Source organism: Polypterus senegalus, chromosome 3 (genome assembly GCF_016835505.1).
Source record: "Polypterus senegalus isolate Bchr_013 chromosome 3, ASM1683550v1, whole genome shotgun sequence".
Classification (NCBI taxonomy): Eukaryota; Metazoa; Chordata; class Cladistia; order Polypteriformes; family Polypteridae; genus Polypterus; species Polypterus senegalus.
In genome coordinates, this window is record NC_053156.1 from 24,604,681 (window position 1) to 24,848,473 (window position 243,793).

General features: G+C 38.4%; 1 protein-coding gene across 2 annotated transcripts; it reads left to right on the forward strand.

Moving 5' to 3' along the window:
- Nucleotides 1–140,814: 140,814 nt before the first annotated feature.
- LOC120524931 (collagen alpha-1(II) chain) lies at nt 140,815–242,583 on the forward strand. 2 transcript variants are annotated; one of them, XM_039746804.1, is made up of 54 exons: nt 141,021–141,114; nt 146,892–147,098; nt 148,167–148,183; nt 149,920–149,952; nt 150,345–150,377; nt 150,478–150,531; nt 156,599–156,700; nt 168,374–168,451; nt 171,845–171,889; nt 172,267–172,320; nt 173,956–174,009; nt 177,143–177,196; nt 177,780–177,833; nt 180,369–180,422; nt 180,526–180,570; nt 181,362–181,415; nt 182,778–182,822; nt 190,440–190,493; nt 194,939–195,037; nt 195,258–195,302; nt 197,772–197,870; nt 198,586–198,639; nt 199,577–199,684; nt 200,203–200,256; nt 203,793–203,891; nt 204,038–204,091; nt 204,320–204,418; nt 204,556–204,609; nt 206,331–206,384; nt 207,766–207,819; nt 213,025–213,078; nt 213,489–213,533; nt 213,855–213,953; nt 216,382–216,489; nt 217,798–217,851; nt 217,947–218,000; nt 221,001–221,054; nt 222,162–222,215; nt 222,367–222,474; nt 223,122–223,175; nt 228,356–228,409; nt 230,336–230,497; nt 231,012–231,119; nt 232,882–232,989; nt 236,061–236,114; nt 236,667–236,774; nt 237,023–237,076; nt 237,161–237,268; nt 237,358–237,411; nt 237,894–238,001; nt 238,154–238,442; nt 238,567–238,754; nt 239,533–239,775; nt 241,860–242,583. In XM_039746804.1, the coding sequence occupies exons 1-54, from the start codon at nt 141,021–141,023 to the stop codon at nt 242,004–242,006; spliced, it is 4,473 nt and encodes a 1,490-aa protein (XP_039602738.1). In that variant the 3' UTR covers nt 242,007–242,583. The 2 variants fall into 2 exon arrangements, with proteins under 2 accessions (XP_039602739.1, XP_039602738.1); XM_039746805.1 differs by lacking the exon at nt 146,892–147,098 and having other exon boundaries at nt 140,815–141,114; nt 241,860–242,006.
- The last annotated feature ends 1,210 nt before the right edge of the window (nt 242,584–243,793 follow it).

The following is a 243,793-nucleotide window of genomic DNA, read 5'->3' on the forward strand; positions in this document are numbered from 1 at the left end:
AACAATATAATGATGCATGGAATAACTAAAATATTCCATCTACCATGGCTGCTTTAGCATTGTTGGAATACATCACAAACAGAAGTATTAGAAGAGAGCGCATACTTACAGATCTTACTGATTTCTTGTCCCAGGATGATGACTGCCTTCTAAATCGATTTAGATTTCCAAGAGCTATCTTCTTGGAGCTGTGTGCTGTTATTTTAGGTTGTATACCTTTTTATGGTGAACTGCATTAAAGTACGTATATTACATTTCACAGGTAAATTGCTAAAGTCTTTTAAATAATGTACACTGTTAATAATTAAACATGTGGGGGCACAGTGGTGCAGCAGAAGCATTTCTGCTTCACAGCAAGGGGGTCACATCCTGGGTGTCCCCTGTCTGAAGTTTGTATATTTTCCTGGTGGGTTTCCTCTGCTTGCTTCAGTTTCCATCCAAAGCATTGCAGGTTAGGGGATCTGGTGATTTTTAAATGGACACTACTAGTGTATGTGTGTGCTTGTATACACCCTGAGATGAGCTGCCATCCTGTCCAGGGATTGTTCCTGCCTTACACTCGATGCTTGCTGGGACTGGCGCGACCTTGGATGGATGGATTAATTAGACATGTATAACGAACATTTTTCAATCTTCCTTAAAAGTTTTGAAGAATTAGTGTTCTATGCTTATAGCTGGTTTTACATTTATTACAGACATTATTCTGTGGCGACTGGTTATGCGTAGAAACAAAATGGAATGACAGGAATTGGTGGTTGGTACGTTTGACGGAAACAGTACTGCTGCAATAAATTATTCTATCCAGGGTCACGGCCATGAGGCAGGAACAATCCCTGGACGGGGTGCCAGTTCATCGCTGTCGCTGTGCCACCATGCCTCCACATGTGTAATACATGCTTTAATGAATTTCATCTTGAAAATTATATCAAGTATACATCTTAGTATTCTAAAATGTAAAAAGAGCTGCACATCTTAGTTATACTTTAATGACAAAATAAACTAAGAGATTAAAGTGGAAATTCAATAATAAGTAGCATGCATGTGCTTTAAAATTCACATTGATTGGTATTTATGAAGGGGGAAGTGCATTGAACTTTACTTACGTACTGTTTTATGCATCTGAATTTTTTGTGCATATGTACATTGCCAGTTTTGTCCGAACTCCATGTTTTAGTGTGATTTCTACACACGGTGTTATACATGACGCTCCTGGTGTTGTGATTGACAGTCTATGTTAATTTTGGATTCATTTTCTGTGTCTATTTTGGGTTAATGTTTATGCTCATTCAGGGATTCTCCCCCTCAGAGAATTAATTTTTAACATTCTTTTTTTTTTATCTTACTCCATTTTTGTTTTTCCATTTTTATCATGGGCGCTGTCATGCTCAAACAACTACAATTTAATTGCCATTATGTTGTTTTTCACAAGCCACAGGGGCTGCTTGATGTGTGATGATAACTATGTGACTCAATAATCCTCAGCACAAGCACTTTCATTCTTTTCAATATAAGACATAAAACCTACAAATTATTGACAAACTTTTCTTTAGTGCGTTTCTAGTCTTTCTGATTTTTGATTTGTCCCTTTGCTAAATAAAGAATAGGCTTGATTTCCCATTAACAATGTTGGCACGACTTTTGTTTAAAAATAGCCTTCTGTCTTTTTGAGATCAGCAGAGAAACAAATGATTATGTGAGAAAACCCTAACACTTAACCAATAAACAAAGCATTAAAAAAACTAGCCAGAAAATTCATACACCCAGCACTATTTAGAAAAGCCCTCGTGAAAGGTTGGTAACCCACACATTTGGGTGATGATAAACACACAAGGCTGACTTAAATACTGACATTTTGTGCTGCAATTTCAGGGAAACATGACTCTAGGATTAGATGAGCAATCTTAGCCACTAAATACCAAAATGGCAGAGCCCAAGAATAAACAAGATGGCGACATGATAGAACAAAAATATTACAATAAAATAAAACAACAAGCGTCAAAGTAAAACAAGGCAACAAAATAAAAGTGAAGCTTAGAAGAAAAATTCAAAGTCTCATAAAAAAGTTTAGTAAACCAGAAAAAAAAGTTGCTGAGAATCAATACAAGTGTGAAAATGGATTGCAGTGAACTAGTTCTGCCTCAGTCCCAACTTGATAGGTGCAAGGCTATATAAGAATAGCTATTATTATTCTTTCAAACCCATTGTTCCTCATTTGCTCAACTATAGGGTGGTCCAGATCTAATTATGCAACTCTTAATGCAATGCAGGAAAACAATACAATTTCGGGTGATTGGCGCTACCAGTCCAGTCAAACAATTCATTGATTCGGGAGATCTTGTTCCTATGTACTGCAGGCGGTCCAAATTCCTCCAACATCCTGCATTGCACATTGTTAAAGTGTAATGAAAATTGCATAATTAGATCAGGACCACCCTATACAAGTTATATCCTTCAGCCTCATCTTTTGTTTTTCTGTTGCACAAACATTTGTTTTATTTTTCCTTCCATTTGAGTCCATTAGGGACTTGTGCTTTTAGTCATTTGCCGACAGTTCTGACCCTTCTATTTAACTTTCCACAAGTCTCCATCATTCTGTCTGAGACTCTACAGCTCTGAAGCCTTCTAATACTTCTGTCTAAACGCCACAGGTCTTCAGACAGACTTCTTACTTGCAGATCCACAATGTCTACCGAGTGTAACATTGCTAGTGTGTTGATACTGTTCTGTTCTAGACATTGATTGACTAAGTGGTTGGATTTCTGAGAAAATAACATCTTTACTAAATGTCTCCTTTTTAGCTATTCAGTTGATGTTACTATTATGGTGCACTTTAACAAGCCCCAGCTTTCATTACTAATACATTTACATGTATTTATCTCACGCCTGGACAAACTTGTTAAGAAGGCAGGCTGTATTGTAGGAGTAAAGTTGGACAGTTTAACATCTGTGGCAGAGCGACGGGCATTAAGCAAACTCCTGTCAATCATGAAGAATCCACTGCATCGACTGAACAGGGTCATCTCCAGATAGAGGAGTAGCTTCAGTGACAGACTTTTGTCACCGTCCTGCTCCACTGACAGACTGAGGAGACCCCACACTATGCGACTCTTCAATTCCACCCGGGGGAGTAAATGCTAACATTAATTTTATTTTTATTTTTTTCATTTTTTCATTTTCATTTTTATTACTATTTAATTTAATATTGTTTCTTTGTATCAGTATACTGCTGCTGGATTATGTGAATTTCCCCTTGGGATTAATAAAGTATCTATCTATCTATCTATCTATCTATCTATCTATCTATCTATCTATCTATCTATCTATCTATCTATCTATCTATCTATCTATTATTATTAGCAGACACTTTTATCCAAAGAGACTAACAAAAAAGAGGTCAATATGATCAAGTCTATGGGACTGTTTAGGAACAAATGTTATCTATTTTCTAGATTTTTCTGATTTTCTATATAAAGTTTGGAAAATAAATGAACGAATGAATGCTCTTTATGTGTGAATTCTGTGTGGCTAGGGTGCTAGATTTTAATTAGAACATTAGAACAGAATAGATGAGCACAGACCATTCAGCCAAACAATAATCCCATCCACTTAGTTCTTCTAAAATAACATCGCCTAGTAAATATGTTAAAACTTATTTATGTCACTGCACCTCGCATTACCACCTGTTAAGACTCCTTTATACTAATATTTATTTTACAAATGTGCATACAAAACCTTCAAGATGTGCACAATATACTAAAAAGTGTATATCATTCAAACATAATTAAATAATTTAAACATATTGTGTGGCTTGTCATTGAACAGTAGAACAATCTACCAGTGCATCCGGAAAGTATTCACAGCGCATCACTTTTTCCACATTTTGTTATGTTACAGCCTAATTCCAAAATGGATTAAATTCATTTTTTTCCTCAGAATTCTACACACAACACCCCATAATGACAACGTGAAAAAAGTTTACTTGAGGTTTTTGCAAATTTATTAAAAATCAAAATACTGAGAAATCGCATGTACATAAGTATTCACAGCCTTTGCTCAATACTTTGTCGATGCACCTTTGGCAGCAATTCCAGCCTCAAGTCTTTTTGAATATGATGCCACAAGCTTGGCACACCTATCCTTGGCCAGTTTCGCCCATTCCTCTTTGCAGCACCTCTCAAGCTCCATCAGGTTGGATGGGAAGCGTCGGTGCACAGCCATTTTAAGATCTCTCCAGAGATGTTCAATCGGATTCAAGTCTGGGCTCTGGCTGGGCCACTCAAGGACATTCACAGAGTTGTCCTGAAGCCACTCCTTTGATATCTTGGCTGTGTGCTTAGGGTTGTTGTCCTGCTGAAAGATGAACCGTCGCCCCAGTCTGAGGTCAAGAGCGCACTGGAGCAGGTTTTCATCCAGAATGTCTCTGTACAATGCTGCAGTCATCTTTCTCTTTATCCTGACTAGTCTCCTAGTTCCATCCCCACAGCATGATGCTGCCACCAGCATGCTTCACTGTAGGGATGGTATTGGCCTGGTGATGAGTGGTGCCTGGTTTCCTCCAAACGTGATGCCTGGCATTCACACCAAAGAGTTCAATCTTTGTCTCATCAGACCAGAGAATTTTGTTTCTCATGGTCTGAGAGTCCTTCAGGTGCCTTTTGGCAAACTCCAGGCAGGTTGCCATGTGCCTTTTACTAAGGAGTGGCTTCCATCTGGCCACCCTACCATACAGGCCTGATTGATGGATTGCTGCAGAGATGGTTGTCCTTCTGGAAGGACCTCTGGATCTCTGACAAAGTGACCATCTTGTTCTTGGTCACCTCCCTGACTAAGGCCCTTCTTCCCCGATCGCTCAGTTTAGATGGCAGGCCAGCTCTAGGAAGAGTCCTGCTGGTTTTGAACTTCTTCCACTTACAGATGATGAAAGCTGAATTTGAGTGAACAAAATTCAAAGCTGCGTGCAAAAAATGTATTTCAGTGTTTGCGCTTATCCATATACACACACACAATAACACCTCCTCTCGCTCAGTTTTTCATTTGCGCTTGCTACTTGAATGTGTTGCTAGCGCTCACAACATTCTCTGCTGCGGCTCAACTCTCTGTACACCGTTATAAGTGTGCCACAAAACCAACCAATCACAGACTTGGTTTCAAAAATTCTGATTGGCTCTTACGGTTTTCAATCAGCTGCTGTTCAGTATTCGGCGACATAAAAGAGAGCTACTCAAATATAATTTGGAGAGTCAGTTGGCATGGTTGTATAATGCAACTACATTATACTACACCAACGATAGTCTTAACAAATAATATATTTTAAAATAAAATAATTAAAGATATTATCCAAATTGGGGTTTAATTGAGTTTAGTTGGATTTAGCTACATTTAGGACTGTTTCGAATGCAGCAGCTAGCGAGCTGATTGGAGACCGTAAGAGCCCTGAAATAACGCCATAGAGGCCACTGTGCTCATTGGGACCTTCAAAGCAGCCATGAACTGTCAACTGTTGGACCTTCTATAGACAGGTGTGTGACTTTCCAAATCATGTCCAATCAACTGAATTTACCACAGGTGGACTCCAATTAAGCTGCAGAAACATCTCAAGGATGATCAGGGGAAACAGGATGCACCTGAGCTCAATTTTGAGCTTCATGGCAAAGGCTGTGAATACTTATGTACATGTGCTTTCTCAGTTTTTTGATTTTTAATAAATTTGCAAAAACCTCAAGTAAACTTTTTTCACGTTGTCATTATGGGGTGTTGTGTGTAGAATTCTGAGGAAAAAAATGAATTTAATCAGTTTTGAAATAAGACTGTAACATAACAAAATGTGGAAAAAGTGATGCGCTGTGAATACTTTCTGGATGCACTGTAAACGAGAACCGGCCATTCAGCTAAGCAAAACTTGGGTCAGTCCTGTCTATTTAATTCTTCCAAAACTAACATCAAGTCGTAGTTGTAAAGGTCCCTAAAATCTAAAGTCTACCACACTATTTGGTTGCTTATTCCATGTGGATCTCTGCATAAAGAAACACTTCCTAATATATGTGCAAAATTTACCCTTAACATGTTTCCAATTGTGTCCCCATGTTCTTGACCAACTCATTTTAAAGTCACCATCTCAATCCACTGGAATAATTCTCTTCATAATTTTAAACACTTCACTCATGTCTCCTCTTACTCTTTTTTTGCTTAAAATAAAAAGGCTTAGCTCTTTTAATCTTAATCTTTTTCTAGGGCTGCTATGTCCTTTTTGTGTACTGGAGACCAAAACAGCAAACAGTACTCCAGATGAGGTCTAATCAGTGCATTATAAAGCTTCAGCATAACCTCCTTGGACATCGCACTTCAAGGCGCTATATAACCAAACATTCTGTTAGGCTTCTTATTGGCTTCTGAACACTGCCTGGCAGTTGATAGTGTCGAGTCCACTATGACTCCTAAATCCTTCACATAAGGTGAACTTTAGTTTTCAAACCTCCCATTGTGTATTCAAACCTCACATTTTACTTCCTATGTGTGATACTTTACATTGACTGACATTAAATGTCATCTGTCACAATTCTGCCCAAGTTCTGCATACAATTTCTCCGAGTTCCTCTGTGATGATTCAACAGATTCAAAATTGTCTGACAATCCACCTATCTTGGTATCATCTGCAAACTTAACCAGCTTGTTATTTATTATTCCTATCCAAATCATTAATATATATTAAAAATAGCAGCTGCCCCATTCTAAACATCATCAATTCGGTTTCTCATGCCATCACCCTTTGCTTCCTGTATCTGAGTCTATTCTTTACCTATCCATACACCACATCCAAAACACCCACTTCTTTTAATTTGATGCCCAACCTCTCATGTGGCACCTTATCAAATGCTTTCTTAGAGTCAAGATAAATAATATCATATGCTTCACTTTGATCATATCCTTTTGTTGAATTCCAGCATGTTAGTCAAACAAGACCTCCCTCTTCTGAATCTATGCCGACTGTTCAGTAAAACTCCTGTTCTTGTCATGTGTTACTTAACCTTACCCTTAATAATTCCTTCCATTAATTTTCCTGAGATGCACGTTAAGCTTACTGGCCTAGAATTGCTTGGATCTGCCCTGTCACCCTTTTTATATAACTGGATAATATTTGCTATTGTTGAGTCTTCTGGATTTTCTCCAGTGTGCAGTGATTTTCTAATAATATGCATCAAGGGTTTATATATGGACTCACTAACCTTCTGAAGATTGTGGGTTCACTTCCCGGTTCCTCCCTGTGTGGATAGCACTTTGAGTACTGAGAAAAGCACTATATAAATGTAATGAATTATTATTATTAAGAATTCGAAGCAAAATATTATCTGGTCTTGGTGAATTTGATATTTTTGCCTATTTATTCTGAGCAGCTCTTCTCCCTCTACAGCTTCCAAATCACTCAGTGCCTCCTTAGTAGTCCATTTTACCACTGAGAAGTCATCTACTTCCTCACATGCAAATAACTCGGAAAAATGCAAGTTCAGAGCATCTGCCTTTTCACTGTCTGTATTTTTAATTTCTTTTTACTATTCCTGATGCACTTCACCTTCTCCTTGACAGTTCTTTTACTGCTAAAATACTGAAGGAGACCCTACATCTCAAATCTAAAGGTTGTACGTTCAATGCCTATCTCACTTTCCATAAGCAGCTCTAAACAGGTCACTTGAAGATTACAGCCATTGTGATATTCAGTATATTCCACCTTGGATAAAGGTGTCTGCCTTTTTCTACAAGTACTGAGTATCCGCATCAATGAGAGCATTTTATGACTTTATAATTTCACACTCTCCTCTGTCAGTTTAAGAGTATAAAACTAAATGCTTGATTTTATGATCAGTGACTTAGGGCAGAAGTACTTAGAAGAGTCCAAATTGTGGAGACATTTCAAGTACAGCTTTGATTGTTGTGAACTCTCTGATATGCTGCCATCCCCCAGCCCTGCCTGATCGCTCCATTCTTGATTGATGGCTACACAGAAGGTTTTATCTGTCTCTGAACAGATGTATTGTTCTTAGACTCTCAGGTTACCCCATTTAATAAGCCCTCTGCCCACCCCAGTCTGTGAAGACGTGGCATTCCAGTAATGGATGGCTTTTAATAATCAGAATTTAGCACAGGAAAAAAAAAATAAAAACATGCATTGAAAGCCTTCTTTTGTGAATTGGGTGGGCTGATATTTGAGGCTTCTGCTTTTAAGCAAAATACACATTTATATAGAAGAAATGCTGTTCAAATTAAGATGTATTTAATAAATTAAAAATGCTACAATGTAATTAATAATGGACACATGTACTTCTGTCTGTACATTCACTTTCTAAACCTGTTTTTTTCCATTTTAAAGCCTTAGGAACCTATATTGTATCTCAACCACACTAGGCACTGGACATAAACTAACTCAGGATATGACTGCTGTCCATTACCAACCATACATTCTAATGCTAGGTTGATACAAAGTAACCCATTATTCTTAGAACATTGTTTTGTCGTATGTAAGATTACATTTTGTATATCGGAAAAAAATTGCTCTCTCAAAAGAAGTCAGTCTTGGAGCCTGGATGGAAGCACAGAAATATGTTTATTACATATTTAGTCGAATTTAACAAAGAGATTCGACTATGGTGTACGTGCCTGAACCCAGAAATGCATATTACATCTCTTATCATCTATCCAAAACACTCTTCTTCTACCAGTTCTTTTCACCATTACTTAATGTCCACCACTTGATCGTAACTGGCCATGATTCTTTCATAGCCTCTGTTTTTTTTACAAAAACTTATTTGTTGATCAATTACATAATTTATGTCAGGAAGACCAATATATGGAATACTGGGACACTCAGAATGTCTCAAGGTTCAAATCTTAAGTAACGGCATTTCTAAAACAATTGCCTACTTGGTTTTGTCACAGTACACATTATCCTGACTTTCATGACATCATATTGTTGATTGAGCAAGCAAATGAAAAAGCAGGGCCAGGCCAATACATGCAAAAGCATGTTTAGCTTTAAAGACATCGGTCCATTGTGCTTAATAACAAAAGCTATATTTTTACTTATTACTGTGTAAAAATTATTTTATATTAATTACAAATACCAAAAATGCCAGATTATTAACCCCAGTTCATACATCACTCCATCACCTTACTCTTACTGGACCAATTCAAAGTCACAAACACATCTCAAAGAAGTTTTGGTGTGGGAGGATACCAGATTAGCAACCATTAATGGGACATCTGTCCATCACAGAGCACACTCACTCTTATTGTGCTAATTTAAAGTCACAGGTTCATTTAATCAAATCGTTTTTATGTTGTGGGAGCATACCAGTGTGCTAACTCAGAAGGGCATTTGGCCTAAAGGTGTACTCACTTAATCTGTGTCAGTTTATAGTCACCAATTAATGTAACAAATACACCATATCATTGTAGAATGAAAAAAGAGCATTCAGAAAAAAAGCTGAAAGAACAGAAGGAGAACATAGAAACTCCAAATACGAATTGACCAGACTAGAAAATGAGTACAAAGTCTCAAGAGTTGTGAGGTTCCAACACAGCAAGTGTGCCATTCACCCAAACATACATCCATTTATTTTCTATACCTTCTTTATCCTGACTATTCTGATTTATAGTTGCCAATTAACGTAATATGTAAGACTAGGGGACTGGGCAGCAAAAACCAAGGACACGTAGAGTTCATTTATGGTTTTCCTAGGCAGTGGCTTGACTGGGAATTGAGTCCAAGAGCATAAAACAATATGAAAGCATTTCAAAACATTATACTTACATACTATTGTACTATTGGTTGTTTAAGATAATATCAGTCTGTCAACTGAAGAATTTTTGGGGATGCTAACCCGGCCATCCCTATTTATTTTCAATCTCCAACAAAAAGCAAACACATGATGGCGTACAAGGAAAAACAAAATAGTTGCTACGTAAAGTGAGTGACCGATGTTACTCAGGCTCTTTTGTCTGGTACAGCAATATTCGCTGAGCTCCATAGCTCAGGTCAGCTTTACTGTAAGGGGCGGAGTCAGTTGCCTTCACTGGGCGGTCTCTCTGCACTGTGGAGGAAGAAAATGACAAGATAGTAAGTGACAGTGCCCCCATCAGCCCAAGTGTTACCACATACCTGGGATGAGCTTGGAGGGTGATCCACAGACATGAATTTGTGACAACGGGTTTTTCCTAAATAGAATTGTTATCTGTAAATAGAAAAGCGACACGTGCATTGTGGAAAACTTGATTGCTGTTCTTTGTTTAGCTTTGCCATTATCAATGAACAATATTCAATAGTTCATGTAATTTTACATGATGCACCCAACCACACCCAACCGCCTCCAACCACAAAAATTACTGCACACCTTCAAAAATCAGACGCATATATGACATTACAAACAAGGCTCAAAAAAAACTACAGCAGCTTTGTTATCTAGATACAGATAGACAGTGTTGTCACTGCACAGCAAAAGGCTGTCATGTCAAATGTTATCAAACTCTACTTCCACACTTCAATTCACTATCTTTAGTGAAGATCATCCCACCACTGACACCATTTTAAATGATCTCTGATTCACCATTAGTACTCACTGTAGTTTACCTGCCAACTGGGAATGAGCTTTGACCCTCAATCTAATAGCTCCACCAGCCACAGAACATAACTAGAAGTGCTCTAGCCCAAGCACCTTGTTTTGGTTTTCACTCTGCCATGACAGGTTCACAATTTGGACACTCAGAGTATATATATTTTAACATCATATTGTGGGTAGAAAATGAGCACATATTTGCTGCTTTAGACAGTCGGTAATCTGTGAAACTTTAAGTCTTAATTTTCCATACCATAAATTGCAAAGAACTACTCATTAGGAAAGAAACATTCCTTGAGACTGTCTTTTTAAGTGCAGATTGAAAGCCAGTACCATACTGCTGAAATTAATAATGCTTATACAATCTAGTGTACACCATAGTCACAAGGTTTTGGTTATCTTTTAATTCCAAGGATAAATAAAATTCCTGTAGGCAGCAGAGCCTTTAGTTACAGGGCCCCCAAACTGTGGAATGTTCTAGCAGTAAAACAGTAAAAGAAAGCTTAAAGTTTAGTCAACTGGAAGAGACTGCTGAGCCCACCAATCTAAGTTGGCCAAACATTCTCTCCAGTGCTTTTGAAGAATTGCTAAGTTCCTTCTTTAGAGACTTGATTGGCTCATCCTCTCCACAAACGTACTGCCCTCTGACAGCACAAGTATTCTCTCTATTGATCCATATTGCTCCTGAAGGTCTGTGTGTTGGAGCTGGGGAGTCCTCTACAGCACATCTTCAACCTGAGCCTGGAACAGGGGAGAGTCCCAAGGCTTTGGAAAACATCTTGCATCACCCGAGTCCCAAAGCTCTCACATCCTAGTGAGCTTAATGACTTCCGGCCTGTCGCTCTGATGTCACATGTGATGAAGACCATGGAGTGGCTGCTGCTTTACCACCTGAGGCCACAGATCCTCCGCACCCTCGGCCCTCTGCAGTTTGAATACCAGAAGAAGGTGGGAGCAGAAGATGCCATCATCTACATGCAACACCGATCCCTCTCGCACGTGGACAGAGGCAGTGGTGCTGTAAGAATTATGTTTCTGGACTTCTCTAGTGCCTTCAACACCATCCAACCTCTGCTCTATAGGGACAAGCTGACAGAGATGGGAGAATATTCATACGTGGTGGCATGGACCGTGGACTATCTTACAGACAGACCTCAGTATGTGCGTCTCGGGAACTGCAGGTCTGACATTGTGGTCAGCAGCACAGGAGCGCTGCAGGGGACTGTACTTTCTCCAGTCCTGTTCAGCCAACATACATCGGACTTCCAATACAACTCGGAGTCCTGCCACGTGCAAAAGTTCGCTGATGACACTGCTATCGTGAGCTGCATCAGGAGTGGGCAGGAGGAGGAGGAGTATAGGAACCTAATCAAGGACTTTGTTAAATGGTCCGACTCAAACCACCTACAACTGAACACCAGCAAAACCAAGGAGCTGGTGGTGGATTTTAGGAGGACCAGGCCTCTCATGGACCCCATGATCATCAGAGGTGACTGTGCAGAGGGTACAGACCTATAAATACCTGGGAGTGCAGCTGTATGATAAATTGGACTGGACTGCCAATACTGATGCTCTGTGCAAGATAGGACAGAGCCAACTATACTTAGAAGGCTGGCGTCCTTCAACATCTGCAATAAGATGCTGCAGATGTTCTATCAGACGGTTGTGGTGAGCGCTCTCTTCTATGCGGTGGTGTGCTGGGGAGGCAGCATAAAGAAGAGGGATGCCTCACGCCTGGACAAACTGGTAAGGAAGGCAGGCTATATTGTAGGCATGGAGCTGAACAGTTTGACATTCGTGGCAGAGCGATGGGCGCTGAGCAGGCTCCTGTCAATCATGGAGAACAGGATCATCTCCAGACAGAGGAGCAGCTTCAGCGACAGACTGCTGTCACCATCCTGTTCCACTGACAGACTGAGGAAATTGTTCCTCCCACACACTATTTGACTCTTCAGTTCCACGCGTTGGGTAAACGTTAACATTATACAAAGTTATTGTCTGTCTGTTATACCTTCATTGTTATCACTCTTTAATATTTTTTTTATCAGTATGCTGCTGCTGGAGTATGTGAATTTCCCCTTGGGATTAATAAAGTATCTATCTATCTATCTATCTATCTATCTATCTATCTATCTATCTATCTATCTATCTATCTATCTATCTATCTATCTATCTATCTATCTATCTATCTATCTAGCTATCTATCTAGCTATCTAATCCACTTTCTGCTTTCATTTTACTAATGTCTTTGTATTTATAATAATCTACTAAACTCCCATTCTCAGTACTGATGAATGTATTGCAGTGAGGAATGTATTCGTACATCCATCTTTCTTCTAGCTTGCATAATTTAATTCAAGGTCACAGGAACTTGGCCCTGGCCATCATGAGTACAAGACACCAAGGATGGAGTACAGGAACGAAGTCTGGATAGGGTGCTAACCAATCACAGAGAACACTCACTTATACACATAAAGGCTATGTAACATTACACAACTTTTTCAGCAATTTTTAGTAACAGTCTTCATTTACACAATCATAGAGAGTCAGAGACAGTCGGCAGCATGTTCCTATGAACGTTAGTCATTTAATGTGATATACCCAGTGACTCACTCCAACTAGTTCATGACTCACTCCAGCAGATTTGATTTTGTCTTTAGTCTGAGGGGCAGGCTCTGCTTGTATAAGAGAGCTGATAACAAATGAATTCGTAAGATGCACAGAATGCAACAACAAGGAATAAAGAATTCAGGTGTTTTGGAACACACAAACAGAACAGGATCTCCTCTGTTAGATGTCTTGTGTTTTGTGTACCATGACAGAATGGAAAAAAGAAAAAGAAAAGCGGTCAGCAAATCTGACATTTCCCACATTATATCTGTGCAAGTTGTATAGAGTTATATCAGCTTAAGCATACTTACTTACAGGCAGTGACTGGGATATGAACCCCAGACTGTGAGTCTGAGCAGTTTTGTTAACCACCATATCTCCCAATTTAATTTGCCTTTTTGTGTTAACATTTTGACTTTGATCTTTCAAATGATTTTCTTGTTTTAGTCATCCCTCAACACAACCTTACCACCTCTGGCATAATGCCTGCATGTCTGTGTGTGCCTCTTTGGACATGATAATTCTAACATGAATCAATAAATCTGAATAAGACTTTGTGCCATTATTAGCTTGTAAAATGCAAGGAGCCTGGTGATTTTAAGCAAAATCACTTTAATAGGTTTTGCTCTACAGAAATAAAAAATTTATTTTTTTGCTAACATTATTTTACTGCTAAAATCATATTGTTTTGTAGGGAAAGAAGAAAATACTAGAAATGTCACATTTTTTAAGAGTAATTGATTTATTTATAGTACCCTCTTAAACATTTAATCCAGTTAAGGTTTGCTGGTGGCTAAACCCTGTTGCAGCAGAAAAAGCCGTGAAATCGGTACACAGAATCATCAACTCAAGCTAAGTCTCCAGCTCCTCAATTTATGGTACCACCAACTCTGACTTTAACTCCTCCATTTGTAGTTTGACTAATATATTTTCAATGGTTATTGAAAGCACACAACACAGAAGATGCAAGGCACTTCATTACAATACAATACAATACAATTTATTTTTGTATAGCCCAAAATCACACAAGAAGTGCCGCAATGGGCTTTAACAGGCCCTGCCGCTTGACAGCCCCCCAGCCTTGACTTTCTAAGAAGACAAGGAGAAACTCCCCAAAAAAAAAAAACCCCAGTAGGGAAAAAATGGAAGAAACCTTGGGAAAGGCAGTTCAAAGAGTTCATTACTGCCAGTACAAATCATGAGACAACATTTTAGCACTCTAACCTGTTGACGTTCGGGTTTAAAGGCTGTACCATGTCATTGGGGTATACAAACACCGAGCAACATTAAACATAAGACTACACATACAAAAGTAGAAAAAAGTCTTGATGATCAAAGAGTTCAATCAATTTTTATATGTGATATTGGAAGTTTCAACAAATTACAATTTACATTTAGTCAGATCTGGAGTCAAGAGTCATTTTTACCAAAATATATACCAACTTTAATTCTGAATCATGTGACTAAATAATTGCTTCCGACTCCACTGTCCTGATAGCAGCATTGAGTGTAAGGCATCGATCAATCACTTAGGGGCTACCAGCTGAATGCAGTTAGTTATTTATTAATTCCCCTGTTATTTTCTTATTCTTCTGGACACTTACCTTATAGTTTGATTGAGTAACTTCATCTAACTTTGGGACATGGGTAAATAGCATCATCAGAAATTAACCCTCATTTTAATTGTGTCTGTCCTTCATAATGTCTAGCTAAACTGTTTTTATTTAAGGTTTTTTTTGGAACCAGCAGCATAACTGGACATATATTATGGAGACAGGGGTAAGCCAATTTTTGTTTACTTTTAAATAAAATACATAAAAAAATAACCATTTTTTCTCTTTCTCACTTTGTGGACATTTTTTTTGCCCATTTTCAAGCCTGTGCTGGTCATAAGTCTGCCTCTAGAGTTAAGAGTGAGGCTGCTTGGAGTATTCAGGACTACATTTTAGGTGCAGACCTATGAGGCAGAACATTTTTGAATTTTTGAAACCTTCAGCTTTTTTTTGGTGTTATAAACACACAGCTGATGGGTATCCTGGCAGTAGTAAAACAAATGGTGCATCTATGTAAATAAGACACTTTGACACAGCTGAGTATTGATTATCATCAATTTAACTGTGTAATAAGAAAACATGTTTAAAAAATGTTTACTGAAATAGCTGACATTATAGTTTATGTAAGAGTAAATGGATGATGGGCATAAGCCTTAAATGTCATTATAATTAGCAACCTTTAAGATTTTAGCATTTGCTTTTTAACTTAAGGAAGCTACACAGCAGCTGTGGGAAAAAGACTTTATGGCTTCTAACACTTTAGGTGGCAGTGAACCAAATTGCTTGTTTGCCCACAAGTGTGGACAGCAACTTTGTGAGGTGTGCACAGGGCTGGGATGTTAAATAATGCTGCCTGAGGCAAGACACAATTCTGCTGTTCATTCCATCCACAACGTCTTACTAACCATGAGACAATACACTTAATTTACATACAGAACAATACAGTCATAGCCAAAAGGTTTGAGAATGACACAAGTATTGGTTTTCACAAAGTTTGCTGCTTCAGTGTTTTTTTAGAGGTTTTTGTCAGATGTTTCTATGGTATACTGAAGAAGAATTACAAGCATTTCATAGGTTTCACAGGCTTTTATTGACAATTACATTAAGTTTATGCAAAGAGTCAATATTTGCAGCGTTGGCCCTTCTTTTTCAAGACCTCTGAAATTCACCCTGCAATGCTGTCCGTCAACTTCTGGGCCAAATCCTGACTAATAGCAGGCCATTCCTGCATTATCAATGTTTGTGTGGGTTTGTCAAAATTTGTGGTTTTTTGTTTGTTCACCCGCATCTTGAGGACTGAATGTTCAGCCTTTATACATCGGACTTTCAATACAACTCGGAGTCCTGCCATGTGCAAAAGTTCACTGACGACACTGCTATTGTGGGCTGCATCAGGAGTGGGCAGGAGGAGAATAGGAACCTAATCAAGGACTTTGTTAAATGGTGCGACTCAAACCACCTACACCTGAACACCAGCAAAACCAAGGAGCTGGTGGTGGATTTTAGGAGGCCCAGGCCCCTCATGGACCCCATGATCATCAGAGGAGACTGTGTGCAGAGGGTACAGACCTATAAATACCTGGGATGACAAATTGGACTGGACTGCCAATACTGATGCTCTGTGTAAGAGAGGACAGAGCCGACTATACTTCCTTAGAAGACTGGCATCTTTCAACATCTGCAATAAGATGCTGCAGATGTTTTATCAGACGGTTGTGGAGAGTGCCCTGTTCTACATGGTGGTGTGCTGGGGAGGCAGCATAAAGAAGAGGGACGCCTCACAACTGGACAAACTGGTGAGAAAGGCAGGCTGTATTGTAGGCACGGAGCTGGACAGTTTGACATCTGTGGCAGAGCGACGGACGCTGAGCAGGCTCCTGTCAGTCATGGAGAATCCACTGAATCCACTGAACAGGATCATCTCCAGACAGAGGAGCAGCTTCAGCGACAGACTGCTGTCACCGTCCTGCTCCACTGACAGACTGAGGAGATCATTCCAACCCCACAATGCGACTCGTCAGTTCCACACAGAGGGGTACACATTAACATTATACAAGATTATAGACTGTTACACCTGCCTCGCAATCTCCACCTTGCATTTTTTAACTTGCACTGCATTTTTATCACTCTTTAATTATTATTGTTTTTATTAGTATTTAGTTTATCAGTATGCTGCTGCTAGAGTATGTGAATTTCCCCTTGGGGATTAATAAGGTACCTATCTATCTATCTATCTATCTATCTATCTATCTATCTATCTATCTATCTATCTATCTATCTATCTATCTATCTATCTATCTATCTATCTATCTATCTATCTATCTATCTATCTAGTTCTCAAGTGGATTAGGGTGTGAGTAATTTCCTGGCCATGGACTCAAAATTTTGATGTTTTGTTCTCCGAGCCACTTAGTTATCACTTTTGCCTTATGGCACAGTGCTCCATCATGCTGGAAAAGGCATTGTTTGTCACCAAACTGCTCTTGGGTAGTTGGGAGAAGTTGCTTTCGGAGAATGTTTTATATATATTTATATACTGTATACTAGGGGGCTTTGCCCCCTGCTCGCTTTGCTCACCAATCCCCATGCCTTCACTTCATGCTGGCCACTATGAAGTTCTACTGCTCATATATGGGCATGCAGATGTACAATTTAAATAGATTTTTATTTTCATGGGAATTTTTACATATGCATAATAGAACTAACTATTTTACATTACAGTGAGTAATTAACCATATTAAAAAATAGTAAAAGGTAATAATATGAAAATAAACTATGTTTCATATTGCGTTAGAGTTATTCAATGAGTAATACAATTTTGTTCTTTTTGGCTTTGAAATTACCACGGAAATACTTTTTAAACTTACACTTTTACTGTTAAACTTCAGTAAAAACTATTTTTTTGGAATAACATTTTTGTCAATATTGCATTGCATTTTGATTCTGTGTTTGGACTTTCACTCCTCCTTGAACCGTCACCTTATCGTGGTGGAGGGGTTTGCGTGTCCCAATGATCCTAGGAGCTATGTTGTCCGGGCTTTATGCCTGGTAGGCCACCAAGGCAAACTGGTCCTAGGTGAGGGATGAGACAAAGAGCGGTTCAACAAACCTCCAATGAAGAGTAAAAACTTTGGACAACGTTTTCCCTTGCCCGGACGCGGGTCACCGGGGCCCCCCTCTGGAGCCAGGCCTGGAGGTGGGGCTCGATGGAGCGCCTGGTGGCGGGCCTGCACCCATGGGGCTCGGCGGGCACAGCCGAAGAGGTAACGTGGGTCCTCCTCCCCATGGGCTCACCACCTATGGGAGGGGCCAAGGAGGTTGGGTGCAGTGTGAGTTGGGTGGTGGCCGAAGGCGGGGACCTTGGCGGTCTGATCCTCGGCTACAGAAACTGGCTCTTGGGACGTGGAATGTCACCTCTCTGAAGGGGAAGGAGCCTGAGCTGTGCTTGCGAGGCGAGAGGTTCGGCTAGATATAGTCGGACTCACCTCGGCGCACAGCTTGGACTCTGGAACCAATCTCCTTGAGAGGGGCTGGACTCTCTACCACTCTGGAGTTGCCCCGGTGAGGCGCCGAGCAGGTGTGGGCATACTTATTGCCCCCCGACTTGGAGCCTGTGCAGTAGGGTTTTACCCCGGTGGACGAGAGGGTGGCCTCCCTCCGCCGGGGGTGGGGAAGGGTCCTGACTGTTGTTTGTGCATATCGCGAACAGCAGTTTGGAGTATCCACCCTTTTGGAGTCTCTGGAGGGTTGCTAGAGGGCATACCTTCTGGGGATTCCCTCGTTTTGCTGGGAGACTTCAATGCTCACGTGGGCAATGACAGTGAGACCTGGAAGGGCGTGATTGGGAGGAATGGCCCCGATCTGAACCCGGCGGTGTTTTGTTATTGGACTTCTGTGCTCGTCATGGATTGTCCATAACGAACACCATGTTCAAGCATAAGGGTGTTCATATGTGCACTTGGCACCAGGACACCCTAGGCCTCAGGTCGATGATCGACTTTGTGGTGTGTCGTGGACTTGCGGCCATATGTCTTGGACACTCGGGTGAAGAGAGGGGCGGAGCTGTCAACTGATCACCACCTGGTGGTGAGTTGGCCGATGGTGGGGAAGATGCGGTCAGACCTGGTAGGCCCAAGCGTGTTGTGAGGGTCTGCTGGGAGCGGCTGGCAGAGTCCCCTGTCAGAAGTAGCTTCAACTCCCACCTCCGGCAGAACTTCAACCCGCCCCGAGGGAGGTGGGGACATTGAGTCGAATGGGCCATGTTCCGTGCCTCTATTGTTGAGGCGGCTGACGGAGCTGTGGCCGCAAGGTGGTGGTGCCTGTCGTGGCGGCAATCCCGAACCCGTTGGTGGACACGGCGGTGAGGATGCCGTCAAGCTGAAGAAGGAGTCCTATAGGACTTTTTGTCCTGTGGGTCTCTGGAGGCAGCTGATAGGTACCGGCAGGCCAAGCGGAGCGGCCGGTTGTTGCTGAGGCAAAACTCGGGCATGGGAGGAGTTTGAGAGGCCATGGAGAGCGACTTTGGACGGCCGAGGAGATTCTGGTCCACCGTCCGGCGTCTCAGGAGGGAAGCAGTGCAGTGTCAACACCGTATATGGTGGGGATGGTGCGCTGCTGACCTCGACTTCGGGCGTTGTGGGTCGGTGGGAGGAGTACTTGAAGACCTCCTCAATCCCACTAACATGCCTTCCAATGAGGAAGCAGAGCCTGGGGACTCTGAGGTGGGCTCTCCCATCTCTGGGACTGAAGTCACCGAGGTGGTCAAAAACTCCTTGGTGGCAGGGCCCGGGGTGGATGAGATCGCCGGAGTTCCTTAAGGCTCTGGATGTTGTAGGACTGTCTTGGTTGACACGTCTCTGCAACATCGCATGGACATCGAGGACAGTGCCTCTGGATTGGCAGACCGGGGTGGTGGGCCCCCCCTTTAAAAGGGGACGGAGGGTGTGTTCCAACTATAGAGGGATCACACTCCTCAGCCTCCCTGGAAAAGTCTATTCGGGGTTCTGGAGAGGAGGGTCCGTCGGATAGTGAACCTCAGATTCAAGAGGAACAGTGTGTGTTTCGTCCTGGTCGCGGAACAGTGGACCAGCTCTTCACCCTTAGCAGAGTCCTGGAGGGTGCATGGGAGTTTGCCCGACCGGTCTACATGTGTTTTGTGGACTTGGAAAAGGCATTCGACCGTGTCCCTCGGGAATCCTGTGGGGGTGCTCGGGAGTATGGGGTACGGACCCCTGATAAGAGCTGTTTGGTCTCTGTACAACGGTGTCAGAGCTTGGTCCGCATTGCGGCAGTAAGTCGAGCCCGTTTCCAGTGAGAGTTGGACTCCGCCAGGGCTGCCCTTTGTCACCGATTCTGTTCATAACTTTTATGGACAGAATTTCTAGCGCAACCAGGGTGTTGAAGGGGTCGGTTTGGTGGACTCAGGATTGGGTCACTGCTTTTGCAGATGATGTTGTCCTGTTTGCTTCATCAGGCCGTGATCTTCAGCTCTCTCTGGATCGGTTCGCAGCTGAGTGTGAAGCGGCTGGGATGAGAATCAGCACCTCCAAATCCGAGCATGGTCCTCAGCGGAAAAGGGTGGAGTGCCCTCTCAGGGTTGGGGGAGAGATCCTGCCCCAAGTGGAGGAGTTCAAGTATCTCGGGGTCTTGTTCACGAGTGAGGGAAGAATGGAGCGTGAGATCGACAGGCGGATCGGTGCGGCATCCGCAGTGATGCGGGCTCTGCATCGGTCTGTCGTGGTGAAAAGGAGCTGAGCCGTAAGGCAAAGCTCTCAATTTACCAGTCGATCTACGCTCCTACCCTCACCTATGGTCACGAGCTATGGGTAGTGACGAAAGAACGAGATCGCGAATACAAGCGGCTGAAATGAGTTTCCTCCGCAGGGTGTCTGGGCTTTCCCTTAAAGATAGGGTGAGAAGCTCAGTCATCCGGGAGGGGCTCAGAGTAGAGCCGCTGCTCCTCCGCATCGAGAGGAGTCAGATGAGGTGGCTCGGGCATCTGATCAGGATGCCTCCTGGACGCCTCCCTGGTGAGGTGTTCGGGCACGTCCAACGGGAGGAGGCCCCGGGGAAGACCCAGGACACGCTGGAGGGACTATGTCTCCCGGCTGGCCTGGGAAGCATGGGATTCTCCGGAAGAGCTGGAAGAAGTGGCGGGGAGAGGGAAGTCTGGGCCTCTCTGCTTAAGCTGCTGCCCCCGCGACCCGACCTCGGATAAGCGGAAGAGGATGGATGGATGGATGGATGGATGGTTTGGACTTTCATCATGACAATGCAACGCATAACCCGTGATTGAATTTTATTTCTTTCTCTCTATTAAATAAAATTACTTTTTCAAATGTTTGCCCTGAGATTTGTTAATTGTCTTTGCAAAAGCTATTCTAACGGGAAAATTTTAACGTTTAATACAAATGGCATATGAAGATCTCCTTTGTTGTATAATGTTAACCGCGGAAGATGTACTACATTACCTTTCTTCAATACATCCTTCTTTCTACAGTAATTTGTGCGATGGAAGACCGGACGGTGTTAACGGTTGTAGATATTTTTCGTGATATTGTAAGTTGATGTTTTCATGTTCTGCACGATCACCATTAACTGTTTCTGCATAGTCTATTGATACGCATATAACCAATTTGCCGTGTAACTGATAAAAATTTTTCCTCTAGACTTCATCGTTTCTCGATGCTAAAATTGTCTGTGTACTAATTTTTTCTGTTTCATAAGAAAACCTGGTGGTGAAATAGGGAAGTACAAGAGAGTATACAGAGGAAGAGGATAATGAAGAAGTGGGATAGTCAGAGAAATGCAGAAAGTAGAAAAGAGTACAAGGAGATAAGGCTGCTCCCGTTAGGAGTTGCCACAGCGGATCATCTTCTTCCATATCTTTCTGTCCTCTCCATCTTGCTCTGTCACACCCATCACCTGCATTGCCTCTCTCACCACATCCATAAACCTCCTCTTAGGCCTTCCTCTTTTCCTCTTGCCTGGCAGCTCTGTCCTTAGCACCCTTCTCCCAATATAACCAGCATCTCTCCTCTGCACATGTCCAAACCAACACAATCTCACCTCTCTGACTTTGTCTCCCAACCGTCCAACCTGAGCCGACCCTCTAATGTCCTCATTTCTAATCCTGTCCATCCTCATCACACCCAGTGCAAATCTTAGCATCTTTAATTCTGCCACCTCCAGTGCTGTTTCCTGCTTTCTGGTCAGTGCCACCGTCTGTAACCCATATAACATAGCTGGTCTCACTACCGTCCTTTCGACCTTCCCTTTCATTCTTGCTGATATCCGTCTGTCACAAATCACTTATGACACTCTTCTCCACCCTTTTCACCCTGCCTGCAGTCTCTTCTTCACCTCTCTTCCACACTCCCCGTTACTCTGTACTGTTGATCCCAAGTATTTAAACTCATCCACCTTTGCCAACTCTACTCCTTGCATCCTCACCATTCCACTGACCTCCCTCTCATTCACACACATGTATTCTGTCTTGTTCCTACTGACCTTCATTCCTCTCCTCTCTAGAGCAGATCTCCACCTCTCCAGGGTCTCCTCAACCTGCTCCCTACTATCACTACAGATCACAATATCAGCAAACATCATAGTCCATGGGGACTCCTGTCTAATCTCGTCTGTCAACCTGTCCTTCACCATTGCAAATAAGAAAGGGCTCAGAGCCGATCCCAAATGTAATCCCACTTCCACCTTGAACGCATCCATCACTCCTACTGCAGACCTCATCACAGTCACAGTTCCCACGTACATATCCTGTACAACTCTTACATACTTCTCTGCCACTCCCGACTTCCTCATACAATACCACAGCTCCTCTCAAGACACTCTGTCATATGCTTTCTCCAGGTCCACAAAGACACAACGCAACTCCTTCTGGCCATCTCTATACTTCTCCATCAACAACCTAAGAGCAAACATTGCATCTGTGGTGCTCTTTCTTGGCATGAAACCATACAGCTACTCACTAATCATCACCTCACTTCTTAACCTAGCTTCCAATACTCTTTGCCATAACTTCATGCTGTGGCTCATCAATTTTATCCTCCTGTAGTTACTACAGTCCTGCGCATCCCCCTTATTTTTAAAAATCGGCACCAGTACACCTCTTCTCCACTCCTCAGGCATCCTCTCACTTTCCAAGATTCCGTTAAACAATCTGGTTAAAAACTCTACTGCTATCTGTCTTAAACACCTCCATGATTCCACAGGTATGTCATTTGGACCAACGGCCTTTCCATTCTTCATCCTCTTCATAGCTGTTCTTACTTCCTCTTTGGTAATCCATTGCACATCCTGATTCACTGTCTCCACCTCATCCAACCTCTTCCATCTCTTGTTCTCTTAAATTCATCAGCCTCTCAAAGTACTCTTTCCATCTGCTCAGCATACTCTCCTCACTTATGAGTTTGTTTCCCTCTTTATCCTTTATTACCCTAACCTGCTGCACATCTTTCCCATCTCTGCCCCTCTGTTTAGCCCGTTGGTCCTTTTCTCCCTCCTTAGTGTCCAACTTCTCATACAACTCATCATACGCTTTTTCTTTAGCTTTCGCCACATCTCTCTTCATCTTGCACTTATCTCCTTTTACTCTTGTCTACTTTTTTTATCTCTCTCACTATCCCACTACTTCTTTGCCATCATCTGCCTCTGTATACTCTCCTGTACTTCCCCATTCCACCACCAGGTTTCCTTTTCCTCCTTCCTCTGTCCAGATGTCACGCCAAGAACCCTTCTTGCTGTCACCCTTACTACATCTGCTGTAGGTTCCCAACTGTTTGGTAACTCTTCACTACCACCCATTGCCTGTTTCACCTTCCCCTAAACTCAACCTTGTAGTCTTCCTTGTTCAACTTCCACTATTTGATCCTTGGCTCTGCTCTCACTCACTTCCCCTTCTTGATCTCCAACGTCATCCTACAGACCACCATCCTATGCTGCCTAACTACACTTTCCCCTGCCACCACTTTGCAGTCTTCAATCTCCTTCAGAACAACTCTTCTGCATAGGATGTAATCTACCTGTGTGCATCTTCCTCCACTCTTGTACATAACCCTATGTTCCTCCTTCTTCTTAAAATGCATATTCACCACAGCCATGTCCATCCTTTTGGCAAAATCCACTATCCTCTGACCTTCTTTATTCCTCTCCTTGACACCATACCTACCTATCACCTCCTCGTCTCTTCTGTTTCCTTCACCAACATGTTCATTGAAATCCGCTCCAATCGCCACTCTTTGTTCATCACTTCATCCAACTCACTCCAAAAATCTTCTTTCTCACCCATTGCACACCTAACTTGCGGGGCATATGCACTAACAATACTCATCATCACCCCTCCAATTTCCAGCTGCATAATCATTACTCTGTCTGACACTATTTTCACTTCCAAAACACTCTTGACATACTGTTCCTTCAGAATAATCCCTACTCCATTTCCCCTCCTATCCACACCATGATAGAACAATTTGAATCTACCTCCAGTCCACCTGGCTTACTCCTCTTCCGTTTAGTCTCTTGCACGCACAATATATCAACCTTCCTTCTCTTCATCATATCGGCTAACTCTCTCCCCTTACCAGTCATACTGCCAACATTCAAAGTTCCTACCCTCAGTTAAACTCTCTTTTCCTTCCTCCTCTCCTCCTGCCTCCGGACACGTCTCCCCCCTCCTCTTCTCCTTCTTCTTCTTCAGCCAACAGTGGCCCAATTTCTGCCAGCACCCTGTTGACTTACAGTACTGGTCGTTGTTAACCCGGGGCTCGACCGATCCGGTTTGGAAATTTGTATTTTTGTCCGCATATTCATTTGGCAAAATTTTACACCGGATGGCCTTCCTGACATAACCCTCCCATTTATCCGGGCTTGGGACTGGCACAAAGAAACACACTGGTTTGTGCATCGCCTATGGCTGGGTTCTATCTCAAAATATCTGTCTTACTGAAATAACCGTTATCTTGAAACCCCTGTCATCCTTACCTGAAAATGTTTTGATTTAAATGGCCTAGTATTAGTGACTGTGAATGTATGTACATATGACCTGTAATAGACTGTCCAGGATTGCTGCCAATTCTTGAATCTGATGCTGTGGAATTGGGCTCTGGCACCTGCAAACCTCACCTGGATTACATTTGTATTGAAATTAATTGATAAATTGCCTTTTCACATATCCTCTGTGTTTAAATATTCTTAAGGGGTCTCTTTATATGGATAGTAAGCACTTTCTTTATTACAGATCCCAGTAAGGGTGACTGGCTTTCAGGTATGGCAGTATTTACATAATGGGAGAAGAATTTTTCTGTGAAAACCTGTTGAAGAAGGCCACTGGTTAGAATGTGGGAGATTGTTATCTTGGAAAACTGAGTGGCTCAAGTCTGCAGAGGAATGTGTTCCACAATGCTGGCATTCAGAGGCCTGTGGAATTCGGACAGGAGCTGTCCTGTGTGTTTAAAAAAAAAGAGAGAGAGAGAAAACAGGAGAGACGGAGGGAGCAAGGCTGAGAAGTCAACACAGCAGCCTTTCAGCTAACCTGCTATTCTACCCACAAGCCAACATTCATTTGACTTTTAAGAGCAGGGGTGGCCAATTCCGATCCTGGAGAACCAGGACCATTCTAACCATTTTTTGAATTAGTAATTAATTTTTGTTTCTAATTAACTTCATTTATTTTATTTGTTATTCAGACCCTTTAAATCAGGGCTTGGTCTTAGAGGGCCGCAGTGGCTTCAGGTTTTTTTTTTTATCCGGCCCAATTGTTTCATGAGAAATCATTCATTGCTGATGAAGTACTTATTACTAAAGTGACATTTTTCTGCTTCATTGTAGTTGTCTCGCTTGTTAAGATTTTGAATCCTTAATTGCTTATTTTAGTCTTAAACAACAATATTCATTGTTTTAACTGCTTCTCATTAGCAAAAAGATGCAAATGACAAAGGAACCAGTAGATCTACACCTAGTTTGTCTCCATTTCCACCTGTGCATATTCATCACTCATTCACCATTTGGTTTAATTAAGTACTCAGAAGGAAATGAACAAAAAGTGAAGAACTCATCTGTTTTAGGCTTCAAATCACTTGGATGATACATGTATAAATAGAAAGGAAAAAAAAATATGATTGATGAGAATTAAAACACTTAACAAGTCATGAAATTAAATGGTATCTGTTATTGGTGAGGATTGGCTTCAAATTAAGCAACTGACTAACTTTCTGTTAGCCTTCTTAATGGCTTCTGAACACTGGCTGGTTGTTGATGGTCTCGAGTCCACTACAACTCCTAAATCCTTCTGATAAGGTGTACTTTTGATTGTCAGTCTCCCATTATTTGCAGTATGTTATCCATCCCACAATATCACATTGTCAATGCTTCATTTGTGGAAGTCCACAAGTCCATTTGTTTTTGATTTTCCAGTTACTGGACTGCAGGGGGCTAATGCCTATGTTGACAGCTTTAAGCACGAGGCAGGAACCAGTCCTGGATAAAGTGCCAGTCCACGATCATCATCATCATCACTGGCAAGACAGAATCAACAGTTAACAACTCTTCTTTAGAATATGGGACAGATCGCTTTAAAACATTTAGACAGACACCATGAAATCTTGCATACTCCACTCGCTGAATAGGGAGAAATGGAGCCTGGGACCATAATATGCCTCCATGCCAATTCCAACACTTTAATATTTATATGCAACGTAAATGTGAAGAAATGCAATGCTCATCTTCAGCTTAGCTTTGTTTTTTTTTTGACTAACCTCTTTATGGTTCCAAATTTAGTATATTGTTAAATGATGATTTAGATTTCCACTGGTTATGAACCATACATACTGTGTGTCTGGGTTAATGTAATGCTTCCCGAATTGACCAAAAATGTATTGTTCATTATGTTATCAATTCTAAATATATACATTTTAAGACTGAAATGATTTTTAAGTACTAGAATCTGACAAAAAATACATTAGCCAAGAGCCAGTTGTGCAGTTTTCCTGAAAACATATCCAATTTTGACAAAGGTTTACTACATGCACCATATGGCCACACTTTGTGTCTGCCCATAAAAAGACAGAAACCAGTCAGGGTCAGAATGTGGTGACCTGTGGATGTCTGTACAGCAATTGTCACTCTTACAGGTACCAGATTGCTGGTCTCCATGAAGCTGGGTCATTAGTAGCACATTTAGACTCTGTATTCCTGTACATCCTGTAACCAGTAGGGGTCACAACAAAGACCCAAACCCCAAACTCAATAATAACACCATCACAGGTTCAAATAATAGATTTTTAATCTAGCAACCTCATTATACAATGAAGCACAGCCAATAATCATAGAAAACATAGAAAACCCTTTCTTCTCCTTCTGCCTACAGTTGAGTGTCGCCCACTGCCTTATCTCATGTAGCCAGAGTCAGGAGGCTCCTTTTATACTGTACCTGGAGCAGCTTCAAGTGATCCGGCATAACTTGACGGGAGCACTTTCAGGTTGTTTGAGAACCAGGGCAGTCCACCATCATTTAACTATTCTATTGTAGGATTAAAGTTGGACAGTTTAACATCTGTGGCAGAGCGACGGGCACTAAGCAAACTCCTGTCAATCATGAAGAATCCACTGCATCCACTGAACAGGATCATCTCCAGGCAGAGGAGTAGCTTCAGTGACAGACTTTTGTCACCGTCCTGTTCCACTGACAGACTGAGGAGATCGTTCCTCCCCCACACTATGCGACTCTTCAATTCCACCCGGGGGAGTAAATGCGAACATTAATTTTATTTTAATTCTTTTCATTTTTATTACTATTTAATTTAATATTGTTTCTTTGCATCAGTATAATGCTGCTGGATTATGTGAATTTCCCCTTGGGATTAATAAAGTATCTATCTATCTATCTATCTATCTATCTATCTATCTATCTATCTATCTATCTATCTATCTATCTATCTATCTATCTATCTATCTATCTATCTATCTATCAACAGGGCCACCTTGCGGCACCCAGGGTTGCACTTTTGGGCTTAAGTTCATATGAACCCCTGCAGGTGTCCAACAAGAGACACCTCTAGCAAACCACTTCCACCTAAAGTATGGGGTAATGAACTGCTCTTGGCCTCCGGCTTCTGCTTGTCAGTCCCCTGGCACCTTCCATCTTGGTAACAGTTCATGCTGTCATCCAGCTGGGATACCCATCTGTCCTCCATGGCACTTACAACCCATTGGGAATTTTTTTGGAGGCCTGGAAGAACACCAGCACTGTAAGACAGGCAAACCCATGACCCGTGTCTAAGTCTCCTTTGTCTACAAAGGTGTAGTGCCCTTCATGACATGGTTCAGAGGCCATCAACACATTGATTGCACTTGGACTGGAATGTCTGAAGGTCATCTTCAGTAATAAGACCCGCTTCACTCTTGGATCAGCACATGGAGACAATGGTGCAATCTGTAAAATGTTCCTGAACAGCACAACATCACAGCCATTTGTGTCAACGTGGAGCATCATTGCCTATCAATTAGTCATCACTATTGCTTAGTAGAAATTGTGTCCCCTATCATCTGGTATCATATTCCAAACAATCAGAGCTGTCTTTTCTCAGGAAAATTTATCTGTTATAAACAAACGTCCATGTATTACACACTCAGTTTCATTCTGCTAAACACCCAATGGCTCTTTGCTCGTTTGAATGTGTCACAGTTTTAGGACACCATTTGCCATCTGCATGACTCCTTGTCACAACACATCACCTACTGTAGGAATTCTTCTTGTACATATTGTGGTGTTCTGGTCCAATAATTTGTTCCTTTGCTTTGGCATTCACACGTCACCTGCTCTCTACAAAAATGTTGCAGTAAATTAGACCATGGTGTCTGGATGCATATTACATTTGTGCTTTTTACAGTTTTTGTCCCAATACTGTCAGAATTTTAAATGCAAAATTTAGTTTTCATAAAAAAGAATATATATCTTCACACCTTTTATTACATATAAATGTGGTACTCAATCTGAGGTGGAAATGCCACAAATTATTGTGTCTGAGTATGTCAGTGTACCCTGTAATAGACAGTATAGACTCTGGCTCTCCAGAACCCCATACTGGAAAAGGACATTCACCCAATGAAAGAATGAATCAATCAATTAAAATATTAACTCATCCATTCATACATTTACTCTACTTTTAGAGTCACACAGAGCCAAAGCTAGTCCTGGCTGGATATAAATGTATGAGTGAAATATACCTTTTATGGTTCTGCAATTTACATAATGGTTATTTAATATGTTTTTGGCTTCTCCTAAACAACAATGAAATCAGAAAGACCTAAAATGGAGAATCACACTCACACTTCTAAGGTTTTTATCCTGAGAAAAAAACACTCCAATATCCTCAAAAGTGTCTGCTCTTCAGTTTCAGCAGAAGTCTCAGCTAAGTAAGTGAGATCAGATCTTCCAAGTACTGTCTTGCCATTTTTTTTATTTTATTTATTTTATTTTTTCTATTGTGTGCTTAGTAATATCTGGTGAAATGTATGAACAGTTGTTTTTGGTGATAAAACACTTTACTATAATTACAAAACTGTAGTCCTTGTGCCTGAATAATACTATAGGGTGGTCCAGATCTAATTATGCAATTTTCATTACGCTATAACTTATTAAGTTCATTAAACAGAAAATCACCCGAAAAATCCTGGACCATCGAGAAGTGTGCGAACTGACGACATGAAGAACTGACTTTGCGCCGAACTGGAATCGAAAGTCATCCAGACAATCTGGATCTGCATAATTCGATCTGGACCACCCTGCATTAGTTGCTCTAGTTTATCTGGCTGTGCTCAAATTAGATCATAGTCATTCAGGAAGAAAAGGCAGACAGTGGTTAAGACTTTGGACTTCTAACCCTGAGGTTATGGGTTCAAATCTCACTATTGACACCACTGTGTGACCACATCATCTGCCTGTGATCCAAGTGGAAGAACAAAAAAAATGGAACTGATCCTATCTTAAATATTGCAAGTCACCCTAGATAAAGGCATCAGTCCAATAATAAGAAAAAATATGAAGTCTTGAAAGAGATGAAAACAACAGTAGAAAGAGACCTCACAAAACCTAACATGCTCTTCAAACAAAATTCTCAATTTTGACTCCTTTTACCTCCTCCTTTTTCTCTGAAGCTATGTCATCTAAGGAATTGTAGGGGAAACATCTGTGACAACATTTATTCCTAAATGAAACATAACAGAATCTCTTTAAAGTCTCATGAGCCATCAAAGATCAGCCTTTGAACAGTAAGGTTTCGATGTGAGAAGTTCTGAAAGGAGGTTAAGGACTTATAAATGTAGATAAGAGACTGTGTTCTTCATTTTCTGACTTCATATATCTGGATACTAACACAGGGTTTCACAACTGAAACCGAAAAGCCCTGGGCAATAATGTGATCCTTGACCTCAGCTCACCTTCTGCCTTTCAGCTCTTTGACCCCTTGTGCTTCTTGAGGGCAATTTATCACTGGACAGGTCAGGAATCCCCCTCTGAATAATAAAGGCACAACATAAGGATAATCTACTTCCATAAATTGTGCCAGCAGGACACATGTACATGAGACTGACTCAGGTCATGATGGCAGGCCACTCAGTTAGCCCTTAAATAAGAGCAGTGTCCTTCAACTCCATGAATTCTACAGAGTTTGCTGTTGACATTTGTACTGGTAGACAACCATGATCACACTTCCCTCCTTACACATAAAACATGCCATACATACAAAAATAGTGTACTTGAACGAGTGGTTAAAGTTGTACTGGTCCTTTGACCTTTTTATATATAGATTAGGATAAGGGGTGGAATGAATGCTTTGGCCTCCATGAAGCACCACTACCTGGTATCTATTGATCTTTTGGAATGACCCTGCAACTGAGATGTACATGGAGAACTCCAAATGGAATCTGATCTCTAAAGGAGTGTAAATTAGGGGGAAGTGCATTTAAAACTGAAGCCAGGAAGTATTTCTTTACACAAAGAATTGTTGGATTCTAGAACAAACTACCAAAACATGGAGATGAAGAAGAAACCTTGAAAACCTTTAAGAAGAATCTGTATGAGAAATTGAAACAGCTCAGCTATTGGCTAAACAAACTGGCTTGATGGAATGAATGTTCTCCTCTCATTTGTCAAATTTCTTATGTTCTTACATTTTTAAGTAAAGAGATCAAAGTGCCAGAATGAAAGAGGCTGGGTAAGAGAAAGAGTGGATAGATGGAGATAGCTGGTCCTGTCTTTCATGAACCCATACACACACAGTGGTGTAGCAGTGAAACAAGGCTAATTTATCCATTCATTATTTTGGTACAGGTTCACAAAAAGCCAGCGGCTCTCTTGCCAGGACTGGACATAAACCAAACCTGGACTAGCGGCCAGGCAATCTCTGTTCCCATTCAAAGGTGTCAGCTAACGTACACACAACTCTTTCAGAACAGAAACATCCCAGTCCCGGCAATGGGAAAGCATGCAAACTTCAGATAGCATGAGGCCAGTCTAAGAATTCAAATTCAGATCCCTAAAACTATGAAGCATCAACACTAATCGGTGTGCCAACACACGGCAAAAGGCTGGCACAACATATGTTCTAATTCTGTTGTTCCTCCTTATGTTATTCCACCCATACTTTACAAAAGATATGGGCAGTGTGATAGCCATTCTGGGCCCTAAGCCATGAAGACACACTACACGTAGGAAGGCCAGTGCACTTGTCTAGTGAAGTTGTTTCACATTTCACTGAAGTTATAGACTTCATAGTGCTGCTGTGTTTACCGGCATTTTAAAAACAGATGCAGCCTGAGCTGCCACACGCCCATTAAAAAAGAACATGAAAGTCTTTCGCTGCTGTACTTTGTAATTTTCTTATTGGCTAATTTGATGCTGAAGGTTTAAAATGCTTATTATCCTTTGGAGTGTTTGTGTGTGCATGCGTGTGTGTGGGAGTAGTCAGTGTGTCTTGTGATTAAAATCTTTTAACTCTCCAATTTCTGCCAGGAATCAGCACATTTTGTTCTATAAATGATCTAGCTTGAACTGACCTTTTTTTTCTTTTTCTCCCCGTGATTTTGGGTACCATGTTGTTATGCAGCACATGAGTTTTTTTCCTATCCTGTCACCAAAGAGCTTCTATTATACATGAATTTCCTTTGCCTTGTCATCTTTTAAAATGTATATTTTATGGGCTTTGAATGTCACTTTGAGATGGGCTTTCTGTGAAAACTGTTATATAAAACAAAAATTAACTGACATAATCATTTGGGATATTCCTACACAGCTAACTTCTAGTCTAGTCACTGTGTTGTGGAATCTGCACATACAGTACCCTCCGTAATGTCTGGGACAAAGACACATTTTTCCTTGATTTACCCCTTTGCTCCACAGTTTAAAATTACGAATCAAACAATTCAGACATTGTGATTAAAGTGCACAAAGAGGACTTTTATTTAAGGGGATATGCACACATTTCTGTCACAGCATGTAAAAACGACAACACTTTTATTACATTATCCCCCATTTCAGGGCACCATAATGTTTGGGACAGTTGAAATCACGAGTGTTTGTGATTCCTCATGTGGGTTTCATGGCTTCATAAAATACCTCGACTTGCTTCTACTCTCTGGAGTTTGTAGTTGCTGTTGCTCAACCTGAAGACAGGAGCTGTCCCATGAAATTCAAAGAAACCATTAGAAGGCTGAAAAATGAGAATAAATCCATTACAGACATTTTTAAAACCTTAGGATGACCTAATTCAATTGTATGGAATATTATTAGGAAGAAAGAACACACTGGTGAGCTCAGCAATCTCAAAGCGATTGGAAGGCCATGGAAGACCTCCACTACTGATGACAAAGGAATCCTTGCCATGGTAAAGAAAAAGACCCAAACGCTTGCCAAACAGATTGGAAACACTCTTCAGGAGGCAGATGTCGACATGTCAGAGACGACTATCTGCAGAAAACTTCGTGAACAGAAATACAGAGGCCTCACTGTAAGACGCCAACCACCAGTTTGCCACAAAAACAGGATGGCAAGATTAAAGTTTGTTAAAAAGGAACTTAAAGAGCCTGAAGAATTCTAGCAAAAGGTCTTGTGGACAGATGAGACAAAAAAGAACCTGATCAAAGTGATGACAAGAGCAAAGGGTGGAGATGAAAAGGAACTGCCCAAGATCCAAAGTAGACCACCACATCTGTTAAACATGTTTCATTCATGTTTCATTGATGATGGAACTGCTGAAGGCAGTGACATGCTGAATTCTGAGATATAATGAAACATCTGATCTGTTCAAGTTCCAGTGAATGCCTCCTAACTCAGTGGACAGTGCTAAAACCTACAATGAGATAATGATCCAAACATACTGCCAAGGCAGCACAGTAGTTTATCAAAGATAAAAAAAGGAAAATTTTTGAATGTTCAAACCAATCACCTGATTTCAATCCAATTCAGCAGGCATTCCATATGCTGAAGAGAAAATTTAAGGAGACAAGCCCCCGAAACAAGCAGGAGCTGAAGATGGCTGCATTAGAGGCTTGGCAGAGTATCATGAGATCCTCAGCAACTGGTGTTATCTATGAATCGCAGACTTCAGGCACTCATTGCATGCAAGTGATATGCAACAAAGTCCTAAATATGACAGTATTAATAGACTTGCTATTGCTGTGTTCAAACAATATGGTGCCCTTAAATGGGAGGACCACCATGTAAAAAAATGTGTTGTCATTACAACATGGTGTGACCAACATATGTGCAAATACTCATAAGTAAAAGTCTGTAAAGTGCACTTTAATCACATATGAATTGTTTGATTTGTAACTTTAACCTGTGAAGTAGAGGAGCAAATCAAAGAGAAATGTGTCTTTGTTCCAAACATTATGGAGGGCACTGTATTTCTTATGCCTTGGGTTTCTCTCCAGTTACTCATTTATTGAGTGTTTGGTTGATCCGTGTCTATGACATTCCTATATATAAGTAAGTGATACCTTGTTCCATCTATGTTTGTCTCCTGCCTCAAATTCTATTGTTGCTGAGATATGGTTTCAGCTTACAGAAGCACTTTAAGAAAAAATGACAATATAGTGTAGTAGTCACTGGCCTCAAATATTCTATAAACAGTTACACATGTATACTGATCTTGTAAGTCACCTTGGATAAAGGCATTTACCTAACAGAAAGCAAGAAAAGCCACATGTACAACGTTAATAGAGGGGTGTAGTATGCCTGGTTTCTACAAAGACCTAGCCTAGAATTTGTATATTCTGCTAAATCTACATGGGTTTCCTCCTAGTACTCCATTTTACTATCACACACCAAAGATACATGTTTAATTTGGTCCTTTGTCTGTGTGTGAGTATGTGGTATATGGTGCTCCATCTCATTTGGCATCCTCTGTGTGCCTTATGCTGCTCCAGATCATCAGAATCATGTGATGGCAAATATGGATTTAGGTAAGATGTCTCAGATGGATTGTCACACTTGTGAACACTAACACCTCACAGATCAAAGGACCTGGGTTCAATGGGCGCTCTGTGTTTGAACTGTGCACATTCTCCTCATGTCTTGGAATTTTGCTTTAAGCACTGAAGTCCATCTATTTTTTTTAAAAACCCCAAGGACATAAACTGTAGCCACATTCATAGAAGGCTTCAGCTGACAAAAAGGCAGTAATGGAAAACAAAGTCTAGAAAAGTATGGAGAGGTTGTAATGTGCCTCTGATAGACTGATGTCTCCTTCAGGATTGATCCCAATCCTATGTCCTTTATTTGTTAATCTCTCTGGGTACACAACTATTTCTACACTTCCACGCTCCACAAAACAGTATAATTGAATAAGTGGTATTACTTGTACTGCCCCCTGACCTTTTTCATATATAGATTAGGATAAGGGGTGGAGTGATCTGTTAATGACCCTGCAATGAGTAAGTCAGACTAGGAAAATAAATGAATTTATCTGAGATATTGGTTATTGCTACACACTCAAAGCTCTAGGGATATGGATTCAAATGCTATTGTGATTACAGTCTTTGTGGCTTGAGTTTCTCTCTAATTACTTTTGATTCTTTGTAAATCCCGAGGATGTCTATGATAAGCCATATGATAACCATGAACTGGCCCAGAGCGAGCCTCACAGTAGACCTATGGTTATTTCCTGCCTGTCACAGATGTTAATGGGTTAGTCTCTAATTCCCTGCTAAATTAATGGACAGAAATAAGGTAACTTTGATTGACTAGAGTATATTTAGTTTTGTTTGGTATCATGGTACCAGATTGTGTTCTGGCTATGCCCATCCTATAAATGATAAAAGCTTCAGGTTTAGAAAATGGATGTATGAATGTAAAACATCTCTAAAAGGATGGATTTTTCCATCTATCCATACATCCATTTTCTGCTGCTTATCCAGATTCAGGTCACAATGGCAGCAGGAATTCAGGAGGCATCCTAACCAGATGCCCAAACCACCTCAACTAACTACTTTCAATGCGGAGGAGAGTAGCTTCTCCTGAATGTTTGCACTCCTCACTCTATCTCTAAGGCTGAGCCCAAATATCCATTGAAGGAAGCTCATTTTTGCCACTTGTTTCCACAATCACGTTTCTTTAATCACTACCCAGAGCTCGTGACTACAGGTAAGTGTAGGAACATAGATCTACTGGTAAATCAAGGGCTTCACCAGCTCCCTCTTCACTACAACTGACTGGTGTAATGGCTGCATCACTGCAGACGCCACTCTGATCCACCTGTCACTCTCCCATTCCCTACTTCCCTCACTGATAAACAAGATACCAAGATACTTAAACTTCGCTTAAGGCAGGGCCTCATGACCAACCCCAAGAAAGCACTCCACCTTTCTCTGGGTGAGAACCATAACTTCAAACTTGCTGGTGCTGATCCTCATCCTGTCCGCTTCAGACTCGGCTGCAAACCACCCCAGTGCGTGTTTAAGGCCACAGCCCCATGAAGCCATCAGAACCACACAATCCACAAAACGCAAAGATGCGATTCTGAGGCCAATAAACTGGAATCCCACAAAAATTATGAACACAATAAGAAAAAAAGTGCAGCCCTGGCAGATACCCAGTATGAACTGCCAGAAATATGAACCAAGCTTTCACTGTTGTTGTTGTACAAGGACAGAATGGCCCAAAAGCAAGTCTGGTACCCCATATTCCCAAAGCCCCCAAAACAGGATACCTTGAAGGATGTGGTTGTTTGCTTTTTTGAGTCTACAAAATACACTTATACTGGTTGGGCATACTTCCATGAACTTTCCAGAATTCATGTGAGAATAAAAAGCTGGTCTAGTGTCCCTCATTGTTCCTCCTGAACCTGAGTCTCAACTAACAGGTGGATCCTCCTTTCCAGAACCCTGGACAGGGTAGAATTTTGAAAATAATTAGAGGTGCTGATCCTCATCCCGGCCACATCACACTTGGCTGCAAATCATCCCAGTATATGTCTAAGGTCATGGCCCGATGAAGCCAACAGGACCACATAATCCACAAAAACCAAAGATGCAATCCAGAGGCCACAGAACTGGACTCTGTCCACTCCTTGGCTGTGCCTAGAAATTGTGTCCATAAAAATTATGAATAGAACTAGAGACAAAGGGCAGCCCTGGCAGATTTCCACAGCTACAGGTAACATTTGGCAATGCAAACCAAGCTTTTGCTCTTGCTGTACAAAGATGGAATAACCCATAACAGCAAGTCTGGTACCCCATACTCCCTAAGGACAGGTTAAAAGCTATCCCAGTGTTCTGCATTGTTCCTTCTGAATCTGATGCTCAACTAACAGCCAGATCCTCATTTCCAGAATCCTGGATAGGATACAGTTTTTTAAAAGTTTAATTGTTAAATTGTACCTAGATCTTCCAGGATAGGCTCTAACTGGCTAAAAAATTATGAAAATATCTACTCAGTTTCTGATGGACAGAATTTGATTCTGCCTTGCATACAATGCCACCAGGAAATGCTCTGGTTACATGCCATCCAAAAATGATAAATGTGACTTTAGCAAAAGGACAGGTGAAGGCAAGGTGTCTATAATTGTGTGGGACCTGCATAATGACTGGTTTCTGCTTTGCCCTTGATGCTATCAAGATTACCTCCGGCTCTCCATTATATTCTAAGAATAGGTTGAAGAATAGATGATGGATGGAATCTTTCCAAATAGTAACAAATGTATGGAAGATGCCAGCCAACTTATTCTTCTTGACCCTAAGGTGGATGCATATTGAGATATGAAAGAAAAATATTTGCTCACTGGGTAGAATTGAGCTGCCCATCACAACATGCAAAAACACATATATAGCCAATATGAAATACCTCTGAGTTGTGAGAGGAAAGAAGAATCAATGAGTAAAATCCATGGGAACATGAGGAGGAGCTGGAAATGTGACATAGAACACATACAAGACATTTATTGAATCCAGATCCAAGGGCTATAACATAGGCATGCTTCCTATTAAGCTTCCCCATTGCATTTCATCATCTAAAATAGTAAACACATACCTTCCCTGATATTGAGAAATACTGGATGGCTTTATAAAACGTCATAACCAAATTTTTAACCCCAAAAACAGGTTTTTTTCCTTTTAAAATTATCCTCCTCTAAACCTCTGGGACTCACTTAAACAGATCTTGCACTGCTTGCCATGAAAGAGATCCCAGACACTATCGTTTTGAGTGGCTGCCCATTGTATAATTCTCTAATGCCTACATTAGGATGTAGACTCTTGATCTTTATATTTGCATGTGGCTATTTTAGGAACCTCTTTGAACTCCTGTTGCACAAGCCTCAAAAATCAAGAGGAAACTTAGGGCCTTCCTTTCTTCTAAAGCTTGGCACATCTGCTTGTGGTGTGTCATTTGTGTTTGTGTTTGTTCAGGCTGGCCTTCTTATGTCCTTTTTCTTCTCTTTCACTCTCTGTTGTTTAAAGGCAGTCTTAACTTCATCACATAATCTTCACTTTAGATTGTACCCTGAAGCAGACTGCCAACACAGGCGTCTCCATAAAGCAGCACAAGATAACAAGGAAGATCTGAAGGCCAGTGTTTTTTTTCTGGGGGAGCAAAGGTCAGCTGACTGTACATGTTTGCAAGTTCAGCTAAGCCATGGTATGCAGATGATGACAGTCCATCCCTCAGATTCTAAACGTTGTGGCCCAGTGTCCTGCCACTGCTGGAGCTTGAGGACAAACAGAAGTAATTGTTGATGTGTAAATAATGAGCCCACACAATTTAGTTTGTCATCAATACAGTCCAAGGAGGTTCTGCTCAATCTTCATAACTCACTGGTGAGGCCGCATCTGGAGTACTGTTTGCAGTTTTGGTCTCCAGGCTACAAAAAGGACATAGTAGTGCTAAAGAAAAGCAACAAGACTGACTCAAGGGCTACCAGGGGTACATTATTAAGAAAGATTAAAAGAGCTAAGCATTTTCAGTTTAAGCAAAAGAAGATTTAGAGGAGACCTGATTGAAGTGTTTAAAATTATGAAGGGAATTAATCCAGTCAATCAGGACGGTGACTTTAAAATCAAGAACATGGGGACACAGTTGGAAAGTTGGAAAAGGTAAATTTTGCACACACATTGGATGTTTTTCTTCACACAGAAACATGAAATTAGCTACCAAGTAGTGTGGTAGACAGTATGCCCTTTTGGTTCATCAAAACATGACTTGTTATTTTAGAAGAATTGAGTAGATAGGACTGGTGAGCTTTGTTGGGATGAATGGCCTTTATTGTCTAGATGGTTCTAAATGTTCTAATTGTGTGTAATACTGGAGCACCTCAGGGAACTGTCCTGTATCCCTTCCTGCTTAACTTCTACTCCACAGACTTTCAGCACAATAAAAGTGCTTGCCATCTACAGAAATTTTCAGATGACTCATCCATCATAGACTGCATTAATAATGTTGATGAGTTTGAGTTTAGGAAAGTTATGGAGAACTTCGTCTTGTGGTACAAGACACAAATCCATATCAGCAAGACAAAAGAGCTGGTGGTGAACTTCCAGTGTGCCAGAGAGCCTCTGAGAACAAACATCATCCAGTGAGAAGATATGGAAGTGGTGCAGAGCTACAGGTACCTGGGGGTTCACATAAACAGAAAACTGAGCTGGTCTAACAACACAGTAGCACTGTCCAAGAAAGACCACAGCAGACTGGACTTGCTAAGGAGACTCACATTTTTTGAAGTGTGCAGCAAGACTTCTGGAAATGTTCTACTAGTCCACAGCAGCCAATGTGGTGTCCTACGCTGCAGTCTCCTAGGGAATCAATCTGAGCACAAAAGAAGCACAATGTATGATCAAAGTTATCAGGAAAGCCTGCTCCATCACAGGGTGAACCATGGACACACTGGAACCTGTTGTGGAAAAGAGGATAACGCAAAATTGAATGCCAGCCAATAGGATTTCTCTAATCTCATCTAATGTTCTATATACTAAAGTATAGTTTAATGAGCCTTATGAGCTTGCAGCCTGATATAAATGAGTACTAGTGTACAGATGATCCCTAATGCTCATCCTTTATGGTTCAGTTAGCTGACACTTTTGGGAGACCCGATGATTACTTATGCTTTTGGCACTTTCATTTAATGGCTCATCTCTTGGTATCTCTTTCATACTCTTCAGACTGTGCTAGGAGACACAACAAACCTTCTTGTGACGGAATGGATGGATGTACCACCCTGAATTGCCTGCAAGTACCATCACATGCTAGCAGTAAAGAAGCAAGAGAAGAAACAGTCAGGAAGGATCAGAAGAGAGCAATCGTCTGTGGTCACCATTCCCTTTTTTGGGGGGTTGTCTTGCTGTTGCCTCTCCAGTGCACCTGCACCTGTTGTTACTTTCATTTGCACCAAACCAGATGAATTTGATTTACAATCGCTAATGCTTCCTAATTGGACAGATTGATATCCCTGAAACTTAATTGACTTGGTGCTAGACTGAGATGATTAAGTGTCCCCTTAATTGTTTTGAGCAGTATATCTCATGGTCACTGGGACGGAGCCTATTCTGACAGAAGCTTGCACAAACTACCCTGGATGAAGTATTAGTACATCTCAGGTCACCTTCACACACTAACATATCCACACTTAGATGAGGCCAACTCACATTGCTATTTTATGTGGCACAATTTGTAATAATAATGTTTGTGAAAGGTATTATATAAAACTATCAAAGAAGGGTAATATAATAATAAAAAATATATGCTATCTCTTGTTCTATGTGTACCTTCTTCGCCTTTCCTCTGTATTCATGTGTGTCTAAACGTCTCTTAGCCAGTGCTCTCTCTCTCAAGCACATTCCCATGAAGATTGCTTCTCAGACTCTCATTTTTTTTTTTTTTGCAACGTCTTTCTCGCCTTCTGTCTGCTTCTTTGAAGGAGATTCTCTCAGTATGCATCCTACGCCTTTACTCCTCCTCATGCATCTCACATTCACACCTCCTTTTTTGCTGCGTCACAAAGCCACACTGACCAATAACACCAAAGCCTAACGGATCAATCATATTGTTCAGAGGGACTGGACACACAGACCTTATTGTTTTATTATATCGCTGATGTTTGCTTTTAGTGTGTTCTTTATCATGAGCTGAGACATACAAGATTTATAGCTGCTAAACCATCACTTCCCTATTTAAACACTTAGACATAGCATATTCCTTTAAAAACAGAGAGCAGCATTTTAATTGTCTGCTTGCATGCCCTTAGCTGGTTGGAATAGTCTTAGCCTGAGAGACAACAAGCATTAACACTGCTTTGTCCAGGAAACTCAGGTCCAAATTGGAGATTTTGTGGTGTCTCACTGTTTTTAGCTGCTCCCGTTAGGGGTTGCCACAGCGGATCACCTTTTTCCATATCTTCCTGTCCCCTGCATCTTGCTCTGTCACATCCTTTTCCCAACATACATAACATCTGTCCTCTGCACATGTCCAAACCAACAAAATCTCGCCTCTCCTACTTTGTCTCCACACCGTTCATCCTCGTCACACCCAATGCAAATCTTAACATCTTTAACTCTGACACCTTCAGCTCTGTCTCCTGCTTTTTGGTCAGTGCCGCAGTCTCCAACGCATATAACATAGCTGGTCTCCCTACTCTCGCTACAGACCACAGTGTCATCAGCAAACATCATAGACCACAGGGACTCCTGTCTAATCTCATCTGTCAATCAGTCCATCACCATTGCAAATAAGAAAGGGCTCAGAGCCGATCTTTGATGCAACCCACCTCCACGTTGAATGAATCTGTCACTTCTACTGCAGACCTCACCACTGTCACACTTCCCTCGTACGTATCCTGTACAAGTCTTACATACTTCTCTTCCACTCCCGATTTCCTCATACAATACCACAAATCCTCTCAAGGCACCCTGTCATATTCTTTCTCCAGGTCTACAGATGCAATGCAACTGCTTCTGGCCTTCTCTATACTTCTCCATCAACACACTCAGAGCAAACATCATATCTGAGGTGAACTTTCTTGGCATGAAACCATACTGCTGCTCACTAATCATCATCTCCCTTCTTAACCAAGCTTCCACTACTTTCCCATAAGTTCATGCTGTGGCTCATCAATTTTATCCCCCTGTAGTTATTACAGTTCTGCACATCCCCCTTATTCTTAAAAATTGGTACCAAAATATTTTTTCTCCACTCCCCAGGCATCCTTTCACATTCCATTTAAAAACTTGGTTAAACACTCTACTCCTATCTCTCCTTAAACAACTTCATGCTTCCACAGGTATGTCATCTGGGCCAAGGGCCTTTCCATTCTTCATCCTCTTCATAGCTGTCCTTACTTCCTCCTTGCTAATCTGTTGCACTTTCTGATTCTCTATCTCCACATCATCTAACCTACTCTCTCTCTTATTCTCTTCATTCATCAGCCTCTGAAAGTACTCTTTCTATCTGCTCAACACACCTTCCTCACTTGTGAGTATGTTTCAATCTTTATCCTTTATCACCCTAACCTGCTGCACATCTTTTCCGGCTTGGTTCCTCTGTCTAGCCAATCGGTACAGGTCCTTTTCTCCCTCCTTTGTGTCCAACCTCTCATACAACTCATCATACACCTTTTCTTTCACCTTTCCCACCTCTGTCTTAACCTTACCCCTTGTACTCTTGTCTACTTTCTTTATCTCTCTGACAATCCCACTTCTTCTTCACCATCCTCTTCCTCTGTATACTCTCCTGTACTTCCTCATTCCACCACCATGTTTCCTTTTCCTCCTTCCTTTGTCCAGATGTCACACCAAGCACCCTTCTTGCTGCCACCCTTACTACTTCTGCTGGAGTTTCCCAACTGTCTGGTAACTCTTCACTACCACCAAGTGCCTTACTTACCTGCTCCCTAAACTCAACCTTGCAGTCTTCCTTTTTCAACACCCCCATTTGATCCTTGGCTCTGCCCTCACTCTCCTCCTCTTCTTGATCTCAAACATCACCCTACAGACCACTATCCTGTGCTTTCTACCTACACTTTCCCTTTCTACGACTTTACAGTCTTCAGTCTCCTTCAGATTGGTCATCCTGCATAGGATATAATCAACCTGAGTGAATCTTTCTCCATCCTTGTATGTCACTCTATGTTCCTCCCTCTTCTTAAAATACGTATTCACCACAGCCATGTCCATCCTTTTCACAAAATCCACTAATCACCTAATCTTCTTCATTCCTCTCCTTGACACCACACCTACACATCACCTCCTCATCTTTTCTGTTCCCTTCACCAACATGTTCATTGAAATCCACTCCAATCACCACTCTCTGTCCCTTTGGTACACTGTCCATCACTTCATCCAACTCACTCCAGAAATCTTTCTCATCCATCACACACCTAACTTGCAGGGCATCTGCACTAACAACATTCATCATCACACTTCCAGCTTCATAATCATCACTCTGTCTGACACAGTTTTCACCTCCAAAACACGCTTGACGTACTGTTCCTTCAAAATAACCCCTACCCTATTTCTTCTCTCATCCACACCATGATAGAATGATCTGATCCACCTGGCCTTACTCCCCTTCCATTTAGTCTCTTGCACGCACAATATGTCAACCTTTCTTCTCTCCATCACATCTGATAATTTTCTCCCCTTACCAGTCATACTGCAACATTCAAAGTTATTACCCTTATATCCACTCTGTTTACCTTCCTCCTCTCCTCCTGCCTCCAGACATGTCTCCCCTCTCTTCTTCTCCTTCTTCAGCCATCAGTAACCCAATTTCCTCCAGCATCCTGCTGGCTAGCAATGGTGGTGGCCATTGTTAACCTGGGCCTCGACCGATCCGTTAAGAAAATCTATATTGTTGTCCACATATTGATCTGGCAAAGTTTTACACCAGATGCCCTTCCTGTTATTACCTTCCCCATTCATCTGGGCTTGGGACCGGCACAAAGAAACACACTGGTTTGTGCATCCCCTGTGGTTGGGTTGGTATAGACATGTGATGAGGAGAGACAATGAATACATGGACAAAAGAGTGAAAGGGATGGAATTATAGGGGAAGATAAAGCGAGGGAGGCCAAAGAGGAGGTGGATGGATAAAGTAAAAGATCAGAAGGAAAGGGGCTTGTCTGGCGAGGAGGTGCAGGACTGAGCTGTATAGAGAAGATTGATCAAGCACATTGACCCCACATAGAACTGAAGAAGTAGAAGAAGAAGAACTGCCAGATGAAGTGACTCGTTTAGGTCAACTTCAGTGTCACTAGTGGGGAGTGAACAACTACCCTTGGCTTTCAATCGGCTATATGCACAATGTAGTGCTGACATACTTCTGGTGAAATCTCAGCCAGCTCAGTGATTTCCGTTGTCCATACTGCAGTTATGATTTTTGCTTAGTGGTGAGAATATACTAGAAAAAGAAGTTTAAGTTTCAGCATACAGATAGCTCTACAGCTGAACTTTGTTGTGTACCTTTATGTCGAGCTTCCAGTAAATACAACAAGGTACTTAGTTCTCATACATTTTCCTACAATGAAGAAGGTTTTCATGAGCTAAGGTCTGAAACAGAATGGTGACTGACATTTTTTGAGTGGAATAGTTTTTCCGTTCCCTTTTCAAGACAGGGGATTTGGGAGAGGAGAAAGTGACAAACAGAGGATGACACACCCAGTGAGGAGGAGGATGATAAAAGGACCACGACCTATGTTTTTGCTCTGGATCCAGCAGTTGTCTTGCTGAAATATTCTCCGTGCATTTGGCTTGGTTTCATTACACTGATCATAGATATTGCATTCAGGTGTCCTAATGTCTAATTATTGAAATTCTGTTTTTCAATGTCTAGATCCAACCTGCATAATTGTGAATGTTGCTTGGAACCTATAGTTTGAAGCCCTCCTCCTTTTTAGCTCCTGATATTTGGCACAATGTTTGAATAATGTGACTTACGTCATTTACCGTAAGTCTGGGCATGTCTTGAAGTGATCTGGTGAAAAATGCCATAGCGAGTCCATTTTGATATCAGCGCCGGATGTGCAGCAGCTGGCTGAAGCAGGGTATGGAAGAGAGTTCTCAGGTTCTTAGTCTCTAATAAAACTCACTATCCAAAATGGCGATCCCCTGAATGACAGCACATAAAATAAAATAATGTATGTTGTTTTAGTCCATTTTTATATCTACTACTTTTCATCTGTCATTGTGGTGGAAAACTCACTATCCAAATTGGTGATCCCCTAAATGAGACCACATAAAATAAAATAATGTATCTTGTTTCAGCCTGTTTTTATATCTACTACTTGTTATCTGTCATTGTGGTGGGACTAGAATACTGATCACAAGAGCAAAGCAGGAAGCCACTTCTGAACAGAATGTTGCCAATAAAATGAAAGAACTTCAAAGTGTGACATTAGGACACCTGAATGCAATATCTATGATCAGTGTAAGGAAACCAAGCCAAATGCACTGAGAATATTTCAGCAAGACACAGCAGGTATCCCAGCTTGGGACACCAGCACATATGGCAGGTAGACATAAAGCTGACACAGTCATATTGTCACTCTAAATAAACTACTTTGCTTCTTAGAAAACAAAGCGGTTTTCACAGCTCCAAGAGACTGCTAATGTCTGGGTGCAATTTGTAGCTCTTCTTGTGCTTCTGTACACTCTTCTATAAACACCAGTGTTTCTGTCACAAGATGTTCAGATGAGGTTCATTAGTAACTCTAACCTGGCCCAATCTGATGTATAAATGACTGTGCCAATTGACTGATGCTTTATGCATGGTTGGGTTCTACATCTAACGCTGCTGGGATACTCTTCCCACACAACATTGAATTGAATTAAATAGGTCGAAGATAGATGGGTAGTTTATTATTATAAACAGATAACATGAAGCCTGTTTTCTTAACTTGGTGTAGAGAGACATCTCTGTTAATTCTGACTTCACTTGTTAGTATTACACTTTACTATGGATCTTTCATTTCAGTCTGAGGGGTATGACTTATACTGATATTTAATAGTTAACTACAATAAATTGCAAATTCTAGTTGGTAATTACATTTCTGAATGTCTTAACACAAACATTAATATGACATTAAATTCAGTTGCATTAACAATATTTGAAGACTTATAAATTATGATAGTGTTAAGACATGTAATAAGAAGCTGATGGATGGATGAATTTAGAAATTACTCTGATATTTTTTAGATAGATAGATAGATAGATAGATAGATAGATAGATAGATAGATAGATAAATAGATAGATAAATATGAAAGGTACTATTAGATAGATAGATAGATAGATAGATAGATATGAAAGGTGCTATTAGATAGATAGATAGATAGATAGATAGATAGATAGATAGATAGATAGATAGATAGATAGAATCATCTACTATATAATAGATAGATAGATAGATAGATAGATAGATAGATAGATAGATAGAATCATCTACTTTTAGATCTACTACTGCTCGGTTATTCCATGCCTGTACTGTTTTAGAAATTTCAGATTAATAAAAGAACAAGAAATTTTAATATTGATGTTTATCCAGTTTGTTATTTTCTTGAGCAGTGCAGTAGCTCTATATAACAATATAGGGTATGTAGACTTTATTATCCCACAGGTATATATGCATTTTATTATGTACAGATGTACAACATATGTATATGAACATATAAACGTGTATAATTTATATAGAACCATTTTTTTTATTTATATATAATGATATAATGTATTATGAATTTTATGTTAATTACATTAATTTCATAAATGCATACAGTGCTTTGAAAAGGTTAGTGGAAAGTTTCCTATAAAAAATAAATACAGTACATTAAAATAAATAATCTGTAACTCCATCCAAAAGATATGAAACATATAAAACAATCAGAATTGTCACGTACTTGTCAGGTACTTGTAAATGAGAGAAGTAATGGTTATAAAGTTAAAAATTTTGGAATGTAAGAAGAGTTCTGGAATTTGAGAAAACTCTTGGAATTTAGCCAGGACACCAGAATAAACAAGCCCTCTGGTTCTTCATTGGCCAGCAAATAAAAACCACATTCTCTTCCTTTACTACAGTGGGCTGCTTCAAACCTACACAACCTCTTTTGGTGGTCCTTAATTGTTTAAGGTTTTCATACCAAATAAAGCATTAAAAGGTCACTAAAAGGGCACTCAAGAGATCTTATGTCATGGGACTCCTTAAAAGATGTCTCAATTCAAACAAGCAAAAACGTTTTTTGGGTTATTATAATAATAATTTGCAGGGAAGTGGTACCCCCCATCCCTGTGTTTCCAAAGAAGGGTTTGCTAGTCTGACTAAGGCACTAACCAACATTTTCTTACTACAAACAAAACAATGATACAAAGTATTGTTTAACATTCAGGACCCTCCCTGCTCAGTATTTAACTTCTTTTAATAGTGATGACAGCATTGGTATAGCACTCATACACTCTCGACTCTGAAGAAAAAGCGATCATAGCTCAGGACCTATGCATTGCTAAAGACTATCTGTAGCCGAGTCTACTGACCCAGTTTCAGGCGTCTGTCTTGCAGTTCTGTGTACAAGGCAAAAACTAAACATAAACAGGACTTGACTAGTACAAAAAAAAGAATCTTTAAATAACTTTCCACCAAGAAATTAAATGCATTTAAAGTATTAAGATTTTTTGTCAGAACAGGTAGTATGGACAGACAATAAAGAATAGGACACAGCTGACTGGCCAGTCTCATTGACTAGATATGGAAGCCAGGTACTTATTATCTCCACATCTACAGAAAAAAGTCTTTAAATGTGGAACAAAGCTAAAGAAAAAGACACATGTATCAGTGTTATTGCTAAGAGACTAAGAAATGTGGAATGTATAAGGTAAGAAATTATCTATTTGCAGGTTTTTATCACTTTATGATGATGAAATTTATGCTTTTTACGTTTGTTATCCTACCTGTTTAGAGATGTGATCTTACTTCAAATCAGGAAAGAACTAATGTAATAAAAATATGCACCCCTGGCACGTGGCATGGCCTAGTGAGAGTAGCATTGGATTGTAAATCCCAAGGATGCTGGTCTAGTTCCCTTCACTTACTCTGTAATCTTTTTAGAGTCACTAAATATGCCAGTCCATCCATTCTAGTAATGGAAGTAACTGTACTGTGTTGGTAATGTAATTTTACCATAGTTTTTATTAGAGATATTTGCTAAAATTAAGATTACTAGCTTAGTCCCACTTCTAGTCTCCTACCTGAGTATTTTGGGTTTATGAAAGCAGTTATAATATACATATACAGTCATTTTATTATGGTGTTCACTACATACAGATGTTTATGAGAGACCACAGAGCAATTCCCACCACTGACTCACTGTAACACTCACCAGCTACTTCACCTGCCTGCCTACCTACACAACACTGTGAAAATTCAGAAAAACCTTGATTGTGTCATTTAAATGTATTGGGATGATGGTCACCATTTAAACTTTTAAGATTGCTTGTTCAGTTCTCCACAGTGACGTTCTGTGTTGCCCTAAATGTGCCACTTACCTGCCATGGCCATTCATTTTAGAAATATGGAAGTACATAAATGCTCTACAAAAAATTCTCTACAAATGCACATGGGCCATTCGCTTACACTGACTATTTGATCTCAATCAAAAACTTGGCATGTAAGACCTCCTAATCAAGAAATATGGAGATACTGTAGTTTACTCTTCCTGTGCTTTATCCTGAGTAGGGTGAATGGGAAGCTACAAGATATCTCAGAAAAAAAAACCTGGTTGGTTCAGGTCCCATTGATTCTGTGTGTGATCTTGATCAAAATGTTTAACCTGCTGGAGCTCGTATTTGAAAACAAACACATTATTTACTTATTTTTTGCAAAATAATAAGTTATTTACAGATTACAAAATACAATCCATAGCAATACCCTTTTATCAAATAACGAACACAATAATTTTCCATTTCCATCTCTTAATTGAAACCCTTATCCCTCTAAAATATTGAACAGAACATCCATACAACTCACATATGTGTTGGTTTAAAATCAATTCCCATTATAGCCTTATTCCCAATATCCACAAGCCTTTCTATCTCTCCTTAGCAGCTGCAAAACCCTGATTCTCTATATCCCTCTTTATTTTCTTGTTGAACCACTGTACCCACTGCAGATCTTATCAGGATACACCCGGTATCCCTGTATGTATTTCTTTGCTGGGCTATTAACAAGCCATATCGAAAAGGCCTCCCTTGAATTTTTGCCATTTCCACCTACACCTTCCCCTTTCAAAATTAACCCGCACAACAAAAAAACTGAATCTGTCTTATCAATATTTTTTTTCAAATTCACCCACAATTCTTGTGTCCACCAGCACTCCCAAAACACATGTCTGATTGTCTCCACCTGGGCACAGTCTGGTCTTAGACATGTCCTTGTCTGTGTCAAACTTGCTCTATACTGCACATCCTTTCACTCACACATACTCCTTGCCAGACCATCATCCAGTTCAAATCCTTTAAAGTATTAGGCGGAGTGGTGGCTCTGAGGCTAGGAATCGGCACTGGCAATCGGAAGGTTGCAAGTTTGAATTCCGTTAAATGCCAAAAAAGTGACTTTGCTCTGTTGGGCCCTTGAGCAAGGCCCTTAACCTGCAATTGCTGAGCGCTTTGAGTAATGAGAATAGTGTTATATAAATGCAAAGAATTATTATTATTATTTAGCAGCTCTTTTGGATGTACCACTGTCCATATCCCTATTTCAAACTTTATTATTAGACTCTGCACCTTCTCAATTGTATGCCTGACAGCCTTATAAAAATCCTTCTGTTTGAGGCACATAGTAGCATCTGTAAATTTCCTGTACTTCGTTTTCAGTTTTGTTTCATATTTTTTGCCTTATGGTCAATATATAAAATAAAATGAAAAATCACTGACACTCTCTGATACCTTTAGCAAATCATACAAATTACCTGGTCATTCATAACAAATATAGTTTGTATGTAAGGGATATTAGGATGGCTTCCACTATAGAATGGTACCATATAAAGCAATATGGAACAGTTCTTAAGTATCACCCAGTAAGCCCCTTCACCTGCCTGTGTTCAAACAGTGAAAATGTACAGAAGAAATACATGTAATGCTGTACTACACCTGCAAAGCACCTTGGGATGGTGCCAGTTTAATCCCAGACAGAGTCTGTGTGTGGATGATCCTCAGTGAGTCACATTACATGCCACAGCTTTAATTGTGGAAACAAATGTTCAGGTGGGTGTGAAAATGGTATGTTACATTATGTAAAGAATCTAAATTAAACAGAGACTGGATAAGCTTCTTACTAATATTGTAACTTGGGTGGCAGTTGAACAGTTTTGAATTCTGGGGTTGGCCATTATGTAGTTTTCGTGTTTTCCCTATGATTTTTCTCACAGAACTCCAGTCTTGCCCACCATATCTCTGATGATGTGAACATTGACTGGAGATTCTAAATTAGCCCCATGGCACCTGTTCAAATTGACATCCTGTCTACTTTCAATGCAGTTGGGATAGGGTCTGCCCCCCTGCCACCCTAAACTAGATTAAGCAGGTTTAAGTTTAGGAATGTTATTTTAACACTGTGACTTAATGGCTGAAGCTCACTACTGGATGAATCCCATAGGAATCCCATTTCACCTTGAATTAGTTTTCAGACAGGCCTAAGATCCAGGAGTGTGCTGTATAAAATAAACTTGAGTTTCTGCTGCTAATGCCTTTTTCTCAGAGCTTAATGCTGATATCACCTTAGATATGGTAACTCAAGGAATAGATAGATAGATAGACAGATAGATAGATAGATAGATAGATAGATAGATAGATAGATAGATAGATAGATAGATAGATAGATAGATAGATTAGCAACTACATCAGAGTCCCCTTCTTTTTAGCATTGCAATTTAACATGCAACTTTAACATCTGAATTTAACGCAATTGACTTAATTAAACGACCAATTGACTTTGACTGATTTCGATTTGGCCATGGTTTTTTTTCAGAGGCATCACAATGTGCACTCTTTTGACCAAAGCTTCTCTTTTGTACAAGATGTTCTTTCCCCTGAATTCCATGCCAACATCACCACAGACAGATTATCTAATATCAAATAGTTGAGCTGAAGCTCAACTGAAGCTCATGCTCAACAATCACCTTTCCTTTCAAAGTCACTAAGAGGTTGTCTTCTAGCCATGGTGTGGCCAACACCAGGCCATATTGTTGCACTGTGTTAGTGAGTGTGGGTGTATGCCCTGGGCATTGTGCCAAAGACTGAATCATATCCATATTTCACTTACAGTACCCATTTCAGGGAGGGAGAGACTGTTCTAATAGCTAAATGCAGGAACCAGCCATATAGGAGGTGAAAGTCAAACACAGGACACAAAACCAAAACCACACTGAATCACCAAATTCATTTCAGTGTATGTTTTTAGGCAAAAAGAAGTAACCATATTTGTCAACAGAAACCTTTGAAGACATGTGAAGAACATGCAGAGACTGGAAATTCAAGCAATGCCTCGCCCATAGGAATGAAAAATCAAAAAAGAGATCTCCTTAATATGCTTTTGGTTTCTCCAAAACAACAATTAGATCAGAAAGAAATAAATTGAAGACATTTTCTTTTGTCTTATGCTTCTCAGGTTTTACTTCTGGGAAAAAGTAACACAGTGGTCTCACAAGTGTCTCGTCTTTAGTTTTAGCAAAATTTCAGCACACAAGGGGTTCAGATTTTTCCAAGTAGTGTTTTGACATTTTTGGTAATTTGAATGTATTTGCATTGTGTGCTCAGTAATATATGGTGAAATGTATTTACCATTGTTTGTGGTAACAAAACACTTTACTATGATTACAAAACTGTTGTCCCTGCTTCTGAATAATACTATTAGTAAATGCGAACATTCATTTTATTTTAATTCTTTTCATTTTTATTACTATTTAATTTAATATTGTTTCTTTGTATCAGTATACTGCTGCTGGATTATGTGAATTTCCCCTTGGGATTAATAAAGTATCTATCTATCTATCTATCTATCTATCTATCTATCTATCTATCTATCTATCTATCTATCTATCTATCTATCTATCTATCTATCTATCTATCTATCTATCTATCTATCTAAATCACAGTCATTCTGGAAGATAAGGCAGGCAGTATGACATTGGATTTCAAGCCCTGAGGTTATGTGTTTAAATCCCACTCCTGACACCATGTAACTATGAGAAAGTCATTTCACTTACCTGTGGTCCAATTGGAAAACAAAAGAAATGTTAGCAGTCGTATCTCAAATATTGTATGTTACTTTAAATAAAAGTATCAGTCTAATAATAAGTAAAAAAGCAAGTCATGAAAGAGTTGAAAATAAGAATGAAAGAGATCTTACCAAATCTAACCTGCTTTTCAAACCAAATTCTCAGTTTTGAGCCTGTTTACCTTAATTGTACCTCGTGTCTCCTTTTTGTCGAAGGTTCTGTCTCCTAAGGAATTTTAGGAGAAAGATCTGTGACAAACTTGATTCTTAAATGAAACATAAATGAGAATCTGTTTTAAGTCTCATGAGCCATCAAAGATAAACCTTTTTACCTTAAACTTTTTCCGTAGGATGTGTGATGATGAGCAAGTTATTTAACCTACCTATCCTCACAAAGTTTTATATATATGACAGTTTTCTACTGGCAGTTGAGCTTAACCTAAAGATAAAATAAAGCATGAATTGTGCTTGTTGCTGTTGCAGCTATTACATGACAACCCATTCCCCATTTACCCCACCCCTGTGCCTCTCCTAACAAAAATATTTGTAGCAGAGTTCCCTGGAATTAAGTTCACTTTTGTTGTCTACATACACCTGAGGCGTACTCTTTTTAGTCTTCATTTTGTGCAAATCATTAACACCAAGAAAAGGCTAATCCTCTAAGGGTCAGCACTGTGAGTGAAAGGTCATGTGGACCTAAATCCTGTGTACTCGAAGGAATTTTCTTCCCACCAAGGATTGTAAATAAGTCCGTCATAAAAGTGCAGACTTTTTTGTTTTGGGGAAGAGAGAGGGATTGTGGGGGTTGTATTAAATGAGTTTCATGTCTTTCCTGTGGCCAGTATAAGAGCTGCCCTGTTTGATGCAAACAAATACCCACATTATGGGCATCCTGCTGTAAATTTACTTTACTTTGGAGGTTATTGAAGGCTGAACAGATGGATGTAGCTCCAAAAATCAGATAAACGCTTAAAACTAAGGACAAAGCTGCTTCCTCTATTGCACTCCTGTACGATTTCTGTTTCTTTTAATAAATGTTAAACAATCAAACATTTACTGAGTCTTGTCTGAGACTGGCTTTTGTTAAGAACGCAGTGTTGCTGGGAGTTGCTCCAACTGTCTGTAGTGGATAAAGCTGAAGTAGAAAAATGGATAAATGGATTGTGGTTTTTGCACCACTGCTATTCTACACATTTCCAAATTATCAGCATAAAACCTAGATTGAGAAAGATTAGTTGAATAGTTACAGAAAACAGCTGTTCAACCAACTGTAATTTACGTTGAACCACATCCCTCTCCAGGATCAATGGGAATAAAGAAAACTAATTCATGAATTATAGTAAAGAGGCAAAATGCTTTCTACTAGTGCTGCACAATTACCTATCTTAATGTAAAACTTTATAACCATTTCCTAACTGGACAACTTTTTTCTTAAGTTATGCAATCATTTAAACCAATTCCATTCATAGCTTTAAAACAGTATTATCTCACTTGGCCACATAAAGGTGAGAAAAATAATCTGTTGTGAGGAAATACTGTGCCAGCTCAACAAAGAAATGAAAATCTTCCTCTCTTTCTCGATGTAAGACTACACACTGCAATCAAAAAATAAGTCACCACTATCTTAGCTGTCAGTACATGTAATGTTTGAAAGTTTGATTAACAATTTAAAATGAAGTTACAAACAAGGTACATGAGCAATCGTTTAACATGTTTTTCATATGTTAAATACTTACAGATGCCCTCCATAAAGTTTGGGACAAACACATATTTTCCCTAGTTGACCTCTGTGCTCCACAGTTTAAAATTACTAATCAAACAGTTCAGACATGATTAAAGTGCACAATTCAGACTTTCAATTAAGGAGATTTACATACATTTCAGTCACACCATGTAGTGATGGCAACACTTTTTCTAAACATTTCAAGGCGCCATAATGTTTGGGAAAATTGGCATTATACTGTAGGTATTTGTGTGTGTCTGCATCTGCCATGCAGCATTTATATGGCAGAATCGATTTAAGAAGTGCATATAACCTGAATGAGAAGGAGGACTATTGGAAGATGGCAGTTTTTACTTTTACAGGACATGACAAATACTCAGTAATGTTTTAGCCAGTGCCCAAACCATTTTCTAGTAATGTTAATGACATATTTTGGGAATAGTCGCCAGATGGAAAATTAGCAATTCAAAAGTTTACATGAAAGGAATGATCAGGAGATGAAGATAATTTGCACTTAAGGGCCATGCTAAGCAGGGTCCTGAGACAAAGTTAAGGTCGATTACCAGAGAGTGTCTTTGAATAACAAGCAATGACAAAAACTTTCAAAAAACAAAATCAAAATAAATTTTGATAAAGCAAGTAACTAGAATGTCCTTTTCTTAAATATCTATCCGTCCATTATCCAACCCACTATATCCTAAGTACAGCGTCACAGGGGTCTGCTGGAGCCAATTCCAGCCAGCACAGGGTGCAAGGCAGGAAACAAACCCCGGGCAGGGCACCATCCAGCCGCAGGGCACACACACACCAATTTAGGATCGCCAATGCACCTAATCTGCATGTCTTTGGACTGTGGGAGGAAACCCACGCAGACACGGGAAGAACATGTAACCTCCATGCAGGAAGGACCCGGGAAGTGAACCTGGGTCTCCTAACTGCGAGGCAGCAGTGATACCCACTGTGCCACCATGCCGCCCTTTTCTTAAATATAATAACAGTATTTTTTTAGTTTTTTTTTTGGTTATTGGACAGCAGATAATAAGTGTCATCATTTTAAATAACCTTTGAGCACTGAAGTGACTCACAACAATCACATCAGTCACATCAACAACATAGCCACAGCCATAGAAAGAATTATAAAATGGTGGTGACTATCAAAAAAAAACAAAAAAGACACATACAATAGCATTGTGAAAAGAAAGTAAAATAACAATAAAATAATCACATTTTTTTGGACATTAAATAAGAATCAAAAAGCAGATGCCTTATCCCATCAATATGAAGCAGTTGAGTTTGCCCTACAGCCAGACTTTATCATCCCAGTTTAAAGGCTGCTGTGAAAGGTCAAGAAGTAGAAGATGTTTTAGAAGAGGCCAGGTAATCCAGATAGGTGCAAGTAATATCAGCTAATTTACCTGAAGATTTTCAATTTGTGCCCACTTGCATTGTAACATCATCCTCCACTGAGGGTATCATTTACTTCTGCTAAGGAAAACAAAAGCTAAGGAATGGACTGAAGATGTTAAGAAGAATTTGAAAGCATGCAAAGTGTTTAACAGATTGGTTGCATATTTGGGCTGTTACAGCCTCTTTCCCAGCTAGTCGTCCATGGGAAGAGATTTCCACATACGTCACCATGGATTTGCTGCCTTCTAAAAGGTAAACTATAATCTTGGTTATTGAGCATAGCTATTCTGAGATGCCCACTTTATACCGCTCAAGAAGCTGTCCTGAGTAAAAATTGACAGTTATTTATCAATAACCATTTTCACTTGATTGGGTTGCCTAAAATTATAGTCTCTGATCAGGATCCCAAAAGCATCTCAAAATTCTAGAGTCATTTCTGTGCCACAGTTGGAATCTAGATATACAGTATTTGCCATTCAGCCACTATCCTGAAAGTAGTGGGCAATGAAAAGCACATAATCAGGATTTCAAGAAAATTTTGAAGGATATGGGCATTGTTAACAGCTTCCTATGCGATTATAAGGATGTTGTTGTCAATCGAGGGAAGGACAGGACTCAAAAAGAAGGTTGGGGGTGCCAACTGGGACCACACCATTTGCTTAAAAAAAGAAAAAGAAAATGTTAGGTGTGTGACAGCGGAGAATTTAACAAAAGTTAAGGTTTTAACTGTTGGCTTCACAATGATAGGCCCTGGAGAGTGGTCTGATCTCCGCAAGGTGGTACACTTACCTCTTAAATGAGAAGGCATTTCTCAGGAGCACCTCACTTTTAAAGCTCCCCGGACTCAAAGGGGCATGATCATTTGCTCTAAGTGGGCATCTTCACAGAGCTGTGGGCAATAAGAGAGATACAAAAATTAACAACTATGTTCCCTGGTGTCCCGGAGTGGTAGTGCTTACCTCAGATGAGCCTGGAAGGTGACCCATGGAAGCACATGCATGGCAGATGTATTTTTTGCCTTTCACAGAAATTTCTAGAAATATTCAAAACAAAATCATCCGCAAGAACTTAATGCTATAATGGATTCAAGCTTTATCTATTGTCAATACATTCCCAGTCTTCCTTTCTACCTCATTTTAAATGGCATTTATTGAATCATGGGAAGATTTAATGAAAAGTGTGAGAAAACCTGCCAAAAGGGTAAAATCTGGGACTCCCAAGCACTGTCAGAAGTACTTAGATTTAATTATTTGGCTGACAAAGGTGGCTTACGACATTTATAATACAATTGGTTGCATTTATTTTGGTTTTCCCCATTGGAGCCAAGCAGGTCAAGTGACATGCTCATGGTCACATAGTATATGTAGCAGGCTTTGAAGTCCAAAGTCTTAACCACTACACCACACGATGTAGTCCTAAAGGACAAACTACAATAACAGATGGAGTCTGTTTTGATTGGAATAAGAATAATTTGATACATGTCTTACCTTGCGCTTACATCTGACTCTGACCCATTTGTCTCTACATCTCTGGTTTAAAGTTTCTTCAAGTGCTACTTTAAGGGTACAATCTATCACTCTAAAGGACACCTGGGCAAGGCCCACCAATTTTTGACACCAGCAGAGGCTACTAACCTGTTCCCGAAATCAAAGGCCATGAGCTGAAACTATTAGATTAGCAAGGCCTGGCAACAAACCTCATTAAAGTAAGCTTCAAAAAATCCCAACATCAAGTTTAACTTACACTGCATTGACCTCATTCTTCAAATTAGTTTGGGTGACATTTAACTCATTTTAAAATTAAAAATGTAAACATGAGTTTAAAGGAACTATATTATCTTTTTAATACCTAAAGAATCTCTTTAAGCTCCTGTATTTGCTGTTAAAATACTCTCACATGACTTCTTTCATCTATTACGTTCACACTTAAAGCTTCCTGCTGAATATCTTTATCTGCACTGAACTTTCTCTCACTCCTGTCTGTTTCTCTAGGTGATTGAAGATAAGGAAAAGAGCAAAAGGAACAATTTGACAAGAATAATTTATTTAAACTGTTATATCTTGTCGATCAAGTCATTCAAAACATCAAATCTTATCAATATGAAGGTTGCTAGGTTGCTTCTTTTGTCCACCCAGTTAAATAACATCTTACATCTGTCTGCAGTCCTCAGTGAGATAAACGTTTCATAACTTTTATTTGAAATTTACATCCATCTGTGCACCTGCAATCTCACTGAACAACTGATGAGGATTTTCATGTAACAACTGCCATTTATTTTCCTTACTCCCTTCATTATTTTAAACACTTCAGTCATGCCACATCTTAATCTCTTCTGTTAAACTGAATTTAACTCCTTCAGTCTTTCCTCGTCCCTCCTTTACTAGAATGCTGGAAATTAACAAATAGGTCTTCTGTGGATAATTGCTGATGTCTATTTTCCAACACGGAGAGCATAATGTCATTACAGTATTTATAAGTGGCCTCATCAGAGCATTACACGGCATAGGATTGATAGATAGATAGATAGATAGATAGATAGATAGATAGATAGATAGATAGATAGATAGATAGATAGATAGATAGATAGATAGATAGATAGATAGATAGATAGATAGATAGATAGATTTATTAATAGATAGATAGATAGATAGATAGATAGATAGATAGATACTTTATTAATCCCAAGGGGAAATTCACAATTTGTGGGCATTACATAATACCATACTATTTTCTAACCCCAAGCAAGGCTGCAGGGGGCTGGTGCCTATCCCAGCAAACATTGGGCACAAGGCATACACAATCCCTTGGACAGGGCACCAGTCTATCACAGGATGAAACTGCTAACACACATGCACACACACACACACACACACTAGGGTCAATTTAGTGTCCTCAGTTCACCCAACCTGCTGTTTTTGTACTGCGGAAGAAAATCGGAGTACATAGAGGAAACCAACACAGAGAGGAGGAGAGCATGCAACCTCTATGTAGGGAGCAACGATGACGCAAACCTTTGTCTCCTTGGTACGTATTAGCCTATTAACCTTTTTAGTCCTAGTCAAAAGTTTTAGAACACCTACAGTATCTCACAAAAGTGAGTAAACCCCTCACATTTCTGTAAATATTTTATTATATCTTTTCATGGGACAACACTGAAGGTATGACACTTTGATACAATGTAAAGTAGTCAGTGCACAGCTTGTATAACAGTGAAAATTTGCTGTCCCCTCAGAATAACTCAACACACAGCCATTAATGTCTAAACCGCTGGCAACAAGAGTGAGTACACCCCAAAGTGAAAAATGTCCAAATTGTGCCCAATTAGCAATTTTCATGCGACTTGTTAGTGTTACAAGGTCTCAGGTGTGAATGGGGAGCAGGTGTGTTAAATTTAAATTTTACTTAATTTAAATTTAATTTAAAATTAAACAGTGATGAAATGGGAAGTGCACTACATCTCTAACAATAACTCTCCAAAGTCCGTATTACTAACAGACTTGTTGAGCTTGTAGTTAATCAATCAGCCCAACCCATTGCCAAAGCCCTACCCATGATATATCCTAGTTGAACAAAATGTACATTCCTAAGCTTCTTTATTATTTCAAAACATTCCAATATACATCAATAAATCTTTTTTAAGAAATTAGATTCAACCATAACCACATTTATTTGGAATTCAAAACATCCACGTATCCAAAGGGCGACCGCACAAAGACCTAAGGCAGAAGGTGGCATGGCTGTACCTAACTTTCAGTTTCATTACTGGGCAGCAAATATACAAGCTATAAAAATCTGGACATGGACACAAATAAATGAACATACACAGGTATGGTCTGCAATAGAGATAAAATCTTGCAGTTCTTCTTTATATTCCTCACTTTGTACCCAAATAGGTACAAGTCATCCTCAATATACTAACAACCCAATTGTGCTTCACTTACTCTGAATATGGAACCAACGTACAAAGTACTTTAAGATAGATAAGCTTTTATCTGTGGCATCACTGCACAAGAACCACCTTTTTCCACCCTCTCAAACATTCACAGTTTTTTAATGTGTGGAAAACATTTCGGATTAAATCACTTAGAGATCTGTACATAGACAATGTCTTTGCATCCTACGAACAGTTACACTCCAAATATAACTTTCCAGCAACACATTTGTTTCACTACCTTCAAATTAGAAACTTTGTTAAACAAAACCTGTCCAATTTTCCTCGCTTCCCACCTACCTCTATGCCAGAAAAAATATTGATTAGTGTTGAGGACTGCATCTCCATAATATATAAAACCATTTTAGAGTCCCTCCCTTTCAAAGATCCAAGAGTACAGTAAGAAAAGGATCTCTCACTCAACGTCTCAGAAAAGAAGTGGAAGGTAGCAAAGCACAGAATTCACTTGAGCTCCATTCACGCAAAGCACACAATTATTCAATTTAAGATTATATAGCGAGCACATCTGCCTCATTAAAAACTGTCCATAATGTTTTCAGGGCAAGATCCAACCTGCGAATGTTGCAATCAAGTTCCAGCCTCACTGGGTCACATGTTTTGGGCCTGCACCAAATTAACATCATTTTTGACAAAAATCTTTAAATGCCTTTCAGACAGCCTTGAAGTCACAATCTCTCTTAATCCACTAACAGCTGTGTTTGGTGGGCTCACAGAGGGGCTTAAAATGGAGAAGGACAAACAAACTGTAATTGCCTTTACTGCACAATTGGCACATAGCCTTATCTTGCTCAATTGGAAGAATCATAACTCTCCTGTTTTTAGTCATAGGGTAACTGATGTTATATCCTATTTGAAACTGGATCTGTGCAAAACTTTTTCAAAACCTGGCAGGATCTAATCAATAACATTTTAGAATAAGCATTTTAATTGAGGAAGCACATTCTCTCCCCTCTTTTTATTCTATTTATTTTTATTCATTTATTAATTTATCTATTTACTTATTTTTACTAGCTTAAAGTTTTACCCTGCTGGTCTAGCTCTCTTTCTCATGGGTGGGGGTTGATTTGTTTTGAACTAAGTCTTGTAAAATCTGACTTATTTGTATGGAATGTTATCTGATTTTAATAAAATCAATAAAATAAAAAAGAAAAGAAAAGTACATTCCCTAAAGTAGGAGCTAAACAATGGACCAGGAAATACAAATGGCCAGAGTTCCTGTGATGGATGCCTAACAACATGCTGAAATAGAAAGAAAACTAAGACGAAGTAATTTTCCACATATCACATCAGAAAACTGTGATGGACCAGTTTCTCTGTGTGATGAGTTGCAAGCTCATGAAATTCAAGTCAGGCTTCAATCTAGGGCTGCCACAAAAAAATATTTTGTATAGGATTATTCAATGAACTATTTAATTGATTAACCTAACAACTATTTTCATCCAAATAATTCAAATATATGAATATTTACTGTATTTGAATACAGTAATCCCTCCTCGATCGCGGGGGTTGCGTTCCAGAACCCCCGCGATAGACAAAAATCCACGAAGTAGAAACCATATGTTTGTGTGGTTATTTTTATATATTTTAAGCCCTTATAAACTCTCCCACACTGTTAACATTATTAGAGCCCTCTAGACATGAAATAACACCCTTTAGTCAAAAGTTTAAACTGTCCTCCATGACAAGACAGAGATGACAGGTCTTTCACACAATTAAAAGAATGCAAATAGATCTTCTTCTCTTCAGGAGCAGAGAATTTCAGAGGGAGAGAGAGAGAGCGCTGGCAAAGAAAAGCAAACAATCAAAAAATCAATACGTGTGCTTTTAAGTTTGCCGGCATTTTTTAGAGGAGCATTAGTATCTTCTAAGCAAACAGCCTCTGTGCAAACAGCCCCTCTGCTCACATCTCCTCCGTCAGGCGCAGAGAACGTCAGAGAGGGAGAGAGCGAGATTAAAGCAACAATCAAAAAATCAATACGTGTGCTTTTGTGCTTTTAAATATGCAGAGCACCTCAATAAAGCGGCATTTTTTTAGAGGAGCGTCAGTATCTTTTAAGCAAACAGCCCCTGTGCAAACAGCCCCTCCGTCAGGCGCAGAGAATGTCAGAGAGGGTGAGAGAGAGGCAGAGACAAGCAAACAATCGAGCACCGTGCAGGAGGCATATCTTATAGCATTGAGGAGTTTTAGTTAATATGTAATACATGCTCTGATTGGGTAGCTTCTAAGCCATCCGCCAATAGCGTCCCTTGTATGAAATCAACAGGGTAAACAAACTGAGGAAGCGTGTAGCATAAATTAAAAGACCCACTGTCTGCAGAAATCCGCGAACCAGCGAAAAATCTGTGATATATATTTAGATGTGCCTACATTTAAAATCCGAGATAGAGTGAAACCGCGAAAGTCGAAGCGCGATATAGCGAGGGATTACTGTATTTATTGAATAATTTCATATATAGAATTTGAAAGCATTAGGATATGAAGAAAACAACTAAAATAAATTAGACAAACAAGACAACACTGTTATCAATAAAAAATTTCAGCAAATAAAATGCAAAAATTAAAAATGATATTTTTTATTAATAACATAATTTGGTATCAGCAGTCCAACTTGGAACAAGACCAAATAATTTGTCTTTTAGGTTTCAGTGTTACCAATGAATACACTCTAAGACTCATTACACGTGTATTTAAAAAAAATCCATTTTAAATTGAAGGGGATATTATTGATAGATATCAAGAATATAGTTGCTTGGTATATGTGGTATAAAGCGGCTTATTAATTTGTAAAGTTTAGATGACAACAACCGAGATTAGATTTCAGGGAACTGTCAATCAAGAACATGCATGAAAGGAAGGCTTTAGTGGTTCAAGCCCATGCCACTTTCATCACATTGGCCCAAATGTCCTGTTATAGCATTAGGAATTTGTATCTCTTTGACGCTATAAGAAATGGAACGAAGGGAATAATATATTAACTTGACAGATTATTATTATATTCAAAATAAGTTATAGGCCTTATTCAAATTTGTTTTGTTTTTAACAAGTGTACCACAGTAAAAGAAGTGAAGTTGCATCTTGCTTATTGACTGTGCACAGACATATCTATGAAGCACAGAGATCCTGGCTTCATTAAAACATTAGATCAATCTAGATGAGAACATGCCAGTCAGCCCAGCAAAGCTCATCAGTCCTGTCCACTTAATTCTTCTAAAATCACATTAAGTCAAGTTCTGAAAGTCCCTAAAGTCCTACTATCTACCACACTACTTGGTCACATATTCCAAGTCTCTGTGTTTTCTCTGTGTAAAGAGAAACTTCCTAATGTTTGTGCGAATTTACCTATCACAAGTTTCCAACTATATCCCTTTGTTCTTGATGAACTCATTTTAAAGACACAGTCTTAATCTACTTGACTAATTCCCTTCAAATTTTTAACCACTTCAATTATATCTTCTATTAATCTTCTTTAGCTTAAACTGAGAAGGCTCAACTTTCTTAATCTTTCCTCATAATTCATCCCTAGTAGCCCTGAAATTGTAAACGTTCATTGGTCAACATGCATTTATACACAGTATTTTTAATCACTTCCTAAAGGAAACTACAAACAGATAATACTAACTGTACCTGCCTGACTGTAGTGGTAAGTTATTCATTGATCCGCTTTCTTTATGCTGTTTCAGTCTTTAGAAGCTAGTGGATTCAAATAGTGTAAGGGAGACAGCTGTTGAAATTGTTTAAGAAAGGTTTGCACATTCCTGCTGTTTGTAATTTGTAAAATCCCATGTTGTGTAGCATACAAGTTTTTCTGGGACCATTGGATCAGTGGTAATCAGGTTATGACTGGACTGAAGTTTGGAGAAATCCTATTCTTTCAGTTTCGAAAACAGAAAGGGCCAGAAAATGAAACAGGAAAGTAGGCCAAAGCAAAACATTTAGTCAAACAGTTGAATAGTAATAACACATCTTTCCTTTCTGGTAGTCGCATATATGAAACCAACACTAAAGAACAATCATTTCTTTTTCTTTAACATCATTTATTTTGTTAAAAATATTCAACTTTTTTTGAGCAATCTCTTTTTGGGAAGTGGATGGTGAGAAATTTTAAAAACCAAAAAGGGTTGCATTTTTCTTTGTTAGTTGTGGTAATTACAACTCAAAGACACATGATATCCTATATGGTGTTCCACAAGGCTCTATCCTGGGTCTGCTGCTCTTCTCAACCTACATGCTTCCGTTAGGTCAGATTATCTCAGGGCATAACGTGAGCTACCACAGCTATGCTGATGACTCACAGCTGTATTTATCAATAGCACCTGATGACCCCGACTCTCTCGATTTACTAACACAATGTCTGACTTGTATCTCAAGTTAAATAAAGAGAAAACTGGAATCTTAGTGATTGGCAATAATGGATACAATGAGGCTATTAGAAATAAACTGGATACATTAGGATTAAAAGTCAAGACGGAGGTAAAAAGCTTAGGGGTAATTGTTGACTGTAATCTGAATTTTAAATTGCATATTAATCAGATCACTAGGACAGCATTTTTTCACTTAAGAAACATAAGTAAAAGTTAGACCTTTTATATCACTGAAAGATGCTGAGAAATTAGTTCACGCGTTTGTTTTCAGTCGACTAGATTACTGTAACGCACTCCTCTCAGGACTACCCGAAAAAGACATAAATCGTTTGCAACTACTGCAGAATGCAACTGCTTGAATCCTAACTAGAAAAAGAAAATCTGAGCACATCACACCAGTTTTGATGTCACTACACTGGTTACCTGTGTCATTCAGGATTGACTTTAAAAATCTGCTTATGATTTATTAAGCCTTAAATAATCTCGCTCCACCTTATATATTGGAATGTCTGACACCTTATATTCCAAATCGTAACCTCAGATCCTCAAATGAGTGTCTCCTTAGAATTCCAAGAACAAAACTTAAAAGAAGTGGTGAGGCGGCCTTCTGCTGCTATGCACCTAAAATCTGGAATACAGTAGAGCACTTTAAAACACTGCTGAAAACACATTACTTTAACATGTCCTTCTCCTAACTTTACTGTAATTAAAATCCTAAAACTCTGTATATCCAACTCATTATAATAACTATTCATGGTGGCTCTAAAATCTGTACTAACCCCTACTCTCTCTTCTGTTTCCTTTTCTGGTGTCCTTTTGGTGGTGGCTTGGGCTACCACCATCTACTCAAAGCACCGTGATGTTTCAGCAATGATGGATAACTAAAAGCCAGAAGTCTGTATGACCATTAACATCAAGTGACTCCACGAGAACCCTAAATACAAAGAGGACTATTTCATTTATGTTAGGTAGAATGCCCAGAGGGTGGTCCCGTGGCCTGGAACCCCTGCAGATTTTTATTTTTTTTTCTGTCCACCCTGGCCATCGGACCTTACTCCTTTTCTATGTTAACTAATGTTGTCTTATTTTATTTTCTTATTTTGTCTTTTATTTTTCTTTTCTTAATTATGTAAAGCACTTTGAGCTACTTTTTGTATGAAAATGTGCTATATAAATAAATATTGTTTTTGTTGTTAAAATGGTTCAGAACTCCTGATTTAAGTGCATGTGCATGTGTACTTGGTAGGGTGAGAGTGCAACATATCGAGGTATCCAATATCAAGTGGTATACCACAATGAAATAGGGCGAAAGAACAGGACTACTCTCAGAGGTCTAACAGATGCAATGTCACTGCTTTGCTGCCAGGAGTTAGTGACCTGATTAGAGTGAAGAATATATGAAGAAATTGCATTGAACTGTTTGCAACATCTACTTATATCTTCACAGTTTGCTCTGTTATTATCTATGTCTTCTGGAATTCTGGCATGCTACAGGCTACACAAAATTATTACATTGTTGCTTGTTTGAGAAATCCATGATGAGGTGAAAACTTTTTTTTCTTGCATTTAGATGAGACAGCAAGCATTTCATATCGTGTATAGCTCTGGAGTAGTTTATTGGTTTCCTTGATGCATGAAATGCACAAACTGATGAAAAAACTACTTCCCATAGGAAAAGAAAAATTAAAGAAGATATCATAATATGATTTTGTATCCTCCTAGACAACAATGAGATCAGAACAAAATAAAATGCAGATATTTTCTTTTATCTAACACTTCTTGGATTTTTCTTCTGAGAAAAAAAAACACCTTAAGTACCTTTATAAATGGCTAGTGAGTTTCAGTAGAGATCAGCAAAGTCACACAATGGGCTCAGATCTTCCAGGTAGTGTATTGATATTTTTTTAATTTTAAAGTGTTTCCATTGTGTGTTCAGTAATATATGATGAAATGTATGGACAGTGCACTACTGACAGCACTGTGTGACCATGAGCAAGTCACTTAAGATGCCTGTGCTCCAACTGGAAAAAACAAAAGAAATGGAATTGATTGAATCTCAAATGTTGTACATTACCTTGGATAAAGGCACCAGTCCAATAAGAAGAAAACATATGAACTCTTGAAAGAAATTAAAACAAGACTAGAAAGAGATCTCACAAAACCTAACATGCTCTTCAAACCAAATTCTCAATTTTGACTTCTTTTAGATAGATAGATAGATAGATAGATAGATAGATAGATAGATAGATAGATAGATAGATAGATAGATAGATAGATAGATAGATAGATAGATAGATAGATAATTCTTACAACACCACTGCCTCTGTCCAAGTGGGAGAGGGATGGGTGTAGCATATAGATAATGGCATCCTCCGCACCCACCTTCTCCTGGTATGCGAACTTTTACCTCAGTTGTATCTCATATCTCCTTTATGTGTGAAGCTTGAGGACAAATTCACTAGAAAAAGAGATGCTACCTGGAATGGTCAGTAGTAAAAGGTAAGCAAGGTAGACCAAAGACCCATTGGCTGGATATGATCAAGAATGATACTTGAATGAACATCAATCAATTGAAAGAAGCCATGGAAAACAGGGAAGCATGGCAAGGACTGGTCTCCAGAGTATCCAATGGTTGGACACGACTGAATGGATAGAGGGAGAGATGTCTCCTAAGAAACTTTAGGACATTCTTAAATGAAATGTAAGTGTGAATCTCTTTGAAGTCTCATGTGCCATCAAGGTTCAACCTTTGAGCAGTAAAGTTTCCTATGGGTTGTTCAGATTAAGCAATAATGCATAGATGTAGATGAGGTTATCTCTTGCTGATTATGCTTTCTCTTTCCATTATTGATAGCCAAACTCAAAGTAGTAGACATACCTGTTATAGTAACATTCATATAATGGCCTAAGTGCCTACTGTACAGGTATAATGTTCTTGAAAAACGCACTTCCTAAATCCTGTATAGTACTGTATGCCAACTGGAAATGGTGTTCATTGTGTTGGTGTGCTATGATGTGAACTCTTGCTGTTAAAGTCCATTGAATAATTCACTTAAATGGACGGAAATCCCTTTATTTGCTCCTTTATCTTAAGATATATTATATTAGGAAAATGGAGTTAAGTATATATGCGGTAGAAAGGGAGTAGTATGCATTTTGATAATCTGACATAATCAGCAATCACAGACAAGTGATTTTTGGCAAGAGTATTTATGGGTCCACCATTTTCATATATACAGTTCTAATGGTCACTTTGACATTAAAAGAGATAATTTAGCACTAGTGATTCTGCTGTGAGGAATTAAAGTGTATCAAATCCTGTCCTGTAAAGTGCTCCTTTTCCACTTTTTGAGCTGCTGCCCACCAAAAGGTCTATGCAAGTCACTGCAGGTAACTCATAAGTGTTGAAGAGAAAACTGAGGTAAAAAAAAAACCAATATTTTATATTATTGCAACTGCAGAGCTTTAAATAATTATGTTATAATTATTATATTAATTATTTCTCTTTTCTAACTTCCCTTTTCTTGTTATTGACATCATCACATTCAAACATTTATTATTTATAAAAATGGGCTGAAAATATGTATGTAAATCCATTCATTCCTGAGAACGTGGAAAGAACCTACATCCATTTTAGTGAAGACATGCTTATTTTCATACCTTTTTAACATTCAAATCAGGATTTTGCAAAAAAACAACTCTCTGTAAGTGGAGTGCTACGTGTTGCTGTGCCACAAACTCTCCTTCAATTTGGATCAACTGTGTCAGCTGCACTAGATTTTAAAAATACATTTTACTGAATCATTCTGACAATTTTTTGCATGTGATTTATTTACAATTTAATGACTGAAGAAAATACCTAAAAGTAACTTCATAATGCTAAGAATGTTAAAGGATGTTATTGCAGCTCAGTTTGGACAAGTGATAAGTAGTTTACTTTCAGATATACGAGATGACAGCTAAAGATTTGCAAAGTTACTGGACGTAGCATAAATACAATATTTGAGCAAAGGGTTAAAATGAAAGTCTGCACAAAATAAAGCTAGCAAATGCATTTAACAAACTAGTCTATTTTACTTGAGTACACTCAGAGTAATAATGGCAGCAACTGACAAGTGCATTTGTTCTTACCAAGGAAATAATGTGCCTCTAACATTCGTCCCAATGCTAGTCACTAGCATGAACTTCTGAAGTTAACCAACATCATAACACTAAAAGAAGTGTTGTCAAACAACCAGATAAGAGTATGTGGGTTACTTGCAGAATTGTTGGCATGTCTGTTGACTGTACTTCAGCGTGCTTCCTCTACAAGTATTCATGCATTGAGATAGCTCTGTTGTGGACTATCACACATCAGCAAACAACCACTCTCAGATTTTTGAGTGAAATACTCCCACACAGAGGAAATGTTTGCCCGATATTCACGGTAACCTTCTTCCACTGAATGTAGCCAGTTCAAAAACAGTACAAGAGTTGTAGCATGCTAGTGTGCAATGTGGAAAAGGGGCAGGGAGAACTAATTGACAAAGAAAATACAATCAATGAACATTTTTTGTCAATTAATCGATTACATCGATTAATTGTGGCATGGTTATTTTATATAAGCCTTGCAAAAAAGTGAGACTTACCTCAGACTCAAAGCAGAACAGTGCTTAAGGCTTATGCTTCTCAAAATATCATCAGAAGTGGGAAGAAAATCTGTATAGAACCCCCCAGGTGCACAATAAGAAAACAATGCTCCTTTATATATAGGGAAAATGAACAAGAACAAAGGGCATGCCAAAGAAGATAAACTTAGTAAAACATAGCCAGACTATGATCAAGAATCGTAAGCAAAAATTAGCCAAAGTTCAGTACTTTGAATATAATAAGAAAAGGTACACTATTGTTAATGGCACTACAGACTACAGTATTCTTATAAATCACCTTAGAAAATGGGTAGGCCTCTTTGGTAGTGCCTTAAAAAGGTTTCAGTCTTACTTTACAGGTAGAAAATCATTTTCTAGCTGTGGTGATTCTAGTTCAGGGATGAACAGTATGTGGTGTACCTCAGGGATCAGTTCTGGCCCCATTGATATTTTCAATCTACAGTCTCCTATTAGGCCTGATTACACCAACAGATAAGATGAACTACCACAGTTATGCAGATGACACACAGCTTTACGTATCTACAACACCTGATGACCCTGATACTCTGGACTTTCTGATTCAATGTTTTACTTGTATTTCTGAATAGATGAGCAGTAATTTTCCATCCATCCATCCATTATCCAACCCGCTATATCCTAACTACAGGGTTACGGGGGTCTGCTGGAGCCAATCCCAGCCAACACAGGGAGCAAGGCAGGAAACAAACCCTGGGCAGGGCACCAGCCCACAGCAGGGCGTGCACACACACACACACCAAGCACACATTAGGGACAATTTTGAATCACCAATGCACCTAACCTGCATGTCTTTGGACTGTGGGAGGAAACCGGAGCACCTGGAGGAAACCCACACAGACACTGGGAGAACATGCAAACTCTAACTGCGAGGCAGCAGCGCTACCCACTGCGCCACTGTGCTGCCGCGAGCAGTAACTTTTTCAAACTAAATAAGGAAAAAAATAAATCTTAATGGATGCTAAAACTGGAAATTGTGACAGACTTGGAAATAAATGTGCTCCTTTAACATTAAAAGTCAAGGTATAGGTAAGAAACGTAGGGGTAATCATGAACTCCGTCCAAAACATTAAATTGCACATTACCCAGATTACTAGGACTGCATTTTCCCATTTAAGGAACATTGCTAAAATTAGACCTCTTATAAAATTGCAAAAGAAATTAATTCATGCTTTTGGTTTTAGTCAGATTACTTTAATGCACTTCTAACAGGACTACATAGGAAAGACATCAGTTGGCGGCAGTTAGTTCAGAATTCAGCAGCAAGAATCTTAGCCAGAAAAAGAGAAGTTTAAGCACATCTTACTGTGTCCTTCAGAATTGACTTTAAAATACTACTAATGGTATATAAAGCTTTAAATAATCTTGCATCTTCCTATATTTTGGAATGCCTGACCCCAACATTCAAATAAAAACCTTAGAGGTTTTATAAGTGCCCTGCTTAATATTCCAAGAGTCAAGCATAAAAGAAGTGGAAGAGGTGGCATTTTGTTGATATGCAACAAAAATCTCAAATAATTTATCAATAGAAATACACCAGGCTAACTCTGTTGATCCTTTTAAAAAGCTCTTAAATTTTTCAATTTGGCTACTTCATGGCTACATTTTAGTTCTATAAAATACACAAGCATAGAAACGTAACCTTCTCATTAGACTCATGTTTAGAGATTAGAAATAATATTCTAAAAAGTACCCTATCTTTCTACTAGATTTTTGTAGTCTGTATCAATCCATGTTTTGACATTTATTCATTATTATTCTTACCTAATTCTACTTTGTCTTCTTCTCTTGCAACTATTTTTTTGGCATCTTCTAAAGAGCTTTGAGCTACCCTCTATTTATGAAAGTGTGCTATAGAAACAAAAGTTGCTTTTATTGTAATAATTCAAATGGGAATGGGAGATGAGAGTCGCCCATAACTGTCTGCAAAGCTAAGCAACCACAAACTACTTTTATTTACCCACCAAGAGCAAACTTCAAGATCCAAGAGCACTGAATTAATATGCAACTGCTGCTACCTCATTGGCATGACCAGACAAGTCATGTGATATCTGGACAGTGTTCATAAACATAACATATTATAACATTAAAATATATATGTTATAATTAGCACAAAGCACTAAAACTACAAAATTAGACTTCTTACAAAGAAAAGCTAATATTGAAGACATAAAATAGAAAATATAAATGGCATAGATATAATAAAATAATTAAATAATAAAGCATAATCATAACAACTTGAGACTGTTGCAGATCACTTTGTTAGAGGTAAGTTTCTTACCCTTGAATGTTTATGTAATTTAATTCTTAGTAAATAGTTTTATAAGTTAGTTGTAAAAGCATTTGGGTATCCTGCTAATTTCATTAATCTTTCCAAAGTAAAACACAGCTCACTGGCCAGGTCATTTGTTAGAATATGGTAATGGTGGGAACTGGGCATTTGAATTTTTTTTATTTAAATTTGATTTTCTTGGCTTAAAGAAAGGAGGATATATTCCTCCCTGCTCAAGATATCCACTAGCTGTAAAGAAGCTTCATTCTTATTTAGCACCTCTACTCAAGACAGACGCATAGCTCCACTACCACACATATGTACACATCTCGGCTTATTATCTATTTTTTCTTTTCATTTGGCAAGAGGTAGGAAAGGAAACATTTAAATTGCAATATTTAGAAAGACTATGGTCAATCAATTGAGTGAAAGTTCTAAAATGGGGCAAAACCAGGAACATATAGCCAAGGAAGAAAGTAATTCATAACTATATCAGAAAATGTAGCCAAGATAATTTGCTGTTTATTGCAGCAGATTTACATAGAAACAACAAAACAGATGGTTTGTTCATGTAATCCTTCTCTTTATATAACATAGTGTCTGATACATGTTCAGACTGCTAAGGGAAGATCCCTGGGAACCAAGTAATGTCATCAAATAAGCAAAAAGGGAGCAAAAACAATATATTAAAAAAATGTTTAAAACAAACAAAAAGATAATTAATCTCATAATGATCCTAACAATTATATTGTCTGTCTGCTTGACACAAATCTTAACACTGGCTCAGCATCTGTGGATCAACCAACAGGGTTTCAGGCAGAAGCCTAAAGGGTGGCGCTGTTCTGTCCAACAGACCAATAGTAGAGTGACTCACTGGTGCCCTCTTCTGGAAAGTTGAAATTGGACAGGATGTTTACCTTTCAGCATGGTAACAAACATCAATGGATGGGCAACACAACTGTGGAGATGGCAAAAACTTAAAGGGTTAATGTCATTGAGTGGTCACAACCCTAACCTTTGATGAATAGTTTTACTATTTAAACCATTGGTGGGGGAATCTTATCTGTGAACAGGGCCATTGTCATGCCAGAGCACATTGCCTTTATTATGGCATGAAAATGATTGCACAGACTCATTAAGTTGTAAAGATTTCTTTATTTTTTTCCCATAAATTAATCCAGCCACAACATTAAAGTGTCACTACAACCATTCACTGTTGGAAACAATAAATCAAGTGTTGAGAATTGAAGGTTTTAAACCATGTAGGATCTAATTTTATTATGTTGTTCTTCTCTGTCTATTTTGGACATGTTATTTGGTTTTATCAATTTATTTAGTTATGTTTTTTGCACCATTTTGTTTATCATGGGTACTGTGGCTTTTGCTGTTAATAACAATATGCTGTTACCACCTTGGATTTCCAGAAGCTGCAAAATGATATATCATTACTATGTTTATAAAACAAGTTACAAGAGTTAAGACTTTAGGGACTTCCAAAACTCGACTTGATGTTTTTTTGGAAGAAATAAGTGGATAGGACTGTCAAGCTTTGTTGGGCTGAATGGCCTCCTCTCGTCTAGAGTGTTCTAATGTTCTAAAAACAAATACAGGCTTGTGCTGAATAGGACAACTGAAAATAGGAGCAGGAGATAGAAGAGATGCACAAAAAGTAGGCCAAAAGAGTCAAAGAGATTGTGTAGTAAAGTGAAAATGAAAAGTCAAACTAATAAAAGAAAGTGGCAAGAAGTCATTCAAAAATTGATTGTGAGCTGAATGCTACCATCTTAATATTTGGAAAAGGAGCTGATATCAACAAGTCAAGTGACTGCAAAGAATATTAAAAAACAAATATTGTGCTATGGTAAAATATAAAACTTCAAAATAAAAATCTGTCAAAAGAACTTGAAAAATCAACTAAAAAACCCAGAGGATCATGACAGAACTTCCTTTCTAATACAAGGCCTCAGAACATGTCATCAGATCTAATTACGAAACATCTCTGAAATTTCCAGAAAATAAATGGAGAGTGAGCATCACTGGAAGGTACATAAGATCTTTTTATCAAAACCCAGCCAAAGAGCTTAGGATAAGAAAACCTCTTGGCGTAGGTTCTCACTGTCAACAAGATCTCTTGAACTAATTACCACTCAAGCTTTTCATGAATAAATCTTCAAGTTGCCTGCTTTTGTTCCCTCATGACTATGAATGCTTACTTGCTAGATCCCCTCTCAATAATAATAATAATTCTTTGCATTCAATGGCTATTCATTCTGTCTACTGTTTCCAACCTCTTTTTCGTTCCTGTACATTATGACTACACATGCAATTGCAACTACAGTTGCCACTTTGGTGATGATGGCATATCAATAATTGATTTTGATATCTAGTTAATTGAGGAGTATGTACTTTGGATCTCAATTACCCTTTGCCAATCAGTTAAACACATTTTAATTTTAATTGCCTCTTTATTTTGTGCTGACAGCCACTTATTTCTATTTGATAATCTTAACACCTTGAACTAACTCACACAGACATGACAAAGATCCAGAAATACCTTTAACAATAGTCGACATACTGGTTAAGACTTATTTAGAGCTGCTTGCCTTTCCAGCCCTAGACTTTGAAGTAATGCATATACAGTACAACACAAAAACCAAGAGGTTTACATTTCCACCAACCACGATCATTGTTTTACTGCTGTTCATTTCAATTTAATGTCATCTTAGACATTGTACTCTCTCTTCTGTTTCTTTTTCCGCTTTCTTTGTGGTGGCGGCCTGCGCCACCACCTCCTACTCAAAGCATCATGATGCACCAACATTGATGGACTGAAAGCCAGAAGTCTACGTGACCATCATCATCAGGTCCTTCCATGAAAACCCTAAATACAACGAGGACTGTTTGACTTATGTTAGGTAGATTGCCCAGAGGGGACTGGGCGGTCTCGTGGTCTGGAACCCCTACAGATTTTATTTTTTTCTCCAGCTCTTGGAGTTTTTTTTTTGTTTTTTCTGGCCACCCTGGCCATCAGACCTTACTTATTCTATGTTAATTAATGTTGACTTATGTTTATTTTTTATTGTGTCTTCTATTTTTCTATTCATTTTGTAAAGCACTTTGAGCTACATTTTTTTTGTATGAATATGTGCTATATAAATAAATGCTGATTGATTGATTGATTGTACTGTCTGCAGCATTACCATCTGATTTGAAGTGATTCAAAATTTCAAACAATTTCCAACTGAGTTTAATTTGACTGCCTGGTAATGCTTGAACTTTGAGTTAATTCAAAAGAAATAATCACAATTAAGAAATATTTGCTCTGACTACAGTTTCTCTCTTCTGTTAATGTTCATTCTTTGTGGCATTTTTGTTTAGATACTGTTCCTTGTGCAATATCAAAAACTGATTTTAAATTGCTCAGACTTTTGGGCAATTACCAACTGATTCTGAGTTGTTCGACTACTTTACCCTTTCACCTTGAAATTGAATTTTCAGACAGACCAAAAATCCAGGAGTATGTTGTATAAAATGAAGTTGACTTTCTGCTAGTAATGTTTTTTTTCTCTGACATTCATGCTGGTATCGCTTTAAACATTGTAACTCATGAAATATCAGCTAATGGTTTCCAATTTCTGAAAATTTCAAATGATTAGCAACTAGTTCAAAGCCCATCTCATTTTTAGCATTGGACTTCCCGACAAACATTTGTCAGTTTGTTCTTCAATGTTTGTAAATTTCAGCTCATATAAACATCAATTTCATCACAGCTTCTTCATGAAACATCACAAATTAACTTCACCATCTAAATTTAAGGCATTTTTTTCAATGAACTGATATTATGCAGTTTCAGGAGTATACATAAGTACGCACAACTGGCGATGACGTTCTTCTTGCAGAGTTCTATGCCGAGCTCACCTTTGGAAATGTTCCTCATCATCAATCACCAGTTGACTTTAAGATTTTCAACATTTTGAGCAATTAGATCTTGATTTTGATTTCACCACCTTTTTGTCTCACAGGCATCACAATATATTTTTCGTTTCTCCTAGACAACAATGAGATCAGAACGAAATAAAATGGAGACATGTTACTTTGTCTCACACTTCTTAGATATTTCTGCTGAGAAAAAAACACCCCAGTAGCCTCACAAGTGTATCCTTTTTAGTTTCAGCAGAGATCCCAGCAAAGTCATACCATGGGCTCAGATCTTATAAATTGTATCTTGACATTTGTTTTGCAATTTGAAAGTATTTGCGTTGTGTGCTTAGTAATATCTGGCAAAATGCATGGACAGTTGTTTGTGGTAATAAAACACTTTAATATGATTACAAAACTGCACTCTTTGCTTCTGAATAATAGTATGAGTTGCTCTAATTGATATTGCTGTGCTCCACATAGATCATACTCACACTGGAAGAAAATGCAGCTAGTGCTTAAGGCTTTCGATTTCAAACCCTGAGGTTGTGGGTTCAAATCCAACCACTGCCTCCACTGTGTGACCGCAAACCAAATTCTCAATTGTGACTCATTCTAGTTCAGTTGTATCTCATGTCTCTTTGTAGTCTGAAGCTTAACCAATTTTTAGGAGAAACATCTCTGATGACATTGATTCTTAAATGAAGCGTAAATGAAAATCTCATTAAAGTTTATTTTATTTTTTCAAAGGTTAAAAAACAAAAGTAATTTAGAGCAAAACCAAATGTATTTCAAAAGATGGCATTGCTCAAAACCACAAGTATTCTTTATCTTATTATTTTATTATTTGATTTTTTTTAATAAATGCATACATTTAGTTTTCAAACCAAGGGAAGCATTATGACTCTACTGATTAAACATAAAATGTTATCAATGGCACAGTCATACAACGACATCATCCTTTCATAACACCTTCAAGATAAAATATAAATGAGGAAATACATTTTAAAAAACCTTAATTTCAAATAATAAGACTTTAAAAATTACATAAAATGGCACATAAATAACTTCAAAGCCTTAGATTGATGACTTAGGACTGGAGCCTAGGTCCCAGTTTGAAGACGTTGCTAAAGTTGATTGCACGTTTTTGGACTAACGGAAAAAAATACAATCTCCAGATGAAAAAAAAAAAACACAGAAATAATCACCAGCTGGGAACCAAATCTGGGTAAAAGCATACTGAGCCAACAACTCTACCCACTGTGCCCCACCAAGTTATGACCAAGAAAATAAACCCTGATTATAATTACGACAAACAGTTAAATGGACCATCATGCCCTCTGTACCCATATCATATACTGATTTGCTTAAGTTCTGAAATTCAAAACGATAGTGGATTTGTAAAATGAATCAGACCACTAGATAGTATTAAAGAATCAGACCACTAGATAGTATTAAAAAGAGAGCAAGACAGTAAAACTAAGAAGAAGACCAACAACAATTATGGCACCCATAGTTTTAGTTACAGTAATATGACAATGCAAACAGGATGGCCAGCAACAGCACACAATGCATTTGCTCATTCATGTGGATCGTTCATCTTGAAGTCCTCTGAATACCCCTTCATGATGACGGCTGATGAGTATAACAGATTTTGTCTTCTACATTTTTGCTGCCGACTCTTTTCTTTTACATACTGTAGCTCTTTTTAAATTCCCAGCGTTTCATGTCTATGGAATTTTTTTGCATATAGTATTTACTTAATATTCTTTTGGCCCCTTGTTCATTTTAATTAAAGAAAAATGCACATCCCTAATCCCACCAAACACACACCTAACTGTTTTATTCCAAACATTTTAAGGCATACTAATTCTCTGACCTTTAACTCTGATAGGAAATTCTTTTTGCATTTTTGCTGCAATCATTAATTTTTGAGTTTCCCACTACTGTACATTATTTTTCTTTTTGTTTTTTTAATTCTGTCCCATCTGGTCATAACTGCCATTCCGATTAGCATTTTTCATCTGTTACCAATTTTTTTTCCCCTGAAAATGAACCTTTGGTATCAATGAGGCTTATTGTTCTGAGGCTCAGTCTATTCCATCACGTCTCATGTCACAATCCCACTCCTCGAGCAAGGTAGCTATGGCCTGCAATTTTTATTGTGTCTCTCATGAGTGAAAATATAACAAAGCCAGAAGTTCAAAATACCTACTCAGCCCAGGAAATAAAGGCAGCCGAAATGTGCCATTTATCACCTCTCAGACTGTGTGACCAAATGGCTAAGCTGTTGGTCTTTCAGCAACAAGATTTCCAGTGCTGTTTCCAGTGTTGCCCCTCCTATGGTCTCCTGATGTCACTCTGAGGAGGGAGTCTCTAAGCTACCAATACCTAGTTTGTAGAACTATAAAGCCAATTGAAATTTACCTGTAAATAATCTTGAGATAATGTTTACTAAATTATAGGTAAAACTTTAGTTTAGGTAGCTCAAAAATACATCTACTACTCATTTACTCTTATGTAATAAGACCTTAAGAAAGGCTACTTTTGGTCTTTAGTACACTTATAAAACATCACTAGATAGGTTAGTTAATCATCTCTGTGCAGTGTGGCTTATTAAGATCCTTTGATATGCTGGTAAAACTACTTGTTAATATGAAGAATTCACCTCTCTTACACGTAAGAATGAAATATCAAGAGAAATATGTCTCACTAAAGCCACCTTGGAAAATTCCTGTAACAGTTTCGATCCAATGGACTAATTCCCTTCATAATTTAAACACTTTAATCATACATTCTCTTAATCTTCGTTTATTTAAAGTGAAAAAGCTCCGCTCTTTCCTCATAATTCATCCCATGTAGTCCGTAAATCAGATAAGTTGCTTTTCTGTGGACTTATTCCAGAGCTGCTATGTCCTTTTTGTAGCCTGGAGACCAAAACTGCACACAGAACTCCAGATGTGGTCTCACCATTGTGTTATAAAGCTTAGGCATAATCTCCTTGGACTTGCACTCTACACCTCAGGGCACTATATAACCTAAAATTCTGTTAGCCTTCTTAATGGCTTCTGAACACTGTCTGGAAGTTGATAATGAAGAGTCCACTACAATTTCTAAGTGCTTCACAAAAGGAGTACCTTTGAATTTTAGATCTCCCATTGTGTATTCAAACCCAACATTTTTACTTCCTATGTGTAATACTTTACATTTCTATACATTAAATTAAATTTCATTCTGCCACAAATCTGCCCATGCTTGTATGCCATCCGAGTCCCTCTCTAATGATTTGCTGGATTCTCAATTATCTGCCAAACCATCCAGCTTTGTATCATCTGCGGACTTATTCAGCTTGTTACTTATATTCCTATTCAAATCATTTCTATATATTAAATATAGAAGCAGCCCCAGCATTGACCGCTGCTGGACACCACCCTTAACATAACCCAATTTTGATAAGGTTCTTTGCACCATAACCCTCTGCTTCCTGTGTCTGAGACAATTTTGCGCCCATCAACAAAGAGAAACCCAAACTCCCACTTCTTTTGTTTGATGTTCAACCTCTCATGTGGCATGGGTAAACAAGTTATAGATGCATTTTTGCAGTACCTAAACCAAAGTGTTGCCAAAATATGCTATATAAGATAAAAATGATTGGCTTAAATCATGACATTGTCACACAATATCACTTTGATCAAGTTATTTTACCTGCCAGAATCTAGATTATTGAACGTGTCCAAGTAATTTAGGTGTTGGTCTATAAAGCACAATATTACGGGTTCAGTATGCTTCACTGGCTCCCTGCGTCACCTCAAGTGAATGACTTTACCTGCCACAACTTATTTCACAGAGTCATTGAAGCTAGTGTATTGCTGCAATACAATGCTTCTCATGCAGCTCACTGTAGACTGACACTGATTGCCCAGTTATTTTCATTAGCTATATATATTTATATACATTTAATAGTAGCATGAGTTTGATTCTTCTGGCATATTTAATCTTTACTAATCTCCACTTTTCTCTGCTGTCTTTTCCGGTTCTTCTGTGGTGGCAATTTGCGCCACTACCACCTGATGAAGAAACCATGCAGCTGTCCGTGATGCTGAAATGAAGGTGGGTGCCCCAGCTATCCACAAGGTGGACCTCATTGAATGCTCTCATTTGAAGCCTGGCAATAAAGAGGAATGAATTGAGAACATTTATGTTAGAGACAATGCCGTGGGGACTGGGTAGTCTTTTTGGCCCTGTAGCCACTGCAGATTTTTTTTTTCTCCAGTGAGACTAGCATTATGATATTCTATATAAGGATACTACACTTCTACTTAATATTTATCTGTTTTTAAGATTGCATAGACATATTTGTCTTTTCTTTGTTACATATTCTTTAATATTATCGCATACTCTCATTTATTTTTCTTTACATGGAATTTTCTCTTTGACATCTCATAAAGCATTTTGTGCTACATTGTTTGTATGAAAATGTGCTATAGAAATAAATGTTGTTGTTGTTTTTGTTGTTGTAGAATGTTGCCAGGTCAGCCTCCGCCCCAAACCCCAGTGAGGCCATATGTCACAAACTTGACGTGTTGCTGCTTACAAATCTGAAATATGAGAACAGCTGTTGTGTACTCTAAAGTGTCTTTGGATAGCAGAAAAACATTCAATGGCCAATGATCCTGTTCCCCTTAATGATTAACAGCTCATCTCCTAGGGCTCAGAGACTCCACATGTCTGTCTATCAAATTTCTGCATTTTTACACTTTTTCAAGCAGTCACTTCTCGGCGCACAACACATCACAAAATGATTTTCTTACTGTTTATAATTTAAATTAGTAATAAATTATGGTGACTTCGTTGCAGTCATATTAACAGACAAATAAGACTGCTCTTGTGTACTTCTTAACTGACAGATGTTTAGCAGTCCAGTGACAGGAAGCCTCCACTTTCCCAAGGTAACAGAAAATGCCCTGCTTGATCATGGAAGAATCTTTGTCAAAGTATTAGGGAGGAAGAATCATTAACACAGAAGATGCTTCTACAAAACATTAAAGCTTACCAAATGAAATGATAAGGCGCTTACCAACAAACTCTAAGGTCTGGATCTGCTTATTGACTTATTGCCAACTATTATACACCCATAATAATCATGTCATATTATGTATCATATGCAGCATATAAAAACTACAATATATAACATACAGCAACAAGGATCATGACTAGACTGGCTTCCAGTGAAGTGTAGAGTAAATAATAAAATCCTCCTTCTCACATACAGATTTCAAAATGGTTTAACTCCCATCGTAACTAGTGCTGTCAATCCAGAATGTACATCACAAATGCAAGATGCAGGTCATCTTAAAAGTAACAAGGCTAAGGAAAAAAATAAGTAGGGACAGAGCCTTCAGCTATAGTACTCCCAAACTGTGGAATGATCTACCAACCAGTACTAAAGAAGTCCCATTAGACTCACCATACAAATTCAGGCTCAATCCTTTTAGCATGATATGTGACTGTTTCAGCTGTTGCTGAAGTTGCTTTTACTTAATTGCAGTTACAGTTTCTATTTTACCATTACTAGACATTCTCTATGTCCTTTCTCTTCTCTGTGACCATTGTGACACTTTACCTGCCTTGAGACTATTGACAGACATTTCATATATAAAAATAATGGTAATTTAAGCCTCCAGAATAATCTGTTTAAGAAAGCAGATATTGCAATAATAATATATGCTGTACTAGCAGGGGAACCTGGTATTGCACAGGGTGGTGGCAGAAACTAAAGATCCGAATAAAACAAACACCATGGTGTTCCCCTTTATAAACAGATAATCTGGGCAAAATTTGGGGGACATATGTTCAACAGTTTTAATTTGCGTACTGGACAAACACAATAATTACTATGTGACACTGCTCAGGGTGAAGGCATGTTTTATTACGTTTCTAAATCTTCTATGCACATAACATGAAAGGTACCAACTAATCACTTAGATTCTTTTCCTAATATGAGATAGGAACAAATGTCAAAACCAGCTATACAGCTGTTACCTGTAATTACCTAACTCTAGGGACCTCTATCAGCAGGCTGCTCGCTGACTTATATTGCCTTTTGCTTTCACGCCTTTACTTCAGTCTAATTTACCACCAATAGAGGACATCACAAGATTCTCTACTGGCCTCCTTAAAGGACCAAAGGAGCTAGACAATGAATGAACAATCTGGCTTCTCAGCTTTTCTAACAACATACAGACAGGGATACTTGATATAAGCTTTTACTTAAAAAATGATATATATTTGCATCATGACCAAAAGCAGCAAATATCAAAGAATCATACATCCTGTGTGGCTGCAGTTCTTATTTAGTTAAATTACCAACAGCAAAGATGCAGGTGACATTTTCCCAGATGGTGCAGCTCCCTACTTACGAATGAAATGTCCTCAATGAAAAATGTGTGTCACAGCAGCAGAGATAAAGCATAGCTCCATGAAAGTTTCCAAGCTGAGCTCTAAAATGGCAGCCACTCTCCGCCACCCACACCTGGCTTACTTGTTTTCATTTGCATTAGAAAAGTGCACCTAGACAAATTAGAGGTTCTCAAAACACAGAAAATGTTACTGAATCATTATCACACAGTCAAGGTTATTTTTCTATGGTAAGCTGCACTTTCTAACTAAACAAAATACTATGAAGCAGTCATTGCATGCAATGGTTATGCAACAATGTACTCAATGCTTTAATAGACCTGCCATTGCTGTGTCCCAAACATTATGGTGTCCTGAAATGGGGAGAGGCCTGAAAAAAAGTGTTGTCATTTCTACATATTGTGACAGAAATGTATGCAAAGCCCTTTAAATGAAAGTCTAAGTCACTTTTAATCGCATCCGAATTGTTTGATTTATAATTTTAAACTGTGGAGTAGAGGGGAAAAATGGGCCTTTGTCCCAAACATCATGGAGTGCACTGTATTTAAATACACCTGCAAATAACAACTGAATAGATTTTTTTTTATTACAAAGTAAATGCTGTGGCCTGGCAACTACAAGTGTGATATGGAGTGATCAATGACTTAGTGATAAATATAGTATGACTCAATTTACTTAAAAGTGATCTTTTCAAAACTTGAAATAATTTTGTACATTGTGAACAAGTGAACTGCAACTTTGAATTTCCCTACTCAGACAAAAGAGCAAATGATGGATTGGTGATCATTGAATAGAAACTAACAAGCTATTCTATGCTGAATGTTTTTTCCAATATTGATAAAAACATAGACATTCTTTCATTTTCATTTTAATAAAAAATGTGTATTTTAAAAACATTTTCAGTGGGTTCTTCCACAAAGTGTATTGCAAAGCATTTTATTATTATTTAAAAAAATTTTGGATGCCTCTATCCAAGACACCTTATAAGATGAAAAAACTATAATTATTATGATTTTTCTGTTGTTACAGAAGACATTAACAATAAGTGATTTACTTATGGTCACAGAGAGTTGTGTTAATTAACCAGCAACCTTCTGGTTTAAATTACAATGTCTTAGTTTCCACACCAGTCAGCAAATGAAAGTAGAACTTAAAGAAACTGCATCCATACATTTTCTTAACTCCCTTATCCAGAGAAGGGTCATGAGGCAGCTGGTGCCCTTTTAAAGAAATGATGATTTCAATGATTTGAACTGACCCTCCTAAACTGTCTCTCAGGTTGTGACAGGTTTAGACACACCGCCCTATTACTCACATTGTTTTCTTCAGTTTCCACCTGGTCTTCCAATTTCTTTGTTATGATCTCTATCTGATTTTCTTTTTCATTCTGTTTCATTCTTGCTTTTTTCTGTCTCTTTGTCTCTGTCTCAGCCTCTTCCTCAAGGCTTTAACACTACCCATAAAGAACTTTTTATAAATGATCTACAGTAACCTGCCATGAGATCACATAAAGAAATGAAACTGAAGATGGGGCCAAAGCTGCTCCCGGCTGGATGCATATTTTTTCCTTTTTTCTTGCTCAGTGAAATATTTTCAGTCCACTAGTGCAGCCAAAAGACTAAAAAGGAGTCTTTCTCACCCCCTCTCCCTTTTTTTTCCTGGATTGTTACCTGATACCACTTACAGCAGCACACAAAGCTAATTCCCAGACATCTCTGGCGAGCAGATTCAAATGAGCCAGTGTTTCCAGATGAATATCACTCCTCCCCTTATGCAGATTTGAGATCAGTCAGAACAGTCTTGAGTTTTTCTTTTGAATATCTTTTCTTTTCAGTGAAAACCAAGCAAACTCTTTGCAGCTCTCTGAAAAACTCACTCCATTGTCATTTTTTAGATATAGAGATTGTGACATTTGCCAGCTTCCTTTCTTCTGGTGTGAGTGTGTGATCGATCTTCTTAAGGCTGCCTAGGACTTGTTGTACCTCATAAGAGCACTCTGATGAAAATGATTACATAACCAAAACACAAACTGCTGCATCCTTGGCACTGTCTCATAACTTAGGCCATTAAATGCTGCAGTGTTTTTGGAGTGCTTGATAAATGTGAATAGACTATTACTAGCAGACTAAAAGCAGACTGCAGAGCAATACATACGATAATATGCTTGCTAATTTTCACCAGCTAGTTTTTCCACACTGAGTATTGACTAATTCTAAAAATTTTGCATTTTAACTTAAATTGTAAGAGAGTAAGAAAACTTGTAAAACAGATAAAAAAAACGCTCCTTTTTTAGCAGATCTCAAACTTAACACTGCAACACTTGGAAGGCTGGAGTGGAAGACTGTAATAGTGTCAGAAAACAGGCCACAGAAACCAAAAGTGTCAGAATTAGCTTCAAATATTTTCAGTTTTATTACAATATTAGAACAATATCAATGAGAACAGGCCATTCAGCCCAACCAAGCTCAACAGTACTATCCACTTATTTCTTCCAAAATAACATCTACTCGAGTTTTGAGGGTCTTCAAAGTCCTACTGTCTACCACACTGAGTGGTCATCTATTACATGTGTCTGTTGTTCTCTCTGTGAGAAAACTTCCAAATGTTTGTGCAGAATTTACCCTTAACTTAATTGTGTCCCCTCTTGATGAACTCATTTTAAAATCACAGTCTTGATCCACTGTACTAATTCCCTTCATAAAAATAAACACTTCAGTCAGGTCTCCTCTTCATCTTCTTTTGCTTAAACTGAAAAGGCTCAACCTTTTTAATCTTTCCTCATAATTAATCCCCTGTAGCTCTGGAATCACCATATTTGCTTTTCTATGAACTTCTTCCAGCACTGTTATGTCCCGTTTTCAGCCTGGAGACCAAAACTGCACACAGTACTCCAGATGAGGCCTCACCAGTGTGTTATATATCTTCAGCATAACCTCCTTGAACTTGTGCTCTACACATCAAGGCGCTATATAACCTGACATTCTGTTAGCTTTCTTAATGGCCTCCAAACACTATCTGGCAGTTGATAGTGATGAGTTCACTACAACTCCTAAATCCTTCTTATATGGGTTTTGTTTTACTTTCAGACCTCTCATTGTCTATTCAAAACTCACATGTTTACTTCATATGTGTAATACTTGAAATTTTATGTCAGTAAATGTAATCTGCCACAAATCTGCCCAAGCCTGTATGTTGTCCAAGTCCCCCTGTAATGATCCAGTGGATTCTAGATTGTCAGTCAATCCACCTATCTTTGTATAATTTTTTCATTGCGTCTGTCCTTCTGTTGTCACTGTTTTGATGATTTCATACTATGTTTCTCATCATTAAGTTAATATTTATTTATTTTTATTTATTTACTTACTTATCGATTGCTTAACTGATTTATTGCCTGTATTATCTGTCCTGTGAGCCTGTATTCTTGCTTTTTATTTTTCTGCAGCTGTATGCATCTGAATTTCCCCTTGTAATTAATAAAGTTTATCTAATCTAATCTAATCAAATCTTGCTTAGCGTCCAAGGATGCTTTTTGTTGCTGGTTTTTAACTATATGAGCCAGCTGAAAATGTATACAGACGCCAGCTTGTGTTTAAGGTCAGTAACACTCTGTAAATAAAGGATTCACTTCAAAAAGAATGAAAAAGAAAAGCATTTTGTTTAAAAAATGACAGGTTCTGACAAATCACTCTGGTTCACCTCATTTAACGAACATTCACCCCACCATTTGGCCTTTTCTTGTTTTAAAACTACTGTATTTCGTTTAGGGTTTCAAATCTGTGGCAAATTAAAAAAAAAAGAAAAAATATTGATTCTCCATTTTTCTTTACATGGACAGGTGTTACTGCTGGTCACACACTGACAAAATTGTTCAAGGAGAATATGAATAAGGTTGCAGTTCTTCTCATTAATCCTTCTTGCTAGGATTAAACGTTGCACCCACTCATACTCCAGGAGGACATTTCTGTGTCTTTGTGGAGTTTTACGCCAGGTACTCCGGTTTTCCTTCCATATTCCTAAAGACAACAATAACCACAATTATTTTGTGTATAGTCCAAAATCACACAAGGAATGCCTCTATGGGCTTTATCAGACACTGTTTTTTGACAGCACCCAGTTCTGATATTTGAAGAAGACAAGAAGCATCTCCCAAAAAACTTGTAGGAAAAAAATGGAAGAAATCTTGGGAAAGGAGACCCGATTCCATGTAGGTTGGGTATACGATGGATATCAAAGAAGAATACAATACACAAAACAGAAAACAAGTAATCCATTCTAAAAAATATGTTGGTTAGTGTTAATTCACAACATTAAATTGTGTCAGTGACCCTGAAATGGATTAAGCAGATTTGAGAAGGTATAAGTGAACTTGAGAACACAAATGTGTGCCTCTGTAGTGGCAGTCATTAAAATAATGTAGGTGCTGATATGCATGCATGTCAGAGTATCACCCTCCAAGCTCTTCCCAGGTATGCGATACCGCCCTTGACCTAGAAGGGCGGGTGCTGCTGTCTTGTCTTTTTATTCCTCGGCAGAACAGAGAAACTGCTTATTGAGAGCAACTGACTCCACCTCTTCCGGTCCCATGGCTATAAAAATACAACCACTCGGAAGGAGGGTGTCACTTCTTCTCAGAAAGACCAGAGATTTGAGATGCTTAGAAATATATTTGCTGGACATTTTTACTATACTACCTTGATTTCTGTAAATCTTTTTATAGCATATTCAGTATAACTACCCTGTGAGGGCAACTGACCCATCCTTCTGGTCCTAGAGCTTCAAATGACAACCACCCAGAAGTAGGCATCATTATCGTGGAAATGACCTGATGGAAGGAGCTCCTTGTCAGATGACCCATCGGAGAGCCAAAACACTTAGAAACCATTTCACCAAGTGGCATTTACTTTTGTTGTTTTATTCTCATGCCATTGGGTGTTGTTTTCTGCTGGATCTTATCAGTAAACACAGAGGGCTGTGAAGGAACCCCAAATATTCCTGTTTTGTTCACCCTCCTTCACTTGGTCAACCACATCATACAGTTAAAATAAATGTAAATGGTCTTCCTGGTTGTGACCTTTATCAGTTTATTAACTATGTTTTAGACTCCTCCTTTAGCTGCTTCATCTCCTGCTTTTTATTCTTAATCATGCTCTAATTAATTTAATGCACACTAAACAAGCACTATTGTGTTTTATAACATAACCATGTATTCAAACTGTCAGTCAATGATAATGCTAGAAAATAGTGGGAAAGGAGGGACATCATCTCTAGCAGTAATTAATACAGGTAACAAATACAAAATGCCAGCAAGTGTGGGTGAAGTGTCCATCCCACCAGCCACAGCACCATCCTGTCTTCCCTGCATAGCTAAGGGCATCTTGCAAGTTACACAAACTTGCACTCCTTTTATTCCTGATCCACTCGTTGTTTGTGTATCTTAGTCACTGAATTGCATGCAATTCATTACAAATCACCATACACCAAATGGTCCCTCACAACAGGGGTCTATTTTCTCCAAAAATAGACTGACCGGTATGTCTTGGTGCTTCTACTGATTACAACATGATCCAGAAAGGACAGACATGTGACTATACTGGCTGGTGTGATCACATTGAAAACCGTGAGATTTCTCCAAACAAGAAGAATTTTAAGTTGGTCTGGTCACTCATATTTTAATTAATGCACCTGTGACAAAGTATAAGAAAATATGATTAATAAAACATAACATGAATCTGGAATCACAAAAAACAATTGCTTCACACGTTGATTAAGTTATTATTATTTTGAATGATGTTGTTGCTTTTGTCATTCAAAATATAAGTGGACTTATGCAGTCAATCATCACTTTATTAGATCCACCTTCCTAATTAGAACATTATAATAATCTGGATGAGAACAGGCTATTCGGCCAAGCAAAACTTGCCAGTCCTATCAACTGGTTTCTTCCAAAATAACATCACATCGAGTTTTGAGGGTCCTCAAAGTCCTACCGTCTTTCACACTACTTGGTAGCTTATTCTGTGTGTCTATGGTTCACTATGCATGGAAAAACTTCTTAATGTTTGTGCAAAATTTACCCTTAATAATACCAAAGGTTGTGAGTTCTCATAAGCCATCAAATATCAACTTTTAAGCAGTAAAGTTTTCCCATAGGGTCATAGGAATTGTGAGAAAGATGTCTCCCAGTAATGTGAACATGAAACTCAATTTTGATTAGGGATGTGCCCACATTGCATGTAATACATATGTATAACGGAGGCCTAAAATAACAAGAAAGACATCCTACATCAGGGGTGGCAAACTCAGATCCTGGAACACTGCAGGGGCTACATGTTTTAATTTCAGCCACATTCTTAATTATTAACCAATTACTCTCGCTTTTCTTTCTTATTTCTAAAGAGACAAGAAATAACTAATCAACTTGATCTAATTTGCATTTATTTATCTATCTGAATATAATATCTGAAAAGAAAACAAGTGAAGGTCTGAGATATAATCACCTGCTTTGGTCCACACACAACATTGGAAAGGTGGTCTCAGAATAAACACAATCAACGACAATGTGTAGTATGGCTGAAAGAGAGTACCAATAAACCTTAAAATTACCAAAAAAAAGCTACAAAAAATGTTGGCCCTCCAGCAGATGAGACTGAAACCCAACATTGACTGATGATCTGTTAACTGTTGCCTAATTTTCCATCTAATTATGCTTTACCTGCTAGTTAATGAAAAACTTGAATCATGTCTGAATTGTTTGATTTGTAAATTTATAGGGGAAAATAAAAAGAAAATGTGACTTTGCCCCAAACATTATGGATGGCACTACACATGACTGCACAGTGTGTTGAAAACCTATTCTTCCACTCTGCTGCTTTTTAAAGTTATCCATGTAATGGGTTTAATAGTAATCATTCCATTCATATGTCTTTCCACTGACTGAGTACACAATTACACAGACACACACATCCTCATCAGGTTACTAGTTAACTAATTTCTGGACCACTCAGAGAAACCCCTGCAAAGACAGAAAGAACATCACCAAGGTGGTGTGCAAATGACATGAGATGGCAACCTTGTCCAATTTGCCACCTTGACACCCTAACATTGTCCTATTCAGTCATAAATGATAACAAATGGCCTTCTGTTAAATAAAGCCCTTGCTTTATAATACAGGTATCGCCTTGGTGAAACACCAGCAATCTTATTTTTGTTTTCAAATTAAAGAAATATTTCCTGTTGTAATAATCCCCTGCCCAGGCCACAAGGCTTTTAGATTTTTTTATGCTTTGCCTCACCCAGTCACAGTTTTTGAGCTCCCACAGTGTAAACTGTTATCAGCTGAAATTCTTCTCACCCCGCTGTTAACTGTCTCTTCTTCAAACAAAGGCCGTCTGCCCAAATCTTTTTAATAATCTGTCCAAACACGACACTGATGTGCTGTTGTTGGTGCTTGATTGTTGGGTTTCAGACAAGCTGCTGAGTCAGCTGGCACACACATCTCACATGAGCCCACCAGACCTTCAGCTGACATGCCAGCTGTGTTATCGGCCCAAATGGGGATCTTACAGTGTCCCTCTCTGAACAAGCTGGCAACTTGGACTGGTGAGGTGAAAATAGGAAACAGTGAGAGTGGATGGCTCCTTCTTGAGGATCTCCAGGAGTCCTCTAGTTTTGAAAACTATTTTTGAACTGGGTACTTCAGAACCCCCATTCCCAAACTCATATCCCAAAGATGTGCATATTAAATTAATTGGAAACACTAAATTGGCCATATGTTGGTGAGTGTGACCCCTGATGGGGGTCTCCTCTAGGTTTGAGGTCAGACTCAAACTCCCATGAATCTAAACTGGAGAAGATCAGTTTGATAACAAATTGAATCTTAACTATATGCCTATCTAAGGTTAAACACATGTGTCTAAAGCCTTGCTAGTCAGTGTTTGAAATAGGTGATATTCATCTTTTGCTAGTGATGGCGATGGTCTGTGCCAAAACGTCATATATAAACGTAACTATTCAATGACAATACATGCTGAAACAAAGCACAGGCTCTCTCTCCATTTAATGCAGGGGTTCTCAAACTCGGTCCTGGGGCCCCACTGTGGCTGCAGGTTTTTGTTCCAACCAGATTCCTAATCAATGACAATACCTGATAGCACTGATCTCATTTAATTAGCTGGTATTATTTATCTTTTATTCTACATTCAGAAAAGCGCAGCATGATTTTTACATTTATAAGAAACTTAGAAATATTTCTGTTTTTGCTATGGATTTAAATGCTTAACTCTCTTTTTATTACATTTCTCCCTTTGTCTGTGCAGTTTGCTCTCTTCATTGAATCTTAATAATGACAATTAAAAACAAGCAGATCAGAAACCCAAGCAAACAACACTCAATCGTGAAAGGCTGCAACAACTTTAGCGTCAGCCCCACAAAGTAGTAAATAATGGATTAATTAAACAATTAGAACACCTAGGAAAGTAGAATGACAATCAAGATGAAAATACTGTTAAAAAGAAAAAAAATATACATAACTGCTTAGTACATTTGAATACTTTTTTTTTAACAAACTTAGTTTTCTAATTTTTATATTGTTCCCAAAATAGGGAATCTTGGAAACAACAGTTCACTTAATTAGCACAGGAGTCCATTTAAAAACAGAGGCTGATTGAAACAAAAACCTGCAGCCACAATGGGCCCCCAGGACCGAGTTTGAAAACCCCGGATTTAATGGAATGACAACCTTTTTTTACTGGCCAGAATTAAGGTGGATATGGATAAGGATGTAGCATATGAAAGACAAATGGACTGTCACAACAACATTGCTCTTACAAGTTCGACCCTAACTTTAAAGTAGATTGGTTTTATTCTGTGAGTGGGTGAACCCTTGGGACAAATTAGGAGAATTCCCCAAAACTGAACTCCCCATGGTGGTCATTGCCTGCAGCCTAAACAGTACTTTATTCATTTTAACTTAACTCACCTTGCTTTTATAAAGCATTGGTTCTCAATGTTCAGTCCTCTGGGTCCCCTGTGGCTGAAGGTTTTTATTCCAATCCACTTCTTTTAAACTGACTCCTACATTAATTAAGCAAGCCATTATTTCCCAGGTTCTACATTTTTTACAACCATCAATTACAGACTGGTTATGGTATGTTTTTACTGACTGAAGCAGGCTTATATATGTGTTAGATGGTTCAGAATTCATCCTTTGTACTTTTTTTTAATAATTTGATTATTTAGTCAATTATTTACTAATAAGTACACAATTGGGTAATTGAAATAGCTGTTCCTTTCAGAGTCATTTGTGCCTCTGTCTGCTCTCTTCAACATTAAATGTGTGTATTCAGATACAATTAATTAATCAAAACCTTCAAAAAAATCAAATAAAAAAGTAAGCATTTAAAGATGCAGAAAAAATATCAAAATGTCTTAATTTCCTTTAAGTGTAAATCTGACATGTCTGTTACTTTTCCAAATGTAAATTAAAATGGAAATAACAGGTCAGCTAATTAAACAATGGGATCAATTAAAAGTAACAATGACTGACTGATTGAGAAGCTGGTTAGAGCACAAACCTGCAGGACTGAATGTTGAGAACCACTGTATTAGATAGATAGATAGATAGATAGATAGATAGATAGATAGATAGATAGATAGATAGATAGATAGATAGATAGATAGAGCATTGTTCATAAGGTCACTTAGTTTTGCTTTAATTCTCTCCTTCTTTACTTCCTCCAGGTGATCCAGAGTGAGTCCCACAGTCAAGCTTCCCCTTCTAATCAGCTTGTTGTTTAGGCAGGGAAAAATAGACTGCTCTTCCCCTTCTTATATAGTTCCTCTGTGTTCCAAAACCAATTCAACCTGTCATTAATGCGGACCTCCAAGTACTTGTAGGAGTGGACTACCTATACATCTAATCCCTGAATAGTGGACGGACTTAGGGGCTCTATAGTGCGACGAAAGGCAATAACCAGTTCCCTTGTTTTGCTGATGTTATGATGTAGACAGTTCTCAAAGTTCTCCACTTGTCTCACTCTCCTTGTCAATGCATCCCATAAGTACAGAATCATCTGCGAATTTCTGCAAGTCACATAACCTGCTGTTATATTTATAGTCCAAGGTGTAAAAAATGAAGATTAAAGGAGACAGGCCTGTTCATTGTGGTGCTTCAGTGTTGTTCACGCAGTCCTTGAGTCTCACAAACTGCAGTCGGCCTGACAGACAGTCCATCATCCAGGACACCACAGGCTCATCCACCTGTATATCTCTAAGTTTACACATTAATATGGATGGCTGGATGGTACTGAAGGCACTAGAGCCATCATAAAAACATAATCCTCACAGTGCTGTCAGCTTTGTCCAGGTGGGAATAAGCCTTGTGATCGTCCTTCATTGAAGAGAATCATGTCAAGCTTGCATACATTTACAAATACTAAACAGTAACGGAAACATACAGAACCAATAACATCCATCCATACATTATCTAACCCGCTATATCCTAACTATAGGGTCACGGGGGTCTGCTGGAGCCAATCCCAGCCAACACAGGGCACAAGGCAGGAAACAAACCCCGGGCAGGGTGCCAGCCCACCACAGAGAACCAATAACAAATAGGCTTTTAAGTACATGTAACTATTTGTTATAAAAAGTGATTAAAAGATAAATTTAAATAATTTTTTAAAATGACTGATTATTTCTGGTTCCCTTTCCACTACAACTACTTAAGACATTTGGGTTAATGTGTGCGAAACCTTAACTGTAAAATGCATGATAGATACAATTTTTTGTAGATTTTTTCTGAAAAAGAAAAAGAAATGTCTTACATTGTGACATTCTGTAAAAGTATAATTGTGTCAAGTACATGTTTTAATATGGACCTTCTCTGACAAATGCCATCTCTCGGTTTCTTTTTTTTTCTCCCCTATGCCCACCCACCCCCAGCTTGCAGCTACCCGCACACCTTTCATTAAACTGCCAGCTGGGAATGCATGCCCTCCAGGTGAAGGGATTTCTGTTTTTTTTCTTCAAACACAAAAACTGTCCACTTGCTTAGTGTTTAACAAATCCTTTAACATGCCGCCATTCACAGGTTAAGTTGACTGGTGGAAAGAGGAAAACAATCACTGTGGCAAAGTCGAAATAAATCAGGAAAGAAATACATCCACCTCAAGTGTGCCCTATAGGTTTTCATGTTGTGCCGGTTCACATGCATCCAGTAGTTATACACTATGGTCTGATCTCATAGGTGCCAGGAATTTAACTAGCTGCAGGCTTCCGCACACAAGCTCTAAAAGAGTAGAAATTTAACAGCATTAGTCTTGATGTGAAAAGTGCTATAGTAAATTAAGATTGATCGCTTGTTTGATTGGCTTGCCAAGTAATTGTGGATAGAGTCAGTCAGCTTTTGCCACTGCCCAGAGTTGCCTTCTCGGTATAATCTTTTCATACTCAACATATTTGTGCTAGCTTTTTCAGGGGACAGTAGACGAATTTGCAGTTCAAGTTACTGGTAACTCTAAACTGATTCAAGTGCTCCTGTGTGAGGAGTTCGGCTGATACCCTATGGTCAACTGCCACTATGGGGGCTCATACCTTTCTTAATGACCACTACATTAGGAGCTAATACCTTTCTTAATTCCTGTTGCAGCTGCAATAATTGTGAAAAACACTGTGAATAAGGAAGGATGGACGATCAGTTGGTAATAGAATCTTTCCATGTTTATGCCTGTGAATGACTAAAATCTGTTAAATTCTGAGCAGCAGAGTATTACACCTATTAGCAAACCTTTTATTTACCACTCTTAATCTGTCAGCCCACTAACTGTAAGAAATATTTCAATATATCTGGACTGTAGTGCTCTGCTTTAAATGATCTGGACATTCATGTTACTGCAGAAATATTTCAATATACGGTAACTAAAATATTTTAATATAATTGTAATATAACAAATATACTGTATATATCCATCCATCCATTTTCTAACCCGCTGAATCCAGATAAAGGGTCACGGGGGTCTGCTGGAGCCAATCCCAGCCAACACAGGGCATAAGGCAGGAACCAATCCTGGGCAGGGCGCCAACTCACCACAGGACACACACAAACACCAAGGCCAATTTAGAATCGCCAGTCCACCGAACCTGCATGTCTTTGGACTGTGGGAGGGGAGCCGGAGGAAACCCACACAGACACGGGAGAACATGCAAACTCCACGCAGGGAGGACCCGGGAAGTGAACCCGGGTCTCCTAACTGCGAGGCAGCAGCGCTACCAATGCGCCACCGTGCCGCCCATTACTGTATATATACTTCAAAATAAATGTACTATACGATTACATATCTGTAATTGGGCTTAGTCTACAGAAATTGGCAATGTAATATAGATTACTTACTGGCCTTTGCTCCTATTGTAAAAATAAAAAAATAAACATGAATACATTATTGTCCTATAATTTCGTTCTTATCCAGCAGAGTACGATAATACTCAGTTTAGCAAGGTGCTACATTAAATAAATAATGCATGTAGTTATTAACATATCTGTGCTCTAGTTTGCTGTAGGTAGCTTGGAGTTTGTTTTATCATTTTATTAAAGATGCAGAATTCTTCTGCTGGTCATGTGGCATAGTGTTCAGAATTTTAAGTATGTATTTTGACCAACTTTTTGTTCATTATAAAAACTGTTGCTGATTTAGTGGGTATGCAAGGAATTTTATATTTACTCTACATTTCAGTCTTGAGGTCCTGAAAAAGAGTAAATCAAAACTTTTCTTTTTGTTTTGATTTACTCTTGTGATGTTTGAGGGGGTTTCTTAAATGCACAGCCCATTTCAAATCCCCTCACTGCATATCCATGGAATTCACATTGGGGCTTTGACTTGGCCATTCCAGAACCCTTCATTTCTTTCTTTTCAGCCATTACTTAGTGGATTTGTTGATATGTTAAGGTTCATTGTCATGTTGCAGGGTCTACTTTTGGTTGAGCTAATCTTTAGACAGATGGTCTCACATTATCCTCAAGCACCCACTGATAACAATGACAAACTCCTATTGGATTCTATAATGATGAATTTCCCAGGCTTTGACTCTCAGCTTGACTATAGCAACTCATCATACTTTGGAGTTAGTCATTTAATTGCTTGTCTTCAGCTCCAGAAACGCTGCTGCCAAGCTTCTAGCAGGCACACAAAAACAGAATCACATCACACCAGTCTTGGTTTCTCTTCACTGGCTTCCTGTTCACTACAGGTTTGAGTTTAAAATTTTACTGCTTTCTTTTAAGTCCCTGAATGGTTTAGCCCCCTTTTATGTTACTGACCTTTTACACCCTTACCCTCCTTCACAATCTCTAAGGTCCTCTGACCAGAAGTTATTGGTTGTTCTAGACAATCTGTTCTCTGCTCTAAGTTTTAGTTCTTAAGTTTACAGGGGACCATGCTTTTTTAGTAACTGGCATAGGCAAATTTTTTATATTAGATCAGCACCAACTTTGGTCTGTTTACCTTAGCTTTGTAAACTTTTATGCTACTATTTATTTGTTGATGTATTTACTTATTGCAGATACAGATACTGTATATATATTGTGGTATTTGGCCGGCTTGTCATCACAGCCAATACCCACAGGCCGCCAGATGGAGCCCTCCCTGCAGTATGGAGGTGCCCCGAAGACCAGCAGGGAGTCATGGACTTTGTAGTTTTTATCCTCAGCCCTGCTGGATACCACAGGGGCTGCAAGAGGGAGCTGCACTTGCCTTTGTGCCCTATAACCCGGAAGTGTGTCAGAGGAAGAGCGACGTGCTTCCAGGGTGAAGAAAAGGACTTTTTACCTGACCCGGAAGTGATACAGGATCACATGGACTGGGGATTGGGAGCACTTCCGGGTCAGGGAATATAAAAGTACTATGAGAGCTCCCAGACGGCGAGCTGAGCTGGGTGGAAGGGTGGCAACCATCTGGGAGTCGGATGATTGTGTTTATTGTTATTGTGATTTATTATATGAAGATAGTGGAGGAGAGGGTGCTTTGTGGACTGTGGCAATTTAATAAAGTCACTTATTGGACTTTTTCCTGGTGTCTGGAGTCATGGACAGGGGTTCAAGGGAGCGATAGCGCCACCTATATGTCACTATATATATATATATATAATTATATTTATACTGTATATACTGTTTGCATCTGTGTATTTATGGTAGCTATACAGCACTTTAGTCAACTTCTGTTGTTTTTAACTGTGCTCTATAAATACAATTAACTTGATTTGATTGAGCATAACAGCCCCAAGGTACAGCATTTCAACCACTACGTTTTACAGTTCGTTCTTCTGGTCAAATGCTGTCTTTAGTTTTCACCTAACATGTCTTCTAGTACTATAGCCAAACAACTCCATCTTTGCGTCATCTGTCCTGGGTACACTGTTTCAGAAGTCCTGGTTTTTGCCTAGGTGCTCATGGGCAAAATTCAGTCTTGCCCTGATGTTCTATTTCCTCCTATCACAGCTCCAATGTAGGTCTAATTTGTGCAGACTGGCAGACTCATACACTTTGCAATAAACAGAGGCAAGAGTTGCATTTAGGTTCCATGATCTGATTCTGGGTTTTTTTCAGACTACTTTCAGAATCTTTCATTTTTCTCTCAGACTGAACATGCTGGGATGGCCCGGCTTGGCCAAGTGGGCAGGTGTTTGAAATCTTCTCTATTTGTAGATGCTTACTTCAGACAGTGGAATTATTGATTTCTAATTTTTTGAAGATCTTTTTAAATCCCTTCCTAAACTCACAGGCATTTATAATTTCCTTTCTGAAGGCTTCAGAGAGTTCTTCGATCTCGGCTGGTGATAACACACACTTTAACAAAGAGCAAACAAAGCTGAATATCTGAGATTTAAATAAGGCAGGCTCAGACAAGATTCTCTCTAATGATGTGCTAATCACTTGCACCTGAGCTGGTGCACCTGATTCGTATTTGAGGTTTTGAGATTGTGATAAAGGTTGGGGTGGACTTACTTTTTCCTCATGTGAAATTTGCATTTCTGTTTATTTAAAGTATACGATGTACTACAAAACGTAAATGTGGCCTGATGTTTGTTACATTATATCACCTTTACTTACAGATATTGTTTAAATGAAGATCAAATCTTGAGATGTTTTCAACTCACCTAAAGTAAGTGGTACCACCCTGGGACGAGAGTGGACACTGTCACTAATAGTATTGTCTCCTTTTCCCCTTTGGGCCTCAAGAAACCTGCCCCTTCAGGGCAACAAAGCCAAGGAAGCCCAACCACTTCCTTTTCTGTCTGCCTGATATAAAAGGAAGATGCTCCCAAAAGTTGGTGTATCATTTCAGGCCTGACCATCTTTAATGTGTAGATCAAGACTACAACGTCCATTTGAGCAACAGCTAAAGGAAATTGTCCCTCAAAGAGAGCACCTACCAGCGCACATCATTCATTGTTTTTGTCTTTTGTTGGAATTTAAATGGTTTTTCCCTGCCTCATCCTTTGCCCCACTACATCACATATGTAAAAATTTTAAAAAAATCTTTACCAAGGTGTACTTATTTCACATGAGTGTATACAGTATCAAAATTGGCCAAAAAGATTTATATATCTAATGAATTGCACTCTACACTATGTATATACTGTATGTACTGAGCACCTGATGTATAAAAATGTGTAAACTGTTTTACTATAAACACTTCATAGCTGCAAACTTTTTCACTAACTAGCACTGTTAATTCTCATTTCTCTTTTTGGCCAGGATTAGCCCGTTTAACATTAACTAGGACTCTGGAACAGGACCATTATCAAGATTTGGATTTGCCAGGAAAAGCTGTAGTTCCCCAGTCTGCAATTCTTCATCTTTCTCAAGTCCCACAACATATCCTATCTGGTCAGGGTCACCACCAGTTTGCCAGATACTACTGTTTCTGGATTGGACAAGATAATCCCTTATTTCCTAACCAGTCAGAAAAGCCCACGATATCTTTTGGTCTAGGATCACCCCCAGTCTTCTGCCACAATTATCAAAATACCTTGAACTGCAAACTGCTTTTAAGCTTGTTTAATTGTAAAAAATGTAGCACATTGATGGCTGGTACTGTGAAAATACAGTATGTCAGCATCTCTACTCTAATATAATCCAGCATACATTGCACATGGTAATTTTCATATAACTTTTATTTTATACAAAAATGTCACTTATGTTTCTAGCAAAATGACCTAAGGGACAGGAATGGAGCACTACCGCCCATACCGACTGGCTGAATCACTCTAATAGTGTTTGCTTTGTCTTCTATAAACTGATTTATGTGGCTTCCAAACCAGACAAAGAGACCCCGGAGAGATAAGAATCTATGCACTTAAATTACATGATGGTACAGCAACCATCTTCATTTTACAGTGATTTTTACAAACTTTTTCTCAGCTTTGTCAATTGATTATTTCACAAACTGGTTTCTCTATACATTTAAAACTTGTCTTCTATTAAAATTTAATTTTATGGCCATTAATGCCATGTAGCGGAAAATCAGCACCACTCTGTATCAAGCAGAAGAGATCTAGTTATAAATTCACCTGGAAAATAATCTCTGAAGGAGGAACATTCTCCTTTGGCGAGCACAGTGTCAATTGCAGACACAAAATAGTGTACAAAATTATGATGGCTCCCATCACCTTCAATTGGAATAGTTGGGTTAAAAAACTGATGGGTGGATGGATGGATGGAATTCCTGCAGCAAACTGAGACCCAGGAATCACGGGTTGCTTATCTTTCCTGAATTTTTGAAAAAATCTTTTGTGGTACTTGAGTGGAAGAAAACAAGTAGGGACTACCTGGGGTGTGTTAAATTCAGGTTATTCTGTTGATTTTTGACTTTTTTTTAACTCTGGTGAAAATACCATAACAGTCAGAAGAACCTACATATTTTAATATACATAAATTATTTGAAAAGGAATATAAGTAACAAGCTGGTTACGTTTGCAGATGAGGTAGGTGGATTGGCAGATAATCTGGAATCTGTTGAATCATTACTGAGGGACTTGCACAGCAGACACTTTGACATGGCCTTTTTATAACTTCATTTTAATCTTAAATTAACTTAATCCTGATACTCTATATGTTCAGTTTCCTCAAAATAACTATTCATGGTGGCTCTAAAATCGGTACTGACCCCTACTCTCTTTTCTGTTTCTTTTTCCGGTTTCTTTGTGGTGGTGGCCTGCACCACCACCACCTACTCAAAGCTTCGTGATGCTCCAACAATGATGGACAAATTAAAAGGCAGAAGTCTACGTGACCATCATCATCATCAAGCCCTTCCGTGAGAACCCTAAATCCAAAGAGGACTGTTTCATTTATGTTAGGTAGATTGCCCAGAGGGGACTGGGCAGTCTAATGGTCTGGAATCCCTACAGATTTTATTTTTCTCCAGCCGCCTGGAGTTTTTGTTTTTTCTGTCCCCCCTGGCCATTGAACTTACTCTTATTCGATGTTAATTAATGTTGATTTATTTTGTTTTATAATTGTGTCTTTCATTTTTCTATTCTTTAATATGTAAAGCACTTTGAGCTACTGTTTGTATGAAAATGTGCTATATAAATAAATGTTGTTGTTGTTGTTGCAGACAAGCTTGGGCGAAATGGGAAGTCTGAAAATTGAAAGTACACCTCTTTGAGAATGATTTAGGAATTATAGTGGACTCCACACTATCCACTTCAAGACAGTTGTTCAGAAGCCATAAAGAAGGCTAACAGAATGTTAGGTTATATAGCGTCCTGTTGTATTGAGTACAAGTCATAGGAGGTTCTGCTCAAGCATTGTGACACACTGATGAGGCCTCATCTGGAGTTCTGTGTGCAGTTTTGGTCTCCAGGCTACAGAAATGACATAGCAAAAAGTCCAGGAAAGAGTGACTAAGCTAATTCCAGGGCAACAGGGGATGAATTATGAAGAAAGATTAAAAGAGCTGAGCCTTTTCAGTTTACGCAAAAGAAGATTAAGAGGAGACATGATTGCACTGTTTAAATTATGAAGGGAATTAATCCAGTAGACAACAGGACTTTAGGGATTTTCAAAACTCGACTTGATGTAATTTTACAAGAATTAAGTGGATAGGACTTACTGTAATAGTGGATAGGACAAACTTTGTTGGGCTGAATAGCCTGTTCTTGTCAAGATTGTTCTAATGTTCTAATATCATGATTCAGATTTGGAACAATAACAGGTAATTAACTAGATTTCAATTCGCTTCATCTGTACCAAATGAAGCATTAAATGAAACAGCAGTAGACGTCTGAACCAAAAAATGAAATAGAAAAAACTTAAGTCAGATTTGATACTCTTCAGACAAAATTAGGGGTTGAAGGGATGACCACTTGTAATTTAAAAATGTAAGAGGCTCTAGTAAAAATATATATATTTTTTTTAGAATGATCTTGTTTCTCTAAAACCTAGAATAAGTATTGAATGAAAAAACAGTGATGTGTATATATAGAAAAAAGAACAGTGATGTGGAAAAACAGGTAAATTGCTAGAAATGACTTTATTACTATAGGCAAACTAAAGTGTTGGATGGAGGAACACCAGAACTCTGACATTCATATCAGTTTCCTTCATTCTAAATAATGCATCATATGACTGAACACCATTTAACATGCAGCATCACTACCAAATTTAGGACTTAATTAATTCATGTCCAACCTGAATCTTTCATATGTGACGCATTTGCAGTATCAGACAACAGCAAACTAACCCAACTCACCCATGCATGCCAGCTGGCCATTCATGTATTATTATGAGTTTTTTACTTTACATTTTTGAGGGCTGCTAGTGAAAGATTTTAATAAAGCAAACAAAGTCTCTTCTGTTTTTTTTCACCCTAAGGAATCTGTTTCTAACATTTGTCTCTCTTTTTAAGACATTTCCCAGAGGTTGATTTTGCATTATTCTGCAACACTATTTCATTATTAATCAGCACCACCATTTTCTAATGATAGCATTGTCTGCTGTTATATACTGTATATTACCTGTTAATACAATATATGACAGCTGATGATGCTGGAGCCACCATATACTGTAAATAAATTGGCATGTGCATTGTCAGATAAAATTGAGTGTCATTATGAACATTGCTGCACATCCTCTCTCTAACATACTAACACTGAGGACTTTCAGCCTATGAATGAATTATTCAGCAAATGTGTGTCAACAGATGCTTCTGGGGCTCCATCATACCAACAGCCCTGCACCTTGCATAATGCCTAACTGTGAATGGGCCTGGTACTGCCAAGTCAGAAGTTTTCTTTCTTTTTAATTTTCCTCCTTTTTAGTCATTGTAGTGTGCATATGTATTTGTTTGTTTGTTTGTTTACCTAGTCATGTATTACTTACTTAACTCAAGTAGTTTGTATTAATAGCCTAAAAAAAATGTCATGTTTTCATGCCGAAAGAAAAGAGAAGAGAAAAAAGTTTATGATTTAATAATGGTGACCAATGCTGCACAAATATGTGAAAAACATACATGGAAATAAATTAAAAATCTCTCACTTTACTTGTGTCGCATGATACACATAGTTGTATACTAAAAACATGCAAAACACATACATTTTTTCTAAAACATTATTAAGTAGGTATGTTACCTGTCAAAGACAAATAATCGAAAAAACGTATATATATAGATACTAGCCAACCCGCGGCGTAGCATACTCTACATAATCAGGCCACTTTTTAAATGATTTCTAAGCACAGAGGAAAAAATAAACATTTGAAAAATCCGTAATTTAATAAACCACCAAGAAATGTAACATTGCAACAATGCACGCTACGAACCAACATACAATCGTCCGTGACTGAAAACCGGAGGATCGCCGTCGCGCTTTCTCCTTCCAAAGCGAAGGACGAGATTGAGCGGCGCTCGTTCAGTACGCACTGCCCGCTTATTTGCCCGTCTCCAACTCCCTACCTGAGTTGCTTTCATCTGTGTACAGTCCACACGCACCTGTGAGTAACGTTGACTGTTAATTTTCCAAACACCGCCTCAGTCGGTTTCCACGTTGATTTTTCATTGTTCTTTGTGGTTCCGGCTGCTTTTTTTTATATATAATCCACCAAGTCACCCGACCATTAGGGGCTTTACAAAGGGCAGGGACGTAATCAGTGCGAGCGTATGACCCGCACGTACTGGGAATTTCTCATTTGTGGGGAACAATTGGAAGCCACGGTCTCCATCACGAGTGGGGTTCATCGGCTTACCCAGGCCTCCCCGCGCCGGGTAGACACACGTTGATCCATTCAGTGTAGCGCGTGCAGTACCGACATACAAGTGCATCACAGACCTGTTAATGCTCAATCTCACGTGGCTGAAAGCCACTTGTCCCTCTAAGAATTTGGACGCCGACCGCTGTTGGGTCGTGTAACTATTTAGCAGGCGGGAGTCTCGTTCGTTTTTTGGAAATAACCAGCCAAATCGCTCCACCAACTAAGAACTGCCATGCACCACCACCCACAGAATCGAGAAAGAGCTATCAATCTGTCAATCCTGTCCGTGTCCGGGTGAGGTTTCCTGTGTTGAGTCAAATGAAGCGAAAGGCTCCACACCTGGTGGTGCCCTTCCGTCAATTCCTTTAAGTTTCAGCTTTGTAACCATACTCCCCCCGAACCCAAAGACTTTGGTTACCCGGTTGGCTGCCCGGCGGATCGCCTGTTGCGGGGCCTGCATTGGTGAAGCAGGTGAGACGTTAATGAAACAGAGGCACAGGGCTTATTGGTTTTTAAAGACTGCTTCCTTCATTGGGTTTTAACCAATGCACGGAACAACCCAACACACAATCGTCCGTGCGGCGCTCAGGGTGGAACGGGAGGAGAGGAGAAGGACATCCACTCCGCTCCCTCCATCATGATGATTTCTCATTCAGTATACACTGCCTGCTCATGTGCCCACCTCCAACTCGACGCTCGAGTCGTTGTCGTCTTTGTACAGTCCAAATGCACCTGTGACTCACGTAGACTTTTCATTGTTCTGTGCGGTTTTGGCTGCCTTTCTATATATAATCCACCAAGACACCCGACCACGGTGGGAGGGCAGTGTGTACAAAGTGCAGGATTATCTAAGAAGACAAATGTTTGTTGCGGATGCGAATTGCTGTATGTAGCGTGTAAAACAGTTTGCTATAGTGCACACGGTCGTGCGTCGTAACCGAAAACTCGTTTTTTGAAGACTGCTCACTTCATTGTATTTTAACCTCAGTTGTAAAGGAACGTTTTAAGGATCCCATGGGATACCCCTCACAAACAGTTTTACACGCCGCATATGGCGATTCACCTCCGCGAGAAACATGCCTCTATGAACAGTCAAGGTGGGTCGGAGCTGCATGTGACCTCTATGACAGACGAATATAAATGACGCCGATGTCTCTGTGTCGTCGCGTCCAAGTTGGTGGGCGTGGCTCTGTGAGTTGTCGTCGTATCCAATGGTCTTGGAGTTGGTGGGCGTGGCTCCTTCCTGCGTGCGCCATAGGTGTCTCACTTGTCGGCGGCTTAATGATTCCACGCCCCTTCCGGCGTGCTTTCCATGGTTGTCTTGCCTTAGTGAATTATATATATAGATATTTTGATAAATCTTGTCCTACATGTACCTTTAGTATCTTTCTTCAGTATCCTCATGTGTCTAGACTTCTCTTGACCGACGGCCTTCTATTAAGTGTGCTATGGTAAAGCCTGCATATGAAGATTTTAAGGTGCCTTGCTTGCTTCCTGTCCACTTTTATTCATCTGGTCTTTGAAGGAGACTCTCAGTGTGTCTCCTACACCTTTACTCCTCTGCATGTCTCTAATACTTGTACTTCTCCTTTTGATTGCATCACCAAAGCCAAACTGACCAATCAAACCGGAGCTAAACTGACCAATCAGAGTTACTTTAGGAAAAATCAGCGCACATCATAAACAGGAAAGGCATTTCAATAATACTGTGCTTTTGAATTGAAGATCCGCCCCTCCACCTCATTCATTGGCCGGTATTATGGAGTGCGGTATTATGGGAATGTGTTTCGTGTTTATGATGTGTGCTGATAGTCCCGAAGTATGTCTTTTAGTATATTTTAGAAAAAAGTACATATGTTTTGCATTTTTTGGCATACACCTAAATAAATGACACATGATTATATGACACAAGTAACATGAGATTTTTGTTCCTTTTCCCATGGATGTTTTTAATGCAGCATTGATCATCATTGGGTTTAGTTATATCACAATTTTTTTTCTTTCCATTCTACAAGAAAACATAAAATTACATTTTTTTCTCTGTCATTTTATGAACTACATGGGATAAGTCACAAATTAAAAAATATAATTTTTGAGTGAAATATTCCTTTAAGATTAAAACCCACTAAAATCACTGAGACATAACATCTTATTTGATACTACCTGGTACTTATTTGTAGTACTCTTTTTTTTTTTTTTTATTTTTTTTTTTATTTATTAATTTTATTGCAAACCATACACAGCAATCAAGTTTTTACAAAAAAAAATTGAGTTAAGAACAGATCGATCCCCACCCCTGAGAGAGAGAGCATGCCGTTTGGCTTGTAAACATACCTAAATTAATAAATTCTCTGTGCTTTATGAGCTTATTTTAGAATTTTACTGATTAGATCCTGCCATGTTTTGAAAAAAGTCTGTATGGATCCTCTAACTGAGTATTTCATTTTTTCCAATTTCAAATAGTATAACACATCAGTTTCCCACTGACTTAAAAGAGGCGAGTTTGGGTTCTTCCAGTTTATCAGAATAAGTCTGTGTGCCAAAACTGTAGTGAATGCAATCACAATTTGTTTGTCTTTCTCCACTTTAAGCCCCTCTGGAAGAATCACAAACACAGCTGTTAATGGGTTAGGAGGGATTGTGAGTCCAAGGCTATCTGAGAGGTAATTAAAAATTTTTGTCCAGAATAATGTTAATTTGGTGCAGGCCCAGAACATGTGACCCAGTGAGGCTGGGACTTGGTTGCAACGTTCGCAGGTTGGATCATGCCCTGGAAACATTTTGGAGAGTTTTAGTCAAGACAGATGTACTTGAAATATAATTTTAAGTTGTATAATTGTATGCTTTGCTCATATGGAGCTCGAGTGAATTCTCTGCATTGCTACTTTCCACTCCTTTTCTGATATATTAATTGAGAGATCTTTTTCCCAGTGTCCTCTTGGATCTTTGAAAGGGAGGGACTGTAAAATGATTTTATATATTGTAGAGATGGAGTCTAAGTCCTTGAGATTGAGCAATATTTTTTCCAGCATGGATGAGGGTGCAAGATGAGGAAAATCTGGAAGGTTCTGTTTAACAAAGTTCCTGATTTGAAGATAGTGAAAGAAATGTGTAGCTGGAATGTTAAATTTGGAGTGTAATTGTTCATACGATGCAAAGACGTTGTCTATATAAAGATCTCTAAGCAAGTTAATTCCAAATTTTTTCCAGTTATTAAAAACTGCATATGTTTATGAAGGTTGAAAGAGGTGGTTCTCTTGCAGAGGTGCCACAGAAAGAAGCTTCTCTGTCTTAAAATGCTTTCTACATTGGTTCCAGATTCTAAGTGAGTGGAGCACAATTGGGTTATTAGTGTATTGCCGATAACGTGTGTTTATTGGAGCACAGAGCAAGGAATATAAAAAAGTACTGCAGGATTTTACTTCTATTGCGGTCCAAGCCTGTGTATGTTCTTCTATTTGTGTCCAGGTTCTTATCGCCTGTATGTCTGCTGCCCAGTAATAAAACTGGAAGTTAGGTAGAGCCATGCTGCCTTCTGCCTTTTGTCTTTGTAGGGTCGCTCTTTTGATGCATGGATGTTTTGAGTTCCAAATAAATGAGGTTATTGTTAAATCTAATTGCCTAAAGAATGATTTATTAATGTATATTGGAATGTTTTGAAATAAAAAGGAGCTTAGGACGAATATTCATCTTAACAGTGTTAATTCTTCCAGCTACTAAGATGAAGGGTTGACCATCTATGCAAGTCTTGTTTGATTTTTTCCATGCAGACTGCGAAATTTTGCTGATATAGAGCTTTATGTTTACTTGTGATGTTTACCCCGAGGTATTTAAACTGTTCTGCAATGATAAAAGGTAGGGTATCTAATCTAATATTATATGCTTGAGAATTCACTGGAAAGAGTACACTTTTATTCAGATTAATTCTGAGACCAGAGATCTTTTGAAATTTTGTGAGTGCTGCTAAGACTGCAGGCACAGAATTTTCTGGGTCTGATATATACAGTACCATATCATCTGCATATGTATATTTGTAGTACTCTTCTAGCCTTAAAATCTTCTTCTTCTTCTTTCAGCTGCTCCCGTTAGGGGTTGCCACAGTGGATCATTTTTTCCATTTCTTTCTGTCCTCTGCATCTTCTTCTGTTACACCCATTACCTGCATATCCCCTCTAACCACATCCATAAACTCCCTCTTAGGCCTTCCTCTTTTCCTCTTCTCTGGCAGCTCTATCCTTAGCATACTTCTCCCAATCTACTCAGCATCTTTCCTCTGCACATGTCCAAACCAACACAATCTCACTTTTCTGACTTTGTCTCCCAGCCATCCAACTTGAGCCGACCCTCTAATGTCCTCATTTTTAATCCTATTCATCCTCGTCACACCCGATGCAAATCTTAGCATCTTTAACTCTGTCACCTCCAGCTCTGTCTCCTGCTTTCTGGTCAGTGCCACCGTCTCCAGCCCATATAACACAGCTGGTCTCACTACCGTCCTGTAGACCTTCCCTTTCACTCTTGCTGATATCCGTCTGTCACAAATTACTCCTGACACTCTTCTCCACCCTTTCCACCCTGCCTGCACTCTCTTTTTCACCTCTCTTCTACAGTCCCCATTACTCTGTACTGTTCATCCCAAGTATTTAAACTCATCCACCTTTGCCAACTCTACGTACTTCTCTGCCACTCCCAACTTCCTCATACAATACCACAGCTCCTCTCAAGGTACCCTGTCATATGCTTTCTCCAGGTCCACAAAGATGCAATGCAACTCCTTCTGGCCTTCTCTATACTTCTCCATCAACACCCTCAGAGCAAACATCGCATCTGTGGTGCTCTTTCTTGGGATGAAACCATACTGCTGCTCACTAATCATCACCACACTTCTTAACCTTGCTTCCTATTACCCTTTCCCATAACTTCATGGTGTGGCTCATCAATTTTATCCTCCTGTAGTTACTACAGTCCTGCATATCCCCCTTATTCTTAAATATCGGCACCAGTACACTTCTTCTCCACTCCTCAGGCATCCTCTCACTTTCCAAGATTCTATTAAACAATCTGGTTAAAAATGCCACTGCCATCTCTTCTAAACACTTCCATGTTTCCACAGGTATGTCATCTGGACCATCGGCCCTTCCATTGTTCATCCTCTTCATAGCTGTCATTATTTCCTCCTTGCTAATTCGTTGCACTTCCTGATTCACTATCCCCACATCATCCAACCATCTCTCTATCTCGTTCTCTTCATTCATCAGCCTCTCAAAGTACTCTTTCCATCTGCTCAACACACTCTCCTCGCTTGTGAGTATGTTTCCATCTTTATCCTTTATCATCGTAACCTGCTTCACATCTTTCCCAGCTTGGTCCCTCTGTCTAGCCAATCGGTACAGGCCCTTTTCTCCGTTCTTAGTGCCCAACCTTTCATTCAACTCATCATATGCCTTTTCTTTAGCCTTCGCCACCTCTCTCTTCACCTTGTGCCTTATCTCCTTGTACTCTTGTCTACTTTCTGCATCTCTCTGGCTATCCCAGAGTAGTTGTATGTTTGTTGTACAGGGTACGTGGATAATGGGTTGACTTCGCCGCTGTAATTGAATACTTCCGTTTCACACACACAGGCGCTGTTCTGACTCAGACAACAGCGATATTGTTGTGCACTATCATGGATGTTGATGTGTATGGTGTAGCAGAAGTCTGTCTCCGTAGTTTGATAATTCATTCGCTTGGGTGTTTATTGTTGCTTTTAAAGCAGTGACGAGTGCACGTTGGTTTTGTGTGTATCACTAAAGATTATGGATCACCCGGATTTTTTGAAAACTTTAAAGTTTGATACAACAAGTTACCATACTGATTGTACACCATGTAGATAACCCTAACCGTATATATATATAGTATATATTAAAATGTTCAGATGTTACTCCTATTCATTGCATTGGTATAATTGTACCATTACACGTTAGATAATACATAGGCTTATCTCATTAATGTATTGTTTCAATTCCGCTACGAGCTTCTGTTAGCACTGGCTTCCCTTCTCGCAGTTAAACTTTGATGTGTGAGAAGGCTTAACTCATTAAGTATGGTATTCATAAATGCAGCATTGTAGCTGTCGAATAAACTACATTTTGATCATTTTGTATATGTATTTGAAGGTTTTGGCATGTGGGGACCCGGGGGAAGGCAGATGGGCCAACATGTACCCCAAATATTTCTGGCGGCGGGCCTGAGACCACCATCCTATGCCATCCTATGCTGTTTAACTACACTATCCCCTGCCACCACTTTGCATTCTTCAATCTCCTTCAAATTGACTCTTCTGCATAGGATGTAATCTAGCTGTGTGCATCTTCCTCCACTCTTGTATGTAACTCTATGTTCCTCCCTCTTCTTAAAATATGTATTCACCACAGCCATGTCCATCCTTTTGGCAAAATCCACTCTCATCTAACCTTCTTTATTCCTCTCCTTGACACCATACCTACCCATTACCTCTTCATCTCCACTGTTCCCTTCACCAACATGCCCATTGAAATCCACTCCAATCACTACTTTCTGTCCCTTGGGTACAATGTTCATCACTTCATCCAACTCACTCCAAAAATCTTCTTTCTCACCTATTGCACACCCAACTTGCGGGGCATATGCACTAACAATATTCATCATCACACCTACAATTTCCAGTTTCATAATCATTACTCTGTCACTCTTGACATACTGTTCCTTCAGAATAATCCCTACCCCATTTCTCCTCCTATGCACACCATGATAGAATGATTTGAATCCACCTTCGAGCCACCTGACCTTACTCCCCTTCCATTTAGTCTCTTGCACGCACAATATATCAACCTTTCTTCTCTCCATCATATCTGCTAACTCTCTCCCCTTACCAGTCATACTGCCAACATTCAAAGTTCCTACCCTCAGTTCCACTCTCTTTAGTTTCCTCCTCTCCTCCTGCCTCCGGACATGTCTACCCCTTCTTCTGCTCCTTCTTCTTCTTCTTCTTCGGCCAACAGTAGCCCAATTTCCGTCAGCACTCTATTGGCTAACAGTACTGCTGGCGGTCGTTGTTAACCCGGGGCTCGACCGATCCGGTATGGAAATCTGTATTGTTATCCACATATTGTTTTGGCAAAATTTTACACCAGATGCCCTTCCTGACATAACCTTCCCCAGTTATCCGGGCTTGGGACCGGCACAAAGAAACACACTGATTTGTGCATCCCCTGTGACTGGGTTACTCTTCTAGCCTTAAAATAAAGACAAAAATCACACTTTATTGTGTTAGACTTTGCCTTGTATTTCCACAAGTTAATAAATAATAATAATTCCACATGGTTAATAAATCATGATTCATTAGTTAAGTGCTGACTTACCAGGCAATGAATGGTTCTCGTCCATGTTGGTTCTTGATGTATAATCAGCTGCATAAAGGGTTACATCTCTGTATTTAATGTATGATATTGTATTCAGTGTGTTGTATTTCCTTTTTATATAATGTGAAAAGTGCCTTCTGTCATCTTCATGTCTGTCTGTCTTTCTGTCTCTTTGTCTCTCCACATGAAAGAATTCACCTTCCAATGGTCCATCTTACTAAAACTTCAACACAATTATTCTTCGAGAAAATGTGCTTTGAATGTTTTTGTTGAGATGTATCTTGAACTGAGCATGCTGTACACATTTTTGAATTTTGAAAAACTCATATTGAAATGCACTGTTGAATTTTCAAACTCTATCTTAAAACAGAAAAAGAACTGTGCAACGTCAACTGTGGGCTAGTTACTGTTTCAAATTTACCTCGAGGCAGGTTACTTCAACATGTATATTTTAACCTTTGACTCATCCCACAGCGTTCCAGATGGAAAAAAGTAGCAACTACGTATGTTACATGACCTTTGTGACTGCAACAGTAAAAAATGCATGCAGTGTAACTTATGTAGAAACAAATAGAAGAGGAAACAATCTCCCTAAGCATGGTTCTGAGATGTGTTATGCAAACAGTTAATAAACATGTACCCAGTATTTATATTTCCACTAAAACCAACCTCATGGATGCATTAGCAGCAAAGTGTAATATTTTCAAAATTTCTCTGACACTCTAATTTAGTGTCAAAATGCTACAATAAGCAGTTGTCCATCATTTTTCATTATAGCAAATAATTTTAGTTTTAAACTTCAACATAGATTTTAAATCTCCATGTCCTTAACAAAATTGTTTAAGAAATATGAACAACAAATAGACCCTCCACAAACCTCAAGAGTCCATCAATCGATATAATTTTTACATCAATTGAGCTGTAATCTTTTGTATATGAAAGCTAATTCAGCCATCACAAACCTTTTCAGATTCAGTGTTTAACTGTATAATATTTCAAAATCAATCCATCCATCCATTTTCTAACCCGCTGAATCCAATACAGGGTCACGGGGGTCTGCTGGAGCCAATCCCAGCCAACACAGGGCACAAGGCAGGAACCAATCCTGGGCAGGGTGCAAAAAATGTATTTTATGTAATATCTCATAGAAAAACTTCATTGCTCAAATGCTGATCTTTAATGGCTCATGAGACTTTAAGGAGATTCTTATTTATGTTTCATTTAAGAATCACAGATGTTTGTCCTAAAATTCATTAGGAGCTTCAGATATAAAGGAAACATGAGATACAGCGAGGTAAAAGGAGTTAAAATTGAGAATTTGGTTTCAAGAGCATGTTAGGTTTTGTGAAATCTCTTTCTAGAATCTTCTTATCTCTTTCAATACTTCATATATTTTCCTTATTATTGTACTGAAGCCTTTATCCAACATGACTTACAATAATTAAGATACAATTAAATCCATTTGTTTTGTTTTTCCAGTTAAGAGAACAGGCATATCAAGTGACTTACTCATGGTCTCAAAGTGGTGTCAGTAGAGAGATTTGAACCCACAACCTCAAGATTTGAAGTTCAAGGTCTTCACCACTGTCTGCCTTTTTTTCCAGAGTAACTATGATCTAATTGGAGCACAGCATTACAAATTAGAGCAACTAATAGTATTATTCAAAAGCAAGGACTACAGTTTTGTAATCATAGTAAAGGGTATTACCACAAACAACTGTCCATAAATTTCACCATATATGTATGAATGAACACACAATACAAATACTTTCAAACTGCAAAAAATGTCAAGACAATACTTCGAAAAAATAAGAGCCCATTGTGTGACTTTGCTGAGATGTCTGCTGAAACTGAAGAGGGGACACTTGTGGGGATACTGGGTATTTTTACTCAGAAAAAAAATCTGAGAAGTGTGAGGGAAATGAAAATACCTCCATTTTATTTTATTCTGATCTCATTGTTGTCTAGGAGAAACCAAAAGATATTAAGGAGATCTCTTTTTTTAATTTTTCATACTTATGGGCTACTAACATAGTGTATGTAATTACATTTTATTATTACTGTTTTTTTGAACATCACTATATTGTCATTTATAAGCATGGAAATAATATTTGTGTCTGATTAGTTGAATAAAAAAATTAGAAGTGTCCCAACTTTTAAAAGAGTTAACAAAGTCCGAAAATGCACATGAATGTTATGCTATGTGTACATTTTCTGACTTGCATGTTGTTAGTACTATATTTTACCACAGTCACTAGTCTGTGACAGACATGCAAATAAGAATTTTATTGTAATTTTATTATATTAGCAATTGGAGAAAAAATTAGGCAAAATCATCAAAAAATGTTAAAACACAAACAAACACACATTGTATGGACGTTAATGACAGTTGAAGCTTAAGTAGAGGAAGGATGCCAAGAATTGTCTAAAGAGAAATTTGAATTATCAACATTGACATTGGGATAGATAATTACATTAATATGGCTCTTTAAAAGAAGAAAGAAAAAGAAGACATAAAGAGCAAGGTTAAGTATTCATCAAAAGTATGTAAAAAGTATATTAAAATGTCCTAAGAATTAGAAAAAATGGCAAACTTAAAAGAATACGAAAACAGAGAGCACTAGAAATAAACTGACATGCATATGTTAAACTAAAGGGAGGAGCCTGTAAAATTTTCCATGATGATTGCTGATTGGGTAACAGGTGACTGCAGTGTAGCAGATACACTAGGTAATGAAAGTCATATATGTCCTGTGACAGTGTCTTTGATATTCATAATTAATTTTATTTTTGGAATATGTACACAAAAGATTTGGGGCTGTCAACATGCTTGATGTTGATTAGCATGTGCATGTAAGAATTTCACTGTACTGTACTCTGTACATGTGATAATAATGACCCATTGTTTATTTCTGCATTTTTATATACTGTTTACAATCTGCAGGAGGTAAGTAAGAACCTCTTTGTACTGTGTGCACCTGACAAACTTGAACTTTGAAGATTTGCATGCTAGATTAACTGACCACTCTAAACTGACCTTCTGTAAAAGAGTATGGTTACAGTCCATTCATTGTTAGTTTCTGCCATGCTGCCATGAAAGGCTCTGACTTCCTGTGACCTTAACATCACATTAAATTAGATTAGATTAGATCAGATTAGATTACATAATATTACATTACATTAGATTAACTTTGTTAATCCAATTTGGAAATTCACATGCATACAGCCGCAAACACATAAAAGCAAGGATACAGACTCACAGAACAGATAATACAGCCAATCAATCAACCATTCAATAAATTACTGAATAAAAATACATTTAACAAGTATATTGGCTAGAAGCATTGAATTTTCTTTGAGCAGTGTGCAGAAAAGACATCCAGAGGCACTTCGTAGCATAAAGCTGTGGTATGAGATTGTGCCTAAAAGAGTGCCTCCTGGAAGGGATGGAGGGGATTTTTTTTCATAATGGTATCCTATTTTTTCATCATCCTTTTTTCTCCAACAGCTTCCTATGTGTCCAGGGTTTACCCCTTGATAGATTAGGCTCTCCTGGTAAGTTTTTCAGGCAATGTGCTTCTTTGGAGATCAGGTTGCTTCCTCAGGATAGTGCAGCGTACAACAACACCCTGGCTACTATAGACTGGTAGAACATTTCCAGAAACTTGCTGCACATATCAAAAGATCTGAGTCTGCTTAGCAAATCCAGTCTGCTCTGGCCCTACTTGTATGACACCACTGTGTTGTCAGATCAGTCAAGTTTGTTGTGCATGTGAACCCCCAGGTAGCTCTGCATTACCTACATGGCCTCCCCCTGAATGGAGACTGGCTAATGTGAAGTTACAGATTGCTGTTCCTGCTCTCTGACTCATCTCCATCATTAATGAAGCCTATAATGGAAGATTCATCTGAAAATTTCTGAAGATGGCAAGCGCTGGTATTGTGCTGGAGGTCTGATGTGTAGAGGGTGAACAGGAAGAAAGACAGGACTGCAACTTCACTGAATTAAACACTGGTGAGGCTGCATCCTCCTTTTTAAATGCTGCATGGTTTGATACTCTGTACATCCATTTTTGTTCTCTAGCATGTTTTGATCACCCATTCTAACAGATACCATCTTCTCATTGTACTGTAAGAGAATTTCCAGGGTCAATAATGTGAGGTTTCAGTCTTCTAGCATGTCCTGGATGCCCTGATACTGTGCTGTGACCATGAGACTTCCAGTGTGATTTTCACCCCTCTCATGAATGAGCAATACTACTCACATGTCCTCAAGTTTAGCAAACCGCCATGTGCAGAATTTTCATTAAAAATATTGGATAATATGACTATATTTTTCCATTATCAGTGTGAAAATATGTTATGCAGGATAGAATTTAAAAAAAATTACTTTTGTTACTGATTCATGTGCCAGTTTGTTCCGTAAAAGTAAATAAAATAATTCTCAGTCATGCCTCATTTGTAACAGGACAGGCGTTTTTGGTTTCAAAAATATTTCTTGGCTCATTACACCACAGTCTTAACTGGGTGAGCTGTTTTCACAAGAAAAGCTGCAAATCTTGTACACTGGTCATCTCTCTAGGTCATGAGACCTAATGCTGGGTCAACAATGGTCATGTGGCTGCTTCCCCCAATGTTTATTATAAATCCAATGGGATTTCTTTGAACAGTGGGATTTATTCAGTTGAAATGCCCCTTAGTTAACCATAGAGTAGAAATGCTTTTGTAATTCCCAGGACACCTGAACTCCTTCTCATAAATAACAGGCTTTAACTTTTGTTTTTTATTCAGAAAGCTAACATATGTGTCAGTTGGAAACACAACCCATAGGAATGAAAAAGCAAAAAGGAGATCTCCTTAATATGTTTTTGGTTTCTACTAGACAACTACAGTATGAAATCAGAAAAGAATAAAATGGAGACTTTTTGTCTCGAGCTTCTCAGATTTTTCTCACAAGTGTCACCTTTTGAGTTTCAGTTGACACAAAAACCCACTACTGACATGACTGTGTGAAAATGAGCGAGTCACTTCATCAGTCCAATAATAAGAAAAAAATATGAAGTCTTAAAAGAGATGAAAACAAGACTAGAAAGAGATCTCACAAAACATAACAAGCTCTTCAAACCACATTCTCAGTTTTGACACCTTTTACCTCAGTTGATTCTCATGTCTCCTAAGAAATCTTAGGAAAAACATGTGACAATGTTGATTCTTAACCTCTTAAAAGTTTCATGAGCTGTCAAGGATCAATCTTTGAGCAGTAAAGATTTCTTATGGGAAAGTCTGCTGAAGCCAGGTGCTCTCAGATGTGTGCATCCTGATGTAATGAAGCCATTCATACACCAGCACAATATGTAAAAATGTTGTACAGCATGGCTAGAAAACAAGTCCTCAGAGAGTATGAGAGATTATCTTGTAGAATTCAGCAGACATTATAGTAGTAGTGCAGACAGTTCCATTGGAGTATATGTGACTAGGAGCAGTGTCCAAGGTGACATCAGCTAATGAAAGGAATCCATAAGTATAGAGCATTGACGGGTGGAAGTGCAAGTGGAAGTGAAAATTGAAACAGGGATTGATGTTGTTAATGTATCAGTTATATTTATGTAGAAATGGTGTTTACAGTGAATAGCACTCTATAAATTAAGAGTTTGGTTAAATGGGTGCGGTTAAGTCAAAGCAATGGACAAAGACAGATAAAAAGTGACAGAGAACTGGATAATTACAGCAAGTACAAGAAAGCTTTATCATAAGTGTCTTCAAATTCATATTAGCCACAGAGAGTTTTACACATATTCTTATGAATGATAATATATTTAATAAAGATAAAGCTCATTTCTATAAAGAAAATGTTTATACAAATACAGCACAACTGTTTAGAGGCAAATTTTACTTTTAGAGTGCAATTCTTCCTTAGACACTAGGGGCAGACATTCCAAAGATTGACACAAATGTACTGCATTCCATTTAGCTCGGAATTCAGATGTTGTAGCTGGGAATGACATTACGCCTGAGCTGATTGAGTTCCAGTAAAAAATTTTGAAAATCAATACGGATGTATCCAGAAAAACCTTTGTTGTGCTTGCTTCATCAGAATAAATAGCAGTTGATAACAATATATTATGCAGTATTTTGTATATCCAAACACTGTAACAATATGCCCACAGATAGAAGTTGGACAGTACTGTGTGTAAGACTGATTTAGTTACACAAATAGAAGTACTAATAAACAATATAATACTACAGATTTCACTAAAGTTTGCAGTGTACATCACCATTTTGGATTGACGTCATGCTCGGAAGTTGGACCAACTCAGACTAGACAGAGCAGCTGGAGCTTCAGAGTTTGAAAACAAACTAGGAACTCAGAAATATTGACTTCCTACTTCAGATGGAACAAAGCTTATGTATAATAGTTTATGCAGTCACTATTGTCACATGTACAAAGTATAACAAACATCTTTTTTGCATGTGCTAATCAACATGCAATACATTGCTACTCTCTGCTACCATTATGATTGACTATAACTACCCCCAAAGCATCTGTATACATTATACTAAATAACTACCTTATCACAAAACGTTTGTCTTCAGAGCGTGTATATCCACAAAAAGTTAGCAGGGTAGGGAAGAGACCTTTGTACCCTTTAATTTAATTTTATTAATATTGTTTCTTTTTTTTAACTTAGCAGTAGTGTTGATCGAAAAATTTCGCCAAAGCATTTTTCACAGCGAATTTGCTGTTTTTGACAGTGACCTTGTTCAAGAGACTTTTTCTTGAAAATGTAATTATGCAGCCAGCTTAGATTACATTTTTATTTCCTAGCACCATGTTGGACGGAGATTTCACTATCCGATCTGCACTGCATGCCTGATTTGTGTTGCACATGCACAAAACTTTCACACATGAATACAGCAAGTGTACTCAGAAAATACAGTGCTGTCCAACCGTCTTCGCACATGCATGAATAATTTATGGAATACTAGCAAAATACCCCCGCTTCGCAGCGATGAAGTAGTGCCTTAAAATTTTTATTAGGAAGAAAATTAAACCTTTTTAAACTGAGGGAAACTATACCAATAATTATTTGTTAAGGATCTCTTTGTATACCACATTGTGAGTTCGGCCCTCTGGTTGTAATATGACCAAGCTCTGCGCTGAGCTTACTCTTGAGCATGAAACGTACAGTTGGCCATGTGAACAGTAATCTTGTTTCAAATCTCACAGCTTGGATTGCTGCTGTCATAATCGGTTTGAGTTTCATGGTTTGTTTTAATTACAACAGTATTTGTAGGACTTGTGTTGAAGTGACATTCGGCATCTGTCAAGCGTTGTAAGTATACAACCAGTTTCATTGATAACTTCACATCCAGCTTTTGAGATTTTAAACATTTAGAAACATCAAAGTGTCCACTACTGAAATCGTCACCTGTGAATCTAAGATGTTTAAGAGGCATTGGCGGTTGTCCAAAGGTGTAAAATATTTGGCCATTTCGGTACACTTGAAAGCGACAACCAAACAATTCAGCGGCAGCCATCAACTCACATGCAGATGCATAGGTGAAGGGCTTAAGCATTTTACTCTTCTAGTGCTCCTGTGTAGTATAATTATCTCCTGTACCGTCATCAGTCCACACCTTGAACCTGTCCCAGTCATTCAATACATAAGACACAATGTTTCTCCAGATATCAAGAGTGAGCCTGATATGGCCGTGAAATATGTAACAAAGAGAATGGAAAAGGCAGGTGCCATCTCCAGGCATGGAAACCACTCAGTAAGTGACAGTTCTTTGATCGATGGTGATCACCTCGATAGACATGTTAATGCATGTACGGTTGGAATGATAAAGGAAATGGGCACCTGAACAATGTAAAGTAAGTCTAAAATACCTACACAATAACTATAATTGTAATAAACAAACAATAAAACAGAGGAGAAGTCGTGGATTAAATAAAAAGGCTGTAGTTATCAGCAGGGAGACATGAATCCCGTGGCGAAGCAAGGAAGGGAATGTAGAGACTGGAGCAACAGACGGCCTTATACAGGCAGGCAGCCAACAACGTGGCAGGCGTTGGGATGGGAGACCCAATGCCACCTCACACGGTGACCGAGCTGCAGGCTATGGACATATATATGTACGTAAGTAGGATTCAGTTAGTGTTGGGAACCCGCGTACCAAATTTCTTGAAGATGGGCCCATAAGTAACAAAGACCGTTGAAAAGTTCAATGTGGCGGCTGACAGTGGCGTCACACCACCGAAATAAGTATGTACATTGGTTTCGGTTAGCGCAGGGAAGCCGCCTACCAAATTTTGTGAAGATGGGGCCATGAATAAGAAAGTTCAACATGGCGGACGTTGTTGACCATTATGACTGTTACGCATAGAATTTCGAAATGAAACCTGCCCAACTTTTGTAAGGAAGCTGTAAGGAATGAGCGTGCCAAATTTCAGCCTTCCACCCACACAGGAAGTTGGAGAATTAGTGACATTGGAAACTTCAATATGGCGGCTGACAGTGGCATCATACCACTGAAATAAGTATGTACATTGTTTCCGGTTAGCGCAGGGAAGCTGCCTAACAAATTTCGTGAAGATAGGGCCATGAATAAGAAAGTTCAACATGGCGGATGTTGTTGACTGTTATGACCGTTACGCGTAGAATTTCGAAATGAAATTAACTTTTGTAAGTAAGCTGTAACGAATGAGCCTACCAAATTTCAGCCTTCTACCTACACGGGAAGTTGGAGAATTGGTGATGTTTGGAAAATTCAATATGGCGGCCGACATCTGCGTCATACCACCGAAATAAGTACGTACAACGGTTTTGGTTAGCACAGGGAAGCCACCTACCAAATTTTGTGAAGATGGGGTCAGCCTTCTACCTACAAGGGAAGTTGGAAAATTAGTGACATTGGAAAGTTCAATATGGCGGCCGACAGTGGCGTCATACCATCGAAATAAGTACATACATCAGTTTCAGTTAGCACAGGGAAGCTGCCTACCAAATTTTGTGAAGATGGGGCCATAAATAAGAAAGTTCAACATGGTGGACGTTGTCGACCATTATCAACCGTTATGACCGTTACGTGTAGAATTTCGAAATGAAACCTGCTTACCTTTTGTAAGTAAGCTGTAAGTAATAAGCCTGCCAAATTTCAGCCTTCTACCTACACGGGAAGTTGGAGAATTAGTGATGAGTCAGTAAGTGAGTGAGTGAGTCAGTGAGGGCTTTGCCTTTTATTAGTATAGATACAAACATGTGATGCCACTAGTCATTGCATTTTTATTTGAGGGCTACATCACTTGACAATAATAAAAATATTATGGAATACTTCATTGTTCTGCATAGATTCATTATACATTACAACATTAGAATTATCTAAGCAGGAATAGGCCATTCACCCCAACAAGTCCTATCCACTTAATTCTTTTAAAATAATATCAAGTTGAGTTTTGAAAGTCCCTAAAGTCTTACTGTCTACTATACTACTTGGTCATTTATTCCATATGTCCTCTGTGTGAAGAAAAACATTCTGATGTTTGTTTACCCTTAACTTGTTTCCAACTTTAAATAATAGTTTCGATCCACTGAACTAATTCCCTCCATAATTTTAAACACTTCAATCATGTCACCTCTTAAACTTCTTTTGCTTAAATTGAAAAGGCTCAGCTCTTTTAATCTTTCCTCACAATTTACCCCCTGTAGTCCTGGAATTAGCCTAGTTGCTCTTCTCTGGAGTTTTTTTTAGCACTGCTATTTGTTAACCTGGAGACCAAAACTGCACACAGTACACCAAATGAGGCCTCACCAGTCCATTATAAAGCTTAAACAGAATGTCATCTGACTTGTACTTTACATATTGTGCTGTAACTCAACATTCTGTTAGCCTTCTTAATGGCTTTGAAACCTGTTTGGAAGCTGATAGTGGTGAATCCACTACAACTCCTAAATCCTTCTCATAAGGTGTACTTTTAATTTTCAGACCTCCCATTGTCTATTCAAACCCTACATGTTTACTTCCTATGTGTAATACTTTACATTTACTAACATTAAATTTCATCTACCACAAATCTGCCCAAGGATGTATGCTGTCCAAGTCCCTCTTTAATAATTTGACAGATTCTATATTATCTACCAATCCACCTACCTCGGTATCATCTGCAAACTTAACCAGCTTGTTATTCCTATCCAAATAATTTCTATATATTAAAACCAGTAACGGCGTACTGCAAGATAACGTTCAGTGAATACACTTGACTTGAGCAATCCTAGTTTTCATGATCTTTCTCTGTCTCTATTTAGCATTCATTTGTTCAGAGGTTGATGTGCTTGCTGCTTCCTGAGTAGCTCTTCCTTTCTCAAACCTAGCGGTCCGCTGCTTCTCTTCTTTCATCAGCAGATTTTCGAGATAAAACTGATTAAGTTAGTTTTTGTGTTGCAATTACTTAGTATGTTTTCTTTAATTTTTCACTTAAGCTGGCACTTAAGTCTTCAATCTACCTCAAGAATGATTAGCGAAGGTGGAAGGGAATGAGAACGGTGCCCATACGCATGCGCCACATGGCCGCCCTGCTGCATGCTGCCGAGGGTTGATTCTACAATAAAATAAAATAAAAATAAAAAGAATAATAAAAAATCATCACCTTGAAAATGGATAGTAGACCATATGTAGTATATGTGTACCAAATTTGAAGTCAATAGGTGAAACGGTTTGCGAGCTACAGGTGATGTAAATCCTGGACAGACAAACGAACAGCCGTGGTAGAGTATTATATAAGAAGATATGTAGGTTCTTCTGACTGTTATGGTATTTTCACCAGAGATACAAAAGTCAAAAATCAACTGAATAACCTGAATTTGGTGCCTGCACTGACCCCTGAGGGACACCACTGTTAACATCAGCCAATTCTGATGGGGTTCCTTGCACCATAACCCTCTGCTTCCTGCTGTGTCTGAGCCAATTCTGCCCCCATCTACAAACAGCACCCTAAATTCCAACTTCTTTAGGTTATTCTCTCATATGGTACCTTATCAAATGCTTTCTGAATGTCAAGATAAATGATATTGAATGCTCTATTCTAATCATATCCTTTTAATACTTTCTCATAGAATTCCAGCATCTTGGTAAAACACAACTTCCCTCTACTGAACCCAGGCTGACTGATCCATAAAACTCCTGCTCTTGCCATGTGTTACTCAGTCTTTCTCTTAATAACTTCCTTCCATTAATTTACCTTTGATGTACATTAAGCTTACTGGTCTATAGTTGCTTGGATCTGCTTGGTCACCCTTTTTAAATAGTGGAATAATGTTTGCCATTTTCCAGTCTGTCAAAATTTTCCCAGTGAGCAGTGAGTTCCTAAAAATATTTTTCAAGGGTTTATATTTGTACTCGCTAACCTGCTTAATAACTCAAGGCTAAATGTTATCTAGTTCTGGCAATTTGTTAGATTTCAGCCTATTTAATCTAAGAAGTTTTTCTCCCTGTAAAATTTCCAAATCACTCAGTTCCTCCTTAATAGTCCCTTTTACCCCTTTTATTTCCTCACATTTGAACACCTCAGACCTCAGTACTTTGTGTCTCACTGCTGGATTAAGCATGTTATGCCCCGGCTCCTGGCTATGTAACACAGAACAGACAGTAACAGGGGCAGTTTCTCCTGTATATATTGTTGATTCTTTGCATCACAGGCTCTGTAAGATGTTAGCTAGTCATTGTAATTGGAGGTCAGGAGACACAGAGAGAGAGAGAGAGGGATAAAGGACTCAGAATATTGTATCATTTTATCTCAGGGAGGCAGAATGGCACAGTGGTTAGCACTGCTGCCTCATAGCACATGGTCACATTTTTGGTCTCAATAATCGGTCCAGCATAGTTTGCAGATAGTTTGCTAGTCCTCAGGGACACTTAAAAGACCCTGAACCAATATAATCAGTATAAAATTATTTCAGTTTCTCCTTCTCTATTGACTTCAATGTATTTTGCCAAGTTTGTGAAATTCCCAAACATTTCTGTGTTTTACCAAACTTGAGGCAAACTGAATTCAGTGAGATCCACTCATCACTACTTAACAGACACCTTTATAGAAGGTGCCTTCCAAAAGCTAGTCATAATACATACAGTACTATACATACAATCTGAGTAACAGAGATCAGAAATTCCAAGCGGAGTGGTACAGGTTGTCCTCATGTTAGATGAAAAAATTAGAATTCAAACAACATCAAGATAAATGCAACCATGTTGCTCTTACATAGGTGAGGATGGGTATAGGGCCAGTTGCAAACCTCCAGCCCCTTATGTGGCAGCACACATCCCCTGACAAAAAGAGTGGGAGCATGTGGATCTTTTAAGTGAGACTAAATGACAAACTAACAAAGTAACAAAGGACTGAGTGTTGAAGGGACACCAGGAACCACTATAGGGAACCCTACCCTGTTGTCACAGGAGCAAAATTAGGGGCGTCCCTACCTCAAAACTGGTTCTGGTGCTTGATCGAAAGTGCCCCCTGAGGTCCAGAGAGAGAGAGAGTAAGAGGCAGGAGGGTAAAAGGGAATGCATGTACAAGGTATTATAATGGCAGGCAAGTGGGTTAGCTGCTCTATGCGGCAGACTTGAAAATCAGTAATAGACCCAGGGAGACAGCTATGTTTGCATTCCATTACATTTATTGGTTACTTATGTGTGTTTCTTTATTTTTCCTTTGCCTGTGATTATTTAATAAACCTTTATTTTTATATATTTCAGTGTTTTTGGTATCATTATTGGTGGAAGGGTCACTACAATAATGCCCCTTACTGGTTACACTAGTTAAAGTATTTTTTAAAGATTCTGAAGCAATGCTTTAACGAAATTTCCTATATTAAATAAAGATTGGCTAGTTAATAGTTAAAGTACTATGAACAGCAATACATAAAAAATAAGCCAACAAACAACCTTTATTTCATAAGGAATCTTTTTCTTATTTTAAAGTCCTAGAATGCAACTGTCTGCATAAATATTTTTACATGTACAGCACCAAAAAATGAAGTGACTTGTTTGGAGTTAACATGATAAATTACTGGTAAAGCTATGGTGCAAAATACAGTAGTGCCTGAGGGGCTTATTCCCACTGAATGAGCTACAAGGACACCTGAAAAAAATATTTAAGCAGTTTTGGGAGGGTCTTGAAAAAGATATTAAATTGACCATTTATACAATTATTGAAAATACATTTACTGTACATTTAAAAGTGAAAATAAAACTATTTTGATCCACCCTTTAAATTTTAGTCATGATATGTGTGTGCGTGTGTGTGTGTGTATGCAGCTTTCTATTCATACAAAATGTGCTCCAGATGTGAATTGCTCTGACTCTGCCCCTGAAAAATGAATTTGGGGTCTGTTTTCTGCATTTGGAGAAAAAGTGCAACTGCCTTAGTTATAATGCCTCAGGAGAACCCATTGGGCTCATATGTCTAATAGGGCTTCTGCACTGCAGACTCACTCCGCTTCAGCATCGCTACATTTGAATTAGTTACAAAGGCCTTCACAGAAACTGGCACCGTTTATAAAAATGAACACAAACTGACAAGTAAATATTGTACATATTGTGATAACTGGCCACACACCTCACCTTTTCTGACAATATAGTACCTGCCTAAAGAATATACCTAAAATGGTCAGGGGTGAATCAAAAAATTTTGCACACTAGGTAAAGCATTATGGAATTATGATGTTTATTAAAGGTGTTATATAAAATAAAGATCATTTGTAAATCAGTTTTTAGACTTCAGTATGTTCAATTTAAAAGACAGGAAGCAATATAACTGGTTAATTATTTTTAAAACATTTTGTGAAAGTGCTCACTGTGGAAAGAAATGCACATGGCTTAACTGACAGTTAAGTTGTCTTTAAAAATGTTGTGGAAGGGCCAACTATAAAATAAGGAATGAATCACCCATTCATTTCTTTTAGATAGATAGATAGATAGATAGATAGATAGATAGATAGATAGATAGATAGATAGATAGATAGATAGATAGAGCCTGCTTTGCCTTTTCTTATTTAGTTCCTCTGTGTTCTGAAACCAGTTTAACCTGTTATTAAAGTGGTCCCCAAGTAACTCGACCATCCCTACATCCCATCCCTAAATAGTGACAGGATACAGAGGCTCTTTGATGTGGCAAAAGTCAATAACCACTTCTTCATTTTTGTTTTTGATGTTAAGATGCAGACAATTCTCTTTCGACTAAGAAACAAAGTTCTCCACATGACTCCTCTTCTGTGTCTCATCCACCTTATAAATACAACCCTATAAGTGCAGAATCATCTGAGAATTTCTGCAAGCGACACAACCTAATGTTATAATTATAGTCGAATGTGTATGGAATGACGAATAAAGGAGACAGAACAGTTCCTTCTGGTGCTCCAGTGATGCTCATACAGTTCTTGAGTATCACAAAGTATGGTCTACCTGACAGACAGTAGTAATGCTCACTGTGAAAGATCCATCCTTTCACTCATTTCTAAGGCTATTCGGACAGCATCAGGTACATAGCAAAAGCATCCCTGAAAAGAGCACCAATCCATTACAGGACATGCTCACACTTACTTTGGGAAAATGACTTCAATTAACTCCACCTGCACATCACTGGAGATTAGTGTAATAGCTGAAAAAAGGGCCATACTGAATGTTCAGTCTTGAAAATGATAGAACCTAAGACCTGGGATTCAAACGCCACCATTTTAACTTCTGCTTGTATAATGACTTTCAGTTAAGTTTAGGCCCAGTTTGAGTAGAATCTGCCACTTAGGAGATGAACACTGTGATCACCAGATACAAGACTGCTTAAGATTTAAGTGATAAATAACACTACTGAATAAGGTTAATGCCATTCAAAATATGGAAGTAACTGTCTACTAGCGTAAAAGATTGCCTGTTGGTGTCAACATTTAAATTCTGACTGACAACTCAAGTTGTCTGTTATCCAAAGTACTTTAGTGGAGATGATGACCATTATATTTATATTACAATAGCTTTCTTGCCTACATGTAAATTGTATCATTTATCATCACAAAATGTTACTAAGCCTTTTCCATCCTCCCATTCTGCTTGGTGCCACCACTCCCAGATCTTCTAGGCTATAGAATTGGCTTGGGGCCTTTTAGTGTCAACAACAACTAATAAGCTACTCAAACATCTCATTATTGTACTATAGTTACTAACCTCATTGTGTGCCATATATCATAGGGTTCCCAAATGATGAGAATGACCAGCTGGCATAGAATTTCCCACACCATGAACCTCACTCTGAAGGTTTATTTTATCCAGTAATAATATTAATTGAGGACTGCATGGTGAAGCAGTGGGTAGTGCTGCTGCCTCACAGTTAGGAGACCGTCCTCCCTGTGTGAATTTTGCATGTTCTCCCTGTGTCTGCGTGGGTTTCCCCCAGGAGCTCCGGTTTCTTTCCACAGTCCAAAGACATGCAGGTTAGGTGCATTGGCGATCCTACATTGTCCCTAGTATGTGCTTAGTGTGTGCACCCTGTAGTGGGCTGGCGCCCTGCCCGGGGTTTGTTTCCTGTCTTGCGCCCTGTGTTGGTTGAGATTGGCTCTAGCAGACCCCCATGACCCTGTAGTTAGGATATAGCAGGCTGGATAATGGATGGATGCATAATATTAATTGGAGGTTTAATTTTCATCTTTTGGTAACACTTTACATTAAGTGTTCATAATTAAATTGTAATGACACTTAATGTAAAGTGTTACCCATCTTTGTAAACTTGCTTTTCTAATTTTAATTTCAGACTTACATGTCTTAAATAATTTCTCTGTAAATCTGTGTGATTGCCCTGAGTATGTCCTCAGCACACAGTGCAATATAGTAACAAGGTTCATTAATTGGCTAATAGCTTTGAAAACACTTTGCGATGCTGAACACTAAGAAAGGCGCTACATATGGTGAAAAATATTGGTTTGTTGCCCAACATTGTCAGTAGCCCATTTGTATGGTACAATTATAAACATAAATATATGAGTTTTTACACTCATTTTAAAAAAATAAACTATAGAGACAAGTGACAGATGATCCTCAGACCCCTACAGATGCTGCTGTGAGCCAGAACAAGGGCCCAGGCAACACTTTCTATATTGAGAAGAATCAAGTTGAAGCTAAATTATTTCTGTCCTTCTTCTTCCTCTTTTGCTGGCATCTGGCTAGTAATCAGAAAGAAGCTTCTTTGTTAAAAAGTGTCACATTCTGACTTTTTATCATAATGAACAAAATGCCTAAATTTGGGAGTTTTTGGAACTCCTATTGATTGGTTGGCCTCATAATAAGCTCACGTGTGATGGCATAATCCAGCTTTGTTCTCTCTCATATGGTGGGGCAAGGCTGATGTGTGTGAGTCTATGTGCATGGATGGTCAAGACTTTCTGCTCATAATTAAGTTGATCAATTACAGCACATCTGCTGACTTTGACTAGGTTAACTATTCCTTTTACTCCAAGATGGATTTCTCAATCCACATATTCTACTAGCCTTATTTATACCTGTTGCATTGAAAGGTATATCAAAGTGGCCACATTGCAGGGCACAGTTGTTCATAAATAAGTACATTTGTAACAAACACACATGCAAACTTCACACAGAAAGCATCGTAGCTGGGAATCAAACTGAGGTCCAAGTGGTGTGAAGTGGCAATATTACCCATTGCAATATTGTGTCGCCTGTTGATGTTTTCTTGTTTGCTGAGATTCATCTAAGATTTTTTATTTATGCCTTTATTATTAACCCAGTTAAAGCGTTTTTTTATATAGTACCTTCCTATATGTCAATGAAGTTTTAAAGTGCAGAGCTTCATTTTCTGAGCAAACAGAGTTCATTACAGTGTTGTACGAAACAAAAACCTATTCTGATAGCATTGGGTTCAGGTGCAAAGCAGGGTGCGCTCACTTACACTGGGCCACTTTAGACTTAATCATCATCTTAGGTTGTGTGAAGAAAACCAAAGTACCCACAGAAAAACCCACACAGGTGCAACTATACAGTCAGGGACGAGGCCAGACAGTGGGGCCATGAGGCAACACTAACCACTATAACACCAGGCTACCATAATGATCCAACAACAACCTCTTTTCAATTCAACTTACCTACGTTCAAAGAGGTCCAAAGCTTATCTAAGTATCATTGAGAGCAAGGTGAGAACCAACCAAGAAAACAGTCCCTGTTCCCTATGCACACACCCATATGCAGATTACATGGCATGTCTTTGCAAAGCTAGAGGAAAACCACAGTCCCTGGAGAAAACTGATATGGACACAAGAAAAACTGTTCAAACTCCATGGCACAGTCATCAGGCAGGAAACTGATCCCAGCCATCAAAAAGCAAGAACAGGTAGATGATAATTATTTATATTGCTCAAGTTTAGCACATACTGTATTATATTTTATAAAAAATCAATAAAAACACTCATTTCTACAACTGGAGCAAAATTTGCTGATATTTAAATGCCAAATCTGCGAGGCAGCAATGCTCCACCATGCGGCCCTATATTAATCACTAATTATCAATTCCTGAAAACCTAATCTTTATATCAAAATGTGCTGTTATCATGAGTTTAAACACCCCAAAGTGGTCAACATTCAACTGAAATAATAAGCATTTTTTTCTAGTGTGTTTCATAAAATGTCCTGTTTATTCAGTGGAAGTTACTATATGAAACAAAGACAGAATTACAGAATTATCAATCCAGAAGAGACCAGCATCATGTATGTGTCATTCACAATACATTAAATGGGCTTGATAATAGAGGGATGAGAAAAACAGTGTAAACTACATTCAGATAGTGAACAGATAGGGAACTAATGCCCGGTCCCTGTATCTATGACTTATCGCTAGTAATCACTGTGCCCCCAATCACTAAGACTGTCTGGATGAAACCTTTCCTCTCCAAATGCTATCATGGATTCCCAGTATTTAACAGGCTATCTGCCTTTTCTTTGTCTCCTCCTTTAGAAAAACATCAAATTTATATTTTTGGTTTACTACAGACTTGGCAACTGTTTACACAGAGCTGGACCGCTTGCCTCATCATTAATGATATAGCTCTTCTCCTCTTATGGCAGATTCTTCTCTGTTTCCATAGAAACCCACGCCACAATCATTTCAACCTACATCCTGCACCAGTGTTTCTGGACTGAAGCCTTGCATTCATTTATTATTACTACATAAGCTTCAGTAGCTCAGACCAATGACAAGGACAAGGACAGGATAATTAAACCAGAAATAACCAGATAGCACCACAGCCTAACTATATTTGGACCCAAGGCTGGATTTCTCAGTGTGAATTTGTATATTGTGTCTAAACACATTTTGTTAGATGCCTGGTGGAAATGGGTGTGCCATACAATGGACCCGTGTCCAATGCAAGCCTTATTTCTGTATTATGCCTGTTGCTACCATCACAGACTTCAGCATCACTCATTGGAAACCCAAGTATCAGTACTCATTAGTTTTCCTAGTTTATCATTAACATCAAGTCTTCTGTTGTATCGATTTCTAAAGGTGCCACAAGTTAAAAAAATCCCACAGCTACTGCTTTGTTGTTTAAAACAGGGTGATTTAAAACCTAATGACCTTAATGTTAGTCTCCAGATGTTTTATCAAACTTTGCTGGACAATAAAAATGAATGAATAATGGTCGGTTCTTCGGTGTGGTATGCTAGCACAATAGTTAGCTCTATTGCCTGTGAGGAGTTCACATTCTCCCTCCCTCCATGATTCTATGTTTTCTTTCCCACATCTCTTGAACAGGCATGTAAAATCAACTAACAATTTCAAACTGGCTCTATATGGGTGTGTGCGAGAGTGTGCCCTGCAATGGACTGGTGCCTCGTTCAGTCTCCTACCTTGTGCCTTAATGTTACTGGAGTAGGAATTTGAATAAGTAACTTGATAAATAGTTAGATGAATGATCTGTTGTTGAGGCAGTTGACCGGAGCTGTGGCCGTAAGGTGGTCGGTGCCTGTCGTGGTGGCAATCCCTGAACCTGTTGGTGGACAACGGCGGGAGGAGTTTGGGGAGGCCATGGAGAAGGACTTTCGGACGGCTTCGAGGAGATTCTGGTCGACTATCTGGCGTCTCAGGAGGGTGAAGCAGTCCAGTGTCAACACTGTATATGGTGGGGATGGTACGCTGCTGACCTCGACTCGAGACATTGTGGGTCGTTAGGGGGAGTACTTCGAAGACCTCCTCAGTCCCACTAGCATGCCTTCCTATGAGGAAGCAGAGCCTGGGGACTCAGAGGTGGGGTACCCCATCTCTAGGATTCAGGTCACCGAGGTGATCAAAAAACTCCTTGGTGGTAGGGCCCTGGGGGTGAATGAGATATGCCCAGAGTTCCTCAAGGCTCTGGATGTTGTAGGACTGTCCTGGTTGACACACCTCTGCAACATCGCATGGACATCGGGGACAGTGCCTCTGGATTGGCAGACTGGGGTGGTGGTCCCCCTCTTTAAGAAGGGAGACCGGAGGGTGTGTTCCAACTACAGAGGGATCACATTCCTCAGCCTCCCTGGAAAAGTCTATTCAGGGGTCCTGGAGAGGAGGATCTGTCAGATAGTCGAACCTCGGATTCAGGAGGAACTGTGGTCGCAGAACAGTGGACCAGCTCAGCACCCTTAGCAGGGTCCTGGAGGGAGCATGGGAGTTTGCCCAACCAGTCTACATGTGTTTTGTGGACTTGGAAAAGGCATTCGACCGTGTCTCTCAGGGAATCCTGTGGGGGGTGCTCCGGGAGTATGGGGTACGGGACCCCCTGATAAGGACTGTTCGATCCCTGTACAACTGGTGAGATCAACAGGCAGATCGGTGCGGCTTTCGCAGTGATGCGGGCGCTGCATCGGTCTGTCGTGGTAAAAAAGGAGCTGAGCCGTAAGGCAAAGCTTTTAATTTACCAGTCGATCTACGTTCCTACCCTCACCTATGGTCATGAGCTGTGGGTAGTGACCGAAAGAACGAGATTGTGAATACAAGCAGCTGAAATGAGTTTCCTCTGCAGGATGTCTGGGCTTTCCCTTAAAGACAGGGTGAGAAGCTCAGTCATCCAAGAGGAGCTCAGAGTAGAGCCGCTTGAGTGGCTTGGGCATCTGATCAGAATGCCTCCTAGATGCCTCCACGGTGAGGTGTTCTGGGTACGTCTAACCAGGACGAGGCACCGAGGAAGACCCAGGACACGCTGGAGGGACTATGTCTCCCAGCTGGCCTGGGAATACCTCGGGATTCCTCCAGAAGAACTAGAAGAAGTGGCCGGGGAGAGGGAAGTCTGGGCATCTCTGCTCAAGCTGCTGCCCCCACAACCCAATCTCAGATAAGCAGAAGAGGATGGATGGATGAATGATCTGTTGTCTATAACTAAATTAAATTTGTGAGACTCCAGTAATGCGATCAGATGCAATGTAAGCATCACTGAAGCACCACAAGGATCAATCCTATCTTGTTTCTGTTCACTCTGTACACTTTAGCCTATAAATATAAGAACAGGACATGCCACAAGCAGATATTCTCAGATGATTCTGCACTTAGGTGGTGCATTGATAAAGCAGAAGAGACAGAGGAGAGAAGTCAGGTGGAGAACTTTGTTTCTGTTGCAAAGACAATTGTCTGCACCTTAACATCAACAAGACCAAGGAACTGTTTATTGACTTTTGCTGCACCAAAGAGCCTCCATATCCAGTCACTCTTCAAATAGTTGTTGTAGAGGATGGCCCACTCCTACCAAGTACTTGGGAGTCCACATTAATGACAGGTAGCACTGGTAACACCGAGAAACTAGATAAGAAAGGCCAGAGCAAGCTCTTTATTCCTTTGGAGATTGTGTACCTTCAATGTGAGTAATGAAATCCTTCACAGCTTCTACAACTCTGTGATGACCAGTGTGGAGTTCTGGGCTGGTAGCATCACTTCAGGAAAGGCCCACTGAATCAACAAGCTAATTAAAGTAGAACGGTAACTTATGGCATGCACTCTGGACCCCCTAAAGGTCATAGCAAAGGAGAGAACTAAATCAAAACGAACACCATTATGAACAATGCTGCACAACATCTCTCTGACACACCAAAAAAGAGAACTTTCGGCCAACTAATTATTCGGCAAAAATGTGTCAAGGGGTTCCTTCATACGAACATCTGTATGCCTGAACAGTGCCTCACAGGGACTGTTCTCAATTTTCTTGCTTTGTAGTCATTCCGATGAGTGCTCATACCATAGTGTATATTTATTCATTTACTTATTGAAAGAGCTTCTGTAAAAAAAGCCAAATTCTCCTCTAGGGACAAATAAAATTGTATCTACCTTTTATCAGAATATATAAACAAAACCTTGCACCAAATGTGTCATTGTCCTGAGTCTAAACAGTCCATAATGGTTACATTGGGGTATATAATAATCTTAAGCTTCATTTTTTACCTTTTTGATTTAGTTTAGTGTGTGATTCACAAAGTAAACATTTGTTGCTCCTTCTGTGGAATGTACTGTATAAAATAAACACAGAATTATGGAATTATTAGTAATGATTCAAAATTAAAGAATTACAGATCATTACTAAATACTGATCTCCCCAGTGTGGTTTAAAAACTTGTAATGCTCTTGTGTTTGGCAAGGTGGGTTAGGGTTATGGTTAGACAGATCAATAATATATCAATAACCAGTTTTTGAAAATTTTCTTTTTCCTTAAAATGTTTAACTACTGTATATGAAATATAAATTTTGGATCAATTTGTAGCTGCATTCAATCTGTAATGCGTAACGGTCAGCTTTTAAAAATGTCACTTTTTCTCCAAGTGCCTACACCATATCAAAATACGTTGATGTTATGCTTGTAAATATCCAAATCTCTCTGCTCCTTCTTCTTTTTGGAATCCGGTCCATTCCAATACAAGTTAAGTTAAACACCACTTTGGTATCATAGAATGTGTCTAGCAAAGCATCATTAACCTCTCTGTTACGATATTACAGTTTTGTTTTTTTATTTTCTCTGAGCTCTTACTAGCACTTTTCACTTCCTATGTGATCTTTCCATGACAGAGGTTACACCAATCTCAATGCCTCTGTTGTCTGAAACTTTAGTGGTATGGTATGTAAAATGGAAACAAACTGCTAGAAAGCACTAGCCATTTTGCATAACTGCATTGTACAATTTCAATCAATAAAAAGCACTATAAAAAAATAAAAAACAAGGCCTAAGATGATTGGTACATTGATAATGATAATTTCTGATGACACCAAGTTTCCCCAGAAATCTTGCATATCTCATCTAAACCTTAGAATTGTCTTAATTTGAAGCAAACAATTCTTGTCTTGCAGCACACTTTATTACCTTGCGTTATTTTAATTGTATTTTTCCTGTGCTTCATAAAGCACCATGTGATGGTATGCTTTGAGAAATGAGGTATTAAATAAAGTTGTCTGTTTAATAATGTAATATTATATAATAATAATAATAAATGACTAAGCAAAAGTTATTTTATTGATGGAGTTATCAGTGTGCTCGAACCCATAGGCATGAAAAAATCATAAAAGAGCTCTACTTAATATGATTTTAGTTTCTAATTGACAACAATGCGATAAAATAAAATTGAGATGTTTTTGGTTGTTTCACGCTTCCCAGACACCCTGGTATCCTCACAAGTGCCCCCTGTTCAGTTGCAAAAGAGATCACAGCAAATTCAAACAATGGGCTCAGATCTTCCAAACAGTGTCTTTAATTTTTTTTGCAATTTGAAAGTATTTGCATTGTGTGCTCTGTAATATCCGGTGAAATTTATTTACCATTGTTTGTGGTAGTAAAACACTTTACTATGAATACTAAACTGTAGTCCCTGCTTCTGAATAATACTATTAGTTGCTCTAATTTATATTGCTGTATTCTAATTAGATCACAGTTACTCTGAAGGAAAAGGCAGACAGTGGTTTAAGACTTTGGACTTTAAAAACTAAGGTACTGGGTACAAATGCAACTACTGAAACCACCGTGTGACAACAAGCAAAGCACTTCATCTGCCTGTGCTCCTGTGGAAAAAACAAAATAAAAAGGAACTGATCAGGTCAAACATGTTGTAAGTCACCTTGGCTAAAGGCATCAGTCCAATAATAAGAAATAAATATGAAGTCCTGAAAGAGTCCTATAAAAAGATCTCACAAAACCTCACATTCTCTTCTTAATTTTGACTCCTTTAACCTCAGTTGTATCTCATGTCTCCTTTTTGTCTGAAGCTAAGTCTCCTAAGAAATTTTTGGAAAAACATCTGTGACAACATTGTGACAACGTTGATTCTTAAACGAAGTGCAAATGAGAAGTCTCATGAGCCATCAAAGATCCACCTTTGAGCAGTAAAGTTTTCCAATGGGAGCAGGTAAAATGTAGACTGTAAACCAACAGACTGTGGGTTCAAACCCCCCCAGTGGACAACTATGTGATCCTGAGAAAGTCTGTTAAATGGCAAAAGCACAAACTGTGAGAAAAAGATAAAGATAATTTCCACAATTTCATGTGTAGGCCAGTTTGGGTAAAATCAATAAGTCAATGGGAACTTAAGTCATTGAGGCACAGCAGCCCACTAATTAACACTGCAGGACTGGTCACCATGTTGAGTTTGCACTATTTTTGTGTGGATATTGTTCAAGTCTTTTGCTCCTCCCACATCCCAAAGTCATGCATGTTACATTGATAAGTGAAACTAAATTGTCCCAGTGTAGGTGTGTTTGTTTGCCTCTTGAAAAGGTGGCCTGTCATCCAGGGTTACTTTCTTCCCAGATACCATAGGTTTTGGTTCCCTATTACCCTGAAACAAATAAAGGTAGATCAAAAAAGAATGGATAAAAATAAACAAATAAATAAACAAACGCCTCACAGCATTTAGGCATTTTGCTCTTGGGCTTTCACATGAACAAAATGGCTCGGCTCTAGCTGCAAGTTCAGTATCTGTTTGCTTGGGTGCTTTGTCCAGCGGTTCGCTCTTGTCAAAAAGACATCTCCTTCCAGGATACTAGAGTTATTATAGCTGGGGAGCTGGAAAGGTGGTGCTATGTGTCCTCACTGGGTGTTTACTGTGGGGAGAGAAGGGGAAGACAATGTTAGCAAAAGTGCCCTGTCTTTCCCTGGTGGGTAACTACATACCTTGATCAAGCCCATGAGTAGATTCTAGATAGATAGATAGATAGATAATTTGCTCTACCACACATGTGTGACACTCTCAACATTATATTGTTGTCACCAATGTGACGGACACCTTTATCCAAGGCGACTTACAAGATCAGGATATGTTATAGCTGTTTACAGGTATTTATTTGACACCTTGAGCATCAGGAGGTTAAGTGATTTGCTCAGGTTCACACAATGAGTCAAAGGTGAGAACTGAACAGTCAACATTGCCTTTATCACAAAGTAATGTTCCCTGTCAAAAGTAAACTTGATTGATTAGTTAATGGCTTTGTGTGTCATTTTCCTTTAGAGATATTAATAATAATGGCTACATGAATTAAAGATTGACTGTTATGAGGGAAGGCCTTGTGCAAAAGCATTCTGGAGTAGGAAAACCAAGACTGGGACGGGGCTGATCAAAGCTCGAACACACATGTAGTTTCATCTTTGGTGAATAACATTAATATTAATCCTCATAACAACAGGTAACTTGCTTATCTTTGATTTTTTTATCACTATTGACGATGGAGTGTAGAGGTTGGCATTGTGTAATGACCCCACCAAGATAAAGACTGGGCATAGCTCACAATGGGAAAAGAGTAGGCCTCAGAGGCACCTAAGAATCTCCCAGAAAGAGCTGGACACCATTGTTGAAGACTGAAATTCCAGTCTGATTAATAGAATACCCTCAACAGGATGCACTTTAAAGAAAATAGACAGGTAAAAAAAATGCAAGAATCTGTGTTTCTTTTGAAAACATCTTTCTGCCCATTGCAAAATGTCTTTAGGTTTCATCTCACCACAAGTTCATTCCTTTCTTCTGGAATTCTACAACTCCCTTTTCAAGGATTGTCTTGCAAAAAAACACATTGTTGGTGAAAAACTTTTGCTAGACACCAAATGGCACTAGCTGTTAGCTGACTCAATGGCATTTGCTTGTGAGAATCCTCTTCTGGATGCTGATACCATTCAAAGCCTTGAAGTAGGATATCCCTGCGGGACATGACAGACAACCTAAACCAAAAAAGGAATTATGCTCACACTGGGGCTTTTAAACAACCTACTTCTAATTGTAAACTTTTTTATTCCAATTCATCGTAACTTTAACCTTTCTAGGGCTGGATACAGGAAACTATATGGACAATACATATTAACAAAATGACAAAAAGAGTTGAGATTTTTTTAAGCAATTTTGAACAAAAAAATCAATTTTTGATTGAATTAATTTTTTATTTGATTGCACTTCACCTCTCCTGCATCACAGCAACCACAACAAATGGAAATTAAAAATGTTTAAAGACAATCTTCTTTATAAACTTGTCAGATGAACTGCTGCCTTGCACTGACAAACTGAAAGCCATTCATCAATATGATCCTGTCTCCACAAATGTGTGTTCAAACCTCTCTCCATTAGGGAGCAGTTAATAAATCTATTAACTACATATATGGCAAATGGACTCCTGTGTCATTTTCTTTAATTCAATGTAATAAACTGTAGTGAATGTATCCTTGTTGACAACTCAATGACAACTTCCTAGGACTCACTCATCTTAATGGCATGTTCTTCCTGAATCTGATCTCGAACATCATCCTTCAGATGAAATGGATGAGTTGCCTCTTGTACAATCATGGCCAAAGGTTTTGAGAATGATACAAATATTAATTTTCACAAAGTTTGCTGCCTCAGTTTTTATGATGGCAATTTACATATACCCGAGAATGTTATGAAGAATGGTCAGATCAGAAGTCCCTCTTTGCCATGAAAATGAACTTAATCCCAAAAAAAAACATTTCCACTGCTGTTATGAGGAAGACTTCAAGGCACCCAAGAAAGTCCAGCAAGCTCCTGGACATTTTCCTGTAGTTGATTCAGCTGCGGGAATGGGGAACCACCAATGCAGTACTTGCTTAGGAATAGCAGCAGGAAGGCATGACTGCATCTACATGCGCAGTGAGGAGAAGACTTTTGGAGGATGGCCTGGTGTCAAGAAGGGCAGCAAAGAAACCACTTCTCTCCAAGGAAAACTATTCTGTAAAAGATACAGAGATTAGGCTTTGTGAGGAATCCCCTTTCCAATTGTTTGTGGCATCCAGAAAAAACATTGTCCGGAGAAGAAAAGGTGAGCGCTACCATCAGTCCTGTGTCATGCCAACAGTAAAGCATCCTGATACCATTTATGTGTGGGGTTGCTTCTCAGCCAAGGGAGTGGGCTCACTCACAATTTTGCCTAAGAACACAGCCATGAATAAAGAATGGGACCAAAACATCCTCGGAGAGCAACTTGTCCTAACCATCCCAGAACAGTTTGGTGATGATCAATGCCTTTTCCAGCATGCCATATTTGGCCCAGAAATTGACTGACAGCATACCAGGGTGAATTGCAGAGGTCTTGAAAAAGAAGAACCAACACTGCAAATATTGACTCTTTATATAAATTTAATGTAATTGTCAAGAAAAGCCTTTGAAATGTATGAAATGCTTGTAATTATACTTCAGTATACCATAGAAACATCTGACAAAAAGATCTAAAAAGACTGAAGCAGCAAAGTTTGTGAAAACCAATATTTGTGTCATTCTCAAAACATTTGGCCACAACTGTATAATACAATCTGATTCTTTGCATGTTGAAAATATCTTTGAATTTACATTATTTTTTAACCTAAAGCCCCCTTCTTGAATACACAATGGATGATTTGAATACATAATGGGAGGTCTGAAAATCGAAAGTACACCTTATGAGAAGGATTTAGGAGTCATAGTGGACCTGACACTATCAACTACCAGACAGCACTCAGAATCCATTTAGAAGGGTAACAGAATGTCAGGTTATATAGCGCCCTGATGTGTGGAGTACAAGTCACAGGAGGTTCTGCTAAAGCTTTATAACACACTGATGAGGCCTCATCTGGAGTTCTATGTGTAGTTTTGGTCTCCAGGCTACAAAAAGGACATAACAGTGCTAGAAAAGGTCCAGAGAAGAGCGACGAGGCTGATTCAGGGCTAAAGGGGATGAGTTATGAGGAAAGATTAAAAGAGCTGAGCCTTTATAGTTTAAGTAAGCCAAACAAGATTAAGAGGAGACCTGACTGAAGTGTTTAAAATTATGATGGGAATTAGTCCAGTGGATCAAGACTGCGAATTTAAAATTAGTTCATCAAGAACATGGGGAGACAGTTGGAAACTTATGAAGTGTAAATCTCACAGAAACATTAAGGAGTTTTTCTTTATATAGAGAACTGCAGACATTGCATTACATACATAGACACGTGAAATAAGTGAATAAGTAGTGATATAGACAGTAGGACTTTATAGACTTTCAAAACTAGACTTGATGTTATTTTGGAGGAATTAAGTGAACAAGACTGATGAGCTTTGTTGGGATGAATGGCCTGTTCTCATCTAGATTGTTCTAATGTTCTAATGTCCTATTCAGTAAAGTGTATTTGTGAATCATCTGTTATTCTGGAGCTGTAACATTGTATTCTTTCGGTAGCACCATTAAAGGCATTATAAACAGGATGGTGTGGCCCTTTGATTTCTGCTCATTATGAAAGGCATAATAATCTGTAATGTATATTGACGTGAAAGCTTCTGTAACATATCTGTTAATAAATATTATTTGAAGATTGTAGAGCTGGCTACATGGAATACAAACTAACTACACTGTGTAAAACAGACTGTGTGCATTATGAATGTGCTATAGAAGTAAGGAATGGCTGCAGGATGTGACACTGTGAGATATTGTTTACTATGAAAGAAGACTATCTGACTTCACTTAATTACTCTCTTTTTTCCTTTATTTATTTTCACATGCATTTGCCCACGACAGCTTATAAAAATCAACATCCATAAACTTTGTGTATTTTGGCAAGACAATGTAAAGTTAACAGTTGCATGAAACCACAGGTGGATGTGGGTTGGTAATTCAGGGTCTTGAAAAAAAAAAAAGGAATTCATGTCTAACAGTGGTGAGCTCACATGGGTGGGTTATAGGCAGGAGAGCTCCCATGATATTATTCTGCTACATTAACTATACCGAAGGTCAATAACATCATTTGGATTTCTAGTAGGACTGACTACTGCAATGCAGTGTTCACTGACTGCTGAAATCATTCTTTATACAGCTTTCAGTTACTTCAAAATACTGTTGCAAGAATTATTACAAGACCAAGAAAATACAAACACATAAATCCAGTTATTAAGTCTTTGCTCTGGCTCAGGTTAAGTTTAGAGACGATTTCAAAATCTTCCTTTTAACATACAAAACCTTAAATGGCCATTGCTCTGCTTAGTTATCTGAATTCTTCATTACTAACAAATAAATTACGATCTCAAGATTCTGGTCTGCTTATGACTTCAAGGATTAATAAAATAACAGTGGGAGGTCGAGATTTTAGTTACAGCACCCTGAGGCTGTGGAATGATCCGTCTGCTTATATAAGAGATGCCCCTCCAGTCTGCAGTTTAGCATACCCTGACTAGAGCAAATGATTAGCTGTACTGTATGTACTGCATCTCTGTTGTTAGTCATTAGTACTAAAATATAAGTACAATTTTTAATTTGTTACTAACACTCTCCTACACTTGCTGCTACTGCTCTACTGCCAAGTTGTTGGCCTGTCTATGGAAAAGTCATTTCAGGTAAGCGAGCACTGGAAACATTGGGTAGAAAGGTACTAGTCAGACTAGCACTGAATTAGCTGTAGAATGGCCAGTAAGGGTAGGTGTCTAGCTGGACAATGACTGATTGGCCATCTAGATGTAAAGAGGATTACTTGGGTTCTATTTTGTGGGTTGTATTTATCCCATTTTGTTGACACCCATTGCATGCCCAACCTACCTGGAGGACTGTCTCCAAAATTGCTCTTTCTAAGATTTCTTCCAGTTTTTTTCCTTACAAATTTGTTTGGGGAGTTTTTATTAACTTCTTATGGAGTCAATGCTGGGGGTCTGTCAAAAAACAGGACCTGTTAAAGCCTATTGTGATATTCCTTGTGTGAGTCTGAGCTATTCAAAAAATAAATTGCTGTTGTTGTATTTAGTCCTTCTTTAATTATAAAAGGATCCCAATTTTGTTTTTTTATGCATTGCCATTGATCTTTTGCTGCATCATCCATATGGCCTGTACTGTCTTTCTATTAATAAGCAAATCTTGTTATGGTTTATGCATAAAATATTTTTCTCTTACTGTCTAATTATGTGCTTTGTTTTGTGATTTGTTGAAGTTCTAGCTATAAAAGACACTGCTTGAAGTAACATTTTTAGTGAATTTTTAAATCTAAAATTGGGACAAAAAAATCATATGCTTTGTACAAATATTTTATGATTTGTATCATTTTGGTCAATGGAAGGTTAAAAAGCTGGAACAAGGTTAAACAGGGAGTCAGTGTTAGGGCTGAACTAGCATTTTCTGTGCCTTGTCTAACACCTTAGCCACATGGCCTCAGGGCAGTACAAAAGCATGATTCGAATCCATAAAGTCATTATATAAAAGCAATGTAATTTATTGACTTTGGATATTCATGCTCCTCCTAAAATATCAGGAAATGCTCCTAATTTTCAAAGTGTGGAACCAAAGACAGCAGACTTCCAAATAAACTGTCAGCTTTCATCTGCTTTGAGTAAAATATATGCATGGGTTTCATGACAACGGACCATTTAGGCCCATAAAGCTCAACTTTATCTGAAAATGCTCCAACTCCTACATGACCTCATAAAAGGACAAATGGATAAATATTGTTCAAATCTCAAATTATTATTTCACAAAGCCTCAACTCATAAACTTACAAGGGATGTTCAAAAAGTATCTGCACTTTAATATTTTCATTGGAAACAGTGAAGGTGGTAGGAGTAGTAATTAGGCATTAGAAAGTTGTTACAATGCTGGGAAAATTACATCGCAAGCGAAGGTGACTATGTAGAAAAGTGATGTCATTTGTTTTTGAACTTCTTAATAAATAGAGTTTAAAAAAAAGTGTGTAAACTTTGTGAATGTCCTTCGTATTATTTATTTAAGGGTTTTCTTTTTTATGTCTAGAATTGGGGACAAACGTTGGCTTTGTACAAACATTTTCATAATTTTTACCATTTTGGTCACTGGAAGGTTAAGAGGTTGGCACAAGTTTAAAACAGGGAGTCAGTGATGGGGATCAACTAACATTCTTTGTGCTGTAACTAGCACCTTAGCTGCTAGGCCACAGGACAGTACAAAAGCATGACTCCTACCCAAAGGGTCAATATATAAAAGCAATGTAATATATTAACTTTGGATTTTCACTCTACTCCTAAAATATAATGAAATGTCCCTTATTTTGTGTGTAACTAAAAGTAGCAAAGTTGCACTTAAAAATGTGGTCAAACGTTAGGGTAAACTAAACATTTGAAAATGTGTTTATTAAGACAGAATCCCCAGGCCAGCAAGTAGCTATCACTGCGACCTTTTATATAGCATCCTTGTATAAAAACAACAGGTCTCCTTGGTGACACTAGCCTGCACTGAAAAACACTTGGAGATGCACATTATTAGCCATAAATCATTGGAGGAGTTTAGTTTTAGTATGTGGAGGACAAAGAGAATAATCAATAGATAGATAGATAGATAGATAGATAGATAGATAGATAGATAGATAGATAGATAGATAGATAGATAGATAGATAGATAGATAGATAGATAGAGCTTTTCAGAATGAAATGGGGTCCTCAACTTTGGGACCGCTCCTTTGTGGCCTTTAGCTTGTTCTCGATATGGCACACACGTATTCTGGTTACCCATCCCCCCAAAATACCTTGAAACGCAAAACGCAGCGCTAATAAAGCGGACACTGCTCATGTTTACCCGTTCCTGTCCGACACCTTTTCGGCTCCTTGAGTACTTTACTATCCGAAATAAAGTTTCACCGAAGCTAGGAAAAATTTGCCTTATTTACCATTGGCCCGAGTTTAAGCGAGAGCCCAGGACCGTTAGGTACTTGTAAATTAGCGATTCCAAAATAATGTTATAAAAGTATGAAATAGTTATAATTAGACGTACTTTGGGATATCTGCCGCGTGTTTCAAAACTCATTTCGTAGAAGCAAAATCAATTCTGATAAAGATGTTATTTATCTAACGATCACTGCCTTACTAAAACTGACGAAGCTGGGTTCTCCGACACTCCTTCTCAGCAGTTGGAGCCCAAGCTGATAAGGGAAAAAAATCACACGAAGTTAATTAAACTGTCATTCGTGAAATGTTCCTTTTTCGATCTCGATTTTTTTCTGTTGCAGGCTCACACGGTGTCGAAGTCGATAGCCTGTATCGGGTAAAAGACGACTGTCAACACTAGACGATGCGCCCGTCTTTCGCAGGACACAATGATTCAGCCCCTTTACTATCTTGGCGTCTAAATAAGGCAGCACACACGCCACTAGAATGTTGAAAGAATAAATAAGACAAAACCCAAACGAACACAGGGAGAATGTGCCACCTCAGCATAGAAAAAGGCCGGGCCCTAGCAGGTCCTGGATATTTTGCACTGTTTAGCACTAGAGCTAACTGCGGCGCCGCCGTGCCCTTCCTATCTACCTATTAATCATTCATTCTAAGTGAGTATATATTGAAAACAATATCCGTCTATAATTTAGTAGAGTTGAACAAAATATTGCGTATGTCCCAATATTGCAGTGTATGTGTGCGATTGTCTGGTGTCCCGTCAAGGGATGCTTTCGCAGCCCTAAAATGAGCGTAGAGGTTCAAAAAGTTGGATATGTTTCCTGTGACCTTCAACGATGCCGTGAACAAAAATGAAGGCTAGGCGTGAATTAAGTTTGATTACACAAATAAAGGGTCATTTTGCATAATTTAATATTTTTTCACTTTTATCTGTCCCTAATTGAACCAAAAAGACAAGCATAGTGTCTGTGAAGCTTTCGATTCACCTGTGGTGCAACTAACGAAAAAGGCTTTCATTGGAAGCCTAAAAGAGAAATCTCCTAAAACTATCGACATTATTGGATGCGTAAATTTACAGTAGTACATACGGGCGCAAGTTTGTATAATTCAGGAACGTCTGCTTTTTGATTCCGTGAATATTAAAGTATAACTACGCATGAACGACTTTCAATAAACTGCTTAAAACTACCAAGTCCCCCACCACCACTGCCACCGACAGTAAAGTTTCAGTTCGCCCTCCCTTCCCTATCTACAAGCCAATATCGAGACGATGTTTAAAGGATACCAACCTGTGTTTTGAGGATCGACTGGATAATTTGCTAAACTTTCCCTCCCGTTAATGAAAACGAAACACCGTGTTTAAATGTCACTCCGGTGATGTTTAGAAAAATCAACGAAAAACTTAAATACGAAACACGCAAAAAACACAAAGTGGGCATCGGCGCCACAACTGTGCGCAGATCAGTCACGCAGAACTGCAGGAAGGCACTGTCACATTTGCAGAACGTAACTCGAAATAAAGGTAACGCTTTTCTGCATACTTTCCAAATTGAGGGTCACGTTAAAATATCTTAATTGTGATGATAAATAGGAAGAGTGCGGATCTGCGGAAAAGGACGAGTAAGTTTATAGCCGGGAAAAGAAGAGGCGATGTTATTAGAAGTTAAAAAAAAAGTGATTTGACTTTTCTTGGTTCTGGTACCCCCTCAGAGCTACAAGTGAATAGGAGAAGGAGGGGTCAAAAGGAATGGGGCGAGTAGAAAGCAGGGGAGGGAAGCCAATCTCAGATTTCAACTCGACTGGGGGCAGGGGGTGGACTACTATTTGGGCTTATACGAAGAGCCATTGAATCACAGTGGACATAAAACCGCGGTGCCTGGCCTACAGCGGATAGTACTGAGTTTCTGCTGGGGCCCGGTGCTGGATTCTCCATCGTCTTCTTTATAGTTGACTGTATGAAGGCTCGGTAGGCACTGGAGGAAAACTTTCTTCGTCTTGTTCGGCCCTCCTTTTTCTCCTCAAAGGCCCTGCATGTCTAATATTTAGACATGTTCAGCTTTGTGGATTCACGGACTCTTCTGCTCTTTGCAGCGACTCAAGTCATTCTTTTAGCAGTTGTCAAATGTCAGGACGAAGATGTTCGTAAGTTGCCTTTTACAACTTTTGTTTGTTACCAAAATGATTAAAAAAGCTCGTCCCGGGGAAATTCTACAGCCGGAGAGAATGCCTTTGGAACCTGTTGCAGAAGCAAATTTGATTGAACCATATTCATGTGTGTGATATGATGGCATGCCACTGAAATGTTCACCGTGAATTTTAAAAACCGTTATGCGTGCATTGCATGATTCATCTAACCTTAAAGAACGTTCTACTGCTGGTTACATTATCGTTGTGGTGTTAATAGGAACTTCAGGATCGCGAGTGCAGAAATAGAGACTGATGCAGGCGGAGAGGCAGTCCTCCACTTCGTTGAAAAGGATATGCGGTTAACCCTCGTTCGAATATTTCTAGATCTTCTAAATTTCACTCTTCCACTCTGATACGATTTGATTCCAAGTCCGAGAGAAAATTAAAAAGAAGTTGAAAATATTGGCAAATCAAACATTTTAGAATCGGAGACATATTATATCTCATTGTTATTTTATACTGTACATCAGAATGCTGATATAATTTATTAACTTTGCCATGTCTTAATGAATATTTGCTTATTGAATTGCCAGCCCAGTCTCTCGCCGTCATCTTAAATGCGTTAGCTTTAAATATAAAGTCTTAATTTCCTCACCTTCCCTATTCGTTACCCTTAAAATATAAAAAAATAAAAAGCTATGTAAATTTGACGCAGATATTTGTTAGAACGTGATATTCCACCTCTCCAAGACTTTTTAAGATTTTCTGGTGACTGCAGATGATTAGGAAGGGGGGAAGGGTGGAAGAAGGGGGGTTGTTTGCGGGGACCTGCGTCTTGCCTTCCCAAAGTTTCTGGACTCATTGCTGGGGGATCGTGCTGTTTGTTAGAGGGCTATTTCGGATGTCTTCGTTGTTTGTCTAGCTGCCTGGGATGGTTTGTAGAGCTGCTGTAGGTAGAGCCCTTTAACCTTGGAATTCCAGTATAGAGCTTGACAGCGAATCAGAACTCACAGCCGCCCCCTTTGAAACGAGGCCACCTGCTGTGTGGACTCCCGACACTCGCGCCCCCCACAAAAAAAAAAAGATGAAACTTTTACAGTTCCGTACATGTAAAATAAAAGCTACCCGAGGGAAGATCTCTTCAAAAGCAATACTTTAGATCAGGCGAAACGAGTTGGGTCTTGTTTGCTATTCTGGACTTTTCATAAATTGTTGCAAGTCTGCCAGTTAATATATCGATTAATGACACGCGGGTAGACGCTGATCTGCTAAGCGGATACCGCCCTTAATTGTTTTTTTTAATTGAACTCCAGAATGGGAGATATATGGGTACAAAAAGATTTATATTTAATTATAAATGCATCTGATTTCAGACTGATACAATTACCTGTGTGTTAGTCTTAAACTAGCTTTCCATGATACACAGATCGTGTAATGCACTTGTGTCATTAATGATAAATAGGATCATCTTCTAACACCTTTATACAAACAGACAGATAGGAATAGGTTAATAATTGATAAATATGATAATAGAAGTCACTATATGATAGGTTATAGTTGTGCCAGTTTACAGTTTGTTTAAAAATAGCCTAAAAGTCTACATTTTATGACTTAAAAATTATAAATGCCAGCAAGAATACATTGTAAACGCAGAATAGTTTCTTCAGGGCATGTATTGTTGAATCACAATTGTATGTGTAATCATAGTTATTTGTGTATTTGAAACTTTATATAGCTCACAATTAAAAGGGGTCTTCACTCTTAAAAATACTGTTTTTGTAATGGCACTATATGGCTCTTTACTGGGTTGTGTAGTTCCCCATAGAACCTTTGCTTGACAAAGCACCATCTCATTCCGGGAAGGCATCTTTGTATATGAAGTTGGTTCTTAATGCTTTGAAAAACTTCCTAATACGCAGTAAAATGAAATCTTTAATATATGGTAGGCTGCCTAACAAGACACTAACTGATCAAAAAAACCAGAACTTAGCCTGCATTATTGTATGGTACAAGAGTCCTCTTAAAATCAGGACCCATTGGTATTTCACAGATCTATTACCATCCATTCGTGGTTATTTACTATATGGAGACTGTTACAGAGTTAAATAAATAATGATTCTTTCTGAATAGGGAACCAAAAATGGTTCCTCTACCCCTATGGCATCGCTTTGAAGAACCACTCCGGCACCTTTATTTTTATGAGTGGACATATATATTTACCAAAAAAAAAAAAAAATCCTGAAAAACGTATCAGACAAAAACATTCTAAGTCTTAAATCTGAGTACAGGCGACCTGAATTAAATTAAATTAGGTAAACCTCTTGTCTGCATCAAAAAAACTGCCAATAATTCTGCTAAATGCATATATGATTACAGAAATAGAGGCACATGTGGATGGATAAGACATAAAGCCCACGTGTTAAAAAAGCCCAATGTCTACTGAGGTATTTTTGTGGTTCAGGTGGGCAGCATTCCACGATTTACAGAAATGCTTGCTAAAAGGTAGCTGCTTGTGGAGACTTGCCAAAAGTGAGCCTCCATGTGACTGTTTTAGTGTTTCCATCTGTTTTCTAGATGTGGAGAGACAGACAGGGCTGCACGAGATAAAAAGAGAGAAAGTGCTCTCATAATAGCTTTCAAATGAGTGCAGTTCCTTCATGGAAAAAAAGAAAAAAAAAAAAGTTTTAGCTGCTTTTTATTGTACTGAGACTTGACAGAGTTGGAACAAAGTGTGAAATGCCAAATATTATTCCAAAATATTACAAGAATATGCTGTTATAAAGAATCAGAATGCAGTAAACTCATTTTTTTAATTTCTCAAGCTCTAGAAAGTGAATGGTGCTTTATTAAAGTAAAGCTCAGCCTAGCAGGCTCAAAGGGCTTCAGTGCCAATAATGCAAGAGACTGAAATATTTATAATCAAAAAATGAAATTGAAAGCATAAAACATACAAAGTATTATTTTCAATTAGTAGTGTTAAACAGATCCATAAATACTCACATTCTACTTTATGGAAGCAAGCATGTGCTGTATTAACTACGCACAGCTACAGCACTCATAAAAGTTAAATAAAGCACATTTGATTTGATTTGATTTATAGTTTCATTTTGACAAAGTGTCAATTTCTTTTTTGTGAGACTTTGAAGTTTAGAACTTTGATGCAGGCATGTCATATTTTTATGAGCTCTTCATCAACTGCATGTAATCTGTTAATAGATGATCCACTTACATTTATCATTTACTTTCTGTCCCCTTTTATTCCAGGTATGGTTGCACTGCAGCCATTCAAACACAAATTGCAAGAAACAGATATCTATCTTGTGAATTGCAGTAATAGTCAATTCATAAAATGAAACACACTTGACAAGACTAAAAAGCCCAAGGGAAAGGCATGAAATATCTTTGAACTACATTCCACTAGGCTAGTTATAAAATGTACACAGGATAAGTAGCCTAGATCTCCAGGGTGCTCCTGGGCCCAGTGAAAGGTGTCCATTCTCCATTGTTTGAAATATTTGGGCTGGCATGCTTGGGTGCAATGGTTTCCAGATGAGGTTTAAAGCCCCAGTGTTTGTTTAAGCAGCTCCCTGTGAATTGAGGACTGTCTCTTTAAGAAAGAGGTCATTCATAAATCCTAAGGTCCATGAGGGTGGACCTGGCCACCAAGGTAAACATGAGCAGGCACGGACCCTCTCAAAGCTTCACTCCTTTCCCAGTACTTCTCCAATATGTGTATCCTTAAAAAGCCTTTTGAAGATCATTAAGGGGAAAAAAGATATTTTATTACATCATTATATAGGAATATTTTAAATATGTCCACTAGTGACCTTATAAAACTGCACATTTCAAATGAGATCTTTTATTCTGACCAATATGCATCATTCAGCATTTGGTCTTAATCTTATTTTCTCTAAAGGTAGTTTGTTTTCTATGGCACATTTATGTTTTTTAAACTTATTAAAGGCACTATAATAAAATGACATCTATCTAGCCATCAACCTACAACTACAAACAGTTAAGTAATACTCCATCTTATGGAGTGAAGCCTGTTTTCTACAAAGCTTGTTTCATTATGCATAAAAGCTATTTTACCTAAATATATCATATTTCAAAGTTAAAAAGCATTCAACTATAAATAATATATACCTCAGCCTATGCAGAAAAAAATATTATTAGCTTTCTGAACCACTCTGTGGAATATTAATTTCTTTACTACTAGTGTTCATTTACTCAGAGGAGATTTGAAAAAAATATAAAAATAGTACTAACAACATCTAGTACTCATCTTTATTTTTATGTAGATATGAAATACGATGTTTACAGTGTTTTCAACTATCAATCTACTATCCAGTCACTTACATATTTGTCTAACTATCATACAGAGGTAACTTTAATTATGTGTGACTGAGAGATATATATGGTATATTATAGATATAAAACTCAAAATCAATCAATCAATCAATCAACATTTATTTATATAGCACATATTCATACAAAAAAAATGTAGTTTAAAGTGCTTTACAAAATGAATAGAAAAATAGAAGACACAATAAAAAATAAACATAAGTCAACATGAATTAACATAGAATAAGAGTAAGGTCCGATGGCCAGGGTGGACAGAAAAAACAAAAAAAAACTCCAAAGGCTGGAGAAAAAAATAAAATCTGTACGGGTTCCAGACCACGAGACCGCCCAGTCCCCTCTGGGCAATCTACCTAACATAAGTCAAACAGTCCTCTTTGTATTTAGGGTTTTCATGGAAGGACCTGATGATGATGGTCACGTAGACTTCTATATAAAATATAAAATATGCTATCTACCTATTTATGCATCATGCATATTACTTTTTATTAAGCTTGGTAGAGACCTCTGCAGAAATCTAACAATTATACATTGCATCTTGCATGTCCACTTATAATATTTTGTATTTCATTTCTTATTGTCTATCTTATCATGCACAATGTTAACCTTGTTAGAGACAGATACAGAAACCTAAAATCAGCCACAGTGTCTTGAATATCTGCGTACAGGACATCTTGTATTTCATATTTATGTGTGTATAATGCACAGTGACTTCTGTTAAACTTGTTAGATACAGCTATAGAAATCTAACAATCATTTATTGCATCGTGTGTATCTGCTTATGATAAATAGGGCATTTTGTACCTATCCATCCAATTATATGTCACATGAAAGCAATATTATAGCCAATTTTGATGAGTTTCTTGTGATAAAAAGCACCAAAATATATATTTTTTGTATAGGCTGAGGAGGCCAAATACATATCCAAAAGGAGTTTAAATAAGACCAAATGAAAGCAAGCTTCCTGCATCCTTAATTAATGGTTTGCGCTTAAGTCCTCTATTCAAAAGATCATCGCTGCCACCTTGTGGTGGGAATTTGTTTTGCAACGAAAAACACTCGAGTCGTTTGAAATATCCTCTGAGATGCACCTAACTTGAGAAGATTTATTTTTGTTTGCAATGAGTTTCATGAATGACATGAATTTTAATGGTGTTTGTTTCTTTTGGCCCCTGTTGAGTGCCTGTGTCGCCATATGTTTATATTAACAGTACAAACAAGGCTTTAGATCCATGGAGATGAGTCGTCTGTTCTCACCATATAATTTCTTGGCTTGTCACTCATCAGGAGTAAAAGTGTGCGTTTATATATAAAAACTGAGACAGTCAGGGTGTGGGGGATGCGGGTCATGATAATAATTTTCTATGAAACCTTTGCTGATGTGATGACCTTTTTTTCTTTCCTCCCTCCAACTGCTGTGGCCTCCTCAGAGGAGGAAGGCAGCTGCCTTCAGGATGGGCAGAATTATAAGGACAAGGATGTATGGAAACCTGAGCCCTGTCGGATCTGTGTGTGTGACACCGGGACAGTTCTGTGTGACGAGATCATCTGCGAGGAGCTAAAGGATTGCCCCAACCCCGAGATTCCATTTGGAGAATGTTGCCCTGTGTGCGGCGCTAACGCACCTGACAGAGATGGTCGTAATTTATTTATTTCTTCTTCATAAATAAATTACAGATTTTGCTTTTGCAAGTAGTTATGAATGGCTGGTCTTGTTTCTAACAACAAGTCCAGATGATTCATGGCTCAGTTACTGTTCAGAGTCACTTCCAATTTCACTTCATTGCCTGGGCTTCTCAATTAAAGATGTATTGGCTTTGGCTCACATCTTTAGCATAAAGCAAGTGAGTGAGACTATAAGGCCAAGAATTACTGATTGTCAAATAGTTTTGTATTCCTTCCTCAAAGGGTACCATTTCAAAAGTTAATCTTTACAGTCCTAATTTGAACAGTTCTTGTGATAAGTAGTCAAAAATGAAACCCAGAAGCCCCAGGGCAATAAAAAAGACTTAATGTGAAATTTGAAGTGCACTTGGAAAGCCATTTTCTGCCAACAGCAAGTTGGCTAACAGATCATTTCTACTGACTGAATTTTAAACCACAGTGGATGTATAAAAACAATTAGTGATACCCTTATCCATTTTAGAGTCAGGCTTTCTTCCTGTTGTCAGAAAATGGTTCTGTTCTTATAAACAATAGAGTGTCTGAATGCTTTTTTGCTTTAAACGCACTTGCCCATTTTAAATGCTTCCTTTTTTCTTTCCTCAGCTTATCTACTTCTTCTCTGTTTTTTAATGCCTCACTTGTATTTGCCAGCTTATTATCCTCTAATAGCCTGACATCTTCAATTAAGAGAACAACACAGCATGATGCCTATCATTTTTTTTCACTTTTTCCATATTCATGTTCATATTCATCCCACTGACATTCATGTTCTGTCTCCCCCCTCACACTATGCTATGCCTTTGACTTTCTGCCTTTACAGCTCAGCTGAGGTTGTCCTCAGTCTCTCATGTGGCAACACCATAAGTTGCCCCCAGATGGTGGGGTTTGGGGGTATGGTTTCATGGGGAATGGCAGGCTAGGCTGGGTCACATGGTCTTTGTGTTGGGCATGTTGGGGTACGACTTGGGGTTCAAAGTGGACTTTGTGACACTTATGCACAGGATTAATTTTCTTTCTTTGTCTGTCTTTCCTGGTCACAGGGTCGCCGGGTCAAAAGGTAAGGAAACCAGCCATTCTAATTCCTTGTTCAGCATAAGAAACATGCAGCCTTTCACTTTAAATGATTACAACCCACTTGTACTGCAGTCTTTTTTAAATTAATAAATAAATAAATAAAATGATAATAAAGCATCCTGCGGTGGGTTGGCACCCTGCCCAGGATTGGTTCCTGCCTTGTGCCCTGTGTTGGCTGGGATTGGCTCCAGCAGACCCCCGTGACCCTGCATTCGGATTCAGCGGGTTAGAAAATGGATGGATGGATGGATGGATAATAAAGCATGTTATTAATAGAATGCCTTTTCTACACTGAAATTAAATGAACAGCTCTTTTTTAAAACAACATACTGCTAGTATAAAGTTTGAGCAGTGTTTAGTATAATTGAGCAACCAAGGGGATTAATACTGTCTTGAAGAGACAGAGTGATGTCTCATTTTAAAACCAGTTGAACCTTTGTCAGTCCAAGCATATAATGTTGACATTATCAGGGGAGCTGGAATACAAATTTAATTCCGTATTTTAGTTTAATTTTTGCAAAGTCTTGGTGACCCTGACTACTATATCACTACTTATGCTATAACAGATGGTATAGTGGTTAGTGGTACTGTCTTATACCTCTGAGGATCTGGGCAGGATTTATCAACAGGTCTCAATCTGTGAAGAGTTTGCATGTCATGTCAATTATGGGTCTTCCTTGGTACTGTGGTCACTTCTAAACACTTGCAGATTAGTCTGAGTGATGTCTGTAAAATGGCACAGTAATGGCCTTGTATGGTCAGTATGACCAATTCTTCCAGAATACTTTTAGGCACTCTGCAATCCAAAGGCAGGAGAAAGCAGTGTTCAGAAAATGGATTATCCATTATTTCTTTTTGTTGCCTGTTCACTACATAGTCCCACCATCCTCCCAAATTCTGATCCTGTTTTATTTATTACCATTATTATTTTGATTACAGCACATTGTTTGCACTGCTACTTTACAGTTCCAAGAACCTGTGCGATGTCTACACACTCTCACATTTGTGTAGGTCTTACCATGCAAACTTCACTCAAGCAGTGAATAGGTGAATTGTTCTTAGGTAGACCAGTGAATTTAAACTGGTTTCTGCATACATATCTGTAAGTGCAGTATGTGAGCGTGATGCTAGTGATAAACTGGTATTACGTTCAGTGTTCATTTCTGCCATTTTCCCTTTGCTGCTGTTATAGGCTGTGATCCCACTTGCATCTCCAATGGAAAAAGCATGCTTAGAATGTATTATTATTAGTGTTATTTGTATTATTATAAGGTAGGGATCCCTGTGAAAATGAAATCATATATGATTATTGTTACATATTTACCTTTTATCTCTTTTAAATTAAGAATGATAAAACCCCCATGTAGGCTTTTTTAAATTTCTAATTTTAAACTGCTGGTGGTGCTTCCCACTTTGTGTTGTAGTAGACTCCAGTGCTGGTGCAGCTTAAATGATTACTAGTGAAAGTTGATAAAATACATTGATACAATACTAATAAAATATGTGGAACCATAAGTTGGATAACAGTTTTCATTTTTAGTTTTCATTAAGAAATACACATTTTAAACTAACCAGGAACACAAAAATATGTTTGACTCATATTTTCCTTTGTCTGATGTATGTATGCAATCACTGACATGCATCCCAAGCTGATGGTGTCAGGACAGTGCTGTGTTTGACGTAATACAATTATCTGTTTCTCTGTTTTTGGTCACACAGGGACAGAAGGGTGAGCCAGGTGACATTACTGAAGTAAGTGCATATTCTATGTATATACATCCAACAAAGTTTTTTTTAAACGAAACCACTGTAAGAAAAAAAAAAAAAAAAGCAAACATGATCTAGTGACTTCTTAATGAATTGAGGGCGTTGAATATTTATAGTGATTTACTAATGTCTTGTAGATAAAACAAATTATTAAAGAGAGCAGCCCTCTTAACGCAGAGAGTAAAATGCCAAAATGGGCTTATACTTATAAACAGCTGCAAACAACATGAAGAATAGCAAAGGCATATCCCTCAATTGTAGAGCAACTACCTCTATTTAGTGATCCAAATATTGCCCATCATTCTCACATAAAGGCCTTCATCATCTTCCCCATCATGTCAATAACCATTTACTAACTTTTGATCTTTTTTTTTCAGGTTGTAGGACCAAGGGGGCCCGGTGGTCCAATGGTAAGCCTTATTGACGTCAATTGCTGACAACATCCTTTACCAGTGCATTCTCTTTTATTCAACATTAAGCCCTAATTCTTCATTATTATGATTCACATAGGGCCCTCCAGGAGAGCAAGGACCAAGAGGAGACAGAGGAGACAAAGGCGAAAAAGTAAGTCACACACCTTTGTATCTGAACACCTTGAAATAAAACTCAGTCAAGTTGTCCAAAACGCCTTTAAGTAGAAGCATCCTGCTTTCACTAGTATTTTTTATTGCACATAACTGAAACAGACCAGCATTACAATAAAATGTAGTTTAAGGAAAAGGACAATAGGAGTCCAATGACTGATAGAATAACATTTTCTGTGTTTCATAAATGCAGAGAAGTCACCAGATAGTCAATGGGATCTGAAACACCTTTTCTGCTGCTAATGGGTTTTTGAGGTTTGATGAGAGTCCTAGTCCAAGGTTCTACCTTCTTAGTGGTGTCTTTGCCCCCACTACCCACTCTTTCAATGTAAAATGTATCCCCATATATATACTTAATAACATCTTTTAATGATTTTAATATGTTTCCAAACACCTTCAAAATAGTGAAATTTAAACTATATAAATATGCATGGTATGTATTAACGGACAGAACTGCACATATACATAACATTCTCAAACCTACAAATAATCACAGCTCTAGAACCCTGATCACTGTCTGTATGGAGTTTGCGTGTTCTCCCAATGTCCACATATATGTTTCTTCAGGTACCCCAGTTTTCCTTCTTAATGAGCTTAATTGTTCATTTGTAAGCTGGCCTAGAACAAGTGAGTGTGGGGGAACGCATGTTTAGGTTCTGCAATTGACTGGAATCTCTTCCCAGGTTCATTCTTGCCCTTTGTTCCATACACTTGGAAATATGTATTAATCCCTATAAACTTTGAGCTCTATATTCAATAAAAATGTTTTTGGAATTGATACCTATAAAGTAATAACTTTTTACATTTTTAGAAGTCTTCAGCGAAAGAGAATGTTGTTAGTATAAGCACTGACCATCTGCCTAAACAGGATTTTCCCCATTTACCTTCCTTTCACTACTTTACGCATTATATTAGATGCAATTGCATAATGCCTGTTGATTAGCTGTGTGTATAAGAAGCTTGTCTGTTGTGATGTAGGAGTACACAATGGCATAGCAGGTAACACTATGGCCTCATTGCATTTTGGTCTCAGTTCAGTTACTAGCTGATATGGATGTATGCTCTTCCTATATTCATTGGGGTTTTACTGGGGACTGTTGTTTTCCCATGACAATCCTATTTTAATGCTGATTCATGATTCTAAATAATTGACTCTGCATTATTGTGAATTTTTGCTCAAGTATATGGGTGAGGAGTGAGTGGTTTGGGGGGTACCAACATTGTCATGACAGGTTTATTGGTTTGTAAATGTTTCTCGAACGTTTGTCTTCAATGTCTCCTCATCAACTGCATATCTAATTAGTTTCTTCTGGACTCCCATAATCCATTCTTATTTAGAATTCTTTCTGGGTGTCTATCCTGAATGCTCTTCCCTTTAATGCCCACTAGGCGTCCTCACATATGCAATGTTCAATTGAAAGAATTCTGTGGAATGAATTAGATTAGATTAGATTAGATTAGATTAGATTAGATAAACTTTATTAATCCCAAGGGGAAATTCAGATGCATACAGCAGCAGAAACAAAAAAATAAGAATACAGACTAATAGGACAGATAATAAAGCCAACAAATCAATCATTTGATAAGTAAATAAAGAAATAAAAATAAACTTAATGAGTACCCCGTGTGGAAGAATTGACTTGCCTGATAAAAGTGGCCAGAGCCCAGAACTCCTCATTGAATGAGCATGTGGCTAAAACTGCTCCAAAAGAGCGCCTCCTGGAGGGTATTTTTCATTATGGCATCCAATTATGCCCTCATCCTCTTTTTCACAACAGCTTCAAGAGTGCCCAGGGTTCGCCCAGAATTTTGTAGGCCTGGATGAGGTCCTGCAAAAGCCTACACTGTTTATTACTAAAAAGATGCAATTCCCTTAGCCACTCAGATTACAGCATGTTTCTTAATTCAGGATTATCCACACAACAAAGATGTTTTTTATAACATAAACTAAAATTTGCACATCTAACCAAGGTTTTGTTAACATTGTCACCATATTTCAAAGTCATGCTACAGGCACCATGCTTAGTTAAGTATAACTTTCTTACCTGAAATAGCTACTCACTTTGAAACTTCACTCTTCCTGAAATACCTGAAATATCTCGGAACACTTTTATCATAATCTAGCAGCATAACATTAGAATTTAAGTGAATGTGGGTGTCTATAAGTAGGTAGTAAACCAATACCTAATCAAGGGCTGTTCTTGAATTTAAGATAATGCTGACTTGACAGGTTCCTGCTCCTTCTTGAATTGAAATAAGTGAGTTTAGGAATTTGATGAATGATAATTACTTTTGTTTCCTCCCACATCGCAAAGACATGCATGTTACATTCGATTAAATTGGATTATTCTGTATTTGTCCCCAAGGGAAAATCAAAATGTTACAGAAGATCCCATATAAACTTAAAAATACAAACAACCTCCACTAAACATACATAGAAACTGCTGCTCTGGATAACAGAGAGCTGTTGTTGTCAATTCTTAACCAATCTAATTTTGTTATGATATGACTGAATAGTTTGAGTGTGAGTGTTCTCTGTGATATTTGGTCATTCAGTCCTGTCACAACTTTCCCTTCACCCTCCATTGCACAAATTTTAAGTACAACACCAATTTATATAATGCATTAGATTATAAAGACAGGATAATCAGGAAATTTGACAGACAGAGTTGGGAACCATTCAGAAAGAGACAAGAACATTCTTAGCCACAATGGTACCTAAGAATGAAATTCTCTGCAAAGTGTTGCTTGTTAATTAGCATGTGCAAAGAAGAATGTCACTGTACTCTAATCACATGATAATAAGGACCCTATAAACCTATTAAAGTAGCTGGTCTGTCAACTCTTAGTTGGCCCTGTGTAGTTGTATGTGGCTTCTGTTCTATCTCATCAAGCCTGTGCTGAAATAAAGGCTTTGATTCCTAACCGGGTCTTTGCCCGATTCCCACTGTGTATATGTAAGTTTCCTCCACATTAACTCTGCAGAGTCTAGCTTGATCAGTTATACTATATTCACCCTTCCAAAGTGGGTTTGAGTGGTCCTGCTGTGGATCTTTTTAAAGCTTACATTGCTGGAATAGGCTATGACTGATAATGACCCTACAATAGACAGGTAGTCATAAGAGAGATGTTCCATTATATATTTATGTTTGCTCCATATTCATTCACTCATTCATCCAGGGCGGATGATGGTCCTTATGGATGACACTGCAGTTGTGACCCGCTAGGCTGGCTACTTTGAGCAGCTGTTTAAAAACTGATCCTCCAGCTAAGATGTTGGATATCTCTGGGTCCGTGGTTCTTGAGGCTGATCCTCCAATTAGCTATGAACCACCCAATCTCACTGAGATTGCACAAGTGGTGAACCAGCAGAGGGTAGGGAAGACCGCAGGGTTCTGTGGCATCCAGGGTGAACTTCTCCAGGCTGGTGGTAAGGCTGCCTTGGCATTGCAAGCAGTCTTAGCTTCCATTTGGGAGATGGGTATCATCCCAACTGACTGGAAAATGGGGCTTGACGTCCCAATCTGGAAAGGGAAGGGTGATCACCTAAATTGTGGCAACTACAGGAGGATAACACTGCTCTCGGTGCTGGGAAAGGTCCTCGCTAAGGTCATCCTCAATTGGATCTGTGATCACTTGCTCACCTACCAGCGACCGGGGCAGTCTGGTTTTACAACTATAAAGTCTATCATCAACCGTATTTTGGCACTAATTTCATAAAGCGTTCAACTCAGTTGATCAAGCTGCCCTGTGGGACATCCTGAGACTTCACAGGATCTCCTCAAAGTTTCTGTATTTTATGGCTAGCCTGTACACTGGTACTATGAGTGCTGTGCAGAGCGGAGGCAGAACCTCTGCATTTTTACCAGTTGATTCTGGGGTTCATCAGGATTGTGTTCTTTCTCCTATTCTGTTTAATGCTTGCATCGACTGGGTGTTGGGAAGAGTTGTGGGGTCCAGTAGCTGTGGGGCATCTCTTGATGAAGAAGATTCACTGATCTTGACTTTGCCATGATGCTGTGATGTTTGCAGAGTCTGAGAGGCTGAGTGAGGAGTCTGAGTGTCTGGGTTTGCAAGTGTCCTGGATGAAAACCAAGATCCAGGCTTTTAATGACCTCTTTGGCACAGCCATCAGTAGTGTGTCTATGGAGAGTGTCAACCTTGTCGAGAGGTCTACTTACCTCGGCAGAGACATTCATGTCTCTGGTGACTCTCCTATGAAGTCAATAGACCGATTGGGAGAACATGGGGGCCATGACGTTGCAGGAAAGCGTTGTGTGGCGCTACCAATATCTTTGCAAAAAAACAGAAGGTCCAACTCTTTAGAGTCCTGGTGCTTCCTGCTTTGCTTTATAATTGAAAGACATGGACACTAGCCAGTGACTTGACACAAGGACTGGACTCCTTGGGTACGGCTGGTTTAACTTTGTGTCGAATGAGTGGTTGCTCATGGAGTACCAAATGAGGCACATTACCTGCATTGTGAGGGAGTGTCAGTTATGGCACTACGGCCATGTGGCTTTATTACCCAAGGGTGATCCGGCTTGCAGGATCCTCATTGCTGAGGACCCGAACAGCTGGATCAGGCCAAGGGGACGCCCACGTAACACCTGGCTGCGGCAGATAGATGGTCATTTCTGGAGGGTGGGACTGGACCGTGTGTCTGCCTGGGGGTGTGCCAACCAGGATCCTGAACTGTTTCATCATGTGGTGGATGCGGCAAAGTGCTGTACCAATGCATGCTCCCTGACCTGATCTGACCTGATTCATCCATTTACTAAAGCCATTTCATCCAGTACAGATTATAGCTAGTGCCTAGAGCATTGGGCCCAAGGCTGAAGCAAACACTATCCATTGTATGGCAGTCAATGAATATACAGACTTCTTACAAAAGGGGAGTTTGTTCAAATGTTACTCGATCTGTATAAACTGAATTCCAGTACATCAGTCACAAATGTTGTTTATTTTTTGCTAACATTTTACACACATTTTTTAATTCCATGCACTTTTACTTTTCTGTAAAGATTAAAAGTTGGTTTTACTTTCCTATGTCACTTGTCAATGTCACTTGCAGAAATTTTCAGATGATTCAGCACTCATGGGGTGTATTGATAAGGGGAATAAAACAGAACAGAAGAGTCAGGTGGAGAACTTTGGGAATTGTCTGCATCTTAACATCAGCAAAACCTAAGAACTGTTTATTGACTTTTGCAGCACCAAAGAACCTCTATGTCCAGTCACTATTCAAGGAGCAGATGTGAAGTGGTCCACATTAATGATAGGTTGGAATGGTCATGGAATACAGATTAAATATATAAGAAAGGGCAGAGTAGGCTCTTTTTTCCTTAGGAGTTTGCATTCCTTTAATGAGGGGTAGTGATATCCTCCACCTCTTTCATAACTCTGTGATGGAAAGTGTGATTTTCTACACTGTTGTCTGCAAGGCTGGTAACATCAGTTCAAAAGAGGTCCACTAAATTAACAAGTGAATTAAAAGTTCAAGCTCAGATATGGAATGCACTCTGGACCACCCTGGAGGTAGTAGCAAAGAGGAGAATTAAAACAAAATTAAGTGATATTATGAACAATGCTGCACATCCTCTCTCTGACACACTAAAAATGAGGACTTTAAGAAAACAAATTATTCAGCAGAAGTGTGTCAACAAACACTACAGGGGGCACCTTCATACTAACAGCAATACATGTGTATAGTGCCTCACTGGGACTGGGACTGCCAAGGCAGAAGTTTTCTTTCTTTTTAATTTTCAAACTTTTTAATCATTCTGGTGTGTGTTCAGACTATATTTTTTATTTATTAATTTATAGAGCTTCTGTAAAAAGCCAAATTTTCCCCAGGGCCACCAAATAAAGTTCTATCTATCTATCTATCTATCTATCTATCTATCTATCTATCTATCTATTATTATATTGTTTAGTGAAGACCTTCTAGTACTTTGTTTTTTTCTATGTATTGGATTAATTTGTATTGTATATACCATTAGTAATTTAATGTCACCCTCACCAGTGTTTTTTTCACTTCTCTCTAGGGCATTCCTGGGCCACGTGGCCGTGACGGTGAACCTGGCACTCCTGGAAACCCCGGACCTCCTGGCCCACCAGGTCCTCCTGGACCACCTGGCCTTGGCGGAGTAAGTAATTTCCTGAGACAACATATAGCAATTAACATGTCTCTTCTTGAATCCACCATCAGTTCACGAAAGGCATTGATGCCTCAGCATTTCCAGTGACTTGCACCACAACATCCATTAAATCTATTCACTACACTGTAGTAAAATTTTTTTTAAATATTAATGCTCAATGATAATTCTGACATGTCTCCTTTGAATGAGGCTTCCCACTCTGACACTTTCTGACAAAAAAATTCTGTTCTTGTAAAAACTTTTCTAATGTTTTAAAGGGAAAATTAGGTGGATAGTATTGGCAAGCTTTTTGAGCTGAATGGCCTGTACTTGTCAAATTTGTATCTAATGTTCTAAATTCAGAATTGATTTGACTACTGGACATTTACAAAATCCTACACATCTACAATATCAGAGCCTCAATGTGTTCACAAATAAAACAGCAACTGTTTGTGTGGACCCCATGAATTATAAGATTGTACACTAAACTTTAAGGGACCAACTAGCAAACAAGGACTATGTTTTGTAGGTGCAATTGGTTTTAGCCTTAGTGTCCAGTGATTTGATCCCCACCGGGAATTAAACCACAGATCTCTTGATAGATATTCTAGCAACAGGGACGCAGTGTAACATGTAAGAAGAAGAACAATTGTAACCAAGGTGTCTACTATTGCCATGATCTATGGGGTGGTACTGTAACTGGATTATAACAGGCTTACACAAATTCACCATCTTCATGAAAAAGGTACAGTGATACCCCTGCATTTAACATCAGGCTTATCCTTAATGCTCTCTGCATCTTGTCCCTCACCTAGAATCAAATCCTGACCATCATGTTCACAGCCTTACTGTGGGCCAAATAAACAAGCAGCCTAACTCTCTGAACTGAAAATGGAGAACCTCTGTAGCCTAAACCATCAGTCTCGTAACTGCCTTCCGCAACAGAGTCATTATTACCCCATAGCAGGCTAGCACATTCAACATTGTGGCACTCAAAGGCTGCATAGTGTGCATCTTTAAAAGCGAAGAAGGAGAAAAGGGTAATAATAACCATAAATATATAAAAAAAAAAGTTAAAGGGTATTCCCATTGTGAAATAATTAGAAAAGAAGGTTAGACATGCAATCTGGTGTTTCTAACCTTCCTTTCTGTTTCTGTCTTTTTTCAGCCTGAGAACAGTGTTTCACTTTTTCTTTCTTTAATTTATGGTTATGACTGAAAAGTATTAAACAGCTGGCCCCAGTGCAACTGTGATCGCATTAATCCATAATATTCCCCACTTGGAATCAAACTCTTAACACTCACAATCAACGCCCCCCCCCAATGCAAACTCCATACATATTGTCACCTGCAAGGTCAGTGCCATTATGGCTCACACACTAAACATTGTTATATTCTTCTCGGAGAAAGGCATCTAGCTTCTGATACCACTGCAGCCAAGTTTGGATTTTCCCTTGGCACCTGCTGCAGACTGTCCCACTATAGTCCCAGGAACTGAACCCCATTCCTTGTGTCTCACAAATGAAGCATAAACTCTGTAGCCCAGTCATCTGTGGAATGATACTATCACTGCATTGTAACAGGCATGTTATGCCCATGTACTTTAGATGAGCAAATGTGGATCCTGAAGTAAACCATTTCCTTTTTAACTCCCTAATCCCATCAGAACAGGGCATTTGCTTTAGTCCAGGGATGCACCCGATTACTCTGTCTGAATTGGCATGGACTGCAGCCTTTTCTCCCTTCTTCTGGAACAAAATGTGGATCCTTTGGTGTTTGCTTAAAATAGCATCACAACCTGACCTGAGCAGCAGGTTTTTCACATGTATGAGAATGGTGTGGATTCCTGTCCGAGGTCATGGTAATAATAGCCTGTGACTGATTATTTAATAATTAATGAGAATTTTAAGAAAGGGAATCAAGGTGAAGAAACTACAGTACAGAAAAAAAAAATTAATAGACCAGTGCTTCGCTGGGCTAATTGAGGTCTCATGATGAGCATGGTCATGTTCCCACCTTACTGATTCTGTAATTTGCTTTAAATTAGATCTGCTTTCTGACTCACAAACACAGCGCAGGATGTTTTTGTCGTCCAATAACTTCCAAACACAAAAAGGGAGCACTGCTTTAGTAAAGTAAACTTCTTGGCCATATTCCCCATTGGCAGTGCATGTGCAGGTTTTGTATTCTGTTTTTCGACTTACTGACTGACTTGAGGACAAATAAAATTCTATCTATTCTGTATCTATTAATCCATTATATAGCCCCTTTCCTTCCTGTCTATCTCTTATATAGTGCCTATAATATCATATCAATCTATTAATCAACAGTTTCCAAACATACAGTGTTGCCTCACAGTGGCATCTTGGCATCTTTAAACAACCTGAGAAAGGAAAGTCTGGATATTTTAAACATACAGTAAATACATTTAGTGAGTCCCTAGCCTATTTTCAAACCATCTTCAATTTAAACCCTATTTTATTATGCATTAGCTGACAGTCCTTTTACAGCAGCTAAAATGAGCCCAATATTTGGAAGTAAGACTGGGAAAAACTGGGGTTGGGAAATAAAATGCCATCACTAATTTCAATGACAACATTTAGTCCCGTTATGCTGATTTTTATGCAGCTTTGTTTACCAAAGAATTCACCATCTCCATATGCACACTTTATAGACCAGTTACAAACAAGCAATTTTCAATTTATATAGTGTCTTTTTAAATGATCCCAGTGCTATTTGCAATATAGTTATACTATTTTAATTTTTTTTTTTACAAATGGAGCACAGACCGTTTTATGCCCTATGCTTCCCATGTGGTTACTGCCGCCCTGCTTTGGATTCATTTTTTGACTATTTTATAACAAGTTTTATTTAATATAGCAGCTTTATTTAGTGTTCAGCATGTCAAGGGTAATATAGTGAACTGGAGGTGCAGACTGAACTATTGTTTACAGTCCAACACCTTAGCCACTAGGCAACACAGCTGTAAGGCAGCATTCCAGTCATCTGCCATGAGGGCAAGCAGCTACAATTAAACTGAAACAGAATATGAAAAACAGAAATAAGAATGTCAATAAAGTCATACTGCATAAATCAAGAATCTCACCACCTGACATTTACCATGGCTGTAAAATTATGACTGAAAGTAACATTTTCAAATCTAAACAAGGTCATTTGAAAAGACAATTTCCACTCAGGAATTAATAAAGTAAATCAAATCATGGGTTAAAAGTGTGACTCATAACATTGTCAGTCTCACTTTGATGTCTTTGTCCTTCCATGTTAGGTTTCCATCTTGTGATTGGAGTTGATTTTATTGAAAAAGCAAAGGCAAGTCCCCAAATATTTATGTAAACACATATAAATACATATCTGCAAACAATAAGGAACAAACTGAAAAGGAAATTATAACCATGTAAAGTGGTGTTGTTGTTGTGTCTACACCTAGTGGATAAAGTTAGCAAACTTCTATAATTCGGTGGACCGCTGGTTAACTTGAGCTTGTTTTCTCAACTTTGTTACTTTTAGTCTAAAGTGTATTGGTTTAATGTTCAGTATATAAAGTAATTTAAGAAGCAATTGACTTAAAATATCAGTTTATGTATTTAACAGATACTAAGAATCCCCTGAGTCTGATCTTGCTAACCTATTAAATGAGGTTGGTAGTGTTCAGGGCTTCATCTGGCTGTTTGGCTTCTTAATAATAAGAGTTCATGCATGAGTCTTTGACATTCCCATCCTCCTGGATTTCTGTCCCATCTTACCATAGTAAATTAAGTATGGATCTCTGCTTTGGTAACAATTTTAATGCACACAATTATTTCGACCACCTAACCTGCACAATTACTAAGTCAGCACCAAAGATGTTCTTTTTCTGTGAATGAGTGTAAAACACTGCAGCATTTTACATTTCTGAAAGGTGTAAGTGCCCTAAAGGATGGACTGGCACCTTGACTGGAATGCAGGGTAATTCCTGGCCCACTCGGCCTCTGTACTGGTGAGGGAGAAAAGCTGTAAGTTGCACAACATTTTTAACAGTTCTGTGAATTTTTGGGATCCTCCTCGTATTTTTATAGTTGGAACACAATCACATGAAGTGACTTGCTAAAAGGCACACAGTGAATCAGTATTAGGATTATATATAGCACCTTTCAAGGTGAACTGTATTTCCCAAGGCACTTTTTTTAATGTCCAGATGAAGTGACTCGGTTAGAGTCACAAAGTGAGTCACTGGTAGGGTGCCAAACCATCAGCCTTATGATGTTGATCTAGTGCTGCACTTCTATAGTGAACTCTGACATGTCTCTTTACTAGTAAGGAGCTATAATGAAGTTTTTATAGTAGTCCTATTGTAACTGGAGTACAGTCAAAGGAAGTGACCACCTCAAAATCATCAAGTCAGCCAGTGGTAGGGATGGAATCAAACATCTTCTGATTTTCTATAGCATCTCCATACTAAATACCATTGCATGAGTCTTTTCCACTACAGTGATGTTTATATATTTCATTTTGTAGAACGTTAGCCAAGATAATCAAAGTGACACAGATACAGTTAACAGCCTTATGATCGTATATGGTCTTTGCATATTGAAACTCATGAAACTATACAGAGCTATACTAATTTGTAAAATGTTTAATAGCATGAGCAAACTAAGTCAAAAGCATTAAAAGCTGTGCATAGCACTTTTTTTTATATTGATGGAGTTTAACAGTGAAGGAGCTGATGCCACTGCAGGGCTCTTCACAAACATAGAGCTAGAGTTGAATTGTTTACAGAATTATTTTTTTTTTAATTTGAGGTTGAAGCAATTCTAATTGAACCATTTTTCCATATCACTTTTCCTATTTTTGATCACAACGCTATAATAAAATTGGTATTGTTTTGTTAGAGCAGAGGGCGATGATGCAACTCCATCAGTGTCAAACAGTGAGTCAGGATCCTCAAGTTCAGTCCTCTCGAGGGCTGCAATGGATGGAAGGGTTCTGCTCCAACCCTATTGCTTAAATGGAAGTGAATCCTTGTTATATCATTTTACAGCTTGTCAGCATTTTTATTCTGCCATTTCAGGTGAATGTTATATTGCAAACTTCTTTTTCCTTTGAGAATATAATTCAAATCAGTGCTTGAAGTGGCCGGTACACACTGGTTCTTCGTACCTGAAATTCCCCATTCTTGCCTTATAAGTGCTGGTAGTTAATGAATGCATACTGGTACATACCAGCAACGAACTTTGTCCATTACAGTTGCTTTCAAATCTCCAAGGGGGACCACCACTGTATATACTGTACATTGTGCATATCCCCCTCCCCTTATTTAGTACACACAACAAGGATTACTAGCAGTTCTTTTTCACAACTTCAGCCACTAATCCAAATGGTTTTTCAGGGAGCTGATTACCAATACACAACCCTTCTTCACTTTCTTGTTAGCCATTATGAATGTACTGAGAAGTCAAGCAAAATGACACCTTCTTGCCTGAAGAAGAGGCCTGAGTTGCCATGAATGCTGGCATATTGTAATCTTTTTAGTTTGCCAAAAAAGGTGTCATTTTGCATGACTTCTCACTACATTAAAATGTAACAAATTATGCAATTTATTCATGTATATAATATTGTTCCAAATCAATTTATAATAAGAACATTTAGTCAATCTAATATTTTTTAAACATATATGTGAAGAAAACAATAATGAATATTTATTGACTTACATACAGCTTCTCTAGTTTTTGCCATGTGTCATTTGTCCACTTTTTCATCCTCATCCAGCAGTAGTCCACTCCAACATCTCAGGTTCCTTTCTTCCATGTCCTTGTTATATTGTTGGAATCTTTCATCCCACTCTTCACTCACCACTCCAAGGTTTTCAGGGAAAAATTCCATATGCAACTCCAAAAAGTGAACTTTGAGACCCTTGTGGCAATCCAATTCCTTAAACTTGGCTAATACATTTTCACAATTTTTTATAATTTGGATCTTCCTTGTTTCTTAAAAACATACAGGTTACTTATCTGAGTGATACCCACGTCCCTTATTCCAGGTTGTTCATCACACCATCAAGTTCTTTTTTTAATATCAGGTCCAGCAAAAATCTTTCAACTTAGCTTCAGAGAAAGCCAGAAACCTTCCGAACAACTACTGTATATAAAACGGGCCTGATTTTTTTTAAATAGGGCTTTGGAAAACTCCTTCGTTAATCCAAGCATAATATGAAGCAGTGGTAGCAGCACGTCATTTGGATCCACCAACCTCGGTCTTGATGATGTTTATGGCACCAAGCTGTCGCTTTTGAGCGCAATGCACTGTCATTTCTTTGTTCTGCTGTCACACTTATAGAGAAAACCTGGGAATTGTGTATACCCCGACTGCTACATAGAGCTTTAAGGTTCCCACATATGAACCATAATTTTCTCGAAAACATTTTCAAAGCTGTAAGTACAGATTTTAATGTTAGAAAATGTTAAATTCAAATGAATTATGCTAAAATAAAATATTGCTATTTCATTAATCATAGTGCGAAAACTTAAACAAAATGACAACTGACAGCTAAAAATGTGTGGTGATGGAGAAAAGCTGCTTTTATTTCAGCGTCCAAAAATTATTTTAAAAGTCACACGAAATAATCAGAACAATTTTTAGTGCATCCCTGTGTTACATACTGTTAACACATTTGCATTTATGTACAGCTTCAATACAAAACAACTTACAAATACATCTCCAGGGAACATTTTTCAATATTGTTACGGCGACTCGAGCAGCGCCAGAGACTTTCTCGACGTCACATTAGGAGTAAGTGCTTGAGTTTGACAGCTTTGTCCTTCGTCATAGTTTTAATTCAGTAGCGCTAGTGACCAAGCGTAAAATGAACAAGCCTGTTTTGTTTATTTTCTTTAGGATTGTAGAAGGTAATACTAACTGTACTGTATTAAACGTTCACGGCTCAGCTATGCGTTTAAAAGACGCGCCCACCTACGAATGTCCCGACGAAGCTGTGGTGACGTGGCGTTTACGGATTGGCTTTCCGCCTGCCGCGTTTAGCAGACGACACGCTCTGAATGAACTCGGAGCTGTGCGCGCAGTTCTTCTAGCAGGTTGAGTTTGTGTTGTTCAGCACAGCATTGAATTGCACACGTATTGGGTGGACGATGGCTTACATTCACTGGCTGACATTGTACGATGCGACTTAGAAAATTCATTGCGGGCCGAAAACCTACACGTGCGAGAAAGTCGAACAAAATGGGCCTTTTGGAATTTTACAATAAAATGCCGTGGGAATGACAAATCAAGCAAGAGTTTAAACAAGCTGCAAAACTGTCATCGCGGTCGTTTCTGTTAAGTACGAATATTAGATAGATAGATAGATAGATACTTTATTAATCCCAAGGGGAAATTCACATAATCCAGCAGCTATTATTAGCATGTATTGGATATATGTATATATGCTATGTCACAAATGGAGAATATGAGCTTCCAAAATGTGCGCAACTTGGACATAATATTAAATAACGCTGATCTCACATTTCACGTGTTAAAATAAATCTGCATTCTCAAACTCGCTTAATCCATTTGAGGGACCCAGGATCCTGGAGCCTTTCCTGGCAGAAGTGGACCTGGTGACAGTCCATCACAGGGGCCACCAGGTTGGACCTGTTATCCATATTTCTGGGAATGGGCACAGGGCCACTTTAACAGCATTATAGTAGAGCACTGGATCTCCTGTTTTGATAGCAAAACAGAAACATACATAGGCATCAAAAACATGGGCTCCTATGCTCATGGGGCCCCCAGGCAACTGCCCAGCAGTTGGCCCAGAATGTTTCAAAAGAAACACACATGGAGAACGTGCAAAATCCATACAAGAAACAACCAGTGTGTAAGATTTGAACCAGGTATGCTGGATCCATAATCTTAGGTGCCCTGTACCACACACGCCTTCTAGTTTATCTGCAGCTGTAGTGTATGTTACATTTGTACTGCCATCTACATTTATTCCATACTGTTTAACACAATCTATACATCTGTACAGTTCCATTTTGCACTTGCTACTCTTACTGACTGATTTTATTTATCTCCTTCTACTCTTATTTATTTGTACATCATCTTATTGTCTTATTGCCTTCACATATTTCCCTCTGCCACCCTGAAACTGTGGCACAAGAAATTAATTATGCCCTTGCAGTGTATGTAACAATAAAGATCTCGAATAAGGTGATAACGCTACCAACTGTAATGCTGCTGTCATTTTATGTCATCTTCTAACTTGCATAATCCAGCCCAGGCTCATAGCCTATCCCAGTTAGCATTGGGGAAAAGGGCAGGAACAAACCCTAGACAAGTTGCCAGTCCATCCCAGGGTGAACACACACATTCACACACCAAACCCACACTAGGGCAAATTTAGCATCACCAATCCAACTAATCTGGTGGAATCCCACACAAACACAGAGAGAACATGTAAACTCCATGTGGGGAGAATCTGGGATGTGAACTCTGGGCTCTTTGCTGCAGTGCAGCAGCACTGCCACCGTGCCAACCCATCTTAAATTACATAAAATAAAATCACCAGGCTAGTCTGAAATGCACTTTTGTGCTTTCATAGTGGTTGGAGCAATGCTGCACAGGCATAAAACTTTTAGTCTACTTTTTATATTTATAAAACATTTCTACTAATCTCTAACTTATTTTGACTGAATCAAGCAACAAATCAATAGACAGTTGATTTTTCTCTCAAAACAGCAACCAGAAAGTCAAGTGAACATCAGGATGTGAGCATGTGAAACCCATTTTAACCCAGAAAATACCCATAGCTTGTGAGCACAGCATAATGTTTCTGTTAGTAATTGGAAATTAATCATACACGGTAGTAGAGTATGCCGTCCTCCAAATACAAACTATGAGAAATAGCAGCCTTTTGGCCAAGAAGGAATTTTTAATTTGTCCAGTAATGATTGCTAAATATATATATATATATATATATATATATATATATATATATATAAACACCAGAGTGCTTAAGGATTGGCCAAACTTATTTTGATGTATCCATCCAACAATTTTTAACTCAAATATCCAATTCAGGATTGTGGTATACAAGACAGAAAAAAAATCTGGGTTAGGTGCTAGTATACTGCTGGGCACAATCTTATACCCCGGGCCAATTTAGGTTTGTCAGTTAACCTAACTTGTATTCCTTTAAGATTTGGGAGGAAATCCCACACAGAGAGTACAAGAATGTGTAAAATGTTCACAAACTGTTCCCAGGATTTAAACCTAGATCTCTGGAGCTATGAGTTCTTTGTGTAGTGTCTTTTTATAACAAATATTGTCATTAGATTTAATACAGTCGTTTCCATATGTTCACAATCTGAGTTCCAGAAGGTTAAACAGTTGTAAATCAGTGATAAGGACTGAACTAGCAATCTTTAGGAGGGATCTGTAGGCTAGTGTCTGCTAGGCCTTAAGTACTACTTACAGCAAGCAAACAATTTGCTGTGCTTTCCCACCTTGTTTTTGCTTGTTTTTGCTTTCTAGTTAAATTGCTTTGTTGCTTAATCTGTACATATAAATAGTCTCAAAATAAAAGGCACGTCAAAATATCTTTGTCAACTCAGACAATATAAAATGTATCTAGGTCAGGCCCCACTTGTGAGAGATACCATTTTCAGGGCCATCTTATCAGCATTATAAGTCCCCGGGCAAAGTAGTGCACTGGGGCCTCTGTTTTGATAGCAAAACAGAAACATACATAGGCATCAGAAACATTGTGGGCCCCTATGCTCCTGAGACGGCCCTGAGCTACATACTCCTCTGAGTCTCATAATTTTAATGTTCTTAGGAATGTTTTGGGGAATGTGCCTAGACCCTATTAGAATTAAATCATTCCCTATTTTATCAGATGGTCTTGGGGTTACAATAATGCCTGGTCTGGGATAACACCCAGTGGGATGTTGCTACTTATGATAAATGACATCACACTGCTTGCACACTGTCTTATCTTGCTCAGTGGAAATAATTCGAATCCATCTACCATAAGTGTGCCAATTACCAAAATAACATAGTCAGGAAAGAATTCCATATCCGACTATAAATCAGAAAAAAAATTCACTTTATGAAGGATAGTCCAGAGGTTGTTCAGAATGAGACATTCATTAATGTTGTCTTATATAACTGTGCAGGCTGAACTATGGCAAATCTTTTGGAGAATCCAGTAGTCTGACTGGTTAATTTAAGGATAAAATCCCATTCCTGTCTGTGATCTCTAAATGGGTAGGGGATGGGATATCTGACATGAATACAAATTTTCTTCTTCTGCTTTATTTGACACTATTTATCCAAGATTCAATTCAATTATTTTTGTATAGTGCTCTTCATTGAGTGTAGGCTGTAGAGTGCTGTGGCAAGTTCTCTGGTAAAATGCAAGTGTAAATTTTGCAAATTACTAAATACAGAATTAATACACATTCCAACACAGGTTTGTTTAAACACACAGGGAAACAAGGTAGTTGATGGCTTATAAAAGCAAGCCATTTTGCAATTTGAGTTACTGTATTAAAAATACAGTGAGTAATAGATAACATAAAGCAAAGCTGACCGCAATAGGTGTAATAGCACAGTTAGTCTGCATGCAACACACAACTCAAATAATAACAAAGCTGCTGGAAGGCCAATTAAGTCTATAACACCAGATTCCCCCAAAAGAGAACAGTGGTAAAAGAATTCAGCAGTTCCAAGATGCTTTTTAATGAGCTTTGTTTTCATGAAGTGCATAAAAAGACGCACTGATGTATGTCATATAGTAATACTGCAAATGTATATTTCTTCAGGTCTTAATGACTGATAAACATTTTGATCTTTCCCTTAATCTTCTCTCATGTCATCTTTTCATACCTACTCTCACCTTTCATTCCTTTTATCTGCCATGGCTTTGTTCGCACTTTCCCCTCCTATCTACAGTATCCTATGTCCTGCTCATTCCTGTTCAATTACACGCCTGAGGAAGACTATACAGTTGAAACCTTGTGTCTTTTACTTTCTTTCCTTTTCAGCATGGAGATAATCTTTTATCTTTTTTTTCCACTGTAAATGTAAGTATTGTAGTGAAACCTTGCAGTTTTGGCACTACATAACATAAGTGACTCATAGAATAAAGCTAGATTTCTTATATTATAGCTGTCTAGAGGAATTTTCAAACAATATATTCATAACCATTGAACAGAAAACATGAACTGAATGTATAACATCACAGTCAGTAATTACTTTATGTAATACTTTGCACCAACACAAAATACTTTACAAGGTGAACCAGAATAGAATTAAAAAAAAAAACAAAAAGCAAGGTTTACAGCAAGTTATCCAAAGTAAACGATAAACATGACAGGAACATAACACAATACAGGGGCTGACAAATCATTCCTCAAATGTCACCGTTCTCAGACCCTTACTAGGTCCCCATGGCCTTTTGTGCTTGGTCAATAAACAAATGCATCTTGTGCTGTCATATATATATATATATATATATATATATATATATATATATATATATATATATATATATATATATATATATATATATACTGTTTTCCATGATAATTGTTATAAAATTGGATTCCTATAAGTATGACACATTTCTGTCAGACACTATTACAGTAAAAAGATCAACTTATTTTGTTTTTCTTTGTTTTACAGAACTTTGCTGCTCAGATGTCAGCTGGTTTTGATGAGAAAGCTGGTGGAGCTCAGATGGGCGTGATGCAAGGACCAATGGTAAGATGCTTCTTCATGTTAACTTTGACCACTGGTGGCAGACAAAACGATGGGCCACAGCACCTCTGTTTCTCCCTGAATGAATGAACAAATGAATGAATGCAAAACAGAGTGACTTAATTCTGGTCACGAATTAGAGGCTTTCAACATAGAATACAGATTAGTTTGTACCTTTTTAACATTCACCATCCAAAAACAACAAATTGCAAGGGAAAATAAAAACATGGGATCTGCTCTTTTTTTTTTCCATTCAGTTCAACACTTAGATTTTAAAATTTCCAAGCCATGCTCTGGCTGCTTGGTTCATTCATTATGGCTAAGGGTGCACAAAGTCACCAAAATTACTGCCACCCTTAGCCATTCATTTTTCTCTTAATATAAGAATTCAATATAAAAATTCAAAGAATTTAATGGCCTCATACAAGCCTGTAGTAGAAAACGGTTTTGAACATCCACAATGTAATTTGGACAACAGAATTGTTTATTTCATCTTCCTGATCTTTAGCATATAGAATAGCCATGTGTCACAGTGAATACCCAGGGATGCCTTTCACAAGGCAGATGTTGGCCCAAATTCAGTCATCATTTATTCAAAGCCTATGCACATTTAAAGGAATATTCCACCCAAAAATGATATATTTTTTTAATGGTATTACCCTGTGAAGATTTCTAGTTTGTAGTGATGGCCAATAAAAAAATGTAAAGTCATGTTTTCATGCACAATGAAATTAAAAAAGTTATAATACAGGTGATGGATGCTGTACAATGGTAAATGATGTGAAAATGTCCATGGGGAAAAAAACACACTATTTGTGTCACATAATCCATGTGTGCTAACAACATGCAGAACACTTAGAAGATAAGACTCTTGACCAATGAATGATGGGGAGAGGCAGATCTTCAATTCAAAAACGTGACCTGTGCTTCCCGTTTATGAAGTGCAGAGATTTTTCTGTATCTACTGTAAGATAAAACAAGACAAAGTTAAAGTGTTGAGGCACCTTGAAGGCGAACCTCATATAACTGATGGAAAAAAAAAACAACAAAATATCAAATAGATCTTTTCAGACTGGAGTCAAACAACAGACTGACTCAAAATGGGCGGTGGAGCCCCTTAAGAAGAAGCCAGACCAGACAGGGCGGGGACAAGAAACTGTTACCCAGAAGGGATGTCATTGGGACTGTTGGACATCTGATCTGTAGGGGAGAAAGGAGTAGAACTATTAGGCAACAGAACCAACCCTTGACTTGGGGTGGAATTACCATTAGATAAATGTTCAAGTTGTCTTACATGCACACGTGTGTCACTTTTTAACATTATTTTAACAAAAAATGAATGTGTTTTGCACATTTTGTGCATACACCTGGATAACTGACATATGGATTTTTTGCCATTGTGCAGCATTGGTCACCATAGGCTTATATTATATAAAAATACGAGATTTTTTTTTTCAGCCGTCAATACAAACTGCATGAGGTCAGTAACATATAAAATGTTAATTTTTGTGTGGAGTATTCCTTTGAATGTAAGCGAAAGCCAAGCATTGCCTGCAAGGAGCACCTTTCACTAGTCAGGCTCCTTCATAAATATTCAGGGTGCCATATCTTAAAGTTTGACCATTAGAGAAATAGTTGAGAAGAGGGTTTGGAATCTAACTTGCACCTTGAGTATGTAATCTACAATTGTCCTCCATCCCATGCTTAATACTCCATGTTCACTTCTTACTCTTTTCTCAGGTACTTGAACATACTTGAATTAGCTCTTAATGCCTCCTTAACGTTTAAGCCACATAAGAACACATTTTATTTGCAGCCCTCCTACACAGATAGCTATGCACAGTGTATACAGCATTTTTAAACTGCAAGTTTTCACATAGCCTCTGCTTAATTTATGTTATACATTGATTATAAGCAAATAATTATGGCCTCTGATTTTTGTTAGTTTCATGCACTATGATTGAAGCTCATGGTAGTATACATGATATTAAGTAATCAAAAATTTGCCCAAATTTATATGGTGCCTTTCCATGGCATAGGTCACCTAAGGTGTTATACAAGTGCATTGTTGTGAGTTCTAGCAGGTGAAGGGATTTGTTCAAGTCAATAGTGGGGATTAAAGAAGTCCAATGCCTTAGAGATTTAGTGCTACATTGTGTACAACTGACTTTTAATGTTGGATAGGTTAGGTACCCTTTTATCAAAGAAAGTTTGTTTGCAGCAGGAATGCACAAGTGTAAAATATTGTTCCACAGATGTAAAAGACAAGTTAAGGAATAACTGTCTTCATTTAAAAAGAGACCAGAAACCTAGGACTCATCCAAATAAGAATATTGAGTTCTAACAGTACTGTACACTTTAATACCTTAGAGTCCTCCAGGGTCCCCACAGCCACTATTATATAAACTTTTATAGCTTTGGAATTAAAAATATTTTTAAATATAATGCACCAGAGTCTTGAGAAATTAAATCTGCAGTGTGATGGCACATTTGAATCTTTGGAAACAGAGAATGTATGGCATAACAGTGAAGGACTGCTACAACCACTGACTTTACTACCACTTTTGACAATGTTATTAGTAGTTTTTATTCTTAATAATAAAATCCACAAATAAGTATATAAAAGCAGGTATAATATTTATTTAATAAAATACTTGCATTTTTTTCTGTTTTCCTCAGTAAGATTGGTTGTTTCTGCCCCTTGTTATTGACTTCTTCAATCCTAATGTCAAAGGTTAAGCTATTAGGGGGATAATTGTCACTAAATATTTACAGTGCTCCACCATCTCCCCATGCTTTTATTATTATTGGAGACAAAAAGGATGGGAACATCTAATAATCTATTTCTGTAACCTTATTTTAGAAGATTAATATTTAGGAATAGAAAGGACTAATAATGTCACTGAACAAAATCATCAACAATACATTAATGACTATCCTCTTTATCTTGTAAAAACTATCAATGACAGAGTCATCCACAGATTCTATCATACGACTTTTTAATCTGAATTCTAGCAGTCAAGAAGAAACAAACAGCACTTTTGAGGTCATCCAGTGTTTATAGATTTTTTATACAAACATGAGGGAATGTGTTTGATTCATTAAACCTAATTTATACTGATTGCAGTTTGGACAGTCCTGTTTAGCTATATGAATGTGATTATTTTTATACCATGACTCTCTGAATGTTACATGGAAACACTATCATTTCACTATATAATATTTCTGAAAAAAAGGGAAGAACTAGAACGCCATTATATTGAATGACTGATGTGAAGGGTACAATGAGTGACTCACTATAACTCTGTTATTAGCTTTCAACTGAATAAGACAGGACAAGGTCTTACAGTTGATCTCCTTATAATATGTCCATTTCATTTCTTTTTTTTTTTATAGGGCCCTATGGGACCTCGAGGGCCACCTGGCCCCACTGGCGCACCTGTAAGTATCTTGTTTGCACTACTGTATTTGAGGTTTTATTTTCTATGAGTTAGAGGAGGTGGCACCCAGAAACCCCTGAAATTCATTCTTGATCTTGTTCCCTTTAATTCCATCTGCCTTAACTAATATTTTGTTAACGTTTGCTTACAAAACCCAAATACTTACACTACCCAATATCCAAACTACTTGTATGCATTTCACAAGACTTGATCATTGCTTGAGCAATTTCATGTCCCCATAAAATCACAGTTAATGCCCCCCTGTCCAGCATCCTGTAAATCTTTTTTCTTGTGGAGATACAAGACAAATCCCAACATGGAGGTATTCTTACTAGGTAGCAGTCTAAATGATCCTGATTGTCTCATTTTCATTTTTAGGGACCTCAAGGTTTCCAAGGTAACCCCGGAGAACCCGGTGAACCAGGACCTGCTGTAAGTATTCAACAGTTCAATCTTGAGAAACAGGAGGGCATAAGACTTGTGGCTTAATCCTTTGCAAATTGATCATTAGGAGAAGTTAAGATCAGTTTAAAAAACAGCAGAAATGGAAAGTGCAGAAGGACATAAATGTCTATTGACAAATTCTGCAAGCACCTGTTAGGCTTCAGCTTCCGATTATCCAATTCAACAGGACCCAAAATCATACAGTTAGGAAACAAAGTGAATAAAAAAAACAAAGTCTGAGCCTGAAGCTGTTAGGGTTTAGAAAATCGATATGAGTTGACAGTGCTAATGTATGAATTCAACTATTTCTGTAAAGCTGTTCCTGCCTTGTGCCCTGTGTTGGCTGGGATTGGCTCCAGCAGACCCCCGTGACCCTGTATTCGGATTCAGCGGGTTAGACAATGGATGGATGGATGGATGGTTGAATAAAACCCACAATGTTGATTTCTAGTTTCTTCTCTCATCCCAAAAATGTTGAGTTGGCTTATTGATTAATCTAAACTGGCATACTAAGTGTGATTGTAATAGCACAGCAATTTCATTTTAGAATTATTTCTACCTTTAGCTGTCAGGAATTGCCCCACCCACTGTACCCCTGAAATTGGATGAAGTGGGTAAACTGGTGAATAGATAAATAAAATCTGATACTCTTAATATCCAGCCACATTCCAAAGATGTGCAGATTAGGTGAACAGATATGACCCCAGTGTAAGTGATCGTGGGTTAGTGAGCTCTGCAGTGGACCCGCTTCTTGTCCATGGTTGGTTTCAGCCATTCACTCAAATTTTGTTGGCTGGGCTGAAATTCCCTGCACTCTGTAAAGTGAAAAGAGGGAATTTGTGTTAATGTATGTCCAAAACGTATAAGAGGGTTTTCAGGGATTTTCCACAGAAAGGAAATTTACCTTTACAGTAAGTGTACATACTACTCACAGCACCAGGAGAATGTGAAAAATAGACTGAATGAAAAAGAAGAATGCTTTAGTATTAATAATTGTTTTTTAAGCATTATTTATATAAGGTTTAGAAAAAATCAATTCAGTGTGTCCTCTGCAAGGACATTGAAATGTACATAAAATTGTATAGTGAAGATATCCTTATGAAAGAAAGTCCCAGAATACACCGGAGGGGTTATCTGTAACATCTAGTATGGCTCAGTGTGAAAATCCCACAAAAATGTGATTTGCTGCTAGAGAAAGAGTGGCTTCCTTAGCTAAACTCACTGTTGCCAGGACCCACATGAAAAAGCTGATGAGAAAATTAGTGTAAAAGTAAAACGTAGAGCATACAGAGATACAGCCACATTGCTTCTTGCATCAGACAAGGTTAATAACCATTACAAGTAAACATAAATGTGTTTTAATTTGGTGACCTTGTTTTTTGTCTTGCTTTGTTTTCTTTATAATGCACCTTGAGATGGCTATCGCTGTGAAAGATGCTATATTAAATAGAGTTTAATAAAGAAGGTGCATCTTGACTATTGATTGTCTCTATAGCAATTTTGTGGTCTTTTGCATTTAAAGATAGGTTTGTAATTTAAAAGTGTGTATATATTTTTACAAAATATATTGCTTTCTTACATTAACATAAAGACAAATTACCATCTTTTCTACTTCTCTTTCAGGGTCCTCTTGGTCCTCGTGGTCCCCCTGGACCTTCTGGCAAACCTGGAGATGATGTAAGTAACCTCAGGTGAAACAGAAATGTGGTGTCCAGCAATGAATGATGGTGATGCTGTTAGACATGATTGGTTCAGAGAGTAATGCCATTGGCTGGTTCCTGTATTACAAACTACTGCCAGAATAGACTACACCTCCAAATTGTCATGTAGTTGAAGAGGATTCATAAAATGAATGAATGAATAGAAGAAATGAGACATTGCATGGAATAAGGCACAATAAGACGGGTGTATGTTGATACTGTGGAAGATACCTAGACATTGAGTGTGCAGTTGTTTGTCATGAGTGTGTTAAAGTATTGAGAAGTGAGCCCACTATATTGTTGTGCATAGAGAACTACAGATGCCCAAGAGAGAAGATGTAGGGCTGGGATGTCAAAAACAGATTAGGTTATGTGGTGGCATAGTGGAGAAACACAGATCTGACTGCATTTAAAATGACATGCACCTGAGCAGGGATGTAGATGTTTTTAAATTCATTTTATAGACATCAGAAGGGCGATAGCAACTTAGTCAAATCAGAACATGATAAACAGAAAGCACAATTTTTAATATCATTTTGATTAAACTATTCATTACTATTCATTTCATTAACAATATAGCATAACCATAATTCTCAGAGAACACATTAGTTACAGCCTCTGAGATTGTACAATGGAGCAGAATTTAGTGTTACCACAACATAGATCCAGAGGTGTGGGTTTCTTTCCTGGCCTGGTTACTGTCTTTTTTATTTTTTTTTACACATATGCCATGTTAGTGTGTTTTTTACTTGGCTAATCCAACTACCCGAAGGCATGCAGGTAATTAGCAAGTATAAAATGTGTGCTATGGTGGACTGGTGTACTTAAATTGTTCATCCTTCCTTGACCTAATACTGTTGAGACAGGCTCCCCATGACCCAGTAATGGAAAAGCAAGTCCAAAAAATAATTTGGAACTTATAGTTTATCAAAAGAAATTAACAGTTCCCCATGTTACAATTGTTGCCGTATGCAGTAAAGTAGCAGGTTAAGTTCAAGAAATAGAATCAGAAGAGGTCTACTGACCTCTCCGAGGGAGCTACTGTGTTCACAATTGGTATAGATAATCAATGAAATAACACCGTTAAAGGATAGATGTTTATGTTTTCCTCTCGTTGTCTAGATTATATAAACTCATTGCCCCACCAGGCATAGGTAAGCTCTGACTTAGATTCAAACCATTCAGTGTAGTCTTAATGATTTCTTAGCACTACACAAGACAACCACCTCACTCTTTAGCTCTTTTACACTGAATGTCGATATTATTATAAATATGCAGAATTTTATATATACACTGTGTGTGCATATACATTTTATATATATATATATATATATATATATATGTGTGTGTGTGTGTATACAGTATAGTATATATATATATATATATGTATGCAAAGATATGTGTGTATATATGAATATAAATGTGTATTAATATATGAAAATAAACACAGGATGTTTGCTTACTTCACTGTCAATAATGATACAGAAGTAAATACATGCAATGGGCTTGCAAGTTTTGATTTAATTTATGAAATTATAGAACTATTAGCAAATTTCAACATGTCATCCATTATTTACAATTATTAGTTTAATGTAGCATTTTAAGGTTTTGTAAACCATCAAAAAAAAGTATTTTATTATAGTCTCTATAATGTATTTATTAATGTTAAAGTAATTCTCCAACATCCTATAATCATCCTCATTTGAGGACAATCAGTGTCTTTAAATGAATGAAGGGTTAGTTACTACAAAGTTACCTGGGCGGACACCAACTACATAAATGTGTAGATGCCAGCTGTTACTGGTTACAAACAGGCAAAACACACACAGGCTATAACAGGTTGTAGTATAATAATTGGTAAATTTAGATGACTTAGCTAATCAGGCCAAAGAGATCCTAAATATTAAACAACTGCAAAGAAAAAATATATATATATATATATATATATATATATATATATATATATATATATATATATATATATATATATATATATATATATATATATATATATATATATATGTGTGTGTGTGTATATCCCAACTCATTCTGTACCCACTGCTGCCAGGTTCAGCTCTGCAGGCTTTATCAGAATAAGAATGTTTTATTATAGATGTATGAAAATTTCAATATTCATGGGTGAAAAATACCATGTACATATTGTATATAGTAGGAAAGAATTACAGTAAATCAAACCTTTGTATAGGAAACACTATCCCAATGTGCTTTACATAAGACAAAACATTAATATATTTTTTTTTATAAATAGAGTAGCAAACACAAGCAAAGTTGATTTACTATAGTGAACATCCATCTAAGAAGCTATAACTACAGGGCTATAATAAAATTACTTACAGATATTTTTTTTTACTAATCGAGTATGCTGACCTAGAAAGAGAACTGAAAATTACATTTTGTACTTATCCCTGCTATTGTGAGATTTTTATGTCTATGGATTGTTATATACCTGTGAAATATTAGAATCTTACCTTTTCTGTACAACATAATTAGCATAAGTTTACTTAAGTTATTTAAGTTTAGTTTACTTACAGTAGATAACCACTAGATGTCAGTTTCTCCAGGATAAATCAAAACATTTGGCTGCAAGTGACACTCGGGGGGAGTAGCTTTCATTTGGAATGGGTGAACAGATATTACTTTAGTTCAAACATATTAAATATGGAGCACCTTTAATAAAGCAGTGGATTGCATTAGGAAGGTAACTGGTGTGACTTTATAATAATCGGTGTGTGGCTCTGACTTTAATAACTGCTTCTAGAGTTATAGAAAAATCTTTTTACAGTTTTGTGGTAGTGGCAGGGGACTGAAGTATTCCCCTTATAAATTTCAAGAAGAAACTCGAGGTGGCTTTATGCTACTTAGTAGTGCATACAATACATTTTCCTTTAAATTGCGGGGGTACAAAATCAGTCATTTTTGGATCATGGTGAAATGTGACTGCAACATAGATTACATCCATTAGTTTCACAGTAAAAATGCTTTAAGGTTGCTTTGATAATGCATCCCAGTGTTTTAAGCCAGATGTGAATGTGGATTCCTTCAGGTGTTTATTGTTTTTAACAGTTTATGTTTCCTCTGATTTATTTTAGGGTGAAGCTGGCAAGGCTGGTAAGCCCGGAGAACGTGGACCTCCTGGGCCTCAGGTAAGTGGTCAGTTAGCTTGGTTAGACCCACTAAATGTTGAGCAGGTTTGGAAAGAGAAGCAAGACTCTATCCGTACTTTGTGGCTTTTAAGGTTACGGTTTTGTGGTCATGAAGCCACAGAAGAAAGCCCAATTGTCCATGTCTTGCTAGCTCCTGCTAATAAATATATTTTTTACATTGCATATACTTGCACTAATTTGCAGTGGGTAGTGTAGCCTTCCCTTCTTAATGACTGTCTTACTCCCAGTCTGTCTTGCCCTCATTCTGAAAATGAAGTGATCCTATTAGTGCATGGAAAGATCTGGTGCTGGCACTGCATTGCCCATCACGGAACAACTGTTCTGATTGAGGCTCACAGCTTTTCAGTAATAATAAATGAATGTCTCCAGATATTTTATTAATCCTTGCAGTGTATTAATGCCAGATAAATTAAACTTAAATGAGTTTTCTGATCATTTTGAAAAGGACTGCTAGCAAGCTTTTCAACTGTTTGTCACTGTATAAATGATTGATCTGTACCTGAACTCTGTCTTTTACCTGGTTTGACATTTAAACTTTTTAATTATCTCTTCCATCTTGCAGGGTGCCCGTGGTTTCCCAGGAACACCTGGTCTTCCCGGAATCAAAGGTCACAGAGTGAGTAATGAGTCAGTCACTGCCACACTGTCACAGTACTAAACAAATATGGAATTACCAGTCTTTCACTGGTTACACCACATCTAATTACTGAGATTGATCATGGGGTAGATAGATAGATAGATAGATAGATAGATAGATAGATAGATAGATAGATAGATAGATAGATAGATAGATAGATAGATAGATAGATAGATAGATAGATAGATAGATAGATAGATAGATAGATAGATAGATAGATAGATTCTTATTAAATTCTTATAAAATGACAGTGGGATGAAATTCAAAATAGACTGATGGCTTAATACATCCACAAAGATTAAGTGTTATTATAAATAAAAAATATATAAAACAAACAAAAACTTTGATCACAAGATATCTCATTGAGCCTCTCAGAATTCAACATATGGGAGAAGCTATTTTTCAACAGACAGCCTCTATTGACAGTCAGCTTTGTTGCCACGCCAGAGTTATCTACTATAGTGCTGCTATCTAGTGGATAGCCATAGATTTTTTTTAAACGCATGCGGAAAATAGTGCTATAAGTAGACTGTCCACAATTATATCATCATGAAAAAGGTAAAGCTGCTGATATTTTCAAACAACTAGTTTGGTTGAAAGATGAATGTTTTGATAATGACAGCACTCGATATAGTGACAGTCAACTAGATGCTGTAGAACATGTACTGTAGGCTCTGGCACTGATGCAGATAGCTTCCCCAAAGTTGCTTCTTCATCACAAGGTGTCCGACTCATCCGGACTGTCAGGAGATCACTACATGGGCATTCTGCCACGCACTAGGCACAAACAGTCACCAACTAACACATGTGTTGTGTGCAGCAAATGTGAACAGCTCAAAGAAACGCGTTATACTTGCAGCTCATGTGCTTCTAAGCCTGCACTCTGCATGGTGCCTCTCATTCAGAAATTATTTATCATATATTCATAGACCTATCCTGGTTATAAATGGTCCAGTAATTAATGCGTTAATAAAGGTTCGGTTTAAGCAATTTCAGATTTGGAAAGTTTTATTTAGACCCAACTCAGTTCACCTTTTGCAGAACGATGAACCTACCCTGCCAGATATAATTACCCCATTCATTTCTGTAATCTCCAAAGTTAGTTAACTCAGGGATGACCCAAATTGCTGACATTCACAGCTCATTGGTACATCTGGATAGTCAATAAGGTCACATACAGAAGTATATCAAGTATATGGACATATGTTTACTTTTTCAATATAGTATGTTCTAGAATGTTTTAAGTACAGTCTCTGCCATGATAGAATGCATTGTGGGAATATCCACTTGAGTATAGCTCTGCAGAATGAAACACCCTGTATTAATAACTGCAGATTTGCATAAGGTCACACTGTTTAAATCCGCAGTATTATTCTAACGTAACAGGCAGCTCTGACAAAATTTCATTGAAGATCTGGCCTTTTTTTACAATTTTCTATCAACCACATTCAGTTGCTATCTAACAAGCTAAACTAAATAAGCATTTCCCTGGAAATACAGCGATACAGTTATCTGCATTGATGTCTACACCATAGCTGTACTAAAATGACAAATGTCATTTTGCTTCTCATATCACCTGTAGCAAAGATCGGGTCCTTCCTTTGCATCCTCTATGACTCATCCCGAAGTGAAACTGTGTTTCACATTTTTCCTTTGCACAGCTATAACTGGAGACACAAACAAACCAGCTGAGGAGGAGAGACATTTCACAGGCAGGCCACGTCACACCTAAGAGAAACAGATCTGCAACTGGCTCTCGGTAGATATGGTAGCCCGTGTTAGCATCTTACCCCTGCTATCTCAGGGAGAATAGTACAAGAGACATAGAGAGAACAAAAACATGGCCCTGACCAACTTTTTACTGGTGACATATTACAGACTTAATCAAATTAGCTAAAGAAGAGCTTCCATAGCCTAGGTGGCTAGCTTTGCTATCACTTGAAGAGAGTATGGCATCAATAATCCTTAACAGACACCTGGACAGCAAACATCCACTTTAGCTTCCATTGTCAAAAAAAGTATCACTGTAGCAGAGATTGGTGTCTCCCACAGTTCCTGCCACCCCCTCTTTGGAATAGATTTTGTCCCTTATACTTAAAGTTACACTACGGGTTGAACATGCAAGAACATTAATCTGCTAAGTTAAATACAAACTGTATGTTCTGGAGGGCTAAAATTGCCGTCGTTGACATTACCCCACCAAATGTGGAGTTCATATAATAAAAATCTTACACCTGCCCCCACATAAAATCTGCCTCCTTAAATAAGGCATCCCCTTATATTCCTTGTTTATATTTCTTAAACTTTATAAAGCACATCTTATCATTGACACCATTATAAGCTGCAAAATGAACACAATTGCAGTCTTTCTCGTTTTTTTTCCATCTTTGACAAAGGCCTTCAAGCCAACACAGTTTCAGGATGGCATGTTGAGCAGGGTTGAAAACAATAACCTGCATTCTGTTTAATTATTTCTTGTGTACTAAAGCAAGATTTTCTCTCAATGTCTTCTAGGGTTACCCTGGTTTGGATGGTGCAAAGGGTGAGGGTGGCGCTGTTGGTGCCAAGGTAATAAAACTTACTCCTTTTTTGCTGCTCTAGCTATATATTTCCATCATTTGGTGCAACAGTGTCTCACACCTTTTTCTTCTTCTTCTTCTTCTTCCTACAGGGTGAAGCTGGCGCCCCAGGTGAGAATGGAGCCCCAGGCCCAATGGTAAGCTCAAAAGTTTCTTTTCTCCCCAAGCTGCTGATTTTTACTCTTTAATGTATCTTTCATAGTAACGCAATTTTTAAAAGGGTTCTAGTCTTGTTTTTAGCACTCAGGTAGGCAGAGTGGCTTAATCTTAGTTGGATATTCAACTGTGACTAGATATATTTAGACCAAAATGTCAATACAATTAGGAAAAGTATGTCTTTATCAGCAATGCCAAATCTAATTGATGTTAGATTAGTATTTTCTAGTCCAATATCCCAGTTCAGCAAGGATTTGTAATCCAGATGGCCACTGGAGCTTCCTCAAGGTGTGGCTACATGACAGGCACTGCATATTGATTTGATGAACTCACAAAAAATGGGCAGGAAGGAAACTTAGAAGCTCTTGCCTTTTCTCTCTCATTTCATTGGATTGCAGGTTCAGATATTATAGCAGGTTTTTGTAGATCAGCTTTATATGTTGGTTAGACTCCTCACAAACAGATTAACCGAACATTTTGACATGCCCTTGTTTAACTGTCCCTTTCACCGCCAGCCTATGGTGCAATAGGCTCTTAGTGTCAGCCTTGAAATTGAGGAATGTCCTTTCCATACCTTAAATGTATCACCACTTCTCGGTCCTTGGTTGACCACTGCACATCTTTCCCGTACTGCAGATTTGTAAAGGGTGTTGCATTAGGTGTGGTGTTGTGCTTAATCAGTACAGCCAATTCATCAGTCAGAATGCACTAGTGTTTTCATTGGATAAGCTAAAGAACTGTAGTAACTCATTTTTTTCTTAACTTTTTGCAGGGCCCTCGTGGATTGCCTGGTGAGAGAGGACGCCCAGGACCTCCAGGTGCTGCGGTAAGTTTAAGTCCACCACATATGCTGGAACAGTGCATCTTGGAACGGAGCTCTCCAGACTTGTATATGGAGTACTGCTCTGTTTAGGTCTTTGTCCCAGGCTGCATCCTGTTATCCCATCTCAAAAACTGAACAACTCAGTGTCAAAGGGATGGTTTTAGTTCCCCAATTTCCACTTTTTTCCTCCTCATTGCCCCTGGATATGACCTCCATTGAGTCCTTTCTTATTCCATACCCATACTGTTCTACATTCACTATTTTATTGTAGAGGGAGTGGATGATACAGTGGTGACCTTTCACGCTTGTCTATGTTTGACCCATGCACATTTTTAATATAATATAAATAAAGAGTGGTAATTTCTAGTGCTGCTGCCTTAAGCACCACAGACTTGGATTCAGCTGATGGTCCACTCTGCATGTGTGGATTTTTTTCCCCAAGTTCTCTAGTTTCTTCTCATGTCACAAAAAGTTCCAGGTTAGATTCATTGTTTCAGCTCAGGAGACCTGGTTTGGATTTCTGGCCTTGCCACTATCTGTGGAGTCTTTGCATGTTCTCACTATATTCATATAGGTTTTTCCTAGGCACACTGATTTCCTTCAAAGTCCAAAAGTGATAGGATATTCCTTTACCTGATGTGTGTGTGTTGTTATTTGCTCAAAGGTCAAGACTGCTTTATCATAACTGCAAGTATTTGCTTTGTTCCTTACCTGGTTCACCGTCTGTGTGGAGTTTTCATGTACTCCATGTATCTACATGAGTTTGCTCCAGATATCTAATTTCCCCCTCACAGACCAAAGATTTTGTATTAATTGTTAACCTGGTATGAAGAATCATTGGTGCACACTTGAGTGCACCCTGTTAATACTCTGGCTTCCTGTCCTGCTATATGTGGGATGCTGCCTGTATGAGATCTACAGTACTGTAGCTACAGAGTTTAATAAATGGCTGAATGGATGCCAGTTTGAAGTAACACACCTTTGTATACATGAGACAGACCCCAGCATAGCAGTCATGTCCACTACACTTTAACCCAAAACCCTGTGTGGCATATGCTGTAAGGGCTTTAAATCCCACCATGCTGAGTTGCGTCTGGAGCACAACCCCATTGAGATCCTACTTGAGGGTTCAGCGCTGCTCCTGGCAGGTCACAGGGGCAAATAGATGTGGGTGTTGCTTCTTTTATACCACCTTAGATAAAGATTAAAAAATATCCATTTGGTTCTAAAACTTGCTTTAAACTCAGCCAAACATGTAGTGAGAATGATGCTTAAAAGTTTAGAACTTTGCCACTGATTTCGATTAACTGCTATAAATTTGACCACGTTAATTTTTTCTTTCTCTTCTGCTCTTTTTCCATACAGGGAGCACGCGGTAATGATGGGTTGCCTGGTCCTGCTGGTCCCCCTGTAAGTACCAATACTGTTCACATATTTATTTATCTGTTTGTTTGCTTACTTATTTAATATCACTTTATAAGTCTAGGTCATCCAATACAATTATATAGCACCTTTGCAGTAGACACTAGACCAAAGCTCTTTATATTATGCATTCCATATTGGTCAAAATAGGCTTAATTTAAACTGATACTGCATACACTGATCTCAGCATTTCAACTAAAAATGAAATTAGCTGGTTATGAATCAGCATATTCTATTTATTATTAGAGGCAGCCTATTTGAAAATTACTCATTCATTTTTCTAGTACTAGGGTGTTGTACTGTGTTAGCCATTATGAATGTAGTGAAAAGCCAAGCAAAATGACACCTTTTATTGGCTAACTAAAAAGATTACAATATGCAAGATTTTGAGGCAACTCAGGCCCCTTCTTCAGGCAAGGGGTAATGTTTAAGATGTAATGTAATGTTTAATTTAAGATGTAATATAATGTAAACAGTGCGGTGGGTTGGCACCCTGCCCAGGATTGGTTCCTGCCTTGTGCCCTGTGTTGGCTGGGATTGGCTCCAGCAGACCCCCGTGACCCTGCATTCGGATTCAGCGGGTTAGAAAATGGATGGATGGATATAATGTATACATCTTGCCTGAAGAAGGGCCCTGAGTTGCCGCGAAAGCTTGCATATTGTAATCTTTTTAGTTAGCCGATAAATGGTGTCATTTCATTCATTTCTGAAAAGTCAGTATTGTGCCCTAGTGGCTAAATTATTGAACCTCACGGCAGCTGTTTCAATGTCCTCCACTGGCTCAGGGACTGGCTCTGACATTTTATAAAAATAAGAAAAATGTATAAATGCAAAGTACCTTTAGGGTGATGTTTACTACATTAATGTACTCAATCAAAACCTTTCCAGTCCTTGTGTGACCCTGAGGTGTTGTTAACAGACTGCCAATATAGAATGAGGGAAGTTATTGTACTGTGCTCTTAATGTTTCCTGGAATTATATTAAGTCTTGAAAACCGCTATAGAAAAATTACACATTTTCTAGTTCTGGTTCCACCCTTAATCCTTTGTGTGATGTCAAGTAAAAAATTGTAAAAACATTGAAACAAAACAAGTGCATTTGTAAAATTTGGGATTGTGTTCATTAAGGAAAAGAGACTCACATGGCATAAATACAAATGAAATTAAAGTAGACTAAAACAATGAAGCAACCCCCGTTCTTAAATGCTACTATTAAAAGTCTTTTTTTTTTTTTTTTGCTGTCAACACTAATTTGAAAATGACTTCACTTTTCCTAATAGTTGTGCCCATTTATGCCCATTTTAGCTGCAGTGCTAGCTTGACTAAAAGGGCAAAATCCTAGTCTTTTCCCTTCTCAATCAGAGCATTTACATGCAATTTAGTATCTGGTTATTCACAGAAACCTGGTTTCAAAAATACCATGTATGCCCTTACTCTATAGGGAAAACCAGCATATTGGTCTCTGAGAAACAGCGTTAATATGCGTAAGATTTCTCTGCGAGTAACCCGGTTCTGAGGCCATTTTAAACGCTTAACAGGATTTCATAGTTTGCGTATTTCCATGCACTCTGTTAGCCTGTGCATGTCCATGCCCATCAGTTTTTGCTTCACACACATATCTAGTCGCCACGGGTAGAAAATGGTGTAAGTGTCCACAAAGATACATTTCCTGTGGCAAAGTACATTATTCCCTCTCGTGTTTGAAATAGTATTCAGTATTTCAGAAATTGCTGAATTTATATTGATCAGCTGAACTTACAGACCTGGGCTCAGCCGCACAATTTTGAAAGCAGTGTTGGGGGTAATGTGTTAAAAGTAATGTGTTACATAGTCCGATTGCTTTTTAAAGTAACAATGTAACATTACTTTTCAAAGTAACAAGTAACCTACTTATTTTATTGAAGTAAAATGCTAGCATTATTATTATCCCAGCAGCAATCAGGTGTAAAGCAAGTACAGTAGCACACATACGGGTATGTTGGTCCTTTATAGGACTCAATTGCACTGCCAAGCGGCAAACAGTGTGCTCTGTGCAGTCAGGTAATAAAGGCTGGTAACACTTTAGTTTAGGTCAGTGGTGGCGAACCTATGGCACGCGTGCCAAAGGGGGCACTCAGAGCCCTCTCAGTGGGCACGCGTGCGCGCCCGAGCACAGAGTTCGTTACTATAAAGCCAGAGGAATGCGGGCCGGGCTGCTCCCTCACTGCTCCCCCTCTTCACGCGCGCCGGAGGACGTTTTTCACATCACCCGCCCCTCTGCCCAGCAGCCCAATGGGAGCGCTTCCTTCCTCTCCTGTCTGGGGTAAGGCGGGCGGCACACATGCTGCTTGAGGGTGCGGCACGGACTGCAGCCTTTTGAGTCTGTGATTCCCGTGGTGGGGTTGGAGGGGATGTGGTATAGCGGGTCCACAGCTCAAAATTGAAAAGGCCAGTTTTAACAGATAATTGCCGCACTCGCGCTTAAAGGGGGTTATGGTAGAGTGGCCGGAGCGGTTTCCGGGAGCTTTGTGATGCGGGCAGTCCTCGCTTAAGCGCACAGGTGAGGAGTCGTCCGCATCTGTAATTATTGCTGGGAGTTGCTAATCGCCACACCTGATCCACGACCCCGTAATATATAATGGAAGCTTTGGGGTGGAGCTTAATAGGGAAGACCTGCGTGAAACACTTGAGAGGATCGAAGGGATGACAAAGGACAGCACAGTTAGTTATGAAAATGAAATCCTTAAAGTGTGGAATTCTCTGCCAAATAATCTTAAGTCAATGAAGGCACTTGAGATTGCTTTCCTTACTTTGTTTGGAACATCTTATGCTTGTGCGCAGCTGTTGTCAGCTTTGAATTAAATCAAATCTGACACCAGAAACAGACTAACAGATGACCTGAGTGCTGCATGTGTTGCTCTCAAACTTACAAAGTATGAGCCAAGGTTAGACAAATTATCAGCATGCATACAACAGCAAAAAGCACATTAATTGTTCAAAAGCATACCGAATGCAAACTTTTACCTTTCAACAAAAAGTTGTTTGTATCATTGAAAGCTCTGTTATTATGTTTTTCTTTTAAGACAAAAGATGTTAATGTATGAGTGGCTTTTCTAAACTAAAAGCTCAGTAGATAGATAGACAGACAGAGCATCAGTATTGGCAGTTCAGTCCAATTTATCATCCAGCTGCACTCCCAGGTATTTATAGGTCTGTACCCTCTGCACACACTCACCTCTGATGATCACGGGGTCCATGAGGGGCCTGGGCCTCCTAAAATCCACCACCAGCTCCTTGGTTATGCTGGTGTTCAGTTTTAGGTGGTATTCAGGTTAAATTGCCATGTTGGCACTTTGCGATAAATAAGTGGGTTTTGGATTGCAGTTTGGGCACTTGGTTTCTAAATGGTTCGCCATCACTGGTTTAGGTACTGCAAAAATTCATCTATTACCCATTTAGTATTAGGTAACAAGATAATAACATGCACTTCTGTGGGTCTTCATAACACTTCCAAACCATCAGTAAAGCGTTTATTCATCTCTGCAATGTGACCAACTAATGAAACTTCAATTTGGAGTGGTCTCAGATGGCTTAACTGAGATGCATTGCTCCTGATTTTAGATTAGTATATTAGTTACATTATATTGTAATATTAGTGATATTATATTAGTATAAGACCTGTGAGTCCAAGTAATTTTACCAGCATGTCAATATGCCACACAGTACAGAGATGAATAACCTACCTACTGATGTCCTGAAGGCCAAAAGAAGCCTTTGTTAGAGTAAACTAAAGTGTTACCCAGAAACCTACAAATAAAGTGTCAGTTTAGTTTGAATCCCGCTATTTGCTATCGATATTGAAACAGTGTAATATGGTGGCGCAGCGGCCAGCATTCATAGCGAGAATATTTGGGGGCTCCGGTTGGGGATGTAAAAAGGGGATGGATGTTAATTACTTCATTTTATTTGCTTCTCAGCACATGAAGGACTAAGTGTGTTTATAAAACACAAGAAAATGATCACGTTTAGCTGTGATTCTTGTCAGTTTTGTGAAGGTTCATACATGGGCTTAAGATTTAATAACAAATGCTGGCCCGTGAAATGTGGAGTTTTTCATACAAAAGAAAAAAGTAATGCACTGTTTGTAAAACATTACATTTTATGAGAAGTAACTGTATAACATATTAAGTTATGTATTTTGTAAGCAATAAATAATGTAACTAAAGTAATGTTCCCCACACTGCTCAGGAAACACAGGCTCCATGCATGTTTAGGGATTCACCGCAGCCGATGATGATGTTTAACTTTTATTGCGCAGCTTAATGATGATAGAGCATGTTGCAGAGGGAGAACTCACACATATAAACAGATTTAAAAAAAAAACAGGTTTCTGGCTTATCCCGTTTTGTGTGTGCATGTTAACATGCTCAATGGGGCAAAAACATTTTCTGTTTGCCCAGCAATTACTGTATGTGGTCTGTTAAACTAAAACAGTTAATGTAGTAAGGCTCACGGGAAAATGCTGTAAAGTTTGTTTAATTGTTTTTCCTTGCAATGGGATTCTTCCACATCACCCTCATTACCTTAACTGGACAGAGGAGCAGTGGCGTAGCGTGGGCTTTCGTCGCCTGGGGCCGCCCCTCTATTTAGTTATTCTTAAAAAAATAGACAAAATAAAAAAAGCTGCATTAAATTTTTTTATTGATTAAAAATTTACTTTTCGTATTTTTTTAATAGCAAAATCTTTTATACAATTGTCAATATCAATATGTATGTCATGTTCAATTGCCAGAATAGCTAAATTTGTTAGCCTTAACGTGGACATAGTTGATCTGAGATAATTTTTGATTAATTTGAGCTTAGAGAAGCTTCTCTCGCAACTAGCATTACTGATGGCAGATGTTAAAAAAATTCTCAACATTATGACAATGTTTGGTAAACCATCTTCAAGTTTGGACTCAATAATATATTTTAATAAACTCAGAGAGCCGGACCTAATGAGTTCTTTTTTACAGTCTGGGTCTGTTGCAGCTACAAAAGCTTGTAGACGTACGCGCTCAAGTAGAAATTCTTCTTTATTAATGTCTTGAGGAGCTTGGTCTAAGTTAAGCTCGTCCCTGCTCAATATCACTTCAGGTCTTAAAAAATCATATTTTTGCGCTAGATTTTGCAACTGTTGGAATCTTTCTCGAATTTCAGCAGATACTCTGTCTATTGAAAATTCACTTAGGTAGGTTTTATCGTCACTAGATACTGTCGTAGATTGACTCTACAATGCGCTGTAAAAACGTCTGAGAAAATTTCTATTGCACCACCTGCTTCACCTGCCACCCTTTCCGCACCCGCGCTGTCTGCTTGGCTTGAATCAGCGCGGGCGCGATTTGCAGTTTCAAATACTGTATACCTATATTTTTTTAAATTTAAATATCATGGTGATTGCCGCCGCCCCTTTTGATACGCCGCCCGGGGTCCATGGCCCCCTCGGCACCCCCCTCGCTACGCCACTGCAGAGGAGTAAAGAAAAAACAACATTAAGCAGTCGTTTTGTAAAGCCTGCATCAACCTGATAGCTAAAACAAGAGCAAACGAAACCTCTGCTGTCAAGCAACCTGGAAAACTTTGAAATAAAACAAAAAGTTGCATGCCATTTTAAAAGTTAGATTTGACAAAAAAAAATCATGATTTTTTAGTGAACATTAAAAATCCATTTTTTACAGCTTTTGCACATCACCTTTTTCCTCACAAGAGGGAGCACTGCTATCCTTGTCTTGGTTTTGAGGTGTTGATTAAAAAACATGAGCCCTATGTGCATGAGCAGCAGACAGATTCTTTCTATACCTAGATTATTGAAGGTGACTTGAGGCACCCAGTTTTCTTTTTTGTTTTAAGCTTTATATTTGTGTCCTTTGAAGACACTTTAAACTACAAAGATGAAGGTTCAGCCCTAATTACTAACTCCCTGTGTGATGCTGAGTAGACAGTTCACCTGTTTAGGGTTGTGGCGTAGCAGTAACATAGCACCATTTCTATGGCTTTAAAATGTTCAGCTATGTCATAGAAGCTCTCCGACTTAGGGCTTTTACACATTTTATATTTAAGTAGAGATTTGATTTTTTTAGTTTTGGGTACTCTGAAAGATCTTACAGAACCTACCAATGACATATATGTAATTATGATCATTGTTTTCAAACATCACATAAGCAGTGCAGTACAGTGAAGGAGTTTCCCATAAATTCAAGTTAAATATACCTGTCTCGGGAATGACCCACAGATGCTTTGTACAAATTCTAGTACAATTTACCAGTGGCGTTCAAAACAAATCCATGACAGCAGTCTGCCATGCAGTGGTCTGGCTTTGTAGATTCCTGTTGTGCATTTAATGATGTCAGGATAGATTTGTCATACAAAAGAGGAGGTTCAGAAAATGAACGTTTGTCGATTTGCAGTTTTTTTCCTTCTAGTCTAATATAGCACTAAACATATTAATAAATTAATTATCTGCTGCCAAGAGTTACTATCCAGTTAAGTCCTGTTTCCTGGTTTATCATGAATTAGCTCCAGCTGCCCATTGCTGCCAGCTGCAATAGAAAGATACAGGTATTACTGGGATAGGTTTCTGACCTTTGTGAATATAAAATTTAAAATGTTTTAAATATTAAAAGTTGACTTAGTAAATTTTTCAGTGGATGCATATAAAAATTAAAATTATTTTATGAATATGAATTAATTGATCTCATGAAGTACTAGGTTGTTGTACCGTGTTAGCCATTATGAATGTAGAGAAAAGCCAAGCAAAATGACACCTTTTATTGGCTAACTAAAAAGATTACAATATGCAAGCTTTCGAGGCAACTCAGGCCCCTTCTTCAGGCGAGATGTAATACAGAAACTCTCATGAGATATTATGTGATATTAGACAGATAATGATGTATTCATTATTAAGGTATATGTTTTAAACGTTTGTTGAATAATAATTCATTGATTAACTTCATATGAGAGGTCATTGTAGAGTGTTCACATTATCACATCTCCCAGTAGCTTTTCTTTGGATTCTACTGTTTCCTCTCCTAAAGACTGGTTTAGCTAGTGAGTGTAATTTAAGATGAAATGCAATCTTATCCAAAACTTGTTTTCCTACCTTGTAACCATTGCTGCTGAGATCAGTTCAAGCACCAACTCCCTAAATTGAAATCACTGCTTAAATCATGCTAATGTACTTAATATAGATTAGTTTCTGCATTGCATAGGAATAAACATGAAGTAATGAATGGATAAATGTATTGTAAATAATTATGAATTATTGGGACTAAATACTAAAATCTACATGCTGTAATAGTAATATTTGTATGATTTTATGTTTTATTATATTTTCTAATTCAGTTAACAAATAGAATTGCTTCACATTTCTGGTAGAGTCAACACGAACTTTGCAAATGTATTATAAACAGAGCTGTTCTTTGTATTTATTACTTCCGTGCTCCCTTTGACATGACTACAGGCATTCACTTTGTTACTGGTAGTCACCACAGCATAATTTAAAAGAAAAACTAGAAATACTGTTATGCTACTGAAGACCGTGATTTCTGAATAATGCTTTTTCTCTTTCTTGTTTCCTTTCAAACTTTAGGGCCCTGTTGGTCCTGCCGGTGCTCCTGGCTTCCCTGGATCTCCAGGTGCTAAGGTAAGATCACTCTTTCAAGAATGGGTCATTGCAAGCCTCAGGTGACACAAGATAGTAAAGTATGAGCGGACTTTGCAAATCACAATTAGTGGCCCCTCCTTCATCCCTAACATTTTGGTAGCCTTCTTGCCATGCCTATTTTCCCATATAGGTGCTAACAGTTTGTTTTTTTGAAGATTTTTCTTTAAATTTTGCTAGAGGCCTCTTTATTCTTTCTCACTTTTGCATTTATGATAAAAATGCTGTGGGGCTACATTCTTCTGGATAGTCAGTTTAACTTGAAATCTGAGACTGAGAGAATTAAAGTTAGCCAATTATAGTCAGAGGTCTTTTGATGATTTAGAATTGTGTTAGACAAGGAAGAATTAAAAAAATATATACACAGTATGGCTGTAAACCTGCTGTCCATCCTGTTTTTAGAGTCCAGTGTCTTAGTCCCCAGATTGAGTTCAGACCAACTAGAAATGATTGGTGTCATTAAGGAATTACAATACACGATTAGAATGATACGCCCAGTCACTGTCTGAGCTTGGTATGCATTTTCTTTCCGTACTTGCAGGGTTTTTTTCTCCATTACTCTAGTTTTCTTACAGCAAGCTAGCTTAATCGGTGTAAATCGTTGTGATTATGGGTGCATGTATGAATGATTGTGCTCTAGTTTGGCTTTATTCATAATATTTTCTTCTTGATTAGCCCTCAGCACCATAAGCCCTTAATTGGAATATGTGGATAAAGGAAATGGATGGATGCATTGAGACAAATGTGAACAGAGGATTACCTCTGGGCATAGTTGTGGTCCTCTGTCAGAGACAGATAAATGGACAGACAGCAATACATTTATCCTACTGCTTTTTTTCCAAACAAAAACACATCAGAAGGTCTGTCATATTTTTGAAGCATACATGACTAACAGGCTTGTTCTTTTTTTTAATCTGTTCAATTCACAGATAATTTGAATTGATATTTCCAAAAAACCCTTATAGATAGATAGATAGATAGATAGATAGATAGATAGATAGATAGATAGATAGATAGATAGATAGATAGATGATAGAAGGATATACTATAAAATAGATAGATAGATAGATAGATAGATAGATAGATAGATAGATAGATAGATAGATAGATAGATAGATGCACTATATAATGAAAGGCACTATAGATGTGAAAGGCACTATATGATAGATAGATAGATAGATAGATAGATATATAATAGATAGATAGATAGATGTGAAAGGCACTATATAATAGATAGATAGATAGATATGAAAGACACTATAGATAGATAGATAGATAGATAGATAGATAGATAGATATGAAAGGTACTATATAGATAGATAGATAGATAGATAGATAGATATGAAAGGATAGATAGATAGATAGATAGAAAGGTACAGATAGACAGACAGATAGATAGATAGATAGATAGATAGATAGATACTTTATTAATACCAAGGGTATTATACTTTATGGAACTATTAAATCATCATGTTTATCTGGCATACATGAAAAGAAGGCCGGAGGTTATATATGATAGTCTTGCCATTGTTACCCACATAAGGATGTCATTTGAAATAAATGCAAGCCATATTAATAGCATCTCTTCCTGTCAATATTAAGTCAAGTATATTACTTTTACATGTAGAAAGCTCTTACCTGGTGAAACCTGATCATATGAAAACATTCATTTAATGCGCATTCACCTGGTATTTGTAAGTGAGGAGTGAGCGAGGATCTAGATAGGCTAAGCTGGTAATAAAAGTAAGGTTAGACAGATCTTTTAAAGACAAGTGTCATGATTAGACAAGTGACGGTGGAGAAATGTTTGGTTGTCCCCTTTAGGTTCACTACTAGATGGAGTAGTTTATCGGTACAAATGACTAACTGGCAGTAATAGTAATGACAATGTGAATTATGATGATTTGATCTGTTTACAGCAATTTAGTCTGCTACTGTTTACATGGAGATGTGACTGAATAATTCTATAGGATTTGCCATAGAAGTCTATTTTGCTTTATTGGCTTATACACAGCAAAATATTTTTTTAAAGATGGCCATAGTTGAAAATCAGAGCTAATTATCCATGTGTATAGTCTGATCCTACACATTAAACTAAAATTTGTACATGAATAACATCAGTTTATTCTTATTCAGCACACATACTCTTATGAGCACAGTGCACTATGCAATAACTGCAAGTATATATGAAAACATAAGTGTGACATACTCAAAATGTAACTCATAAACCTTGATGCTGCACACATCATTTAGGAAATATCTTATAAATAATGAACCAGGAGATGAACCTTTAAACACTTCCTGCAAATTGAATGCATTGTTCATGTCGAGGACCAGACCTTTGAGACATGGAGTCTACCACATGAAAACTGGTAAAGCGCAATGAACATTTTAAAACGTAATATTAAACACCTATATCATGAAAACGTGACTGAGAAAATGAATAAGTGGGATAATATATTTAATGATCTGTGTCATGGGGACACTAAACCTTGGGACACTTGAAATCATAATGTTAAACCGCTATATCGTGCAGACATGACAAAGAAGATGTCATGATGAGAACTTATGTTTTTAATGATCTGCATCATGGAGGCATTATGACTATGGAGTATATATGGTATTAAATATCTACATCAAGATGACATTAGGGACAGTACAAACATGTTGGTTCATGTTATTAATGTTCTATATCAGGATTCTCGATCTCCATCCTGGAGGGCTGCACTGGCTGCAGCTTTTCATTACAAAGTAGTTTTTTAGCCAGATGCCACTTATTTCTCCTAAGTCAACATACTTTTTGAGGTTTCATTTTTGGTGAATCGCTTGTTAAGATTTGCCACTGTTTACTGCTTCTTAAACTCTTTAAGAGCACCATTTGTAGTTTTGATTGCTTCAACTTTTCTTAACCAACTGCCAGTAATGAAAGAGATGCAATTAACAAGGGTGTCAGCAACTCACCAGCTATCTTGGTCCCATTTGTCCTCAGCGTATCTGAGCGTGTACTCAAAAAATAGCTGTTTTGTTAAATTATTTAAAAGGAAGAGAATGAAAAGTGAAGGATTGAGAGGTACAAATCAGCTTTGATCCATGAATCATTTGAAAAAAAGTAAATCATTAGAAATGTCAGTGAAAGCAGAGTGAACAAGTTAAAGAACTAAAGGAACGAGTTTTATTAAGAGCAAGGAATGGGTTCTGACTATAAAACTGGTTGAAGTGAAAATCTACATTTGCTAATTACCAGTTTTAAATATAAAATTTTATCTGTCTACTGCGAACCTCTAATGTCAAAATTGGAGATCCCTAATTTATGTAATGGAGAACAACACATTATTGATAGCTGACACCATTATGGCATGTGGGGAACATTTGGGTTTATATTTTAAAGCTTTATATCTTGGAGGAATGAGGAAAGCTATGGACAATGAAAGTAATTATGTTTGATATCCATATGCTGAAGATGTAAGGTAGACTATTGACACTTTGAGTCCACCATGTTAGGCTTTTACCGGCCTGGTGAAGAATCTCAAGGTCGTAATATTAAATGTCTACATCGTGAAGATTACAGATAGACTCCTCAAGTCATGATATTAAATATCTTCTTCACAAAGATGTGAGAGATCTTTAACAAGTGTAACCATTTATGTTATTTAATATGTATCATGAATTCATGAGGTTAGGGTTAGGGTTAGGGTTAGGGTAACCTATATGGAGTTTGCAGATTACACCAAGGTCCCATATATTTGTGTGCTTGGCTCACTGGTCAGCCCAAGTATTTGTTTATGTCTTCTGCAGTGGACTGGGTTCTTTTTCTAGTCTGGCTTGCACCTAGTGGTGAATGGGTTTCTGCTCTCTGCAACTGAATATTGGATAAATAGATACAGAACTTGGATGGACACAATGAAACATTCTGTTAATCCCCTACATTTTAAACACAGAAAGGACACCATGTACACTTAGACTTACTGTATGTTAAGTATTGGTGGAGGCATTAGGAAGAAAATGGACAATGAGCAGGGAACTTTGAATTATTCTGTCTGTCATAAACATATAAGAACTGGCTTAAACCCTTGGTTTGTGTTCTTATGTATCCATGTAATAAACACCTGACAGAATCTATGTAAAGAGATGCTCAATATGAGCAATTGTGACATGAAATAAAAGAGAAATCCTGAAAGACAATGTCAAGATAGTGACTGCTGGAAATATAATTATAAGTTGCAACTCTGAAAGCATAATTATGATAGTGGCCCTTGAAGTCCGTAAAGCCAAATTACTGAATCCTATTTTAAGCCAGATAGTTCAGCTTGTAGTTCTTTATGCGTGATTCCCTTGCAACATGCATATTGTTGAGCCTTTTGTGAGTTTTGTGTTTCCTTTTATGACAATCTGCAGAGAATTAATTCAATTTATGTCATTTTTCTTAGGGAGAAGCTGGTCCTACTGGTGCCCGTGGTCCTGAAGGTGCTCAGGGTCCAAGAGGAGAAGCTGGTACCCCTGGTTCTCCTGGACCTGCTGGCGCATCTGTAAGTATTGTCGGTAAAGGGGGGGATTAGCTTAGCTTTCAAAGTTTATCATGTATATGAACAGTCTGGCCTTTTAAGCAATAGCCCAATCAACCAGAGCTGTAGTACTTGACTGTCTTATGCCATGGACTGAATGATTTAGAGTTGTATGCCTTAATTGTTTAATTAGGCTGAAGTAACAGTTTCCTGACATGAATGTGTCTTTTCCTGTTTCTTTTAGGGCAATCCTGGTACTGATGGTATTCCTGGAGCAAAAGGTTCAACTGTAAGTGTTTTTTTTTTCACTCTTTCTACATTTGACATTTCTCCATATTTTCAGTTCTAGTTGGTTAGATTATGTAGACTTTATTATCCCAGAGGAAAATCTGTTTGTTTACAGAAGGAATGTAGAAATATAATGCATTATTCCACAAGAACCCCACATTATAAGGCCCCTTACAGCCTGGCAAAGGGTTTTCCTTTAGGTCACCTTCATTTATTATTTTCTAGTATAGCCCTGTTCCCCAGTGGACTCTTATGCTTTATAGATTTTTACTCACTATATGACAAGGTTCTTCCTATTTCTCCTGAAGCACCTTAACACCAATCAGGCAGCTTTCATCTTCTTCTAGTATCATATCTGCATTATACCCTAGGTGCATCTTGTGAGCTTGCCCGTTTTGTTTCCTCCAATTTTTTACTTCTTATGACAGCACACTATTTTTTTGGAATTTCTGAGTGTTTTTTTATTTCTTTACAAGGTAACTCCACTTACTTAGCACTTAACACTAGCAGATAATTTAAACCTTAAAAGTAAAAATATCATCACATTTTGTCTATTTGTTTCATTTGTCACCCCAGGTCATCCTCTAATGGTAGATTATCACTCTTCTGTCCTCAGTCACCACCCAGTAGACCCTGCAATGTCTTTATTCAAAAACAAAGTGATTCTTTCTTACCTGTTTGCTAAAGTTCATGTATCCTCTGTTAGGTCTAACCCAACAATGAGCTAAATTGGCACTTTAGAACCTAAATGGAAAACATTGAAGTCTTTAAGCTAGTTTTATTGTATTCTTTTACACTCTTCAATTTTTTCATTTTTCCACTCCTAGGCTCCTGAGTCATTCTTGGTTCAGTAAATTCTGTTACTCCATTCTCTGCCCTTGACATTCACAGATTATACATTAACAAAGGGTTCTAAATTACATATCATCTCTGCTTATCACAATTAATAAACAAGCCACCTACTGTCATAGCTAAGCTCTGACTTTGGAAAGAGATCAATCACAAATATTAAGGTGTAATGTGAATGGTGACAGGTAGTCTGATCCAGCAGTAGGCATCTTCATAGAAAAGGAGCAGTGCTAATTTTACTTTGTTTATGGTTCATATAATTTTCGTGCTATTTCATCTTTTTAAACGCTGTTTTGGGAGAGTTAGTTTGGTTTAGGCTAACTTATAATTACAGTTATATATACTGTAGTTTGCATGCTACTCCCCATAACCCTTTTGTGTATGGGAAAAGGTTATGTGTTTATCCTAATTTTTACTTTGAGCACTGCTTTGTGTCTGTTTTGTGTGGCTTTACAAGTAGAGTGTCACTTTAGAACCTAATTGGAGAACATTGAAGTCTTTAAGCTAGTTTTATTGTAAACTTTTTGAATGCTATTTTGTATGGTTGCCATGAATATTTATGAGTGAAAATGGGAGCGTACTTAGGGCAAAATTGGGCATTTCAAATCTGATGCCCATTCACATCTGTTATATGAATCATTCCGGGGTGATTTGAGCATTTATAACCACCCATCTAGCTATACCACTGAAATTTATGCAGTACACAAAGCAGTAGAAAATGGGATGGACCATCCCATTAATTAACATAGAATAAAAGTAAGTTCCGATGTCCAGGGTGGACAGAAAAAACAAAATAAAAAACTCCAAAGGCTGGAGAAAAAAATTAAATCTGTAGTGGATTCCAGACCACGAGACCGCCCAGTCCCCTCTGGGCAATCTACCTAACATAAGTCAAACAGTCCTCTTTGTATTTAGGGTTTTCATGGAAGGACCTGATGATGATGGTCACGTAGACTTCTGGCTTTCAGTCCATCAATGTTGGTGTATCATGGTGCTTTGAGTAGGTGGTGGTGGTGCAGGCCGCCACCACAAAGAAACCGGAAAAAGAAACAGAAGAGAGAGTAGGGGTCAGTATGGATTTTGGAGCCACTGTGAATAATTATTATGAAGAGTTAACTGATATTAAATTAACTGCATTAGTATGCCTTGTGTCCCCTTGACCAAAATCAAAAAACACATTGGAAAAGTGAAATGTGTGCATTGACTACCAAATAATATTAAAATTAAGCAAACTATAAAAATAACCACATCATTAACACCAGTTTGCAGTGCCCACTACTCATTGGTTAAGAAGACTGAATTCATTTGATTTAACACCAGTGTGGCTAGAAACATTTCATATTGAGCTAATGTAGCATCACACAATGCTAAATTCATTTGGCGTTGCTGCTTTGTTTTCTCCAATTAGATTTTTTTTGCTTTAAGGTTATTGCCAATACCCAATCATTTGTACTTTTTATTACTTTCCAATCCGAAATTGGAGAAACATCTTAAGAGATGATTTATGCAGCCAATCTGAAGGAACCTGTGCTGCTTTCGAGACGTCTTTTCAAAAGTTTCACTGATACCATAAATTGGATCCTGCTTCAGAAGAATAAGCATCTTCCTGCTTCTCCTGTAGGGTGCTCCTGGTATTGCTGGTGCTCCTGGTTTCCCTGGACCTCGTGGACCCCCAGGGCCTCAGGGTGCAACAGGACCTCTTGGACCAAAAGGCCAACAGGTAGGTCTTCTAAACTAAAGTACTGTGCTTTACATTTTAGTAAGTTCTTATTTACTTGATCATGTATTTGTACCAGTTAGCTTGTATTCACCATATGTATTACACATCTCTGGTGGGTGGGTATTTTAGCATTTAGCCAAGGAAATGACCATAACTTTGAAAATTACAAGCTGGCTTCATAAACATTTGCAGAGGGGAGGGTTTTTTGTTAAAGAGCTATGACTTTTCAACGCATAATTGCTGTGCATTTGTGAGGTGGCAGTGAATCTAATGTGGCTTTGTCCTGTATTAATTTGGATTAGAGAAGGAATATAACTTTGTATTTTTGCTGCATAGAGAGTCGTTTAAGACTGACATACATACATAGATTTCATGATAGGAAGGGGAAGACATTGATTTTATATAGGTTCGATGCTATAACACCAACCTTAATCTCAAAATGCTACTTCATACAATTTTATAAAGATAAGAAGGTAGTATTATGTCTGGTGTAAAGTGATGTTTTTGTATTATGTAACACCATAATAATTTTTGTCTCACTCTTTCCCTCTCTCTGTCTTTGTTTCTTTTACATCTTTCTGTTTTTCCCTTCTATTTTTTTTTTTCTTTTTGTTCACTTTTCTCTTTGGACTTCTCCTCTTCCTTGACCTTCTATTCTGTCTTCATTCTGTTCTTTTTTTACTCTTTCTTTTATCCCTTTCCTCTTTAACTATAGGGTGATCCCGGCATTCCAGGATTTAAGGGAGAACAAGGTCCCAAGGGTGAAAATGTGAGTGACCTGTGACTTTGTTTTATCCTTTACTGAATTTACAATAGACAACAGTTAATTCACTAAAGAAAACAGGTTCAGAAAAAATGTAATACATGTGACGAGCCAATCGTGTGGAGACTGTGCTGCATAAAGAGGAATGAGGCCCAAACTGTTAATGTTTCATTTTCAAGATGCTAAACAAAAGCATCTACAGGAAAACCATGAGTTAAATTTGCCAAGTTTTACATATTTGGATGTCTCAACCTTTTAAAAGACATTTTTAAAAATATGGTCAAAATGTATTTCTCTCAGATTGCCTACACTTTGTTAATGCTTTTCTTATGAAGGCAAGCAAAGCCATAACTGAATTGTCAGATGGCCCCTTTCATGCTGGGTCCACAAGCAGAGTCTCAGTCAAACAGAATATATTCAAATATAATCAATGAAAAACTCACAATAAATGAAATATTTATCTTGTATGAATGAATTTCTTTTATTTACATATTATATATTTTTATATAGCATGCTTCACATTGACATACTCATAATGCTGTATATATTAAGAAATGCAGAATTAAAATAAAGAACAAAGTATTGTAAAATGCTGTACTACTCTTTTAAGATTAGCAAAACATTTAATACATAATACTGAACAGTTTTTTGTTTGATAATTTTTATCCCAGTCTATAGTTGTGCAGGTTGAATAATTATATAAAGACGTTTTAAAATTAATGAAATATTACCATACATAGTGCAGCAGATGGAGTGAATGATTCACTTATTTGTTAATCTTCTGATGCCACTGCCATTACTTTGTTCTGCAAAGTGCAGCTTGTCACACATGGTGCTAGTTGACAATAGTTCCATTGTTCTTGGTACCCACCAACTAGATGATTTTTTGACCAATATATCTACCTGACTTCTCATCATTTCTATTTCTGAATATTCTTCTTAGGGTCCCGTTGGTCCTCAAGGTGCTCCTGGTCCTGCTGGAGAAGAAGGGAAAAGAGGTGCCCGTGGAGAACCTGGTGCTGCTGGCCCACTAGGACCACCTGGTGAAAGAGTGAGTATAAGCCAGCTCAAAGATCAGTTTAAAGCTTTAGCACAGCTGCTCACAATGACTACTTTTTGCATAAAGAACAATAAGATCTTTGAAAACCTTACCTGTAGATCAAAGGAGTGCTTTCAGAGATTCAAGGGGCAAGCTTAATTCTGTAATAGTAAGCAAGCCCAGTTCAAAATAGAAGGGTTAAGAAATCCAAAAATATCATTAATGTATCATTTTTTATTATCAGGTAAGAGATTGAAACTGTTGTAGCCTAACTTCAAATAAACACACCAAAATTCCTTAAGAAGGTACACACTGAGTTTCCTTGTCAGGCTTTATCTGATAACCATTCCTATTTCAGTTCAGTGAACTGTTAGGTTTGTTTTTTTTTGTTGCACCTGAATTCTCAGATGTTTAATATGATAGAGTCAACAGGTAATAGATAGAACTGAACATACTGATTTGCTCCTGTGCCATTGTCCAAATGAGCTTTAAGGATCTCAATTTTCTAATCCTAATCATTTTTATTCCAGGGACCTCCAGGTAACCGTGGTTTCCCAGGCCAAGACGGCCTTGCTGGACCTAAGGTAAGTGTTTCTACTACAATGCAAATATTTCCATTTTTCATTCTTTTTACCTTTTGGATATTTTAGTACATCTCAAACACAAATCCACAATTTCTTTGTTATTTATTTTCTGTTTCCTCATTTTTGTGCTTTCCCACTCTGATCTGCATGAGATAATACACCCACCATGATGCCCAGTGTGTTAATTTATGTAATTCACCGGCCATTTCAACAATGGAATTCATTATTATTTTATCAGGCTCCTCACATTGTAATCACTTCATAAATAGTGTAAGACCCTAATGAGTCCAGTAGTGAGGTACATCATCAATAATACTCAAGGTAGAATACTTAAATTATATAGGGTGTTCCGGATCTAGTTATGCAATTTTTATTATGCTATAACTTTATAAGTTTATTACATAGAAAAGCACCCAAAAAATCCCAAACCATCGAGAAGTGTGCGAACAGATGACATGAAGAATTGTCTTCGTGCCAAACTGGAATCTTCCCCACATAAATCAAAGTCATCCAGACGATCTAGATCTGCATAATTAGATCTGGACCACCCTGTATAATGCCTCAATGATTCGTAAGATGAGGCACATACATTTATTAATCCAATTCCTTATTCTTCTTGGTCAATAGTTTATGAATAATAGTCTATTGTTATCCCCAGAGTAAAAACTCTTTTAATACATCTGTGAAGGTAATATTGGCCCATGCATTATAAAACTCTTTTATGACTCTTACAGTGAAACTGATTAGATTGTTAAGCCACCTGGGATTCCAAGATGGATCCCTGAAATAAATTCTTTATAGGTTCATAGTTCCTCACTTTGGATATTCATAATAAATCGTTAAATGATTCAGTGAATCCTGAAGTGGACTCTATAAGTGGAGTCTATAAACTGTATAAATCCTACATGATGCCAATGACTTATGTAGTGTTAAATTATAAACCTTTCACTGATCCCCCAGGGGAGATCTCTATAATACATTATTTATGGATTTAATATTCCCTAAATTAGAATCCTCTAAATAAATTTTGTAAGGTGTCAATGAGTCTTTAAGGGGATGATTCCCTATAAATGACTTGCACAAATTATATAAATTCTCCATAATATTCAGGGTTGAGGCCCTTATCAAATTAAATTATGCTATTGTAACCCACATAATAATATTCATCACTAAATCTCAGTAATGGAGCCACTTTAGAAATATAACTCCTCAATTATTACCATTTTATGACCAACGCAGTTTCTACCTTCATATACTTTTGAGGTCTTTTGAAGTGAACGCAGTCCAAACTTGAGAAGCTTTCCACTCTTGGCTACTTCTGTTTTGAAGGTCCTTTCCAAACAGAGAGTACATGTGTCCTTCTTAGCTACACAGAATTTTGCAGGTCCAAATTTTAATAAAAAGCTGCTTCAATGTTGCTCTTATCAAGTAGAAGAAATATAAACATTTGGGAAAATGGATCACGGAGGAATCAATGAGTCTCTCATATGGATGACATTGTAGACCTATTTATTTTAATAGAGGGTACAAAGTAAAACTTCTTTCAAGGATGTTGGTTTAATTATAAAACATTGATTGTAGTGGCCTGTGGAGATGTTATTTCCCATTGGACAATACTTTCAGGGTGAATAACAATCTGTTCTTTGTACGACTGTAGATCCATGAGCATAGCAGGTAGGGCAGAAAAACATCGGTCTTGAACAGAAGTGTTTCCATTTTATTAACAAGAATTACAGTTAACCGTTCAACATTACAGAAACATCATGGAAGTGATGTGTAAAAATAGTTCTGTATAAACCGGCAGCATTTGTGGAGTGACATGATGACAAAATTAGTGCAAGGTGAAACAAAAAACCTTTCTTTTACATTCGAATGTCAATTTTTGTCTTTGAATATGGCTTTTTTTTAATAAACTCAAACTATATCAAAATAGTGTCATTCAATATGATAGCTATAGTCTATCTTTATTTCATTTCCAATCCATCTGTGCTTTGTTGACCATTGTCCCACATCAGCATATTGGGAGGAAAGTTAGAATGGAATTTTTACAGTCATGCCTTTACTTGAGTTTTATGCAGCGTATGTAAACTAGTATCAGGCTGAGAAGTGATTGTCTTTCTTTTTACTTTTTAAGAAAATATATTCTTATAATATTGAGAGATATGTGCTGTAACCAGTAGGGGGCACCACCAAGTTATTAGAGAACCATGACAGTCCTCCCCTGACAGCATCTTCTTGAAGCACCCATACAGGACTGCAGTTCCAGTGAACCCGTATGGGCATCCAAGCTGTGACGCCTCCAGCAGACCAGTGCCCCTGAACGTACTGGGGATGGAACTGCTCCTGGCCTCCAGCTTCTACAACAACAACAACAACATTTATTTATATAGCACATTTTCATACAAACAGTAGCTCAAAGTGCTTTACATATTAAAGAATAGAAAAATGAAAGACACAATTATAAAACAAAATAAATCAACATTAACATCGAATAAGAGTAAGGTTCAATGGCCAGGGGGACAGAAAAACAAAAAACTCCAGACGGCTGGAGAAAAAATAAAATCTGTAGGGATTCCAGACCATGAGACCGCCCAGTCCCCTCTGGGCACTCTGCTCGTCTATCCCCAGCATCTTCAATCATGGTAGGAGGTTATGCCATCACCCAGATGGAATACCCTTCTGTCCTCCATGGCACTCGCAGTGCCTACTTACCATGAGCACATTACATGTGGGAAAAAAATAGGGAATTTGCAAAAGATTTAAAGGATCTTTTACAATTACCATTAAAAAGTGTAGTGAGAAGTCAAGCAAAATTACACATTTTATTGGCTAACTAAAAAGATTAAAATGTCCAAGCTTTCGAGGCAACGCAGGCCTCTTCCTCATTTGCCTTGAAAGCTTGCATAGTTAGCCAATAAAAGGTGTCATTTTGCTCGACTTCTCACTACATCCATAATGACTAAAACAGTACAGCACCCTAGTACTGCATTAAAAAGTGTGAGGAACAAATTACCAACATTTATACCCTTTACACCCAGGACCCATACCAACATTATACCTCTTTAAGTTCTTGCTACACTCCATGGTTGGGAATTTTATGGAACCTCATCTTACCTCACAGTTCTGTCTAACATGAAGCTTTAAAGAATGGACTCTTTTCTTAAATTTATGCTCTCATTTTTTCTTTTTTGTGAAAAGGGAAATGTTCCACAAGTAAAAAATTGTTGCTAATATTCTATTCCATGATCAAAAGAATAAAGTTCTTGGTCCATTTATTTATTCATTTTTGACAGTGTGTATTTAACAGAACACACATATATGTACACTTAACAACACAAAGCATGTTTAATTAAAGCTGTTTTGGACTATTAAACCCACTAACTGTTGATATACACTGACAATTAAAACTCCAATAAAATAGCATCAGAATGTTAATAAATACCGACTAGACACTTTTGATGGAACTTGGTCTCTTTGAAGAGGTTGTTTGTGGTATTCAAAATTAAATTGCAGTCTTCTCTTTGTCATTTTAACAGGGTGCCCCTGGTGAACGAGGTCCCACTGGCATTGCTGGTCCAAAAGGAGCTAATGGCGATCCTGGCCGTCCTGGAGAGCCTGGCCTTCCTGGTGCTAGAGTAAGTGTGTGTCCTGGAGGTGTTGTGGGCTACACCAAAGTGGCAAGATTATGCGGAGATTATTAGAATAACAAGAAAAGATCATGGTTGACCTCTTATAATACTATATTTGTACATAACCATTTTTGTCTCGTTCTTCTGTGTAGGGTCTTACTGGTCGCCCTGGTGATGCTGGACCTCAAGGAAAAGTTGGTCCTTCTGTAAGTATTACTTTTCCTCCTTTCTAGATTTTCTAGCATAGATAAATGATAGATTTTGAGTCTCTGTTGCAAACATTTTGGAAAACATCTTTGGTTTAATGCTTCCTCTTGGATAGGCGGTAAATTAAGCAAATGTTGCTGAAAAGTGGCAAAATCAAAAACGAAAGGCACTATGTAAGGCCATAGATAATTGACCCACTCTTTCTCTCCTGAATTCAATTTTGCTAGGGTGCACCTGGTGAAGATGGACGTCCTGGCCCACCAGGTCCTCAGGGCGCCCGCGGCCAGCCTGGTGTCATGGGTTTCCCTGGTCCTAAAGGAGCAAATGTAAGTATGTCAACACAAAGTTGGTTGAGCCCATTTCTTAGTGTTATTCAGTCGCTCAATGACTCCACATTAGGTTTCATTCATTTTGAGTGGTTACAACTTGCCTACATATTCTGACTTCTTTTTACTCCTTATAGGGTGAGCCTGGTAAACCTGGTGAGAAGGGATTGGTTGGCGCTCCTGGTCTGAGGGTAAGATTTCTTCTTCCATTCCCTTCAGAAGTAGAAGAAAAAAAGTAGAAAAGTATTTTGGGAAAAAATAAATGCATATGGCAGGTACCAAGTACCAAGTAGACTGGATGGGATATAGTATATTTGTTTTCTCCACGATCTAAGATGTGCACCTCTCGTCATCAACAAAAAACCATACTATAACAGAGAACCTCTTTAAAAAGAATCACAAGTAGTATGTTTCCTACAAATTAATGTTGTGGGCTTTAAGTCAGCTTATAACAAAAGTGACATCACTGCTCACAGTCAGAATTAAATCAGTTGGATTAGAAATTTTGGCCTTCACATGGAGAATGTGAGATTGCATCCCAAAGGGAACATAAGCCGATAGAAGGTATCCTACTCCATTGGGCTCTTGACCTGAAAATTGCTCCAGGGGTGTTAATGGCTGATCCTGCGCTCTGATCTCCAAAGGACATGCCAAAAGATTATTTCCCTTCAGACATTAACAAAATATATCAAATGCAAAAATCAGAATCAAAGCTTGTGAAGGATGTGCACCTTTACCACACTAATTAGGTGGATAGATCCAATACTGATCCAACGAGGTATCCCCAGGTCTTAAGTAGTGTTTCTGGAGTACCATTGTAGAATCAGACTTATGTCAAAGGTGTTACGCGGTTTGACCACAATATCATGGAGAAGGTGTGAGTTATCGTTCATGATAAGCCAACACCCTTCTCTCTCTGTTATTGCCTTCAGGAAATACAATTTAGTGCCTCGAGAATTGCAGGCCTACCTGCCTCTATCTGCCTCTATTACCATCTTCTGTTCTTACCCACCATATCACTGCATAAAAGAGCAAACTTTAAACCATTAACTGCTAAGACATATGTAGACATTTTCCACCCATGCAAAGGTGTGTTTTTTTCAATTGAAAGATGTTTTATAAAATGTGATATGTTGGTCCTTTCTTCAACCATAAATCATTATTTGACCTTGAGGGAATGAATGAACCTTCTTGTTCTCTAGCTCTTAAATATATCTATGTAAATAACAGACACTATAAAAGATACACATTGTTTGTGGAATTTAAGGAGGAATGTTCAATCACCTGCCTCAGCTCCAGTTTTGTGTATAAACATTTTTACTGCACAGTAGAGCAAGATCATTGCTGGTGTTTGTATGGAAGATGTGCACCTCAGCAATGCAGTATGCGATCATACAGCTTCTGTTAGCCAGTCATCAAGTAATTTTACTGCTAGCATTTTAAGGACACATACGTTCTGTTACACTGCCCGATAAAGTACATAATCACCACAAGCTTCTTAAATAAAGATTAAGAAGTAGACTAAAGTCTTGTGGATATATATTTGCTGAACTTCACACAACTGTAAAAAAATGTGCAGCAGAGTGAAAGCCAAATATTCAGTTTACCAGGACAGCACTGTCTATGTTAATTTCTCTTACTGTGTAAGTTCATTAACTAGTTTCTAGTTGTTCATTTATACATTATTGGGCTTTAACATTGTCTTCATTAGCACTTGTGGCATGTGTCCTCCTGCATATCAATCAGTATTTCTCTGTAAACTTCAAACAGACACCCACTTTCTTTGAGCCAGCAGAAACTAAACTAGTTGGGTCTTCTGAAGGCGGGCAAATGCCCATTCAGCACAGTCTACCTGTTAGGTGATATATATACATTTTATGCCTCTCACTTTTACTTCTCATATTGTTTTTAGGGACTTCCAGGCAAAGATGGAGAGACTGGCGCACAAGGACCTCCTGGACCTTCCGTGAGTAGATGTTGCTTTTTTGACCCACTTTGATTGAATCTCACAATGCCATGCTTCTTCTTACAGTATTGTGAATGTCCTGTTGTTTAATACAGGAATATCTAGCTATTGTACTTAGTCACACTTAACTTATCCACTCTGTTTCCTGTGATCACTCCACTAAGACAGCCATTGTCTGTCCTATTTGGGAGCCAAAAATGCTCTGTATAGTTGGTAGCATTGTGAAATTACAATGAATGTCCTAGGAATTTGTCAATAAATGTTCTTCTGAGCTATTCCATATAGTTACCACAGGACACCCTGCTAAGTTACCCTTTGTTGTCATATTTCCTGGTTATCATAATAGTTAAAAACAGAATAATAGTATTAGAAAAGTTATTTACATTCGGTTAAACGGCTGATAACTAAGGATGCAGGTAAATCCTTGTTTAGTGTATAGCTCACAGAACAGAGCTGCTAAGATAACTAACAGACACGTGAGTGTTCCAGCAATCTAAAGGAACACTTCATGACACATACACAGAGAGTTTAAAAATCAAAGCTGCCTCATACAATATGTTACAGCACTCTCTAGCATGTCTTATTCAGTTTCAGTTTTATTCAGTCACCTCCTACATTACTCCTAGCTATTTAATAAATGTCCACTTTATGTTCCTTTGGTTATTCTATGGAGTCTTCCAAGGTTCCCCAATTAAGGTATTTCTAACTTGACTAATGGAGTTACCCGTTATGTCTTGTGGAATCATCTAGTAGACATGAAAGTAATCTATCGAATCTATAGAACACCCCAGACCTCCTGTTTTGTTGATCCTGGCTTTTGTTGGAGCTCCCTTAGCTCCTTCTGCTTTCTGCAGTTGCCCAAAGCAAGCGCTCCTGATGCATGTGATTGCTTTCTAGAGATTCCCTAGGATATCAAGCTAAGTTGTCACTACTTGATTTATGCAAATGCCTGCCATGTCTTACAGAAGTAGCATTTGAAAGATGTGGCTGCTCCACCTTTAAATATCCCCCTAGTGCGACCATGGCTATACTATACAACCCCAGGCATTGAGATGGAAGCAATTAGCTACATTTTTATATAAAATATCTTATAAAATATATATATATTTTTATGCTGCGGTGGGTTGGCACCCTGCCCAGGATTGGTTCCTGCCTTGTGCCCTGTGTTGGCTGGGATTGGCTCCAGCAGACCCCCGTGACCCTGTATTCGGATTCAGCGGGTTAGACAATGGATGGATGGATGGATATATTTTTATGAAGCCATTTTTATATTTGTTTATGTAACAACTTAGACATAGTCCTTTGCTTTTATGGCCCATCAGTTATTAACCACTAGGTGTCTCTTTCGCTCACCCAGTGTTTCTCATCTTTTCCTTTTCAGGGTCCTGCTGGTGAGAGAGGAGAACAAGGACCACCTGGACCCCCTGGATTTCAGGTACTCTTTTTTTTCTCTTTTGGAATTTTAACCTCATAGCTACAAGTACAAAATAGTAATAAATGACAGTGGGCAGCAATGGAAGCATCAAGCAGAGTTCTAGAACTGCATTCACATAGAGAGCATATTTTAAAGTCCGTAAACATGTTATATCACATATTGATAGTGTTGATATACTGTAGGGGATGACGTACAGTATGTATTGTGTGCTTGAGACTGAAAGGGCTAATACGAGGATCCAAGTACATAAGAGAGAATGAAATCTATTGATTTTATTGAATGAGAAAAACATCACTGATATACACTGGTATACACATTGATTATTATTATTGCTGTCTACAGAAAATCAAACAGACATCTTCACTCTATTGTGGATATTCTAGCCTTCCCTTCCATTTTCTTCCACCTATTAACAATGCTGCAAAATTACCATTTGATTTTCAGATTGGTAGGTTACAGTTCACACATGTCACTCATTGCTTAAGTGGACATTATATACTTGCTCTTCCTTCAGGTTATAGTCAATGTAACCCTGTCCTAGCTGACCAGCAGTATTAAAATAGTCTTGTTAAAGTGAATACATAGTACGAAGTACTTATATATGGTAAGCAGTCGTATGTAGAGGGGGACCTGTAGTAACTATTTCCTTCAGATTTGTCATCTGTTTCGCTATAATCATGTACAATCTGAGCCGTTCATGTTACAATATAACTATATCTAAAGGGACACTATATAAAATTGCAAAACTGAGCGCCACTTCAGAATCACTGTAATTTTGAACATGACTCATATTACGGAAATCTGTAAACAATTATGCAGTGCATACAAACTGTGGAAAAATAATAAACAGTTTGATCAGTTTGATCAATCTGGTGTACATGACAAAGCCACGCAGACCCTGTCATGTCTATAGTGTACGTGACAAGTGCAACTTCTTGTTTCTCCTAACGAACAAAAAACCACAAGTGACCAACTGATGAACTAAAACCACAAGTGACCAACTGATGAACTTAAAGGATGTGGTAAATGCTGATCCAAGCAAAATGTTGTAACGGTTTGAAATTCGTGTGCAACTAAAGTCATAAGACAAAGGCCCTATAAAAGATTTGGGACACCGACCCCTCGAGGCAGATGAAGGGCAGGTGTCCTAGGACTGTGCTTCTCTGTCATCTTACCTTTGCCTGGTGTGTATTAATAAAAGATTTTTTACTAACTTTAATTATATCTCTCTGTCTTCAGTCACAAGAAACGACACTAGAGAAAAAGTGTCAACAAAACTGACCAGAGATAAAGTAATATATAAAAAGGTGCCTTTTACATTTGCAAAAATAATGAGCTAGAATCCACTTGAGAAATCATTCAAAAAGTCACATCTCTTCCCAGATGCATAAAACCAAACGAGAGCAAGATAAGAGCTTTTGGCACATTTTGAAACCATACAGTGTAGTAGTTTAACAAAGCAGTTCAAGTACTGCTTGTGCATAGTAAATGGTTCAGAAAGCATTGCTGCCTACTGGATAATGCATTGAGGTTTCAAGTATAAGCACGTTCCTTAGATCATCTCAAGGAAATATCCAGACAAGGGTGCTAAGCTTGTGCGTTAGGACAAGGTTTAGTGTAGAATGGTGCTAAACATGGTTGCAAGTTTAATAATACAAATCCCTCCACTGATTTATTGCAACCCTGATTACAGTAAGTCACTTCACCTGTCGTGGCTTACATGAAAGTGATATGGAGACAATTGCAATGCAAATGTAAAGTGCTTTGGGATAAAGTTAGTTAGTTACTGAAAGACGCTATAGAAACTTTCAAGATTGGCTGGCTCCCTGTGACCCTAAGCAAATATTTTACCTGCAAAGACTTACGGTATTAAATTATGAAAACAAGTCTATCGTACATGTGAAGTGCATTTGGACAGTGCTTAGCCTCCTAAGTGTGATATTTACCCCCTAAAAAATGAGTCACAAATGTTTCATTTTTTTCTACAAGAAAACATTTTTATTGTATATAACAGAAACACGTAAATTCCAAAATGTTAATATAAATACAGTAGAACGGTTTGTCAATTGTCCACTGCTGCACTGATGCAGGTCAGCGCACAGCCTAATATCACGATTGGGACAGTAGAAGTATGATCATTTGTGCACTTTTCTTGTGTTTTTTTTTTTGTTGCTTGCACATGAGAGACTAGAATGTCAGTGCCTGACCTGCACGATCAACGTGCCCCTTGTGTTATCATGGGCTGTGATTCATCTGATTCTGCATTACCTGCAGTTCTACATAGTTTGGGATTATCTGCAAACTTAACCAGCTTGATATTTATATTCTTATGAAGATCTTTGATATAAATTAAATGAGCAGCAACCACATGACTGACCCGTTGGGGACACCACTTTTAATATCAGTTAATTCTGAAATCTTCCTTTTACCATAACCCCTGGTTCTTGCTGTTTAACCACCCTTCTATACACCCTGCTCCTTGAATTTCTATTTCTTTTAGTCTATTGCCTAACCACTTCTGTGCTACCTTATCAAAAGCTTTCTGAAAATCAAGATAAGTAGTATTATGCAAACCTTTTATAATCCCAGCATGACGTGATCTTCCTATCTAAATCCACTGTTCACTATTACATCAGTCCCTACCATGTGATGTTCCATCTCCTCCGTATTAATTGCTGCCATTAACCTCCTTAGTGTTATGTTTCCCAACCAGGAAAATGCACAAAAAAACATTGCCTTTTCTACAACAAGAAAAAATGTTACTATGTATAACAGAAACACGTTAATACCAAGATGTCACTAAAATTACATAAATACAGTGGAAAAGGTATGTTGTACTGTCCACTGCTGTACTGATGCAAATTTACGACACATCCTTCGTGAGATATGTTTTGAAACAGTCACTAACACACAACCCAATGTTGCCATCGGGACAGCAGAAGTGTGTTTCTTTCCTTACATTTCTTACAGTATTTTATTTATTTTGTTTTTTTGCTACTTGCACATGAGAGAGTAGAAAGACAGATCATTGCACCCATTGTATTATTGTAGTCTACCACAAGGTTTAGTTACTTTCCCCTCATTTCCCTTGACACAAATATTGACTGTTGCCTCATTGTGGACAGTGCTTAGTGGGCTAACATCGTGCTTGTCCTTGCATTTCATTGCAGTTATTTTGCCTTTTTGTCACACCGCTACTGTTGCACCATAGTGAAGCTTCACATGATCGGATTCACTGGGCATATCACAGTGGTTTGGTCAGACAATGCAGTATCATGCATCTGTTTCAAATTCTGGGTCAACGCCTGATGAAAAATTCACATTGTCATCACTATCATTCGAGAAATGGTTCAGCATCAATTCATTTCAAAACTGCTCTTACGGCTTTTTGTTTGCCATTGTCTTTTTTTGTTGGAGCCTCATGAGCATTGATGAGTTACCTTACAGAGTCACCATTAAGTGTCAAGCAAAATGACACCTTTTATTGGCTAACTAAAAAGATAGGCCCCTTCTTCAGGCATAATGGCTAACACGGTACAACACCCTAGTACTACATAAAGTGTCAGAAAGCGATAAATACAGTAATCCCTCCTCGATCGCGGGGGTTGCGTTCCAGACCCCCCAAGCGATAGGTGAAAATCCGCGAAGTAGAAACCATATGTTTGTATAGTTATTTTTATATATTTTAAGCCCTTATAAACTCTCCCACACTGTTAACATTATTAGAGCCCTCTAGACATGAAATAACACCCTTTAGTCAAACGTTTAAACTGTGCTTCATTACAAGACAGAGATGGCAGTTCTTTCTCACAATTAAAAGAATGCAAACATCTTATCTTCAAAGGAGAACCGTGAAGAGCAGATAATGTCAGAGAGAGAGCGCTCGCTAAGAAAAGCAAACAATCAAAAAATCAATACTTGCTTTTAAGTATACAAAAGCACCGCGATAAAGCGGCATTTTGTAGAGGAGCGTCCTATCTTCTAGGCAAACAGCCACTGTGTAAACAGCCCCCTCTGCTCACACCACCTCCGTCAGGCAGAGAGAGCGAGAAAGACAGAGAGAAGCAAACAAAACAAGCGCCACGCGGGAAGCATATCTTATAGCATTGAGGAGTTTTAGTTAATATGTAATACATGCTCTGATTGGGTAGCTTCTAAGCCATCCGCCAATAGCGTCCCTTGTATGAAATCAACTGGGCAATCAAACTGAGGAAGCATGTAACCTAAATTAAAAGACCCATTGTCCGCAGAAAGCGCGAAACAGCGAAAAATCCGTGATATATATTTAGATGTGCTTACATTTAAAATCCGCGATAGAGTGAAGCCGCGAAAGTCGAAGCGCGATATAGCGAGGGATCACTGTATTCCTCTTTTTGCAGCATGATGTTATTTCACCCACTAGATGGCATCAGAATACCGTCCAAAGAGCTGTTCAGGCTTAACACTAGAAAGCGCATCATTATGTCACCCTGAGTCAGATTTAATTGTAATTACGTATAATTCCAAGGCTGGGTTAACCCCAAGGAGGCTAGTAATAACGGATGGAAGTTATATACTGTACATTACAATGATCAGACCTCAAGGCCTCATTCTGACACTACACTAGTCACTTTACATGCAAAGAAAGGTTGCTTATGTGTTTTTATCATACAAGCCTTGGAGAGTAAAGTGACTTCAGATGGTGTTCACAATAGAATTAGGTTATATAAAATCATATTTACTGCTCCATTGTTCAACACTGAATTTGAGAATTTGAGGGAATGACTAAATGTGCTTGCTCTTCAACTTCAATGTATATGTAAATAACAGGTATTATAAAATTTTAATTGTTTGTGGATTAATGGAGGGATGTTTAATCATCTGTCTGAGCTCCATATGTAAAATATTTGTATAAAATCGCACTATAGCTATTTCATTGTAAAGTATCCTAAGTTAGTTGTTATTGTAGGGAAAAAATATTATTTGATTGGCCTGCTAGGAATTCTACAGGACAAAGCAATATAATCTATACTATAATAATTGTATCTCTATATCTTATAATATGTAGGGCATGGCTGTTGTTTTTTTAAGCCACTCTTGATTATCAACTGTTAATGATTTAGCAATTTTTCAAGACATAACTTTAAATTTACATGTATTACCTGTGTGCTGCAATACAGGAACCCCATGCTCATTCTGGATGTTTTGTTTTTTATTTTAATACAGGGGCTGCCCGGACCTCCTGGCCCACCAGGTGAAGGTGGCAAACCCGGTGACCAGGTTAGTATTCTGAACATTTCAGATTCATTTTTGTCTTAATAAGCTAAAGTGAAGTCTTCAAGATGAGAATCATGTGATCTGGTGGACATACAGCATGAAAGAGAATTCCCCATGATTTGGCAGTTTTACGTATTGATTAGCTGCAGTCACAACTTTGTTTTTAGATGTTAACCATTAAATTAGGTGGGTCTAAGATTGATGGGGTCTTGCCTTACTGCATAAGTGATGTAGATGACTGGATTCACCTAAATATTTCTAGATTGGCAGCCTTTTGAAATTCCACACCAAACATTTGTGAAGGATGGAAGGAAATTAGATGGGACTTAGAGTGCTGTTTTCAGCTATTGCTCTTTAGTGGAGGGGCAGGTTGTGTTAACTAACCCCATGTTTCCTTTCTCTTTTCTGTTTAGGGTGTTCCTGGAGAAGCTGGTGCTGCAGGTCAACCTGGTCCCAGAGTGAGTATCGTTTGAACTTCTTCTGTTCTTTGCATGTGTGCCATCTCCTCACACACAACAAGAGAATGTCTTAAATGGACTAATAGATCCTTATCCAATCAGAGCATCATATGTTATATTTGATAAGGAGTTTATGAGTGATGCTTACTTCAGTTTTCAGTTAGATCCATTTTTACTTCCATTGTAGCTAAGGTCTATTTAAATGGCTAATTTTTACACTTAACACACAAACATGGCTTGTATATTCTTATCTCTCATCTACATTGCATGTTTCAGCTGCTACTCTGGCTAACTAGTACACCCTTTTTTCCCTCCATGCAGGGTGAGCGTGGTTTCCCAGGTGAACGTGGAAGTCCAGGACCTCAAGGTTTGCAAGGGCCTCGTGGATTGCCTGGTACACCTGGCACAGATGGTCCCAAAGTACGTATCCACTGAAAGTCTGCCCTGTGAATTATATTTTTTTCTGCCTACCTCCAATTGCTTCACTAACCCTGGGCCTTGTTTTCTTTAGCAGAGGAGTTAACAGTCATGTTTATAAATTGTGCCTTAGTCTTATTGATGAATAGATAAATCAAAGGGTCATTTCTATTACATACAACAAAAGGGAATAAATATTTATTTATGTGTTTGTGTGTATTCATGATGTGTATATATATATATATATATTATAGTAAGGAGGAGACAAAATGGTGTCAAAGTGTTGGGGCACCCCCCTAGGCCCAATATAATTTAAATAAAGAACCAATGAATAGCACGCAACAAGATGTGGATAACATCCTTTCAGAGATGAGAGCTCAAAATTGAACTGACTCAAAATGGACGAACATCTAGTCATATGGGTTCCAGGCAGGAAGGAGCAGGTTCAATAGAGCGGATAACAATAGCGATGTCAGTTGTGGAATGGCTGTCAATCTTACATTCACCAGAGGGAGGGAGGAAGAGAGAAGTCATTAAAACACAGCACCGACCCCTAGTTCAATTGGTAATTGCAATCACCAGAGCCCTTCAGCTGTTTTCCATGCACACACACACGACTGTATACATATATACAGTACCTACTTTTGCAGTGGAATCGATAACTTTTCAGGTTAGGATAGTTTTTTCACAACTGATAAACTGGTTTCCAATTACAATAATGATTTACATAGTTTACTAGACAATCTTGCTCCTTTAAAATCTGCTCTGCTGCTTGGTCACTCCAGAGCTAAGTCAGCTTAAAGCTAAAGGCTGTATGTAGACTGGAACGTTTGTCTGCTAAGACAGGGTTTGTTAAACATAAAAATGTATCATAATCATTTACTTTTTTATGAGGGTGTTCTTTCTACTGCCAAATTTGCCTGTTGTACAGAACAGTTTAGGTTAGGTGAAGGGAATTCTAGAGCTTTTTATTAACCTTGTACCTCACCTTTACTCCACTGCACAATGTGATAGATTTTATTACGAAATTCTTTAATTGAAGAATTAGCAATATTCTCCAGCAACTAACATCATCGGTATGTACACTACACAGTACTCTTAACCTTGCCTCTGGAAGGCCCTGCTCAAATTCTCTTTTGACCTTAACGTGCCCTTCCCTTCAAATCTCTGATCTCATTAAAAAATCTTAATCTTCCACTTCTCACTTAGATCCACTCGTTTGGTAAAAGCCTGTCTGCCTTCTATTGTCTCATTATTATCTGATATTGTACATTTCATTGTTTTCTTCTGGTTTTGTTCCTTCAGCTGTTAAGATGGCTGCTGTAACTCCTGTTTTTAAAGAAACTAGGTGCTGACCCTGATAATTTGAACAATTTTTGACCAATGTCAAATCTGCCATTTTCATCTAAAATACTTGAAGAAATATAATTGCAGCACAAGTGCAAGTGTATTTTGTTGATAATGATCTATTTGAGCAGTTTCAGTCTAGTTTTTGTTCTTTCCATAGTACAGAAACAGCTTTGGTTAGAATAACTAATGATTTGTTAATGGCCGCTGACTCTGGGCTGCTTGCTTGACGTGAGGACAACATTTGATACAGCCTCCCATACTATTTTGTTAGATAGATTAGTCTTACTTGAAATCTGTGGTATTTCTTACACTTGGTTTGCATCATATCTCTCTGGTCGCACACAGTTTGTTCAACTGAAGAATTATAGATATCCTCATATCCTCATCCTCATTTAATTCTGGGATGGCTTCTTTGCATTTGAAGTTGTTTCTTTGGGCTTGGAAAAAGTTCCAAATATGTAGAAAACGACTGAATTCTTTAATGTATGGTCTGCTACAGGACGCTAACAGGTTAAGAAAACCTGAAGTTAGCTGGACGTATGCAGCAAGAGTTATTTTAAAATCATTTCACAAATTTGTTACCATCTAGTTATGGTTATTCACTGTATGGAACCTGTTATGGATCTAAATGGATGAGGGTTCTCTTTGGAACCTTCATGTGGATGGCTCTTTTGGGAATCAAAAATGGTTCCCTTATTTTATTGCATCACTCTGAAGAACTGCCCTAGCACATGTATTTTTAAGAGTGTACCCGGAACTTGCCTTACCTGTTTGATTATCAGGATGAGTTTAATCATATAACAATCAGAACTGGTGCAAGACTAATTATAAAATTAGACCCCAGCCCCTCAACTTCAAGAACTTGGTTCATACCTTGCACAGGCATGTCCTCTGGGCCATTTAGTATCACTCACAATATGAACATCTGCACGTCAGTGTATCTGGCAGTGTTTGTGTGCCCTTGGAGGGATTGAGGGATTGCTGCACCAACCATTACTGATTTTGGTCTAGTTTCTAATAGAATAAATGTGATTAGATAATTGAAATATATATTTATATATTTTATTTTTTATTTTTACAGGGTGCAATTGGTCCAGCTGGTGCTGCTGGTGCTCAAGGACCTCCTGGTCTTCAGGGAATGCCTGGTGAGAGAGGAGCAGCTGGAATCCCCGGACCCAAGGGTGACAGAGTAAGTGCCCCCAAGAACACACAATAATATAAAATGTTACTATGAAGTTGATGTAGATTTTAAAAACAGATCAGACAAGCAGAAGTGAAAATCCATCCCATGGGCTGCATTTCACAAACCTGGTTATGTATCTGGCATTGATGGCATTGATGTTCCAGGTACTCCAAAGACACTAAGAGAACTCCTGTTTGGCTGCCATCGGGAGAACGCATTCAGTGTTAGGGGGTTTTGCAACCAACCACAAGAGAAGTCTGTCTAAACAAGATAATTGTCTCATTATTATCTGATATTGTACATTTCATTGTTTTCTTCTGGTTTTGTTCCTTCAGCTGTTAAGATGGCTGCTGTAACTCCTGTTTTTAAAGAAACTAGGTGCTGACCCTGATAATTTGAACAATTTTTGACCAATGTCAAATCTGCCATTTTCATCTAAAATACTTGAAGAAATATAATTGCAGCACAAGTGCAAGTGTATTTTGTTGATAATGATCTATCTGAGCAGTTTCAGTCTAGTTTTGTTCTTTCCATAGTACAGAAACAGCTTTGGTGAAAATAACTAATGATTTGTTAATGGCCGCTGACTCTGGGCTGCTTGCTTGACGTGAGGACAACATTTGATACAGCCTCCCATACTATTTTGTTAGATAGATTAGTCTGGCATTGATGGCATTGATGTTCCAGGTACTCCAAAAGACACTAAGAGAACTCCTGTTTGGCTGCCATCGGGAGAACGCATTCAGTGTTAGTGTTAATGATAAACACCATTAAAAGCCTGGCCCAGAGTGCAGGACCTCGGTTCATGTTGTGCAAGAGCACCAGCATGCAGTAAGAGTGATAGAGATACAGATCAAGCACATTTATGTTTTAATGGACAGTTCCTGACTTATTCAGGGTTTGTATTCCTGGAAAAGCTACATGACATACTTAATGTAAATAGTAGATCAGATTTGCACATATTATTCCAGAATAATAACTGTATAAGGACATGAGAGTAACGCACAATAACTTCCAGCTATAATATGCTGTAAACTTTACATGTTTTAACACAATACCCATGTATATGAATAAGTCTCTGTCAAAAGTAACACTGTAGAAAAATTTATAAAATAACAAATGCAAACAAGTAGTGATTTTGCCATCATTATAGTTTGTAAGGTCATCAGATTGTCATGGTGGGTCACTCGTGATCTTTTTTGGGGTGTGAAGGGAAGTGTCACGGCTTTGTAAAGTAAAATATGGAAGACAGTGAGATTTGCTACACAGCTAAATGCATCTAGAACTTAAACTATTAATTGATTTATCTTACAGGGTGATCTTGGTGAGAAAGGACCTGAGGGTGCTCCTGGCAAGGATGGTGCTAGAGTAAGTATTCCAGTCTTGGCTATGAGTGATTTATAGGTGACACGTCCTGAAATTTCCATCCATTTTGTTTAACTTCTGTCTTCCTTTTTTTTTAGGGTTTGACTGGTCCAATTGGTCCTCCTGGCCCAGCTGGTCCTAATGGCGAGAAGGTAATGTATTAGAAGATCTGAAAATGCCACACAGAAACCATGCTGCACCCTTTTGTCTGTAGACCATTAGAACATCAGACAAATTTTTTGACAAGAACAGGCCACGTAGCCCAACAAATCTCACCAATTCTTTCTACCTAATTCCTCGAAAACAACATCAAGTTGAGATTTGAATGTTCCTAGAGTCCTACTGTCAACCACACTACTTAGTAACTTATTCCATGTAGCTATAGTTTTCTGTGTTAAGACAGATTTTTGAAAAATTTACCTTTAAAAAATTTTCCACAGTGTTCTTGTTGAACTCACTTTAAAGCCACAGTCTCAATCCGCTATACAAATTCCTTTCACAATTTTAAACATTTCAATCATGTCACCACTAAATTGGTGTTTACTTAAACTGAAGTGGTTCATTTCCTTCAGTGTCTTCTCATACCTCAAACTCTGGAGTCCCAGAATTGGCCTGGTCACTATTCTCTGAACTTTCTCTAGTGCTGCTATGTCTTTTTATATAACGCAAAGACCAAAACTGTGTGCAGTACTCCACGTGAGGCCTCACTAGGGTGTTATAAAGCTTAAGCATAACTTTCTTTGACTTGAAATCTCTACACATCATGCTAGATTCAGATGGCCTAAAAGCTGTAGATATTTCACATGAATTAGATTCCCTTTGCTAGTTATAAAATTAAATTTCTTGTTGGTAGGCAGTATTAACCCAAGGTGCTTCACCTTCAGTAACAGCAGAAATTTGAACCCAATTATAATGAGCATAAAAAATATTATAGAATGGTGTTCACTGTTAAAAAGCACTATATACGTTCACAAGGTTATATATTCAACTCTTAGCATCAGCTGTTTAGGCTTGAATGAATAAATTGAACTACCAGTGGTCATAATGATAAAGCGTGTAAGCATTTTAGGATGGCAAACATTATGTAAAGCCATAATAATAGATTAATATTCCCATAGGTTTTGCAGCCCCTGTGCTCTTTATGCTAACATGTGTTTCTATAAGTATTGTGGTCCCCTTGTGCCCGTGGTTTTAATGTAAATTCCGAAATGGTTCAGTCTCAGGCTCTGATTATCTTAGTACCAGGGAAGCAATTATGCTGTGCTTTTAAACCAACCTGAAATGGTTAAATGGTGTTCCATGTAGCTATTAAAAGTTTTAATTTTGTAAATAAAGTTGGATTAAGACGATTCTGCAAATAGAATTAGTGAATAAAATGCTTGTTTTCAGATGTCCTTTGATAACATTTGATAAGTGTGGCCTCCAGTGTCTAAGATAGTAGACTATACATCAGAAGGATGATTGTTCACTCCCATCATTGATTCTGTTTATGACCTTAAATGAGTCACTTAACCCACCTCTGCTCTAAATATGGTGGCCATAACCATAAAATGCCATGCAATGGCATTCAGTGTTGATAAGAACTAAATGCAACCACAAGATTCACTTTTCAGTTTACATCCATGACTCAGTATGTGAGGCTCAGTCTACCACTTCACCATCTAACATTGTATGAGTAGAAATATGAAAATAATGTACCTGTAAAAATCAGGACATGGAGGTCCGTTGTTACAAGGTACTATGTAAGTTATTTTTTTTCCATAGTTAATCAGCGCTGACTCACTTCATGACAAAGCTCTCACACTGTTGAAATATGGAAACCCTTCATCTACTGTACACTAGAAATTTCTACTGTATGTAACTATACACACATACACATATAATTTATACATACATATACATACACAGGCGGCACGGTGGCGCAGTGGTAGCGCTGCTGCCTCGCAGTTAGGAGACAGGGTTCGCTTCCCGGGTCCTCCCTGCGTGGAGTTTGCATGTTCTCCCCGTGTCTGCGTGGGTTTCCTCCTGGGCACTCCGGTTTCCTCCCACAATCCAAAGACATGCAGGTTAGGTGGATTGGCGGTTCTAAATTGGCCCTAGTGTGTGCTTGGTGTGTGGGTGTGTTTGTGTGTGTCCTGCGGTGGGTTGGCACCCTGCCCGGGATTGGTTCCTGCCTTGTGCCCTGTGTTGGCTGGGATTGGCTCCAGCAGACCCCCGTGACCCTGTATTCGGATTCAGCGGGTTAGAAAATGGATGGATGGATATACATACACACACATTAAGCAGGTTAAGAAAATGGATGAACGGAAACATACACGCACCAAACTATAAGGCTAATACTTTTTGTACTACTGTATGTGCTTTATGGTCAGTACTCTACATGTTTTATGATTGTGCACCAGTAGTTAAATAATCATTTTATTTTACATAACAGTATAAAGATAGATTGGGCTTAATTAAATGATTAGTCTCAGCTGCACATGTATATTATTGCCATACTTTATATCGTATGGTACTAGCAGCATATTTTTATTATTAACTTCCAGTTGTTGTAAGTGGTCATTATTTGTTATTAGTCACTTTGGATAAAATCAAATATTAATGAATGCACAGAAATCTAATCTCTTCCCTTTTTCAATACTCTTCAATGTTCTTTTTGGAGAAGTGAACACTAAATGGTTTATATAACCTCTGTGCCGGCATTCAGTCAAGAGTGTATGTAACAATAAGTTGTATTGTACAAGTCAAGAGATACTTTAGCTAAACATCTGATGTTGTCCACACAAAGGCCAGTTTCGGGCATTTTCTAGCTCAGAAGAAGACCATATTAATGTATATTTATTATTTTTGCTGTGTAGCCTTGGTCACAGATGTCATTTGCAAGACTTAAAGTTTTTCAGCAGCACTAGGAATTTAGGAGTTCATATAATACTCAGCACAAATATTCACAAATTCTCTCAAATAGAGAGAAACCTAAGAAAACTTTACTAAACTGCCTATGTACCTTGAGATACAACCAATGGTCTCCTGGTTATTTATTTATTTATTTATTTGTTTATTTATGTATTTAACTCAAGATGTCATTGTTCAGATTTAAGATCTGTAATTTACAGAATGTCTATTAAACTTTACTTTCTCATTTCATCTTTTAGGGTGAATCTGGACCTTCTGGTCCTTCTGGTGCTGCTGGTACCCGTGGTGCTCCTGTAAGTTTATTTCTTTGTTGTTATTTCTTTTTTCTTTTGACCAAAACTTAATATTCCTTAGTATGTTATACATTTTTACCAACATATCATTCATAAAAAGAAGCCACAGAACGCTTAATAACATAAATACCTTTATAAAAGAATGTTTTGGTGACAACAAAGTATTGAACCCAATTTTAGTTGATCTTGTGCTACAAAAACAATATAAAATTTGAAAGTTAATCATGCTCCTTATGAGGAGATAGGATCATCATGTAGACCATTCTGATAGCTGTGCTGGAGTTTGATGCCAACCAACCTGAGTGAAGAAGTGTCCCATATGGTTACCTGAACTGCCCATTTAAATTAATAGAAACTGTAGCTTCTGTTCCAACCACAGTAGAGACTGAACTGGTTTACTACTAGTGGACAAGTTAGCCAGGTTGTTGGAATGGCCACTATGACCATATTGGGGTTTGACCATTGTTCAGACCATTGTGGGTATACCTGAGAACTGAGGGCTGAGCTATTTTTACAGTTGTTTTTAGACTTGCCTTTTAGATCATCTGAAGAATGGAATATTTTTCAGTCGTTTTTGCCTCCAACATCTATACTAAGTGAAAGGAGGATTTGTCATGCAGAGAGTATCTGAGGGTAGAAATGTTGTTCACATCATAATAACTCCTGGACCAGCCTTAGAGACCACCTAAAGGTTGAATTGTTCAAACCAGTGAGTGTTGGACTGGACTTTCAGATCACCTAAATTTTGTACTGTTGTTCTGTACTCACTGGGAATTGGACTAGATGTTTCTACTATGTGTTGATAAGAATAGACATCTAGAGTACATGAGAATGGTATTGTCTATCAGGTTCAGCATGTTTTGGCCTAGCTGTCCAGACCAACTAAAGGTAGAATTTCTAATTGGATCTTTCTTGTATTCTACTGGACATTTGTGCTACCTGAAAGCAGGAATGATCATCTTGACTGTCTAGGGGTAGGAATGTTCATCAGATAATCCTACCTACTAACCTGGCCTTTAGCACTACCTGCAGGAAGAAGAGTTGATTCTTTGTAGCTGAGAAATAATAATTTCCCTTAAATTCTGATTCTTTTCCTTCCCCTTGCAGGGTGATCGTGGAGAGACTGGGCCCCCTGGACCTGCTGGTTTTGCTGGCCCCCCAGTAAGTAATTATTGCTTCTCTTTAAAAAATGGTTTAAGACTGATTTCCAGAAGACAGAAAGGAGTGTGGTTTTTCATGACGACAGCAAGCAAATCCAGAATCCAAGTAAAATAGAATTTTCTGAATGTTTGTTTCTTTCATACTCTTATAGGGTGCTGATGGTCAGCCTGGTGCCAAAGGAGAACAGGGTGAGGCTGGACAGAAGGGTGATGCTGGTGCCCCAGGCCCTCAGGGTCCATCTGGAGCTCCTGGCCCACAGGTAAACTAACTGAACATGAAAGTCTGACCCACAGTTAGAAATGATCTGGTATGTTGACTTAAAAAACAGCTCTAAAATATTAGATACCATAAAATGGTTCTGTCTACTGTATAATAAACCTATGCTATTGCATTCAAAGAGATGCATTATTAGTAATAATCTTCTATTGATTAGATATGAAGTGAGATTTAAAGGATAAAATAAGAAGGCGAGCTGCTTAGTTTTAAATCGTGGATTCAGATGAGGATCAGTACTCATCTTCTTAATCATTAGACACCTGAAACATTAGGTAAACGTTTTTTCTAGTAAATCCAAGAGTGAAATATTTATTTCTATCTGATTTCAGTGTAGTCTAATTTTCCATTTTGCCCTATATTCAGAATTATTGTTGCATTATTGTTGTTAAGTACTACACTATGCAATGCTGTCTCCTGTCTTCCTATACTTGAACTGGTCAGGCTAAAGTATGCCTGTGAAGACAAAGCAAACTGGTATAAAGGGATTAAAAGTGAAAAGTGTGTTTAAAATAAATTTCAGTGATCATAAATTGTGTAAAAATATGTCATAAAAAAGAATGAAATATTTAAATTTACGACTTTATCTTATTATTACATAAAACATTTCCTTTTGCCTTTCTTTTATATCAGGGACCTACTGGTGTGTCTGGACCTAAAGGAGCACGCGGTGCACAAGGACCTCCTGTAAGTACACATTTGAATTTTATTAATTCCATTTGTTATATAGTTCTCATTTAGTTACCCCAAAACTTGATAGATAACACCTAAGAAATATTGTTCAGTCCAAAAAAGAAAATGTTTTTGCTTTCTGTTCACACACACAAACACAAATGGAAAGAGTAAATTAAATTAACAAAGTTCCACCTACCCCATTACTAGAAAGGTTTAATTCCCATAGGAAAATGTTGCGCTCAAAGGTTGACCTTTGATGGCTTATGAGACTTAAAGGAGATTCAGAATCAACTAACATTAATTAGGAGAAATAGCTTTAGACAAAAATGAGACATGAGATTCAACTGAGGTAAAAGAAGACAAAACCGAGAATGTGGTTTGAAAAGCTTATTTTGTGAGGTCTATTTCTAGCCTAGACTCTCTGGTGTTTTTCACTTGTTGTTGGACAGAAGCCTTTATCCAAGGTGACTTATAACATTTGAGATACAATTGGTTTCATTTCTTTAGTTTTTCCCACTGGAGCACAGGCAGGTGAAGCGATTTGTTCGTAGCTACATGGTGTGAGCAGTGGGATTTAAACACATAACCTCAGGCTTGAAGTCCAATGGCATATTGCCTGCCTTATCTTCCAGAGTGAATGTGATCTAATTGGAGTGTAGCGATGTAAATTAGAGCAATTAATAGTATTATTCAGAAGCAACCACTACGGTTTTGTAATCGTAATAAAGTGTTTTATTACCACTAATACCTTTAAATATATTTCGCCATTTATTGTTGTGCACACAATGCAAATACATTCAAATTACAAAAAAAAAAAAATGTCAAAACACTATTTGGAAAGTCTGAGCCCCTTGTGTGACTTTGCTGAGATCTCTGCTAATTCTCAAGAGGAGACACTTGTGCTATTTTTGTCTGGAGAAAAATATAAGAAGCATGAGACAAAACAGAATGTCCATTTTATTTCTTTGTGATCTTGTTGTTGTCTAGGAGAAACCAAAATGATATTAAGTCTTTCAGGGCTGATGTCGACTTTTGTCCAAATTCAGCGGTAGAGGACAATAATCGTCTGTAAACTGCGACGAAACTCGCCCTTATGTTTTAGTTTGACTCTTCTTGCTAGAAGCACAGTTACATAGCTTTGTTGATTTGACCTCGATTCCCTGCGCGTGCGTGAATAGCGAAGAGCAAACAACCTCTACAATGGCATCGACATCTGGCGAGAGACCAAAGCGAATGTGCCAAGCAAAATACTCCATGGACGTTTCACATAATTTCGTTGAATAGAACTCTGACTTTTCAGACTCCAAGTTTGATGCAAGTGATCTGGAGATGGATATTGAAAATGAAAGTGAGGTACCAACATCGTCTGATCGTGGTGCTGAACACTTCCGTGTAGCTGATGCGCCTACGGCAGCGTTCGTCTGGGAGGGCCACCACATATGATGACAAGAGGTACAAACCAGATTGCATTCCTGCTGACCATCGAGGCGCCACTGCCGCCAGAGATGCCAAACATGCGCCAACAGCAGCTGCAGCACGTAGCAACAGACGTTTTATGTTGATTTCCGTGTGAAACAATATTCAGCCCTCAAAGAGTTATTATTATTTTTGGATTTTTTCATTCCTATGGTTTGGTAGTTGAGCCGCTTACCAACAAAACCTACAAACTCCTCTGATTTGCTGATCATTTAAAATCTGGTTGTTGTTTTTTTACCACCAGTGAAATGTCAGCTCATGGCTTTGTCCTCAGGAATTCTTTGGATCCCGTATTGACGGCGTCACACATCATCTGAAAGGATTTAATTGGAACAGGTTCCTGACATCTCGTTAGAAGTGCTGTGGCACTACATACAAATTGGAAAACGTCATTTTCAATAACACTTTTCTATAAAGACACTTGACAAGTACAGACTATAGTGTAATAGTATACTTGTTTTTAGGGATGGTATTCATTCTGAAAAAGTGCAGCATAAAACAACTTTCAATAGTATGCATCACTGCAAGGTCCTTTACAAATGAAATCCACAGCAAACTGTTTGCATATTTTTGATAATATCCACTAAAGAAAAGAGCTATATAAAACAAATACTTTTATGTATGTAGTGCTTGTCCATAGTGAGCATCCTCCAAAAATTGTATATGTTTTGGCCTAGCTGTCCAGACCAACTAAAGGTAGAATTCCATATATAATGGAAAAGCACAGTATAAAAGAGCCCTTAATTTTGCATAAAAATATACAATTCTAAGGTGCATGTTATTGTGCATCTATATATAATGTAGCGACCCGTGGTTGAGTCTTAAAGTTTTCAGAGCCGAACTCAGCCGTGCACTTCTCCCAAGCTGGTCGGCCAGCGGAATGCCAGCGCTATGCACGCAGCTGTACCTAGCTCATTAAGCCAGTGAGCACTCGTGTCCCATACACTGCACGACTCCGAGTGTCTCGGCAATCATTGCTTAGATGAAATCTTAGCAATAAACAGCTCTGTCCTGTTGTATCTCTTTATTAAGCAGATAGTCAGAAAACAAAGCTCAATCTCATTGCATAGCCATTGCCAGGGTCATTAACGAAGCCACCTTTCTCATTGATGGTAACTATTTACAATTTAATAACCCCGGACGGCAATAACCCAAATCCACCCCATCAGTTGAACACAAACACATACAACAATTACAACAGGAACAATAATTTGATTGCCTTGCTAATTTAACACAACAGTAAACTTTACATAAATTACCCACAATGCCTCATGCCGCCAGCGCTGGCTGCCGGGTCACTACAATATGTTACTGGCAAAGTATGAAAAGCCGGCATACTATAGAATACCTAGGCATTGTATATAATGCCCGGCGTTTTTAGGCAATGTATGAAATATGAGAATTATTACACACTTTCCCTAGGCATTGTATAGAATGACAAATGCTATTTAGGCAAAGTATGAAAAAAGGTCCTGATAAGGCTATTATATAAATGACGTGCATTCCTCAAAAATACAAATGTTATTCTGAAAAAAATGCCATTAAAAGTGCCATTAAAAAAAAAAATATTCAAAATACGTAAAGAAAAATGAAAGTTGTACAAAACAAAATTTATGCCTTTCTTATTAAGGGAAACAGAATTTTCATATAAAAAATAAGAAATTAAAATTAACCTACTTATTGCAACATGGCAGGCTTGAATGACATTTTATTACATTTTTCACGCAAAGACATTTCATATTTTGGCACTTTGTTTTGCACATATACATCTGACGAATCCTTGGCCGCTTCCACTGGACTGAGCAATTGCAACTGACCGGAGAGGAATTTCATGGTCAGGAATATCTTCAATTCTAAGCAAGTTCTCAGGGCATAAAGTGAATTGTGATCTCGCATATACTGGTTTTAAAATTCCTTCAGAAGTTCCAAGTCGGTAGAAACCATCCTCTGTCACACTCATTACAACTGCCAATATATTGCGCGAATCACCTTCATGGAGCACAGTAAAAAAAAACAAATTTTTTGTTGAACAAATTTATGTAAAATTGCGTATTTTGACACTCCCGAATAAAACGCAAAGTGCAACTGAGAAATTCTAAGCCTGAGGCGCGCGTTAAAAGTTACGTGCCTTGCCACTTGATATTCGAAACGAATCGGAGATGTATTTCATATTTTGCCAGTTTCTCATTTGGCATTCTATAGAATGCCTAGGAAATGTGTGAAATATGAATCGTTTCATACATTGCCAGCTAGTTTTGGGCATTATATACAATGCCGGATTTCAAACTTTGCCGGTAACATATATATATATAATTCACTAAGGCAAGACAACCATGGAAAGCACGCCGGAAGGGGCGTGGATTCACTAAGTGAGACACCTATGGCGCACGCAGGAAGGAGCCACGCCCACCAACTCCTGGCACCTCCAGACCACGTTGACTGTTCATAGAGGCATGTTTCTCACGGAGGTGAATCACCATATGCAGCGTGTAAAACAGTTTGCGAGGGGTATCCCATGGGATCCTTAAAACGTTCCTTTACAACCAAGGTTAAAACACAATGAAGTAAGCAGTCTTAAAAAACGAATTTTCGGTTACGACGCACGACCGCCTGCACCATAGCAAACTGGTTTACACGCTACATACAGCAATTCGCATCCGCGACAAACGTGCGTCTTCTTAGATGCTCCTGCAGGAACACAGAAAGTCCACGTGAGTCACAGTTGCATCTGGACTGTGCAAAGATGACAACGACTCAAGTGACGAGTTGGAGGTGGACACATGAACGATGGCGGTCCGCCAGTTTTCAGTCACGGACGATTGTGTGTTGGTTCGTTCCGTGCGATGTTGCTTTTCTTGCCGATTTATTGCATTACCGATTTTTCAAATGTTAATTTTCTCCCTGTGCTTAAAAATCATTAAAAAACCGGCCTGATTATGCGGCGTATGGTACGCCACGGGTTGGCTAGTTTCTTTATATTTACATGGAATAAAATCAAGTGAAGTGTCTGCATTCAGAGTCACACAATACTCAGAATGGCCTTTCCTTCTAGCTTCACGGTATCTACTTTGTAATGAGTCCGGTTGTGGGCAAAACAACTCTATAATGATCTTTCTAGTAAGAATCCATAAGTTATATGAGGTAAATTGAAAGCTATGCTGGAAGCTGAGAAAGTAGTTATTAATAACTGATAGACTTCTCTGCGGTGGGTTGGCACCCTGCCCAGGATTGGTTCCTGCCTTGTGCCCTGTGTTGGCTGGGATTGGCTCCAGCAGACCCCCGTGACCCTGTATTCGGATTCAGCGGGTTAGAAAATGGATGGATGGATGATAGACTTCTTTTATGTTTCTAAGGTTTTTGAACATTTAGGGGAAAAATGACACTATGCTCCCTATTAGGTGAAAGAGATCATCAATCCAGCATGATTTAACATTGACTCCTCAACAGATACACTGGTGTTTCTTAGAAGTTAAACCACATTTACAGGAGATAAAGTCCATCAGTGATCATATATCATCACCAGCCAGATTGCTATTGTACATTTCCTAACCGGAAGGAAGGGAACCACTGAAATGTGAAGACTTGTTCATGTTCTTATTTCTGACCATTTCCTGACACAAGCAGTAAGCCAAACACAATGCCTACAAGTGGCGTTCATATCATATGTTTCACCCATGCTTTTTATTAGCAGTAATTCTTTTTTTTTTTCTTAATAGGGTGCAACTGGTTTCCCAGGTGCTGCTGGCAGAGTTGGACCTCCTGGCCCCAACGTAAGTGACCAACGTTAATTAAAAATTTTCTATGTAATTGGAAAGTATGGTCCTTCTACAGTCCAAAGATACCCATGTACAATATGTTAACCAGCAATTCTAAAGGTGGTCATTTTTATTCAATGAAGGTGAATTTCAACATGCCCTGCAACTGATGAATGTCCTGTGCAGGGTTGCTTATTTTCCTCCTGCTCCTGTGTTTCTGTACTTGATAAATAAATGGATGGGTTTTTAAGAAGCGGATCTCACTGTCTAAACCTAATAAAGAGGAACTTATTACAAAAGTCATTAGTTATGTTTTTGGAATGAAGTTACTATTCACGTTTTTATGACATTAGAAAAATCTACACAAGAACAGGCCATTCACCCCAACAGAGCTTGCCAGTCCTATCCATTTAATTCCTCCTAAATAACATCAGGTCCCTAAAGTCTTACTGTCTACCACACTACTTGGCCACTTATTACAAGTGTCTATGGTTCTCTTTGTGCGAAATTTATCCTTAACAAGTTTACAACTGTTATTTTGTGTTCTTGATGAACTCACTTTAAAGTAACAGTCTCGATCCTCTGGACTAATTCCCTTCGTAATTTAAAAAACTTGTAAAAGTCGTGTCTCAAAAGAACACAGTAATTTTAAATGGCTGCCTCATGAAAAGAGTTCTTCTCTTGGCCTAGTCACTGTCAGTGAGGAATTTGATTGTTGTCAGCGTAATCTTTCACTTAAAATTTCCAGAATAAACAAGATAACTGGTGCATATAAACTGGCGTAATGATTTTCGTTTGCCCTGTGATGGCTTGACGCCCTCACCAGGGCTGCTTCAATGCTATTCTGATTCTGACCCAGACACTGTTATGGAGAACGTTAGTGTATTCTCCTGCTAATCCACTTTCCTTCTGGTGGAAATATTGCATTACTGTAACCTGCAGTTGACTGGTAGAATGGAAAAATTCTGGTTAGTATATTTAAGTTGTCCTTTTGTGTATTTTCACTCTTGTCGTCAAACACCCTCATCTGGTTTCCTGCAGGCACTCATTCGAATGAGGGGAGTAACAAGGGTTACAAACACAAAGGTGGAGTGGTGGCTCTGAGGCTAGGGCTCTGCACTGGCAATCAGAAAGTTGCCGGTTCGAATCCCGTAAACGCCAAAAGGGGACTCTGCTCTGTTGGGCCCTTCAGCAAGGCTCTTACCCTGCAATTGCGGTGCTATATAAATGCAAAGAATTATTATTATTAAAGCACAAAAGGATGATACATTCTATTATTTGGTTTGGCCTTTAAGCTGAATTCACCAATATCGCTGATTGAAAGGGATATGCCTCTAAATTTCACTTTGCTGTGTTGCCTTTGAAAGATCCATCATATAACACTGCTGCTTCTCAGTTCCATGAGATTGAGGTAAATCTCGTCTCCTTCGGTGCGTGAATTTTGCATTTTCTTCCCACGAGTATTTTTTCTCCATTTGCTACAGTTTCATTCCACATACCAATAATGTGTGTTTAAGTTAATTTGACACTGTACACTCTTAAGTTGGTGCATTACCAATGAGTGTTCGCTACAAAGGAGTGGCATCTCATTCTGCCTTGCGCCTGATGCTCTTGGGTTGGGCTGTGGCTTTTGCAACCTTAATTTGGATCAAGCAGGTTCAGTAAATGGGTGGATGTCTTATCTAAAGGACTTATCATTTTTGCACTAAAGGATTTATAGTCCTGCCTAAGATTGCAAAGGATTGTTGTAATATTACTATCTTCAGTTTCTTCATCTTTGGCTTGGCTGTTGATCAGTTAGTCAGCTACCTAAAGCCAATAGATGTTGGAAAATTTTTTAAAGCATCTTCATTCTGTTAAAGTTACAGCAGGAAAAAAAGGAGTTCAGTCTTAACCTTATACAGATTTCCTGATGTTTGTGCACTTTCATTGGTTTAACAGGGTAACCCTGGACCACCTGGTCCTCCTGGAGCTGCTGGAAAAGATGGACCCAAGGGTGTTCGTGGTGATGGTGGTCCTCCTGGCCGCCAAGGAGACACTGGATTGCAAGGACCTGCTGGTACTCCTGGAGAGAAGGGTGAACCTGGTGAAGATGGTCCATCTGTAAGTGTTTAATAATCTATAATAATGGATTAATAATATTCATTTTTCTTAAAAATTAGCATCACCAAAATCTGTGTAGAAATCAGAGAATGAAGGCAAATACAAATGTTGCGTTCGGTATTAAGAAAATATTGAGGTACTGCTGAGATTCCTGTCCTCCATGTTCCTCTTGGGAATATTTCCATTCTGTACATACCCGCTAGACATCTAAGGTGGGACGGAATTGAATGTCTGTCAGTGCTAATAAAGAGTGACTGCTTCTCCAACACTTTTGGAACGGCTCACAAGCCAGACTGCTAAATCCAGCTCCACTTTTCTGAAATAACCTAAAAGATGACTTTTTAGACCTAATTTAATTTCTTATGCCCAACTCCTCTTATGTCAGCTGCTTACGGTTGTCCCTTAGCATCTGTGGAGGATTGGTTCCATTCTTCTGATGCCTCCATGGCCATGTCATCTACCGTGGCTAAGTTCTAAACAGAGACCTTAATGAAACCCTTGTGCTCTTTTACAGGGTCCCGATGGTCCTCCTGGTCCTCAGGGTCTGGCTGGTCAGCGTGGTATTGTGGGTCTTCCAGGCCAACGTGGTGAAAGAGGTTTCCCTGGACTTCCTGGCCCAGCTGTAAGTACTTTCAAATTATTGTGATGGAGGGGAGTCTGAGAAGATAAAACCAAACAGAGTGATATATGGGTTGCTCATACAGAATAAAGTTACAGACTGGCCATCTTCATTAGCGATCAAGTGTTGAAAATGTGAAAGAAAGACTCACTTGGGCAACACAACTGTCAATATTTCATTTGTCTAATGCTTTTTACATTGAGCATGAGCTTCACACATGATAATCGTTTTACACAACATGAGACGGCATGAGACAATACTCTTAGCCTACGATACAATTCATATTGCAATTCAGGCCTCATAATACAATATTCCCACCATATAAAATTTTCATAAAAGAAATGTGCTATATTTTAGTGTTACTTATTTTTAGTCATTTATCAATCAAGATGCTTAAAAAATAATCCAAATCAGTACACAAACACACATACATTTTAATCTATTCTTTTGCAAGTGCTTTTATTGTAAGGTAATCTTAAATATTAACATTAAATATTTGGAACTGCAGTAACATAAGATGTGTTTTGTGTTGATCAGCACATACAAGTAAGAATTTCACTCTACTATGTACATGTGGTTATAATGACCCTATACACCTAAAAAACTATAATAAGTTACTGCAGTGCAAAACCATCTAAATATAAAAGTATCTTTTTCTTCTGAGTTAACATCAAACATTTCTCCCACAAACAATTGTCATTTTATTTCCTGCTTGAATATCTTACTGACTGCAGTGGGCTGGCGCCCTGCCCGGGGTTTGTTTCCTGCCTTGTGCCCTCTGTTGGCTGGGATTGGCTCCAGCAGACCCCCGTGACCCTGTAGTTAGGATATAGCGGGTTGGATAATGGATGGATGGATGGATATCTTACTGACCTGTGGGTCCCGACTAGATCGTTTAAGAACTTATAATGTTAAGTTTTCTTTTAAGAAACATGACAATGTCAACCCACTGTGACAAACACTCATTGACTGGGTACAGATGTTGCATGGACAGATATATGATTTGACCAGAAAAGCAAGCATTGGGAATTTAGCTGCTTTCTCTCTCCGCCATGCTAGTGGACTGCTGTTGAGAGCAATGCAATGTCCACGTACATATATTGATCTCTGAAGCATCTGTGGCTTGTGAGATCTGCAGTGACAACAGCTTGCTTCTCCCACTAGCATTTGAGTATATCATGAGAACTGTTGTGATACAATAATTTGATTTGAAAGCAAGCCTGTGAAAGCAGTGGTGCATTTATGAAATAATGTTACCATTTGCCATACTCATCGGAGGATACAGCAAACTAAATTAGGTACGTGTGTGAAACCTGTGGCCTCAGCTCACTTTCATCATTTGTTAATGATGTTTGTGTTGTGTGCCGTCAACTTTCACCTTCATTTTATGGATAGTGGATAACAGCCAAAGTGCAATCAGTTAACATGTTATACCTTAGTTCTAATTGTCCAATCAGATTTTAAATCCATTAAAATCCCTTGTTTTCAAAAGACATTTTCATTTGAGTTCATTTGTGTTTCATTTCAGTCATGACGTAATGTCATGCAATGCATGGTACAAGGCCTTATTTCATATTAGCAATGTTTTGTATTGTAAATTTTATCTTCTGCCTAAACATGATCCATTTTTCCCAAAATATTAATAATTGTTTCTGTTAGTTAAGATAATCTCATCATGTTTGAAAGACATATGGAGGACAAAATAGGTTCAACAGTCATTTTGGCTGAGATGTCAATTTCTAAATCATTTTTTTCTTCCTTATAGGGTGAACCTGGCAAGCAAGGTGGTCCTGGAGCTGCTGGAGACCGTGGCCCACCTGGGCCTGTTGGACCTCCTGGTTTGACTGGACCTCCTGGTGAACCTGGAAGAGAGGTTAGTGCAGGAAAATAAAACTATGAAAAGCGATAACAAAACAATGACATCACATAATCTATTATGTTCTTTAGCTTGATTGTCTTTTTAGAAACCATAATTACAAGAAAACAATCGGTTGAGATATAACTAGGACTAGGTTGCTCTTTTTGGTTATAAAATTATACCGTACCACTTAGTCACTATGCGATCCCTGTGTAGCACGCAAAGATGTCTTCAAAGAAATGCTCTTGTAAAGCATGTTAAGGCCAAGAAATCATTCTAGCAGGAAGATGATAAGCAAAGGAAAATGCTGTACATAAAACGACATAAAGCATCGAGTGACAGCCTGTGAAGTTTTATGGAACAAGAAGCCTAGAGTTGAAATGTTAGGCTCACCAAGATCCCAATATGTCAAATGAAGTGTTAGCAAGAAAGTACATTTATGCTTACTTACAGCCTTCTGTGAGGCAAGTTGGTGGATCAGTCATGGTGTTTTAGCCAATACATCTGGACAAAGCTGATGGAATGATAACTGCTGAACAGTAGAAACAGATTTTGATTCATCTTGCTGTACCTTCAGAAAAACAATGTATTGGCAAAAACTTCATTAGCACAATAACAACCCTAAACATTCTTTAAACACAACTGGAGTGGAAGTTTCTAAATGGACCACAAACAGTATTAGACGGAGTACCACTCAGTCCCAACTTCAATATAAGTGAAGGAGTATTTAGACAGGGAAAGGAACATAGAACAGCCAACATCACAAGAAGAGTTGTGGTAAATTCTGAAGGAAGCTTGGAAGAATTTACCACAGGACTGCATTTTAAATGATGCAATTTGCGTTCTAAGAGAGGTCAAATAAAATACAAAGTTCTAAAAACACAAGATATTCTTACAGTATATCAATGTTCATTTCTATTTATTCTAATGTAGATTGTGTTTTCACAGACAAATAACTTCCATATACTTATTCTCTTCACTCCAGTCGAATCATAAGGTGAACTCAAGAGCACCTCATTTCGCTTAATCTTTTGCCTTTGCTTCTTCTTTGCCCCAGGTCATTCCCGGCTCTTTCAGTTGTCCCTCTAGGGTACTTTGCCTTCTTTTTTTTGGTCTCTTACCCTGTGATGTCCATCAAAAGGCTATATTTTGTGATGATTGTTCCTAGCATCCTTAATATTTGCCCTAATCTTCTCAGGCGTTGTAAGAAATGGCAAGTCCTTGTTGGAGAAACTACCCGTATAAATAGCATTGCACATAAATGACTTGGAGGCCTAGGAATTTTTGCACAGCGTGATATGTCCTTTTGTTCTTCACCTTTTTTGTTTTGCTGATATTGTGGATGTCAACTTTTCTTCTGTTACACAGCATATCAGCTGTTTAATATGTGTACATGGGGTACACTTAGACACAGATTTTGCATTTTAAGAAAATATTTCATTACCCTGAAAATGAGTTGAGTAAGTTACTAGTGTGGATGAAAGTGGTATATTGGGCACCACTAAATCTTGGCTTGAATTAAAATTGATAAGCTGGGCTGAAAGGCCTTTCATATCAAATTTTTTTTTTGTACGATTTGTGGACAGTGTGAGCCCCTGGTAGTTAAGGGGTTGAACCATAAAAGTGCAATGTTGTGCAATGCTCAGGCTCAGTTTTTCTTACGACCTGACAGAGTTACTAAGTCTAACAGGTCTGTTTTTTTAAGGCAATGGAAACAATTGTAGTATTGGTGTCTCCTACTTATAAATCACTGTTGGAGTTCTTTTTCATTGTCTGAGTTTGGAGTTTATTGTTTGACTGCCACTGAACCTACACAGGTGGTTTGTGGCTGAAGTTATGCTATAAGGTTATACATATATAGAGATGAAATGTATCTTGTATCTACTTTTCATGCAGATAAACTTGTTTTCAGCCATCTAAATAGAGATGAACAGTGAGTGGTGCTCAGTAAAATCAATAAACCTAGTATTGTGTGGCACCTTGGACTGTAAATGTGATAAAGCTGCATAGCATGACCATGTGCAACTTCCTAATCTGTAACCCAGACTATGACTTAAACACTTGGTGTGAGTAAAGATGAGGGATTACAGTAAATCTGACACCTTGGGTTTCCCAGCCATCATTATTGCAACTTTTTTGTTATCTTGTTTTCTTTGTAACTGCTAGCTGTGAAAGTGCTATATAATAGAATAACACTTTGATGATCAGATCCACACTAGTCTACCAGAATTATACATCTGAGATGGGTTCTGTTGTAAGCTTGCCACTGTCCAGTAGATTTCGATTTCATTTCTTTTTGAAATACAATCTTCATTGAGTACAAGAAGATGAAATGAGAATTTCAGCTTGTTAAGGTGGACTGTAGCATTGGCTACTGATGATCTCTCACTGTCATTTTGTGCAAATGAAAGATATTTATTATATATTTAACTCTGAGTACAACTATAAATATTCTTTTTTTTAAAAATCCACTTTGATTGAGGGGGCATCTGCTCCATCTGTTAACTATAGTTCTACCTACAGTAAATGGCACTTCAGCAAACCACAGGGTTCATAACCCCTCACCAACTCATTGTTTTTCCCTGATTCTGTTTATCTACAGTGCCTTGGGATGCTTTTAACAATCAAGTGACACAATATAAAGTGTATTTTCAGAAATCGTCTAACTGTTGCATTAGATTTGAAAGGAAAGGTCACCATCTTTCAGGATTCAGGACTTTCTCAATAAATCTACTTTGTAGATTACACTTCACAACTGGTAACAAGACAATGCAGATTGCAAATTGAGTCTTTAGATTGGCAATTGAAAATTACACTTTTTATATTTATAACATGATGCCAATGAGCACTGTAATAAAAAATACTGAAGGGGCAATATTTAGACTGATAACTGAAAGAAGAGAAATACTTTGTTATTGTCTTTATCTTATATTCCACCTTTCAGTGATCACTAAGGCACAATATTTGTATTAATAACTGCAGTACAAAGATAGTCTGACTGACTGTCTGACTTGCGAGTCAAGAATCAGTGACATAGTGAGTTGATGTTTCCTTTGTATCTAAATGGGTTTTCCTTTCCTTCTCAGGGCAATTCCGGATCTGATGGACCTCCTGGCAGAGATGGTGCTACTGGCACGAAGGTGAGTTTATCTAGGATTTTTTGACCACATAGTCTTCCTTCAACAAACCCCTTAGCTCAAAAGTCATCTTGGAACCCTAACCCTCTGGTGCAAAATTTTAGAAGCTTTGTACCAGTGTCTCACTTGTGTTCTGAGTTATTAATGAGGAGTACACCAGGATAGCGAATGGACATATTATATATAAACAGTGATAATTACCATGGTCTGCAAGTTTTAAGGACCTTGGTTCAATTCCCAAACAGTGTGCCCGTGTGATGTTATCTATGTGAATTAATAGCCCCTATACAAGTTCAATTCTATGTGTAAGCATTAATGTGACCCGTTTAAAATTTACTCAGCCTTGACCCTCTGGTGCTGGGATGGACCTTCTCCTTGCACTCATGTACTGGAACAAAACAAATTGGATGGATGCTTTAACAGATCACTAGTCCTAACACTTTAATTTAATATGTCATGGTTCTCATCCTGAATGCTCATTGAGTATTACTAAACAGAGTAACAAAGGTTATATGATTCTGTGCACACCTGATTTCTTTTCTCTTCCATTCACAGGGTGATCGTGGTGAGACTGGTCCAGCTGGGGCTCCGGGTGCACCTGGAGCTCCAGGTGCCCCTGGACCAGTTGGTCCTACTGGTAAACAAGGAGACCGTGGTGAATCAGTAAGTCTTTATTCAAGTTCCATTATCTGAAAATTTAGGTTTTTCTTTCAGTCTTTCAATCCAGCTAGCTAAGTGTGTTGAGTTTGCTATGATGATCAATCATCAAGATAACCCCCCAGTTCAATGTTAGACAGTAGACAGACCATCACTCCACTCTGTGCAATATATTTTTGGGACAAACTAAATTATTAATTCCGGTAAATCAAATAGTAGATGTATACTTTAGTTACTTCTTTGTTTTCCTCTAGGGCGCACAAGGACCTTCTGGACCTCCTGGACCCGCTGGAGCCAGAGGAATGCCTGTAAATAACTTAATTCTTATTAATATATTAAAGGGTTGTTGCTAATTGAGCAAAGCTAAGAGTGTATATGTACCCTCCTTTCAGGGACCACAAGGACCCCGTGGAGACAAAGGAGAGACTGGTGAAGCTGGTGAGAGAGGACAGAAGGGACACCGTGGTTTCACAGGTCTGCAGGGTCTGCCTGGACCTCCTGTAAGTACTCATAGTGCTTGTTCTAGTTTTGAAGGCAATTGTACCGGAGTCTGGAATTTCAATTTTCTCCCATCTGTCTCCTTCTGCAGGGTACTGCTGGTGATCAAGGTGCCACTGGTCCTGCTGGTCCTTCTGGTGCAAGAGTAAGTACTGCTAATCTCTGAAATAGTCCTGCTGGCGGCCAGTTCATAAAGACCAAAATCCTTAATGTCACAGAAAAAAAAATAACATTTCATAGCTCTATATCCATCATGTTTACACAGAATACTGGATTTCTTTTCAACTTTGCATTAACTAAGAGACAAAAAAACAAATCCTTACAATTTTACTTGACTATTCAAATCTTCAAGATGCTAAAGTGCTAGGCCTAACTGTTGGATGCCTGAGCGTCAATGACTTCAGTATAAGCATTGGAGTTCTCATCCTGTCAGTCATCCATTTGTTATAGAAAGAATATGATGACAGAACATCTAAACCCTAAAACATTGATTAAAGCACCATTTTATTTCCCATAAAATGACATCCATTGCATTGGGCTTACATACATTCTGATAGGGCTAACTGTTTTTTGGTTAAGTAGGTACCTCTTTGTTTTAACCTTTTCATATTCTCTCCCTTACATTAGGGCCCTCCTGGTCCAGTTGGTCCTCAAGGAAAGGATGGATCTAATGGTTTGCCAGGTCCTATTGGTCCCCCTGGACCCCGTGGACGTTCTGGAGAAACTGGCCCTGCTGTGAGTTCTGTTTGACGATGATTTTAACTAACAATAATGTTGCTGACTAATTATAGCACCTATCCAGATACATTTTTTGTTTAAAATCTGTCACGATTACTCTCACATACTCATCACACGTCAATTCTTATGTACTCCTTTCACCTGTTTAGGGACCCCCAGGTAATCCTGGACCACCTGGTCCTCCTGGTCCTCCTGGCCCTGGAATTGACATGTCAGCATTTGCTGGATTATCCCAGCCAGAGAAGGCTCCTGATCCTCTGCGTTACATGCGTGCTGACCAAGCCTCCACCTCTTTGAGGCAGCATGATGCCGAGGTAGATGCCACCCTTAAATCTCTTAACAACCAAATTGAGAACATCCGTAGTCCAGAGGGCTCCAAGAAGAACCCTGCACGTACCTGCAGAGACCTCAAACTGTGCCACCCAGACTGGAAGAGTGGTAAGTACTATCAATCTGTACAATAAGGCATTGTGCTCAGGCCAGTCTTGCGACCATGCTAGTGTTTTTTATGTAGTAACCTGTTTCCTGAAGTCTATTTTCTCTTTCTCTTGGTCCTCAACAGGAGACTACTGGATTGATCCCAACCAAGGCTGTACGATAGATGCCATCAAGGTTTTCTGCAACATGGAAACTGGAGAGACCTGTGTCTATCCTAACCCTGCAAGCATTCCACGCAAGAACTGGTGGTCAAGCAAGAGCAAGGACCGCAAGCACGTCTGGTTTGGCGAGACAATGAACGGAGGATTCCATGTGAGTGCTTAACTTCCATAAATGAAATAAGCAGATTTTTTTGAGTTCAAGGTTAGGAATGAGCAGAACCATGAATATAAAGTAAGCATAGAATCTGGTTGCACCTCTGTCTTCAAACAAACATTTAGCAGGACAAACCACAGTTCAGATGTGTAGTGTCTCTTGGCTCAAATTTTACTTGATATGTCAAGTACACACAAGTGCCACTTTGTTAAACAGATTATTTTGTTTTTTTCCAGAGACAGTGTTCCAGTTTACATCAAAAACACAGTTTGAGTCAGTTAGGGCTGAATCATTGGCTTGGTAGTCAGTTTAATTTATTGCTGCACCAAAGACAATACTTATGTAAATCAGGAAGCATATGGGAGAAAGAATAACCCAGGTGTAGCTGTTATTTCATTTTACAATGCCTGATGAATTATAGAGTAGAGTTGTTACTGCCCCAAAGACATGTATATTGGGTGAACTGGTCTGGTATAACAGTGAAAATGCTATATCCTGGATTGGTACATCATCTAGACTAGGTCCTGCTTTGCACCCAGTGCAGCCATAATAGACTCCAGCGCTTCAATCAAAGTAAAACAGTAAATTCTATTTTAAAATGAGAGTAAGAACACCAGTATGGATCCAACTCTCAAATGGATTATGCTGTATTCATATACTGAGTTCATGGTACTGTTTTATTAAAGCATGTGGGCAATTAGCATTCGGGCATCTTCCATTTTTAGTTGCATAGACAGTAACACACTTTTTCTTCCTCCCGCCTCCATCTATACAGTTCAGCTATGGAGATGACAGCCTGGCTGTCAACACTGCCAGCATCCAGATGACCTTCCTTCGACTTTTGTCAACGGAAGCTTCCCAGAACCTGACCTACCACTGTAAGAACAGCATTGCCTACATGGACCAGGAAGCAGGCAATCTGAAGAAGGCCATCTTGCTTCAAGGATCCAATGATGTTGAAATCAGAGCAGAGGGCAACAGCCGCTTCACGTACAACGTGCTGGAGGACAGCTGCACGGTAAGTGCCAAGAGCTAGGGAAATCAAGAGACTTGGAGGGAGAGGAAGCAACTAGTATGTGTTGTTTCTGCTTTCTGGTATATGGAGCTAAAAAAGGATCAAGGGAAGGTATACTAAAAGAGGAAAGAATCGGAGGAATTTTACATTTTTGTGGAGAAAATAGGATAGCCCCCCCTATGCTAGACAGTTTGACTAAAGTTCTCTACATCTTAAATGAAAAGGTTGTTCCGTTGTTCCTTTATTCAAAACGTTCTTACCACGTCTGTTCATTTCTCTGTAATTTTATGGAATGTATATAAACCATAACTACAAAGATAGTATGGCATCTGTACTAAAGCCAAATGACTGTTAGCATTAACCCATACAATGTCTTTGGATCAAATTTATCATGAAAAATTAGTAAAGGAACCCTAAAACTTTTCAGGATTAAATTGTATGACTTTTCCTAGAGTTCCCCAAAGTTAATGAAAAGTAAAAAAAAAAAAGTACGCATCCCACAATTTATACCGCTTCTAAAAAATGTTTACCTTGACCTGTCTTTTTAGATCAATTTTGTCCTAGCACTGACTCTAATGGACTTTCCACTGCATTTAGGGCAATTTGTTCACAATCCATACAACACACAATATTTCATCTTTTCAGCTCAGAATTGTTAAGGCTTTTATAAAATATTCTGACTTTTCAAAAAAGCAAAACAAGCTTCCAAATGCTATTATTTTTATTACAGCTTCTAAACTTTTTAAACACAGCAATGTCCATAGGGTCTAACAAGTTGACTCTAATAGGTTTTCCTCTGCCTCTAGTCTAGTTTGTTCACATCTCATCCTAAATGCCATCTTTTTAACTCACAGATGTTAAGGCTTTTAATAAAATACCATAAAGTTCAAACATTTCCTAATGTCACATTTCTGTACATCTGCTACACATTCTGAACATTTCCTTGTCCTTCAGGTCAATTTTGACACACCATATTTTTATATTTCTTGAGCTTCTGTTAATGCTAAATTTCCCCTGATGACAAATAAAGGTCTATCAATCTATCTGTCTGTCTATTTAACTATAATATAGTGCTTTTCTTATCTACTGGATAGCCGACACCGGCCGTAGCATACGGCGGTGTAAGAATAGGAACGGAAAATGGTGCATTGCCTTAGTCAACCGTTTGTGTCAAGAAATAATCCACTGATAGGAACAGGCAGTTGACGGATCCCGGAACAGAGATGACGTTGTGCAAAAACCCATCGACAGAAAAGATACTGTCGTTCATTTTATAACAAAGGCTTAGGAAACAACCGTATAACGACAATAGCATATAACGAATAGTGTATAACAATAGCATATAGCAGAATAATAGCATAACAGCATAATAGAAAAGCATATAACAATAGCGTAAAACAAAAATAGCAAGGAGTGAAACCAATGCCAACGGTCGAGAGAGTACCTTCCTATAGCAGGCTACAGAAAAGACTCCCAGGCCCTGACATGGCCGAAGTGAAACGTCATGCAGTCAGGCTAGATATCGGGCGGTGATGTGACACCAATGGGGTCATGAGAGAGGAGCGGGGAACGCGGTAGTCCGCAGGAGGAATAAGACTCGAGAAAAGTGGTTTGGGGGTGTATACGAGGCCGCAGGCAGCGTGGGGAAGGGTTTGGAAGAGGACGAATAGGAATCGAGAAATGCAGTATGGGCTGCGTGTGGGTGGAACCAGGTTTGAAGAAGAAGCAGGACGAACCAGAAGAGAAATATATATAAGAGATATACTTTAGTGGATTTTATTTTAGTATATTTTACTCTACATTAATGGTAGTTTTTCACATCCCATAAAAAAAACGTAAATGTTATCTATTCTAAAAGTTAAGATACTCAGTACTATGGGTTAAGATGGTTAATCAGCATAAAATAGGTTTGGGGTAAAACATTCAGGCACCTAAAAGGGAGTGTCTGAATCTGGTCACAAAAGACCCAGCGAGCACAGTATTGTGTCAGTACTTGAAGACGTTTTGTGGGTTAAATGAGGTGTATGTACATTCACTTTTTTCCAGTTTATTTATGTGATTTTTCTTTGTGTTCTTTCCCTTTACAGAAACACACAGGCCGATGGGGCAAGACTATAATTGAATATAAATCTCAGAAGACATCCCGTCTACCCATTGTGGACATTGCACCAATGGACATTGGAGGATCAGACCAAGAATTTGGTGTTGATATTGGCTCAGTTTGCTTCTTGTAAAAAAAAAAAGTTAAATCAAATAACTTAAAACAACACAAGAAAAATTAAAACACACCTTTTTTTAAAAAAGAAAACAATACGATTCCATTTTTGATAAGGACTTTTTGCGTACTTTCCAGTCACTCCTAGAACTTCTGCACTGAATGGCTCCACCAAAGTTCACTGTTCCACAAGTTTTCCGTCCCTGCCCGTTCTCTGGATTTCCTGTAAACCTTACCTGGGCCAGCAACTAACAAGCGACCAAGAACGAGGGGGGAGAAAAAGCAAGAAAAAAAAAGAGAAAACAAAACAAACTTGGTATTATTTATTTATTGTCTTCCTATAAGATCTTTTGGGGTTAGCAGTGGGTTATTGAGTGGTGTACTGAAATAATCGCTTTGTCACAAGCACAGAAAAAGAAACCCGCCCCCTATTGACAAGTGAATAAGTGCAGATAATCGTACAGAGCAACCCTCGCCGTTTGTGTATCTGCAGAAGTACTGTGTATTATAATAAAACAATGGTGCTATTGTAAAACCGTCTGTATTTTTTAACAACAATTCATATAAAAGACCCCTTTGTGGAAAGTACATTTTGACCTGGGCTTTGTGCGTATTTTTTGACTTTTTTTTTTTATTTTTATTTTGAGTGTGCTGTTTTCCCTCTGGCCCCTGTTTATTATTATTTTATTTTTTTTTTTACTTTTGTCTTTCTGTAATTAAATCTGCAACTTCCCATGTGATTTTTATTTTTTTTTTTTGGTTTGTTTTTAAAGCTACCTCACGCTAAACGTACCCTTGACGCTAACATTGGGACCTTGTTAAAAGGTGCTACACAGTCTAATACGCAGTTTGCTGTCTCTCTCTCTCTTGCTGGGCATTCGGACAGGAGAAATCCTGGTACACACTCTCACGTCACGCGTGACCCAATCGATTAGGTGTCCTTCGGTCAAACAGCTCTGACCACCATAGATGAAAAGCAGGCCGCAGTCCGACTGCACCAGGTGGAGGGATTGATGCTTAGTTATGTCTTCTTTATTTAATTAATGTAAATTGCCAAAACTGAAATCTATATATGTGTGTGTTTGTTTATCTTCTTCACTGGCGGTTGGCCGCTCCTAACGTCCAAAGCAATTCTGATCTCCAAAGATGAGCGTGTGGCTCAGTCCCCAGGAAGTCTCCCCCAAAATAAAGATGATTTTAGCCTGCACCGGGGGAGTTCCCAATGCACGGCCAGTCCCCGGAGGCACCACGTGTCTCCACGATACATCGAGTGGCTTAGCCCACCCCGTCCTCCCAGATGCCCAAGCTAAAACTCTTTCTTTCTTTTTTGTTTTATTTTTGCTGATCTTCTCTTTTATCTTTGTTCCCTTCTAACTGGTGATTCCCACTTCAGTGGTACACCTGGGAGGTGAGGGTGAGTAGAAATATGGACAGAGAGTCATTTGGGGGTAATTCATCTTTTTTGTTTTATTTGTTTTTGGTTGGGATACAAAAAGCAAAACCAAAATGAAATCCTGTACTATTTTGTATATGTAAAATAGATGTTTTTAAATATTTTTCAATACTGGTTTTTAAGCATGATAGAGTAGTAAATGAATGCAGTACCCTCCGTCACTTACACTAATAGCTCTTCTTGTGAAGTGATTTTGTCACGCTGTACTTTCTCTTGTGTTGCAGTCCATTGAACCGTCCTCTTTAGCAATAAAAGGTAGACGCTTTTCTATAAACAAAAAAAACACGTTGTTTGATTTTTTTTTTTTAATTTGTATTATTTTTTTTTCCAACCTAATGATGTAATCTTTGTTG

Coding starts and splice junctions, on each gene's coding strand:
- LOC120524931 (XM_039746804.1), top strand. CDS start 141,021: ATGTTCAGCTTTGTGGATTCACGGACTCTTCTGCTCTTTGCAGCGACT. Junction 182,823..190,439: donor CTGGTCCTGCTGGTCCCCCT/GTAAGTACCAAT, acceptor TTCAAACTTTAG/GGCCCTGTTGGTCCTGCCGG. Junction 232,990..236,060: donor CTGGTGAACCTGGAAGAGAG/GTTAGTGCAGGA, acceptor TTTCCTTCTCAG/GGCAATTCCGGATCTGATGG.